Source organism: Mustela lutreola, chromosome 6 (assembly GCF_030435805.1).
Source record: "Mustela lutreola isolate mMusLut2 chromosome 6, mMusLut2.pri, whole genome shotgun sequence".
NCBI classification, from domain to species: domain Eukaryota; kingdom Metazoa; phylum Chordata; class Mammalia; order Carnivora; family Mustelidae; genus Mustela; species Mustela lutreola.
The window spans coordinates 90,277,064-90,556,904 of NC_081295.1; the positions used below are offsets into that span (position 1 = coordinate 90,277,064).

A 279,841-nucleotide genomic window follows, 5' to 3' on the forward strand; every position below is an offset into this window, starting at 1 on the left:
ATGGACTTGGGATAAATTTGTCAGTTTAACAGCCTTCAGCCAGGCATTCAGAGCCCAGTCTGTTTCTACCTTTGGGTTCAGATTGGTCCAGAGCCAAACCAGACCCCAGCCATGCACCGGTCCCTCACTTCTCCAGGCTGTATCTCTCCTGGGGTTCTTCAGTAACTCCAGGTTACTTTGCTTGGGGGACATCAAGGACACCCTTCTGTTCTAGGTCTCCCTCAGGATTTTAGGTCGTTGAGACGTGAGCCAGAGCCCACCTTTTCCCCTTTCTACCCAGAGAATTTGGGGGGAACAGTTGCCCAGAGCCCCCGGGAAGGCTCAGAACCATCCTCCGCAGAGGCCACTAAAGTCACTTTGGTTCCCCAAGTCCCTGCAGAATGGACGGTAGGCACTGCCTATGCTGCCCTACCTTGCTCAGGTCCCCACAATCCCCAGGGCCTCCCTCCCTATGTCCCCTACCCATCTCCAGACCCCTCCCCCTACTGCGAGCTCCTCCCCGCCACGACGGGGAGGGGGCGTCGAAGGGGCGGGGCGCCGCGCGGCGGCCGGCGGGGAGGGGGCGTCGCGGGGCGGGGCCTGGCAGCGGCGGCGACGGCGGCGGCAGCGACGGTGGCGGCGGCGCGCGAGGCCTTGGAGGTACCAGCGGCGCGCGGGTCCGGCTCGGGACGCCTCGGGCTCGGGCTCTGGCTGCGGCTGCTGCAGCGGCGCCCGCCCTCCGGTGCGCTCGGCCTCCCGGGTCCGCCGCGGAGCGCAGTTCGAACGCCCGCCGAGCGCCGGCCGGGTCCTCCTCCCGAGCCTGCCGCGATGGCAGCTGCGCCGGGAATCCCGAGCAATCTCCGCCGGCTGCCCCTGCTCAGCGTCCTGCTGTTGCCGCTGCTGGGCGGTGAGTCGCGGCGAGCTGCGGGGACGGGGCTCGGGGAGCGCGGGAGCCCCGCGGGCAAAAGGGGGCACGAGGAGGTGGCTTTGGGCAGCTGGGCCGGGCGAGACACCCTGGAGTGGTGGAGAGGCTGGCGGCAGGCGCGAAGTCCCGGCGCCCGGGGTGGCGAAGCTCCCGCGGACTCGCCCCCTTGGATTCGCCCGGGCCCCTCTCCCTTGGCGCTAGCGAGGACGCGTTTCTACCCGCCACGGAGTTTCTCTGTCGGAGCGGAGAGTTTGCTCGGGAACTGCCGGGAGTTGCTGGCTCCCGGGCTCCGCTGGGGAGTTTCTTTTCGGGAGGGAAACGACTCTGTTCCTACTTTAGGGGAGCGCGATGCGGTGGCTGGTGGGGGCACGGAGTCCCTCCAGCAGTCTCTGCCTAGGTGAAGGAAGCCGGCCTGGGGCCGGATGCGGGATCGACCTGCGCCGCGCCGAGCGCGGAGCTTTGTTACCTACGCCGGCCAGACGCTCCCGGCTTCCCTTCTCCAAGTTCCCGAGCCAGGCTGGGACCCTGATGACCCTGCTAGTGCGGACAGGAGAAAGGAAGAAATAGGGCCCGCCCCGTCTCCTCCAGCTCTTGGGCCTGAGCCCGGAGCCCCAAGCCCGGAGCCCACTCCCAGCCGGGTCGAATCTGGGGAGCAGGGAGTCCGAGGCTGTCGTGGTGACTAATGTGTGAAGGCCGCTGCCAAAATCGGGCATGGCCGGCCTGCAAAGGTGCGGACGGGGTTGGTTCTGCTCCTTCCTGGATTTCCATCCTGTCTCTCCTCACGGAGGAAGGAAAATCTCTCATTCTGCGGGCAGAAAGGCAAAAAGAGTTCATTCTGCGCTTTATTGGAGGGCCTTGGCGTTTTGATGAGGGTGTGGCTTGTATCTACGGGGCAGACAGGACCCGACACCCCCCCGCCCCCCCCGCCATCCCCCGCCTTTATTTCCTGGCTTGGTCACACCTGAGAGTCACCACTGAGGTGTTGAAGTGCTTTACAGGAAAGCACCAAGCTACCTGCACACCACAAATGGCCTGGACTGGAAATATGCAACACCCCCCCCCCTCCCCAAAGAAAAAGAAAAAAAAAAAAACCCACAATACAAAATCTTTGGTGATGATCCTGGCAGCAGCCCTTTTTCGAGAAATCTGCTCAGGGCTCCTGGTTCTAGCTTATCACTTTTCCTCTTTCTTGGAAGAGTGTCTATAGGACCGGTGGGGGTAGAGAATTGCCTTTTCTGACATCTCCCTGGCTGGCAGCTGTTGAGGGATTTTGGTGGTGATGGAATCAACATCTCCCCCAGCCCTAGTTTAAAAGGAGAGGTAAGAACAAGTTCCCAGGAATCGTAGGAGGTGTTTCTGGAGCTGCCCTGTGTTTCTCGTGATGTGTAGGGTGGTTCTTGCTCGTGGCAGGACCCACATCTGCTCCCAGAGGAAGTCTGAAAGTTTTTTTGTGCAGCCAGGATGGGGTGGGGGCTGCCATATGGACGAGCAGCCCCAGCTCACAGGCTTCCTGGATTGGTGGCTGCTGGGCTTTGGGTGAGTGGGTTGCCTGATATGGCTATCTTCATGCTGATGTTTAGAGCTAGAGCTCTGGAGTCAAGTGGAAATTCTGGTGTAGACTGGGTCCTTGTTAGTCAACAAATACTAAATTCCTAAATTCCTTCTGTGAGAAGACAACTCTGATGTTAATCGATGTTAATCCAATGACGACGATGACTGGTGTTTAAGTGGAGAGAGGGGGCGTCCTGTATATGTGGGGGGGGTGGTTAGGGCAGGCTGTCGGTTTGGGACTGGAAGTCTGCAATCTCTGCTGGGGGTGGGGAGATGTCTTGTGTTCAACAAAGGAACATTTGAATGAGAGCCTTAAATCAGTTCCACCAAGTCTGTCCTGGTGTGGAACCTGTCCCTGTGCTATAAGCAATTTCAGCTGAGGCCGTGGCGCCTGCTGTCTTCTGGTGAAATCCGGGACTCAATGCATTCCTGGACAGCATGACTTCAGGGGGCAACGATTTTTTAATAGATTACAGTAGATTTTTCCATCTCATTGTTTAACTGTGTAATTAACTGGAGTTTAGTGAGACCTGCTGTTAATAAGGCCAGAGTGAGGGACCGAGGCTAGCTTGGTTTGTGGGTTAGACCATTTTGAAGTTTGGATAATTATGCTGTAAATAGCTGTGTAGCTTTCCAAACTTTGAGATTCCTGTGGACATAAATACAGTGGAGGCGGAAGAGAGGGCTTGACTTTGGAAATCTGGGATTCTTAGCCCCAGCTGTTTGCATGGTTGGTTGTGGTCACTACCCATTCCTCTTCCCATCCCCCCTCTCTGGGTTCTTCCTTCCAGGCTCTTGTATCTTTGGGGAGATTGACTTGTCACAGTAAGAGCTACGCTGTCCTGCAGATTCCTCAAGGCTCTGAAGCCTGTCATTCAGACCTGGGAGTTGCTTTATCAGTGGTGGGTTTCCTCAGTCGTTGGTGCGAGGGAGGGCATGGATAATCTCTGTACTTGGCTTGCTGAAGGATCTAGTCACACTCCTGGCGTTCACAGCAGGGCTGAGTGGTGGAAAGAGCTCAGGCTGTGGAGAAGAGCAACTCAACCTTTGACAGACCCCGTGGCTCTGGGCAAATTTCATGACCTCCCAGTTTGCCTCCTCTGTGAAGAGACTTCCCAGAGTTGTGCGAAGAATTAAATGTAATAAAGTCTATACAGGGCCCTTTTCTTGTTCTTCCATCTCCTGGGATGGGCTTCCCACATATGTTTCCAGCCTTACAGTCACCTCTTAACAGGAAATATTTTCCACCTACTGGAGCCTTCCATTGCTACCCAACGAGTCAGTTTACCATCCCCTGAGATAGGCGTGGTTTCTCAGCCCTTTCTTTCCTCTCCAGCCAGTCCTTCGTATATGTTGCCTGGCCCATCTCTCGCTCAGCCCCACTTCCTCCCCAAAGCTGTCCCGTTCTCCTGCCAGAAAGATGCCTGTAGGACTTTCGGATTCTGTCATTCTTAGGACACTAACCTATTTTTGTCCCATTTGAGTTTTAACTAAAGCGCTCCCCTCTTGCGTAATTCCTTACAGTATCATTTATGATGGGTCCTTCTCTAGGTTTATTGAAAAGGTGAGTGAAATTTTTGGGGCACTGGGCAGAGTAATCAAAGGCAAAGGTAAACATTCCCTTTGCCTCCTTGCTGTCAGGGGTCTTTTGTGTCCCTTTTAGCTCCTCTGGGTTGGGGCTGCCTGTTGTTCCTCCTTGTGCCTGCTCTACTGTGACTGTATCAAGGGACCAGACCTTCCTTCCCTGTTTCTGGGCTGCCTGTTCATTGTGGTGGTTTTCTGAGTTTGATGTGGCAGGGCTTCCGGCCTTCTCCAAGAGTTCTGGGCCTGGCAACCCCATGTACATAGGAAGCTGACCTGTCCTGGAGGGCCACACTTCGAAAATGGTGAGCTGTGTAGGGGCCACTCAAAATAAGGTCCACAGAAAAGTGGCATCAACATTCCCGGGGAGCACAAGGAGAAACCTAGTCTGCATTGAATAAGCTACCCAGGTGACTACACCTCAGAGTTCCAGGAGTCCTGGGCACATGCGCTCTCCCTCTCTCTCTCTCTTTAAAAGACTTTATTTATTTATTTATTTGAAAAAGAATGAGCAGTAGGGAGGGGCAGGGGAAGCAGGCTCTCCCACTGAGCGGGAAGCCTGATTCAAGGCTCTATCCCAGGACCCGGAGAGCATGACCTGAGCCAAAGGCAGATATTTAACCATCTGAGTCACCCAGGTGCCCGAAATTCTGGTCTCCTTATACAGAAACTTGAGGGGTAGAGCTTTCAAATTAGGGGCCCTAGATCTTGCACAGTATTTGAAGATTTACCTTAACTAACTTTTAATTCATGTATACACTCTTTTGTGTGATGTCTGCATGTAAAAATTGCCTCACCGTGTCAAAAAAAAAAAAATCACCTCCCTTTGGGTTGAACTTGATTTAGATTTTGTCAGGAAACTTGTCCATTAAACGTGGGACTCTAGGGCACCTGGGTGGCTCAGTGGGTTAAGCCTCTGCATTCGGCTCAGGTCATGATCTCAGGGTCCTGGGATCGAGGCCCACTTCGGGCTTTCTGCTCGGCAGGGATCCTGCTTCCTCCTCTCTCTCTCTCTGCCTACCTCTTTGCCTACTTGTGATCTCTCTCTGTCAAATAAATAAATAAAATCTTAAAAAAGCAAAAAAACGTGGGACTCTAGAAGGTACGTAGCCTTTGGTGACTTGTTCACTTCCTCTTGGAGCCTCTGGTTTTCCTCGAGGCGCCTGTGCTCGTTTAATAATGAAGGGCAGTGGAGAAATTGGATTTGTGAGGCAGAAATTTGGTCAGCAGAGGACTTTTCAGGAATACATTTGACTCATAATGTCTCTGCTGGGCTCCAGCGGCTTTACCGGTGTTAAATCTTTGGAAGACTTTATATTTCGGAGCGAGGTTGTGTGTGAGTTTGTGTTTAAGCCGGAGGAGCTTCTGTGAGACTCAGCTGGGATGGATGTTGGCTGGTTCAGACTCTAATATTTGAGCCAAGAGCAGTTTGGGGCCAGGGATTCAGTCTTGGGTGTTTTCTTGATGGAGGAAAGGGTCATTGAACATGGCTGGGTGCCCTAGGTCTGTTCCCTGAGACTTTCTCTACTGTCCCTAACCTCAGTAGCATGTGCCCCTGGTGCTGCCCTTGGCAGAGACACACGGTGGGGTTACAGGCTCAGGGCCATGCTTGCTAGCGCTCACCTTGCCTTCGAGCTCCCTGCCTGCCTCCCTCCTGGATTCTTGCTCTGCCCCGCAACTGCCCCCCCCCCCCCGCCCCCGACCCCAATCGCCTGGTCCTCTAGTCCCTGATGCTGCTGCTGCTGTGGAAGTTTTGTCATTGTGGCCAGCTGAGAGTGCCGTCTTGGGGTTCTCCGAGTTCACCACAGAGTGCACACCGGGCCCTGCCGAGCCCCCGGCGCTTCGTGGGGAGCTGGCATGGGAGCGGCTACAGCTAATCCGTGGTTTGAGGAAACCCTCTGTAGTATGTCACTTTTTCCATCCTCTTCTCTGTGTTTAGGCCGTTTCCCTCCCAGTAAAGCCGCCCAAGTAGCAGTGGGGCAGGGAGGAAGCTTTGTTGGAAGGCCAGACCCATGCAGGCGCCTTTCCCCTCTTGCAGCTGAGGTTGGGGGTCACCAGACTCTGGGGAAAGGATACACAGGTGAGTGGGTGTCCTGCCAGTCCCAAGCTCCTGCCAGCTGAGACCCTGGTGAGCAAGGATATGCATTTGCTGGTTTGGATGGGTCTTTAATTTCTAAGAATGAGGTCCTGAGTTGCGGGGTAGGGATTGTGAGTCATGTGTTAGGAAGATGTGGATCTGTAGTCCAAAGACCATCAAGTAATACTGTGGAAAGGCTGGTAACTGGAGGACCTATTTAAAATTGGAGTTGTCTGGGCCTGGCTTGCAGACCTGCCCATCAGAATCCTCAGGGAAGGAGGCAGAAAAGGTATTTCACTTTCTTGTTTGTTAGATTCTATCTCAGATTTTTTTTTTTTTAAGACTTTATTTATTTATTTGGCAGACAGACATCACAAGCAGGCAGAGCAGCAGGCAGAGAGAGAGAGACCAGGCAGTAGGCTCCCTGCTGAGCAGAGAGCCCGATGCGGGACTCGATCCCAGGACCCTGGGATCATGACCTGAGCTGAAGGCAGTGGCTTTAATCCACTGAGCCACCCAGGCACCCCTCTATCTCAGATTTTGAATAGTCAGTCCCGTCGCAGTTCAAGCTCAGAAGGAAACTGAGTTTTAAAATGGTTTCCCAGAAAAGTAGAACAAAACAAAATTGCTTCCCGGGAGATTCTTACTGATGTTCAGGTTTGAGAACCACTGGGTTTCCATAAGAGCTGTGTCCGTTAAAGTAGAGGTGTGGTGTTGAGAAAGGTTGGTGTTGGTCTGGAGGGGTTTAGGATGGGATCAGTCCAAAGCGTCCGCGAGTGTCGTCTGGGGGAAGTGTCTCAGTTGGGGCAGGAGGCAGGAAGGAGACACGACAGAGAGATGGGAATCACATGAAGTGTAGTAAAAGACGCCACTTGGTAAAATGCTAAATAGACCATTCTAGAATGTGTAGGACAGTAAGTCCATGACACAGGAGCAAACAGGGAGGGGAAGGGCTTCAGAGGGAAGAGAGAATTGAATTGCTCATAGAGGTAGGCTGTGGTGATGGATCAGAATGACATAAAGGCGTTGGACCAGGAGTCTGAAAACGTGGCTGGCTCTTGTCTAACATCACACCCACCAGTGCATGATAGAGGAGGAGAAGACATTTGTGGTCCCGTGACACCTGCTTTTCTGTATCCTGGACCTGGCTTAATTGCTGCTTAGCCTTATGACCCTGAGCTGGTTAGTTAACCTTTTGAACCTCAGTTCCCTCATCTGCAAGGTACAAGTGCTGCTGATCACTCCCTTGTCCACCCCCCAGGAAAGTTCAAGGTCGTGTTCCCCCTGGAGATGGTTGACCCAGGGGTGTAGCCTCTTTGGCCAGAGGCTACCCGGACCCTTTGTCTCCTTTTAGGGCATCAGCCTTTCTTTCCAGTCCTCAATCTCTAGAATGGTTTGTAAGAGCTTGCCAGAGTTATTTTGGACTGGCAGCTTTAGAAATGGTTTCCTCATTTGAGAGCACAGATGTTCTAAATGGGTCTCAGTATTCCAACAACATCTTGGAAAGGTGGGCACAAGCTCTTTGCATTTCCTGGTGAGAACTCTTCTCCCTCTGTCCTAGCAGATTCTCCCAGAGTGATCACTGCTTGTTCAGGGCCACTGTCTCCCTGGGCGTGCCGATGTTCTTCTAGGGAGTGGGTGGTAAGCTGTGTTTTGTGCAGCCTTGGCTGACTTAGAATATCCAGGGGAGGAGGAGATTCTGTGATCATGGGATGGCCGTGGGGTTTCCCCGGTCACTCTGGGTAGTTTGTGCGAGCTTCTGTCAATACTGTAGGGAGGTTCCCGAGGTGTGGCATGGTGAGGGATGGATGGCTCTCTCCCTGGGTGGTTAAGAAGGCCTGAGTGGGCAGTAGCATGCACTGCCTCTGCTCTGGGAGATACACTGGCTCCTTTTTGCCCCTTCTGGGGTGCTGTTGGTGAGGCAGTGAGGAGAATAATGGGTCTGTTTGGGGGATGGCTGAGGTGTCCCAACAGCTAGCTCATAGAGTACCTTTGTGCAAATTAGAAATGGGTGCCCTTCCTCCAAGTGAATGCAACCCTGCATCAGGACACAGGGCAATATTTCAGTATTAACACCTTGGCTGGGTATCTTGAGTAGTGCACAACCTATACAATCATATGTGGCCATCCCATTGGAATGAGTGGCTCTTTGCTTCTCAGCTGATGGGCCAAGATGATTTTGGTGAACTCTAGTCTAATATTATGTTTTAGATGAGTCATTTTCTCTACTATTCACCTGCCTCCTGTGGTGGTGGCCTTGGAGCATTGCTGTTCATCTCATACTGTAGGAGAAACCCGAGAGGCTGAGGCCCCAGTGCTGTACCTGCTTGGTATATATGTCTGTAGCTGCTGGGATCTTGGTCTGTTTCTGGGCTCCTCCCCCCACCGGAGGATTTTACTGCCTTGCACATGCAGGCTTCTAAAGCCTTATGTAATAATTAATAAGGAAGCCTGGCTGAGACTTCAGGGAAGCGAGGCTGCTCAGAGTTTCTTCCACATCTCACTAAGAAGTACCAGGCTTGCCTTTCTCACTGGACACCTGGGTCCTCCAGTGGTCCCAGGTAAAGTGTGTAGGCTTTCCTGTTTTAGAAAAATGCTGCAGTGATGGTAGAGTCTCTTCAGTAGCAAAGATGGGTTTTGGTGGGCTCTAGTTCTGGGTACCTTGGGGGGGGGGTGTCTCTCGTCTGGAGGCACTGGGAAGGAGGCACGGGCCCTGCTCCCACATTTGCCCCAGACTGCTCATATGACATTGGACAAGTCCCACCTGCCACTTGGGCCTCAACCTGAGGACTTAAAACCTTGGAAGACCTTGAATGTGGTGACCTTTGGGGACTGACCCAGTATTGCCATTCACAACCTTCAGCTTTGTTTCTGTCACATCTTATAGGCCCTTTTCCTCACCTGTAGTTTTGGGGAGAGGACTTTAAGGGCCGTATTTTGTTCTGGAGTGTCTAGTGCGTGGGCATAGATGTGTTTAGACTCGATCAACTGGTGATGTGGGTATTAGGGTTTTATTCCTTGGGTGCAAGGGGGAATGGAGAAGTTCGAGTAAATTCTAGAAAGGTTTGGGAGAGAATTCTTATGAGGGGGAAGAAGTTTGTGTGTGTGTGTTTTTTAGATTTTATTTATTCATTTGAGAGAGTAGAGTGAGCATGAGGGAGCTTGAGTGCAGAAGCTGGGGAGAGGGGCAGAGGGAGAAACAAACTCCTCACTGAGCAGGGAGCCCTACTCGGGACTTGATCCCAGGACCCTGGGACCATGACCCGAGCCAAAGGCAGACGCTTAACCGACTGAGCCATCCAAGTGTCCTCCAAAAAGAAGATTTTATCTGAGTCAAAGAAGGCAGATGGGGCGCCTGGGTGGCTCAATCACTAAGCATCTGCCTTTGGCTCAGGTTCTATCCCAGGGTCCTGAGATAGAGCCCTGAGTAGGGCTCCGTGGGGAGTTTGCTTCTCCCTCTGCCGCTCCCCCTGCTTGTGGTGCTGCTCGCTCTCCCTCTGACAAATGAATAAATAAAATCTTAAAAAAAAAAAAAAAAGAAGAAGACAGAAACTTACCTGGTTATTCCTCAAGTACTCAAGGAATTAGTGCTTTGGCAAGGATCACCTCTTCCTTTGCACAGAAGCAAGAACAACAGAAGATAGGCTTCAAGCGGGGAGAAGGGGCTAGGGGTGCTTTGGGAGGGCCTCCTCTGTAACCCCAACAAGTGTACCCCCAGTGGCAGTTGACAGAACGCTTTCACTCACACTGACATTTGATCCTGTAGTGTGGCTCAGAGGCAGGCAGGAGGAAGATGGGTGGTTTCCGGGTGGGGGGAAGGTGAAGGGAGGGGAGGCATTTGGCAAGTAGAGCACCTGAGGTATGGAGTAAGATCCTGTCAGGACTGCAGGGCTGGTAGGTGGGAGAGCTGATTCTGTGTTCTTGTCTGTCTAGGGGCTGTGAAGTGCCACACACACGGGGCCCGGAGTGCGGTGTATGCCGGGGAGTGGGCTTGGCAGACGCGACCACTGTGTGGGTTTAGGGGCAATCCTGTTAGAGGGTGGAGGAGCCTTCGCTCTTTCTACCTAAGGAGTGAGCAGTTCAGTAACTTCGCATGGAGAGACCTTTTGCCCCATTGTGTTCAAGATTGCCAAATTTTCTCCCTCTTTTTAAAGAAAACAGCACGGTTAAGGTTTTAGGTGGCCCGTTCAGAGGTCTGTGTCCATCCTAGAGTTTTTAAGTCACGGTAAAACTGTGTAATCTAGAAGTCCAGAACACGATTTGAGCCGAGGCCTCGGTTTCTCCCTCCTGGTGCTTCTGGAAGGTCGAGGGTAGTTGCAGGCTCTGGCTTGCAGGGGTGCTGCCTCATACCAGACCCGTGTGCCTGCAGGGAGGTGTACACCCAGCGATGCTGTGCTGGAGACCACGTAGGTGGTAAAGAGAGTTGTCGCTGCCGTGGTTAACAGAGGTGCTGCCACTAACCACTGTTGTGGTGATGGGTGTGCCCACACTTGGTAGGGACATGGTAGACCTAGGTTTCCCTTCTGTTTCTGATTTTGGAGGCAAGTCTTTTAATTCCCAAGAGGTTTCAGAATTGCTCGGACAGTGACCTCTGATGTTCTGGGACACGTCCGTGTTTGGGTGCCGGCTAGATCTCCCTTTGGCGGAAGCTGCTAACCCTCTTGGCTGTCCTGCCGAATTTTGTTCTTCTGCTTTCAAAGCTCTCAGGTTCCAGCTTGGGAACCTGAGTTCCATTGCTGAAGGGTACAAAGTGATACTTTGGTGTTCTGATTCTCTTATAGCTCATCTGTTTAAAAGGGGGGAAAAAAGAGAGAGAGAGAGAGAGAGAGGAAAGGATTCTTCAGGTCAGCAGGTCCTTACAGAGATGTGCAAGGATCGAGTTTGAGATCCCAAGTTCATTTCCAGCTACCCGAAAAACAAAACAAATCACAAACAAAGAAAATGGTTGTCTTGCAGCCCTGGGAAAGGGGGGTGGGTGGGCGGGCGGAGAAGATTTGTTGTTGGTCTTATAGCTCCAGCTACAAAGACCAAACCATTCTATCTATTTGGTTAATTTAGCAGATTACCCAGTTGTTAAACTGACCAATTTAAAAAATGCCCAGCTTGCTAGCAGCTTTGTGCTTGTGGTCGGCCTGTGATCTGGCCTGTGATCCGGGCTCCTCCTCCACCGCAGGGGTCCGGGCCTCCTGCAGGAGGAGCTTCCCTGGGAGGAGGGGTGGCTGAGCCCGGGAACAGCCCCAGGGGGCCTGGAGGAGGATCTCTGTCTTCTCTTTACCACCACCTCCCACCACTCCCCCCCCCTTCTGAAGACTCCTTGAAACAAAGGGCTTTTATTTAATAAACATCTCACCCTGCTTGGAAGTAGTGTCCTGAGTTTGTTGGTGGGGTGCAGGGAAAGGGGGTGGCGAGTGGGCCACTTCGTTTCTGGGTAAGGGGCTGGGGTGCTTCTCTGGCCTTGTGTATCTTTTTCAACTCTTAACTTTTCTTTTGTTTCCAGGGCCTCTTGAACCTGGTCTGAGAGGTCCTGCTGAGCTGGCCTGTTCTGTCTCTCCTTGAGCCTCCCAGTGAGACAGTGAGACTCACTTTCCCAGGCCCCCCAAGGCTGCTGCGGGCAGATCCAAAAAGGAGTCCAGCAAGCGTGGGCCAGCCGGGCCTGAGCCTGGGTGGCACCTCTCTGTCCCCTTCCCACCCAGCCCAGATCAAAGGAACCTTCTCGGGGAGCAGGGAAATACTTCTCCCAACATCCCCACCAGTGAGTAAACAGCCAGGGCCCCTTGCAGCTTTTGAAGCGCGGTGCTTCAGGCCCGGAGGAATGCAGAACATTTCATTTTAGGAGTGGACTTAGGTTTCCACTGCTTTCGGTATTTGCAAATTTGAAACAAATGCCCTCATTTAGCAGCAGGCAGGCTGGGCAGTAAACGGGGGCTGTTTAAGGGCGTTTATGGCCGTCACAGGTATTTGCGGGTAGAGGGACCCCAGCAGGTTTGGGAAAGGACAGAGGGTTTATGGTTAGGTGGGTTGTACAAAGACCCCAGCCAGGTCTCTGGTAGAGGGTTGTTGTTAGGTGGGCTTTGTCATAAAAAGCTTTGCTGCCTCCTGCCCCCCCCCCCCCCCCCAGGAAGTATCTCCTTCTGGCAGACAAAGAGGTTTGAGATGGTGTTTATCCCCCTGGGGCTGATGCTAAGGGCCTTGTCCCTCTCGTTCTGCTGCCAAAGTATCAGATTTCCAGTGAACCCTGCCTTTCCCACCCCCGCAGCTTGAAAGGCTCATTAAATGTGCTTTATATATAACAAGTTGGCTGCGAGGTCCCCCTTCACTTCCAGCCAGTTTTGTGAGGAAGGAGCTAGGAAAACCTGTTTTCCTTTTGTTGTTGTTTCTGGAAGTAGATCTGTAAGGAGCAATTGCAGAAAGACCCTGATTTTAGCAATCAGCCAAGCAAGGGTTATTTGCCTTTGATGGGGCAGCTTAGCTGGGGTTGATCTACCCTAGGCCTGGGGGTGCCACCTGCCTGGGCCAGGGAAATTCAGAAATCTGTTTAGGATGGGGTGCCTGGGTGGCTCAGTCCTTGAGCATCAGCCTTTGGCTCAGGTCATGATCCCTGGGTTCTGGGAATGAGCCCCGCTCAGCGAGCAGCCTGCTTCTCCCTCTCCCACTCCTCCTGCCTCCTGCTTTTGCTGTGTCTCTGTCAAATAAAAAAAAGAAAGAAAGAACTCTGTTTAGGAATGGAGTTCTGGCTTCACAACTTGTTCACCGAGGGACCCTAGACAGTTCACCTCACTGAGCCTCAGTTTCCCTTTTGTAAGGTGAGGGTCATAATACCAACCCCATTAGGGTGCTTGTAAGGATTCTGTGAGACAGTACTGTCTGTCTTTCATCATCTCTAAGGTGCTCTTTTTTTTTTTCTTTTTTCCAGTTTCACACCTTTAAAGACTGGTGGTAACATAATCAATTATGTCGTATTGTGTCTTAGTTTAACCGGGACCATCTCCTTTTAGCGGAACACAGATAACAGTGCATCTTAAAATTGGTGACACCTTTGAAATTCAGTGTATGAGAAGGACTTAGACTGTCCTAGAGTGAATCATAAAAGATAGTTATCCTACGAGGGTGATTTATTTACAGGTCTGCTTTTGTTTGCCATCCACCAGTAACTTTCAGTAGAAACTGTCTCCTTTTTAGTGTGGCACATGAATAACAAATGATGCTTAAGGCACCAGGCATCATGCTAGGGTTGAGTATGTGAGAGGGTGGGGGGAGGCACTGTAAGTCTTCAGAAGGCAAGAGATGTCTAGAAAAGGAGGCGGATGTCCCTAGGAGGGCAGACAGACAATTATGGAAAGAAAATCCTTTTCTAATGGTACAGTCTCCACTTTGACAAGCTGCGCTATTCCTGGGGGAGGCTAGAGACTCATTCCAGGAATGGATTGTCTGGTAGGCACATCAAGACAGAACCAGAAGAGAGTAATTAACAAGGCAAGATGCAGAGAAGCACCAAAGAAGGGGGACCCAGAAAATGCCAGGCACTCGGAGGATGGAACCGTGAGTGGGGGCAGGCAGGAGACAGACAGGAGCTGGTAGCATTTCCTTTTCCTCCCAGGCTGTGCAGTGGTGTGGGTTGGAGCCAAGTTTTGTGGAGACAACTGGTGCCATTCTTTCTGCTTTGTGCTATCTAGGCGTTTGCTTGAGAGCACCTTCCTCCCCCACCCCCAGGACTAGAGTGGCCCAAAGGCTGGGGAGTTCATCATTTGCTTGAGTTCTGGTTTATCTGATGGTAGGATGGATTAACTGCAGAGTTGGGGTTTAGATGGTAGACAGAGGAAGAGATCTCTTTCATATGCATTAGTGAAAGTGAAGAGCAAAACTTTTTTATTTCCTTTTTAAAAAATGGATTGCTGTGTAAGCCTTCCAGATGTTTACTTCTGCCTCATAGGGGTTTCAAAATACATTCTTTCTGTGTTGTTGTCTAGAATTTTAACCCTCGATAGGTGTGCCCAGCTAGGATAGGGTCTGATTAATGGATCACTTTTGGAAGGCAAGAACTTAGAAGGCCCAGCCAGGGTCTAGGAGACGCAGCTCCTGTATGAAGTGAATGCCTTTTTTTGCTTCCGTTGGCTTCCTTTGGCTTCCTTGGCAGTGTCTTGAAGAAGAATAAGGTATTGTGGCAGATGTGTCTTGAACAATCAGGAAGAATGGTTTTGAGGTTAAGGAAATTCCAGTGCTCTTCTCCTAAAAGCCTTTGATGTAGTGGTATTTAAATCCTCAAAAAGGGCATTTTTTGAGAATATAGAAATTATTTGGGAGGCCCGCTAAAGCCCAGTGTGAAGTGTTCTTCTGGGGAAGCCAGTCTTGTCGGCTTCTCTGTCCTGTGAGGATTGAAAAGAGGGAGTGGTGCTTTTCAAACCAGGTCAGCAAAGACTTTGAAGCCCTTTTTATATCTCGGGCACCCAGAGAGATACCTGTGGGCCCTCAGTGCTCCTGATTTTGGTCAGTTTGGGTCTAACATCCCCTATTCCTTATTTATGTCCACGACCAGAACAACCTAGAGAGGACTTGGATGGACTTCTGGGGGTCTCTTGACAGTTGCTGGCCTCCGGGGTGATGGCTGTGGCGTTAACAGCTGCTTGTTCTGGTCCAGGCTGCTGCCCCAGCCCCAGGGAGAGGTGTTGATGGGGTATATGATCAGGCCGATGGGAAGGGCAAATCCCCCTGAGCCCATGTTGGAAGTGAATTAGCGGAAGGTTGCTCTTAGACTCCTGACAAATTGCTTTCAGTTCCTGAGGCCAAAAAGAGAACTCTGAAAACAGGGTGTAAATTGGGTTATTTACACTCCCTGTTTTTGTTGCTGCCATGAAGTTGGTGAAGGAGGGCATGGGTCCAAGTGAACTTTTCAGGATCTTGGTTGCTCTGTTCCTCAGGTATCTGGCATCAGGTGAGGAGGCGGTGGGGGTGGGCGTGTCAGAGTGTAATGGCCTTGAATGCAGGATGTATGTGACCGGACAGGCCTTTGAGGTGCCCGGGACCAACCCCTTTGATTAGATCAAAGAGATACCTTTTGTTTTTCCACTCACACTTTCCTCTGCCCTGCAGCCAGAGTTGTAAAGAGGTGGAGTTGTGAGGGTCTGCAAATGGTGGCCGGGGTGGTGAGTGGAGGGGGTTGGTGAGGGAGGGGTCTTCTCTCCTGCTGAGCACTTCCTGCCTTCGGCGCCTGCTGCCCTTGGTGTGTGGGGGTCTGCCTGGGCTAGCCTGGGCACCTCAGGTTCTGCTGGGCCGCTGCCCGGTAGGGCCCTGCCTGAGCTGGGCTGTAAGCCGGTGAAACCAGCCACACAAAGACGGATTTCACTCCAGGCTAAGTGTTTTGTTGCTGAATCATTTGCATTCATTAAAAGTAGTGAAGGGCCAGTGATATTTAAGGCAACAGGATCGGTTTGCTGGAGGCCGCTGCCTTAGAACCTCATTAAGAATTCTTGGGGCGGGGGAGAGGATAGACGCAGCTCATTCAAAGCTTACTTAACTTCTGACTGTTTTGGGCATAGGCCAGCTACTAAAATATGAAAAATGTTTGCCCAGCAGCCCCCAGTGCTTGGCCAGACTGCCCTGGCCAAAGAAAACACACACTTACAATTCATTATTTAGCCTCCTCCTGTGAGCAAGCTCGTGTCTCTTCCTCCCCTGGGACCTTGCTGAGTTGGGGGCACGGGGCAGGGGAGTGGGGGGGGCGCCACAGAGGAGGCGCAGGAAGACTGCTGCCTATTTTAAGAGGAAGCTTGGTGCAGGGGTGCTTGGGTGGCTCAGTGGGTTAAGCCTCTGCCTTCAGCTCAGGTCATGATCTTAGGGTCCTGGGATCAAGCCCCACATCGGGCTCTCTGCTTGGCGGGGAGCCTACTTCCTCCTCTCTCTCTGATTGCCTCTCTGCCTACTTGTGATCTCTCTGTCAAATAAATAAATAAAATCTTGGGTGGGGGGAGGCAGATCCCCACCCCCCTCCCCCAGGTTATTTGACTCATTCCCTACTGATGGATTTTAGGGTGTTTCTGAGGACTTGCTATTTAAAACAGTGCCATCAGAAATGTCCTTGTACCTACCTTTGCCCTTGCGCTTGCCTGTCTGTAGGATAAATTCCCAGAGATGGAGCTGCTCTGTTAAAAGGAATAAACATAATCAAATTTGTGTCCAACGTTCTACACTTAAAACGTAATTTTTCTGAAGTGGGAGTTTTTAGCTTTTGTCAAATTTCTTTTCTTTTTAAAAAAGATTTATTTATTTTTAAAGATTTTATTCATTATTCATTTGAGAGAGAGAGAGAGAGTGTGTGTGTGTGTGTGTGGAAGCGGGTAGGAGGGAGAGGCAGAGGGAGAAGCAGACTCCCCACTGAGCAGGGAACCCAGTGGGGGCCATCCCAGGATCTGAAGATCATGACCCAAGCTGAAGGGAGATTCTTAACCATCTGAGTCACCCAGGTGCCCCTTTAAAGATTTTATTTATTCGAGAGAGTGCACACAGGAGCAAGGGGAGGGGCAGAGGGAGAAGCCGACTTCCCACTGACCAGGCAGCCCTATGCGGTACTGATCCCAGGACCTTGAGATCATAACCTGCGTTGAAGGCAGCCACTTAACCGAGGGAGCCACCAGGTGCCCCTTTCATCAAATTTCTGAAACAGCGCTGTTCAGTAGGCCTGTGGAAAATCATACAGATTAACATGTGAAAACAGGTGAGCATGTTTCACATGTGGAGCATTGCTAGGGGGACCAGAGAATTTATCGTCCAGATGGGGACATTATTAATAATTATGCCAAGATAGCCAGCACCTGTCAGGGATGTTCCGGGAAACTTGGGAGTGTCATAGCCCAGTGCCCACCAAGGTTCTCATTCCCTCATTTTTGAGGCCATGTGTGTTCTCTGTTCTATATCATGTAGCTTTAAATGACCTGCTCCTCTTCATTTTCCATTCTGTCAGATGTATTCTTGTTGTCGCCCCCAACTTGATGATGGACATAGCAGGGTGGCTTGAGTTCCTGTCATCTGTCTTCTCACAGGCTGGGTAACCCTGTCCTCAGTGTTCCATGGTTGCTCTGGAAGCTGGGTTCCACAGACCAGAATTCTAGCTCTGGAAGCAGTTTAACTTTTCTGAACTCCGTTCTTTATCTGTAGGATGAACATGATAATGGCCAGCTCAGAGGCTCTGGTGAGGGTCTTTGCAGGAAGGTGTGTGTGTGTGTGGAGTGAGGAGTAGGGGCTGTTGTGGTCTTGCCCTTGTTTTGTGGCAGGTGAGCTCCGGGGACACTTAAAACTCCTCATGGACATATGCTTGGAGTCTGTAGGCTCTGCTGGCTGTCTGGATTTGGTTTTTTCTGCATCTTCATTTATTGCTGTCCCTTAATCGTTCTCCTAGCTTCTCCCTTCCCTTCCATCCCATTGCTCGTGGCTTAGTTCAGTTCTTATCATTTCTTCCTTGGAATACTGCTGGAAAAAAGAAGTGATTTTTTTTTTTTTTTAAAGGCAGCATCTCCCCCCACCCCCCCACTCCTAAATCAAGAAGATATGTATTTTATGAAACCTGAGATGGAAAGAAAAAAATCAGATGAGAAGCAATAGACCGAGATCAAAAGGAAGCTGACCAAGAAGGGGGAGGAGATAAATATGGGACTGGCTGAGGTAACAAATAGGTATAAGGAAACAAATGCAATAGCAGAATTAAGTTTCCAGCATAATCTTTAAAGGGCCTAATGGATTCTACGATTAACCTAATCAATACCATGTAGTAGTAGAGCTCTCTGAATCCAGAGGAAAATGTACAGTGAGATGAAAATGGTGAAAAAAATGTGATAATTAGAGAAATAGATTCAAGAGTTTAAAAAGCAATGAACAGGGGCACCTGGGTGACTTAGTCGGTTACGTGTCAGACTCTTGGTTTCAGCTTAGGTCGTGAACCCTGGGATCATGAGATTCAGCCCCACTATGGGCTCTGCCCTCAGGGGGTTAGTCTGCTGGAGAGTCTTTCCTCCTCCCCCACCACACCCCCCCATTCTTTCTGTCTCTCTCAAATATTTCTTTTTTTAAAACATTTTATTTATTTATTTAACAGACAGAGATCGCAAGTAGGCAGAGAGGCAGGCAGATAGAGAAGAGGAAGCAGGTTCCCCTCTGAGCAGAGAGCCCGATGCGGGGCTCGATCCTAGGATCCTGAGAGCAGAGCAGAGCAGAGGCTTTAACCCATTTAGCCACCCAGGTGCCCCTCAAATAAATAAATAAATAAATAAATAAATTTAAAGAAAGTAATGAACAAAGGGTATACTAGTCAAATTAAAAACAAGAAGTGTATCTTGTAGATGCTCGGAGGCAGTGAAGGCAAACAAAACACAATACGTACAACAAAGGGAGAAGCATTGCAGTATTAGAATGTAAAGTAGATAAAAGCAGAAAGAAATGTGTCAGCTGTGATGGTAAATATCAGTGGAATAAGTTTCCCACTGAATCAAGACAAAATGAAGATTGAATTAAAAAGTTTCGATGGGGCGCCTGGGTGACTCATTGGGTTAATACTCTGCCTTCAGCTCAGGTCATGATCTCAGGGTCCTGGGATTGAGCCCCGCATCGGGCGGGCTCTCTACTGGGTGGTGAGCCTGCTTCCCCCTCTCTCTGCCTGCCTCTCTGCCTACTTGTGATCTCTCTCTCTGTCAAATAAATAAATAAAATCTTTAAAAAAGAAAAAAGTTTCGGGACGCTCATTCATTAGGCATCTGCCTTTGGCTCAGGTCGTGATCCCAGGGTTCTGGGATGGAGCCCCAAATCAGGCTCCTTGCTCAGTGGGGAGCCTGCTTCTCCCTCTCCCTCTCCTCCACTCCTCATGCTTGTATTCCCTCTCTTGCTCTGTCTCCTCTCTCTGTCAAACAAATAAAATCTTAAAAAAAATAAAAGTTTCATGCTCTTTACCTGGGACAAACCCAAGATAGCGACAAAGTTTGTTTTATTGTTCTTTTTCTACCTTTAGTCAAATAGCTTAATTTATTTCATTATCTAGGAAATCATTTCAGATTATTAATTTTCTTCCAAATATGGCTTTGAAATTAATTTGTAATGAAAACATCTAGAATTGGTAACTTGAGAAAGAGAGTAATAAAAGAAATGAAACTTTGGCAAGTCCAATCAAGAAAAAGAAGAGGTCAATATTGGGCGAAACAGGAAAGGAAAAAGAGGCTTTATTTGTTTAAATTTTTTTTTTAAGATTTTTTTATTCATTTGATAGACAGAGATCACAAGTAGGCAGAGAGGCAGGCAGAGAGAGAGAGGGGAAAGCAGGCTCCCTGCTGAGCAGAGAGCCCAATGCGGGGTTCGATCCCAGGACCCCAGGATCATGACCTGAGCTGAAGGCAGAGGTTTAACCCACTGAGCCACCCAGGAGCGAACCCCTATTTGTTTAAATTTTATTTACTTATTTGTCAGAGCCTAAGGAGGGGGAGCAGCAAGCAGAGGGAGAGGGAGAAGCAGGTTCCCCCGCAGAGCAGGACCCTGATTTGGGGCTCAGTCCCAGGAACCTGGGATCACGACCTGAGCCAAAGGCAGTCACTTAACTGACTGAGCCACCCAGGCATCTGAGAAAAAGAGGCTTTAATCTCATTCTTGGCTTTACCACAATTTTTTTTTTTTAGCACATACGGGGCACCTGGGAGATACTGGGGACATGTAGCAGGGAGTGAGACAGAGCTCACTGTTCAATGAGGAGGGCATTCAGAAATATCTACTAATAATCAGAGCTTTATTGCAATAGAAAGATTTAAAAAGGGGCACCTGGGTGGCTCAGTGGGTTAAGCCTCTGCCTTCGGCTCGGGTCATGATCCCAGGGTCCTGGGATCGAGCCCCACATCGGGCTTTCTGCTCTGCAGGGAGCCTGCTTCCTCCTCTCTCTCTGCCTGCCTCTCTGCCTACTTGTGATCTCTGTCAGATAAATAAAGAAAAAAATCTTTAAAAAAAAAAAAAAGAAAGATTTAAAAAGTTTATTGCAGTTTACCGTGTTCAGTGCCATGCTAAGCAGTCTATGCAAGGAAAACATAAATTACCAAAGTTTATTCAGGAACCATTAGAAGGACTAAGTGAGTGACCAGTGTCTTTTGGAAACAATTGGAAGAAAGTAAAAACAACTAAATAAAACCCAGAGCTGTGGGGCGCCTGGGTGGCTCAGTGGGTTAAAGCCTCTGCTTTCGGCTCGGGTCATGATCCCAGAGTCCTGGGATCGAGCCCCGCATCGGGCTCTCCGCTCAGCAGGGAGCCTGCTTCCTCCTCTCTCTCTGCCTGCCTCTCTGCCTACTTGTGATCTCTGTCAAATAAATAAAATCTTAAAAAAAAAAAAAAACCCAGAGCTGTTACATCTGAAGGCATTGACAGGAAATTTCAAAATGCTGAGGAAATAGAGCTTTCTGATGCAAAAAGACTGTCTCTGAGCCCAAGAACAGATGGATGTCCACCCCAACGCCTGTCACAACGTTGTTACAGCCTTGTTTCCGAATGCTGACTGACAGTGCAGAAGAGAGAAGCACACTGCTTGGAGAGAGAGTGGTGTCAAAGTCTAATACAAAATACTGTCAAGTTCTATCTAATAATATGTTAAAGGGTAATAAACCATAAACAACTAAAGGATTTATTCCAAAGATGCACAGGTAGTTTAATCAAATAAAATTCATTAGTATAGGAAGACATAGTCACTGTGTCAAATGAACATCCATTCTTGATTTTTTTTTTTTTTAAGAAAAAATTTTAAACCAGGGCAGCTGGGTGGCTCAGTGGGTTGAGCTGCTACCTTCGGCTCGTGTCGATCCTGGGATCGAGTCCTGCATCTGGCTCTGCTCTTCGGGGAGCCTGCTTGTGCTCTCTGTCTGGCAAATAAATAAAATCTTACAAAAAAAAAATTTTAACCACAGCCCACCTTATACTTAAAAATGAAATTATAGGGGCACCTGGGTGGCTCAGTCAGTTGGGCATCCAGTTCTTGATTTTGGCTCAGGTTATGATCTCAGAATGGTGGATTGAGGCCCATGTGGGTTTCCTCGCTCAGTGAGGAGTCTGCTTGAGATCCACTCTCTCCCTCCTTTTCTCTTTCTCCCCCTGCACTCTTGCTCACTCTCAAGGAAATAAGTAAATCTAAAAAAAAAAAAAAAATCTAGAATGCTATTCTCATTAAAATAAAGAAGTTATTATTACACTAAACGTAATATCACTACTATTTTAACATTCTCCTGGAAATTCTAGTTGAAATAATATTGTAAGAAAAATGAAAATAAAAATAAAGTTAGTGTTTTTTGTAGATGGCATCTTTTTTTTTTTTTTTTTTTTTTTTTAAAGAAGGCTCTGTGCCCAAAATGGGGCTCAGACATATAACCCAGAGACCCAAGAGTCACATGCTATACCCACTGAGGCAGTCAGGCTTCCTGATTTTTACATGTGAAACTCAACTAGCAACTGAAAACCACTAGAGTAAGTGAGATAGTTGACTCCTTTGGCCAAATACAAAACTACACAAAACCCTGGTTTGCTATTATCAGTAAATAACCTTTCAGAAAATACAAAGAAAACATTTATTACATTCACAAAATCAAAGATCAAAATACTCAGGCATCAAGCAGTTATGGAAACTGTATGTTGCAGGAGTCAGTAAATATCATCCTTCTCTCTGAATTTGGAACCAGTGGAGGGCAGGGGGGAGGAAGGAAAGACAGATACAGGAATTGGACAGATGGACATCAGTGTATCATCTTTATTATTGATGAAGACTAGGTAGAAGAATAAGGTTTAAATCTAAAGAGGAGGGACGCCTGGGTGGCTCAGTTGGTTGAGCAGCTGCCTTCGGCTCAGGTCATGATCCCAGCGTCCTGGGATCGAGTCCCGCATCGGGCTCCTTGCTCAGCGGGGAGCCTGCTTCTCCCTCTGACTCTGCCTGCCACTCTGTCTGCCTGTGCTTGCTCTCACTTGCTCTCTCTCTGACAAATAAAAAAAAAAAAAAAAAAAAAAAAATTAAATCTAAAGAGGATAAGCTTGTCTGATTCATCCCTGAATATGGTTGTGTGTGTGTGTGTAGGCTACCTATGCAAGGGGGTGGATCCTATAAGTGGGTTGGGGAGGAAGGGTCAGAGCCCAATCCGACATCATCCCTCCCTGGGGTTCATAGGAATGGGGATCTATTGGCACCCTCTTTGCTGTGATGGAGAGGAGTTATTCCTTCTTCAGACTTCTCCCTTTGCTCTCAGAACTCACTGGGCTTAAAGGCCCTGTCTCTAGATGCCTTGGGGGGGGGGGCTGGGCACCTGGCAGTGTGGCTCTTCCAGGGAGGGGACAAAGCTATCCCTTAGCTATTCTTGCTTCCACTATCCGCCCTGCTCCTTGGCGGATCCTTCTAGGACCCCTGGAGAGCAGGGGTAGATTTCTCTCCAGAAGGCTCTCAAGTAGATGAAACAGGATGGTATTAAATGGATCAAAGGAACTCTATACCCAGGGGTGAAAATTCACTTCCTGTCTATTTCCCAGCCCAAATCATGTGCAAACACCTTTTCTTATGAGAAGTGTAACAATTGAGAACAAGAACCTCCAGTGCTTTTTTCATTACGGTATCCCCAGCACTTAGAGCAAGGCCTGACACGTGGGAGGCATTCAGTGACTTAATGACCGTTCTCAGGAGGGAGAAGTATAACATGTAATGCAGAAGAAGCCTTATAGTCTTGATCTTATTAATTACAAGCTAATAAAGAAAAAAGACATGCAGCACCAGGCTGGCTCAGTTGGTAGAGCGTGTAACTCTTGATCTCAGGGTTGTGCATTTAAGCCCCACACTTGGTGTAGAGATTACTTAAAAGTTTAAAAAAAAAAATAGGGCTGCCTGGGTGGCTCAGTCAGTTAAGTATCTGCCTTCGGCTCAGGTCATGATCTTGGGGTCCTGGGATGGAGCCCCACATCTGGCTTTCTGCTCAGCAGGGAGCCTGCTTCTCCCTCTCCCTCTCCCTGCCACTCCCCCTACTTGTGCTCTCTCCCTTGATTCAAATAAATAAATAAAATCTTAAAAATAAAATAAAATAAAAAATTAAAAAAGTAGACAACAAAATTGAATAGGAAGTGGACAATAAGGGTTGATGGAGGGAGGTGGATGGGGGATGGGCTTAATGGGTGATGGGCACTTGTTATGATGAGCACTGTTGTTATGGTGTTATATGTAAGTGATGAATCACTAAATTCTACTCCTGAGACCCATACTGCACTACATATTAACTAGCAAGAATGTAAATAAAAATTTTAAAAAATGGACAATAAGAAATTCAGCTAACTGATGCATATGTGAAAGATTGCTTTATCTTTTTTTTTTTTTTTTTTAAAGATTTTATTTATTTATTTGACAGATAGAAATCACAAGTAGACAGAGAGGCAGGCAGAGAGAGAGAGGAAGGGAAGCAGGCTCCCTGCTGAGCAGAGAGCCCGATGCGGGACTCGATCCCAGGATCCCGAGATCATGACCCGAGCCGAAGGCAGCGGCTTAACCCACTGAGCCACCCAGGCACCCGATTGCTTTATCTTTTTAAGGAGAAACTAAATGTGTTAAATGAATTGTAAATTGCAACAAAGCATTATTTCAGTAAGTGTTGGTATGGTAAGGATGCACAAGTTGGCACAAACTTTAGAGCCATTAGTCATTTATCAAAAACTTGAACTTGTATTCTCTTTGGTCCAGGGGGGTTTCTGTTTCTAGGAAGTCTTCCTACAGAAGCACTCTCATCAATGTGCATGGGTGCCTGTACAGAGAGGTTTAGTTGAAGCATTGTTTGTAATGGCAAAATATTAAGGCATCCAAGTGTTCCTAATGGGGATGATTATCTGTCCTAGTCTTTTTTTTTTTTTTTTAAAGATTTTATTTATTTATTTGACAGACAGAGATCACAAGTAGGCAGAGAGGCAGACAGAAAGAGAGGAGTAAGCAGGCTCCCTGCTGAGCAGAGAGCCCGATGCGAGGCTGGATCCCAAGACCCTGAGACCATGACCTGAGCCGAAGGCAGAGGCTTAACCCTCTGAGCCACCCAGGCACCCCAATCTGTCCTAGTCTTTCTCTAGGATGCTAGACAAATAGATTATGGGTCATTGACGCAGGGAAATAACACACAGCAGTCGAAGTGAGTGAGCTAGAACCATGGGGACAGACATGGGAAGATACCTGTAATTAACTGTACAGCAAGAAAAGCAAGTTGTAGAGTAGCAGGTGTTCAGGGTTGCACTGTGTTCTCCCAAAAGTTAATGGCCAAGTCCTAAGCTTCAGTATCTGTGAGTGTAACCTTACTTGGAAATAGGAACTTTGCAGATGTAATCAAGTTAAGGGGATGTCATTAAGGTAAGTTCTAATCCTCTATGAATAGAGGTATCCTTACAAGGAGAGAGGAGACCCAGAGAGACACACTCAGGGAGGAAAGATGGCCCCATGAAGGAGGCAGAGCTTGGAGTGATGCATCTCCAAGCCAAGGATTATGGGCAACCCCAGAAGCTAGGAGGGAGGCATGGGGTAGACTTTCCTTAGAGCCTCCAGAAGGAACCAATCTTTTTTTCTTTTTCTTTTTTTTTTTAGATTTCATTTATTTATTTGACAGCGTGCGTGCACGCACAAGCTGGGGGAGCAGCAGGGAGAGGGAGAAGCAGACTCCCCGCTAAGCAGGGAGCCTGATTTGGGGCTTGATGCCAGGACCCTGGGACCATGACTTGAGCCTAAGGCAGATGCCCAACTGACTGAGCCCCTGCCACCCCAGGAGGAACTAATCTTGCCAGCACCTTGAGTTCACACCTCAGTCTCCTAAACTGTGAGAGAATAAACCGTTGTTTTAAGCCACCCAGTTGTGGGAGTGTTGCAGCAGCCCTAGGAAACGAGTAGGACAGATAAGGCGTTATCCCATAATCGTGCCTTCTGTGGGTACCCCTGCTGCTCCCCGTGTGATGGAGCCACTTCAGTCCGCCTTCTGCACTAACAGTCACCTCGTCGCAGGCAGGGACCCACTGGTGTAGTGATTTTTGTTTTGTTTTTTGTTGGTACAGCCCGAGCACAGTAAATTTCTATCCTGCCTCCTTTGCCTCCTTCTCCCACACTCCTGCCTGGTGGCCTCTTGCTGTGGTCCCCCTCATCACCTCTTAAACTCTGAGCACCCCGAATTCCCTGACGTGCGTGCTCTGACCATGCTTTGTCTTTGTGCTTCAATCTTGTATTTGCCAAGCCCCATTCCTTGTGAAAAGCTTGTCTTGAAGAGCCTTTCTCCAGTATTCTTCTCTGCTCCCCCGTTCCCCAACTTTGAGTTGTGTCGTGCATCCACCTCCCGCCTTGTGTGATAACGTGATAAGGCCTCTGTGATGATCCGGTGGCCTCTGCAGCCAGATGACCTGAGATCTGAATCCTGCATTTGGCACTTCCTAGCCGTGTGGCCTTGAGCAAGCTATTTACGTCTCCATGCCTCAGTTTCCTTATCTGTATAATGGGGATTGCAGTATCTACTTTACCGGGTGGTTGTAAGCATTAACAAGCCAGTATGGTTAAAATGCTTGGAACGGTGCCTGGCACATAGTAAGCGGTCAGTAAGTGTTAGCTATTATTGTAATTATATGTTTACTTGTCTGACTCCCCCACCAAACTGAGATACTTAAAGACAGTAATTGTGTGTTTTTCCCTCTCATCCCCAGTGTCTTGCAGAGTACTTGGCACATGGTAGGCTCTAGATAAATGTTTGTTGAATTAATAATGATAATTAACATAATTGCCTACGAGGATCCCATATTGGGCTTTGACCCTCTGCTTATTCCACACCACGCAGGGATAATGGAGCTAAATATGGCTCCGTCAAACCACCATAGATCAGCTGGCGTTTCCTGAGCACCTCGGACGGGCCAGCCCCCTGCATGGGAGGGGATGGACAAGCGTGTGGCCAATCCTTGTGCTCAGGGAGCTTAGAATCTGGTGGGGAAGGCAGGTGGTATGCACAGGAAATGTTTTGTTAACAGTATGAGGTTTTAATAACCATTTGTGAGAGGGGTAGAAGACCCAGGAGGTACATTTACAGTTATTACTTTAGTGGGTGGCACATTGTTATCTAAGGCCTTCCTTGTTTTCCAAGTTTATTCTAGAAAGTTTCTTAAACTTTTTTTTTTTAAAGATTTTATATATTTATTTGACAGACAGAGATTACAAGTAGACCGAGAGGCAGGCAGAGAGAGAGAGGGAAGCAGGCTCCCTGCTGAGCAGAGAGCCCAATGCGGGGCTCCATCCCAGGACCCTGAGATCATGACCTGAGCTGAAGGCAGCGGCTTAACCCACTGAGCCACCCAGGTGCCCCTTCTTAAACTTTTTTTTTTTTTTAAGATTTTATTTATTTATGGGGGGGGGGTGGAGAGCAAGCACAGGCAGACAGAATGGCAGGCAGAGGCAGAGGGAGAAGCAGGCTCCCTGCCGAGCAAGGAGCCCGATGTGGGACTCGATCCCAGGACGCTGGGATCATGACCTGAGCCGAAGGCAGCTGCTTAACCAACTGAGCCACCCAGACGTCCCCCTTCTTAAACTTTTTAATAAGGAAACTTGGGTCTGCAAGCTTCACCAGATTCAAGTCGAATTTTTTTTTTCAGGTGTGCTTCCCTCAGCAGACACGTAACATCTGGTTGTGTCTCTGGAATTAGCAGCCATCAATAATCATTGCTAGAGCCATGATTTCATTAGAGGTTGTAAAGTGGTGATACGGTATTTATCATCTGGAGATTTCTGTAAAGACAAACCCTGGCTGGTTATCCTTAGGTATAGCTATTCAGAAAGGGGATATATAAAGCTTGGGGCTTAACCAGTTTTTAACATAATGGGTTGGTTTTCTAGCATCCTTCGGGGTGACCAGTGGAAGGCATTAGGCTTTTTTTTTTTTACTTTTTTTTTTTTTTTAAGATTTTATTTATTTATTTGACAGAGAGACATAGTGAGAGAGGGAACACAAGCAGGGGAGTGGGAGAGAGAGAAGCAGGCTTCCCGCTGAGTAGGGAGCCCGATGCAGGACTCGATCCCAGGACCCTGGGATCATGACCCAAGCCGAAGGCAGCAGCTTTTTAAAAAAAAGATTTTATTTATTTATTTGACACACACAGAGATCACGAGTAGGCAGAGAGACAGGCAGAGAGACAGGCAGAGAGAGAGGGGGAAGCAGGCTCCCTGCTGAGCAGAGAGCCCAATGCAGAGCTTCATCCCAAGACCCTGAGATCATGACCTGAGCCGAAGGCAGAGGCTTAACCCACTGAACCACCCCGGCGTCCCTGAAGACAGCAGTTTAATGGACTGACCGACCCAGGCGCCCTGGCAGTAGGCTTTAAAAAAAAAAAAATTTTTTTTTAAGTAATCTCTACATCCAATCTCTACACTTTTTTTTTTCTCTACACTTTTTCTAAAGTAAACTCTACACCAATATATGTGCTGGCATGTAGTTCCTAATCTCTATCTAAAATGGGACTGGTACTTAAAACCTTGAGATCAAGAGTTGCATGCTCTACTGACTGAGCCAGCCAGGTGCCCCGTTTGGGGCTTTTTAAGAACATCATTATGAAGTCATGGATCTTAACTTAGTCAGTGTGTGTAAGTCCACGTGGTTCTTATCCTTTTGGATGCTTAGTCCATCTCTGGTCTGTGGGAGCCTCTTCAAGCTGGCCTGGAACCATTGGATGTGACCTTACTAGTCTTTGCTTGTTCCCTTGTATGTGATGATGTTCCAGGCTTGTCTTGTGCATTTCCTGCCCCAGACGTGGAATCAGGCACTTCTCCAATGAGGAAGGGCATGAATTTTTTAAGATATTCGTCCAGTTTCTGAACCACTTTGCAGGAGGGAATTATAATTTATATCCCATCAGCAAAGCAAGAGGACCATTTTCTCCATATACTCACCAGTGTTGAGTGCTGTCTTAAAAATCTTGATGTTCATTTGATGGGCAGAATAACTTATTCTAATTTGCATTTCTTAGATTCCTAAGAATCTAAGAAATTGGATTTTTTTTTTTAAAGATTTTATTTATTTGAGAGAGAGACAGGATGAGCTGGGGTATGGGGCAGAGGGGAGGGAGAAACAGACTCCCCACTGAACAGGGAGCCTGAGGATAATGCTGGGCTCGATCCCAGGACCCTGAGATCATGACCCGAGCCGAAATCAGACCCTTAACCACCTGAGCCACCTAGGCACTCCTAGAATGTTTTCTTATATTAATATTTGCTTTGAGAACTCTGCGTATTTTTTGACCATGTTACTGTGAGAATTTTAGTACTTTTATGATTGATTTGTATCTATATACTAAGACCAGCAGCCCATCTTCTGTCCTTTGCTGGAAATACTTTTCCTAATTTATTGTTTGCCTTTGGGAGTTGTTTACAACTCCTATTTTATGTAGTCCCTTCCTTTATAAAGCATAGAATTTTCCAGGCGTCTCTTGTGAGGGCCTCACGAAGTCAGAAAGCTGCAGCCCACTGGTTACTGCCAGGAATTAGCACACAGACATTGATGGTGCTCGCCTCACCTGACAGCAGGTGTGTTCCTTGAGGCCAGAGACCTGCCTTGTCCCACGAGGGTCTGGATCCTTTCTCACCCTGACAGTATTGCTCTGATTGCTCATTCGTGGTGAGGGTGCCTCTTAATTTGAGCATGTTTGGTGGCCAGTGAAGGACGCTCTGAGCCACCTCTCATCTGCGCATGGCCTGCAGGCCCCTAGGACAGCAGGCAGCAGAATGCCAGGCTACCAGCGATTGGCAGCTCCGCTGTGGGGCTTCACCCACACGGGGCAACCCCCACTCAAACTGCGGCGCCCCACGGGTGTGTGTCCTATGATGAGGGGGCTCACAGGGTCTGTTCGGAGAGAACCACCATGCTCAGGTGGCAGAAACGGGGCAAGTGACAGATCAAACAGGGCACTTTGCCGATTATTGGTCTGCATGGGAGGGATGCCAGCAAAGGCCTATACCAGGTGAGGGATGTTTGTGCTGGTATGTAGTTCGTAAAAGATAAAAAAATCTCGAGGGGCACAAGGGAGGCTCAGCTGTTAAGCATCTGCCTTTGGCTCAGGTTATGATTAGGGTCCTGGGATCGAGCCCCACATTGGGCTCCCTGCTGAGCAGGGAGTCTGCTTCTCCCTCCCCCTCTGCCTGCTGCTCTGCTCCTTATGCTGGCTCTCTCTCTCTCTCCTCCCATCAAATAAATAAAATATTTTTTAAAAAATCTTAAACATAATAAGGAGAATAAAGGACTTAACATAGTCTTTAACTGAACACATGCCAGGCACTGTTCCAAACATGCTACATTTATTAACATGTGAATTTACTTTTCATAAGCCTGTGAGGCAGATAACGTTATTAGCACCATTTTGTGCAAAAGTGGGAGCTCCGCACGAGTAGACAGCTTGCCCGAGGACATATACTTGGTGAGAGAGAGAGTGGGGATGGAGTACGGGCAGCTTTCGAACCCAGACTCTGAGCTCTTGTCCATCTCCATCCTGCCTGTATTTTGGAGTCCGGGGCCTTAACAATGTGCAGCTCTTCAGCTTTCCCGGAGGGCACCGTGATCTTGTGAGGGCCCTGCGTGGTAAAGCGGAGCCTGGTGACCTTACAAACGGGGATTCGAGGGCCTGCAGGAGAATGACTTGCTCAGCTCCAAGGCTAGGGTGCTGGGTTTTGTGCACCTGGTAGCTGACACTCCTCTGCCACCTAAGTCAAAAACCCTTTGAACGTCTAGGAACAGAATTACCCTTCGATACAAGCAAAGGGATTGCCTTTTCCCTTTGAGGAGCTCCAAAACCTTCAGGGTCTGGTGAATGTGGGAGTTTTGGTCCACACTCTTTCTGGGCTTCCTTCTAACCTGGCAGTGGGCTCTTTTTTTTTTTTTAAGATTTTATTTATTTATTTGACAAAGAGAGACACGGTGACAGAGGGAACACATGCAGGGGGAGTGGGAGAGGGAGAAGTGGATTCCCATGGAGCAGGGAGCCTGATGCGGGCCTCCATCCCAGGATCCTGGGATGATGACCTGAGCCGAAGGCAGATGCCTAAAGACTGAGCCATCCAGGTGCCCCTGGCAGTGGGCTCTTGTGGGCCGTGTGGAGGCCTGGTCTTGAGATCTCGTGGTCAGAAGCTGGGTTCGCCCTTTGTGGAAGTTGAATGGTTTGCCCTTGTATGAAGAGCCACAGACTGAGTTCCAGAAGCGCCAGGACTGCTGGGTCAAGGGTTCTGGAAGGGTGCGGTGGAAATTGCCCCGCTGTCATCTTGCCCCTGGCCTAATGGCTCAGGCAATTTTTAGATGTCAGGAAGTATAACAATATGGTACATTTATCTTGGTGAATAATGGATGAGACCTGGGAAGGTACTGTACTTTTCCTGGTGAATTATTTACCAGGAGCCTCTAATTTGAGGGATCTCCATTATAAATGGCCTGAATCTGGTATCTAGAGAGCCCCTCCCCCTTCGCTACCTCCCCCAGGTCTCCTGTGCCCAGGCAAGCTGTAACCTTTCATGTCTAGTGATAGAGTTAAGTAGCCCTGTGACCCAAGCTGGGGACTGAGTTAAGAGTCTCTGACACTGTTGGGTCAGGGGAAAGGACCTGGAGACCGAAGGATAGACTTGCCAGGGGAACTTGAACTTGGGGTCAATGTGGGGCTGGGCCCTGCTCTACAAGGCGTGAGGAGCCCTATGCATGCCTACATGTGTGTGAATTCGTCTGCTATGAGTCTTTGTTTTTCTTGCCGCTTTTTCTGGGTCTCCATGACTCTTGTCTCTCCGTGTGTCTCCCTGCCCATGTCTCTTTACCTGTTTGCCACTCACCTTCTCTTCTATCAGGACCTGGGTCCCTCTCTCTCCTCTCTGCCTGTGTCTCTTCCTCTCTAAGTCAGCTCATCTCCCTCTGTCTGTCAGTTAGCCTCCCTCTGTCTCCTCTTTATCTGTCTCTGTCAGTTTCCCTCCAGCTCCCTTCATCTCATCTCCCTGTCTCTTTCCATCAGTGTCTGCTCTCCGCCCCCTTCCCTCTCTCCCTGCCACCCGCCTCCCTCTCTTCCTCTCCGCCTCCCTCTCCCCCCTCTCTCCCTCCGTGACTTTAGAGGTCTTTAAGAAGCACCTCCTAGAATGGAGGGACAGTCAGTTCCAGACTTAAGTGAAGCCAGATCTTGGTGCCTTCCAGACCCTGACTCAAAGATCAACAGAGTAGGCATGAAAGAAACTTTAGGTCTTTGTCATTTTTTTGGCTATTCAATTCACTTATTGCATCAGCCACTCTTAAGGGCTTAATTTTTTTTTTCCTCCAGCTGTTTGTGTGTGTTTTATGTTTTATAATGTTTTCTCCTCCAAAGTCAGTTATCCCTAGGCTTGAAGCATCTGGTGATGAGTTGCAAGTTTTGGCTGCTTTTAAAAATAACTTACAAGGAATTGTTTCTATTATTCATCCGCTTGTATTTTTTTCATCTGTTGTTATTGATTTGAGGATTGAAATACTCATTTTGCCATCTTTAGCCAGAATGCTTTCTCTAAACAGCTGATTTTAAGCAAATGACTCTTCTTTGGTTATTTTCCTTAAAAAACAAAGGAGCAAATCACTAGTAGTGATTTGCAGTTAGGAGGTTAAATAAAAGAATATGATTGCCCTGTTAGAAAGTTTATATTTTAAGCAAGAAAATGAGGTTATAAGGAGCCTAGCAAGTATCTATGGTTTGAGTTAACTCAGCAGCTGGCCTGCCTTCTACATCCCCCTCTGCCTGTGGCTCCCCTCACCTTGTCACACCAGGCCAGACCCCATCACATCTGAGTCATATTTGAGCAATATGTTCGCGGATGCTGGATTGGATCTCCACTCCAAGATCGTCCTCCCCTCCAATGTTGTTTCCAGCAACGCATGCTAACAGAGGTGGCTAAGAGAACTTTTGATGGCGGGAGCAGATCTGTCTTCACAAGGAGACAGTGGGCACTCTGGACAGCCCTGCCCCACACCTTTCCCCAGCCTGTCCAGTAGCCTGGAGTCCAGGAGGGCACTCGTGTCTCCTCCAGCCGTTGGTGGTTCCAACCCTCCTCCCTCAGTCCGGATCCTTTGTGTCCCCGGTTGAGGCCCAAAGCGGGCAGCATCCCTTTCTAAGACTCTCCCCTCCCTGGAGAGAAGGGTTGCTTTCCAGAAACAGCTGTTGGGTCAGACAGGTGGAGAAGGAAAGGAAAGAAAAGAAGGCTGGGGGAGGGGCACTTTGTGGATGGCGGTCTGCTTCTGACTCCTGGGCCCTGCCTTGTGCCCTGGCCTGGAGGGCACACCCAGTCCGCGGTGCATGTTGTCCCACGGGGTCTCCTGCCAGCCACCCTTGTCTCCTGCCCATGTGTGAGACATCGCTGTGTGTCACGGGCTGTGTGGCAAATGCAGCCCGCTGCTGCAAGCCTGGAGTGGCTCGTGCTTTCCACATCCCACATAGCGAAGTGATTTCCTCACATTCCCCACTCCTGCCTGCCCCGGGAAGTGGTTTGCAGAGCGCTTCTAAATATAAAAGCCTGAGACCAGCTCTTCCTCTTATCCCTTTGAAACCAGCTGAAGTCCAGCCTCTTCAGGGACTTTTTGGGTTTACCGGGGAGAAAGGGAGGGAGGCAGGAGAAACAGGCTCCAAGGATACCCAGTAGGCAGCGGGGACCACCTGCGGCAATAGAGGCCAGGGTTCTGGGGGCACCCAGGGGAGGTAGGTGCGGGCTTAAAGACCAGTCTTCAAATTGTGGGCAGCTGTGTTCGGCCACTTGTTGAAAACGGAAAAAAAAAAAAATCCACTACCGTCTTCCCTCCCCAAACCTAGCAGCTCGATTCATTTCCTGGGAGAACAGCAGGAGGTAGGACATGGCCACAGGGAAAGATCTTCAAACACAGCGCTAAGTGGAACAAAGTAAGGCGTGGAGTGAGCAAGAACCGGAGACCACTCACCGAACTTAAAAGGACCTGCCCTGGGACCCGCAGTCCCATTTCCCCAGGGCGCACAGAGAAAAGGATTTACATTAAACGCGGCTGAAGGGTTGGGGGTGGGTGTGGATCAAAGGAAATAAGTGAAAGGAGAGAAGCAGCCCGCACTACATCATGGAAGGAACGCAGACCCAACCCAGACAGATAGACTTCGGGGCAGGACAGAGCCAGAGGGTACTTGCAGACGGACTGCCATTTCGTGGGACAGTCTGGACTCCACTTTCCTCCTCAGGAAAATGAGGCTGACCCCCGTGTCGAGGGTTCTTTAGGTTAGAAATAATGTGCCTGTGCTTGGGGCCGTGTAAGAAGCCAGTAGTCAGAGGGACTAAGGCAGTGCCATCTAATGGAGCTTTTTGTGGGGACAGATCTGCACTGTGGGATACCGTGGCCTCAAGCTAGGTGTAGCTCCTGAGCACTTAAAATGTGCCTCACACTAAGGAGGAAGATTAATTTTCAATTTTGTTTCATTTTAATTCCGTTACATTTCAGGACAGAGCAGGTCTAAGGGACAGTTCAATTTATTTATGAGTCAAGAAGGATTTCCTTTTTTAAAAAGATTTTATTATTTATTTATTTGAGAGAGAGAGAGTGTGTGTGTGCTCAAGCAGGGGGAGCTGCAGAGAGAGAAGCAAGCTTCCTGCTGAGCAAGAAGCCTGCTGTGCTGGTCAATCCTAGGACCCTGGGATCAGGACTTGACCCAAAGACAGACGCTTAACAGACTGAGCCCTCAGGCACCCCAGGATTTCTTCACTGAAGTACAGGCTGCTCCAGCTAAAAGGCAGGGAATCGTGTCCCCTTCCATAGGGAATTTGGGCTGAATTGTGGTGGCCCCTCTGAGATCTATGCTCACTGCCTTATCAGCCTCCCAGGGAGGAGGCAGATGGGTAGAAAGAGTCTCACAGAGTTTTCTGAGCCTGCCTTGAAAGTTAATAAAACCAGGCTAGGTAAGACCACAGGATGCACCACCCCAGGCTCACCTGGAGCGGTACTCACTGTGGTTCCCGGGAGCCCTCACCTCTGCACTTGGGAGTATAGTGAGTGGTTGTGGAACCTACAGCCAGGAGCTGGGCTCTCTGTCCCCTCTGGAGCTCCGAGGACACTGACTGAGTAGCCCTGAGGTCTTCCTGGGATTGAGCCCTGGCTCATTTCTCAGCACCCTGGTCCAGCTCTGTCGCCTTGCTAACATATGTGTATTATTTTCTCAGGCCTCTGACCGGTGTCTTTTTTTTTTTTTTTTTTAACAGATTTTTATATATTTATTTGACGGAGAGATCACAAGTAGGCAGAGAGGCAGGCAGAGAGAGAAGAGGAAGCAGGCTCCCCGCAGAGCAGAAATCCCGATGTGGGACTCGATCCCAGGACCCTGAGATCATGACGTGAGCCGAAGGCAGAGGCTTAACCCACTGAGCCACCCAGGCACCCTGACCGGTGTCTTTAGGAGACTTCTCTCTCCTTTGTACTGAGAATGGATCTGTCCCCAGGCACAGAGGGTGGAACGAACTCCTGGTTCTTCCTGGCAGTTCTGGTCCAGCAACCCCCCTCCCGGCCCCATCCACCAAGCCCTTGGACTCCCCAGGGATCACCTTATCCAAGGATATTTTAATCTGCGGTCCATGGTTCCCTACCTAGACTTCTGTTTTGTTTCTTTTTCTTTTTTTAAAAATTTTCCTGAAAAAAAAAAAAACAAAACGCAGATTTTGTGGGTCTGTACTGTACCTAATGTGAATTTCCTTTGAATATTGCTCACTCCCCTAGGAATCCGAAGGAGAATCACTAAAATTGGTTCCAAGGCTGCCATTTTCCAGAAGAGGAAACTGAGGACCCAGAGAAGGAAATTAAATTGGCCAAGATGGGATAAAGGTAGCCCTAGGACAAGATTTCAGGTCAGGCAGGCTCTCGGTGACTTCATTCCCCCCAGACGCTGGTGGGGTATTTACGGTGACCTGGCCTTCTGAGGGGCACAGCTGTATCCTCTTGGGCACGAATGTCTGCCCTCTTCTCAGGCTTGCAGCCTAGCTTGGGGGTGCTGTTCTCAGTCATAGCACAGATGGGACTATCACGGGTGTCACAGGCAGTGAGCTCTCAGTGCAAGTGTGTGGCTAAGGCAGAGGGGAGATCTGGTGAGGCAGGATGTGAGCTCAGCCATTGGAATGGGAGCAGCTTGTCAGAAAGTGGTGCCGGGTCCCTGTTTGCAACCCCCAGCTACCTCCAACCCACACACCTGCCATTTACAGCATCTCCTGAATCATCCTGGGCCCTGCCCTGCCTTTCCCTTTGGGCTTTGGGGGCTGGGGGCTGGAGTGGGTTTGGAAGAGGACTCTGGGGCCTGAGCCCTTTGTTCCTGTAGCTGCCTTTGAAGCACTTTGCAGCTTGAGTGCTGGGTCCTGGGAACGGTCCCATTCTGTTCTCTCTTTGATGTAATTTTATAGTTAGTAAGTCTGCCTGGGAAGGGGTGGTGATTGGCTCGGGTCACTCTGCTTGTTAGCGGTTGTGTGGAGACTAGAACCTGGGTCTCCCCGTGCCGTGTTCCTTCGGCCTGATCACACGTGGCTGGGTGTTTAATTCATTGCTGCTTCCTTGAAGACATCACAGCCATGTAAAGGTTACCAAGGGTGAGAGATGCGTCCCAGGTACGGCCCTCCCAGCCCCAGCAGAAGATGGGCTGGTTCCAGGGACCAGCAGTGTGGCCACTGGCTCGGGAGCATCTTAAGCCTCATTTGTGGGCGTATTTGTCCCTCTGGCTTGGATGCCACGTGATGCTGGACACAGGGACCTGCTCCTGCCATCAGAGGTTGATCTCCCCCCGCTGGGGCCTCCCAGGAATGGGCAGGACAGGTTTGAGTTGTAGTTTTCATTTAAGGTAGATGAGCTGGCCTGCTAGATTTTGTTTCTGCCCTAATCTCTGGTTATTTTGTTCTGCTCCTCTAATCCGGATGTGGGAGCCTCTCCAGACATTTGCAGCTAGATCCCAGGATGGGAAGACTGTCCCGTTTTCCCTGGCTCTGGCTCTGTTCCCTCCTGTGCAGCTCAGAACAAGGACTGCAACGGCTTGCAGAGGGCTGTGGCGCTCCTGTCTGTGAACCTGGGGCCTTTCTTAGACCCTGGAGAGGCAGAGGGGGCTAGAAACTTTGTGCTCTGCCTCTGGGTCTCACAGTTTGCTGTGGTCGATTTTCTGGGACCCCCTGCATCCTTTTGGTCTGGACTTATCATCAGAGGGTCTATACCGCATACAGTATCTTGCTGGTACATGCTGGTGGTAGAGAGGGACATGGCAGTTCCCAGATTCACAGACACCACTGGGGCATTAGTGTTTCTGCTGACCTGGGTGGGTCGGTGAGGAGTGGGCTAGCTCAGCCTGCTGTTCATCCACTTGACTTATTCCTGCAGTGGTTGACATTTGTTCCTCAACCAAATGACATATGTGTGTGAGCCCTGGACCTTTGGGGTGGTTCAAGGGCAGGAGAAAGTTATGCCAGTTGAATCCCAGAAGGCTGAGGGTCTGTATGTACAGTGTGTGACCCCTTGGGGGAGGACTTGTGGTGCAGGGACCCTGGTACCCCTGGGGCCTCTTGCTCAGCGCCCTTAGAGTTTCTGGATGGAGAGTACTTGTGAGGAGGGCAGACCTCGTCTGGGTGGGGGCCGGGGAACTGCTGTGTTTCCTGGACGGCGCACGTTAGTGTACCGCTTGGGTTGAGAGCTGCCTCTCCTGGTTTGTGTCCTGATGCCATTGCCCAGACAAGGCACAGGGTGTTGGCGAACCTCTTCCTTGGGGGTTTGTGTTCCTTGACGGGAGCCACCTCAGCCTGGGCCCTTGGGGCCACCCAGGAGTCAGAATGTCCCCCACGCGGACCCAGGCTCTGGAGCCAGAGATGGAGTCTTAGGTGTGGAGGAGTCGGCTACTTCTGTGTGACTGGTTGGGCTTGGGGGTGGTCCCTCACATGGTCACACACTGCTGTGTGAAATGCCCCCATCAGGGCCAGCCGGCCAGTGTCTTAGTAGCTCAGCCTGGTCCTGAGGCATGTGTCCCAAAGATGGCATTTTCTTTAGGAAAAGGGAGAGCATGTAGATACAATCAGCTGGTCAGGTTTGGCAGGTTCTGGGCCTGCACAGGTCCTGGGGTGTTTTTCCTCAAGCAGGAGGACCAGCCCCCACTGTGAGACAGGTAGTTAAGTGGCCCATATGGATGCTTGGACCAGAGTAGCTGAAATTACTTCAGAGCAGAAAAACTTCCTGCTGCTTTCTGCTCTCCATAAAATCATGTTTACACATGTGTGTGCACACATGCACACGTAGACACACATGGGTCTGCTGGGCCCGGAGCCCAGAGAGCAGCAAGGAGGGCGGGCGGCGGACCAGCCGTTTATGGCGGGGGGGGGGAGTGGAGTTGGTCCGCTGCCCGCACAGCCTCGCTCTGGGCTCTGGGGCCAAGGCGCAGGCAGAGTGTCTGCATATAGATGGCTGTTGGGGGAGCTGAGGAAATAGCTCGGAAAATGCCCTTATTGGGTATTCGCAGCTCCAGCTTTGTTGAGGTTGGCGCCTGGTGTGGGGGCAGATGGCTCTGGCTGCCTGCTGTTGCAGGGGTACTGCTTGAACCCTGTGTGCCGGGCAGGGCAGCCTCGGACCCTCCGTGTCCTCCGTGCTGTGCTGTGCTGGGGGCTCCGTCTCTGCGAACCCACTCAGCCTCAGGGCAAGGGGTGGGGTCCCCATTGCACGGTGAGGGCAGCTTCCTGCTCTGGAGGGGCCTGGGTGTAGGAGGCACCATGCACGGTGTGGTCAGACTGTGAATGAGGGGGCGGCTTTGGGAAGCCCAGGACCAGTGTGCCACCAGAGAAGGCCGTCCCCAGACCTTAGCCCTGGGGGATATCGTCAATTCATTGGTGGTGCAGGGTCAGGAATGTGCTGGTGACTGCACCACCTTGGGGCAGGTACCACCTCGGTGCCCAGAAGCCTTCTATCTCTCTGTCATTGCTGTCCTCCACATCTTGTCATTGGGACCGGCCGAAGCTTCTGAGGAGGTCCTCACTGCTCAGCTCCTCCTTTCCTGGAGTCTGGGATTTCTGCGAGGGATTCCCCCATCTGCCCCTGAACCTTCTGCCTGTTCCCGCCAAGCTGCACAACAGAGTGAGCTCTCTGGCAAGCCCTACACACCAGAAAGGCCTCTAGTCACCTTCTTGGCCAATGTGGGGCCACGGCCCTGGGCCAGCCTCCCGATGGTGGCTTGGAGCAGGGGGCTGGGGGCTTGGAGAAAGCCTGGTGGCTGTTCTCCCTGCCTTTTATAACATCTGAAGTCTACCCCAGCCAAGCACTAACTAGGACCTTCTGTGAGCTGACGTCAGGACAGAGGGCCCCGCAGGGCCAGCTTTGATGTTTCCCAGGCCCTGTTGTGGGGGCGCAGGAGGCTCTGAGCGGCAGTCTGGGAATGCAGCATCTCTCACCACACAGCCCCAGAGCAGTGCTTGCCCCAGGAGGGGATGCCGGAGGCTGAGCTGGGGTCCCTCTGAGTCACACCATCTCTTCTTCCAGCTCCGATTTCTGTGGCCCGTGGTCTGTGGTTCCTGCAAGCCCACAGCCCCTTTCCCTGCCTCCCACCCCGACCTGATCATTCCCCTCAGACTTCTCTGTTACAGAGGCTCCTCCCCATCTGGGTCTGGGAGTGGTCCTCCGCCTCTGGAGGGGGAGTTTCCTAATGTTCTTAAAAACGAGGGTCATTGGGCAAGACTCCTACCGGTGGAGATAGGAACAGTAGCTGCCGTTCACTGGGTCAGCTTTGTCCGAGTGTCTTGACACGAGTTTCTGTGTGTGTAACTCATGACGAGCTCACGAGAGAGGCCGAGGGAGCCAAGGCAGAGACCATCTGCCTGCCTTGCCCAAGGTCACACACCGAGCATGGGGGCAGGGGTTGAGCCCAAGCTGTGATTCCACATACCTAACTAAGGTTTCTCTGCTCAGGCGAGCCTCTGGGCTCCCTGGGTCTGGGGAAGCTGAGCGGGGAAGTGGGGTGGTTCACCTATTCTCTGACGGCAGATGATCTCTCTGGCCTTTCACAAGTGTCTGGAGTTCAGGGCCAAGGCCCCCAAGAATTCGGTGAGTCCCATTTGCAGGGGACCACTGGGGCATCAGCCTGAGTCTACCCATGTGCCTCATGAGAGGTAGTCGGGCGGTGTGCCAGACGCCTCCACATTCTCCAGCTCTTGCCCCACACTCCCTTAAGGTGACCTCAGTCAGACAGTGAGCTGAGCACCTTTGTGTGTCTGGTGTTGTCGGTAGGAGGTCTGCCTCTCTCCCTGGCCACAGGGACTGAGCCCCATTGTGGGATCAGCCATTTCCAGGTTGATTTTGAGTTCGTGGGCGGAGCTGGGAAGAGCATGGGGCTAGGAGTTGGCTTCCTTGGGTCACAGTCAGATGAGCTGTTTGATTCTGGGCAGATCCCTTCATTTTCCGAGGACCTTAGTTTACCTATCTGCTCGACAAAGAGGTTGTGCTGAGTTGCTCTGCGGGGGCAGGGGCAGGGTCCCATTCCTGTGTGGTGACTGGAAGTGAGTGGGGTATTTGGGATGTCACGGTGACTGGGGGTGTGCTTGGCAGCGCCCCGAGGACAGGTTTGTTAACTTGCACAGTGGGTGGGATAGCCCAGCAATGCTCCCACCCAAAGAGCAGTGCCCCGCTGAGCAGAGATGGAGGAGGCTCTGGGCCCCTTTTGACTCCATGACTGTCTTGCGGGCTAGCACCTCTGAGAATGTTGGGAGATGGACCGACACCATGGGCAGCCCCTCATCTGGACCTCACTCTGACAGAGCCTGCACTTGTCTTGCTGCTGACTTTATGGAGAGACTGGTTCTTAGGCCCTAAAGAACCAAACTTCACTGTCAGGGGCTTGGAACAGCTGTGATTAGCCTCTGTAGGTTTGGAAGGGCAGAGCAAGACCTCCTCAGTCTCCTCTTGCCCTTACCATCCTGCTTTGGTCAGAGGCAGAGCCTGCTTCTTCCCATAGCAGCCCCAAGAGGCCTATTTCTTCTTCCTGGAGGGGCTGCAAGTCCTCTTCTGTGCCATCACCCACCTCTGGCAGGCAGGCCCGTGTTCCTAGCCCAGCAGCTCAGGGCCTCTGCAGGACGCCCACGTGGGCCCGGAACAAAGCCCGGTGTGTTACTTCTGCTGTCACCATGCCACCTGCCCAGCCCTGCCCTCCGCCTCCTCAGCCCATCTGCCGCTCAATACAGGTTTCTCACTTCCCCTTTGTTCCCACTGGCTATGGTTCCGCCCCCGGTTGCAGGCCCCCCCATTCTCTCTAGTTGCCCCTTGGCCCCAGCCAGAGCCAAACTGTTCTGGTGCAGGAGAGGGGGAATGCTCACCTCTCAACTTCACCCAGAAAAGCCATATCTTGGCCAGACATATTCTTAGGGATAGAGGGTAGGACGTTGGGGGGGGCAGTGTTGGCCTGCCTTTGGAAACAGCCCCAAATCTAGAGAATACTGGCTTCTCCTGTGATGGGGTGGCTTTCCCCAGAGAAGTCCTTGGGGGATGCTGGGCTGCAAGGTATCTGTGGGTAGACCCTTAGCGGGCTGTGAGTGTGAATAATCCTTCCAAGATGCTCTGCGCTCGGCATCCTGGTTTCTGAAGATTGATGGGGGAGGGCCACCTGCTAACGTCCTCTGCTCCTCAGCCCAGCATCAGGACCCACAGGTCAGAAACTTCCTTTGGGGAGCCTCCCTGGTGTCCCCGCCCCTTCCCTACCCTTGGAACACCGTCTTTTCTGTGCACTGCCTGCCTGCACTGTTCAGTGGGCACACACCCACAGTGTTCTGTGTAACTGCTCTGTGCCCCCTGCCGACTGGTGTGCACTGTGTCTTTGTGTCCTCCAGGGCGGCCAGCACAGTTTCAGAGTTTCTCAGTGGACACTTGGCACTTGTGGGCTCCGGATCCTTCTCTCCCACACTTCCCGGACACCTCCTATGTGTGGAGCCCCTTTGCTCCTGCGCACGGGGTGGCGGGTGAACTGCGTGAGGACGGTGGCTCTACTCTCTTCCTGACGGTGCCTCTCCCCTGTCCCCATCTGCAGGTGCCCAGGCAGCCCTTGTCTTCATCAAGGAGCCATCCTCCCAGGATGCACTGCAGGGGCGCCGCGCGCTGCTCCGCTGTGAGGTCGAGGCCCCAGGCCCGGTGCATGTGTACTGGCTGCTGGATGGGGCCCCCGTCCGGGACACCGAGAGGCGTTTCGCCCAGGGCAGCAGCCTAAGCTTTGCTGCTGTGGATCGGCTGCAGGACTCTGGAGCCTTCCAGTGCGTGGCGCGGGACAACACCACGGGAGAGGAGGCCCGCAGTGCCAACGCCTCCTTCAACATCAAATGTGAGAGCTGGGAGGCTGTGCTCGCTCACTGCAAGTCCTCTGTTACTGAACCCTGTGGGACCCCTCCTTTCCCTCAGCTTCTCTCATTTCCAATTGAATGCATTTGCAGTCTGTTCTTTCTGTGTGTGGGGGGAAGAGAAGTCCCCCCCCCCCATAAGATTTTCTTTCCCCTTCAAGTAGAGGACCCTTGGCCTGCTGCATGCTTTAGCAGATGGCAAGGGCAGTGTGGCAGCGTGGCCAAGCGTCAGGGTTGACCCGCCACAGGCAGAGCAGACGCTCTGTTTCTGGCCCCCCAAACCCACCCGCTGTGTGTAGCCCCGGCCTCAGCTCTGCAGAGCTTCCCTGCACTGTCTCTTGGCTCCAGAACCTGCAGGCCATGTCCTTTGCTGCTTTTCCTTCCCCTCTGTCCTCCCCTTCCTCCTCGCCCCCTGCTCTGCTCTGCTCCTCAGCAACTGTGGCCTCTGCTGCAGGGATTGAGACCGGCCCTGTGGTTCTGAAGCACCCAGCCTCAGAAGCCGAGATCCAGCCTCAGACCCAGGTTACACTGCGCTGTCACATTGACGGGCACCCTCGGTAAGGAGCTGAGTTGGAGGGTGGGAATGGAGAGAGTCATTCTAGGCAAGTAGGGACTAGACAAGTCCCAAAACCTGGACTCTCTTCAGAGGCACCTCGCTTCATTCTGTAACCACCCCTGTCCAGAGGCTGCTCCAGGCTACCTTTCAGTGACCGGAGGAGGGGCAGCCTTGTGCTGCGGAATGATCCTGAATTCTGGATGCTGAGAGTTGTAGCAGCTCAGCCTGATGATGCCCCTGAATTGTGTGTTCCTGTGCAAGTCACATCCCCTCCCAGGCCCCATTAGTAAACTGAGGGGTCTAGCCTGACCCATTTGTAAACTGAGGGGTCTAGCCCTGACCCTCCGATTCTGTACCCTGTTTGCTGGCCACCTGAGTACCCTGTGCCTCCCTGCTACTGATGCTCTCGGCATTGCAGGCCCACCTATCAGTGGTTCCGAGATGGGAACCCCCTCTCTGATGGCCAGAGCAATCACACGGTCAGCAACAAGGAGCGAAACCTGACCCTCCGGCCGGCCAGCCCGGAGCACAGTGGCCTCTACTCCTGCTGTGCCCAAAATGCCTTTGGGCAGACCTGCAGCAGCCAGAACTTCACCTTGAGCATTGCTGGTGAGCCCGGGGTGGGGATGAAAGTGCAGCAGGGATGGGAAGGGCCTCCCCATGCTGCCTGCTTACATACCTGTGCTTCTCCCTCCCCAGATGAGAGCTTTGCTAGGGTAGTGCTGGCGCCTCAGGACATTGTGGTGGCAAGGAATGAGGAGGCCATGTTCCACTGTCAGTTCTCAGCCCAGCCACCCCCGAGCCTGCAGTGGGTCTTTGAAGATGAGACTCCCATCACTAACCGCAGCCGGTAAGGCATCTGGCAAGGGGTGTTCCAAGTACAGTGGTATGGGTCGTGTATTGATTGCCCAGGTGCATTCTCTAAATGCATGGGATCAGTATTGCAGACATCCTAGGGCTGTACATGTATCACTTCAAGTTTCCAGCAGATGGCAGTAGAATGTCCTACTGTTACGGAATGAGTTCCACAAAGGGAAGCCTCCAGGAAGGGCATCTTTTTCCAGTTCACACAAAGGCACTGTATGAGCTAGTGGTGGCTCTGTTCTCTTCCCACTCCCCTCCTGCCTGTGTGGGACTTCTGGGATGGGGAGTAGCGATTCAGTCTGGAGGGACACCAGGGACCTGGTGACCGTAGTCGGGATGGATGGTAAGGTTACCTTACACATATGCATACATACACACACTCACACTTTTTGGAGGAAGCAAACACTTCCAGAAGGTTCTGGGGGGTGCTAGCTCCTTTATCGGGACTCTTGTCCTTCCCTGGGCCATATGAGAGCAGAGGGCATGTTGGTGGTACCAAGCATGTCCTTGATCCTTGGCGGTGTGGCTGTGTAGGCTAGGGGCTTTGATCCCACTGGGCTTCAGCCCTGAAGATATATATCATCAGTAGTTTGTCTGGTGTGGCCAATGGGCTTCTGGCTGCTGGGGCTGGGGCCTTACTGACAGGCTGGCCTTAACCCTCTGGGAAGTGGCCCTCTGTCTCCACAGTTGCACGTGTTGCTGGCTCACTGACTCTCACCGACACTGTGGCTCTCCCCATTGTCCCAAAAGCTGAGTCTCCTGTAGGTGGAACACACCTGTGCGCACTCATGAATGAGTACACATGTGCACACACATACTAATGTGGCATGTGGACTTCCTTCTCTCTGTCCTGTTCCTGGCCGATTCCTTCCAGTACCTCTGACCTTTGCAGCATGGGGTTCCATCTCCTTCCCTTCCAGAAGGAGGCCTGTGGGCCTCTTCTTCCAAATAGCAGTCTCTCCTTTTCGCAGCCCCCCGCACCTCCGCAGAGCCACTGTGTTTGCCAATGGGTCCCTGCTGCTGACTCAGGTCCGGCCGCGCAACGCAGGGGTCTACCGCTGCATAGGCCACGGGCAGAGGGGCCCTCCTGTCATCCTTGAGGCCACACTTCACCTGGCAGGTGGGTCCCTGGGTCTGGGGTGCTGAAGCGGGGGCTGCCTTCAACACTGTGGGCACGTGGAGAGTTAGGCTCCTGATTCCACTCAGAAAGCAGCTCGGAGAACAAAGAGAGGAAGAGGATGCTGGGTCCAGGAAGAGGAGAGGCAGTGTTCCAGGGGTTTGTGTTACCAAGGGCCGGAGCTTGCTGTGGGAGAGTGTGAGGTACCAAGACCCATGGTAATCGGGTGGTTTGCCTCCTGCTCCCCTCCCTGCAGAGATTGAAGACATGCTGCCATTTGAGCCACGGGTGTTCACAGCTGGCCGCGTGGAGCGCGTGGCCTGCTTGCCCCCCCAGGGCCTGCCGGAGCCCCGTGTGTGGTGGGAGCATGCGGGAGTCCGGCTGCCCACCCACGGCAGAGTCTTCCAGAAGGGCCATGACCTGGTGTTTGCTGGAACCATCGAGAGTGACGCTGGCGTCTACACTTGCCATGCAGCCAACCTGGCCGGTCAGCGGCGACAGGATGTCAACATCACTGTAGCCAGTGAGCACCTAGGCCCCGTGGGATGAGGCGAGGTTGGAGGGGAGCCCGGGTGCCATGACGAGGCCTTGGTCTCTGGGGGCCATGTGCAAAGGCTTCCCGGATGCTCACCTGATGCCCCCTCAGCTCTGTGTTCTGCACGCTTGGGACTCAGTCAGCTGTTGGAAGGTGATGTTGGGGTTGGGGTTGACCCCGAAAAGTCAGACACAGAAGTTGGGGTGATAGCCCACATGGAAAAACAGTTCTTTGACGGCAGAGCAAGGGTGAGGGCCTGGGATTCCAGAGACCCAGGTCCCACTCTTTCCCCTGCGCATGGAGAGACAAGGTGTGGCAAGCTCCCGTTTTGCCAGGGGTCAGTCTCCTCATCCATAAAATGGAGCTCCTGACCCAGTACTTACCCTACAGGGTGGTCAGAAAGATCAGATATGCTTGCAGTCAGCTGGGAGGTCAGCTGGTGGTTGGCTGTTCCCTGACAGCCTCATTCATATGTCTCGTGGTTGATGGAGATTGCATCTGCTGGGGTGCCTCAGGTGTTGTCCTCTTTATCCCCCGTCGAGGCTGCTACAGCAGGCCTGGGGCCTCCTCAGCCAGGACTGGAAGTCGCAAGGCTTCTCAAGGCAGCCGCTCAGCAGCTCCCCAGCATGACTTCCACTGGTTCTGTGTTGGGCCAGGCCAGTCGCGGGCCCCCCAGACTTGAGGCACGAGAGAAGTAGACTGTCTCTTGATGGGGAAAGTGACAGCAACACGAGTGCAGAGGAACAAGGGACGGGAGAGCTGTGCACGACCATCTTTGCAAACAATCTGCCACCCCAGGTCAGACAGGAAGTCCTTGTAGGGTTTTGAGTCGGAGAGTGACATTCTCGAAAGATCACTCCCCACGGTTCTGAGAAGACCAGAACATTAGGTGCAGGAGTCTGGATGGGGAGCCCAGTTAGTAGATGACTGTAATTCTCCGGGGCAAGTGTTGGAGGGCCTGGAACAGAGCGGTAGTTGTGGAGATGAGAGTGGTGGTCAGACTCAGGATTTTGGGGAGCTCAAGGAGATGGGGTTTGTGTAATGGATGTGATGGGAGGGGCTACAGAGAGGGAAGTCAGCGGTACGTTTGGGCTCTTGCCATTGGCTCTATAGGGGCGGTATTTACTGAGATGGGAAAAGCTGGGATAAACAGGTTCCAGGGGAAGTCCGTTCTCTTTCATACACATAAAGCTCAAGAGGCCTGTTGGATATCCAGTCGGAGATGCCAGTAGGCAGTTGGGCTTGCCAGTCTGAAACTCATGGCGGGGAGGTCAGGAGACAGGGTGTAGGTTTGGGAGTCACGCACTCCTATGGCGTGGAAGGCCACGGACTGGCTGAGATAATTCAGGGAACGAGGGTGGCTAAACCAGAGCAGGGATCTGAGGACGGAGCCATGGGGTGTTTCAGTGCAAGGGTTTGTGGGGCACATGACCGGGGATTGGAATCCTATCTATTAGGTATTAGCACATCACCATTACTATAAATCTCTGTCTTCTCAGCTGTAAAATGGGTATAGGAATATACACGTATGGGGTTTATTGTGACCGCTAACTAAGATCATATTCCAAGGTTGTCCTCACTAAGGGGTTGTTGCACCTTTTGGGGGAGCAGACAGGAGCTTCTGAACTCGGTCGGGTATGGGGTTGGAATTTCGAGGGATTGGATCCTTTGGTCTTGCAGATGTGTTCCTCCATCTTCTCTTCCCTCCCTGTCCCTCTAGCTGTGCCCACGTGGCTGAGGAAGCCCCAGGACAGCCAGCTGGAGGAGGGCAAGCCAGGCTACTTGCATTGCCTGACCCAGGCCACCCCCAAACCCACAGTCATCTGGTACAGAAACCAGATGCTCATCTCAGAGGTGAGAGTGAGGCTGGCTCCTGGAGGGGGCCAGAATCCCCTTCTGGGGCTCTCCTCTGGGATCGGCTCCCCTTGCCCTCCTTCCCCTGAAGATGCTGGTGGGGCTGAGACCTCCCATGGTCCCGTAATGTGTGCCACAGGACTCGCGGTTCGAAGTCTCCAAGAATGGGACCTTGCGTATCAACAGTGTGGAAGTGTATGATGGCACATGGTACCGCTGTGTGAGCAGCACCCCAGCCGGCAGCATCGAGGCCCAGGCCCGCGTCCAAGTGCTGGGTGAGTGCCCGAGAGAGCAAAGGGGAAGGAGCAGCAGGGGACCCCGATCTTCAGGCCTGCCCCAGCTGAGGCCAACTGAGCTGCCTTGCTTCCTCCTCTTGGTGCTCACCTACCCTCCCTCTGCTAAAACAGAAAAGCTCAAGTTCACACCACCGCCCCGGCCGCAGCAGTGCATGGAGTTTGACAAGGAGGCCACGGTACCCTGCTCAGCCACAGGCCGAGAAAAGCCCACTATTAAGTGGATTCGGGCAGGTGGGTACCGGGGGTGCATGGAGTGGGGGCAGGTAGCACAATCCACTGGTCAGATGTGTGCATGTCTGAGAACCAGCGGAGGAGGGCCCAGCACCATGCCAGGAACTGTGGGAAAGACAAGGAGTGTGGGGCTGACCTACAGTCCAGGTAGGAAGAAAGGAGCCAGACACCAGGGAGGTCAGGTTATGGCATTAGAGGTCACAGACAATGACTGAGGCTGCAAGTGACTGGCTTGATCCCAGATGGTGCTGTGAAGTCCTCCCTCTCCCTTCAAAATAGTCATATTTAGACAGAAATGTCATGCGGGCTCCTTTAGAAAGTTTGTGGGGCGGGAGCAATTAGTGCACTCAGTCGGTAGAGCATGGGACTCTTGATCTTGGGGTTGTGAGTTTGAGTCCTGTGTTGGGGGTAGAATTGACTTAGAAATCAAACCTTCAGGGGCACCTGGGTAGCTCAGTTGGTCGGACGTCCGACTCTTGGTCTCAGCTTGTGTCATGATCTTGGAGTCGTGTTATCAGGCTCTGAGCTGGTTGTGGAGTCTGCTTGGGATTCTCTCTCCCGCTTTCCCTCACCCCCTGCTTGGCATGTATACTCTTTCACTCTCTTAAAAAAGAAAAAGAAAGAAAAGGGGGAAAAAATAACTTAAAAAAAAAAAAACTAAGAAAATTTGGGGGGAGAATGCATAATCCTGCTATCCCATCATTTTTGGGTTTGTGCCCTCTTCTTTTTCTATGTATATCTTTCTTTTTGCACATAGCAATTTTATTGAACATGTAATTTTCACTTATTAAACTTACATTGAGTAAGTCATGCTTACTATAGAAAAAGAAGATACAGTTAATTATGTAATTTTATATCCTTTTTAACTTAACGTTATCAAGCATTTTCACATGCTTTTATACATAAACATTGGTTTTGATGATTGTAATAACACTCTGATGATTGGAGTCACTGTAATTTACTTAAATATTCCCTAAATGTTGGAGATTTGGGTTGTTAACCATCCTCCCTCTCTCCCTCTCTGCCTTTCTCACTCTCTCTTTTTATTGCTGCAATAAACATCTTTAAGCCAAAGTTTTTTCTGGATTTGGGTTTATTTCCTTTGGGAGAGAGTCCCAGAAATGGAATAATTACGGATGAAAGGGTATACACGTTTTTGCAACCCTTGCTGTAAATTGCCAAGTTGTCTGTCAAGGGGCTAGACCAGTTTTTACATTTCCACGAGTAGTATGAGTGGAAGAGTAGGACTGCAGGTTTCGGGGAAGAGGTGGGCGCTCTCTGCTCGGGTGGTCAGAGTCAGCTTTCTGTTAAGAGTTGGAGCAGCAAAGGGATCTGAAGCCTGGACGGCTAAGAGCGGGAAGGGATTCTAGAAGTGAGATGTGACAGGCCATGAGGAGGAGGTCAAGGTGAAGTCGGGGCCCCATCGGAAGTTCAGTTTTGCAGGAGGGAGATGTTGTAAGGGCAATGGAAGGAGATGAGACTAAAAAATTGGAAAAGGAACAAGTAACGGGGGGTTCCCAGTGCCTGGCTCAGGAGTTGGGACTTTGAGTCATCAGGAGCAACAGATGACAGACACCTTTTGAGTAGAGGTGGGTGACTGAGCGCACTGCGGTCCCGAGTGACTTGGGTCAAGCCTGTAATTTCCCTTTGTCGCCACCACAGATGGGAGCAGCCTCCCCGAGTGGGTGACAGACAACGCTGGGACCCTGCACTTCTCCAGGGTGACTCGTGATGACGCCGGCAACTACACTTGCATCGCCTCCAATGGGCTGCAGGGCCAGATCCGTGCCCATGTCCAGCTCACTGTGGCAGGTGCGACCGTGGCAGAGCCCTGGGACGGGAGGGCAGCCCACAGCCGGCCAGTCCCACGGCTCACTGCTCCTCGCCCCTTGTTGGGCTCTTCCCATCCAGTTTTCATCACCTTCAAGGTGGAGCCAGAGCGCACGACCGTGTACCAGGGCCACACGGCCCTGCTGCGCTGTGAGGCCCAGGGAGACCCTAAGCCGCTCATTCAGTGGAAGGGCAAAGACCGCATCCTGGACCCCACCAAGCTGGGACCTAGGTAGGGCCCATCTGCTTCCCTAGCCCATCGCACTTCTCCTGCAGCCGGTCTTCCCCAGGAGCTAGAGAGGTGGGTAGCGCTGTGGCTTCTTTCCTGGCAGGATGCAGATCTTCCAGAATGGCTCCCTGGTGATCCATGACGTGGCTCCCGAGGACTCGGGCCGCTACACCTGCATCGCGGGCAACAGCTGTAACATCAAGCACACGGAGGCCCCCCTCTATGTTGTGGGTATGTGCTGGGGAGCTGTGTCCTGTAGAGGAAGTGCTGGGGCCACACTTCTTTCTCATCTTTGTTTTCGTCGGACCCCTGTATACGGAGAACCCTGAAATCCTTTTTTATGTTAGGGGCTGGAATTCAGCTGGCTCTGCTCCCACCATGCTGTGGCATAATGTTGGGTTCCTTGCTGAGCTGTTGCTGATTTAACATTCCACAGCTGGTGTGTGTGTGTGTATGTGTGTGTGTGTGTTGGGAGGGGTGTGTGTGGGGGGTGTAGGGGTGGTCCTCTTGTCCTAAAATGCTTCTTGCCAGGTCTCCTGCAGTGGCTGCACATATCTCTGGGGGAGTGGGGAGGCAGGGAGGGGAGCAGCCCAGGGTGCCGTGGGAAAGTGTTACTATGCCCCGGAGGCCCAGAGAAAAAGATCCATCTGGTAAAAGGCTCTGCCAGGAGTCAGGGACTCGGGGTTTGGGTCTGGTCTCTCCTCACCAGCTCTCTGCCCTTGGAGGTGTTATTTCTGCTCCAGGGGCTTGGTTCTACATCTGTAAGATGAGAGTGGTTTCAATGAGAAGTTCTTAAACTTGTGGTTTAACAGCAGAACCGTTTTTCTAGACAAAATATTCTGTGGAACATTGAATGGATAATAGTGAAATGATAAGGCCTCTTGGTTGAAGTGTTAGGTGTGGGTGGGAGTTGGGAAGTCCTAGTGGTGTCCCTAGTGGGCCTCTCTCCCTGTTTCCCTGATGATTCCTGGCTCCTCTTTCACCATGGGACCCTAGGCCATTGAGAGACCCTAGTCTGGAAGATCCTTTCCGCAAACACGTTCTTGAACGTGTATTCTGTGTCTGGCCATCTGGGATCCTAAATCAGGAATTCCCAAATGCTGCTCTTAAGGGACTGGTTCAAGATACCAAGTCCACTCAGGAAGCTTGTCAGCGATAGCGTGGGTTTGTGTTAGCGTCCTGACAGGTGTGTTTCTTTTTATGTGTGTCCCTGGCCTCACATCTCAGATGCACCCCAGCTTGGGAATCACTGGCTTCAGATCCTTCAGAACTTCTGTGACTTCAGTGGGGCCCTAGGATCCACCCCTTGTTAATTCAGAGACCGTGGTGACCCGCCCTGGTTCTCTGGTTTGGTCAGGCCATTGGGTGTCTGGGAGGTGGTCGTCGACTAGGAGGAGGTGGGAAGGTGGTTGCCTCTGTAGGGTGGGGAGGGGCTGGAGCGAAGGAGGGCTGGGTTGGCCTCAATGGGCCCTGCCCAGACCCCTCTCTGTGTCTCTCAGACAAGCCAGTGCTGGAGGAGTCCGAGGGTCCAGGCAGCCCTCCCCCCTACAAGATGATCCAGACCATCGGGCTGTCTGTGGGTGCTGCTGTGGCCTACATCATTGCCGTGCTGGGCCTCATGTTCTACTGCAAGAAGCGCTGCAAGGCCAAGCGCCTCCAGAAGCAGCCAGAGGGCGAGGAGCCCGAGATGGAGTGTCTCAACGGTGAGGGATGGCCTGTGGCGGCGGGGCGGTGTGCGGGTACTGAGCGCCCCCTGGTGGCCACAGAGAGAGCTGTGGTGCTTGCCTGCCGGGGCTCTAGGCGATCGGGCCCAAACCCCAGCTGGAAGCCTGGAGTTGGCCCATTACCCCGGCCTGGGGAGCTGAGCAGCCTGGTTCACGACCTCCTCATGGGAGGCTCAGGGCCGGCTTCTACCTTGCTGGGCCTGTTTCTCCCTGTGCCGCTAAACCACAAGCACAATTAATACATGCTTTCGTATTTCAGTGGCACACTTGTCTCCTGCCCATTCAGTTCCCCCAGGGACATCGTGCTGGTTCCCCTGCTCCTGCCCTTCTCTCAGAGGCATTGCTCGGTTGCACCTATCCATCTAGGCATTCCAAAGCAGGGCCTGGGTCTCCCTCATTGTACTTCCCCTTTGTGCACGGTTAGGGCTTTGTGCAGTGGAGGCCCCACGAAAGCAAAGCCCCTTAGATTGATGCAGTGTTGAGGGGCCGGTGGGCCAGATAAGGCCTGTGTACCTGGTTCTATCTCAGAGGTAGTAGTCAGCTGTGTCCATCAGTGCTTTTACTCTAAGGGATGCCTGTACCCCACCCCATCAGTTCACCAGTTGGACTGGCCTTTTTTGCGTGGAACACCATGATTGGACCCATTTGATAGAAGGAGAGGTTTGGGGGAGAGAAGTGAGGTGCCCATGGTGGCCAGAGTGTCTAGTCTTATGTTGCTGCCTCCCAACCATGCCTCTTCTTCCCAGGTGGACCTTTGCAGAACGGGCAGCCCTCCGCGGAGATCCAAGAGGAAGTGGCCCTGACCAGCTTGGGCTCCGGTCCTGCGGCCACCAACAAACGCCACAGCACAACTGATAAGATGCATTTCCCGAGGACCAGCCTGCAGGCCATCACCACACTGGGTATGTTGCCTTGGCTGCAGCGGTCACAGCATAATGACAGGACTGTCTGGAGGCTAGGTTAGGGCTGCTGTCTCCAAGGTCCCTAAAACCCAGAGCCTGGGAGCCAGGGGCAGGAAGCAGAGGGGAGATAATCCCAGTGTGTCCCCACACCTGTACACGGCTCACCTCCCTGGCTGTAGTCACTCCCTGTGCCTTATTTACTTGGTGTTTCCTTCAGATTGGCTGCCTTTAAAAACAGAAAAAAACAAAATTAATGCAAGTTAGTGTTGTTCTAGGAAAAAATGTGAGAAGTTACAGATTAGTGGCAGTTAAATTTTTTCTGAGGATACGTTAAAACATGGAGCTATTAACATGTTTATTAAGAGCCTCCTAAAATTCTCACACCAGCCATCCTTTGGAAAATGCTGGTGTGAGAATGCTATGAAGCCCAGGGCAGGGCGGGGAGTGGTTTGCTTAGGGTTGCCCCTCAGGTGGATGGGTGGGGTGCAGCCAAGACTCCCCTCTGGTGACAGAGGGGCAAGGCACCCCCCCCACCACCCCGGGAGGAGCTTCCCTGCTGGGGTGAGAGCAGCTGGCTGACCCAGACGTGTACCCACAGGGAAAAGTGAGTTTGGGGAGGTGTTCCTGGCGAAGGCGCAGGGCGTTGAGGAGGGGGTGGCAGAGACCCTGGTGCTTGTGAAGAGCCTCCAGAGCCGAGACGAGCAACAGCAGCTGGACTTCCGGAGGGAGTTCGAGATGTTCGGGAAGCTGAACCATGCCAATGTGGTGCGGCTCCTGGGGCTGTGCCGGGAAGCCGAGCCCCACTACATGGTGCTGGAGTACGTGGACCTGGTATGCTGGGGGGGGCCCTGCCGGTTTGGGGGTGTGCACCACGGAGCCTTGTCTCATGTTGTGTCAGCTTGCTGGGAGACGCTTGCCCCCGGGGACACTCAGCCGCCTGTCCCTGCTAGCTCTCCGACACCTGCCGTTCCTTGACTGAACGGCACCTTGACTGGTGCTCCCTCCTTCCTGTCTGCCGGCCCCCGTGTGTGGGGCTGGTCCCCAGCTTCTCACTCTGCACACCACCCAGATGCATCCCAGGTCTCCTTCCTGGACTCATGTTTTCTTCCGTTTGTCATTTTTCCTTCTCTGCCGGGCTCATCACCCCCCTGAGAATAAAACTTAGCAGACCCGGCTTTCCTTCTTGGAAATCCTTCCTGGCATCCTCTCCCCTCTGGGGCACCAGTGTTAGCCCCATTGCCAGCCTTCTCTTTCCATCTCACCTGTCACGCCTGGAGCTGCCCCATACTCTGAATTCCCCAACCCCTTGATCCCCTAACCTTTACTCCCTTGGTCCTCAGGCTGCTGCTCGTTACATCCTCGGGTCGGCTGGAGAGAGGGGGAGCAGTCCTCCTCCTTGCCACTGGCAAGCCCTTATGAGTATTTTATATATGTTTCTGCCGCTACTGCTCCCTCAGTATATTTCTTAGGTGATAAACCCCCAGAGGACAGAGATGTCCTTTCAGGGGTCTGTGATGGTTAGGAGCTGTGTTCTCCACTTGATTCCCTGAAGGCAGGAGTCTTGTCACCTGCCTGTCTGGGGCTCTGCCAAGGGTAGGAATGGCAGTCCTGCTGTCTCTGTGACTGAGAGAGCTTCTAGGAGCCATCTCTTATATATTTTTAAAATTCCCACTGGACTTCCCCCAGTGGAGGGGGAGCTGGCCGGGGTGGGTGTACAGGGCCAGGGGTTCTCTCCTGCTCAGCTGGGTGTTCTGGAAGCCCCTGATGGGTTTAATGCTTTGGAGAGAACAGTTGGCCTCTGACCTGACAGAAGTGCTCGGCTTTTCCCTTAGGGAGACCTCAAACAGTTCCTGAGGATTTCCCAGAGCAAGGATGAAAAACTGAAGCCACAGCCCCTCAGCACCAAGCAGAAGGTGAGGACAGGGCGGGAGAGGTCCTCAAGGGTGGGTCAGGATCAAGGGCCATCTTGGTGACAGAGGTGCCGCTGATGGAATGTTCCCTGCGGACAAGGCAGGACTTTACATACATTATCTTAACCATCACAATAGTCCTCGGAAACAAATGTCATTAGCCCCATTTTGCAGATAAAGAAACCGAGGCTTTGAGAGGTTAAGGGACTTGTCACAGATCTTGTAACTGTGAAATGCCTTTGTGTTGCCACACGGTGCCTTCGTTTGGAAGGGCTGCTCTTCACCCTTGCCGAGTAGGAGGACATCGGCTCCTGTAGTGAGCGCTGAGCTGGGGGAGCGGTGAGGGCCGGGCAGGGTGGGCTGTGGCCCCCCAGAGTGTTTCGTCAGCTTCTGAGCGTGGATGACTTCCGTGAAAGGGCCACTCATGTTTTGCCCACTGTGGTTTTCACACTTTCACTCGGGCTGCGGGCTGCCCGCAGCATTTCCTTCCACTTCTGCCTTCTGGGCCCAGATATCTGGCCGGGGGCCCCACAGTGAAGACCTGACTTGAAATAGTGATATAGGGAAAGTTTGCCTACTACCCTCTGCCCACCTCAGACGATTCCTTCTGTGGCCCAGCTCTTCTGCCCACAGCCTCCTTCCCTCCCCTCTGAAATGGGGCTGCCTCCTTCTCTGGGCCTGGGCATCCCAATACCAAGCTGACAGCAGAGTCACCTCAGAGATGAGTCACAGCTCAGGGCAGGTAGGTAGCTAGGAGGCTAGGGCCCTCCCTCCCAGGTGATGGTTCCTTGCCTTGTAGGCCCACCAAGCTCACAGATTCTGGGGGCAGGGCAGACATGCATGGCTGTTCGATAAGTTAGGGAAATGGGACCCATCACCCGGGTTCTCTCTGGGAAAGTCACTCTGCACCCCCAGGCTAACTTCCTCGTAGTTGTAGGTGAATTTAGTGAGGCCCACACAGGACAGGGGACCTGGCCCCACATCACCCACAGCCGGCCTCCTGACACCAGGCCCCGGCTCTATCCCCAAGAAGCAGCAGCGACTGTCTGCAGTGGCTGTAGATGGAAAGCTGGGGGACAGTGTGTGCCCCTCCCACTAAGGAGTGTGTCAGGACATGCAAGGAGCCAGTGAGTCTCTACTGAACCAGTCCCGGACCCTAGCAGGGTTGCAGAACGGAAACTGCCAGGCATCCTTAGGGCATCTAAGATCTAGTGGGGGAGCTTGGGAAAATGAATATGGCGAGTGCCTTACAGACTTCAGGGACGACACAGAAAGTGAGTGAGAGACAGAAATTAAGAAACACTGAAGACCTCCACATCCTTTAGGTGGACACATGGTGTGGTTAACAAAGAGGGTTTCCTGGGGTGCCTGGGTGGCTCAGTTGTAAAGGGTCTGCTCAGGTCATGATCCCGGGGTCCTGGAATCAAGCCCCATGTTGGGCTCTCTGCTCAACCAGGAGTCTGCTTCTCCCTCTCCAATTCCCCCTGCTTGTGTTCTCTCTCTCGCTGTCTCTCTCTCAAATAAATAAGTAAAATCTTTAAAAAAAAAAAAAAAAAAAGAAGGTTTCCTGGTCGAAAAAGCAGTTTGAGTTCAGTTCTCAAGGAGAGGAAGTAGTTGAATGGCAGGAAGGGGATGGCTTCAGGATAGAGGGGAGTCAGGTAGTTTTCTTGGGGACCAGGACATAGGCAGGCAGAACAGGAAATCAATTACCTCTGTCACATGACCTAAAGGACTCTCTTTGGCTGAAAGTCATTATCACCTGTGCTAAAGATCTGTCCTCCATTTTTCACCCCTAGCATCGTAAATCTGATGGGGGAGCTTTCACAAGTCGTGTTCCGCACAGTCTCAGGACAATATTCAGCATCAAATGGGAAGTGGGGTTTGCGTAAAATAAAAAATGCAGGTTCTAGACCGAGGGGATAGAAATGTCTTAGGGTGGGGTCTGAGGACCTACATTTTTCAAACAGGCTCTCCAGCTGATTTTTTTTTTTTTTTTAAGATTGATTCATTGATTGATTGATTTGAGAGAGAGCAAAAAAACACAAGCAGGGGGAGCAGTAGAGGGAGAGGAAGAAGCAGGCTCCACACTGAGCAGGGAGCCCAATGCAGGGCTCTATCACAGGGCCCCAGGACTATGACCTGAGCTGAAGATAGACACTTTACCATCTGAGCCACCCAGACACCCCTAAAGTCATACTTTCAAAATACTGTATTTGATACACTTGGTATTTCCTATCTTATTTTTTTTAACCTACTAAATTGATTCTGATACCCATGTGGATCTTCATTAGTAACTTGAAAAATCCCCCCAAATGGAGATTGCATGAAAATGTAACTTAGTAGGAAGGATCTACTAAAATCATAGATACTTTCTTGTACTAATAATCTAGTGAGCTGTTACACCACTTTCTAGTCTTAGGATTCTAGGGGAATAGAAGGAGGAAGAGTTAGTTTGCAAGGGGTGGTGGGATGGTAGGCAGGGTGTCCCCTGGTCGCGTGGAATTGGAACCAGAGTGCCTAGCTGGCATGCGTGGGCTGCAGGAAGCCCCGGGAGAATTTTAGGACCGCAGCGGGATAGCGCTGGAAATCAGACATAGGCCCTGGGTGTTGGCATAATTAGAGATAATGCATGTTTTGAGTCGCTAATGAGGTGATGGAGATTTTGAAATCTGGGGGCCATAACCTGTGACTCGTCTGTGGGTCCTGGCAAGCTAAGGACAGGACCAGGAGCAGGTTCAGCTTAGCACGCCTTGAGGACAGCGGTATGTGCAGTCAGATGCTGCAGGGGTTAGACAGAACGTGGGCAAGCCCTGAGGCTGGCATGTTGGTTGTGTAGATAGGTCCTTGTGTGGTGGTGGCTTGGGTCAGTGGTTCTGAAGAATTTCTGGCCATGATGGAAATAGTTTATAGCTGCCGCTGTCCAGTGTGGTAGTCACTAGCCTCATGGGGCTACTGAGCATTTAGAATGTTCTAGAGTTACTGAGGAACTGAATTCTTTTTTTTTTTTTTTTTTAAAGACTTTACCCATTTATTTGACAGACAGAGATCACAAGTAGGCAGAGAGGCAGGCAGAGAGAGATGAGGAAACAGGCTTTCTGCCAAGCAGAGAGCCCTATGCGGGGCTTGATACCAGGACCCTGGGATCATGACCTGAGCCAAAATCAGAGGCTCTAACCCACTAAGCCACCCAGGCGCCCCGAGGAACTGAATTCTTAATTTCATTAAGTTTTAATTCACTTAAGGAGCCGCACAGGGCGAGGGGCTACTGATTTGGACAACAAGGGTTTAGACCATTGTTTCACTTTTTTTTTTTTCCCCTGATGTTAACGAAGTATAGTTTTATGTAACTTTATAACGTGTTCTGCATTCAGTTTGCTTTTTCCTGAACCATTTCTCAAACTCACTGAAGCCCCGGTGTCAGGCTCCTGCTCAGCGGGGAGTCTGCTTCTCCCTCTCCCTCTGCTGCTCCCTGCTACCCTTACCCTCCCCCCAAATAAAATATGTAAAAAATATTTTAAAAAATAGTTTTAAGGGGCGCATGGGTGGCTCAGTGGGTTAAGCCGCTGCCTTCGGCTCAGGTCATGATCTCAGGGTCCTGGGATCGAGTCCCGCATCGGGCTCTCTGCTCAGCAGGGAGCCTGCTTCCTCCCTCTCTCTCTGCCTGCTTCTCTGCCTACTTGTGATCTCTGTTTGTCAAATAAATAAATAAATCTTAAAAAAAGAAAAAAAATAGTTTTAAAAGAGTCACATGCTCTACCTGAGCCAGCCAGGGGCCCCATTTTCAGGTCTTTGAGGAGCCTCCATACTATTTTCCAGAATGGCTGCACCAATTTACATTCCCATCAACAGTGCACAAGAGTTCCTCTTTCTCCACACTCTTGCCAACATTTGTTACTTCTTGTCTTTTTGATACTAGCCATTCTGACAGGTGTAAGGTGGTATCTCACTGTGGTTTTGATTTGCGTTTCCTTGATGATGAGTGATGTTGAACACCTTCTTATGTATCTGTTGGCCATCTGGATGTAGACCATTATTTTTATTTTATTTTTTGAAAGATTTTATTTATTTGAGAGAGAGAGCATGAGAAGGGAGAAGGTCAGAGGGAGAAGCAGACTCCCCGCTGAGCAGGGAGCCTGATGCGGGGACTCGATCCTGGGTCTCCGGGATCATGACCTTAGCGGAAGGCAGTTGCTTAACCAACTGAACCCCCCTCACCTAGACACCCCTAGACCTATTTTTAAAACTTTTCTTGACTGAGAGCCAGTTGCCACAAAAACACATTTTGTATCACAAGCCATCACATGCGTGTATATGTACATATTTTAATGAAAACTGTTTTATGAATGACATTTACCCTTACTATTAGGTACTCTGATATTTCTTATTCCATTTAAAAGTTTTATTGCTAGTTAAGATGGACTGAATTGGTTTCATGACATACTAACAGGTGGTGACCACAAGTTCGCAAGCCACCCGTGGAGGCAGGGCGCCGACAGGGATGTCACTGGCCAGTGCACACAGACTGAGATCTGTCTTTGGAGTGACCCCCATCCTTGGTGTGCGGGTTTGGTTCTTCTGCCAACTTTTCCGTGACCCTGGGAGCCAGGCCAGTGAAGCAGCTCAGAGGCAGCCAGGGATGCTATAGGGTCTGTAGGGTCTGTCTGTAGCCAGCACCTCACCCCGGGGCTTGCCGATGAGCAGACAGCCCTTCCTGTGCCCCCATCACCATCACCTGGGAGGGAGAGATGTGATGCAGGAGAGGCAGCTGCGGTATTAAGGAAAGAGCTAGGCTCTGGCATTGGGTGGGGGTGGTACAAAGCCTGGATTGGGACTGTGGGTAAACTGAGGATGGCCCCCACCCTACAGAGTGCAAGCAGGAGAGGCAGCCAGCCTCGCTCAGGGCTCGGCACACAGTAGGGACTCGACACGCTCCTGTGCCCTTTTCTCTGATTAGGTGCTCTCCTCCTTGCAGCAGGCCATCTGCTACTCCCATGCACTAGTTTGCCCTTCGCAACATCAAGAGCATAGAAGGAGATTGCCAGGATGCCTGGGGGACTCAGTCAGCTAAGCGTCTACCCTTGGCTCAGGTCATGATCCCAGGCTCTGGGATAGAGTTCTGCATCTAGCTCCTTGCTCACTGGGGAGTCTGCATCTCCCTCTGCCCACCGCTCCCCCTGCTTGTGCTCTGTCTCTGACAAATAAAGAAATAAAATCTTAAGAAGAAAAAGCAGATCAACCATAATCTTTGTAGCTTTTTTCCTTTTTTAAGATTTTCATTTATTTGAGAGAGAGAGAGAAAATGAGCAAGGTAGCGGGAGGTACGGGGGGAGAGCGAGAGAAACACGCTCCCCCACCGAGCAGGGAGCCTGACTCAGGGCTTGATCCCCAGACCCTGAGATTATGACCAGAGCCAAAGGCAGATGCATAATCAACTGAGCCACCCAGGCGTCCCTATGAGCTACTGTCATTATTGGCCCACACATGGGCTGCTTTTACTTAGTGTTATTTTAAAATTTTTATTTACTTACTTATTTATTTTAAAGATTTTATTTATTTATTTAACAGAGAGAGACACAGTTTAAGAGAGAGAGAGAGAACACAAGCAGGGGGAGTCGGGGAGGGAGAAGCAGGCTTCCCGCTAAGCAGGGAGTCCAGTGCGGGTCTTCATCCCAGGACCCTGGGATCATGACCTGAGCCAAAGGCAGATGCTTAACAGCTAAGCCATCCAGCACCCACTTAGTGTTATTTTTTGTGTTTATTGACAATTTTTGTGTGTGTCTGTGTTTAATAAGTTTTATTTTGATATTTCAAGCTTCAAAGAGTGCAGGATTAATTCAAGGAACTTGTACAAACCATTTACCGAGATTCTGTCGTTTGCATTTTGCCCCATTGACTTTATCTTTTTCTCTCCATGGGTACATGGATATTAGTTTCATGCATTTATTTATTTATTTATTTATTTATTTACTTGAGATTTTATTTATTGATTTGACAGAGATCACAAGTAGGCAGAGAGGCAGACAGAGAGAGAGGAAGAGAAGCAGGCCTCCTGCCGAGCAGAGAGCCCGATGCGGGGCTCGATCCCAGGACCCTGGGATCATGACCCTAGCTGAAAGCAGAGGCTTTAACCCACTGAGCCACCCAGGCGCCCCCTCATGCATTTATTTTTTCCCTGAACCACCTGAGATAAATTGGAGACAGACTTTTGACCTTTCACAATCAGATATATGTAGAACGATATCACGGGACCTTGATTACTATTTCTGTGCTGACATCAGTTGCTGGCCACATTCTGATCTTCACCTCTCTACGATGGCATTCCTCGGTGGCTGACTTCTCCCTTATGGTCCTGTATGGACCCATATGCCCGGAGAAACACACAGCTGGCCAGTGACTTGTTGAATAATCTTTCCCAGGGACTGTTTTTCATTTGTTTGCTTTGTTTTTTTTTGTTTGTTTGTTTAATTTTATTTATTCATGAGAGAGAGAGAGGGAAGCAGAAGAAGCAGGTTCCCCACTGAGCAGGGAGCCCAATGTGAGACTTGATCCTAGGACCCCAGGATCATGACCTGAGCTGAAGGCAGACAATTAACCATGTGAGCCACCCAGGCGCCCCAAGTTTGCTTTGTTTTTATATACGAGGAAATGCTTCAGATCATATGTGTCCCCAGTGGTTGCTCCTGAGGTTTGCATATAAGGCGACAGAGGGGCTGCGGATCTTTCAAGCACTCTTCTGGCCTTCTGCTTTTCCCTGTGGGCATGGACCACCTTCTTCCTGGTGGCAGCAACCCTCTGCAGATACAGTTCTCATCTCCCCTCCAGACTGCCCTCTTGCTGAGAACCCCGTCCTCCTGTGCCTACTATATTCCACTGGCGCCCAGTGGTGTGTGGTACACAGTAGGTGCTCAGTATTTGTTCAGTGCATTGATACATACTTTGAAAATGTTACTATAACTGAATTGTAATTCCATTTAATATGTTACATCATATATATGACATCATACAGATGGCTCGACTTTTTTTTTTTTAAGATTTTATTTATTTATTTGACGGGGAGAGATACAGCAAGAGAGAGAACACAAACAGGTAGAGTGGGAGAGGGAGAAGCAGGCCTCCCGCTGAGTGGGGAACCCCATGTGGGGCTGGATCCCAGGACCCGGGGATCATGACCTGAGCCAAAGGCAGATACTTAACAGCTGAGCCACCCAGGCACCCCAATGGCTTGATGTTTTAAAAAGGATATCAGTGAAAAATATCCCCCACTGTCTTACACTTTGGAAAATAATTTCACACTATTTTGTAGAGCTAGAGATACTCTTAGTCCATGACACTTGCCTTAGCATCTTAAAGAACTTGTGCATGTAGGGGCACCTGGGTGGCTCAGTGGGTTAAAGCCTCTGCCTTCGGCTCAGGTCGTGATCCCAGGGTTCTGGGATCGAGCCCCACATCAGGCTCTCTGCTCAGCATGGATCCTGCTTCCTCCTCTCTCTGCCTGCCTCTCTGCCTACTTGTGATATCTCTCTCTCTGTCAAATAAAATAAAATCTTAAAAAAAAAAAACACAAAACCCTCGTGCACATGTACCCATCAGAACAGTCATAGCAGCCCTGTTCTTAGAAGAACTAGAAAAAAATAAAACAAACACAAATATCCATTGGTATTGGAATAAATGAGTTGTGGCATATTCCTGCTGAAAAGGGACAGAGTACAGTGGTCCCTGCAAAAAAAAGGCTGAATCTCACAGTGTTGTATGAAAGGGTCAAGGCACAAAAATGTAGGCATTCTGTATGCTTCCAGCTTTGTCCGGTTCCAGAACAGCAATACTAAGTTCTGTTGTTTAGGAATGTATGTGGCAGTGGTAAAACTATAAAGAACGGCCAAGAAGCGATTATAGAAGTTGGGATAGAGGTTACCTCTGAGCGGGAGAGTACATATGATAAGGAAGGAGGCTTTCTGGCTTCGGGGATTCTGGTGTCATTAGATTTTGTTTCTATTTGTTTACTTAGTGAGAGTTGCCTGGGTGTGAGCATTATAATTATTTCTGGAAGTGTATATATATTTTACAGATTCTTCTATATGCAATTCAGAATTTTTTTTTTTTTTTTTTTTTTTTTTTTTAAAGATTTTTTATTTATTTATTTGACAGAGAGAGATCACAAGTAGGCAGAGAGGCAGGCAGAGAGAGAGAGGAGGAAACAGGCTCCCTGCTGAACAGAGAGCCCGATGCGGGACTCGATCCCAGGACCCTGAGATCATGACCTGAGCCGAAGGCAGCGGCTTAACCCACTGAGCCACCCAGGCGCCCGCAATTCAGAATTTAAATAGTAATAATGGGCACCTGGGTGGCTCAGTCAGTTGAGTGTCTACCTTTGACTCAGGTCATGATCATGATCTCAGGGTCCTAGGATCAAGTCCCACATCGGGCTCCCTGCTCAATGGGGAGCCTCTCCCTCTCCACCCCCGCAATTTGTGTGTTCTCTCTCTTGCTCTATCTCAGATAAATAAATAAAATCTTTATTAAAAAAAATTTTTTTTTTAAGATTTTTATTTACTTGACAGACAGCAAGAGAGGGAACACAACCAGGGCAAGTGGGAGAGAGAGAGAAGCAAGCTTCCTGCTGAACAGGAAGCCCGACTCGGGCCTTGATCCCAGGACCCTGGGATCATGACCTGAGCGGAAGGCAGACGCTTAGCCAACTGAGCCACTCAGGCATCTTATTTCCCTACTTTTTTCTACCCCGTAGTCCCCAATTCCTTTCCTTGGGGGCAACGAGTTATACATGTATGTACATTCACACACACACACACACACACACACACACACACATTTTGTTGTTGTTTTGTTCTATACACTGCTGGAGGAAAATTCATGATTTTGAAGTAAAAAGGAACAACCCATAAACATATAAACTATGATTACTGCCCAGTTCTTTTCTTCCCCTCTCCCCTTTTAAGAAGATTTATTTGGGGTGTCTGGGTGGCTCAGTCTGTTAAGCCTCTGCTTTTGGCTGGGGTCGTGATCCCAGGGTCCTGGGATTGAGCCTTGCATTGGGCTCCCTGCTCGGTGGGGGGCCTGCCTCTCCCTCTTCTCCCTTCTCATGCTCTCTCTTACAGTCTCTCTCTCTCTCTCAAATCAAAAAATCTTTTAAAAATGCCTTAAAAAGATTTATTTATTTCAGAAAGAGAGTGTGTGTGACCATTGGGGAGAAAATTTCAAGCAGATTCCCCACTGAGCTGAGCCCAAAGCAGGGCTCGACGTGGGGCTCAAACTCCCAGCCCTGAGATCTTAACCTGAGCTGAAACCAAGAGTCTGTTGCTTGACCGACTTCGTCCCCCAGGCACCACCTGCCCAGTTATGTTTCACCCAACAAGGGGTCACTGTTTGGTCTCCCTACCCCATGTGCCATTTATCCCATCTAACACCTGCTGTGTGCCAGAGTGGTTCCAAGAGCATAATTTCATTTAGCTCAGTTCTTCTAACAAGCCAGTGAGATAGGTGCTGTTAGTAGCCGCATTTTACAGAGAAGGAAAGCGAGGCTGTTGTATCTTTGCTTTGGGGCTTCCTATGCATCACGCTGATGGCATTGAGACCTCACCAAGGGTTGTGCCAAAGACAGTCCTCTTGATCTCTAGTCCTGGGCTGCTCTGACAGGCCCCTTTCTCGCTGCAGGTGGCACTGTGCACCCAGGTGGCCCTGGGCATGGAGCACTTGTCCAACAATCGTTTTGTGCACAAGGACCTGGCCGCTCGGAACTGCCTGGTCAGCGCCCAGAGACAGGTGAAGGTGTCGGCCCTGGGGCTCAGCAAGGACGTGTACAACAGGTAGAAGGGCCCCAGTTGGGTATGGCGAGGGGCAGACGGCGGGTGGGGCTTGGGGGTATGTGGGAAAGGGCTTAGCATCCACTTGACCTAAGGCTGAAGGGCTTGAGAGGGGACAGAGCCTCCCCATCCTTTCTTCAAAGGTGCCGCAGCCTTCCTAGCCAGTGGGCCCTGACGCTTAGACATTATCTCTGTTAACCATTTTTAAAATAACTAATCAAACTTTATAACAGTTCATGTATAATTTAGCCATTCATACGGTTCCCTCTGCAACTTCCTGAATTCGGTAATCACTGTATTGAAGCCCAGTGCTTCGAGCTCAGCAGCGGTGGCCAGGGACTGCCCTGGGGTGCCAGGAAACACCGCACAGCCTCTTGGGGACCTCTCTGAGGGTCACTCTGGCTCTGCGCCACCACAGCGCGTCTGGCTGTTAGCTTGAGTCCTAATTGGTTTATTGCTAGTAAAGCTTTCGAAGTTTTTTCTCCATTTAACGTGTTCTTGTTTTTTTACATTTTGTTTTAAACAGAAAAATATATGATTGTTAGCTTTTAAAACTACTAATGTTGAGGCAAATTTTAATTCTTTTTAAAAAATTTTATTTGTTCGGGACGCCTGGGTGGCTCAGTTGGTTAAGCAGCTGCCTTCGGCTCAGGTCATGATCCCAGCGTCCTGGGATCGAGTCCCACATCGGGCTCCTTGCTCAGCGGGGAGCCTGCTTCTCCCTCTGCCTCTGCCTGCCATTCTGTTTGCCTGTGCTTGCTCTCTCCCCCTCTCTCTCTCTGATAAATAAATAAAATCTTAAAAAAAAAAATTTATTTGTTCATTAGAGAGGGAGAGAGAGCACGAGGAGGGAGAGTGGGAGAGGGAGAAGCAGGATCCCTGCTGAGCAGAGAGCCCGATGCGGGGCTCGATCCTAGGACCCTGAGATCATGACCTGAGCTGAAGGCAGATGCTTAAGCGACTGAGCCACCCAGGCACAACCACCCCCCCCCCCGCCTTTTTTTTTAAGCTTTAAATTTTGATTCTTTTTTTTTTTTTTTTTTTAAAGATTTTATTTATTTATTTGACAGAGAGAAATCACAAGTAGATGGAGAGGCAGGCAGAGAGAGAGAGGGGAGCAGGCAGAGAGAGCCCGATGCGGGACTCGATCCCAGCACCCTGAGATCATGACCTGAGCCGAAGGCAGCGGCTTAACCCACTGAGCCACCCAGGCGCCCCTAAATTTTGATTCTTAATGGAATTTTTAGGCACCAGTCACCACATGGATGCCTCTAAATTTTCATCCAGCATACCCCCATGCTCAGCCTAAATGCTACCAATTTCTCTGAATGCCTTGCTGGAGAAAAGCTGGGTTCTAGCCTGGGTATGAGAGCCAGGTCTGGGATGAGGTTGGGATCTCAGGCCGTGTGACCCATTGTACCCCCTGGTACTCCGTGGGCCATGAGGCCCCGCCCCATGCCTGTGCATGTTTCTTTCCCATAGTGAGTACTACCACTTCCGCCAGGCCTGGGTGCCACTGCGCTGGATGTCCCCCGAGGCCATCCTGGAGGGTGATTTCTCCACCAAGTCGGATGTTTGGGCGTTTGGCGTGCTGATGTGGGAAGTGTTCACCCACGGAGAGATGCCCCACGGCGGGCAGGCGGATGATGAAGTTCTGGCCGGTAGGCAGTTTGTGTTTCTGAAGGATGATTCCAGATAATTGCCAGGTGCAGGGTCTGCTCAGGGTCCCGGGGCCCACCAAGCCTGCCTCACTTCCCAGGGCTGGTATTAGTAGGTGTCCAGATATGGCTACCCCAGCTGAAATACTGATTAAGTAATACTTTGGTACCGGTTGGTAAATAGTCCTTGATCCCAGTGCCCAGTCCAGCTACTCTGACGCCTGCCCGTTGACCCCACTTTGGTCCTCATGCATTGGGTGCCTCCTGTGGACCCTGCCCTCACCAGCCAGAGAGAGCTGGGGCCAGGATCACAGGAGCCATCACCTTTGATTACAAGATACTTCCCGTATGCCCCTTGCTGGACTCAGTGCCCATGTACCACTCACTGGCCAGTGCCTCTGACCCCGAGTCGCCCTCGTGTGGCTGCTTGGGGAACTATGGGCTCCACTGGGTAGGACAGGTGTTGAAATGTTTTGACCAAGACTCCATCCATCTTCCCTGCAGACTTGCAGGCTGGAAAGGCTAGACTCCCACAGCCTGAGGGCTGCCCTTCCAAGCTCTACCGCCTGATGCAACGCTGCTGGGCCCTCAGCCCCAAGGACCGGCCGTCCTTCAGCGAGATTGCTAACACCTTGGGAGACAACCCTGCAGACAGCAAGCCGTGAGGAAGGAGCCCAGGCAGGCTGTGCCTCAGGATGGCATGGGCAGGGGAGGATTTCTTCCCACAGCATGATGGGCAAGATCCCTGTCTTCCTTGGCCCCAGGAGCCCTGCCCTGGGACCACAGGCACTATTAAGGTCTGGGCAGGGCCTGGACTTTCCTCCTCTCCCTCATCCTCAGCTCTGGGGAGGCTGATTCAGACCCAGACTAAGTGACTAGGGCCTTGAGCTGGGCAGCCTTCTCTGCCACTCCTTCCCCCATCAGGGACAGTGTGGGTACCTCAGGTAACCCCAATTTCTGGCCTGGGTCTCCTCCCATTGACCAGGTCCAGTTCTGCCACTCACCTGCCAAGTTGGCCCAGGGAGGGCTAGGCTGGAGATGAGCCGGGTCTGAGGGGAGTTCCTTAATATACTCAAGTATCTGGATAGTTCTGGTCCCTGGGGCCCACCCTGGACTCTGCACCAGGATTATGGAGGATGCGCCAGTGAATCCTCCCCGCCCCGTGGACTTGTGCACACTGACCCAGACCCATGCCTCCTCCTCACCCTTCTCTCCTTTCCTCATCCTAAGTGCCTGGCAGATGAAGGAGTTTTCAGGAGCTTTTCACACTATATAACCCGCCCTTTTTGTATGCACCGTGGGCGGCTTTTGTATGTACTTGCAGCGTGGGGTGGGGGGCATGCGAGGGAGGGGTGGGCCCTGGAGGAGGTGGGAGGGTGGGCCACCCCTGCCTCACACCTTTATTGTTGTTGTTGTTTGTTTGTTTGTTTTGTTTTATTTTGTTTTTTAACACTCGCTGCTCTCAATAAAGAAGCCTTTTTTACAGCCTGCTTCTGATGCTCATTCCCTGCCCTTGCCCATGGATGGTGTCCCTTTGTCCCTCACTTATCAGAAGTGTCCATGTGCTGTCATGAAGTCTTGTGGGGTTTGGACGGGAATGACAAGTAGACACTGGCCTTTCTCTCTGGTTCACGGGGCGTTGAGAATATGGGCCTGGAGGATGCGAAGCCACTTCTTGTCCCTGTGACCCTCTGTTGCTCTCTGACTGCCAACTACTTATTCTTTGCTGGTTGGCTTAATCCTCCTGCTCAGGTGGGGAGGGTAGAAAGTGGGGAGTCTGGGAGCAAGTTAGAGTTGGATTGGAGAAGGAGTTAATGATGGATTCAGGTCTCTGAATCCCTGTACGACTCTTGGAGAGAGAGCCAAGCAGGTAGAACAGAGCAGAGGGATAGTGCCTGATGCCTCATGGATGCCCTTGCTGAGGGCACTCAACTGGTTTGATTCTCAACCCTTTGTTAGTTAATTAGTTAGTTAGACTTAGTGTCATCAGTCATACTCTGCCTTATTCCAGTAACTTCAGCCTGGTTCCCCATCCAAGAGAAAATCCATAACTCAGTCTTAACTATGAAATTTCTCTGGTTCCTTCAATTCCTCATCACACTTCTCATTAATGAAAATAACATCTAATATGTATTGGATACCTGTGTAATGCCAGTGACTTTGCTAAGCACTTAACGTGCATTATCCCATTGAATCTCTGCAACTAGTCTAGAGCCAGATATTATTGTTCTCATTTCTCGGATTAGGAAACTGAAACTCAGAGTGGTTGGGTAGTTTCCCCAAGGTCGCACAGCCAGTAAGTGAACCACTTACTCGTTGATATACAGTGTGTTATAGCCCACAGATGTGTTGGAGTGAAAAAAAGATTTAAGAACAATTTTTCTAGAACATTGTTTTACAAAGTGTGGGTTGCAGCTGGCATTCAACAAAGAATGAAATGGGGCACCTGGGTGGTTCAGTCAGTTAAGCGTCTGCCTTCAGTTCAGGTCATGATCCTGGGGTCCTGGGATCCAGTGCCATGTTGGGCTCCCTGCTCAGCAGGGGTCTGCTTCTTCCTCTCTGTGCTCTCTCTCAAGGAAATACATAAATATCTTAAAAAATAAAATAAAATAAAAAGAATGAAACAATAGAAACTATCAGAGTACATTGGATACCTTAAGGGTAAGTGTTCTTTTACAAAATGTGATATTGAATATGTTTGTGTGTCTTGGATTATGTCAGCTCTTGGGGTGGCGATGCTGTATAATAAGCCCCTAAATTTCAGTTCTTACAACAATTTATTTTTGTCACGCATAAATCTGCAGGTTGGCGAGGTTCAGCTGATCTTGGCCGGACCTGGTGGAGTTGAGCTGGGCTTGGCTCCAGGCTGTAGGTCTGGCCTGGGTCTCCTCTGTGGGCCCCAGAGCATGCTCTGCTGCAGGGCACTAATATAAGGGGTCCTGCCGGATCCCACATGGACATATGTAACCATGAGTCTATTAACATTTCATTGGCCAAAGCAGGTCACATGTTGAAACCCAACATCAAAACCAGGAAGAGATAATGTAGAGTCACATGGCAAAGATGTTGGATGTGTAATTCCACTCAAAGTGTGAAGAATTGGGAGCAGCGATCTAATTCACCATAAGTCATGATGTAAAATGAGTTCTTAAGTGTGGGTTGTGCTTGGAAGTACTAGGAAGATACAAGTACTCTAGAAGGCCAAGCACTAACCCTCCTCTCGCTCCTGGTCTTCCTTAACGGCTCGGCCACTGCTAACACTGCTCATCACATCTACTTTTTCAGACTCTCCTCTCTTGACTTTGGCATTGGTATGCTGTCTCTACCTTCTGCCTGCCTGCCCCAGAGCCAGCTGTTCTGGTTTCTCTCCTTGGCTTTGTCTCTCCATGTGCTCACCCTCAGGAATCTTGTCTCATCTCCTGGGGCTTTAATTGGCCCTTCGGTGTGCATAATTCCCAGAGTATTAGCTCAGATTCTAGTTTCACCCTCAAGCTGCAGACACACACTCCCCATTTCCTGCAGGTCATTTTGCACTGCCTGCTTTCCAGGGCCCTCACTGAACTCTCTCTCACAACCTTGCTTCTCCAGCCAGGGCCTCTTTTTCTGTCAATGGTACTGATTTGGGGGTGATGGTCATCCTACTTCCATCCATTGTGAGTCCTCCTCTCTGTGCACCCCCTCCCCTGTGTAGCCCATCATCAGAATCCATTTATTCTACCACTACCCTGTTTCTTTTTCTTTTTTTTTTTTTAAGATTTTATTTATTTATTTGACAGACAGAGATCACAAGTTGGCAGAGAGGCAGGCAGAGAGAGAGAGAGAGGAAGGGAAGCAGGCTCCTTGCTGAACAGATAGCCTGATGTGGGGCTTGATCCTAGGACCCTGGGATCATGACCTGAGCTGAAGGCAGAGGCTTTAACCCACTGAGCCACCCAGGCGCCCCCCTACCGTTTCTATCTTTGTTTAATTTTAAGAGAAAAAAACAAGGGCGCCTGGGTGGCTCAGTGGGTTAACCCTCTGCCTTCGGCTCAGGTCATGATCTCAGGGTCCTGGGCTCGAGCCCCGCATCAGGCTCTCTGCTCAGCAGGGAGCCTGCTCCCCCCTCTCTCTCTGCCTGCCTCTCTGCCTACTTGTGACTTCTCTCTGTCATATAAATAAATAGAATATTTTTTTAAAAAAAGAAAAAAAAACATTAAAAAAATAATGATCATGGAAGAAGTAAAATGGTACAGACTTATAGAAAGCAAAACAAACACTCCTCTCTCTCCAACTGTACTCTCCAGTGGGAAGCACTAGTAGTGTCTGGAGTGTGGCTTTGCAGACTTTCCCTGGGCACACTGAGTCAACAACCTCTTTTCCTTATTCTCTCTAACGCTACCATCGCCACAAGATCTCTTCTCCACAAAGAGTCCTTGTGTAAAGCTTAATTCCAAATGCCAACACTTAGAGTGGTAGTTTTTGGTTTTCTTTTCTTTCTTTTTTTCTTGTGTGTGTGATAAGTCATTTTTTAAAGCAATCCTTAATTTTTGTTCTGGTATAACTTGGGTGATAAAAATCTGGAGAAAGAAAGAAAGGTCAAGGTGAGAATGGTGTATCTGCGGCATCTGGCTGGCATTCTGATGCCCCTCTGGAGGTCCTTCATGTCTGGGGTGGACATGAGCTCCCGTCTTCCACGGGGGCTACTGTGATACAGGCCTTATCGGAGAAGTACCAAACTCACATTCCAGAGAGGCCAGGCCAGGCACTTATCTGAGCTCAGTGAGCTGTGTGGAGCCTATAGTGAACCTGAGAGCAGAGGTGTCTGCTATGGCCCCTGCTCAGTTTAGGTCAAGGCTCTAGTGCTCTTAGGGGTGCCAGACCCGGAGTTAGACAAGACCAACAAAACATATCTGTGAGCTACTTCTTGATTTTTGCCTTTATTCATATCGACAGTTTTGGCTCCTGAGCCTACAGTAATCCAGTCCCAGGTGGCTGTGGTGCCCCGCCCACCCCTCCCCCCACCCCATGGTGACAAAGGATTGTGAAAATGAAGCCATCCCAGCCCAAAGAGCTGGGGCATTAACGCTTGTGGGCAGTGGCCCAGGGATTGGGTGAAATGGGAGAGATCAACTATTTGAAAGGAAACTTAAGAACTGTGCTCATTCCACCCACCATGCCTGGTGAATGTGGCAGACTGTAGCTGTCCTCTGGGGGTACCAATGCTAAGGCTTGTCAACCTTGCATGGGTCTAAATTAGGGGAGGGTCTCAAAAAATTGTCTTTAGAAGTGAGGAAGGATGGGGTGCCTGGGTGGCTCATTGGTTAAGCCTCTGCCTTCAGCTCAGGTCATGATCTCAGGGTCTTGGGATCAAGTCCCGCATCCGGCTCTCTGTTCAGCAGGGAGCCTGCTTCCCTTTCTCTCTCTGCCTGCCTCTCTGCCTACTTGTGATCCCTCTCTCTCTCTAAAATAAATAAAATCTTTAACCAAAAAAAAAAAAAAAAAATAGAGAAGTGAGGAAGGAATCAGCCCAGGGCTGTGGTTTTAAGACTGCCCTGCTCAGACAGATCACAGTCCGAAGCACCATTAGTGGCCCCTTCTTGGGGCTCTTCTGGAACCTATTTATGTATTTGACCTGTTCTTCCTCTTGAGCTAACACATTCCATATGTTAAACTACCTGTGATGTAAAGTAAATTAGGAAAAGGGGGGGGGTGATCCCCACCTCTTTGAAGCTATTGGGAATTGGGGAAGAGTAGGACTCTTAATTCCCATAGGTAAGGGTTTGATGATACTACTAATACACACATTAGTTCTCACAAATCACTTGAACATACCTTGTTTCAGTATTTCTCAAAGTCCTTGAACATGACTTACAGTAGGAAATGCAATTGACATTGTTATCTGGTTGGCACATTGAACCATATGAAATCGACAATATACTACCCTCTTGACCTATAAAATGGCCATTTTATATGGTTCAATGTAAAAATAATGCAAACAAAAGTTCTAGGCAAAAATATTTGCCCTAGTGTTTTGTAATACTCATTTATTATTTTAAATGCTCATTGCAGTACACTGAAGTCACTTCATTATCATCACCACTAATGGGTCACAACAAACTGCTTTATTTAATCTTCACAAAAACTTTTAAGGCAGGAATCATCATTCCCCCATCCCCTTAAAGGCAACCAGATGTTTATCCCAGCGATGAGGTTTTTATCCCAGGAGCTTCTGTTAACTATCCACTGACCACTTACTCTATGCTTTAGCCTTTATCTCATTTAATCTGTATTAAGATCCCAACATGGGATGGGTACCAACAATGAAGAATATGATGGAATCTGGAGAAGCTCAATACTTGTTTCCAGCCACAGGGATACAAAGAGGCTGATTCCAGATTTGAAAATTTTCTGTAACAGCAAAGCCCAACCTATTTTCATGGCTTTGGAGCTGAGACCCCGACCCACACCTTGAACATGGGCTTTGTCCTGCTCCTGTTCTAACTACCCCCGCCCCCACCATGGGTTATCCACAGAAGGGTGTGTGTGTGTGTGTGTGTGTGTGTGTGTGTACGCGCTGCGCTGGCTGGCTGGCTAGCTTAGTTGCTGAAACTTTCTGCCTGGCTCTGCTTTTTCCCAGGCTTTTGCACAGGCGATGGGGTGGGCTTTATCCTCAGGACCATCCCCTCCCCCAGCCCAGACCGCAGCTGGAAGTTTTCACTGATCTTTATCTCGTCTCCCTGCCCCCTTCGGGGACCAGGAAGCCGACTGTCTCCCTCGGTCTTTTCCAGATGTCCGTCTGCCAAAGATCCCTCTAGTATAGAGGATGATGAATGAGGACCGGGGAGCCGGCCTGGTGGGAAAGTGTCGTCGCCTTGAAAAGAGAGGGAAAGGGAAAGGAAGTCGGGGGGGAGGGGAAGGGTTGGAGTCGAGCGGCGGGGAAGCGAGTCTGGACACCGGGGACCCAAGTCTCCTCTGCGCAGCCCGTAAATTTACCTCCCTCAGCAAGGCTTGGGGGAAGTGGTCCAATCCCTGCATTCCCTTGGAATTTGGGCTGTATTCTATCATTTACCGCAACCCGCCCAATCCGCTCAGGGACTACCCTAATGTTTGCTTCCAGCCCTCGCAGGGCCGGATTCCCAGTGCTGCTCCCATCCCGCCGCGGGACTGCGCTCGGGTCCCCTCCCAGGCTTCCTCTCCTCAGGTCCCTCCCAATTCTACCATTCTCTGGTCTGGGGGGCGGAGTCGTACCGCCTCTCCTGTTCCTTTAAGAGGCTTCGGCTCCTCCCCTTTCGGAGTCGCCGTCTGACGCGGGATGACAGCAGCGAGTTCGGTATGTCTATGCAAATAAGAGCTCCCTGTGGGCCAATGGAAAGCGGAGGTGCCGGAACCGCGGACCAATGCGGAGGGGGCGCAGGGGCTCACCATATAAGGAACGGCCTCGCCATAAAAGGAAACATTGTATCTCTTTATATGGGGGGAAGGGTCGGGGGATCCCTCCGCCGCTAGCGCGTGGTCCCGGCCCCCTCCACCCGCCGTCTCGGCCGCGGCCAGCAGCCCCTGCCCCCCGGGGGACGCTGACGGCCGCCGGGCGCGCCGCCCTAGCATACGGACAGGGGGCGCTCCGCGCGGCCTGGGGCAACCCGGGCCACAGGGGCAAGAAAGTGAGGGCCCAGGTCGGCCCGGGCGTGCAGGGGCCCCGGGTTCGCAGCGGCGACGGCGGCAGCTATAGCGGCTCTAGCAGCAGCGGGAGTGCCGGGTTGAGCCGGGAAGCCGATGGCGGCGGCGGCGGCAGCTCCGATTCCTCGCTGACTGCCCGTTCGCCCTCCTGCATTGAGCGCCATGTTACCGAGCCAAGCTGGGGCCGCCGCGGCGCTGGGCCGGGGCTCGGCCCTGGGAGGCAGCCTGAACCGGACCCCGACGGGGCGGCCGGGAGGTGGCGGCGGCGGCGGGACTCGCGGGGCTAACGGGGGCCGGGTTCCCGGGAACGGCGCGGGGCTCGGGCCGGGCCGCCTCGAGCGGGAGGCTGCAGCGGCAGCGACAACCACCCCGGCGCCCACCGCGGGGGCCCTAGTCTACAGCGGCAGCGAGGGCGACTCGGAGTCGGGCGAGGAGGAGGAGCTGGGCGCGGAGCGGCGCGGCCTCAAGCGGAGCCTGAGCGAGATGGAGCTCGTCGGTGGGCCCGAGGCGGCGGCGGCGGCCACGGGAGGCTATGGGCCGGTGAGTGGCGCGGTGAGCGGGGCCAAGCCGGGTAAGAAGACTCGGGGCCGCGTGAAGATCAAGATGGAGTTCATCGACAACAAACTGCGGCGCTACACGACCTTCAGCAAGAGGAAGACAGGCATCATGAAAAAGGTACCGGGCCCGGAGGCTGGCCGGCCACGGGGGACCGGGAGGGTGGGGACACGCAAGGGGAGCCTGAGAGGAAGGCAGAGCCGAGGCGGAGGTGAGAGGCGGCGAGTCCGCAGGAGGTGTGTGGGAGGGATGGCTGTTACCCCGGGAGGGCGAAAGGGGAGGGGCCGCCGGGGAAATGTGGGGAGAGGGGAGATGCCGGGAACGTCCAGAGAAGACGGGAAAGGCGCCGAGGTGGGAGTGACGGGCGCGGGAGAGGAACAGGGCCCTTGTGAAGGGGTGAAGAGTGGTAATGGGAGGCTGCCCGGGAGGTGGTTAATGAGACGCGGGGGTCACTAGATCCAGTGCCTTCAGGTGTTCAGGGAGGGTGCCGGAAAAGCAGGGAGCGGAGGGGGAAGGTATGGAGTTCAAGAGGCTAGAGCTCTGTAAAAACAATGAGCCAGCATGTGTGGGAGGAAGGTGGGCACCACAAGAGTAGTGCTGGCTGGAAGGACAAACAGGGCTGATGACCCAATGGGGCTCAAGAGCCCTAGGTGAGGGAGCAGGGCAGCACAACTGATGCTGCCTTGAGCAGCAGGGACTGAGTCCCACGATGGCCTTGTGTCTTCTCTTGCATCCAATGGACACCGGTGCACTCCCTGCAGGACAACCTTCAGGACCATCTGCCTTTGGGACAAGTGGGATTTCCAGCCCTAGAGAGAATCTGTGCATGGAGTTTGGGGGAAGGCAGGGAGGTTTGCAGAGGTACCTAGAAATTTTTCCTCTTCTAGCCAGCTATCCAGTGAAAAGGGGTGAGGAAACAGTGTCTTGAGGTGTAGGAGATAAGGGAAAGGATGGAAGCAGATGAACTGGGAAACAAGAAGCTAGAACACTGGGGACATGGGCTGGTGTTTATTTCTGTCCCATATAAAAACCAGAGCTGCTTCCAAGGTGGGTTGTGGAACTTTTTTGGGAGTAAGGAGGCCATCTCTGAGGCCATTCTTGAAAGTCCCCTCCCTGAGCTCGTGGCAGGGTAGTAGCTGCTAATCTAGCCCTATCTCCCATCACTCCAAACCCTGTTGCATCAAGACAAAGAAAGAAAAAAGCTGGTAGCACAGTATTCTAGGGCATAAGGTTAGGACCTGTGCAGTTTCTGGGAAGAAACATGGGACAGTTTAGAACTTATGTGACCACCCCCATCCCTAATGTCTTCTGGGACTTCTAGTGAGATAGCAGCTTTATTCTGTTTCCTATGACAGCGAAGAGTCGGTGGGGTGGGTGGGAGCCCTTTCTCTGAGGCTCCTGGCACCAAGCTGTATTCAGGATCCGCTACCTGGGGCCCTCTGTGTCCCCTGAGGTTATACATTCTGTCACTAGGGGGCTGTGACTGCTTGCTTGGGCTATCTGCAGGTCAGTGGCTGCTTCTCAAAGGAGGAGCATGGGTAGTTTTTCTGCTCTCCAGCTCTCTTTCAGATATTTTGATAGGACCCTCCCCCAGCCCCAGTCACTGGAGAGGAAGGTCACTGGGGGTGGGGTGGGATGGGGCAGGGGCTTGAGATCACTGTGTATTCCCTACTTCCCAAGGAAGGTAGAGAGAAAAAGTTTGGCTGACTTACCCATCTTCCCCACCCCCCCAGGCCTATGAGCTGTCCACGCTGACAGGGACACAGGTGCTGTTGCTGGTGGCCAGTGAAACAGGCCATGTGTATACCTTTGCCACCCGCAAACTGCAGCCCATGATCACCAGTGAGACTGGCAAGGCACTGATTCAGACCTGCCTCAACTCGCCAGACTCTCCACCCCGCTCAGACCCCACCACAGACCAGAGAATGAGTGCCACGGGCTTTGAAGAAACAGACCTCACCTACCAGGTGTCGGAGTCCGACAGCAGTGGGGAGACGAAGGTGTGTTTGGGTCGCCTATCTAAGGGAAAAGAAAAGGAGGGACTTCACCGGCAGAGAGGGGTAGGGGTGGGTGCCTCTCTCTCTCCCTCACTCAGGATAGGCGCCCACTGACGTGGAACGGAGCTGGGTTAGTACCCCTCATCCTAGGGGACAGGTGTCCATCCTCGCCATCCTGACAGGAGGCCGGCCCCCTAGATAAGCGGGCGGCCTCCGTGCCCTTATAAGGCCGGCTCCGGCTCCAGGCCGGCCTCCCGCCTGCAGCCCGCCCGCCTGGCAGGGCCCTCACATTCCTCCCGCCAGCTGTCTCCCTGCTGGGGGCGGGGGCGTAGCTTAGCCCTGCCCTCGCGGCAAGCTGGGTTGCCAGGGAGTAGGAAGGAAGCACCCGTGGGCTCCAGGGTCCTGGGAACCCAGCACTGTCGGCAGGCGGGCTGGTTGACTGGGCTGGAGACTACCTAACTAGCCAGCCGCCTACCTCTTCAGGATGTCCGGGCCTGGACACGTTTAGGGAGTATATTCGCGGCTGCTAGGGATGCCGGCCCTAGTTACGCCTCCCCCTTCCTTTTCCTGGTAAGGAGAGGGGGCAGGGCTTCCTCCCTTGCCTCTCTCGGGAGCTCCTCCTTCCGGGTGGCCCTTCACTAACTGGCCAATCAGAAGAAGCGGCACTGTTTGCCTTAGCAACGCCTTCACCAATCGGGGGCTTTGAGCTCGGCTGCCTAGCAAACATCCCGCGTTGACCCACCCCCAGGATTTGAACCCCCTCAGTTCTCTGGGCTTGGTTCTCAGATCGTGGCTTTCTCCTTCCCCTTCTAAGAACAAAGGCTCGTGGAGGGGAGAGTCAGTGCTCCAGATTCCCCCCTCTTACAGGCGTGTCATCTGTAGTTACAAACTCTTGAAGCAGTAGGGCTCATTTATTCCCAGGGAATTTTGCTGGAGAAATAAATTCCTTTGGTAGTCTAAATCTTAAGTATTTGGCATGAATGCTTAATTGCCAGACACCCAAGATCTCTCTGAAGCCCTAAGTTCCCTGAAAAACTCTTGTCCCTATCTCAGAAGCCTGGCAAATCAGAGCAGGAAGGACATTTTTAAAGAGGACATAGTAGCTCAGCCCTCTCGTGTTTATACACCAGGAGAACTGAGGCTTGGAAAGAAGAAATGATTTTCCCAGGATCACATAGATGGTCATTGCCAGAGCTGGGAATGGACCTCCATGCTTGATTCCGCAGCCAGAGTGATTACCATCGTCCATTGGGGCAGAGGATTCTGGGACTTATGATGATGATATCACCCTCATTATAAGCACAGCAAATACTTATTGCTCCTTTTAGGTGTTAGGAACTTTATCTATGTTCACTTATTAGTCTTCATCACGCCTATGGGCTAAGTGTTCCTTTACGGACAGGAAACTGAAGCTCAGCAGCTCAGTAACTTGCCCAGGGGTCAGACAGCAGGTAAATGGCAGAGCTGGGGTTTGAACCCAAGCACACTGATTCTGGTCTTGGGCTGGCATTCCACACAAAGCTTCTGCAGGGGCAGGGTCTGGCAGAGGCTCACTGCTGTATCTTTACTCTGGGTGTAGGACACACTGAAACAGGCGTTCACGGTCACCAACCTGCCGGGTACCACCTCCACCATCCAAACAGCACCCAGCACCTCTACCACCATGCAAGTCAGCAGCGGCCCCTCCTTCCCCATCACGAACTACCTGGCACCAGTGTCTGCTAGCGTCAGCCCCAGCGCTGTCAGCAGTGCCAACGGGACTGTGCTGAAGAGTACAGGCAGCGGCCCCGTCTCCTCTGGGGGCCTCATGCAGCTGCCTACCAGCTTCACCCTCATGCCTGGTGAGTCACAAGGGGCAAACTGAGCATGCCAAGAGTGGGCTGAGGGCTGGCACAAGGGGGACCTCTTTCCTTGCTCAGAAGGAGGGTGGACAGCCAGAGCTTGAGGGAAGCCTCTTATCTCCCACTGGCAGGCATGCCCTTCCTCCTGGGACCCCTACTCTCCTTGTCGGTAAGTTTCAATCATGCCCTCTGGCCTTGTCTAGCCAGCCCAGCTCTGTGCCTCCACTGCCAGAGGGACAGTAGACATTTTACCACCTCCCTACCTTGAGTGGGGCATGTTCTCGTTCGTTCAGTGCTAGCTCCTCTATCACCCAAGGAGGCAGAAGCAAGCCCTGGGTGGAAGGAGTGGGGAGGGACAAGAGCAGAGTGCAGAAACCCCTGGAGACAAGATTCAGGACATAAAAGGCCTCATTAGCTCCTGGGAAAGATAGTTATGGGAGTCGGGGAGCGGTGTGCCAGACCCTGGGGCCGGGGTGTTCGTGGGTGCTTGGTGCAGATGGTAACTGGGTAGGACAGAGCATGAGTAAGTCAGTAAGTCTCTGTGTCTCCTAGGTGGGGCAGTGGCCCAGCAGGTCCCAGTGCAGGCCATTCAGGTGCACCAGGCCCCGCAGCAAGCGTCTCCCTCTCGCGACAGCAGCACAGACCTCACGCAGACCTCCTCCAGCGGGACAGGTATGGCTCGAAGCTCTCTCCTCCCTGCCCCACCTCCTTCATGAGGTCTAGCCGCAGGGGCCTAGCAGTACCCCTCCTATAACTAAGGTCAGACAGTTTCTTTTCTTTTCTTTTCTTTTTTTTTTTTTTTTTAAGATTTTATTTATTTATTCGACAGAGAGAGATCACAAGTAGGCAGAGAGGCAGGCAGAGAGAGAGGAGGAAGCAGGCTCCCCGTCAAGCAGAGAGCCCGATGCGGGGCTCGATCCCAGGACCCTGGGATCATGACCCGAGTCGAAAGCAGAGGCTTAACCCACTAAGCCGCCCATGTGCCCGGGTCAGACAGTTTCTTAAGATAGGCATGGAGGCTTTTGGCTCAACCATTACCCTAATCCTTATGGGAAGGTCAGGTGAGGATGGCAGGGTTTGGAATCCTGTGTTGCATTAGGGCTGTGGATTTCAGGAAGGAATGAGGGACCATTGGAGCCACTCTTCTCATTCAGATGAGAAGTTGGGGGCCCAGAAAGGAGAAGTTACTTGCCCAAGGACACGTGTTTGCTTAATTACCAGGAAAGATTTATAGAGCAGTTGTCTTCTTGTGGGAGGGCATCCTAAGTTTTGAGTAGCCATAATTCCCCTCAGTGTCTCTAGTCATTTCAGAAATGATGAAATGCTTTCAAACTAAAATTACCTTTTTTTTTTTTTAAAGATTTTATTTATTTATTTGACAGTCAGAGATCACAAGTAGGCAAAGAGGCAGGCAGCGGGGGGGGGGGGGGGGAGTAGGCTCCCCACTGAGCAGAGAGCCTGATGTGGGGCTTGATCCCAGGACCTTGAGATCATGACCTGAGCCGAAGGCAGAGGCTTAACCCACTGAGCCACCCAGGCACCCTAAAATAAAATTACTTTTAAGTTTTTGCCCTTAACAACCTTGTTATATGTGATGTGGTCTATGGACAGACCAGCATCATGTGGGAACTTGATAGAAACGTATACCATTTTTTAAAAAGATTTTATTTATTTATTTGACAGAGATTACAAGTAGGCAGAGAGGCCTGCAGAGAGAGAGGAAGGGAAGCAGGCTCCCCGTTGAGCTGAGAGCCCAATACGGGGCTTGATCCCAGGACCCCGAGATGACCTGAGCCGAAGGCAGAGGCTTAACTCACTGAGCCACCTAGGTGCCCCAGAAACGTAAACTCTTAAGCCTTACCCCAAACCTGTGGAATCAGAATCCGCATTTTAACAAGATCCCAAGTGATCTTATGCACATTAACCTTGGTTGTTTAAAAGATGAGTTTGTTAGCCACACATTTAGGAAGAGGGAGGAAAAATTTAAAAAAAATTGGGGTGATGGAGCCCCCTAACAGGGGAGTGTCTGAAAAAGATAAATAAAAGGGGAATATCTGAGTTTCCCTCGAGTAGATCAGTCATTGCAATCCTTGTTTCTCCCAGGACCTTATGGTCTTGGAATGAAGAATTCAGCAGATAGACAATGGAATGGTATAACATGATGGGATATAATTAAAGGTTGGTGTTCCTATGTTCAAGAAAAAATAAGGCTTTTCTTAGTTGATGACATAGGGGCCAGGGGAACGAGTCTTGTCGAGCTGCTGAGCTGGGTAATGGCATGAGGAGTCCGGAGCCCTGGAACTCCTGGAGGTGGGATGGGGTCTATCAGTAGGGACCAGGGCCAACCTCTCTAACGTGTGTCTGTGTTTGCCAGTGACATTGCCTGCCACCATCATGACGTCGTCTGTGCCCACAACTGTGGGCGGCCACATGATGTACCCTAGTCCCCATGCGGTGATGTATGCACCCACCTCGGGCTTGGCTGATGGCAGCCTCACCGTGCTCAATGCCTTCTCCCAGGCGCCATCCACCATGCAGGTGTCTCACAGCCAGGTCCAGGAGCAAGGTGAGTTGTGCGGTGGGGCTCAGGAAAGGAGGACCGTTTTCTCCCTTACACAGGCACACGCTCGAATGGGCCCCCACATGCCCACCTAGATGGACACACTCACATCCACATACACAGACTAAGCTGCCCACACATACCCCTACACACACACACACATGGATGCTTGCACATGTATCCCGACACCCCTGACTGTCCACTAGGGTACTCCTGCACGCTTGGACACATTTGGACATTCACCCTTGGGTACTTGCGTCTGAGACTTACCGGGTCACTTGTACAATTATCACCATTTCTCCAGTATCTGGAAGTTTCTCTAGAGCAAACAGTTTGAGTGTCTCCTGTGGGTTCCCGATGCAGGTGGTGTTCCCCAGGTGTTCCTCACAGCGCCGTCTGGGACAGTGCAGATCCCTGTTTCTGCAGTTCAGCTTCACCAGGTAGGTGGGGTTGGGGGCACCCTTCACCTCCCCCCAGCCAGCCAGCCAGTCGGCTCTTTATCTTGACCTCGGAGTTCCATTAACCCGTTGGTCAAAGCCAAGACCCCCAGCCAGGAGGTCAGTTTTCCCAGTCAGGCCTGTGGTGGACAGGCAGGCAAGCAGGGGGGAGCTTGGGCTATCTGGTCAGTTCCTGCTCCCTCTTCCTGACACACCCCTTCCCTCCAGATGGCTGTGATAGGGCAGCAGGCTGGGAGCAGCAGCAACCTCACCGAGTTACAGGTGGTGAACCTGGACGCCGCCCACAGCGCCAAGAGTGACTGATCCGCCCTGCCACCCTGGACAGATGGCCCACGGGATGGCACCACTTATTTATTGTTGCCTTTTCACGTTTTCTTTACACACACGTTGACGGGCCGCAGGAGGGAGGCAGGGAGGAGGAGTGGGCAGCCACAGGACTGAGCCCTCTCACTCCAGCCAAAGAAATGGGCCAGCCTGCCCTCCACCCCATCCTCCCTCACCCTCCCCTCCTTCTAGCTCCACCTCCCCTTTTCTGTTGATGGTGGGGCTGTCCTCCCTCCTCAGACTCCCCTCGCCAGCTTGGCTCCATGTTTGCCATGAGTATTAGCTTATTCAATGGGACCGTGCCCCACCTTCCCACACACAGGCCTCTGTGGGACTAGGCACCGTGTTCCCCCTGAGGAAGCAGTTGGGGTCCTCTCCCAGCCTCACTGCTGACCCCATGTCAGCATTGTGTCTGTCACAGGCTGGGTAAGAAGAGCCCTACCCCTGCCCCTCAGGGAGCCACCTGGGGAGATGGGGCTTCTTCCATCACGCCACCGCCCCGTTGTCCCTGCAGCTTCTGAGAGCTGGACCTGTGCACAGAGCAGGTTCCCAGGGCCAGCTGCCCTGCCCTGCCTTGCTGATCCCCTCGGAACTCCAGGGACTCCTGGGTTGGAGGGAACCATCAGAGTTCCCTCTCACCCTGTCTCCCGCCCCCTTCCTCCCAGCTGCTTTACTTAAAGTTGATTTTGAACTTTTTATTTGAGGAGACGAAGTGAAAACAAATCTATAAATATATATTTTTAAAATATTTAAACTTTTTTTTATGGCGTTTTTCTCGTCCCCCTCCCTGCCCAAGCTCCCCTTCCCTGGGGAGCCCTGGGGCTCCCCGGAACTGGCTGGGCCTCTGGGGACAGAGCCACCCCACGAGCTCGGGGCCCACCAGTGTGTAGGGGAGATTCTGGGATTGCCCGGTCCTGGGTTGTTTCCAGGAGAAAACCGGGGGAGGGGCCCTCAGGCCATGCCCCAACGGGGTGGGGAGGGTGACCCACAGCCCTGGGTCTCTTTTTGCCCTTTAAGGCTGTTGCAAGGGAGAGGGAAGAGGGAGACCAAATGTGGGGGTGGGGTGGGAGGGTGTCAGGTAGAGGCAACTGACTTCATTTGTGCCACACGCATGGGCATTGCAGCCTTGTGCTTCCCCAGGCCTGCAGCTGCCTGGGGCCCAAGTTGCAGTGAGCAGGGTGGGGTCTGGGAGGGGGTAAGAGGCAGGAATGGGGGTCAGAAGAAATGGGAGCAGCTCTTGGGCTGAGTATAGGGATAGGGGAGCCAGAAAGGGGCAGCTCTCCCAGGGAGTGAGCAGCTACTGTAACTTTTTTAAATTAAGACAAAAAGCCTTGAAGAAAATGACTTTATTTTTCTAAGTGTAACCTCAGTATTTATGTAATTTGTACAGGGGCCGTGCCCTACCCCTCTCTGCCCCCTTTGGGGTAGACCTTGAGGATGGGCCAGCATAGGGGGAGGGTCTTTTACCCTGTGTCAGAGCCTACCTTCACCCCCTTTATCCAGAAAGGGAGCTTTTTCAGAACAGGGCAGCAGTTGGGGTGGAGTTTTATTAACCCCCGTGACTGCCTTCAGGAGGAACAATCCTGCTTCTGTGATTAGGTGAAGGGGTGGGGGAAGTTTTTGCGCACAGCCTAGTTATCAAGGGGATGATTTGCCGACGCGTTTGAGAACCCCCTGTAACCTCTAACCCCCATTGCTGTCTTGCCCCGGTTTGGGGTGCCAAGATGGAAGTCACCATTCTGGGCTTTCTCCTGGAGATAGCTGGGGCTTATGGGTGGCTTACAAGGCTGGGGCATGGCAAATCAGGGGTCAGAGAGTGGGGGAGCTTGGGACTCAGGTCTGTAACTGCCCAGCCCCCTTTCTCTGCTCTTGTTTCACTCCACGATCACTCACTCACTCCCCACTCCCCCACCCAGAGGAGGAGACTGATGAATTCCTCCTCTCTTTCCCACAAAAGACAGACCCAGTGAGTGAATCAGGCAAAGTGCTTATAATGTGTGTTGTGTGAGCGTGGCCTTGGGAGAACATTTGTGCGTCAGGGATGAGGTGGCATTTATATGTGCAGCAACCCTTGGTGTTTCCCTTCCTTGGTGGCTCTGGAGTGTGTATGTGCGTGCATGAATTGTGCACGCGCGCACATGAGTGTGCTTGCGTGCGTGTGCCTGAGTGTGTGTGTGTGTGTGTGTGTGTGTATGCGCGAATGTGGAGTATGTCAGTGTGGTTTCTACTTCCCCTGGGATGTTGACCCAGGAATAGTGGACATGGTCACAGTCCTATGTACAGAGCTTTCTTTTGTATTAAAAAAAAATACTCTTTCAATAAATGTATCATTTTTGTGCACAGACTGTGGGGGTCTTTGCCTCTGTTTTTCCGCATAGGGAGGGAGGGAAGTATGAACACGAATCAAACCCCAAAGGTTGCTCTGAGAAGCAAGCCTGGCTGCCTGATGAGAACAGCAAAACTAAGGGGTGCTTTGGGCTGTGGAACTCCGTAACTTAATTGAAGGGATATCCCGGGGAGCTGCAGCCTTTGTCTTTCTGCATGGCTTTGTTAGGTTTTTAGGCCAACACAGAGATGAGCGATTTTAATTAATAGGAAAAGTGACTCAACCAATCCGAAGCACTGCAGAAGGGTTTGGGAAACTCATGGCCAAGTGACCTAGGGAAAACTCACAGAACAGCTCCAGGGTTGGGAGTGTAGCTTTCAGGGGGACCGGGAAGGCCAACCCACGGTTTGCGACGGGGGCTTCCAAGGTGATGGAAAGGGCTGCGTACTCCTGCGGCGAGGAGCAACGTGACTGTGAGCGCGGGCTGTGACTGTGAGCGTGAGCCCCGCCTGAAGCGCGCCCCGCGCGCAGCGGCGCGGCCACTACGCATGCTCCACTCGCGCGTCCTTCCGCCACGCTCGGGTGTGGGCTGCTGGGGCCCCCGTAGAAGCCCGGCCGCGCCCGCCCTGGCCGTGTGACCCGGAAGGGAGCAGCTGAGGAGGCGGGGCCAGGACGGCGGGACCGGCCGCTGGTTCCCAGCGAGGGCCAAGCCGGGCGGTGGGAGGTGAGAGGAGAGTCTTGCGGCGACCTGGTCCCTGACGCGTCCCCTTCCCCCTCCCTGACCCGCTCTCCTGGGGCTGATGAGGAGAACCAGGGCTTGCTCTCCGAGATTCGCCCGGTCCTGTCAGCCTCCTCGGACCGCGCCCCTCCTCCTCACCCCGCCCCCCAAAGCCGTTCTGCTGCCCTAGTGGCCTCCCGCACCCCTGATGGTCTGCAAGCTTGGGCCTGACCTTGCTACCTGCGTCTACCTCCTGTCTCATCTCCAGGTCCAGACCTCACCTCCACACCTTAGTTTTCTGCTCCTATTCTGGGCCCATGATAATTTCCCTCTTCTCCCCTCCCTACCCCAAATTTAGGCCTGTCAGTTGTTTTACTTCACCCTGCTCATCATTTTTCTATCGCCACATCTCCGATTACTTTCCCGTCTTTCTCCCCCTCCCCCATACCACCCGGACCCCTGCCCCTATCGAGGTCCACATCCCATGTTTCCCTTCCGTTGCACGCCTTTCTTCTGTCATCTTTTATGCCCCGTATTCCTACTTTTACCACTCCCCAGTTAACCCCATACTGCTACATACCACACGTACCTTTAACTGATCGCCAGCATAGCTGTCTTCCTATTCCCATTTATCATCTTCCGGCTTAATAATTTTTCTGAGGCCTGCCCCTTCCTTCTCCAGCTAAGAATAATATTAGGTTGTGTTTAGGGAGCTCTCACTGTGTGCTAGCAGCTGTTCTAGGTGATCTACCTACATGATCTTACTCAGTTTCTACAACATTACAATACGATCACCATGTTACAGAGGAGGGAACTGAGGTTCAGAGGTGAAGGGACTTGTCCAAAAGTATTCACGGAATAAATGCAAGAGCCAGAATTCAGACTCACACCTGAGTCTCACCTGTGCTATATTGCCTCTCTAATATCTTCACCATCTCCTGACCTCATTTCTTACCCTTCAGCTCCATGATTACCACCTCTGTGTCTATCTACCTTAGACCCCTGCCGGACATACAACTTACGTGCCAGGTGGAACCTGGTCTTTTTTTCCCATAATTTTATTTGGCCTCCTTGGCCCCTCTCCTGCTCACAATACCCTGAAACACTTTCCCCATCCAGCCATCTGGATGTGGGGGCCCACCTCCCACCCTTCTTTTGTCTCTATTCTATCTGCCATGGCCCACTCCTTTATATCCATATTCCAGCTTTATGCTGTCATTTTTACTCCCTGCCCTGCCTCTCCTCTACCCTCACTTTCCTCATTTGCTCTGGCTCCACTGTCTTCCTTGCTGCTGTCCTGCCTGCTCAGCCCTGTTATCTTTCGAAGTCTTGATCTGTATCCCATGGCCACCCTGCTTTTTTGCCCAGACTGTCTTACTTACCTGTCACTCTTTTTGTGACCTTTTTGTTCTTACCCTGTTTCATAACCTCTTCCATTTCTTAAACCCCTTCATTTCATCCTCTTGCTATTTCCAAGTTATGTATTCCATCCCATTCTGGGGTTTTTCTCTTAAGTTCCACCAGGCAGCTTACCAGTCACCCTGTACCCGATCTGTGTCTCAAGGTTCTGTCCCCTCCATGTAGTCTTTTCCCTTGCCCTCATTGCCTTTATCTTTCTCCTTGTGTGTCCCAGGAGGTCAGGATGGTGGGAGAACGGCGCACCGGGGACCTCATGGTGCCCTTGGGGCCCCGGCTGCAGGCCTATCCCGAAGAGCTTATTCGACAGCGGCCTGGGCACGATGGGCATCCTGAATACCTGATCCGATGGAGTGTTCTGAAGTGTGGGGAAGTGGGCAGAGTGGGTGTGGAAGAGGGCAAGACAGAACACATCCTCATGTGGCTGTCAGCCCCCGAAGTCTACGCCAACTGCCCCATGCTGTTAGGTGAGCGGGCACTATCTAAGGGACCTCAGCATGAACCAACTGGGGGTTCAGGAAGCTTTCCCCGAGATCCAGGAGGTCTGGATGACACAGCGATGGGAGAGATGGAGGCTGATGTGCGGGCGCTGGTGCGCAGGGCTGCCAGGCAGCTGGCAGAAGGTGGGACCTCGAGCCTCACAGCCGCTGTGCTTCACACCATCCATGTGCTCAGTGCCTATGCCAGCATCGGGCCCCTCACTGGGGTCTTCAGGGAGACGGGAGCCCTGGACCTGCTCATGCACATGTTATGCAACCCTGAGCCTCAGATCCGTCGGAGTGCGGGCAAGATGCTACAGGCTCTGGCAGCCCACGATGCTGGTAAGAGACAGCCAGGGGAAGAAGGAAAGCACTGGAGAGAATGGGGCCACAAGGAGTAAGAACAGAAAGAAGAGGGATTTTCCAACTCTGGAAGAACACCTAATATTTGGTGAATACCAATTCATTGCCCCCCCCCACCAAAAAAAAAAAAAAGCTTAATAAGCTATTACAGGTATAGAAATAGAATAAAATAATAGTATCCTGTTTATCTGTCCATTCTCAGTGCAGTGGCAGAAAAGAGATTAAGTTTATATTTTTAAATGGTCAGTTGAGATTTATTCATTGATTGTGACATCAGTTTGGTGGATTACAACCAACATGTTTTTTAATGTAAAATAACTAGCAGGTAGCACTTGGTAAGGTAAGTTTTGTGGCATAAAATATACGTTTTGGTCATATGCGTGTATATTTGTATCGGGTTACCATGGAAATTATATGCCTTACCGTGAGCCTCCGTCATAAGTTTGGAAACCTCTAGGGTAGGGGTTAGATAGTCTAGGAAAGGCAGGGGAAAGTCTTGGGGATTGAGGAGAAGATAAGATTGGGTGTGGATTACAGGGAGTCGGGCTCACGTCCTTCTGTCACTGAGCCAGCAAGATGGCATCGAGCAGCACATGGATTTTGACAGCCGCTATACTTTGCTGGAGCTGTTTGCAGAGACCACCTCCTCTGAGGAGCACTGCATGGCCTTTGAGGGCATTCATCTGCCTCAGGTACTCCGGCAGCTGTGGGGGAAATGCCATGTACAAGGCCAAGGGCATCGCTTCTCAAAACGTGGTTCGGGATCATGCATCCGCCCCAGGGCCACTTGGGGAGTTTGTTAAAATGAAGGGTCATGCTTGCTTCCCCACTCAGAATTTCTCAGATTAGAACCCAGGAATCTCTCTTTGAAGACACTCCTTGTGCGTCCTATAAATCACATTTTGAGACCTTCTCAAAGTGTGGGGATAGGCATTCGTATTTCTCTGTAGAGAATGATATTATGGGGAAAGGAGAGGGACTGAACCTGGGAGAAGATGAACCTACACCACAGACTGTGTCCTACAGATCCCAGGAAAGCTGCTCTTCTCCCTGGTAAAACGCTACCTGTGTGTCACCTCCCTGCTGGATCAGCTGAATAACAGCCCAGAGCCCGGGGCTGGCGACCGAGGCTCCCTGTCCTCCAGGGAGTTCGGCCGGGAGAAAAGCCGGGGGCAGCGGGAGCTGGAGTTCAGTATGGCTGTGGGTAACCTCATCTCTGAGCTGGTGCGGAGCATGGGCTGGGCCCGGAACCTCAGCGAACAGAGCACGTTGCTGCCACGGCCCACCCGGTCCATCTTTCAGCCCTGCCTTTCAGGCCCTAGCCTTTTGCTCCCCACCATGGTTGCTGCCCCCAGAAGGCAAGAGCGGATCTTCCGCCAACGCTCTGAATTCTCGAGCCGCTGTGGCTATGGTGAGTACGTGCGAGAGACGCTGCAGGCGGGGATGCGAGTGCGCATGCTGGATGACTATGAGGAGGTCAGCGCTGGGGACGAGGGCGAGTTCCGCCAGAGCAACAATGGCGTGCCCCCTGTGCAGGTGAGCGAGGGTGCATGGGAAACTAGCTGGGAGGATCATAACTGGGGCTTCCAAGCAGGGGTCCCTTGCAGGCCACCCCACCCCCCGAGAAAACTCCTGTGCAGATTGGAATGATTAAAGGGGGTCAGCAATTGAGAAGGGCTTGGGAAAATTTGGAGGGCTGAGAAAATGCGGTGGGCTGTGGGGCCAAGCAGAGACTTACACCCAGGAAGCAGAGCTGGTACCTGGAGACACTCCCTGCTCCTCCACCCAGGGAGTTGGCTGGGAGGGAGTGTCAGAGCATTGGCCATCAGGGTTAGGAGATGAGTGGCAGGGCCCATCCCATAGCGGAAGGGAGCCTTTTGCTCTACCAAGGCTTTTTGAAGCTAGCCAGCTATGCATCTGAGGACCATGTGTCCCCGCTCTGGGCCCAGCCTTGTCCTCCCAAGCCTACACCACCCAGGGCTCAGAAGCCTCTTCTTTGCCTCTTTCTTGCTTCCTCCATACCAGGTCTTCTGGCAGTCAACCGGCCGCACCTACTGGGTACACTGGCACATGCTAGAGATCCTGGGCCCTGAGGAAGCTGCCGAGGACGCTGCTTCAGGAGCTGTGGAGAAGGGGTCAGGGGCTCCTCTGTTGGGCACAAGTGAGCCTTTGAGGGAAGTGGATAGCATGTCTCTTAACAGGGGAGTAGGAATGGGATGTAGCCACTCCTGACCAGGAGCTGTCCCAGAGATTCAGAAATGCCCTCTGTTCCTGCTGAATGATGACACTCCCGTTCCTGTATCCTTAGCACTTCCCTCCTGGGACTGGAAACCTCTGGATGGGCTCTACTCTTTGCCGTACCTCCAGCCTGAGCCTCAGAAGAATGAGCAGTTGGGATACCTGACCCAGGCGGAGTGGTGGGAGTTGCTCTTCTTCATCAGGAAGCTGGACATATGTGAGCAGCAGCCAATTTTCCAGAATCTTCGGGAGAACCTGGATGAGGTATCATAGGCCTGAGATACTTGGGTTTGTAGTGGGTTTGGAGGTGGGATTCTCTAAGGGACTTCTAGTTAAGGGGGTGCTCAGGGGGAGGCTGGAACTAGAGATTAGAGAGTATGAGGGAGGTCTGCTGGAGAAGGAGACAAGTGCTGTGAGGTCTGGTATGCAAGGCATGGTGGGGACCAGCCACCCTCTCTGTTCGTGTCCCCAGGACCTTTGTGTCTGCTTGTTCCTAATGTACGTACCTTCTTCTGTTGACAGACCCTGGGTGACAAGGCCCTGGGTGACCTCTCTGTGCCCGTGGAGATGGCTGAGGGTCTGCTGCAGGTACTCAGCAGTCGGTTTGAGGGCAGCACCCTCAGGGACCTGCTCAGCTCCCAAATCTACACCAAGTATGGGCTGCTGCCCGATGAACTTAGCATCTCGTCTTCATCACGAAGTCACTCCTGCACCTTAGATGCAGAAGAGGAGTCCAAGTCGGAGGCCACCTTCTCCGAGGAGGAGACCGAGTCACCCAAAGCAAAAGCTGAGCCCCCAAGGGCAGATGCAGAACCTGCCAAGGGAAAAACTGAGCCCCCCATGGCACAGAGTGATTCACAGCTGTTCAACCAGCTTCTGGTGATGGAGGGAATGGCTCTGCCCCCTGAGATGAAGGAGGCAGCCAGTGGTGAGTCAGGTGCTGGGAGGGGAGGGCAAAGAAGTTGGAACGAGTCCTGGGTAGTCCCCACAGAAATAGTCCGGGTAGAGCTGTGGACTATGGTTGCTGTTGCATGGGAGAATGCTCTGGAAGCATGCCTTCCATCTTCCTTCCTTTGGCCTTGAGTATATCTAACCAACCAATTGCTGCTCCCCTCAGTATCTATGGAAAAGGAGGCTCCGTTTTCTAGAATATCTTCATCTTCATTGTTTGGCTATTAAATCCCTCATGCAGCATTGGAAAAGCTCTGAATGCAAGCTACAGAAATGAATAATGTATTACAATATCAGTAGGATAACTCAGCTTGACCTTTAAAGACTTCCAACTTGGAGGAGACTCTGTTTGTTTGTTTGTTTAAGTCACTAGCTTTCTCTCACCAATTTCAGAAATGGCTAGAGGCCTGCGAGGTCCTGGTCCGCGCAGCTCCCTGGATCAGCACGTGGCAGCGGTCGTGGCCACCGTGCAGATGTCCAGCTTGGACACAAACCTGCAGCTTTCAGGGCTCTGTGCCCTCTCTCAGGCCGTGGAGGAGGTCACTGAGCGGGACCACCCTCTGGTCCGTCCTGACAGATCCCTGAGGTTAGTTAGAATGTGGGGAGGGAAGGTGTTTTGGGTTAAGCTGCCACTCGGGGAGGATGGTGGTAGGGACAGAAGGAGCTCTAGGGGAATTTGAAAGGCTGAGGGTGAAAGAAGGGTCAGCCCGAGAGCAGCCAGCAGCCGAGCAGAGGATGTGGGATATCCTTGGAGGACTTACTCTGTGCCAGGCTCTGTGCTTAAAGTCTTGTTTGCATTCTCTCATTAAATCCTCCTCTCTGTTGTCCTTCCTGAGGAAGAGTTGATGCTCTGCTTATGCCATTGGTGGGAAAACGGACTTTAGAAAATTAAACTCGCAGAGCCAGAATTCAAACCTAGCTCTTTTGGGCCCTGGTGCTTGGGTTCTTTCCTTCCTTCCTTCCTTCTTTCCTTCCTCTCTTTTTCTCTCTCTCTTCCTTCCTCCCCCCCCCCCCCTTCTTTCTTTTTTCTTCTTTATTTAAGTAATCTCTACACCCAATGTGGGTTTCAAACTCATGACTCCAAGATCAAGAGTCGCACACTTTTCCATCTGAGCCAGACAGGTGCCCCTGAATTCTTTTCCTCTTTTCTTTTTTATGCCTTCCTATTTTCTATTTTCAAATGTTCTTTTGTTTTTAAGCCGCTTCTTACTTATACACAAATGTGTTCTCATTTTAAAAGATCTGAAGAATGTAAAAGAGCATAGAGGGAAAAGACAGAGTCCCTTTCCGTCAGTCTGCTGGGGATTCTTCAGACCTTCCCCAGGTTTACCATCTGGCTGTCTGCTCCGCAGGGAGCCTGCTTCCTCTTCCCTCTCTGCCTGCCTCTCTGCCTACTTGTGATCTCTGTCTGTCAAATAAATGAATAAGATCTTTAAAAAAAAATAAATCTGTGTAATCATGCTACATTTTTCTACAACTTTCCCCCCAACACTCAGTCTATCTGAGAGGGCTCTCCATGCCTGTCCACACAGAGCTGCCTCATTACTCTCACTGCTGCACAGGATTCTGAAATAGGATTATCTCCAAGTTCAAATACAGTGTTCTACTGGATCTGTTTTCCTCACGTCTGCCAGCACTGGATATTATCTTTTTGTTTGCTTGCTTGCTTGCTTATCAGATTGGCAGAATTTTAAATGATTGGTATCTTTATTTTAATTTCTTAGTTTTAGTGAAGTTAGGCATATTTGCATGTATTTATTGTGTTTCTTCTTGTATAAATAATCTGTTCTTTTCCTTTGCCCATTTTCTTACTGGATCTTTGTTTTCTTCTTACTGATTTGTAGGCAATCTGGATATTAATCTGTTATTTATATTTCGTATATCTTGCTTTTTCCCCCCAAATCTTACTAACTCTTTTCTGAATATGAAATAATATATGCCACCTATAAAAAAGTTAGAAAATTATGAAGGTAAAAACCATCTGAAAACCCTTTGCAGAGAGAGTCACTGTTAACATTTCGGTAAACATTCTTATTTACATTTCTGTATCCATTCATATGTATGACTGATGGGTATTAACTTGTTTATAGTAAATCCTGGCTACAGAAGGGGATTTATATAGGAAGTCCATTTGATTCATGTTGTTGTCATTATAAAGCTCTTGAGAAAAGACAAATAAAGACAGAACTTTCCCAGGCCACCTCCTCAAGATGCATCTCTCTCACTGTGGAGAAAGATAATTCCAGTTTTTTCCTTCTTGCGATGCGCAGTGTAATCTAGGGACTCTGGAGTGCCGCTTTTCCCCCTAAGATCAGCATTTCCGAAGGACTGTCTCTCCCTCACATTGCTTCTCTCTTCACTTTGCAGACAGTTTTAGGATTTTAGGGCAGAATATTTTTAAACTTTTGAATGGCTTCTAGGTTTTAAATGGGTCTGTCCTACTCCAGGATTATAAAAAATATTTCCCTTTATTTTCTAAATATTTTAAAATCTTTTTGCAGTATCCTTGTGCTGACAGAGTGAGGCAGAGTCCCTGCTGTAACTGTTTTGGGTGTCCCCACCTTATGGGTTGCGTGGCTCTTGCAGTTCTCACTGGCTGGGATGCCTTCTTTATCTAGAGACCTGTATCTACCCTGCATCGTTTCTTAGAGTTTTAATTTTCACGAGTTCATATTTTGACAACTAGCCCACAGGTCTGCTGCTCTTTCTAAACATTTCTCGACTGTTCTTATTTCCTATGGTATTGTGATTAGAATTCCATTGAGTTTATGGATTTATGTGAATAGGTGAGCCAGAGTTTGGGACCACATTGCCCCACAGCCTCCTTCACATGGTGAGGAGTCAGAGGCAGTCAGTTAGCCTGGAGAGGAAAGGGCCCGAGGAGAAGAGCAGGCTGGAGAGGGGTGGAGAGGACTGTGCAGGGAGTCAGATGTGACTTTTGGGATGGGGAACTCCAATGTCTCTTCTAAGAGAGAAGCTTGTGAAGACGCTGGTGGAGCTACTGACCAACCAGGTGGGAGAGAAGATGGTGGTAGTGCTGGCCCTGCGCCTCCTCTACCTGCTCATGACCAAGCACGAGTGGCGCCCACTGTTTGCCAGGGAGGGCGGCATCTATGCTGTGCTGGTTTGCATGCAAGAATATAAGACTTCTGTCCTGGTGCAGCAGGCTGGGCTGGCGGTGAGTGGACTGGGCTTGGCGGGAGAGAGTGATGGGCGAGAGGGACAGGTTGTTGGTGGGCGGGTGGGGGGGGCGGTCCTGGGTGGCTCAGTTGGTTGGGCGTCTGCTTTTGGCTCAGGTCCTGATCCCAGGGTCCTGGAATCGAGCCCCAAGTCGGGCTCCTCCCTGCTCAGCGGGAAGTCTGCCTCTTTGCCTGCTTCTTTTTCTGCTTGTGCTTTTTCTGTCATAAATAAAAATCTTAAAAAAAAAAAAAAGAGAAGTAGGGAGGTGCTGTGATGATTTAGACCAGGAAAAACAGGGAAGAGACCTGGGGATGAGAGATGCAGGGGGTGTGTTGAAGGTTCCAGCTGTTCAGTCTTGGAGACTGAGTGCATGTTTGGAAGGAAGGGAGAAACATACTTTTAAGAACGACTCTCAGGTTTAAAACGAGCAGCAGAGGGGAGGAGGAGGCCATTTACTCCATGCATGGGGGCATGTGGGAGGAGGAATAAGTATGGAGAGAAGATCCCGAGTTGAGTTTTTCGGTATGTTGAATTTCCTATGTCTTTTTAGTTACAGTGAAGTGTTTGGTTAGAGACTGATTTTCTGCATGCGATGAAGTAATTTTTCACACTTTGATCCGAATGGTACCCTTACGTAGAAAATATCCCCTTGCCTGATGTGGTGCTTTGCCCCCACCCCCAGGGCCCAGAAGATGGGGAAGGGGGGGGCCCATTTGGGGGAGCTCACAGAAGAATTGGTTTCCTGACTACTCCAGACACAAGTGCTGGCTGATAGGAGGTGTGGGCAGGATGTGCTCTGTATAGACCGGCGTCCCTGAGGGCGGGTAGGCTTTATCCAGATCGGTGCTGATGGTGGGTTTCGACAGTATAATGGCAACAGTGCAGACAGGTGCACAGGTCCCCTGAGAGCAGGCTAGTCCAGGGTGAGGTTGGGAGGCTCTTTCCTGTCAGGGGCCAGCTAGGTGCTCCTCATCTGAAGAGCAGCCAGGCTTTCATGCCCTGTCCACAGCTAACTGCTTCCACATCCCCATTGCAGGCACTGAAGATGCTGGCCATTGCCAGTTCCTCGGAGATCCCCACTTTTGTTTCTGGCCGAGATTCTATCCATCCTTTGTTTGATGCCCAGATGACCAGAGAGATCTTCGCCAGCATTGACTCAGCCACCCGCCCAGGCTCTGAGAGCCTGCTCCTTACTGTCCCTGCAGCCGTGATCCTGATGCTGAACACAGAGGGGTCAGGGCTTCACCCTCCAAACTCCCGCTAAGCCCCAGGCCCCTCTGCTACCCCGCCCACATCTCACGGGCTTCACAGAAATTCCCTTTATGTTGTTACATCTGGATGAAGTGGTGGTGGCCCCCTCTGACTGTTGTTGGAAGAGGGACCAAGTGAAGGGGAGGAGAGAGAGCCCCAGAGAGAGCAGGGCATGCTGACCTTCCTTCCTGGGGTTGGGAGGAGTGACCTGAGGTCAGGGAACCGGATGTCCTGGCCTCAGAGGGAGCCCTGGAGCCCCTCTCCTCCCTCCCCAGCCACAGTCTCTTCCCCTTTGTGCTATCTTTCTGCTCACTTTCTGTTTACTCCCTTTCCATTTCTCCCTGGGTTGCTTCCCTCCTCCCAGGTGCTCCTCTGCAGTGAGAAACGGTCTGCTCCTGCTCAACCTGCTTCTGTGCAACCACCATACTCTGGGGGACCAGATCATAACCCGAGAGCTGAGAGACACCTTGTTCAGGCACTCTGGGATAGCACCAGGGACCGAGCCCATGCCTACCACACGCACCATCCTCATGATGCTTCTCAATCGCTACTCAGAGCCACCAGGCAGTCCTGAGCGCACAGGTACCATTGTGGGGGGGTCAATTCTTCGAGGAACCAGGCGGTGCCAGCCTGTGGCCAGGAGGGCTAAGGCTTATGTACTAGCCCCTTCCTGGAAAGATGCGATGAACCTCCAGGAAATGAATCAGGGTTCTGGCGCTCAAGTTAAATCTTAAGTAGAACTTCCTGGCCAAAAGGAGGAGATTCTAGAATAGGTAAGGAAAATTATGTGTCTAAAGCCAGCATGCAGGGTGCCTGGCTGGCACAGTCAGTAGACCCGGTGACTCTTGATCTTGGAGTTGTAAGTTCCAGCCCCACGTTGGGTGTAGAAATTACTTAAAAATCAAATCTGTGATGCCACCAGCCTAGATAGTAGGGGGATGTGATTATAACACCTTATACTTACTGGCTGATGTAACAGCATAGCTACTATTTAATAATAACAGGTCATTGTATGACTGTATGAGTTTAAAAATGTCTTGGGTTGAATGTGACAGTGTTCGCCATACTCAGCTTTTTCCCAGATGGCACCTAGCTATAGATCTGGGCCCAGAGAAGAAAATCCCCCACAGTTTGGTACGAACTACACACATCCTCCTGACAGGAGGAAAACTGAAGGGTGATTTTTTGGACCTGCCTAGTTCTCGGTTTGACCAATTTGCATGCCTCCTTTTCATGCTCGTTTTTTTTCCTCGCATGTGCCGGGCAGCAGCACTGGAAACCCCTGGTGCCCAGGGCCAGGATGGGTCCCCTGAGCGCCTGATCCGATCCCTGGTGGGAGGCCCATCGGCAGAGCTCTTGCTGGGCTTGGAGCGGGTGCTGTGCCGCGAGGGTGGCCCAGGGGGTGCCGTGAGGCCCCTCCTCAAGCGCCTCCAGCAGGAGACCCAGCCCTTCCTCCTGTTGCTGAGGACTCTGGACGCCCCGGGGCCCAACAAAACTCTGCTGCTGACCGCACTGAGGTGAGAGGGGGCCTTTTGGGGCACCCATGCATCAGAGGTGGGGGGAGCCGACAGACCGCAGGGACTTTGCTTGTTTCTCTCCCCTCACCAGGATCATGACCCGGCTGCTAGATCACCCTGAGGCAATGGTCCTCCCCTGGCACGAGGTCTTGGAGCCCTGCCTCAACTGTCTCAGTGGCCCTAGCAGTGACTCTGAGGTACCAGAGCCCTGGTGAGGGTGAGGGAGGGAAAGGTAGCTTCTGGGGCACCAGCTACCTTTTGAGGCTTTGGATGGTCAAGTGCAGCCTTTCTAGGTGGGTCTGAACAGGGAGAGGGGCGGAGAGGAAGGACTGTCCTCTAAGGGTTCTCAGAACTGGGGCCTTTGAAGTATAAACCTTTTGGGTGCAGCTGGATTTTAGATTCTGGGTTTAGGAGAAGCCCACACTCACCAGTCCAAATGTTTCTCCACACTTCTGGGTTTGTGCGTTGTGGACCGAGGCTCAGGCACCGAGGTGGCTTGTTGAGAGAGCTTCGGCCCGGCAGGAAGAAGCGTTGGAAGCTGTGCCCAGGCTCTGCCAGCTCGGGGGGTCCCAGCACCCTACTGCTCTGTCCCAACCTTCTTGGTTACTCTCCTTTCCCTGTGCTTTCAACTTTCTCCCAAATCTCATCCATCATGTTCTCTTTTCTAAAGCCCCCCGTGCCCCCCCCCCCCCCCCCCGTCCCTTCCGGGGCCCACCCTTTGTTTCCCATATGTTAATCCCTGTGGCTCTGGGCTCAGATCGTCCAGGAGCTGCTCTGCTTTCTGCATCGCCTGGCCTCAATGCATAAGGACTACGCTGTGGTTCTCTGCTGCCTGGGAGCCAAGGAGGCCCTCTCCAAAGTCCTGGACAAGCACTCGGCTCAGCTGCTGCTGGCCTGTGAGCTCCGGGACCTGGTGACAGAATGTGAGAAACATGCCCAGCTCTATAGCAACCTCACCTCCAGCATCCTGGCTGGCTGCATTCAGGTGAGGAGACTCTGGGGACCAGAGCTGAGGGAGAACATAAGCCAGAAGGAGGGGAAGGGGATTCATTGTGGGTCCCTGTTTGGCACAAGTGGCGGCAAATCTGGGCACGTGTTTCTCAGCTGTTACCCAACGATCGTCCTGTTCTGCCCAAATGTATGAAGAAGAGGGTTGAGTGTTTTTTGCCCCTTGGCTTGTTCTCCATACATGTTTCTCTGTGTTCTTCATATTCTTCCCTCCTCCCCGTGCCCCTTCTCTCTGCTCTTCTGGCTGCAGATGGTGCTGGGCCAGATCGAAGACCACAGACGGACCCATCAACCCATCAACATCCCATTCTTTGACGTGTTCCTCAGGCATCTCTGCCAGGGTCTGTGCCCCCATCTGCTTTCTCCTGGCCTGCACCCCAGTATTTGTTCTCCCCGTCCCTTGCCTATCTTCCCTCTCAACTAACCAGGCTGTGACAGCCACCCCTGCCCCCCACCCCCAGGCTCCAGTGTGGAGGTGAAGGAGGACAAGTGCTGGGAGAAGGTAGAGGTGTCCTCCAACCCTCACCGGGCCAGCAAGCTGACGGACCGCAACCCCAAGACCTACTGGGAGTCCAATGGTAGTACCGGCTCCCACTACATCACCTTGCACATGCACCGGGGCGTTCTTGTCAGGTAGGGACATGCCCACACACACTGCTTGCACACACACGTATGCGTGGATATTTTGAGACACCCCAGTATACCTTCTCCAAGCGCCCATATACATGACTCCTCCTGCCAGGAACAGATGTCACTGCCCTGTGCCTGGTGTTGAGGGATATTGAGAATTTTCCTATTTACTGTTTCCATGGGTACTTGTTTAATGTATACTCTGTGTCAGGCACTAGGCCAGTCTGGGGCTCTGAGCACAGTAAGATATGGTACCCATCTTCAGGGAACTCTTGGTCTTGTAGGGGAGCTAGCTGGAAAATCAGTTAAGAGTAAGAAAAAATAACAAAGACCCTGAGGTGAGAGAAGGCTTCCATAAGGAGGGGTTAAATGAACTGAGCTTTGAAACAAGCTATATAAAGATGTATAAAGAGAGGACATTGGCTAGTCCAGGCAGAGGGACAGCATATGTGCAAAATGGAAGTAAGAAGCACAACGACATGTTTGGGGGAAGTTTAAGTGACTGTGTTTGGCTGGAATGTAGGGTGTATGTCATGAAATGGCAGGAGACAAAGCCAGAAAACTAGGCAGAGCCAGATCACAGAGAGTTTTGTGAGCTAAGAAGTTTGAGCTTTGTTCTGAAACTGGGGGAGCCACTGAAGGATTTAAAGAAGAGAAGACTCCCTGCCTGCCTTTCTGCCTACTCGTGATCTGTCTGTCAAATAAATAAATAAAATCTTTAAAAAAAAAAAAAAAGATAAAGAAGAGAAGAGACAAAACTAGATTTAAAAAAAAAAAGATTTATTTATTTATTTATTTGACAGACAGAGATCACAAGTAGGCAGAGAGGCAGGCAGGGTGGGGGGTGGGGATGCACGCTCCCTGCTGAGCAGGACCCTGGGATCATGACCTGAGCTGAAGGCAGAGGCTTAACCCACTGAGCCACTCAGGCACCCCTAGATTTTTTTATTAGTAGTATTTAGAAAAGTCACCCTTGGGGCACCTGGGTGACTCAGTCGGTTCAATGTCTGCCTTCAGCTCAGATCATGGTCCCAGAGTCCTGGGATTAAGCCCTGCGTTGGGCTTTCTGCCTGGTGAGGAGTCTGCTTCTCCCTCTGCCTCTCCTCCTGCTTGTGTTCTCTTTGTCAAATAAATAAGTAAAAGATGTAAAAAAAATAAAGAGAAGTCACCCTAGCAATTATGGGAGTTTGGGTTGGAGAGCTGGAAGGTTTATGTGTGGTCTCATTGAGTAATGAATGTCTTCGGTTAGGCAGAGGGAACGAGCATTGCGACAGGGTGGCGGACTGACAGATCTCAAGGGCCAGAGTCTCCCAGATGAGCCATTGACAGGAAAGCTGTGAATGGGGGAAGTCACAGTGACAGAGCGCTCTAGGGAGATGGCAGTTTTCTTCCCGAGAGGCATGTAGGAAGAGGGACAGGCTTCTGTGGACGGATTGATGGTTCCATTTACACCTGTTGACTTTGAGGGGCCTGTGGAGTCTGACATGGACGTGTGTGTTGGGTACATAGTGTGAGAGCTGAGAGGAGCTGTCTAGGGTAGAGGTGTGGATTTGGAGTCATAGGGATATTAGTTTTGGGTTGAAACTATGGTTTTAAATAGTCATGTTAAGGGAAGGTAAGAGGAGAGCAGAGGCTTTGGGAAGACTGACACTTAAGGAGGCAGCAGAAGGACAGGAGTCTGAGAAGGAAGTGGTGGGTTGAAGTCATTTCGAAAAGCAGGGCTCCAGTTTTAACGGACTGTTTTCTCCTCTCCCAGGCAGCTGACTTTACTCGTGGCCAGTGAGGACTCAAGCTACATGCCGGCCAGGGTGGTGGTGTTTGGAGGCGATAGTGCCAGCTCCATCAGCACTGAGCTCAACACGGTGGGGACCCTGGTGCCCCCCACCTTGATCTTGCTCCCCATCCTTCTGTCCCCAGACCTCTTTGGAAGAGAATCCCTGGAGGATTCCCACGTTCTTTCTCCCAGGAAGGCTTTGCCTCCTAAGCAGTGAGAGCAGGGTTCATGAAGGGGAGGGGAATACAGTTGACAAGTGTGTGTGACAAGTGCTTGTGCTTGGCAGCAAGCTGGTTAGGGGACCAAGCAGACTGGCACGGGTTTGTGAGCTCAATGCATGAGTAAAGCGCACACACCATCACAGTAGTCCCTCCAACCCCACTGCCGGAGATGGACAGTCCTTTCTCCTTTTCCCCTCCCCATCAGGTCAATGTGATGCCTTCTGCCAGCCGGGTGGTCCTCCTGGAGAACCTGAATCGCTTCTGGCCTATCATCCAGATCCGCATAAAGCGCTGCCAGCAGGTGGGGTGAGGGAGGAGGCTGGGCTGGGGACCATGTTAGCACAGGGGTAGCACAGGGTGTTCACAGTGATTGCGTCCCCCAGCGTGCGGGGGGCCAGGCTCAGGCCACGCATCTGCTGGGGGATGGCTTGGGAGCCTTTTGAGTTCCAGAGATGTGGGAATGTCTCATGGGCCTCCAGGGAACTCAGGGCACGAGACCTGGCTTTCTTGTGGTAGCACTTGGTGGCTGGGTGGCTTAGGTGGTAGATGAGTCTGCATGTTACAGGGCGGCATCGACACCCGGGTTCGAGGTGTGGAGGTTCTGGGCCCCAAGCCCACTTTCTGGCCACTTTTCCGGGAGCAGCTGTGTCGCCGGACATGTCTCTTCTATACCATTCGGGCACAAGCCTGGAGCCGGGACATAGCAGAGGACCGCAAGCGCCTCCTCCAGCTCTGTCCCCGGTGGGTGGCGCAGGCAGGGGGCTGGGTTGGGGGGAAGAGAGGGTAATACACTGGGAGGACACTGTTAAGAAGGAGGTGGTGGGAGGGGTGCCTGGGTGGCTCAGTCGCATTGGACTCTTGGTTTTGCTTCAGGTCCTGAACTCACAGGCATAGGATTGAGCCCCACATTTGGCTGTGCATTCAGAATGGAGTCTGCTTCAGATTCTTTCTCCCTCTCTCTCCCACTCACTGTTTCTCTCAAATAAATAAATAAATCCTTTTCAAAAAAAGTAGGTGATGGGAGACTTCTGCAGGTAAAGCAGCAGCTAGGACATGAGGGAAAGGGAAACACACGTGGCAAGTGTGTGCTGGTGGCAGCAGGCTGGTTAGGGGACCGAGCCCAACAAGAGTGGGAGCTGACCACACTTGAGTAGAGGCCACAGAGAAACCTGTGCCTTAAACCCTTGACCATACTCCTTATCCCCAGACTTAACAGGGTTCTGCGCCACGAGCAGAATTTTGCTGATCGCTTCCTGCCTGATGACGAGGCCGCCCAAGCACTGGGCAAGACCTGCTGGGAGGCCCTGGTCAGCCCCCTGGTGCAGAACATCACCTCCCCCGGTAACCACCCCGACCCCTGGCCCCACTAACCAGCCCCTCATAATGATTCCCAGGGATCACCTGAGTTAACGCTCTTGGCTCTCTTGGTCCCTGTCTTTATCCGTGAAGGCCTGTCACCTCAGTGTTCCTCTCCTTCCTGCCCCAGGGACTGCTCCCTGAGACTCTGGTATTTGAATCTTCTCCTCCACCCCACCCCCACCTGCTTAGCACCCACCCAGACTCCAGCTGAAGTAAGCCCGGGCCCGGCTACCTCTGACTTTTTTGTGTAATTGGGCCTTCTCTCTCCTTTTCCTGGGCTCTGTCCCCCTATTTCCCAACACCTGTTTCTGACCTGTCTTCTTTTAGATACAGAGGGTGTGAGCTCCCTAGGCTGGCTGCTGGATCAGTACTTAGAGCAAAGGCAGAGCTCTCAGGACCCCCTGAGTCGAGCAGCACCCTTTGCCTCTCGAGTTCGTCGCCTTTGTCACTTGCTGGTACACGTGGAGCCCCCGCCCGAGCCTTCTCCTGAGCCATCCACTCGATCCAGTAAGTCTCAGCAATGGCCTTTCGAGCTAAGAAACTGGGCAGTGGTGGTGCCTGGCTCCTCCCCATCTTGGATCTTGCTCTCCCCGAGTGCTCTGCTCTGTGCCTTTCCAGGGGTCGGTACCCTAGACCCCTGATTCACTCCAGGGCTGAAACAGAGCCGCTTCTCTTGCCCTCTGTCTCCACAGTCAGCAAGAACAGTAAGACCTGGGACCGGAGCCCTGGGCCTTCAGCAGCCCTTCCCAGCAGCAGCCTGAGGAACATAACGCAGTGCTGGCTGAGCGTGGTGCAGGGACAGGTGAGAGCAAGGAAGCTGCGGTCCGAGACGGGGCCACAGCCAGCCTGCGGCATCTGCTGGTCCTTCTCCTCCCTTCTCAGGTCAGCAGGTTCCTGGCTGCAGCCTGGAGGGCCCCCGACTTCGTGCCTCGATACTGTAAGCTCTATGAGCATTTGCAGAGAGCAGGCTCAGAGCTCTTTGGGCCTCGGGCAGCCTTCACGGTGGCTCTGCGCAGTGGCTTCTCGGGCGCCTTGCTCCAGCAGTCCTTTCTCACCGCTGCCCACGTGAGTAACCCCAGCTTCCCAGTCGCCAGGTCAGCTGGTGCACGCTCGCCTCTTTCTCTGCCTCTCACTCCTCTCAGCACCCCCTCTCCTGCTCCATGCCCTCTTCATGCTTGGCCGGTGCCCTTTCCATTGCCCCCAGATAAGTGAGCAGTTTGCCAGGCACATCGACCAGCAGATCCAGGGCGGCCTGGTTGGCGGAGCCCCTGGAGTGGAAATGCTGGGGCGGCTTCAGCGGCACCTGGAGCCCATCATGGTCCTTTCTGGCCTGGAGCTGGCTACTACTTTTGAGCACTTCTACCAGTGAGTGCAGGTCTAAGAGGTAGGGGAGGAGAGGGGTAAAGTCTAGAGAGGGTGAAGATTTGAGGCTTGGTGGGAAGAGGTGGGAGGAGGCAGTGGAGAGAAGAAATTAAGATACAGAGATGGGTGGGACAGGGTGGAAAGGAAGCAGGGAGTGAGGGGGGAGGCAGGGTCTGTGACCCAGGCCTGCTGCAACAGAGGAACCTACGTTCTGGATGGGGTGGCAGGACCCCTGGCCTAGTGAGCGGCTGCACTGAGGCTCGGCCCACTCTGCATGTGCTGCAGGCACTACATGGCCGACCGTCTCCTCAGCGTGGGCTCGAGCTGGCTGGAGGGGGCCGTGCTGGAGCAGATTGGCCTCTGCTTCCCCAACCGCCTCCCCCAGCAGATGCTACGCAGCCTGAGCACGTCCGAGGAGCTGCAGTGCCAGTTCCACCTCTTCCAGCTCCAGCGGCTCGATCAGCAGCTCTTGGAGCAGGAGAATGAGGAGGAACAGGGCCTGGAAGAAGAGGAGGTAAGAGCAAGGGAAACGAGTGGGAGAATAGGAGAGCAAAAAACTAGACCAAAGAAGGGAGCCCAAGAGCCCTTGAAATCCTTCTGTCTCTCAGGAGGAAGCAGAGGAAGAGGAGGCTGAGAAAGAACTATTTATCGAAGATTCAAGTCCAACAGTTTCCATACTGGTCCTGTCACCACGCTGCTGGCCGGTCTCCCCATTCTGCTACCTGTACCATCCCAGAAAGTGCCTTCCCACTGAATTCTGTGATGCCCTTGACCGCTTCTCCAATTTCTACAGCCAGAGTGAGGAGATAGGGACAGGCAATTGGGGTGAGATTTGGGGTGGCAGGAGAGAAAGAGGAGAGGAGCTGTGGACAGGAGTATGTAGGTATGAAGAAAAGTGGTCTCTTGAGACAGCCGTCTCCTAGGAAAGGGGGAGAAGGTGGGTTAGATCTTTCTTAGTGTCTCTCATCATTGCCTACACTTTTGTATGAATTTGTTCCATTTTTCTTTTCCTAACTTCAAGTTGCATGCTTACTTAATTTTTATCCTTTGAGTCTTCTTTCCAAGTAAAAATGTTTAAGGCTATTCATTTTCTTCTCAACATTGCTTTAGCTGCATTCAGTTTCAATTTGTTTTGTTTTGTTTAGATTTGTTTTTCTTGTGGAATAGTTTTCAGTAAAGTACACGAGTCTTCATTATGACTTAATGAATTTTATATACACATATACTCCCATAACCACCCCCAGAGCATTTCCAGCACCCCAGAAGACGTCCTGCTTCATGTCCCTTTATAGTTAGTATGTTCTTCCAAGAGAAACCATTCTTCTTCCTTTTATCACCAAGGATTCTTGCCTGTATTTGAACATCATATGAACAGAATAATAAGGTGTATATTCTGCTGTGTCCAGTTTCTTCCAGTGGGTGTAATGTCTGTGGGCGCTATCCAGGTTGTTGTATCATTACTCTGTTTTTTTGTATTGTGGATTCCTTTCCATTGTATGAATATATTTACCCTTTCTGCTGTTGATGGACATTTGGGATGTTGCCTAAGTTTTTATTATGCTGTGTATGAGTATTTAGTATTTTTTTTTGGTTCTACTTTGATCTGTTACTTTTTTAGAAGTATATTTTCAAATTCCCAAGTCAGTTTTTCTTCGTTTTGTTGTCTTTTTGTTTTAGATTTCAACCCTTGTTCCATTGTGGCTAAAGAACATGGTTTCTTTTATTCTGAATCTTTGCAGTGTCTTGAGACTTCCTTTATGGCCTAGCAGAAGGTCAGATATTCTAAGTGTTCCGTGTGTGATTAGGAAGAATGTGTATTCTTCAGCTGCCAGTTAAAGGCTTCTACACATTCCACCATACTGACTTTGTTCATTGTATTTTTCAAATCTGCTGTCACCTTACTCATTTTTGTCTGCTTGATCGATTACTGGGAGAGGTGTATTAAAATCTGTCATTATGGTAGTGAATTTTTATTTTTTATTTTTTTTGAAGATTTTATTTATTAGTTGAGAGAGAGAGAGCATGGGGGAGGGGTCTGAGGGAGAAGCCGACTCCCTGCGGAGCAGGGAGCCTGATGCTGGACTCGATCCTAGGACTCCAGGATCATGACCTGAGCCAAAGGCAGTTGCTTAACCAACTGAGCCACTCAGGTGCCCCAATAGTGCATTTTTAAACTTTTTTTTTTAAAGATTTTATTTATTTATTTGACAGACAGAGATCACAAATAGGCAGAGAGGCAGGCAGAGAGAGAGAGGAGGAAGCAGGCTCCCTGCTGAGCAGAGAGCCCGATGTGGGGCTCGATCCCAGGACCCTGGGATCATGACCTGAGCTGAAGGCAGAGGCTTTAACCCACTGAGCCACCCAGGTGCCCCGCATTTTTAAACTTTTTATCAGGTCAGCTTTGCTTTATATAATTTTTGACTATGTTATTAGATAAAGGTTTAGGAGTGCCTGGTGGGTGGCTCAGTTGGTTAAAGGTCCAAACTCTTGATTTTTGGCTTAGATCATGTTCTCAGGGTCATGAGATCAAGCCATTCCTTGGGCTCTGTGCTTGGCACAGAGTCTGCTTAAGATTCTCTCTCTCCCTCTGCCCTTCATCCCCTGCTCTCTCTCTCTCTAAAAATTAAAGTTTAGATAGAGGCGCCTGGATAGCTCAGTAAGTTAGGCATCCAACTCTTGATTTTGGCTTAAGTCATGATCTTGGGGTCATGGGATCAAGCCCTGTGTTGGGCTTCGTGCTCATGGGGCAGTCTGCTTGTCCCTCTCCTTCTGCTCCCCCCCCCCACTCTCTCTCTCTCAAGTAAATAAAATCTTTTTAAGAAATAAAATAAAGTTTAAAGTCATTTAACAGTGCTGTCCAGTAGAACTTTCTACAGTGATGGGAAAGTTATTTTCTGCACTCTTCAGTTATGATGGCCATTTGTAGCTATTGAAATGTGACTAGTTTGGCTGAGGAATTGAGTGTTTAATTTTATTTACTTTAACCCGTTTAAATAGCCACATGTGACTACCATAATGGACTATGCAGGTTTAAAAGCTTTTTTTTATTATTATTATTAAAGATTTTATTTATTTATTTGACAGAGATCACAAGTAGGCAGAAAGGCAGGCGGGGGGGGGGGCATGTGGGAAGCAGGCTCCCCTCTGAGCAGAGAGCCCCATGCGGGTCTCCATCCCAGGACCCTGGGATCACATCCCAAGCTGAAGGCAGAGGCTTTAACCCACTGAGCCACCCAGGTGCTCCTGCAGGTTTAAAATCTTAAGTTAATTAAACTTTATTATTATGAAATGACCTTCTTTCTTTCTAGCAAAGGTTTTCCTCTCAAAGTCTATTTTTATCTAGTGTTAATAATATACCAGCTTTCTTTGGTTAGGGTTTTTCCAGAATATCTTTCTATTCTTTTACCATGTCAGGGGAGAATGGTAATTATGTTTCTTTTATGTGGTGAAAGATGAATAACATAAAATTTGCCATTTGAACCAATTTTTAAAGGTTTTATTTTTAAGTAATCTCTACGCCCAGTGTGGAACTTGAGTTCAAGAGTCATATGCTCCACTGGCTGAGCCTGCCAGGTGCTCCCTCCATTTTAACCATTTTAGGTGAACAATTCAGTTATTCTTTTACATAAAATTTTTAATTTGGAAATAATTTCAAATTTACAGAAAAATGGTAAGAATAATACAAAGAATACTCACTCTTTTTTTAAAAAAAAATAAGACTTTATTTGAGAGAGAGAGAGAGAGAGCATGAGATGGGTGGGGGCAGAGGGAGGTAGAGGGAGAGGGAGGAGCTGACGGCCGGCTGAGCAGGGAGCCTGAGATGGTGACCTGAGCCGAAGGCAGACACTTAATTGACTGAGCCACCCGTCACGTGAGAACACTCACATACTCTTTATCCAAGTTTACCTTTTGCTAACATTTTGCCCCATTTGCTTTTATCATTTGCTCTTTGTGTGTATATACATTTGTAAAATGTGTATTTACACACACACACAAACACACACACATTTTCTCCCCAAACCATTGACAGTAAATTGCATATATACTGGCCCTTTGCCTCTAAATACTTGAATAAAGATTTTCTAAGAATCATGGTGCTCTCTTACATAATAGTTAACTTCTCAGTTTCAAAAATTTAAAATTTAACATTGCATCCAGTCTGGAACTTTAGTGTTTGTAACATGAAACAATACCTTAGCAATTTTTTTTTTTTTTTTTTTTTTTTTTGGTATTTTACAACATTGACACCCTTGGAAGTGTAGCCATTTAAATTTTTCTAAATTTTTTTTTAAATTTTTTTTTTTTAAGATTTTGTTTACTTATTTGACAGACAGAGATCACAAGTAGGCAGAGAGGCAGGCAGAGAGGAGGAAGCAGGCTCCCTGCTGAGCAGAGAGCCTGATGCAGGGCTCGATCCCAGGACCCTGAGATCATGACCTGAGCCGAAGGCAGAGGCTTTAACCCACTGAGCCACCCAGGCACTCCTCTAAATGTTTTTCATTTTAAATTTGTATATTTCCTCATAATTAGATCAGGTGATGCATTCCAGGCCAGAATCCTAAGTAAGTGACATTATGTCTTCTATGTGTTTCATTTGGAAGCATGCAATTTCCATCTGCTGCTTTTTGTAATGTGAATTTGACAACCTGATCAAGAGGTGGGTTGACTCCCCACTGTATAGTTAATATTTTCCCCTTGCCACTACTAATAAGCTATCTGTTGGCGAGATACTTCCAAAACCATGGCTATATTCTGCACTCATCAGAATACCTCCCAGTATCATTTACTTTTAAGTTTGCCATAATCTTATTTTAGGCAGGTGTCTTGTAAATACCTAGAATTTGTTTTTTACTCAACACTCTCTCCTTTGAGCTGTCAATTTTAGTCTGTTTATAATTTTTATGAGTAATGATATATTTGGCTTCTATTGCTAAGCTCATACATTTTATTTATTTTTATTTTTTTAAAATAAAAAATAAGATCTTTTTAAAAGATCTTATTTATCTATTTGACACAGGGAGAGAGAGATCACAAATAGGCAGAGAGACAGGCAGAGAGAGGAGGGGAAGCAGGCTCCCTGCTGAGGACCCTGGGATCTTGACCTGAGCTGAAGGCAGAGGCCCAACCAACCCACTGAGCCACCCAGGCGCCTCTAAGCTCTTACATTTTAGTTTACCTTTCTTATAATTTTAAATTATAGATATTTTATATATACAAAAGAATATAGTTAAAAGAAGAATAATAAATTGAACACATTTATAGATACATTTCTACCTTGGATTTTTGTGCATTTTTAAAAATTCCTTTTTTTTTTTGGTCTCTACCAGTTTTGGAAGTCACACATTCTGTTTCTGTAGTTGATTACCCTTATGTTTGTAACCTGTATGTTTGACTTGGTAACATCACTCCCCAAACTTCCCAAGCAATAAAAGGACCATAGAAAATCGTTTTTTAAAGATTTAGTTATGGGGCGCCTGGGTGGCTCAGTGGGTTAAAGCCTCTGCCTTCGGCTCAGATCATGATCCCAGGGTCCTGGGATCAAGCCCCGCATTGGGCTCTTTGCTCAGTGCGGAGCCTGTTTCCCTTCCTCTCTCTCTGCCTGCCTCTCTGCCTACTTGTGATCTCTGTCAAATAAATAAATAAAATCCTAAAAATAAATAAATAATAAACTCCTCTTGCTAAAATAAATAAATAAATAAATAAAATAAAGATTTAGTTATTTGTTTGAGAGAGAGAGAGAATACAGAGGGAGAGTGAGAGTGAGAGGAAGAAGCAGACCCCCGCTGAGCAGAAAGCCAGATGTGGGATTTGATCCCAGCACCTTGGGATCATGCCCTGAGCCATAGGAAGATGTTTAACCAACTGAGCCACCCAGGCACCCCAGGGCCATAGAAAATCTTAACTGCAGCTCTCACTCCCAATCTTAATTGTTACTGTTTTTGATATTATAGGGCAATCTTTTTTTTTCCTACCTCCCAAAGAGTCATTATTATCACTGTCTTATTTGGTTGGTGTTTAGATTTGCTATTACACTAGTTGCTTCCATCACTAATCCTTTTGCATCTTGATCCTTCTGAGTTCTGTCTCCTTCCCTAAGTATATCCTTTTCTTTTTAAATTTTCTTTTTATTTTTTAAAGATTTTATTTACTTATTTGTCAGAGAGAGAGAGAGTGTGCACAAGGCAGAGTGGCAGGCTGAGGCAGAGGGAGAAGCAGGCTCCCCACTGAGCAAGGAGTCTGATGCGGACTCGATCCTGGGACCCTAGGATCATGATCTGAGCTGAAGGCAGTGCTTAACCAACCGAGCCACCCAGACATCCCCCTCTAAGTATATCCTTTAGAAGTCTCTTCATTGAGGGAGTATTGGTGAAAATCTTTATCAGTTTTTTAGAATGGCTTACCTTCACCCTCATTAAAATTTTTTTTTTTATTATGGTAAATTTCAGACATACGCAAAAGTAGACAGAATGTGGGGCACTTGGGTAGCTCAGTCAACTGAGTATCTGTCTTCGGCTCAGGTCATGATCCCTGGGTTCTGGTGTCGAGCCCTCCATCGGGCTCCCTGCTCACTGGGAGTCTGTCTCTCCTTTTCCTTCTGTGTGTGCTCTCTCTCCCTCTCTCTCTCAAATAAATAAATAAATAGATAAATCCTTTTTAAAAAAGTAGACAGAATAAATTCCAGTGTACACGTGGGTCAATTCATGGCCAATCTCATTTTTTCTGTTCCCCCCACCCACTTTCCCCAGTTCTCAAATTTAAAAGGTTAAGGATTCTGTTTTTTTTTTTTTAAATATTTTATTTAACAGAGACAGAGATCACAAGTAGGCAGAGAGGCTGGAAGTTGGGGGCAAGCAGGCTTCCTGCTAAGCAGAGAGCCCGATGTGGGCCTCTATCCCAGGACCCTGAGATCGTGACCTGAGCCGAAGACAGAGGCTTAACCCACTGAGCCACCCAGGTGCCCCAAGGATTCTGTTTTTAAAAACAAGGGCACTGCAGTGATCAAACTTTGAGAAATTAATAACAGTTCCTAATATCAGACAGTAAAGTGTCCATATTTTTCCCCCTTTGCCTCAAGTTTTCAAAATTAGTTTTTTATTAATTGGGGATCTATACCAAGCCCACACCTTCATTTGATTGAGCTCTACCTTTCATCTCCAGTAATCTATAGATCCTGCCTTCCTTTTTTGCTCCCTTGCAATTGTCTATAGAGGAAACTAGATTGTTTGCCACACAGAGTCATCCACAGGGTGGATTTTGCTGACCATATCCACATGGTGTCCTCTGGCCTGTTCCTCTGTCTCTTTCATTTCTGGAAAACAGATATTTAGATATGGACGTGGATGCCAATTTGGGTGTGATTTCTGGGGCAAGAGCATTTCATAGGTGGTAGCGTGTCCTTCTACCTGTCTCTGGGATGTTTTAAGATTTATCAGTGAGTTTCAGTGTTGCAAGTCTGATCTGCACATTATGTATAGTTTCCTGTCAGCTTCTCACAAGGCGGTCACTTGTTGCCATTGTTCAGCTGTCATTTCATTAGGGTGTACGGATTGCACCATTCTGGTTTTGTCGTATTAGGTTAAACGTTTTCTCTCAACTTTCTGGTTACCCTGAAGTATGGTTTATATAGGAAAGGCTTGATTCTCTTCTCCTCCCCCTTACTCTGAACCGGTTTTCAAAATAATGTGTTGGTTCCTCTAGCATCCTCCGAAGAGATAGCCAGTGTGATTTAAAAAAAAAAAATGTCATGATGAACTCATGAATTTTAAAATATTTCATATGTTTCAATCCAGCACAGGTGTTATTTTCTTGATGCTCACACTGCCCCATCTTTGGCCAGAAAGCACCTCTCAGACTCGCTCTTTTTTTACTGTCTGGCTTTGACAGCATCCTTGCTTTCTAGTAAGAGTGGATATCCAGGCTCATCTTGCCTGAGCTGTAACAGCAGGAGGAAGAGACGCAGCCTAGTGGGTCTTTATAAACTGTCAGCTCCTTGAGGGCAAAACCCAGGTCTCTTCTCTCTGGTGTTTCTTTCGTGGAGCCTGCCTGGTGTGGGGCGAAGCACAGGGTGGGCTCCCAGATTACATGTGGCTCGCCAGGGAGGCAGGCACAGAGGAGTCTGAGCTCTGGAAGCTTGACAGGTTACTTCTGTTGGGGGCCCTCCTCCCCACAGAGATCAGCAGGAGCGAAGCTTGACTAATGGTACACCCTGGCCTCAGCCTCTAATCCCCTCGTTTCCCCTGCTCTTTGTCTCTACTCTTCCATGCTTTCCCAGGTCAGAATCATCCAGTCCTGGACATGGGACCACATCGGCGGCTGCAGTGGACGTGGCTGGGGAGGGCCGAGCTGCAGTTTGGGGACCAGACCCTGCATGTGTCCACCGTGCAGATGTGGCTGCTGTTGTATTTCAATCAGACAGAGGTGCCTCAGCTTCTCAGCCTTTGTCTTCTCTTCCCCCTGTCTTCCACTGTTCTAAACTCTGCCCCTTTTCCCTGCCTTCCCCCTTTATTTTCCTTTCCCCTGACTCTCTACTCCTGACCACCCCTGCTTCTCCTCACCAGGAGGTGTCTGTAGAGACCCTGCTGAAGAATTCTGACCTCACCCCAGAGCTGCTGCTCCAGGCACTTCTGCCGCTCACCTCAGACAATGGCCCTTTGACCCTGCACGAGGGTCAGGGCTTTCCACCCAGGGGTAGGTCAACAGGGGCTGGGCTTTGCCACTGTTCCTAGGGGATGGGGCACTCATGGTGGGCGTGTGGTAGGGAAAGAACTGGGGTCCCCTTTGCCGCCACTCACCTCTCCCTTCCCTGCCTCCGGTGCTGACTGGGAGTGAGTTCCAGGTGTGCTGCGGCTTCGGACGCCTGGGCCCCAGCGCTGTGGGGAGGCCCTGTGGTTGATACCGTCCCAGAAGTACTTGAACGTCGAGAAGGATGAGGGCCGAACTCTGGAACAGAAGAGGAACCTCTTGAGCTGTCTTCTTGTCCGTATTCTCAAAGCCCATGGGGAAAAGGGCCTCCATATTGATCAGCTGGTTTGTCTGGTAGGCAGAGGGGACCGTGAAGTTCGGGGATGGAGAGAGTCAGGCTCAGGGTGGAGGCTTAGAGCCAGGGATCATCACAAGGGAAGGTAAACTCTCTCAGTATGAGAACTCTAGGGTGACATTTGCATCTGGGTTTTCTCTTCCTGACAGAGCACTTAGGGAGACAAAAAGTAGAGATGAGACATGAGTGTTCACCATGTGCCAGGCCCTCTTCCAAGATTTTGCGTGATTAAGTCATTTAATCTGCACAGCAGTCTTACGGGATAGGTGATGGTGGTGGTATTAGTTTTATTATTTACTATTATTCCCATTTGACAGAGAAGAAAAGTGAGGCCTGAGAGTTAGTAACACATCCGTAGTCACGCATCTAGTAAGTGGAAGAGCCGAGCATCAAACCCAGGGAGGCTGGCTCCTCTAGGTGAAAGTAGCCTGCCTGTATCCTCTTGTCCCATCCAGGTGCTGGAAGCCTGGCAGAAGGGTCCAAACCCCCCCGGAAGCCTGGCCCGCACCGTTGCAGGAGGCGTGGCCTGTACTAGTACAGATGTCCTTTCTTGCATCCTGCATCTCCTGGGCCAGGGCTATGTGGAACGGCGTGACGACCGGCCCCAGATCCTGACGTATGCCACGCCAGAGCCTACGGGGCCTTGCCGGGGTCAGGCAGAGGTCCCCTTCTGTGGCAGCCAGACCACCAAGACCTCCAAGCCTAGGTAGCTGTTCTCAGTCCCATTCCCCAGCTGCAAGGGCTCCAAGCCAGTAGGGAGGGATGGGCTCCCAGGACAGGTGGTGCTGTCGGGAGGAGGTTTAGTGCCAAAATCAGGCTCTTTGGCGGAAAGATGCTTGATTTCTTTGTCTTACCCCGTTTTTCCTGCCTCTGTTGTTTGTCCACTTTGCCAGTCCTCATTTCCTTGTCAGCACTGTCATCTCCTTCCTGATCAGGGGCCTTGCTGTTCCCGTCCCCCGGGAGCCAGCCCTTAGGCAAGGGACCCAAACACAAGCTCCTGTATGGATGTCTCTCATTCTAAGCAAAAGTGGAATATCATACAGATACGTATTGAGTGCTGATGACTCACTCAGCTCCGTGAAATGTACAAACTAGTTTTCAAGAAGCCTGTTCCAAGAGGAGTTTGCCGTTGGATCCCCCTAATTAGCTGGCACCCCTAAGGCTTGTCCCATCATATCCTGTTCACCACAGGTTGTTTCGGCACTGCTTTTATGCCTGTCCTCTGCACTGTGTGTAAAGTGAGTTTTCTAGAGGAGTCACTTGCATACACACCACGGGGGATCCCATTAAAAGGCAGATCCCGATTCATTAGAGCTCCCTGTGACATGCAGGCTGCTGGTCCTTGGCCCATACTTGGAGAAGTAAGGCTGTAGACACTGGTTTCTCACCAGATGGATTGCTGGTGTTTGGGGAGGGGTTTATAGTGGGATCATCCCATCCACTGTGGGGATCCCGTCCACACCTAGCATCCTGATGCCTGTCTGCCAGATTCCTGGAATGCCCGAATCACTGTGACAGCCAGCTTCAGGCCTCACTTACAGATGCTTCTGTGGAGAGCCACGCTCTGACAGTGGGTCTGGGTGGTTGTCCTGAGGCTGGTTAAGCATGCACAAGCAGGGGTGCACAAGTGAGGAGCTGAAGACTGGGGGAGGGTGGGTTTCATTTAGTAGATGAGCAGGGCAGGGAGACTGATGGCTGCCTCTTCTCTCCCCTCAAGCCCAGAAGCCGTAGCTGCGCTGGCATCTCTCCAGCTGCCTGCAGGCCGCACCATGAGCCCCCAGGAGGTCGAAGGGTTGATGGAGCAGACCGTACAGCAGGTGCAAGAGACACTGAACCTAGAGCCAGATGTGGCTCAGCACCTTTTGGCTCATTCCCACTGGGGTGCTGAACAGCTGCTGCAGAGCTATAGTGATAATCCTGAGCCCCTGTTGCTGGCAGCTGGGCTGTGCGTACCCCAGGCCCAGGGCGCCCCTGCACGCCCTGACCACTGCCCTGTGTGTGTCAGCCCACTGGAGCCTGATGACGACTTGCCCTCCCTGTGCTGCAGGCACTACTGCTGTAAGGTGAGGCCCTACCTGCTTCTTGGCGGCCCCTGGCTTTCCACCTCCAGCACAGTTCCTAGGCAGCTCCGGTGTTCCGCCCCAGCACTGTCATCTCCTAGCCGGGGCAGTGTTGGACAGCCCGCTTAGTCCCTCTCAAACTGGTTTTGTCATCTGTAAGTGGTGCCTCCGCCTCAACACTCGGAAGAGGAAGGGTGGTTGTCGGGGTCCAGCGATAGGGATCCGTGGCTGTAAAGATGTGCTGTGTATTAGAATCACTGGGAGCTTTTACGAGTCCTCATGCTTGGGGCGCCTGGATGACTCAGTGGGTTGACTCTTGATTTTGGCTCAGATCATGATCTCAGGGTTGTGAGATTGAGCCCCGCATTGGACTCCACAGCATAGAGCCTGCTTGGGATTCTCTCCCTGCCCTTTCCCCCTGACCCTTAAAAAAAAAAGAATCCTCATGCTCAGACTATAGCCCAAACCAGTTAAATCAGAATCTTGAGGTGAAACCCAAGCATCTGTAGTTCTATTTTATTTTACATTTTTACATTTTTTTATTTTTTACTTTATTCTTTTAAAGAATTTATTTATTTATTTATTTGAGACAGTGGGGGGCAGGGACCAAGCAGACTCTGTGCTAACCACAGAGCTCAACACAAGGCTCAATCTTGTGACCCTGAGATCATGATCTGAGCTGACATCAAGAATTGGATGCTTAACCACCTGAACCACGCAGGTGTCCCTAGACATCTTGAGGTTTTTTTGTTTTTAAGATTTTATTTATTTATTTGACAGAGATCATAAGTAGGCAGAGAGGCAGGCAGAAAGAGAAGGGGAAGCAGGCTCCCTGTTGAGCAGGGAGCCTGATGTGGGGCTCCATCCCAGGACCCTGGGATCATGACCTGAGTCAAAGGCAGAGGCTTAACCCGCTGAGCCACCCAGGCGTCCCACATCTCAAGTTTTGAAAAACGCAGGTGATTCCAGTGTTCAGCCGAGTTTGAGAACAATAGGTAGATAGATGATGCACACATGTAAACTGTACATCAAGGTGCTTCATAAATGAGACGTGTTAGTAAATTGGTGATGACCGTAGGTTTATGGTTTCCTGATCACCAAGTTTGTTTATCACAGAACATCAGCACTTACCGTATATTCTCATTGAACATAAAAATGAAAGGAAATGGTGTAAACCAGAGAACAGCATGGAAGTAGAGGGAATTACTGGAAGCCAGGTGTTGCCACTGTGAAGCAGAGCAGAGAAGGCTGTGATGGGGAGTGAGTGGTGCTCGGTGCTGGGGAAGTGGGGTCGAGGTGAAGGGAGCCGGGGTGCTGAGTGTCATATGCTCCCTGCCTCACAGCTCTTAGAACTGATGCTAAGCCCAAATACCTCAAGTTAACAGGATGAGGATGCTTGTTGCCATGAATCTAGCTGCCTCTGCCACCAGCATCCCCGCAGGGGTGGGTGATCTGGGACATGAGTTGGCAGGCGTGTATACGGGTACTTTTTCGTCCTCCCTTTTTCTCGGCTTCATTATTCCTCTCACGCCTTTGCCTATGCTCCCTTTCTCCAGGTTCTTAATTATTTCCTTTCTGCTTTCACTTTATTGTTCAACTAATATTTTTTCATGAACTCACTGTATGCACAGCACTGGGTGCTGTGTGAGGGGGTGGGGAAATCCAAGCAAGAAATGACCCAAGAGCTAGTAATACAAGCAGCTAATACTTACGGGGACATGTTCTGGGCCATTCCAGTGTGATACATGCATTATCTTGCTTAATTTCCATGGTAGTCGTGCAAGGTAGGTATTTTTGCTGGAGACAGATGGAGGCGCCTGGAAGAGAGGTTACCTGCCCAAGGTCAGGATTCGGACTTGGGTGGTCTTGCTCCAGGGCCCTCCCTCACACTTTCATGACAAGTGCAGAAAGGAAATACAACTGGGTCACAGGAAGTGACTGAGGTGAGGAGTGGGGGAGGGGCCAGTCAGGGACTTCAGTTTGGGGATGTCAGGGAAGGCCATTCTGAGGAGGGGACTATCTAAGGGAAGAATATGGCAGACAGAGGGGACAGCCAATGCAAAGAAGCTGAGCCTGGTGACTAAAGCACAGTGATGTGGTGGGACAGCTAAAGGAGAGATTTCGGAGGGAGACGGGGACCCAGTTGTGTTGGGATCGGCAGACAGTGGGCTTGACTTTACAGAGGCCACGATGGGTTAAGCAGGATAGTGATAGGAAGGATGTGATTTATATTTTTGAAAATATCACTGCGTGTGGAAGAAAGGCTTGGACAGATCAGACATGGAAGCAGGGCACCCATCGGGAGACTGTTGTACCAAGAGCCAGGAGGTGGTGGGAGTTCAGCCCAGGGTCAGCAGTGAAGAGAGAAGTGGACGGGTTAGGGTACATCAGGAGGCAGAACTGACAGGACTCGGCTGAGCCAACATGGGACTTAGGACAAGGGAATCAACAGTGCTTCTTGGGTTCTGACCGGAGCATCTGGGTGGCCTAGATGTGTTCTCTACTGAGTTGAGCAAGAAGCTGGGGTGGGGCTTGGTGTGGAGGGCAGGTTTTTTTTTTTTTTTTTTTTTAAGATTTTATTTATTTATTTATTTGACAGATAGAGATCAAAAGCAGGTAGAGAGGCAGGCAGAGAGAGAGAGAGAGGAGGAAGCAGGCTCCCTGCTGAGCAGAGAGCCCCATGCGGGACTCAATCCCCGGACCCTGAGATCATGACCTGAGCCGAAGGCAGAGGCTTAACCCTTTGAGCCACCCAGGCGCCCGGAGGGCAGGTTTTTGAAGGGAAATTCAGTCTGTTCTGGCCATGTGAAATTTGAGCTTTTTGTTGGACACCTGTCTGGGCCTGGACAGGGGAATTTGGAATTAAGTGGAGTGGCCTGGCTAGCATCCCACAGGGAAACAGAAGCTGGCCCAGGGTGGTGCCGGGGCACACAGACCCTCCCCCCCCCCCTACAGAGTTGTAGAGACCGGGAGCCTGGGGAAAACAGGCTCATTGGAGAAGTCCCAGTCAAGGAGGAGCCGTTGAATAAGTTATAGCTGAGCAGCACTTGAAATGCAAGAGAACTCAAGAGAAGGGAAATCCTAGGGCTTGGGGCTGTCTGAGGCGGCTTTTGCGTGTGAGTCTTGAGTGACAGGCAGGGTTGGCCGAGGCAGGAGGGGGATATGGGCTGGAGACTGCATTCCAGGTGGGCTGGACAGGGAGGACAGCAGAAACTAGAGCAAGCCTACAGCAGAGGCTCTTTAGGGAAGTGGGATGGGCTCCAAACTGAGAGGCCAGTCTTAGGCCTCTATGCCCTAAGGGACCCTGTGTGCCTGCAAGTGTGTGGTCTGAACTTGGAGCATTTTCCTGTTTTATCTCAAAAATGCAGGAATTCTGCGTTCAACTGCCTAGTTTATCTGGGTTTCTTTCACTATAAAAAGGGTTTTGTTTTATTCTGTTTAGTACTTTGCTTTGAGTAGAAATAGTCCGGTAAGGCACTTTCCATTTACCCTGGAGCTTTGGTACCAGGGGGTCTCCTCGAGGTCTAGATGCACCATCTTGGAAAACTCTGCACACTTGGCAGTGTGAAGGAAGGGAGTCATTAATGGGGTATTTTAGGAGGTGCAGGCTACTGATCACGCCTGAACCAAGCAGGGATTACATGGAGGAGGGTCGGAGTAGGAAGAGCATTTATGGGGACAAGCTTCTGCTGCAGTTTAGGGGTGGGGCGATAAGGGCCTGGTTTAGGGCGGTACAGTGACGTGGGAGCTAGAAAAAGATCCGAGAGACTTGAGGCTTCTGACATGGGTTACTGGGACTGAGGGGACGCGGTGGGCGAGGCTATTTGTGAAGAGGCTGAGTCTGGGGAGATGGGAGCACTGAGGAGCCAGGCGAGCAGATGGAGCTGGGAGGAGAGGCCACAGCAATGTTCATAGTGTCCAAGGCCAGCCACCTGGTGGGGGAAAGGCACCCTGTGGCCCCTAGGCCTCCTTCCTCTCCAACCTTCTTGCTTTCTCCAAATCCTTAGCACTTGAATCATCTCCTGTTTCTTGGTTCTCTTACCCATTCCCTCCATGTGCATCCCAGCAATAATGAAAATGAGGCCACTATCTTGATCCACACATTCTCAAAGGCAGCTGTGATTTGGGCCAATCCCAGGAAAGCCCACAGAAGCCAGAAAGGTTAGGGTCCATTGTGAGGTGGCTCTGGAGCAAGGTCGTCCCTGGCCTTCTGCATTGTCAGGGATGAGTGCTAGGTGATTTACCAGGACACCAGTGTCCTCTGCTGCTCCCCTGCTGTCCCTGAGCAGCCCCTCCCTCCCCTGCCAGTCTTGCTGGAATGAGTATCTGACAACTCGGATTGAGCAGAACCTTGTGTTGAATTGCACCTGCCCCATTGCTGACTGCCCCGCGCAGCCCACTGGAGCCTTCATCCGGGCCATTGTCTCCTCTCCGGACGTCATCTCCAAGGTAGCCCCTCTTCTGTGGGAAGCTGTGCTGCACAGCCAGAGCGATGGGCCCCAGGGAGTGGACTGACATGCATGGGGTAGGATGGGGAGGGGCGGTGGTATGATGTCCTGGAGAGCTGGGCTCTCACCGGGTGGCGTCTGTGTCCCCACAGTACGAGAAGGCCCTCCTGCGTGGCTACGTGGAGAGCTGCTCCAACCTGACCTGGTGCACCAACCCCCAGGGCTGTGACCGCATCCTGTGCCGCCAGGGCCTGGGTTATGGGACCACCTGCTCCAAGTGTGGCTGGGCCTCCTGCTTCAACTGTAGTTTCCCTGAGGTAGGTGCCTGCCCAGCCATGCCCCTGAGCACGGCCTGCACCCCTCCCCTGCCAGCACTCCTCTCCATCACACACACACACACACACACACACACATACATACATACAATCACAGGCTACGCCTTGTCATCACACTTTGCCACCAGCTCGAGCTCTGTTCCTCCTCCTGTAGGCCTCCATATGTGACCCCCCTCCCTTGCACACCTACAGCACCACCCTGGGCCCTGGCTCAGGGCTCAGCCATGTCCTCCCTGCCCCCTTCTGCTCTAGGCACACTACCCTGCCAGCTGCAGCCACATGTCCCAGTGGGTCGATGATGGCGGCTACTATGATGGCATGAGCGTGGAGGCCCAGAGCAAGCACCTGGCCAAGCTCATCTCCAAGCGCTGTCCCAGCTGCCAGGCTCCCATTGAGAAGAACGAAGGGTGTCTGCAGTAAGAGGGGGTACTGCGGGCATTGAGGGGGGTCGGAGGGCATGGGACAAGGTGGGAGGCCTGGTGGTACGGGGGTAGGGGGCCCATGGGGTTCACCAGAGAGCTGAGCAGAGGACAGCAGTTACTTAGCCTGGTCCTGGTGCCCTCCAGTGACTCTTGCTCCTTAACACTCCTTCCCCTAGTTTTAAGTCTGCACCGCATGGGGCTGGGAAGCTTGGGTGCGCTCACTAGGGCTTGGTGAGGTTAGAGACTGTCAGGGCACAGAGGGGCCAGGGCAGGTTCGGTGGGGCATCCAGGTCTCATCCGGGGGCTCCCGGTATGGCCCTGACCCGGGGCAGAAGCCCTCTGACCAGCCAGCTTCCTCCATAGCATGACCTGTGCCAAATGCAACCATGGATTTTGCTGGCGCTGCCTCAAGTCCTGGAAGCCAAATCACAAAGACTACTACAATTGCTCTGCCATGGTAAGGGGCCAAGGCCAGGACCAGGGGGTCCCAGCGCAGCCGGGATGGGATGTGGCTGTAGGCCCTGGGCAGAGATGGCTCTGTGTCCTGGGCAGCTGAATTGTTGGGACGGAGGCTCTGTGTGAAGACTGAAGCCACCTGGGCTGACACGTGCTGGGAGTTCTGTCCTGGGAGGGCTGTGCATTCCCAGAGGCACCAGGCCAGAGCCAAGCAGAGCCCATGCCTTGCATCAGAGCCCAGCACCCCTGCTTAGTAGGTGGCTTTGGGCTGGTTTCCATGCCCACACCTTGGCATCCTCCCCTGCAGAGGGGGAGAATTATGTGACCTACTTCCCAGAGTTAGGATTAGATGGAAAAGTCTGGGCGAAGTGCCTGAAGGTCTGTACGCAGGGTGCCTTCACCCCACCCTTCCCATCAAAGCACCCGAGTCCTCCCTCTCAACCCGTCCTTCCCAGGTTAGCAGAGCAGCTCGCCAGGAGAAGCGGTTTCAGGACTATAACGAGAGATGTACTTTCCATCACCAGGCACGGGTGAGCAGGGAGGGAACAGTTGCGTGGGTGAGGTCAGAGGGCTGGGGTGGAGGGTGGGGCAGGGGCTCCAGATCCCAATCCTGTGGGTGCCAAGTTGTTTTGAGCAGGCGGGGAGGGCTGCCTGTGGTGCTGATGCACCTCACCCCTGCACAGGAGTTCGCCCTGAGCCTGCGGAACCGCCTGTCTGCCATCCATGAGGTGCCGCCCCCCAGATCCTTCACCTTCCTCAGTGACGCCTGCCGGGGATTGGAGCAGGCCCGCAAGGTGGGGACAGGGGATGGAGGGAATGGGGTGGGGAGGGAGGCAGGGCTGAGGTTCAGCAAGGAAAGGGCTGACTTGGGCTCCCACAGGTGCTGGCCTATGCCTGTGTGTACAGCTTCTACAACCAGGACACGGAGCACATGGACGTGGTGGAGCAGCAGACTGAGAACCTGGAGCTGCATACCAACGCCCTGCAGATACTCCTTGGTGCGCCGGCACCCCACCATGACTCCTTCCCCACCCCCACTTCCCACCCCCACCCCCAGCATCCCCGCCCAGCAAACAGTGGCAAAACAGCCCCCCAGCCCAGCTACCCCATTGGGCGGTCCTCCACCTCCTCATTCATTCCAGCCTGATCACTACCAGCGATACTTCAGGTATGAAGGCATGGGGTGCTTGGCATGAGGTACCTAAGGGCGCAGGCCTTCACCTGCCCACTAGATTACCATCGCTCCCTGCACTGGGATGGAGGCCCCACAAGAATGAGTATCTAGTCTGGAGCCCTGCCTGGTAGGTGCAGATTGGACTTAGGTGGTAGAAGGAAGGAGTTGAAGGAAGCAAAGGAGGGAGGGAGCCCCTGTGGCTTTCCCCCTCTACAGAGGAGACGCTGCTGCGGTGTGGAGACCTGGGCTCGTCCCTGCGTCTGCTCCGCTCGGACTGCCTCAGCACGGGCCTGGAGCTGCTCCGGAGGATCCAGGAGAGGCAGCTGGCTATCCTGCAGCATTCTGCCCAGGTACGAGGCCGGCCTGGGGCCTCCTGGGTCTGGCACAGCCCCTGCCCTGGGGAGGAGGGGATCCAAAAGGAAAGGCAGCTGTTCGGAGACCTGGGCATGCACCCAGCTCCTAGGCCTAGCTGCTGGATGCGGCTGGGGCTCCGTCGTGCTACCCAATAGCCCACAGCAAGGATATTTGCTGTGATGCTCACTCATCAGAACCCCTGGGAACTTTTTAGTACTTCCCAAATGGGATGTTGGAATGGGGATCCACTGAGGTTCTTCCTGGCTCTAATACACCGATGTTAGTCTAAACGAGGAGTCCTGCTCTCGGGGAGCTCACAGAGGAGTAAATAACTTGGGCAGACAGGACAGGAATAGACACTGTTAGGTCCTAAAGCACGGAGATGGGGTGCCTCGCCGGCATGACCTGTGTCCTCGGAGACTGCCCAAGTTCTGTGACACGCAGACTTGGGGCCATGAAGTCTCAGGATGAGCGGGGGAGAAGAGGTGGGAGCACCTGAGCGAGGGACCTGCAACTGGGAGGCCGGCAGAGAACGGTGGGTGAAGGAATGCTGGGCAGAGGTCCAGGTCCTCCTCTACTCTCCGACTTCCCACATCTCCCCGGCTCCTCGCCAGGACTTCCGGGTTGGTCTGCAGAGCCCATCGTTAGAGGCCCGAGAGGCAAAAGGATCCAACGTCCCTGGCAGTCAGTGAGTAGGGTGGGCGGAGTGGCCACAGGGGCCTGGGAGAGGTGTGGCTTCACGGGGCTGAGTGTGGCTCCCTCTCCCCAGGCCTCAGGGGTCCCCAGGGCTGGAGGTGGATGAGGAGGAGGAGGACGACGATGATGAGGATGATGTCCCTGAGTGGCAGCAGGACGAGTTTGATGAGGAGCTGGACAATGACAGCTTTTCCTATGACGAAGAGTCTGAAAACCTGGACCGAGACACTTTCTTCTTCGGTGATGAGGAAGAGGATTATGAGGCTTATGACTGAGGGGCAGGACACAGGGAACACCTGGAGCCACCCCAGAGTCCTGGGGGCTGAGGGGTGAGGTCGCCCCTTCCTGCTATCATTGGGGGAGGCGATTCCCAGTGTCTGCAGTACCTTCTGTTTACTGAATAAACTTTTTTTCCACGTACTTCTCTGGAAGCAGGCTGTGCAGCTGCATCCCCAAAGGCTAGTGTCAGCTCCCCGCTCCCTCTACATACCCCCAACCTTCATTCTTCACTTTACTTTTGGACCTCCAGATGTTTCTGTTCTCAGGAAGGCCCAAAGCAGACCCATTTGACCTAAGCTGACAAGGGGAAATGAAGGTTTCCAGGGCCCAGGGCCAGGTGCAGGCCTGCCCACTTGCCCCAGACCCTGTCCAGTGGTAGAGGAGGCCATGAAACACCCCTCCCCACCCCACCCTGGGCCAGCCTTCCTCCAAACTCTTGAACGTTCTTGGCAGGAGTCTGAGGGCATTAGGAAGTACTCTCTCTTGGGGCCTACAGAATGGTAATGGATCTCTCTACATCTTGAAGTGAAGCAGGAAAGAAAAGGATAATCCTGAGGACCTGTCCTGCCCCATCACTCCTATAGACAGAGGTAGAATTTTAAACATAACTTTTAATTTGGTACTGGGGTTGAGGTAGGAGGGGTATGAGGGCAGAGAAGAATTAACAAAGTGGAGTTAAGTCAAGCAGCTGGGGCAGGGGAGGCAGCCACCTGCTAGGGAAGGTCACCCTCAAAGTAGCGATCCAGTATGGCCTCCACCTCGCCCTCCTCGTAGTCCAACACCTGGAACCTCGAGCCGTCTGCCGCTCCCCGGATCATGGCTGAAAGCACTGGGAAGGAAGGGCGGAGGGAGGTGAAGCTCCCCGTCTCCACTCCCTTCCCTGTCCCTGTCCTGTTTCCAGGGTAGGCACTGTCCTCAGAGCCCCCTAGGGTTCGGTGTGCAGAAAGCTGGGGGGGAGGAGGGCCCACCCAGGGCTTGGAGCGCTCACCTCGGCCAGACTGTGGACGGAAGAGGCACAGGATCCGCTTGTTGAGGGCTACAGCCCGGCCCAGCTCATAGCCCACACCCAGCGACGGCTGGGTCACTTCGGCTACCACCACTAGGAAAAAACACAAGACTGAGGCTTGGTATCTGGGGCTTGTTAAGGGATGGATGACAGTGTCTCGGTGTGGTGAGGAGGGAACTCCCTTCCTGGTGTGGACCACAGGCCTGTCCAGGGGACCTAACAGGAATTTGTGGGCAGGAGGGGGAAGTGCTCACCATCTGCCTGCTGCAGCCAGGCCAGGTCCCGCTCATGGATGAGCCTGTCACCCCCAGCAACCTCTTCCCCTGTGGAGTAGGAAAGGCTGGTCAAGGCCAAGTCTCTGCCTGCCTGGTCCTCAGCACTCATTACCTCTCCTCTACCCTTGCCGCCCCCAGCCCCCATATCTGCCCAGCGCAGGCGGGGTGGGGGGCAAGGCATGCTAAGTGACCTCCGAGGACCCACCAAAAACTAAGGCTCCAGGGAAAAGATGAAATGGAATAGCCACAAGAAAACTTCCAGGAGGGATGTGATTAGGGTCGGATGAGGGATACAGAGGAGACTACAGGAAGGACTATACCTCACTGTGGGTCAGGGATCAGAGATGGAGAGGAGGACGACTAGCCTCCTGGGGTGCAGGGTGGAAATGGCAGGCAGAAGCAGGAGACTGGCCGGGCAAACAAAGGCTGAACAACCAGAGCCCAACTCCGGCTTCGGCGGGTGCCGGCATCGGCATCGGCTGAGAGCTTGATAGGACTCCTGGCTGCTCTACCAGCTTTCCAGGCAATGGTGAGCCCCACCAAACTTTGATACAATGCACGACCAATAGGAGGGGTTGGGAAGGAGGGTAGAGAAGAGGTGCTCTTACGGGGGTCAGAGGTGCTCTCAGTCCTGGCTTGGAGAAATGTTACTGCCTGAATCAGAAGAAAGTCTCTGGAGAGCTTGTTAAAAATACATTGGAAGCCTTCACCCCAGACTGCTGTGAGCCAGCATTGTGAACAAGTTCCCTCAGACTACATTGGAGCACACTGAAGTTCCAGAACCAGTGGGTGGGGGGGTGTGTGGAAGGGACATGCCCTGAAACCAAAGAATCTTAAGCCTCCGGGCCCGGCCCTCGCACAGGCCCTTTCCAGTGCCCTAGCAATTTTGTTCGGTGATTTCACCCAATAAGGGAGCAGAAGGCAGGCAGAGGACAGAGCACAAGCTGACATGGGCCAACTCCTGCACGCCCCACTCCCAGGTGGGATAGGTGTGGCCTTCCTCAGGCACTCCTGGCTGTCCTAAACTAAGGGAAGGAAACACAAATGGTGAACTAATAGGGACCCCAGTCCTGCAGGGCAGGAGTCTCCCCTCAGTTTACCAATGTCTTAGTGATTCACAAGAAAAAAGCATTCAAATCAATAACTTAACTTCTGGAGACCCATAACTCAATTTTCTGGAGCCCGAGCAGCACCCTCCCCTCCACAGCCATGTGGGAGACAAAGGTAAAGGAAATGTTGGTAAAAATTAAATGTCCTTATAATCTGCAGCCCACTGGCAAGTACTTGAGGCAGGCGGAGTATAACGTTCCTCCAGGAATCTCCCAACAGTCTCAATGCTCTGCTACAGGGGAAAACCACCTTAGGCTGACAATGACTTTGGTATCTTCCTCAGCATGTCAAAGTCCTCTTGGACACCTTCCTTTTTCCTTATCTTCTCCAACTCTCAAGTCTATAATCCGCCATTCCTCACAACCCCAGGGCAGCAGCTCCTTCTGTCCACCGGTCCTGTCCCTGCACTCTAATAAAATCACCTTTTTGCACCAGAGACATTTCAGGAATTCTTTCTTGGCTGCGGGCTCTGGACTCCAACCTCACCAACATTCCAAAAACTATATCACACCTTTTTAAACAGTTCTCCAAAATTGCCTTAGATCCCACAAATCCTGGATCCGCTCCTGGGTCTGCCGAGGGGGAAGCACTTCCAAGGTTTTCCGAGTAGAAGCCCAAGAGTTCTAGGCACAACTTTCCAAACTAGAAGAGTCGCGGAGATTCCAGACCAAAAATGATCAAAACCACGCTTTAGAAAGACCCAGCAGCCAGGAAGTTAGCAGCCTGATGAGAGGGCGTGAGAGAGATGGTGGTCGGGTCCGTGAGGTCCAAGAGAGGGCGGATACCTTGACCGCCAAGGGGGAAGCAGGAGGATAAGCTTTGTCTTAGGTGGGGGAGCAGGTGCGGGAAGGTGAAGCGGGAACTGCCGCAGCCCCGTTCACGCGCATTCTGCTCCTCCCTGCTCGGTCCCTGGAAAGAGGGGGAGAAAGTTCTCCAGGAATGACTCAAGTCACGAGAACTGAATGCGGAAACCGGGCTCCCGCCAGCAAGCTCACTGGGACCCCCGCTGTCCGAGTCCCGGCTCCCTTTCCCGGCTGGGCGGGGGTGGGGAGGGGGGAGTGTAATCTCGGTACCGGGGCGGGACCGGCCCGCCTCACCGCGCCCCGCCGCCCGCCTCACCGCGCCCCGCCGCCCGCCTCACCGCGCCCCGCCGCCCGCCTCACCGCGCCCCGCCGCCCGCCTCACCGCGCGCTCCCAGTTCGGCGGCCGCCACGTGCTCCGTGAGCACCGCCCCGAAGCGCCGCAACCGCGACACGATCCTCCCGTACAGCGCCCGGTCCTCGCGCCCGCCGCGGACGCTTCCGCAGAAGTACAGGGCCCGGCGGCCGGGCTGGCCCGGCTGGCCCGGCTCCCCGCTTTCCCGCGCTCCGGCCGCCGCCGCCGCCATCCCGCCGCCGCCGCCGCCGCCGCCGCCGCTGACGCCGCTCCCCTCTTCGCGCCAGGGGGCGCCCGCTCGCGACCACGTGACCCGCCCGGCCCCGGGACGCCGCTTTGGGTCCTCAGAGGCTGCTCCAGCGAGTGGCGGGCGAGGTGGGAGCACGGCGTTAGCCTCCGGACGCTGACGACGGCGCGACTGGAAACCCACCCGCTCCCCGGCTTCGTCCCTGCGGCTGGTCGCCCACAGCCCACCCGCTCCTGCGCCCCCGGCCCGGCGTCCCCCATCTCAGCTAGACGCGGGGACATCCTGTGGTGACTCCAGCTCCTCCTCCTCTCCCTTTACGCAGCCACGCTGGCTCTCCTCGAGCATGCTGGCCTTGCCCTTTACCTTTGCTGTAGCCTGGAACCGTCTTTTCCAGGTAGCCCCCTGGAGCACTCCCTCACCTCTCCCGTCTTCACAGGTCACCGTCCCTGACCATCCTGTTCAACACGGCAGCCCCTGTTCCCAGTCCTCCCTGTTGCCCTCCGCCTTACCTTCTATCCTTCTTCCTGACACACTGATTAATTTTGTTGGTTGTCTTTCTATACCCAGTAGAATGTGAGTTCCCAGGAGGGCAGGAGCTTTTCTCCGTTTTGTTCACTGCTAGATCCCTAGCTTCTAGAACTGTGCTGGACACACTGGGACTAGTTATCAAATATTTGTTGAATGAATGAGTGAGTTCAGATGAGAAGTTCTATTTGTCAGCACTTTGTCATCTGCTCAGCCCTATAGTAGGCTGATAGAAGCAGGCTCTTCAGGGAGGTTGGCGGACACAACGTTGTTCGCTGGTCATAATGATGATTTCCCGCTCATTAGGTAATGGAAAAACACAAACTTAGGACAAAAAATCAAATGGAGCAAGAGTACTGGGTGGAAACTGAGTCACGACACCCCAATCCCGTTCGCTGGAAGAAAGCTCTGTGGTGCTGACTTCCGAATTCTTCTGAATGATAACTATAAAATACCAAGGAATGGGGTTACAGGGCTGACACAGTAATTTTTTTTTTTTTTAAAGATTTATTTATTTATTTATTTGACAGAGAGAAATCACAAGTAGGCAGAGAGGCAGGCAGAGAGAGAGAGAGGAGGAAGCAGGCTCCCTGCTGAGCAGAGAGCCCGATGCGGGACTCGATCCCAGGACCCTGAGATCATGACCTGAGCCGAAGGCAGCGGCTTAACCACTGAGCCACCCAGGCGCCCTGACACAGTAATTTTTAAGATGCAGTGACTTTTGGCTCAGGTCATGATCTCCAGGTCGTGGGATCGGGCCTCGCTTGTTCGAGCACTCTCTCGCTCTCTCAAATAAATAAATAAATCTTAAAATATAAAAATAAAAATAAATAAGTAATGCAAAGGCACAGGGGGGCCTGGAGGACTCAGTTGGAAGAGCATTCGACTCTTGATCTCAGGTTGTGAGTTCGAGCCCCATGTTGGGTGTAGAGGTTACCTAAATAAATAAGTAAACCTAAAAAAAAAAAAATGCAAAGACACAAAGAGAAAGCAGAGATTTTTATGCTATCTCTGTCCTCTGGTGGGCCCAGCCACAGGTACATAGACCGTGGGGCAAATATGTGCAGAGCCATCGGCTAGTGCCCCAGGCACCCTCACCCGCTTGCTCACTCTTTCAAATAAGTAAAAATATTTAAGAAAAAGTAAAAAATAAAAGATTTATTTATTTATCTTGGGAGGGGTGGGGGGGCAGAGGGAGAGGAAGAGAGAGAATCTTAAGCAGGCTCCATGCCCAGCACTTGGCCTGACTTGCAGCTCTATCTCACAATCCTGAGATCATGACCTGAGCCAAAATCAAGCGCCTGTAGCTTAACCGACTGGGCCACCCAGGTGCCCTACCCACAATTCCATTTAAATGATCTGCTTTCTGTCCTCCAAATAGGACTTTTCTGGACATTTCACTTAAATGGAATCATTTAGGGGTGTCTGGGTGGCTTAGTGGGTTAAGGCCTCTGCCTTCTGCTCAGGTCATGATCTCAGGGTCTTAGGATCCAGCCCTGCATCAGGCTCTGCTCAGCCGGGAGCCTGCTTCCCTTCCTCTCTCTCTGCCTGCCTCTCTGCCTACTTGTGATCTCTCTCTCTTTCTCTCTCTTTAAAATAAATAACATCTTTAATAAATAAATAAAATCTTTAAAAAAAATGGGATCATTTAACATCAATTTTCACAAAATATTATTAAATTTTACATGTACAATTGACAGAATGTATTAATATGTGTTATACTTCATAAAGCTGTTTTTTATTTTTATTTTATTTTTTAAGATTTTATTTGACAGAGAAAGTGAGAGAGGGAACACAAGCAGGGGAAGGGGCAGAGGGAGAGGGAGAAGCAGATTCCCCGCTGAGCAAACAGGCCGTTGTAGGGCTCCAGCACTCAAACCCAGGACCCTGGGATCATGACCTTAGTCAAAGGCAAATGCTTAACGACTGAGCTACCCAGGCACCCTATAAAGCTGTTTTTTAAAGAGTAAAATTAAAGCAGGGGAAATAGTAGATAATGTAATGTAATGAGACTCAACAATTATCAATTTATGACCAATCTAATTTCATCTATGTATCCATATCCAATTGCCTTGCTCTACTGTTTTGATACTAATTCAAGATTGAATTTTTTTGGTAAATATTTTAATATGTGCCTTTAAAAGATACTCTTACTTTTATTTTATTATTTTTTAAAGATTTTATTTATTTATTTGAGAGAGAGAGAGTGAGCAGGAGGGAGAGGAAGAGAGAATGCAAAGCAAACTCTCCACTGAGCCTGACAGGGGCTCGATCTCTGAATGCTGAGATCATGACCTGAGCTGAAACCAAGAGTCACACACTTAACTGACTGAGCCACCCAGCTGCCCCAAGATACACTTAAAATAAAGAGGCACCTGGTTGGCTCAGTGGGTTAAGGCCTCTGTCTTTGATCCCAGAGTCCTGGGATTGAGCCCCACGTCCGGTTCAGCGGGGAGCCTGCCTGCCTCTCTGCCTACTGGTGATTTTGGTCTGTCAAATAAATAAATAAAATCTCAAAAAAAAAAAAAAAAAAAGTAACCAAAATACCATTATCCCAGCTAAAATACTTAATAAGATTTTTTAACATCAACAAGTATTCAACTATGGTTCAAATCTCCAATTGTCTTAAAAATGTTGTGTTTGTTTACAGTTCATTTGTTTAAGAGCAGAAGCCATGGTGCGCCTATAGGTGGCTCAGTCAATTAACTGTCTGCCTTGGGCTTGGGTCATGATCCCAGTTCTCCCTGCTTGGTGGGGAATCTGCTTCTCCCTCTGCCTCTCCCCCTGCTTGTGCTCTTTCTCTCTCAGTCAAATAAAGAAAGAAATAAAAATCTTTAAAAGAAAAAAAAGGAATGGAAACAGATCTTCAGCCACCGAGAAGTTTCCATGTGCCCCATCCCAGTCACAGCCTCCTTATTTTCCTCCAAAAGTACATGCTGCCCATACATTTATAGTAACGACAAAAATTGGGCATAAATAAACTTCTTTATGGTTTTATCACCCAAATGTGCATTCCTAGTCCTACAGTTTAAACAGATTCATTTTTTTAGTATTTTCAAAAGTCTCTTTTAATATCCAGCTTTGAGGAAGTTTTTTTTTTTTTTTTTTTTTTTAAGCATTTGTTTTGTGTGAGACACTCAGTGGACACTAGAGGAACTACAAAAAGGAATAAAGCCTGAGTCTTTATACCGGTCTGGGGAAGGGCCAGCCTTGGCTCTAGAGTTGAGGTCAATTTAATGCCAAGCAGCGACATACAAAGTGTTGAGCAATTCAAAGAAAGCAGAAATCAGGCCTGTGGGGCATGCCTTCCCGTTTATCCTCACACTGGTACTGGTTAATACCCAGATCAAACAAACACCTGCTTCTTCACCAAGAGGGAATAGTAGGGACCAGATTTACCCTCCCATGTTTTGTGTTCATTTATTTTTCAAATGTGATCCTGCTTTCTCAGATATGTTGTGGAGAAAGCAGGGTTGAGAATCTTTGCTCTAATATATATTGTATCCACCTTACCTGAGTATGTTCTCAGTCCCCTTCCTCCCTCCCCTCTTTCCTCCTTTCCTCCCTTCCTTCCAGCAAGCTCTCTGCCCAGTGGGGCCTGAACTCCCGACCTTGAGATTAAGAGTCACATGCTCTGCCCACAGAGCCAGCCAGGTAGGGCCCTCTGACTCTTATTTCCTCACCATCCTAGTTGCTATGATGTTTTCTTACGATGGGGATTTTGTGCAGGGAGGGAGCATCTGAACTCTTCATCTGCTGTTCAGTGTCAGGCGTCTGCGAGAGGCCAAAATGGGGAGTTCAGCCTAGTGTTCAAGTTCAGATTTTTTTGTGAATAATTATGAATTTAAAAACTTTATAAAATTTAGCAAGTATGAGTAAAGTTTGGAGAATGGTATATCATATATCCTTGTGTTTACTACTCAGGGTTATCAAATCTTAAAATCTTGTTATATGTATTTCAGATCTATCTGTACATTCTATATATCATAATATCTATTGTAAATATCTGTTATTTTATTTTTTTTTAAGATTTTTTTTTTCTCTTTTTAAAGATCCCATCCATTTTACTTGATAGAGAGATCACAAGTAGGCAAAGAGGCAGGCAGAGATAGAGGCAGGAAGCAGGCTCCCCGCCGAGCAGAGAGCCTGATGTGGGGCTCGACCCTAGGACCTTGAGTTCACGACTGGAGCCTAAGGCAGAGGCCCTAACCCACTGAGCCACCCATGTGTCCCATTTTTTTTTTTTAAAGATTTTTATTTAGTTATTTGACAGAGATCACAAGTGGCAGAGAGGCAGGCAGAGAGAGAGGAGGAAGCAGGCTCCCCACTGAGCACAGAGCCTGATGTGGGGCTCAATTCCAGGACCCCAGGATCACAACCCGAGCTGAAAGAAGAGGCTTTAACACACTGAGCCACCCAGGCACCCCGATATCTGTTATTTTAATAATAGATTTATATGTATATAAAATCTATCTATAATAGATATCCATGTATCCAGCAGATATCATATCTAAAATAAATATAATAGATAATAGATTACTTATATGTAATTGTCTATACACGCATACACTAGATCAAACTGGTTGGTTATATTGGTAGTTTTCAGATCTTTTTCTTTATTTTTTTCCCACTTGTTAATTACTGAGGTAATTTTTTTGAAATCTCCCTTTGACAGTGTACTTAAATTTTTTCCTTGTAATTTTACCTATTTTCATTTTGTATTCTGAGACTATTATTATGTGTGTACAAGTTTAGAATTTTTATATGTTCTTAGTTGTATACATTTTGTCCTCATGATGTGATCCACTTTTCCCCCAATAAATCCTTTTAGACTTACATGTTTTTACATCTTCAGTTTTAACATTTTTGTCTCTTAAGCAGCTTATACCTGCATTTTAACAAACCTGATACTCTATCAATGAATTTCTTCCATTTATATTTATTGTGATTACTAACATATTTGGATATTTTCCTATTATCCTCTTTCGTGCTTTATATTTGCCATGCTTTTCCTTGCTCTTTCTGTTGTTTGTCACGCTTTTTCCCCCACTGTGGTTTAAAAATTTTTTTCTTTGGCATTGCATTAGTGTTAGGTGTACAACATAATGACTTGATATAAGTGTGTGTTGTGAAATGATCGCCACAGTAAGTTTAGTTAACACACATCACCACATAATTACAAATATTTTTTCTTGTGATGAAAAGTTTTATGATCTCCTCTCTTAGCATCTTTCAAATATACAGTGAAGTATTATTAACTATAGTCACTATGCTGTACCTTACATCCCCAGGACTTGTTTATCTTATAACTGGAAATTTGTACCTCTTGACCACTTTCTTCCACTTTGCACAATGTCCCTCCTACCTTGACTCTTGTAACTCCCAATCTGGCTTCTGTGTTTATGAGCTTGTTTTTGTTTTTTTTTTTTTTTTTTTTTTCTTAAGATTGAACATAGCCATTCTAAGAAGCACCAGGTGACATATCATTGTGAGTTTTTTAAAGATTTTTTTCCACTTTAAAAAAAATTTTTTATAAACATACAATATATTTTTATCCCCAAGGGTACAGGTCTGTGAATCGCCAGGTTTACACACTTCACAGCACTCACCATAGTACATACCCTCCCCAATGTCCATAACCCCACCCCCCTCTCCCAACCCCCCTCTCCCCAGCAACCCTCAGTTTGTTTTGTGAGATTGGTTTGTCTCCCTCCTATAAAGATTTTTTTTTTTAAAGTAATCTCTACACCCAGCATGGGCCTTGAAACTACAACCCAGAGATCAAGAGTTGCACACTCTACCAACTGATAGACTGCCAGGCACCCCAAAGATTTTATTTTTAAGTAAGCTCTATACCCAATGTGGGGCTCAAACTTACAACCCTGAGATGGAGAGTTGTATGCTCCACTGACTGAACCAGCCAGGCGCCCCTATCACTGTGGTTCTGATTTGCATTTTCCTAATGATTAGTAACATTGAGCACCTTTTCACATTCCTGTTGGCCATTTGTATGTCTTCTTTGGAAATATATCTGTTCAGGGCCTTTGCCTGTTTTTAGTTGGATTATTTGTGGTTTTTTGTGTGTGCTATTGAGTTATATGAGTTCTTTATATATTTTGGGTATTAACCCCTTATCAGATATATGATTTACAAACTTTTTTTCCCATGCCATAGGTTGTCTTTTCATTTTTCTGATTGGGGGTTGGGGGTTGGTTTTTTTGTTTTTGTTTTTGTTTTTTGCTGTGCAGAAGCTTTTTAGTTTGATGTAGTCCCACTTGTTTATTTATTCTTGTTGTTTACTGTATTTTATGTGTCATATTAAAAAAAATCATTGCCAATAACCATGCAAAGGAGCTTTTCCCCTATGTTTTCTTCTAGGAGTTTCATGGTTTCAGGTCTGACATTAGTGTCAGACATGGTTAGGGGTCCTCCAATTAGAGGCGCACCTGTGTGGCTCAGTTGGTTAAACATCCCACTCATAGTTTTGGCTCAGGTTGTGATGCCAGAGTCATGGAACTGAGTCCCATGTTGGGCTCCTTGTGCAGCACGGAGTCTGCTAGAGATTTTCTTTTTCTCTCTTCCTCTACCCCTGCCCCTGCTTGCATGCACACTCTCTCTCACTCTCTCATATAAATAAATCTTTTTTTTTTTTTTTAAGATTTTATTTATTTGTTAGAGAAAGGGAGAGAAAGAGAGAGCACAAGAACAGGCAGGCAGACTGGTAGGCAGAGGCAGAGGGAGAAGCAGGCTCCCTGCCGAGCAGAGAGCCCGATGTGAGACTCGATCCCAGACCGCTGGGATCATGACCTGAGCCGAAGGCAGCCGCTTCACCAACTGAGCCACCCAGGCGTCCCTCTCATATAAATAAATCTTAAAAAAAAAAAAAATAGAAAAGAGGGATACCTGGGTGGCTCAGTCCGTTAAGCATCTGCCTTTGGCTCAGGTCATGATCCCAGGGTTCTGGAATCGAGTCCCACATCAGGCTCCCTGCTCAGTGGGGAGCCTGCTTCTCCTTCTGCCTGCTGCTCGCCCTACTTGTGCTCTTTCTCTCATTCTGACAAATAAATAAATAAAATCTTAAAAAAATAAAACAGACAGAAAACTAAAAAAAAAAAAAATTAATCCAATTCGAGTTAATTTTTGTGAGTGGTATAAAATAGGGATTTAGTTTTGTTTTTTTTTTTTTTCTTTTACATGTGAATATCCAGTTTTCCCAGAACTGTTTATTGAAGACACTGTCTTTTAAAAAATTTGTTATTTTATTACTTTTTAAAGATTTTATTTATTTATTTGACAGAGAGAGAGACGGTGAGAGAGGAAACACAAGCAAGGGGAGTGGGAGAGGGAGAAGCAGGCTTCCCGCAGAGCAGGGATCCTAATGCAGGGTTGGATCCCAGAACCGACCTGAGCCGAAGGCAGACACTTAACGACCCAGCCACTCAGGCACCCCTCAAAATTTTTTGAATTGAAGTATAGTTGACCCACACTGTTACATTAGTGTCAGGCATACCACATAGTGATTGGACGAGTCTAGATGTATGTTCAGAAGTGTAGCCTCCCTCTGTCACCACACAGCACTGTTACAGTACCATTGACTGTACTCCCTATGCTCTTCCTTTCATCCCCATGACTTCCTCCATAACTAGAAGACTGTATCTCCCACTCCCCTTCACCCATTTTGTCCACCCTCCTACCACCTCCTCCTACCTCCTCTCAGCAGCCATGCTTACTATCTTATTTAGGAGTCTGTTTCTCTTTTATTGTGGGTTTTTTTTTTTTTTTGTATTTGTTTGTTTTACATTTCACATATAAATGAAATCATACAGTATATGTGTTTCTCTGTCTGACTTATTCTACTTAGCATAATGCCCTCTAGCTCCATCCATGTGGTCACGAGTGGCAAGATCTCATTCTTTTTTGTGGCTGAGTAAGAGCCCACTGTCTCTATACACCACATCTTCTTTATCCATTCTTGTATCAATGGACACTTGGGTTGCTTCCATATCTTGGCTATTGTGAATAAAGCTGCAGTGAACTACAGGGGTGCTTCTGTCTTTCTAAATTAGTGTTTTCATTTTCTTCAGGTTAATACCCAGAAATGGAATTACTGGATCATATGATACCTCTATTTTTAGGGTTTGTGGTTTTTTAAGATTTTATTTATTTATTTGAGAGAAAGTGGAGGAGTGCACAAGCAGAAGGAGGAGCAGAGGAGACGGGGATGGGAGGGAGAAAGAATCCCAAGCAGACTCTGAGCTTAGCTTGGAGCCAGATGAGGGGCTCAATTTCATGACCCAGAGATCATGACCTGAGCTGAAACCATGAGTGAGACACACAAGTGGCTGAGCCACCCAGGCGCCCCTGACTGACTTATTTCTCTTAGCATAATACTCTCTAGCTCCTTCCACATTGTTGCAAATGGCAAGATTTCATTCTTTTTAAACATTTGATTTTTAAGTAATCTCTCCACCCAGCGTGGGACTTGAACTTATAACCCCCAGATCAAGAGTCTGCATGCTCTAGTGACTGAACTAGCCAGGTACCCCTATTTTTAGTTTTTTTTTTTTTTTTAAAGGAGCCTCCACACTGTTTTCCACAGTCTTTGCACCAATTTACATTCCCACCAACAGTATGAGAAGGTTCTCTTTTCTCCACATCCTTGCCAAGACTTGCTATTTTTTGTCTTTTTGAGACTAGCCATTCTGATAGGTATGGGGTGATATCTCATTGTGGTTTTGGTTTGCATTTCCCTGATGATTAGTGATGTTAAGTATCTTTTCATGATCCATCAGTCATCTTTATGGAAGAAATTGTCTTTTCTTCACTGAATATCCTTGGCTCCCTTGTCAAATATTAGTAGGACTTATATGTATGGGTTTTTGTGCTCTTGGTTCTGTTTCACTGGTTATATGTCTGTTTTTATGCTGGTACCATACTGTTTTGATACTCTAGCTTTATAACATAGCTTGAAATCAGAAGGTGTGATGCTTCCCACTTTATTCTTCCTTCTCAGAATTGCTTTAGTTATTCAGAGTCTTTGTGGTTCTATATAAATCTTAGGGTTTTTTTTTCTACTTCTGTAAAAAATGTCATTGGAATCTTGATAAGGATTTCATTGAATCTATAGATGGCTTTGGGTACTAGGTATGGTACATTTTCTTGTACCTATTGGCTATTTGTATGTCTTTTTTTGGAAAATGTCTATTTAGATCCTCTGCCCATTTTTATTTATTTATTTTTTAAAGAATTTATTTATTTATTTGACAAAGAGAGATCACAAGTAGGCAGAGAGGCAGGCAGAGAGAGAGAGGAGGAAGTCGGCTCCCTGCTGAGCAGAGAGCCTGATGCGGGACTCGATCCCAGGACCCTGGGATCATGACCTGAGCCGAAGGCAGTGGCTTAACCCACTGAGCCACCCAGGTGCCCCCTTCTTCCCATATTTAAAGTGGACTGTACTCCCCCCCTCCGCATTGAATTGTATGAGTCCTTTATGTATTTCAGATATTAACCCTTTAACAGATTTATGACTTGCAAGCATTTTTCTCCCATTCCATAACTTGCCTTCTCATTTTACTGGTTTCCTTTGTTGTTGAGCCTCACCTGTTTAACAAGCAGAAACCTGGGCAGGAAATATGAAGCAATGATGTTTGAACATTGGCCATCAGGCAGTGTAGGACAGGGATCCCCCCACCCCCCAGACTAAAAACAGCCAGGTGAGCTTTTGTTTACCGCGCCCACATATTACCTGCAGGTTTTCTGGGTTTCCAGGTTGAGCCCAGCTATCTCCTGGAACTGAGGAGGCAGACTGGGGAGTCCACGGAGGCCAAGGTAGCTGGTGTGTGGAACAGAGCACAGGACAGAAGAGAGAGCTTTGGAATCTTCAGAGTGATCTCTGTGAGGGCCGGCTGCGGACTGATCAGCACAGGTGTGTGAGGAAACTTGCTGTAGCAGGAAAAGAGCTACCTGAAAGTAGCCAAGTGAACAATTTCCATAGCTCACACAGCAATGCAAAAAGTGCATGTTCCCTCCAGTCAATGTAGGAAAACCTCATAATTCATGGGGCATGAGGTAAGATATGCTGGTCTTTTGCCTCAGGGGTGGGGAAAATTATCCCTAGACTAGAAGCTATTAGATTCCACCTAGTAAAACTTAACGAGTAAGCCTTAATGGATCAAACTGTTTCTGAGTAAATTAGTTGCATTCTAGAACAAAGCTTAAGAATATTTGCTAAAATACAAAAATATTGTATACAAACAAAAACACAAACCCAACAAAGTAAAATTCGCACTATTTGGCATCCAGTAAAAAAAAAAAAAAAAAAAATTATGGTATGGAAAGAAGCAGAAAAATATGACCCAGAGTGAGAAGAAGGATCAATTGAAAGTGGTCTAGAAAGTATTCAGATAATAAAGTTTGTAGGCAGGTACATTAACATGGTTATTATAAGTATTCCGTATGCTTAAGAAGTTAGAAGAAAAATTGAACATGAAAGATTTTTGAAAGACCCAGATTGTGGGGTGCCTGGGTGGTGTAGTCAGTTAAGCATCTGACTCTTGGTTTTGGCTCAGGTCATGATCTCAGGGCTGTGAGATCGAGCCCTATATTGGGCTCCACACCCAGTGTGGGGTCTGCCTGTGACTCTCCCTTTCTTCCACTGCCCCTCCCCTGGATCATACACACACACTCTCTCTCAAAAATAAGTCAATCTTAAAAAAAAAAAAAGACACAGATTAAATTTCTAGAGATGTAAACTAGAATGAAAAATACATCAGATGGGATTAATACTAGCTCAGTTGCTCTAAAAGATAAAATTAATGAACTTGAATTCTTATCAGTAGACACTATGTAAAACAAAACACAGTAAGAAAAAAAGACTGGGGAGAAAAGGAACAAAGCATCGGTGAGCTGTGGAAAACTTCAAGTGGATAATTGGAGTCCTGAGGAAAGGGAAGGCAGAAAAAATATTTGAGAAAATAATGCCTGAAATTTTTCCAAACTTGATGACATATAATTTCACAGCTACAAGAGCTACAAACCCTAAGCACAAGAAACATGGAAAACAACAATAACAGCAACACTACATTCAGGAGCCTGAGTGTCTCAGTGGGTTAAGCCTCTGCCTTTAGCTTAGGTCACGATCTCAGGATCCTGGGATCAAGCCCCACTTGCTCGCTCGCTCAGGCTCTCTGCTCAGCAGGGAGCCTGCTTCTCCCTCTCTCTCTGCCTGCTGCTCTGCCTACTTGTGATCTCTCTGTGTCAGATAAATAAATAAAATCTTAAAAAAAAACAACCCAACAACCAAACAAACAAACAAAAACTATGTAAACTCACATCATACCCAAATAGCTTTAAAACTGGGATAGAGAGAAAATCTTTAAAGTAGCCATAGGAGCAATGGATATTGCATACAGAGAAACAAAGGTAAGGATAATTGCTGATTTCTCATCAGAAACAATACAAGCTAGAGTGACAATCTTATAGTTCTGGGGACAAAATTGTCAACCTAGTATCCCAACTCAGTACTCAGATTAGACTGTGTTCTCCAGTGATTTCCTGTCTGAAGGTCTAGTTCCCCTGACATTGACTCTGAGATGGAAAGGATCATACAAGAAATTGACCGGGAAGTATTCTGAAGATCAACATCAGTAGAGGAGTGAAGAGAGCAGGACAATAGAAGTCCTGGCTGACCATAGCAGGAGTTTTGAAAATGGATGTCCCTTCAGAAGTATCCCGAGATGGGGTGAGGGGGCCAGACCTTTGTCCTCACAGGCTGATGATCATCGGTTGGATATGGATCGTGCCAGAAAGGGCTCATGATGTTGAGGGGCAGCATTCTTGGCCAGGGGCAATTTCCAGAGAGGGAGTCAGCTCAGAGCACTCAGACTTTAGCACCCAAGGCAGCTAAAGGAATGAGTATCTCAATTCTGGAGGGGGATCTGGATGGCTCGTGACATTTTCCATTACACTTCCAAAAACCAAGTGTAGAAAATCCAGTCTTCTTAGCATGGCTCACAGGGCCCTATGTAATCTTGAGTATGTCTACCCCCAGCTTACCTCATGCCCTCTTCTCAGCTTGGAAGTCTCTCCCACCCTCTGGCCTGACCCCTCTCGTCTGTTGCAAAACTTCTAATCCTTCAACTTACGGTGGAATTCACCTCCTCTGAGTGGTCTTGCTGACTCAGTGGTCCTTCCTCCCGGCATCGTGGTTAGGAGCGTGGACTGTGAAGCCAGAGTTCGAACCAGTTCTGCCACTTGCTAGCTGTGTAACCCAAGGCAAATTACTCAACCTTTCTGTACCTCAGTTTCCTCCTCTATAAATTGGGTGTAATATTAGTACTGCTGCATCCTAAGGTTGTTATGAGGATTAAATGAGTCAATAGGTGTAAAGTTAGAATAGTGTCTGGCAAGAATAAATGGTTGCCATTTGTCATTGCTATGGAGGCCTCTATGCATTTGTGGAAGGCACAAAGGATGAGAGAGACAAAGTGTAAAGTGCGTTCAGAGAATGTTGAGTAATTAAACTGGTCAAAAGGGTGGTAATAGTCTTTATATGGTATTATTACCATGTTGGGAAGAATTTTTAATGTTACAGTAAACAGTGTGCATTTTGGGCGCCTGGGTAGTTCAGTTGGTTAAGCATCTGCCTTCGGTTCAGCTCATGATCCCAGGGTCCTGGTATGGAGTCTTGCATCAGGCTCCCTGCTCAGTGGGCAGTCTGCATCCCCCTCTCCCTCTGCCCCTCCTCCCCACCCCACCCCTACTTGTACTCTCTGCTTTCTCTCATGTTCTCTCAAATACATAAATAAAATCTTTTTTTAAAAAGAGTGCATCTTGGGACGCCTGGGTGGCTCACTTGGTTAGGCATCTGCCTTTGGATCAGGTCATGATCTCCAGATTCTGGGATCAAGCCCCATGTCTCCCTCCCTGCTCAGTGGGCAATCAGCCTGTCCCTCTGCCCCTCCCTCTGCTGCCCCTCCCCCATGCTCCTGAGGGCATGCTCTCTCTCTCGCTCGCTCTAAAATAAATAAATAAATAAAATCTTGTAAAAAATAAAAATAAAAAGAGTAAGTACATCTTACTTGTAATCAGTAAGAAACAATGACAAAATTTGCCAATAAATGGAAAGAAGGGCCAAAGACAGGAACAGGTTGAACCAGGAGGTAAGGCCTATGTGTGGGGAGGTGAGTTCTAGGCAAGGGATGTGTGAGAAGAAATAGGGGACGGAGAGACGCCTGGGTGGCCCAGTCGTTAAGCATCAGTCTTGGCTCAGGACATGAACCCCAGGGTCTTGGGATGGAGCCCCACATTGGGCTCCCTGTACCGTGAGAAGCCTGCTTCTTCCTCTCCCACTCCCCCTGCTTGTGTTCCTTCTCTCGCTGTGTCTCTGTCAACTAAATAAACGAAATCTTCAAAAAGACAAAAACAAACAAACAAACAACAACAACAACAAAACCCTCCTTTCCCCAGGTGAGGGAAAGGAGTTTACAGGAGAGTAGTATGAGCACATGGAAGGTGCAGTGGGGCAACCATTTCAGGCTGACAGAGACAGGTAAGGAGTGACAGGGACATGTTGGGAGGGAAGAAGATAAGGGATGATCAAGACAGATGAGGTTTGTGGGGACAGATAAGGAGGGATGAGGTCCTGCCGGAGTGAGAGGTGGCGGTCAAGTGAATGGCGAAACCAGCGAGGAGAACCGAAGAGCTGGAGTGGGACCATCTGAAGGAGAACCCTAAGGCTGCAGGAGTGGAGAGAGGAGCGGAGTGAAATGTGATGTCAGAGAAAGGGCGGTGATGTAAGAGCCAGGCGGTGGGGCGGTGATGTCAGGGTTGGTGCTGATGCTGGCGGCGCAGTGCATTGTGGGCAGCTCCCCGCTCCGCCGCTGCCTCCGCCGTCGCCCGAGGAGAATCGGGGCCGGGCCGGGCCGGGCGGGGATGATCCCGGGCGGGAGGCCGCCGCCGCCGCCACCGCCGCCGGAGGGAGCGGGCAGCCCCGCGCCGCACTGAGCCGCCCCCGCCCCCGCCCCGCCCCGGCCCCGGGGGATGCGCCGCCCCGAGCCGCTGCCTCCGCCGCCGCAGCCGCAGCCGCAGCGGGCACAGAGCAGGTGAGGCGGGGCGGGGCCGGCGGCAGGCCGGCGGGGTCGGGGCGGGGGCTTCCCTGCGGGCTCCGCGGGCCTCGGGCCCGGCTCGCCTCCCAGCGCAGCCTTCCCCAGCTCCCCCTCCCTGGGCCGTGTCCGCCGGAGCCGGGACGCCCGCCGCTGGCCTACACAGCCTGGGCCGCATCCCGAGGCCTGGAACGGCTCCCTGCCCCCCGCCCCCCTCCCCCCAGCCCCAGCACACACACTCGCCCTCGCCAGCCAGCCCCCCACGGCCTCTGCCCCTCGCTTCTCACCGCTGCCCCTGTCCCCACGGCTTCACCCTGCTGTCACCCTGACAAGCCTTCCCAGCTGCCTCCATAACCTCTCTCCCTCGTCCTCACTCCCTCCGTCCCTGAGGCTGGTTGCCTTACCTACTTCCTCACCCCTTGAGCAGTGCCAAGAAGCCCCTCCCGGGGACCTGCCACTCCCTCACCTGTCATCAGGATCGCTGCTCATCGCCTGCTTCCCCCTTACCCAACCCCCTCCACGGATCCTGTCACCACCTACCCCCCTCAATCCCTTCCCTTCGCCTCTGCCTTCTTCCTCGGCTCTTTTCACCTGTTCCCACTACCCCTCACTGGGTTCCTTCACCTCTCCTTACCTGCGCTCCCAGACACCTGGCTCACACCTTGCATAGTTACACATCAACACCTCTACTCACACACCGTGATGAGCTCCCTCCCTCCCTGTGTCTCCCTGTCTCCCCATCCCCCCCCCACAACTGGCCCCACACTGTTTGACAGACACTTATAAAAACCTCTTCCACAAACCCCCTCCCATGGCACACCCATACCTCCACATACTCAAAGGGTCCTGAGGAGGCAGTAATGGGACAGCTAAGTTCCTTGTGGTCTGTCGTCCAGCCCAGTCTAAGCTGAGGGCAGTCCTCTGAGGCAGAGAGTGAGGATGGTGGACAGGAAGAGGCTGGGAACCCAGATTTAGCCTTTGGCCACCACTCTCTTTTCCCACCCCACCTGTTCCTTCTAGGCTTGTCCATCTTGAAACTGGTTGCTACATCCCAAATTTCTACACCAACCTATAGAATCTACCATCACAGGACTGGAAGGCCCACCAGGGGTCACTAGCTGCTCCAGGCTCTCTCCCAACTGGTTCAATGTCTTCTTCTGTCTCGTCCTCAACCTGTTTCCACCTTTAGTCCAGAACCCCACACCCCCTGCCTCTCCCTTTACCCTGCCATTGCCCTCACTGCCCTCTGGATACCTCATGCCCCACATGCCACTTTGGCAGAAGGTGGGCAGCGGCCCATTTGATTGACATCCCCATGGTTCTTAATCTCTGAAGTTGGGTGGCTTGGAGAGTCAGCTGAGTCACTTGAAGAAAGATAGGACAAGAGCGACAGTGTCCCTCTGTATGAAGACCTCTTCTCCACATGTCCCTCATGGCCCTCTATGACCTGTTGAAGGTGGTTTTTATGCCTTTACTACCCCATACTGCTCCCTGTATGAGGATGACTAGACACAGGAGCCTGGGGGAGATATCCCCACCCCAAGGAAAGACAGGTTTATGGAGTTTTTGCTCCATCCATGCATACCTTGGTCACTATCTTCCTCCCCATCTCCATTCCACTCCACCTCGTCCCCAGCTAGAGCGACTGCTTTCCCACTGTGACTCTCCAGGGTCACTATGAGGGCAGAGTAGTGTGCTTATCCAAAGTGTAGGGGGAAGGGAGAAGAAAGAGAGGAAATGGCCTTAGTTCAAATCCTGCACGGGGTTGACAGAAATCTCAAAAAGCGGCCTGCTGTCTGTATACATGCACATCACAGACAGACACAACAACATGCAAAAGCACCCATGGACAGATGGACAGGAGCAGACACAAAGATACACGGACACACAAAGACATACACATACTCACGGAAGGACACATGTGCAGATACACACACAGACACATACATGTGCACACACATTTGTTTCCCTGGATAACGCTGGTGGGCTTTCCCAAGCCTCTCACTCAGGATACTCTCTTTGACATCCAACTTCTACCTCTGAGGCCTTCCTGTTCCGGAGCAGACAGAAAGGTGTGGTCAGAGCTCTCAGTGCACGCCCACTGCGACTTGCTGCTCCTCGGCATTCCTCCGGCCTCTCACACCTATCCCATACCCTGTTGTCCCCAAGACCCCCCCAGGTCTGTGGTCCCTCTGAAATCCATGTGCTGAGTACATCACCTCTGTTCATCCCATCTTTGCTTCTGAACCCCATCCCATCTTTGCTTCTGGATCGCATCTTTGCTTCTGAACCCCATGGCTGTCAGTGAGTTGGACGCACCCCTGAGAATGGTGTGTGCCTCACACAACAGCAGCATCCTCACTTGGCACCATCCCCAAGGGGCTGCTGTGCAACTCCTCTCCTTGCTTATCCCACCCCCTGTGGTGGAGGAGCAGGTCTGCATCACTCTGCGGCTCTCCCACGGGTCACCCCTCGGTCAGCAGGACTCCCTATTTTAGTAAGCTTCAGATGCTCAGCTCCATGGACATTTGGTGTCACCTCTGCATACGAATGTGTGGGTGCGGGGGGGCGGGGCTCCCATCAAGTCACTCAGATGGATCCTTCTCAGCCCAAGTGTCCCCTACATAAGCATGGGGGGGGGGTAGCAAGTGTCCTCCACGTTAGCATCTCTCTCTTTGGGAAATGCTGTCCCCCCCCCCCCGCCCCCAGCCTGCTCACACAGCATTTTCCTCTCCTTTTTTCAACATGTGTGTCCTGTTGCTGCGTTTCCCATCCCCAGTTCCTAGTTTGTGTCTCCCTTCCCTTGGATAGTATTTCTGTCTTCTCTTGTGACCTCCACCGGGGCGTTTACACAGTGCTTCCCCCAGTAACCCCTGGAGCATCTGCCCAGCGGGCCCCGGGGAGGATGCCTGCCAGGAGAATGGCGCTCCCCTCCTCCGTATTTGCAGGAGGGTCCCGAGTCCTTTGCCTGCCCCACTCACGGCCCCTCCCCCCCCCCAGGTAGATGGCCCCCCCAGGGCAGGCCCTGCGGACACCCCTCCCTCCGGCTGGCGGATGCAGTGCCTAGCGGCTGCTCTTAAGGACGAAACCAACATGAGTGGGGGAGGGGAGCAGGCCGACATACTGCCGGCCAACTACGTGGTCAAGGATCGCTGGAAGGTGGTGAGTGACCCGGCGGGGCCAAGGGAGGGGTGGGGAGAGGAGGGGAGGAGAAGAGCAGAGAGGACCAGAGACCTGTTAAAACAGTTGCCCCCAACTCCTCTCCCCTAAGAGGGAGGTGCCCCCAAGTTCATCTGCATACTGCTTGAGGTCACTATTTTGGCGTACACTTGTGGACAATCGCTTTCTCCCAGCGCCCTCTCTCACCCCTTTCCCTGCTGGGTCACGTTGCTCGGGCCCAGCCTGGAACAACTCCTGGTTGGACGTCGGAGCGGGAGCTGCAGAGCTCTGTGGGGGAGGCGGGCTGGGTGGGGGAGGGGGCTCTTTCGTTGCCGGACCTTGGAGAAGGGCAGTGAGTGAGCATGTGTCCCTCCGCTTCCGCAGAGGACGGAAAGGCCTGGCTTCGGGGAAAGAGGCCCTGCGGGCTGCTCCCACCGCAGCCGCACTCCATCTTCTCCTTCCACCCTCCTCCCTTCACTGGTTCCTGCGGCAGGTGCAAGACGCCGAGACTCCATGTCCCAGCGTGCCTTGCTCGTCCAGCCCAGGACTTCGGGCTATTCGGCCTGCTGGGAGTTGTAGTCCGAGCCTCCTCGGGGTTCAGGCCTGGATGGGAGGGGGACCTGTGAGGGGTTGGGGGAAAGGCAGTGTCTGGGGAGTGGGACCTATCGTAAATCAATCCCTGTCCACCCCCTTTTCCTGCCGTAGCTTAAGAGCTCTCTGTTGTCCTCTTATTATTGTGGGGGCAGGATGGTGTAGGGCGGATTGCAGGGTGATGTTGTGTGAGCTTGTGGGGAGCCTGGAGGAGCGGAGGGAGAAGAGAGCAGGCCTACATTGAGGCTCTGTGTGGGTGTGTGGGAGTTGAGGGGAGAGGCTCTGCTCACCTGGGCTGCAAGGTTGAAGAGAGAGTGGGACCTGGGTGCTAGCTGGTATCCATGGCAACAACCACCCCTCCAGCAGGTTCCCTAAAGGCCCAGGGATAGGGGCAAAGGTGGCAGTGTTGTCTGAGATGTCTCAGGGACTGGGAGAGGTGGTGGCACTTGGAGGACCAGAGAGCTGAGGGAAGGGAGGGAAGGAGCCATTTAAGTCCCAGAGAGGACTTCCTGAGAGGGAGAGTGACAGGACAGAAATTGGGGAGGAAGAGCCAGGGCAGTGATCAAGGGAATGAGGGCCTGGCAAAATGAGGAGTGTTCCTTCAAAAACACTCTGGGTCCCCTGATGCGAGAGCTTAGTTTCTGACAGATTGGAGGCAGAAGGACATTTGCCCTGAATAGGTGAGAAAGAGATGGTGTTCACACCATACTGAGTTTGGATTAGAACTTTTCACTGCTTTTTGAGGGAGGGGGTGGAAGATGAGTAGAGAGAGAAATGGCGGTGGGGGAGGGGTTGTTGGGGGAAGGGGAAAGTGTTTAATCTCTGCCAGGCTGACATCTCTTAACCATCACTCCCTCCCTGGCCCCTGGAGAAATAGAGAGGGTGGGGTACCAGATGCCTCCCCTCAGCCATCTCCCTGTGAGGGGTGGGGGACAGAGACAGGAGGCAGAGCTCAGGAATGGAAGAGAAAATGAGCTGACCAGGATGAAGGGAGGGGTGGTGGCACTAGGTGGAGTATTTACAAATAAGCACATTTGACCCTTCTTGAGGGGTGCTTCTCAGAATCAGAATAGCAAACACCACCACCACTAATAAAAACAGCATTCATTTTGAGCACTTATTGTTTCTAGACACTATGCAAAATGCCTTACCTGCATTATTTCACAAAACAATGGAATAGATATTATTACCCCCTTTTCACAGGTGTGGAAACAGGTACAGAGACTGACTCACCTCCCACGTTCTCCCGACGCCTGGGTGGAACCAGGTCTATCTGACGGTCGGGTCACCGGCCATTAAGCAGTACTGTTTCCCAAGCATTAGCCCACCCAAGAATCAAGAGCACAGAGATGAAGGAGTCTTTGTGACCAGTTCTAGAATAACTTTTTCATTTTACAGAGGAGGAAACGTGGAGGAAAAAACTTAAACTCACTCCAGGTGACCCAGAGCTGAGCCAAGAAACCAGTTTTCCCTTTTCCTAAGTGAATGATGGTCTTGTTGTATCATATTTGCCCTTCAGTAGCCCTCCTTTGACAGGGGAGGGGATCCTGAAAAAAATTAGGAGGGAAGGAATAGGGTCTGACAAAAAGAGGTTGAGAGAACATTCTGGTTACCTGGCTTGGACAGGGCTGCATTATGACTTTCATGGGCCCTGGGCGCTTTTGCCTTCATGGAACCCTTTCTCTCTAATAAAGTACTAAAAGCTATATTTTATGACTGCATTGGTATAAAGAGGAATGGATTAACATTACATATTAAAATGTTTTAATCCAAGAGGTCATTTGTTTTTCTTGTGATTTAAAAATATTGAAACATTTTTATGGCCCCCTAAAAGTATTATGGGCCACTTTGTCTGCTATCCCCGATGGGTGAGTGGTGTCTGTAGGGTCTGGGGAGGAGGGGTGTTAGGTGAGTGGGTGCATGCAGACCCCCAGCTTGCTGCCTCAGGGAGGTTCGGTAGTGGGTGTGGCAGGGTATGGAGAGGGTTAGGGAAGGAGAAACAGCTTCTGTTTGGAAGTGAAGATGACAGAGAAATACCATTGGCCACCCTCGGAAATTGGGGAGCGGGTATTGGAAATATCTTGGTGCCCTGAGCCCTCCTTACCACCTCTTAGGAGGGTTTCGGAGCTTGGCAGATTCGGACTTGAATCTCAGCACTCACACCGTTAAGTCCTGTGCTGTCACCAGTTGCTGTGAGATCATGGTTAAGAGTGTGGGCTCTGAATCAGAGTGCCTCGGTTTAAGGGAAACTTGGCATTGCTGTTTACTAGCAAGTGTGACCTGGGGCATAGTACTTAATTCCCTGCACCTTAGTTTTCCTTCTGTGCAAAATGGTGACTCTTACGACCTTCCGCACCTGTGTTGTCAGGAACCTTAGGGGAAGAGCTGAGATGATGTCTGTGTGCCTGGAGCACAGAACCCGAGATGGGGCTTTTGTTCTCGCCCTCGCCCCCCTTTCTTTTTTGCTGGCACACAACAAACCATAAAGGATTCTAGAAGATACTAGACTCTCCCCTGAGTTTAAACTTCCCCAGAGGGGGACATGCTGCTTCTTCCCTTGAGTCTGCGTCTATCCCCTCCGGATCCTGAAGTTCTTCTAGGAGGGGCACCTGGGTGGTTCTGTTGGTTAAGTGTCTGCCTTTGACTTAGGTCATGATCCCAGGGCCCTGGCCTCATGCCCACCCCCCAAATCAGGCTCCTTGCTCAGCGGGGGGCCTGCTTCTATCTCTCCAGCTCCCCCAGCTTGTGCTCTCTCCTTTCTCTGTCAAATAAATAAGTCTTTAAAAAGTTTTTTTTTAACGGAATTCTTCTAGGAGTCTGACTTAACTTTTGTCTGAAGTACAGAGAGACTCTGGTTTCACACTGTTTTTCCTCCTTTCTCTTTCCCTGTCTCCTTCCTGGGCACAAGAGCCTTCAGGACGCAGCCAGAGGTGCTCTTCTGTCTAAATCTTCCTTTCATCCTGTCTCTTCCTGGAGTGGTGTCAGCTGTCACCCGCTGGGAGCTCCCAGCCCTGGGCTCTGGCCTGCCCCTTCCCCCGTCCATCCCCATGCTTCAGCCACCATTAAACATTTAATGGGACCTGAGTGCTGAAGAAGTGCTAAGGGGCGGGCTTAGAGATGCATGGGGCTCAGAGTCCCTTTACAGGCTGGCTGATCAGAGCAGCCTCCACCCAATCGCCAGCATGCCCAGCTGTGCTGGTGAGTTAACAAGCCAACGGGAGGCCAGTGAGCCTTCTGGAAGCTGTTCAGCGAGGGCAGGCCACCTGTGAGGTGAGCCGTACATCTTTTTTAACCAACTGAGTCCCGGCTTAGAACTCAGCATCTTTTCCTTGTCCCTCATCATTGCCAGCAGCACACTCACTCTCCAGGAACCCCAACACCTCTGACTTGAAATGATTTTAATCCCTCCCCATCACTCAGCTTTGCTCATCTCCCCTGGCTGGCTCTTTCTCCAACTCAGTTCTCCCCTCTGCCTTTTCTCACTGCCTGCCCTGGGACGCTGGAGGAGGAGGGCCTAGAGGGTCAGGTCTGTACTGCCTCGCCCCCTGGGGGGGGAATAGATGGACTCTCCAAACCTGCATTCCCACCAGGGTCCCCGCACGCGCCCCTGGCCCCCAGAGGAGGCTCACCCTGGTTTGGGGCATCTTGACTAGGGGTCTAGGAAGTGCCGTGAGCTTCAGCAGCAGGCATGGGCAGTGAATACCCTTTGGTGAGAGTCCTCCCCAAATACCCTCTCCCCCCATCATTCTCTTCCTTTAATAACACCTATCAGGAGACTGCCCACCTGAGGAAGGGCCTGCTTCTCTGGAAGATCCACTTTGAAGCTGGGAGGTTCTGGAAATTCGTTTTCCTTCTGGATGGTGGTGGTTTAATCTAGTCGAGGAGTAGGGGAACGGTGATATTTCTTGTCCTTCCAGAGAAGAAAAGTTTCACGATGGCCCATGATCTCTTTAGAACCCTACAAGGCTCGTCTCCATGTCTGTATGGAGTCAGAGGTCTCATACCCTTTCCTACTTCCCACTCTGACATCGAGCCTCTGTGTGTGTGTGTGTGTGTGTGCGCGTGCGTGTGCGTGCGCACACGTGCACGCACGCCCATGGGCTGAGCTGTCTCTGGCACTAGGAAAGGAGGTAGGGGCCCTGGCGGGTGGGGCAAGGGAGAGATACAGGATCCTCCTCTTCAAGGGTAGCCATACCCCCACCAAGGAAGGGCTAGGAATGGATGGGACGCAGAGCCGCTGAGCCTGATCCCTGTGTTTCCTATCCTCTTCTTCCATCTATGTAGCTGAAAAAGATCGGAGGCGGGGGCTTTGGTGAGATCTACGAGGCCATGGACCTGCTGACCAGGGAGAATGTGGCCCTCAAGGTGGAGTCAGCCCAGCAGCCCAAGCAGGTTCTCAAGATGGAGGTGGCTGTGCTCAAAAAGCTCCAAGGTGCGGGTCAAGGGCAGGAGGATGGGCAGAGAGGTGAAGGTTGGGATCTGGGGTCTGGGGCTAAGGGAGAGCTGATGGGGGATGCTGAGACAGGGCGGAGTCTAAGGGCAGTGGTGGGGAGAGGGGCAGGCGGAGGGAGTGGGAGAAGTCATGGGTCCAGGAATCAAGAACTCACTGGAGACCCCTGAGGATTGGAAGGGAGGAAGAAGGGATGGGAGTTGGGAGACCCCTGTCTGTGCCCCCCCAGGGAAAAGCCACGTGTGCAGGTTCATTGGCTGTGGCCGGAATGAGAAGTTTAATTACGTAGTGATGCAGCTCCAGGTGAGTCAGCCCCCTTGGGGTCCTCCCTCTTCTCCCACCAAAGCTTGGGATGTGACCATGGGCGTGGGGAGTGGGCACAAACCTTTGGGGATGAGGCTGGGTGGAATGTCAAGTGGTGCCACGGGGAAGGGAACAGGGCAGCCGAGCCTAGCCAGCCCCCACCGCCACCCCCAGGGTCGGAACCTGGCCGACCTGCGCCGAAGCCAGCCTCGAGGCACCTTCACGCTGAGCACCACGCTGCGGCTGGGCAAGCAGATCTTGGAGTCCATCGAGGCCATCCACTCCGTGGGCTTCCTGCATCGGGACATCAAGCCGGTGAGGGTTGCCCTCCCTGACCCCTCCTCCAAAGTGCACCCCCACCACTTCTCCTTCTCCAGGGCCCATGGTTTCTCCTCCAGAGCTGTGGTTGGGGCAGGAATAGTTTCTTGTACCTGTCCCTTCCTCCTGCTCTCTGCCCCAAGCCCTCCTCCTCCTCTCCCCTGCCAGCCAAGAGCACACACCCCTGCCTTCCCCTGGCCCACTTCTCTCCTCTATTCTTCCCTTCTCCCTTACTCCTGCCCTGAGTAGTCCTTGAACTTTGAAAGGTGCTGGGGCTGGGGAAGCACAGAGGAATCTAGGACGAAAGGGACCAAGGGGCTGGGCTTGGTAAGGAATTCCCAGAAGCTGATTGTGTCTTGGATCCCGGTGTTGGAAGAATCTCCAATTCAAATAAGGACTGACAACTGAGGTCCAGAAAGATTGGCTGAATGGCCCAAGGTCACACAGTAAGAACAATGCAGGTCTGCTGCTGCCTCAGAGCAGGACAGGGTCACTAAGCCACTTAGCCCTGCTGGGGCTTCCCAAGGATTGGGGACTGGATGCATACCTCAGTTCAACCCCCAGCTGGGTCATCACGGCTGTGTGATCCTGGAGAAGCCCCATAATCTCTTTGACCTTGGGAATGCTCAGCTCTCAGATAAGGGGGATCCCACCTGTCTCTCAGATGGGATGTGATGACCTGCGGTCCAAGGTGGTGTTTACACTTAACCATGGTTCTTGGCGCCCCTTGAGGTGAGCCGGGTGGGGTTGGAGCCCTGCGGTCACAGCTGCTGTCTTCCCCAGTCGAACTTTGCCATGGGCAGGCTGCCCTCCACCTACAGAAAGTGCTACATGTTGGACTTCGGGCTGGCGCGGCAGTACACCAACACCACGGGGGACGTCCGGCCCGTGAGTACCGCCGCTTGCGGGGACCCCCGGCTGCCCCACCTGGCTCCCTGACCCGGGCACTCTTCGCCAATTCTTCCTGCAGCTGCCTAAGCCGACCCGGCCTGGGATTCAGTAGGAGCGGCACCTAGCTCGGTCTACACTCGGCCCGTCCCCTCCACCGCTCCTGGAGCTCTTGTAGTTGCATTAGCCTCACCCTGTGATCTGGCTGCCCACCTGGGTCGGGGACGGACACAGGGGCAGTGAGCAGGGTCAGGAGATGGGGGTAGCACTGGGGTTGGTGTGTCAGTCTTGGGGGTGGAGGGAGGCAGTCCCGGTTAAAGTAGGCAGAGTTAGGCTCAGTAAGCAGGATGGAGATGCCGCCAAAGTCAGGGGCGGCGTGTGAAGGCCCTGCTGTGTGTTCTCCCTTTTGCAGCCCCGGAATGTGGCCGGGTTTCGAGGGACTGTTCGTTATGCCTCAGTCAATGCCCACAAGAACCGGGTGAGTGGCAGAGCCGGGCCTGAGGAGGTGGGGGCAGTGCGGCCCAGGTCAGGGGCAGAGTGTGCAGCTCAGGAAGAGGGACGGATGGGCAGCCATCGCGGTGGGGACAGCAGTATGGGGCAGGGGCTGGGAGCTGCCACACCAGAGACCACGGCTGGAAGAAGACTCCGCTGCCATTTCCCCGTGACTTCACCTTCATCCTTGTTTTTGGAGATTCCCTCCTCTCTGCTCACACCATCCGTGTGGGGGAAGAAGCATGGATGGAAGTTTTGATGTTAGGATTCTGTGTGTCTTGGAAGGTCAGGGAGAAAGCCATGGTTTCAGGGAGACCTCAGCTCTGCTCACGGGAATTTGGGTGTCCGACCTCCCTGAGGCCAGACCCCCTCAGGAAGGGTCAGTCCCAGGGAAAGACCCGAGAGCTGTGGGTGACTCCCCTCACTGCCCCCCCCACCCCCCCAGGAGATGGGCCGCCATGATGACCTGTGGTCCCTTTTCTACATGCTGGTGGAGTTTGCAGTGGGCCAGTTGCCCTGGAGGAAGATCAAGGACAAGGTAAGCCCTGTGGGGCTGGGTCTGAGGAGGTGGAGGGGGCGTGGGGGCACAGGGGCTCCGTCACCCTGTGCCCTCTTGCCTCCAGGAGCAGGTAGGGATGATCAAGGAGAAGTATGAGCACCGAATGCTGCTGAAGCACATGCCCTCCGAGTTCCACCTCTTCCTGGACCACATCGCCAGCCTCGACTACTTCACCAAGCCTGATTACCAGGTGGGAGCCTGCCACCTGGCCCCCGCATCCCTGGACGTCTCCATGGGGACGACCATCCCCGGCGGCACCCACACTGCCGGGACCCCACTCCCCTGCTGGCTGAGCCATGGGCATCTTCCCCGGTCTTCCAACTGCATGACACTGTACTGTGCTCTTGTAAACGGTATTCATAGCTATGAGTTATCAACAGCTGACCCTCTTCTTGGTACTTTTTATGCATTAACTCATTTAAACTTCAAAACAAGCCTTTGGTGATAATGTGTGTTCCTTATGTGGTTATTCTAACACTCAACAATTAATGAAGCCAAATGCTTTCAAATATTTCACACCAGAATTCTGTGTTGCCCCCATTTCACAGATGAGGAAACTAAGACTGGGTAGCATGGCAGGGTGCAGGGCTGGGCCCAGGCACATCTCCTGACTCCCAAATCAGCTTTTTCCAAGGTGCCACCATCACACCCCTAGGGGACTTACTTAAATCCTGATAGGAGAGGGGGGTATGCATTAGCAGTGTGCTGCCCAGGACCCACAATGTGCCAGGTACAAGTCTCCACACCCCAGAGCACAGCGACAGGCACACAGGGGGCCCTCAGTGAAGTGGGTCCTGCCAGCAGAGAGACCCTGCCCTGCATTCTGAAGAGAGCTAAGTCAGAGCTGGAATGGTCTGCGGGCCTCTGATGGGCTACGGGTGTCCACCACATCCTGAGCCTGGAGCCCTGTGGTTGCCACAGATGCCTCACTTGAGTGATAGAAGGCTCTGCCCCCCAGTTCTCCTCCTGGGGCTCCCCAGACCAGAGAGCTGCAAGCAAGTGAGCATACAGTGTGCTATGCTAGGAACAGAGAGCGGTGGATCAGGGAGTATGTGGGTGGGGGAATCAGGGAAGGCTTCGCAGAGGAGAGGACTGGTGGGTTAGGCAGCGCCGCTAGAGGCAGCAGTCTGTGCAGAGCGTGACCCCAGGTGGTGGCTTTGGGAAACTACCGGAGCTCCGGGGCTGCTGAGATGGTGGGAATGGTAGAGCAGGCTGGGTGGGGATGGTAAGCAGGGGACGGATCCCAGAGGGTTTGGTGTCCAGCCAGTGGGGCTCAAACCAAGATGGTGATTTGCATGCTGATTTGCATATTATGTGCATGTTTTCATTTAAAATCAATGTGCCCTTCTCCTTCCAGTGCCCCCTCTCAGCCCATTCCTGTCCTGGAAGGTCCCTCTCTTCCCCCTGCAATCCCAGCAACTGCCCCATTCTCCTGGCTAGCCCCAGGGTCACCTCTCTGTCCTCCCACCACCCCCACCCCTGCAGTTGATCATGTCGGTGTTTGAGAATAGCATGAAGGAACGGGGCATCGCTGAGAATGAGGCCTTTGACTGGGAGAAGGCGGGCACCGATGCCCTCCTGTCCACGAGCACCTCCACTCCACCCCAGCAGAACACCCGGCAGACGGCAGCCATGTTTGGGTGAGTCTCAGGAGGGATGATGGGCAGTTCTGCCACCTCTCTGCCTTCAATGGGGGGGACACAGCGGGTGTTCTCCTTTGGAGTTTTTGACCTAACTGGGGAGTGGAAAGCCCTGAGGGAAATTACCTGAGCCCCACACTTTGTTTCTGTTGTTCACACACATTCCTTTAGGCAGCATGTCCTGAGCCTGTGTCCAGGGCTGGTGGGGCTCAGAGAAAAGACCTGAAGCCCCTGCCCTCAGAGTGCTCTTGGGTCTGGGGTATTTGTCATGGACCGAAGACAGAGGCACCTGGGGAGGGGCCAGTGTGAGGCAGGGACCCTCCCCCTACCCCGGGGAGGACCCAGGGAAACAGGGCAGGGGCTCCAGGAAAGAGACTCCGAAGGGCCTGATGGCACATCATGGTGCCTCGTTCTGCAAAGATACTGCTCGAGCAGTTCCCAAGTGATTCTTCTCTTTAGACCCCTTCTTGTTCTAAACGAGGCCAGCCAGCGAATTGCACTGGAAATCTGGTGGGGCCGGGAAAGTAACAGTCTCCTAAAGTGATAGGGTGACATGGCGGCCATGTTGGGCGGCCACATCTCCCTGCGGCCCTGTGCCAGCTTGAAAATGGCCCCAGGGCAGGCTTGGTGAACCGGGGATGGTGAGGGGCCCACGGATGCCCCCACTCCTGCCAAGACCTTTCCTGTGCCTGCTCCCTGGGGTGGCAGTGAGTTGCGGGGCCTGTGCTGGGAGGAGAGAGCACCCCTGCCAGCCCCGGCCCCTCCCGGCCTCTCCAGGGTGGTCAACGTGACGCCAGTGCCTGGGGACCTGCTCCGGGAGAACACTGAGGACGTGCTGCAGGGCGAGCACCTGAGCGACCAGGAGAACGCACCTCCAATCTTGCCTGGCCGGCCCTCTGAGGGGCTAGGTCCCAGCCCCCACCTGGTCCCCCACTCTGGGGGTCCTGAGGCTGAAGTCTGGGAGGAGACGGATGTCAACCGGAACAAACTCCGGATCAACATCGGCAAAGTAACTGCAGCCAGAGAGAAGGACGTGGGTGGCCTTCCCCCGCTCCCACCCTGGTTCCCAGCCCACGGCCCCCTTCCCCTTCCTCCTGTGTGCCCTCTCCCCAGCCATCCGCCCTCAGGCCCTGCTTCCGTGGCCTCGCCCCATGTCAGGATCACCAGCGTCGACCTCCCTCTGTCTCCTTCACCCTGGGAAAAGCACTTGGCCCACAGCCACCCTGTCGGCCCCCGTTCATGGGACTCCCCTCTCCTGCAGACCCCTTGTGTGGTGGAAGAGGAGCAGAGCCGAGGTGTGGGGGTCCCTAGCTCCCCGGTGCGTGCCCCTCCAGACTCACCGACAACCCCAGTCCGTTCTCTTCGCTACCGGAGGGTCAACAGCCCTGAGTCTGAGAGGCTTTCCACAGCCGACGGGCGGGTGGAACTGCATGAGAGAAGGTAGGTCTGGGGCTGGGCGCATGGCCAGGGGTCCCCTGGTCACTTCAGCCTTCACATGGCTGCTCTGAAGGAAAGAGCAGATGCAGCGTGGAGGTGGGCAGGGACCCTGGGAGTGTTGAGGGGGTTGTCCTTGGGCCTGGGGTCGACCTTGGTTAGTCAGTGACAAGGCCTGGAGAGGGGGTAGGGGATTCCGAGGTTCCAGCTCATGTCACGAAGGGATGGAGGGGGGGAGGCGGGTTGTTGGAGGAGTAGGCTGAGTCCCCGAGCCCAGGAGGAGGCAAGGGGTGAGCCGGTAGGTGGGTGTTCTTCTAGAACCTCTCCTTAGAGACTAATTACAGATGCCTTGGAGCAGCTGACTGGGCTCTCTTCAGCTTTGGGGGAGGGGGCCTGGGAGGAGAGACCAGGAAATGCTCCGCTCCAAGAGGGGGTGGATCAAGTTTTGGGGGTCGGGGTGCAGGGATCTGAATGTCACAGGGTTATCTGGTTGGTGGGACAGAGAATTTAGAGCCAAAATGTGAGGGTGGCCCATGGCCATCAGAGACCAGAGTCAGAACCTCCCTGAGGCCTCTGAGAGATGCCCCTACCCTCGTGTGGCTCTGAGTGGGCCTTCACCGCACAGCAGGGCTGCAGTCTTCTCTGCACCAGAAAAGGAGCCTTTTTCCCAAGGCCAGGCTCAGGAGGCTGGGCTGCTTCTTCCCATCCATGCCACGTGCCTCCTCTTCCCCACCCATGGCCCCTCCTCTGGATTCTGCTCCAAACTGCACCCTGACTCTGGGGTGGGACACAGTGCCCTTTGCAGTGTGGCAGTGCTCAAGACAGAAGAGGCCTGTGCCAGTCCCTGCGGCAACCCCAGGACAGGGGGACACGGGCCCAGTGCCCAGGTTGCCACCAGCCCTCACACTCACAGTCACACTCACACGGGTTGGCCTCCCTGAGACTGAAGACCACGTCTGCATCCACGGTAGCCCAGCCCAGAGGGTCGAGGAAACAAGGAGAGCCAAGGAACAGCAGTGTGGAGGGGGTGTCAGTGGAGAAGAGAGGTGGGAAGGCCCCAAACAGACAGCCCTGAAGAGCAGACTGGCTTGACCCAGTGTGAACTCTTGTTTCAGGGCTAATGGGAAGAGGAGACGGCTGAAGAGAGACTTTCCGGAAGGGAAGGTTCAGGATCTTGTAGGGCAGGGCCGAGGTTTTGGGTGGGTTCTGGGGCTCTTGGGAGCAGGAAAAAGTATGAAGCCGCTGGGATTGGATGCCCACCTTCCCCCTTTCCTTCACCTCCCTTTCCCCCACCTTCAGCCCCTCTCTTCCTTGGGCGCCCTCTCTCCTTTATGTCCCTCAAAACAAACCATGCGCTCAGGAAAGGAAGCCACATCAGCCATTTTCATGGCAGGCCCTGAATCTCCTCTCTCAGGGATGTGTGTATTTTAAGCCTTATTAAATCAGTAACAATCTCCTGGAGAGGAAGGAGGTAAGTCCCACAGACCAGGGCGGAAGGACGTTGAGAAAGCCCCACAGTGGCTCCGAGCTGCACCCGTTTCTGTCACAGGCTCGAGGCTGGGGGAGAATGAAAGTTAGCCCCCTGCCCACAGCCCGAGTGGGAGGATGTGCACAACCCGAGGCAGCTAAGCCTCCCTGGTTCTCAGTGAGGGGGCGCCCTTCCTACAACCAGCAACACCTTCACCTCAGGGCTGGTACCCAGCCTCCTCCCAGGCTGGGAGCCTCTGGAGGTAATGCGAGGTTCCCCGCACAATGGAAGAGATGTCCTTCAGCAGGGTCACTGGCCCAGCAAGAAAAGTCAGGTGGGGCCCAGGCCCTGCCAGGGGAGCTCACAGCCTCTGGGGAAGACCTATATGTAAACACACGTGCTCCATTCTGTGGTGAGAGGGGAACACAGCGCTGGAAGGCAAACTTGCCCGCCCCCAGCAGAGCAGGATGGAAAGGCTCCCCAAGGAGGTGACATCCGTGCGGGTGGGACAGCAAAGGGCGTGCAGAGAGTGACAGGCGCAATGGCACCGAAGTAAGAGCACGTGGGCAGTTCGGGGAAAAGCCAGTGACAGAGATGAGTCTGCCTCAGAAAATGGTGAACCTGGGCCTTGGCCTGGCCACCTGAGTGCCCAACTAAGTAATATGGACTTTGTTCTCCAGGCTGGGAGCCACTGGAGTTTGTTGGGGGTGGTGACACCAGCCAGGCAGGCCTGGAGGGTGGTGGTAGAAGAAGCTAGAAAAATCATCTGCCCCCTCGAGGGCCAGGTGGGTGCGTTTGCCTTGACGGCAGTGGGAGGGAACCTCCAACAGGGTATGAGCACCAGACGGGGAACATAGGGTTGGCTTTCGGGAGGTTAGGTTTCCTGGGTGGTCCAGAAGACAGCGTTCCTTGGGCATGGGAGTGAGGTTTCATTTTCTGCTTGTTTGTATTCCTGGAAGGCAGTAAGCATCCAAATCCGTGTGTTGAGTGAATGAATGAATGAATGAATGGGATCTCTATGGGGAGTGAGGTGGGAGGGGGTTGGTAAGCCAGGTGGTGACCAGGCCTGGCCCCGGGTGACAGAGCTGCTCTGGTCAGTGGGTTCCAGGAGGCATGGTCCACCAGGCCACCTTCTCGAGTCCCTTGAAGAGATGGAGAGGCTGGGCACTGAGCCTCACTCGGGGTGGCTTTGCAGGTCACGGATGGATCTGCCTGGCTCCCCCTCGCGCCAGGCCTGCTCCTCGCAGCCGGCCCAGATGCTGTCAGTGGACACGGGCCACCCCGACCGGCAGGCCAGCGGCCGCATGGACGTGTCGGCCTCTGTGGAACAGGAGGCCCTCAGCAACGCCTTCCGCTCTGTGCCACTGGCCGAGGAGGAGGACTTTGACAGCAAGGAGTGGGTCATCATTGACAAGGAGACGGAGCTCAAGGACTTCCCCCCGGGGGCCGAGCCCAGCACGTCGGGTACCACGGATGAGGAGCCTGAGGAGCTGCGGCCACTGCCTGAGGAGGGCGAGGAGCGGCGGCGGCCAGGGACAGAGCCAACCGTCAGGCCCCGGGGCCGAGGTGTGCACACCCTGGCTGAGGAGGACCCTCGGCAGACTCCATTCCAGCCCCCACCACCCCAGCTGAGCCAGGCGGAAGGCCGGTCAGAGACGTCGCAGCCTCCCACGCCCGGCAGCCCTTCCCACTCGCCACTGCACTCGGGACCCCGCCCTCGACGGAGAGAGTCGGATCCCACGGGCCCGCAGAGACAGGTAAGGTTGGGCTTGCATCCCACTCCCCGCCCCTGGATGCCCACAGTTTTTGCCTGGAGTGTTCCCTGTGGGCTCCCCATGGGCTCCTTGGGGACTGCTGACTAGCATCCACCAGTTGCAGGCTGTGATGAAGGTAGATAGGTTTAAGTGTCCAAAACCATGCTTGGGGGACGGTCAGAGCTTCCCAGAGGAAGTGCCCTCCATGTTCTGAGTTGAGTCTTGCGTGATGAGCAGCCTCAGCCAGGTGACAAAGCAGGAGAAAGGCCTCTGAGGCCAAGGGGACCGTGTGTGCAAAGGCCCGGGGGCGGCAGTCAGAAAGCGCTGCCCTGATGGCATGTTGCAGAACAGGTGAGGCTGCGAGGTAGGTCCCCCAGTCCTGGCCCCGAGGGCCTCAGGGTGAAGCTAAAGGGTTAGGGTTTGATTCTGAAGGCTCGGTGAGCCACCCAAGGCTTTTAAACAGAGGTGTACCATGATCCCCTTGGTGCTCTTGAATGAGCCTTCTGGTTGCTGGGTGAAAACGGATGAAAGGGCCCAGAACTATAAGCAGGAAGGCCCCATGGCAGGTGCCAGCAGGAGAGCAGCCTGGTGGCTTGGACCAGGACCAGGGCTCTGGATGTGGGGCAGGGTGGATGGAACCAAGAGGTGTTGCGGAAAGAACTGAGGGGCTGTGAACTGGTAGAGGGGGGAGGTTCTCGGCTGGTGCCCAGAGTTCTGTGTGGACAGCAGTGCCATCACTGAGTGGTTTTGAAGGGAGCATGACTCCTCAGAGGGTCTAGGGAGAGCCAAGGAGGTGATGCTGGAGGGCTCCAGGGCTGTGCTGTGTTCCAGTCAATCACCCCATGTCAGGGCCCTGCGCCAGGTGGCTCTGGAAAGTGCCAGGGTTCAGGGCCAAGGTCAGATCAATCCACTGCATGCGCCGATTGGGAGGCCTGGCCTGGGAACATGTGGGAGCCTGGGAGAAGGGCAGCCCCAGGCAGGACTGCGTTCAGGGCCCACCCCCTTGTCTAGAAAAGAGGGCCTCTGAGCTGAGATCTTCGGGGCTGTGCATCCTCACTGTGCCTTGGACCCTGGGAATCTGGGGCTCAGAAAGTGGAAACTCTGGGCCCCTACCCAGAGTGCTCCTAGCCAACCTGAGTCGGAGGCCCAGGCAGGGCAGGGTGTGGGCCAGCATGACTGGGTTGGGGACCTTGTTCCCACCAGGGCCAGCACTGGAGAGAGAGCAAGATCTGTCTGGCTCCCCTCTCATTTTCTCCTGCGTTCATTCATCCATTCAGCAGCTATAGTCTTCCTGAGCACCTCGCCTATGCTGGGCACCAGAGGCATCAGAGGTCAAACGCACGCACAGGAAGTTCAGAGTCAAGGAGGGGAGACTGACAGGGGTGGTGTAGGGTAGAGAGTCCAGAATCAAAGTCAGGACGCCGAGGCTCTGGACCCGGGCCCTCTGTTTGTCCCCTCCTGGTGATTGCAGGCCAGGTGGATCTCAGAGAGGGAGGTAAGCTATCTGGGAGGTTTTCTTCACCTTCTAATTCCTCCTGGGTGTGGGGAACAATCCTTGCAGGGGGGAACCGCAGCCAAGCAGGTAAGGGGAGAGAGTTGGGGACGTGGGCACGGGCCTCTTGTACAGTCTCAGTGTTGGGTTCAGGTCCTGCTGGTGCTGTGGGCCCGCCATGAGCTGTATGTGTCTGGAGGGCGTGTTCGGTGTTTGTGGGCCTCGGTTTCCCCGCAGCGCACTGCAGCGAAGTTGGTTAGCCTTCTGCTGCTGTGATCGCATGCGCTTCCGTGTTTGTGTAGCTCAGGAGGGCACAGGGCTGTGGGTCTGCGCACACAGCGGCGTGTCTATGCAGCATGCCCCGGGTCTGCAGGAGTGCAGAGAACCCCGGAAGCCAGGCTGGGGATGGCAAAGCTTGAAGGGTTGGGAACCATCAGAGCAGTAATTCCACTGACGGTAACTAGAGCTGCACTCTTTCAGGGCCTCCCTAGGGCACTTGTGTCTTCCTTCCAATAGTGATGTGATAAGGCAAACCCGCCCTTTAAAAGATAAGGAAACCGAGGCTGGCAGGATGCTGGGTCACCGGGTGGTGGGTGTGGGGGTTGCTGTGGGCAGAGGTAGAGCTGCGTGAGTGCTGTCTGAGGCTTGTGTGTTTAGGAGAGGAGCAAACATAGGCCAGAGAGAGCCCGAGTGTGAGGTGGGGGTGGCAGGGGCCCTTGTCAGCAGGTGTGCCGTAGGCACAGCAGTGTGCATGGCAGTCTGTGTGTGTGTGTGTGAGCACATGGGGGGGGCGGGTGACATGGTTTACTGAGCATTTCGGTACAGCCCAGTACTGGTGAAGCAGAGACCTTCCTTGTCAAGGGCAGAGGAGGATGGGGGGTGGGGGTGGGGCGGGGACTGGCTCATTTGTTCCTTCTTTCTTTGGTCTGGAGGGAGTCCTGATCTCAGATCTCAGGCTACATAGGGGCTCCCAAACTTGGCCGGCCTTAGAATCACCGTTTGCGGACTCCCCACCCTGCCACTTTTCTGCAGGGACCCCCTCCTAGATCTTGCTCTCTCTGCCCAGTGTCTGATGTGTGAACTTCCTCATAACAGTGATCCTTAAAGATAAGAGCCCTGCTGTTGTCCCCACCCCACCCCCTCCACCCCGCGCCCCCGACCAAGATAATGTGGAGCCAGGCATCTGTAGGTCTTTGGTGTGAATGCCATGATGCCTTCAACTTTTTCTTTACATGCGCCTCACCTTCTCCCCCAGGAAACTGAAGGTGCAGATCAGAAGGGGCTAGAGAGCTAGGCAGAGGGGAAGGCAGCGGACAGAGGGTGTGATTTGGGGGAGGGATGTTTGCCATCCTTTGCCGGCTGTCTCTGGCTGATAACACCGCAGGTCAGCGTTCTCTGAGCAGGTAGACTTCCGCCTGGCAGCCACGAGAGCATTTCTCTGCCACGTGCCAGGCGGTGTGCTGGGGGCAGGGGGACACAGATGAACAAGGCTCCACAGTCCTGCCCTTTTGGAGTTCATGGTCTAGAGAGGTGGGGTGAGGATGCCAAGGTGTGGACGTGAAGGTTTATCGGCAAGGGCCATAAGGTAGATAACAGAGAATGCTTCTTTTCTAGAATGGGGAGCCTGCCTGGGAAGCAGGGTGGTCTCTTGAAGGCGGTACTTCAGCTGGGCGTGGGGGGTGAGTGAAAGGGCAGGAGCATGCTAGGATTGAGTCCCACTCCCCAAGCTGACCAAACTCTGGCTGGGGTGTTATGCTCAAGCCACGCACATGTGCTGTGGGAGGACACTCGTAACCAGCCTTTCTTTTGGACAGAGGGCCTTAGGCCCCTAATCCTCAGCGCAGCTGGGACCAGGATCCTATGCTTGGCTAAAAAGAAGGCGAAGGGAAAGCAGGGTGAGGGCGGTGACAGTCCTATCACAATCTTCTCTCTCCTCATCTCCATTTGGAGGTCTCACATTGGGTCCCTCTGCCCCCATTTGACATCCACAAGGGAACACTGAGTGTCCTGGGCCCCCTCCTCTTCAGCTCTCTGGCAGCTGGCCCAAGCCATCCTCAGCCCCCCTTCCCCAAAGCTATTTATACTGGCTTCAGTCACAGGAAGAGCTAGGGGTCAGGGTGGGACAGTTGTGGCGACACCCAAGCCACCATTTCCATCTCCACAGGCCTGGAACACACAGGTCCGCTTTCCCTTTTCCCTCTGAGGGTACGAGGGCAGGAGGACACAGACAGGATTCTTCCTGATGTCTGTGTTGTGGCCAAGGCCCTCCCAGCAGCTGCCTTGTGGCTGGGCTGGGAGAGGACAAGGAAAAGCCACTTTGGAGAAATGGTTTCAGTCTGCTCCTCCCTCTCACCCTCTCTATTCCTCTCCTCATTCTTAAGAGTGACGTAAAGGATAATCGGACAAACTCACACGACACAGCATTTACGCCAGGGCAATCCTAAACCTATGGGCTGGGAAACATGGTCAGCCCCATTTTACAGATGAGGAAGCTGAGGCACGAGAAGTGACTTGCTTGTGTTCATGAGATAGTAAGCAGTGGAGCTGGCGTGCAAACATGAGGAGCTGGACGCTAGAGTCCTACCGGTCTGCTACATTTTCCTGTGGAGTCCTTGCCATCCCCCCACCCCCACCCCGTGACAGGGGCAGAGGGCGTGCAAGGAATGTTCTTCCGGCCTCCTAAGGAGTCAGGAAACCAGCTGAGGAGAGAGATGGCAGGTAGCAGTTGCAGAAGGGTCTTCCTGTGGGGGAGGATTCCTCAGCCCAGAGGGAACTCTGAACTAGGAAGGCTGCCCTGGGGAGGCACGTGACCAAGGTCTCCGCAAGGAGACCACGGTGTGAGGAGTGGCAAAGAGGAGGAAGACTGGGAAGGGATTTGGCGGCCAGAGTTTAGGTGCTCGGCAGAATGGGGCGGTGTGCACGCCCTCCGCCTGCCCAACCCTCCCCCTGCCCGGGACGCCAGCGCCGCAGGGGCTGTGAGCGGTGGGCGGCCCCCGAGACGGAGCTGTCGAGTCTGTGCCTGACACCTCTTTTCCCTCCACTCTCTTGGTCTCTTTCAGTTGGAGGAGGACAGACTCTCGGGGCACTCCCTCCCGCGGTACAGCCCTCTGCGACGACTGGCGTCCTCCGTGTTCTCCTCCTCCACGCTGGAGACCGAGCATTACCCTCACCCTGGCGGCGGCGGCTCCTCCGGTTCCCTCATTCAGCGCAGCCGCTCGGCGGAGAGCAGCCCCGTGCGGGCGCCCCACCGGCGCCACGCGCCCCTCGCCGCCGGCAACCACAGACTCGTGCCCTCGGTGCTCCGCATCTCGCGGTCCCAGCTGCAGCAGGTGTGGGCCCGCTTCACCCACAAGACCTAGGCTGGGCTCCCCCCCCTCCTGGAGGGGGCAGGTGGGGGGGGTGGGGAGCAGGCAGAGACCATGGTTCCTTCCCAGGACGCAATAATCACACACTCACACACCCCATCCCACCCCATCATGCAATACAGCCCCCTGTAATGTTGGCCCAAGGTACTGTAGTGACCAACCCCCCCTCCCCCATGTCTCCCTTTGCTTGGTGCCAGCCAAATGGTGCAGGGGGAGGTGGGGCTGTCGGTGCAGCTTCAGGAACAGGACAGAGACACTGGGCTGGAGCCACCAGTGGGGTCCAGAGTCCGGTGGAAAGCAAGGTATCAGGGAGACGAGGCATGCTGGGTCAGAGTCAGTCTGGCGTGGAGGTGATTCTGTTTAATCTGTGATTTCCTGGCATTAGGGTCTGGTTTGCCCCCAAGGGGGGTGGCAGAAGACGGACACCCTCCTGGGGTGTGTCTGTCTGTCTGCATGGGGCAAGGCATGTGCCCTGTGTATGAGACGCGGGCCTAGTCAGCCAGGTTTGGGGTTTGGTAGGAAGGGCCTCCACAGTCAGGATGTTGGGGGCAGCCCTGTGGCCCAATGGGCCTACCACATGCCATTGTCACAGAGGACAGAGCTCCTGCCTCCCTCATCTGACCCAGGAGGCCTGGAGCTCAGTCCACTCTAGGCTGCCCTTTACCCAAGGGATATATGCCATCAGCCCCTGATGGATTTGGTGGTTTAGCCCAGCCCCTTAGGATCTGAGGATGGATGACTGGGGGCTTGGCATCTGCCTTTCAGAGGAAGCTGGCGCCTTGGGGTGAGGGCACCCATCCTAGAAGCACTGGCAGAGAAGCTAGGTTATTAAGGGTGAGGTAGCCCCTGTGAGTTCAGGACAAATCCCAGGCAGCAGCAGCCCCACCAGTGTCCCTCTCAACGAGTGACTCCTTCCTGTAGGTGCTCAGCCGAACCAGTCCCCAGGGGCCTTGGTGAAGACAGAGAACAGGGTAGGCAGATCTGCCGGGGATATGCAGATGCAGGGGGCGGGGTGGGTCAGGATGCCAGATCACTATGTCCTTTCTGATCATTTCTCAGCCCCCAACCTGTCACTACAGGGACCTCTAAGGTTCCTTTTCCACATTCCTGCCCCTGTCAGCCAGCACCTCTGTTTCCCTAGGCAATGGAGTAGTGGTGAAGAGGGGTGCCAGGAAGGGTAGTGCCTATACAGAAAGGGAAGGAAAGGTTGAGACCTGAAGGTTTGCAAAATATTTATTGCAGTGAGACCGTATCTGTGTATATGCTTGTGTGCATGCATGAATACTTGTGAGTATGAGTGTTCTTATACATGAGCATATGTGCATGAGGCAGGCCTGCCATGGATAGATGCTCAGGCTGTGCACTGCACAATTCCAGGGAGTACCGTTTACATTTGACTACAGTGTGAATGACACCACTGAATTTGCAGTGCCGCAGTCCTATGTATATGGGTGTGTGTGAAGGTGTACTTGTGTGTGTCAGGGAGTCAGAAAAATATTTGTGCAGTCCTTGGTAGTTTCCTATGTACCTACTCTCATCTTGGCTCCTCTCTCTCCTACCTTTTCCCTTTGACTCTTCCTTCCCAACTCAACTCCCTTCAACTCCCCAGCTATCTCTGGTTGGAGTAGAGGCCTCAGGATCCTTGCCCCAGCTTGGGGATGTCAGAGGAAGGTGGGCAGTGCTGTTTGGCTAAAATGTCCTCATGGCTGGTTGGCGCTGTGTATAGCTCACTCACATGAGCTATGCCCACACTCACTACATTCTTTTCTTCAAAATCTGTTCTTTTTGGAGGATGTCTAGGCCAAGAGCACCGTCCTCATCTAGGAATGAAAGCCAGATTCGAGCCCTAGTACTGGTGCCCCACCCCCACCTTACCCTAGCTGCTTACTTCTGAATGTCCCCAAGGTCAAGCCTCTGTTGCTCTCCAGTCTGTCTTGGGTGGTGCTGTATCTGGCTCTGGCAGAGGGTAGAGGAGAGGTCAGGGTAGACCCTTTAAAAAGAAAGGACAGAAAACACAAAGCACAAAGGTTAGGGGGTGGGATGAACAGTAACCCCACTCCCGCCTCCACATTCCGCCACTGCCCCCTTGGCTACTCCCTTCCTCTTTGGCCCTCTTTCCATCCACCCCAGCGAGTGGCAGGCGGTGAAGTGAAGGGGAGTCTGTCCACCAGCAGCTCCAAAAGTCAGCAGCCATGGGGTGGGGGTGAGGGCCCATGCTATCTGGGGTTAGATGAGACCAAGCACTCAGTTATCCGGCATTCCGTTCCAGAGGGTTCCACTACCTGAGCATGGCTCCCACTCAGTGACCAGAACCCTGAGGTACTCTAAGATCCCAAAGTGCCTTGTGACTTATCAAAGATGATGGCACTAGCTTCAGCCTCATTTTAGCATTTAGTACATATTTCTGTTTCCAAAGCCATTGGAGGTGGGGAATCCTGTTAAGAATTCCAAAGGCGGCTGAATTTTCACACAGACACAGACATAGACACAGGCACACACACATCCCAAAACTGGTACCTGTGGGAGAGGGTGTGTCCTTTAAAGTAAGATCATGATTCAAATATTTTGTCCTTTGAGGGACATCCTTTTGCATACCTTCGTTGGTAGTGGGAGAGCATCTTGTTGGCCATAAAGCTCTAAGCCAACAAGAGAGCATCTTGATAACATGATTATCCTTTGAGGGTGGCTCGGATTTCTGGAATTAGCGCAGTGAATTGGGTCAAGTTCACGTGCAGCTCGGCAGAGCCATGCATGGTTTGGACTTGAGTTCCTTGTTTCTAGGGCCCAGGCTGGGTAGGGAAGTTGTGAGTCTGCAGTGTTGTCAGGCTCTTTTTCTCCAGAAGGGTTTCCCAAGGAGGAGGTCAGAATGTTTCAAGAAATGATTTCCTGCTGGGGAAAAATACACGACCTTCTCAGAGTCAGCTGTGAAAAGAGGTAGCACTCTTTGCTGTTCTTGGAAATGGTGTTTTTGTACTTTATAGTCACACTCTGCGTATAGTGGTGGCTTCCAATTATTAATTTTTTATTTTATTAAACAGTCACTGGCAGCAGTGCTTATTATGTGCCAGGCAGTGATCTAAGCACTTTACAAAATTAACTCATTTAGTCCTCATAATACTTTATGAGGTTGATCCCAGTGTTATTTGCATTTAATGGATTAATCAGATTATTTAACTTACAAAAACATAAAAACACCCGCCAATGCCGGATAATTGAGGTCTTGTTGGATAAAAGTTTTAGAGTGTTTTTCTGTGTAGCGATCTATTTACTGTCCTTCCTGCTTGGCCCCTCCTCACTCTATATAAAAGGAAGGGGTTGTCTCCAAGCCAGACTCTCCTTCCTTCTCCATTTCCACCTGATGGTGTCCCCGGGGGTGTGGGGGGTGTGGGATGGCGTAGGGCAGAGGGGGTCACTCCAGAGTACGAGGGTGGGTTGAAAAGAGCCACCCTATCTCTCCAGAGACCCGCCCTCTCCATCCCACACCCCAAGCAGCTCTGGAGATTCAGTGGGTAGGGTAAGAGCTACAGTGAGAAGGCAGTGCTCAGAACCATGACGTTGAGGTACTGGGGTGGGGGGTCCTGGGCTTCAGGCTCACAGATAGGGCAGGTACTGGCATTGGTGAGCCAAGGGTCACCAACTCACACCTCAACAGGGGCTAAGCCGTGTCAAACAGTGGCAGGTTTGGGGACTGTGGTAAGTGGGAGATGCACTCCCCCTGGTGTGAGCTCAGCCAACTGTTACCACTATCTTCCAATTTTTATGTGAAATCTCCCGATTTTTAATTATTGGCATCAAATTTTTAAAAAACACAACTTTTTAAAGAAAAATCACTGTGAGCCAAACAAAACTGGTTTAAGGGCAGGGACTCTGAACTCAGTTTGCAATCTCTGTGAGCCTGAGGACTCCCCACTCCCTTCTGTCCAAGGCTGCGGCACTTCAAGGAGGATGGAGTTCTTCCTGGGACCTCAAGTCAGGTGGGCTTCTCCGAGGAGGCAGCTCACAGCCAGTGGAGATGTGTGGTGTTGGTGTATGCTGTGTGTTTATGTCGGTGACCTCGTGGTTTGTGTGCCTGAATGCGTGTGGGCCAGTGGACTTGTTTGTGGTAAATGGGGTCCTCATGGTAGGACCAGTATTTTCTCTGACGGCACAGGACCCTGGGTCAGTGAAAAATGCTCTAGTGAATTCTCAGTAATGAATAGACATCCCTACGCACTCAAGGCAGCTTGGGTCACAGCAATAACCACTCGACACTCATCCCAACGACTAGCATCCTGAACCCATCAATCTCCCTCTGCATTTCCAGTTTTAGGGAAAATGGGCACAGCCTTGCCCAGCACATGGGGGAATGATGGCACCAAATTTGAGCCATGCTGGCATATTCATCCTTGCTTCCCCAGCCAAGAGGGGTGGGCAGACCCCTTCAATCCCAGGAAAGTAGGGGTCCTCTCTGAAGAGGGTCCCAGGACCCTCCTTTTCTCTCCTCTGCCCTGCCTAAGTTCCTTTTTCTGGGGATGGGTGGTGCTGTCTGCCCAGGCAGTGGTGGGGGGAGCTTGGGCCACTGGATGCCCGGGGAGCTATGGCAAATGCGTCTGTACTGAGTGGCCGGGGAGACCATGCTTAGGAGTGTGTGGGGACCTCTGGCTGTGGGAGGATGGAATATTCTCTGCTGTCTTTGGGTTGCTTTGGTACCTGAGGAAGGAAGCATGATCCCTAATGAAGGCCTGAATGTCACCCCACCCTACCCCAAACCCCACTGAGATTCCAACCCAAAGGGCAGGAATCAGCCCACCCCAGAGGCAGTCCTTGATAACAAGGAGTGTGGCAAATCACTCTCCTTAAGTTGGGGGGCATGTCCCCAAAGCTTGCATTATTCCCATTAGGGCCAGAGGTGCCCCCTAGGACTAGTGGGTCAGTCTCTGAAAATTTTAAAGCATCCTTCTCCCTAAGGGAGAGGCTCCCAGCCTGAGGACCACATCCCTCAAATATCCCCAATGGTTCCCCTATAGCACCCAGTGGGCTCCCCAGCTCAGGGCGCCCCGGAGCCTGAGTGGGCCCCTTCCCCCAAGTAAAGAGTTGAGAAGCAGTGGGGGAGGAGGAGCAATGAAGCCTAAAGGCCTGTGGGAACTTTTATAGACCCTCCTTCCATTTGGCTCCGCCGTCAGTCCCACCACTTTATCTTCCCTTCTACCTGCACAGTCTTTGCGGGTGCAGGGGGGTGGGGTTCACCTTGCCACGACTAACTGGCCCTCACACATACACACGCACACGCACACGCACACGCACACTCCATAGCTGCGCGCACATTTCATCCACTCTCCGGACAGCAAATTAGCAGCCCCCGGCTGGGAGAGCACAAAGGCCGCGTTTCCGGGCACCTCTCGCAGGTTTCTAACTCTACTGTAACAGGACCCCAACCACCACTTCCCGCCTCTGGGACCCGCCCCCACACTCCTGCCCCCGCGGCCCGCGCGCCACGAATGTACGGTCGGTCGTCTTAACTAGCTGCTACGCGCGCGACCAGGGTACCGGCCGGCCTCCGAGCCCCGCCCCCGCCCCGCCCCGCCCCTGCGCGCGCCCCAGCCGAGCTGCCTGCTCCCGTGTGAGCCCCCTTGCCACCCCGCCCTCGCGCCAACTTTGTGTTTGCTTTCCCCCTCCCCGGGTTCGCGGCCGCTGGGCTCCCCGACCCCGGGGCGCGGGCTCGCCCCTCAGTGCTTTCAGGGCCGGGGTGCAGACGAGGGGCTGGGCGGGGGAGCTGGCCAGTTCTCTCGGCTCGAAGGGCCCCCGTCACCCCACCCTTATCCCTGTTACCTCGCCGCCCACAGCCTCCCCCTGCTCCCATAATTGGCCTTGCAATTGGATGCCAAAGAGCCCAGAGTTGAGGGGGAGCCAAGCTTTGAGCCTAGGTCTCTCAGAGCCACCCAACACTCCCTTTTTGCCCACGCCTCTTCGTCTGTCTCTCCTGCCCGACCCCACTCCACGACTGAGGGCCCTGGGGGTCCCCAAACACGCCCCCACTTCCAGCTCTTCTCCCTCCCCACCCCCGAAAATAAAACTCAGGGACCAACATCTGCTTCCTTTGCACTTGCTCCTTCGACACCCCCCCCCCCCCACTGGAGGGGTTTCCGTGGGGGAACAGGCGGGGTTGGGGGCCCTAATGTCTGACAGTATTTCGCAAGGAGAGGGCTGGCCCCTGCCCCCTGAGAGGTAGGACTGGTGAGAAGGAGGGAAGCTCAGCCCCGGGCCCAGCTGAGCCTCTTCTAGGGACCCCAGGATCCCCTCCCAGCATGGGGAGACGCTTCCTAATCATGGTGGGGAGGGGAGCGAGGGATGGGAAGGGGATGGGGAGAGGACCCTTCCCGAAGTCCCGAATTCCAGCCAGTTTATTCCTAAGTCTCCCCCTCCCATCATGCCCCCCCCCTTTTGTACTGCAATAATACTGTATTATAAGCTTGCACTATTCCCCAACCCGGCCAGCGTAAGCATGCACGAAAAACTCACACACACACACACACACACACACACACACACACACACGGGACGCTTTTTTTTTTTTTTTTTTTCTTCTTCTTCTTCCTCTCCGGGGTGCGTCCTCAGTGTACATAGCGGCGTCGGGGGTGGGGAAGCCTGGGCCCGGGTGGAAAAGCATGCACTGAGCCCCCACCCCTAGACTGCGAGTACTGTACAAATCCAACACTTGAAACCGACACGCACACGCGCGGCGCCGCCACGGGGGGTGGGACACGGACACGCACCCATGCGCACACGGCCGCGCACGGGCGGGGGTGGGGGTCGCCCCGCCGTCTCGCGTCGTTGTGCGAGGGATCTTGTGCCTTTTTTAGTCCCTGTATGTTAATGCAGACAATCCGGAGAGCTTGTGTACTACCAAATCCTGATTAAAGACGCCTTCCAGGAACCTGCGACTCGCCTTCTTTCTTTTCATCCTTCTCCTTCCTAACCCACCACCCGACGGGCAGAGGCCAGGGGCTAGTCTTGCTGATTCTGGGATCCGGTTGGGGGGAGGGGGGCAAATTCCAGATAAATGGATCCAGCCCCACAGCCCCTAAGACAAGAATGGGGAGGGGAAGGGGGAATCCTGAGAGGTCTCCTGGGAGGTGGACTCCAGGAGCCCTTGCCCTGCTGGCAGTCTCCTTTCATCCGCAGGAAGGTGATAGGGATGGACCCTGGTCTCTGGGGTTGGACTCCTAATTGCCAACTTGCTGGAGGATGGATGGGAAGTAGAGGGGTGGGTACCTAGATCTGTTCTCTGTGGATCAATCTACTGAAGCTGCGTGCGTGTGTGTGTGTGTGTGTGTGTGTGTGTGTAAGGAGCAAACCAGAGAGCCCTGTGAAGGGACCCTGGGAGTCTTTCCCTGCCCCTCCGCTCTGATGGGGGAACTGAGACAGCTCTGGCGTGGGGAGAATGATCTGTCCAGGGGAGTCAGTGAGAGAGTGGATTGTGCAGAGCCTGGGGGTGGGGTGCTCTCACCGGGCCACACTTTACTCCTTGGGGCCTAAAGCAAGTATGGGGGCAGAAGAAGGGCAAGCTACGGCTGCATTTCTTGAGCTAGAATGTTCCCACGCTGTCAGCTCGGGTCATCTTAGCCCTTCCACCCAGATGACTGTCAATGGCCAGTGTGCCAATGTGGGTGGCACCCCTGGGTGTGGGTGAAAGAGCAGGGGGAGGGCTGGAGGGCTCCTGGCTTGGCAGATGTGGTTTGAGTCGGCAGACCCAGACAGACAGGTGAGAAATCTGGGGAAGCTGGTGGTGGGCAAAGGGAACCGCACTGCCAATGTCTCTGTTTTTCAGGTGGGGAAATTATGGCAATTGGGGGCTCCTTTGGGGAGGAGAGATGGGAAGGGTGCCGGGGGTGGCTGCTGAGGGAGAAGGAAGGGGAGCACTGCCGAGAGAGGCTTGCTGGGGAGGGGGAAAGGGTCATGGTCCATCCTCCGGCTTTGGTCACTCAACAGTCCCCCTTCTTTGACCTTGGGACTGTGGGCTGAAGTGCAGTGTGCTGTGTCTGGGCTTGGCCAGGGTCCAAACAGGAGAGCTGCCCTCTGTACTCTGTCTGGGGAATGGGGGTATGTGGACAAACCCACCCCTGGGGGTGTCGCTAGTGTCAGGCAATTCAAGGCTGAGGAGAGAACAGTTTTGGTGGCAGGAAAATATCAGAGGCAGGTCCATCCACCTCCCTCCACTTTTCCTGCTGACTGGAGTTAAACATGGACTTGGCTGGGCTATGAAGTTGGTGAAGCCGAAGTCTTTGGGTCTGGACTCCCTGGAGGCAAGGGGAGGGCTAGGGCTTTCATTCTTTCTGAGGGTCTCAGCTCCAGCAGCCTGCCTCCCCTCCTCCATGACTCACCCTTACCGCATCCGCCATTCCCTCAGAACCACCAGGGAGCTTTAAAAGATTTCTGGGCCTCATCTTGGACCTGAATCTGGGGGCAAGGGGAGTGGGACTCAGGGCTCTGTAGGTTTTAAAAGCTCCCTTAGATAGTGCTGTACCAAGCCAAGCTGGAGAACCACAAATATAATTGGAATCATAAAGGGTCGCTGCTCTGGAGAGGGAGTAGGAAGACATGAGTTCCCCTAGGCCCTGATTTTCCCTTGCTGAAATGCAGTAGGCTTGTTGCCCCCTGAACTGGAATGGGAGAGTGTCACTGGTATCCCCCTCCCATGGTATCTGCCAGACTTCTGGACCAAGCACACAGAGGCTGGCTAAGGATCGAGGCTGAATGAATGAGCACAGGATAGCATGGACAAATGCATGAAGAGTCACTGGGCATGGGCATTCAGGAGAGGCTGGGGAGGGGGGAAGGAGGACTTCCCCCTCTCTGAGGAGGGCGGAACTGAGCCCAGGTCTGCCCTCCCCAACAAGGAGCCACATGGGGAGGTGTGGAGGGAGCCTGAATTGGGAAACACAGCAGGTCCAGATGCCAGCTGGCCGGTGGGCTTGTCAGTGATCCTTAGGGCAAAGCTGTCCCCACTCTGAGATTCATGGCTCTTCCTGCTAAAGGGCACCGGATACCAGGTTTCCCTGCATGGGAGGGTGGGAGGCCAGTGAGGCAATGGAAAGAGTTTGGGGTTCTGAGCCACCTCGGTTGATGTGCTTTGTGAAGTGGGTGTGCCAGTGGCTCTCTCTAGGCCTGTGTCCTATTCTGACCTTGTCACTGAAGCCTGATTTCAGTTCTTATTGCCCCTCCTTCCCGTGAAGTGGAAGGGGAGGGCTTTGAGATGGAAGGGAGAAGGTTCGAGCTATGATGATCTAACACAGACACTGTGAGTGGAGGGTCTGTCCTACAGATGGGATTTTCTAAAGAGATCCAGGGCCTGGCCAGAAGGTTGCTCAAAGTGTCAGAGACGGGACAGAGAAAACAGGCAGAGACGTTGGGTGGGACGCATCTGGTGTTGGGTGGGTGAGTTCTGAGCTGGACAGGAGGGAGACATGATCAGAGCTGCGTCTCTCTATAGGTCCTTGGCACCTACACCACAGTCACGACACACCCAGGATCTCACAGCACCTCTCCACCTCTGCCCAGTCATCTTTAGCCTTACTGTTGGTAACTGAGCATGGCAGAGGGCCGCAGCACATGGCCTACCACAGAAACAGGGCTCAGTGTTTGTTGAATGAATGAATGAATGAATGAATGAATGGGAATGGTGTAGAAAAAGAAAACAATTGCCAGGGACTTTCAGCCTGGATGTGAAGAAGACTAAGCTCTAAGGAAGTCCCCTGCCTGGCTCAGACAGGGTGGGCAAGTGTCCTGCCTGGGGTCTGATGCTATCCCATCTTGCACCCCCCTCCCCACCATTATCAGTCCTCATAGATGGTCTGACCATGAGAAAGATTATGGCAGTTGAGGAAGGGAGAAGTCACAGCCTTGGGCAGAGCCTCAGCTTGGGGGATTCTTACCTTCCCCTCCACCTGCCTTCTGGCTGCCTGCTAGTTGGCCTCAGCTGGGAGAGCCCCTCCTTTTCTCACCACTCTCTCTCCCATGGGTGTGGCATCAGGGCATTGCTGGGGTTGGAGAGGGAGACAGTGATCTCCAGACCAGGGAGCAGGGCAGAGGGCAGGAGGCAGGCTGGGAGGGAGCTGACGTTTATTGAGTATCTGAGTATTGAGCTATATGCCAGACCCATTGCTTATCTCACCTCATTTATGATCACAATCTCTGTGGAGTGTGCATAATCCCAATTTCACCCCCCCCTTTTTTGGTCAAATGTAGTTAAAAAAAAATTAAATTAAATTAACTAACATATAGTTTATTTTTGGTTTCAGAGGTAGAGGTTAGTGATTCATCAGTCTTACGGAACACCCAGTGCTCATTCCATCCCGGGCCCTCCTTAATGCCCATCGCCCAGTTACCCCATCCTCCACCCCCCTTCCTTCCAGCAACCCTCAGTTTGTTTCCCATGATTGAGTCTCTTATGGTTGGTTTGTCTCCCTCTCTGATTTCATCTTATTTTATCTTTCTCTCCCTTCTCCTATGATCCTCTGTTTTGTTTCTTAAATTCCGCATAGCAGTGAGATCATGTGATAGTTGTCTTTCTCTAATTGACTAATTTCACTTCGCCTAACACCCTCAAGTTCCATCCACCTCATTGCAAACCCATATTATTTCCTAATAGAGAGACGGTGCACTCTGTGAAAACAAGGGCCACATCTGTCTCGTTCAGTATGTGATCCACAGATTCACGGCCTCTACCATCTTGGCCAGGACAATAGACATTCCAGGACTTTTTCTAGAAAGAAAGGCCAGGTCAGGGCCTCAAGGGGCGCAGTGAAGTGTCTCTATCGGGGTGTGAGAAAACAAGTAGAAAGGGGGGTGATGATGCCTGCTTGGTGGGTGGACAGGAAGGTTTTCTTAAAGATTGGTTGAGCTCAGTCCTGGAGGAAGGACAGGGATTTGTCATGTGAGTAGAGGGAATGACAGGATCCCCAGGCAGCGGGACCACCAGAGGGAAAGACAGCGGTGTGAGAAGCGACTAGCACTTAGGGAACTGCTGGCTGCATCAGCAGGCAAGCGCACAGGGCAAGGATCCCAGGGCGCAGCGCCAGGTGAGCTCAGAGCAGAAGGGGCGGGGCAGCGTTGCCAAGTGCCCAGCCTAGAATTGGAACTGTCCCCTGAGGACTGTGGGGGCTATTGTAGGTTTCTGCAAGTTGGAAGCAGAGAGATAGGGTCAGATTTCAGTTTCAGAAAGATCCCTCTAGCAGCTGTAGGGAGAATGGTTAGGTGGGCGGGAGAGAACAAGCCAGTGGTTGGGGACTCCCCCCCCCCCCCCTGGCCCGATAGGGCTGTGCCCTTACAGCTGAGGCAGCAGGTGCAGAGGTTGAAGAATATTTAGCAGTACTCCCTGCAAGTCTGGATGGCACCTGAGGTGTTGGAGGTGTCCGATCTCTGGGGCTTCTGATCTGGAGGGGCTGTGTTTAGGAAGACAGGGCACAGCATGTTCAAAAAGGCTGACAAAGCACTGGACGCTGTCAGCCCCATCCCCATCTGAAACGAAGCTATGTCAGCCCCTGGTGGGGCCTGGTGCACTAGGGGTGCTGGAAATGCGTGTTTGAGTGTGCGTGTGCGTGTGTTGACTTGGTCAGAGCTGGAGAAGATGTAAGGGCTGAGGTCCTGACAGGGTGATCAGGCCTTTCTAGTCTGAAAGGATCCTTAGCCTGGAAGACTAAGGGGAGATGTGGCAGAAGCCCAGAAAACCAAGAACATAGGCCATCACATTGCCAAGGGCTCTGCCCAAAGCTTCAAAAGGGAAAACTAAATCAAGTGGAAAGAAACTTGCCTTTTGTAAGCTAGCTGCAAATTCCCGGAGGAACTGTGGACTCAACACACAGCTGGGGAGGGCTGGAGAATTCCTGAGCAACAGGCCAGGAAAGGGCAGGAGGAAAGAGGGCACTGGAGCTCCAAGGGCACCCAACCTGCATTTTGGGGTGTGGAGGACAGCTGAACTTTGCCCTGCTCCTGCACAGGCTCTGATGGCCCTGGCCGCCAACTCCTTGGCTGCAGAGAAACCCTGTCCTGTAAGGAGGCAGCAAGGGTTGACACAGACGCTTGCCACTCCTCTCCGGACCTGGTTTCGTCCTCTGTCAAAGGGAGATCCACACCGTGCCTCTGATGCCTTGCCGCTGTCTTTGTCTTCTATTGATTGAACTAAAGCTGGCTCTGGGTTTCAGAGGCAGGGAGGAGAGTGAAGGAGGTGGGAGACGGGAGACCGAGGAACTGCCAGCTTCAGGGCCAGGGGCCTCAGGAGGAGCTGGAGCGTGCACACAATCCTTCCTCAGAGACTTTCTGAGCACTCACTAGGTGCCAGGGACCCTTCTAGGCCTTGGGGGACAGAGCAATGAACAAGACGGGCCCAGTGCTCAGAAAGGAGCACACTTTCTGGCACATGCACCTGGGCATGTGGGCCTCCCAGCTTGTGGGTGCAGTGCTGGTGTCATCGGGCCCTTCAGGGCAGGTGACATCAGCGAATCCCTGTGTGTGCCCCTTGCAGGTGTTCTCCGTGGCGCCCCCGTTTGAGGTCAATGGTCTCCCTCGAGCTGTGCCTCTGAGCCTGCCCTACCAGGACTTCAAGAAAGATCTCTCTGATTACCGAGAACGGGCTCGGTTGCTCAACAGGGTCCGGAGGGTGGGCTTCTCCCACATGCTGCTCACCACCCCCCAGGTACCACTGGCTTCTGTTCAGCCTCAAGCTAATGGGAAGGACGAAGAGGAAGAGGAGGAGGAAGAAGAGGAGGAAGAGGAGGAAGAGGAGGAGGAAGATGAAGAGGAGGAGGAGGAAGACGAGGAGGAGGAGGAGGAAGACGAGGAGGAGGAGGAGGAGGGAGACGAGGAGGAGGAGGAAGCAGTGGCTCTAGGGGAGGTGCTGGGGCCTCGAAGTGGCTCTAGCAGTGAGGGGAGTGAAAGGAGCACGGACCGGAGTCAGGAGGGTGCCCCATCCACGCTGCTGGCTGACGACCAGAAGGAGTCCAGGGGCCGGGCCTCCATGGCTGACGGGGACCTGGAGCCCGAGGAGGGCTCCAAAACGCTGGTGCTCGTCTCCCCTGGTGACATGAAGAAGTCGCCCGTCACTGCCGACCTGGCCCCTGACCCTGACCTGGGCACTCTGGCTGCCCTCACTCCTCAGCAAGAGCGGCCCCAGCCCACGGGCAGCCAGCTGGACGTGTCTGAGCCGGGCACCCTGTCCTCTGTGCTCAAGTCTGAGCCCAAGCCCCCTGGACCTGGGACGGGGCCGGGGGCCGGGGCAGTGACCACAGGGGCGGGAGGGGTGGCCGTCACCTCCTCACCCTTCACCAAAGTTGAGAGGACCTTTGTGCACATTGCGGAGAAAACCCACCTCAACGTCATGTCTTCCGGCGGACAAGTGTCCCGGTCTGAGGAGCTGGGCGCTGGGGGTGAACTGGGCCTGGAGGCGCCCTCTGATGGGAGGGCTGTGGAGGAGGGGGCCTCCCTGCCCCTAGAGAATGGCATTACCCAGTCAGGGCTGGAGAGCGGTGCTCTGGCTGGCCCTCCCGGGGACACCCCCCTGGAGGTGGCCACAGACTCACTGCCCAATGGCCCAGCCCTTGCCAATGGGCCGACTCCAGTGTCCCCGCTGGAGCCAGGCCCCGAGAAACTGGCCACCATCTCCCCCAGCCGCCATGCCATGGCAGGCGCTCGCCCCAGGAGCCGGATCCCAGTCCTGCTGTCTGAGGAGGACACAGGCTCGGAGCCCTCAGGCTCCCTGTCGGCCAAAGAGCGGTGGGGCAAGAGGGTCCGGCCACAGCAGGACCTGGCGCGGCTGGTGATGGAAAAGAGGCAGGGCCGCCTGCTCTTGCGGCTGGCCTCCGGGGCCTCGTCCTCCTCCAGTGAGGAGCAGCGCCGGGCTTCAGAGACGCTCTCCGGCACTGGCTCAGAGGAGGACACACCTGCCTCCGAGCCTGCTGCCCCCAGGAAGGCTGGGCGGGTAGCCGCCACCCGGAGCCGGATTCCCCGCCCCATCAGCATCCGCATGCCCACGCCTGCTGCAGCCCAGCAGCCTTCTGCTGCCAGCAGACCCCATGGCGCTGGCCCCGCCTCCGACACAGCCATCACCAGCAGGTGAGAAATCACAGCTGGCCCTACGGTGGCCAGATGGTGACCGCAGAAGGCCTCCAACTTCAGGAGCTTCCCCAGAGGCAAGGTCAGGGCCTAGCAAGGATGCGGAGAAGGACGCTTCCTGTTCTCCACCTCCACAACTAAGTGTCTCCTCCCTCTCAGGTTCCAGCCCTGTCACTGGGCTCAAGGGAGTGGCTACAGTGAACATGTCTAGAGGGGTCGTCAGGGACGCCAAGCTTGAGGAAGGTGAATGGGGGCCAGTGGGGCTCACACACATCCTCTGGTGTGCCATGAGGCATTTGAAGCCAAAGGTTAAAGACCAGAAGTAGTTGGGAGAAAACATTATTCATACCGTTGTAAACACGGGTAGGTGGTAGAGTAGAATGTAAAATCCATGAGAATTTTAAAGATGAAACAGAGGCCAGGTAGCAGTCCCAGGAGCCTGTGGCCCCTAGAGGTCCTGCCCAGGAGGACGGAGCACCAGCCCTAGTTTATCAACCTGTGCCTGGTCTCCACAGCCTCACCCAGGTCTGAAGCCGCAGGGCTCCAGGGCTCAGTGCTCAGCGACTTAAAAAAAAAAAAAAAAAAAAAGATTTTATTTCTTTATTTTGACAGAGACAGAGCACAAGTAGGCAGAGCAGCAAGCAGAGGGAGAGGGAGAAGCAGGCTCCCCGCTGAGTGTTCAGCGATTCTGAAAATGTCTCTCCCTTTTTGTTTCTTTGCCCTTCTCTTTTCTCTTGCCTTCTGCCCCCTCCCCTCGTCCCGCAGGCTCCAGTTGCAGAAGCCTCCAGGGTCGGCCGTCGCTGCTGATCTCCGCCCCAAACAGTCCCCCGGCCGGGGCCCGGGGCCCGGGAGAACCCCAGCCGGCACCAGGCCCCCTGTCCCGCGCAGTCCAGGCCCCTCCGCCTCTGCCGTGCCGCGCCACCCCAGCGCGTCCCCCCGGAGCCAGTCCCTGTCCCGCAAGGAGAGCTCCTCCCCCTCGCACCAGGCCCGGCCCACTGGGCCCCCGCCTCGGGGCGCCCCGCAGGCCCGGGCCCAGCCTGATGGCACCCCCTCCCCGGGGGGGCCCAAGAAAGGACCCAGAGGGAAACTCCAGACTCAGCGCGCAGCAACCAAAGGCCGGGCGGGGGTCGCGGAGGGCCGGGCCGGGGCCAGATAATGACGCGCGCGGCTCTCCGCGGCCCCCCACCCTCACCCCGGCCCCCCACCCGCAGCCGGCCACACTGAAACAGCTCCCAGCACAGCCTTACGCGCCTGACGCGCGCCACCCGCGGCCCCAGCTTCCCGCCTGCACCCGCGAGGACGCGCGCCAGCACTCGCCGCGCCCGCCCCCCCGGCCGGGCCGGAGGGGGGCGCCGCGCCGCGGGGGGAGGGCCCGCCCCCTGTCCTCTGCCCCATCTCCGTGACCCCTGCCCTCCCCCTGCCGCCCTTCTGGTGGGGCAGGCTCACCCTTGGCCCCGGGGAAGGCTCAGCCACTTTTTCACCGAGGACTCCAGTAATGGGGACGCCCTCCCCCACCCCTTCGCCCACCCGCCAGGCCTCTGCTGCTCTCAGTGCTCCTCCAGGGACCTCTGCTTACACCTCCTGCGGCGCCTTCCCCTCTTGCCGGCCTTCTTCCAGCCCAAGCCCACCTGCACGGAAAGGCAGCCTCAAATTCCGGAAGTGGAAGTTCCAGCCAACCCCACAATCTCCTGGGAGCTGTGGTGGTCCCCTTAGCTACCAGCCTGGGGTTGGGGAGCTGGGACCTAGGGACCACTGGTCTACTCAGGTGTGAGAGGGCAGGTCTAACTAGCCCAAATTCAGCTCCATCCTGGACATCCCTGGGGGAGGTAGTGGGCAGGTGATTGGGGGGCTGCTCTCCTGCACCCCCAGGGTGCAAAGTTCTCCTCCCCATAAATTTGGGTGGGTCCTCAGTGGGAACCATAGAGTGTGTGTGGGGGCTGCCTTCCTGGTCACATGTTTCCCAATGGGAAGTTGGGGGGGGTTTAAAAAAGGTTTCACCCTCTCCCTTGGCCTCCTGATCTAGTGCTCAGGACCCCTCACCATCAGGAATTCCTTCTTGCCATCTAACCTCAACCCTGCCTGCTGCAGTTTCAGCCAACCTCCCTCTCTCTTGAGTTCAGTGGAGGTGGAGGCTGGTTTTCATCTTCTCTGCACTGGCTATTTAGAGATTCAGGGACTCAGTTCTGGCCGGGTCACACTTTCTGTCCTCCTGGGGTTGGGGAGGGGGCTGGATCAGACCATCATCTTCCACAGTGGGCAGAGAAAGCAGAAACAGGCAGGTAGACAGCTGGCCCCTGGACTCAAGGTGGAAAGGCCTTTCTAACTTCCAGATTGTGTGCTTGTGTGATGGGTCCAGCCCAAGTCCCGTTCTCCCCCAGCTAACCCTTCAGACTGTCCCTTCTTGTACTAACCCCAGCCCATGCATCTGAGCTGTCCCTGCAGAGGGTGAGGGCTGTGGTGCTCCATGAATGGATATGGGGCTTCCTTCTGGGTCTGGCTCCTGCATAGCTCATCCCACCTCATCACGAGCCTCAACTGCCTCCGTCGAGCCAAGCAGCACCCTGGCTATAGAAGGGACAGCCAAACTGTCTATCTAGGATAGGTCCCCTGCAGGCCTCCTCAGTCCTCAACACCCTCAGCCTCTGTCCCCTGGCCTGGCCCCTCTGTTCTTCTCTGGGTCCCAGAAGCAAGGCAAGGCAACCAGGGGAAGAGGAAGAAAGACCCTGACATGCCCCAGCTGTCTGGCAGCATCCAGCCACCATCACTTAGAAGGACGCCCTTGAGGAAGTTGGCTCTGGAAGCAGTGTGGTGGTTGCCGAAGCCTCTCTTGGAGAGTCAGCAGGCTTGGGCAGCTCTTCCCACACCAAGGTGGTGGCTTCTCTGCAAATGAGGCCAAGGGAGGACTCCAGGTTGGACAAGGTCCATCTCATGCTGACACAGAAGCTCCCAGAACACTCAGGAAACCTCTCCGGACAGAGCCCTCTTTGTCAACCCGAGACCCTCCCAAGGCCTCTACTGCCCTCTGGGTCCAGCAAAGGGGGTGGAAGAGGGGCCACTCCCTCCCACCTAGAGCTTCTCTGAATGACAATCAGCTCGTGCCAGGTGGGGACCAGGGCATGACCCCCAGTGCCCAGGTTCTGGGCCTGCTCCTTGCCACCAACCGAACCGTGAATGTAGGGCCCCCAGCTTCAACCCTGCCCCAGGACCAACAGCACCCTGGTTTGGTGTTGGGAGGAAAAGGGGGCGGTCTGAGAGAGCCCCAGACCCATCTCACCCCCAGCTTCACCCAGCACTGGAGCTGGGCAGAGACGCAAAACCCTGTCTGCTCTTGGGATTCCAGACCTCCCTAGGGCTCCCATCTATCCTCGGGCCTCTGCGTCATTGAATGTCACCGAGGGAAGGAGGGGAAGGGGCGACTGTGGAGGGGACCAGGGGACTGTCTCTGCTCCTCTCCCCAGGAAGGATCCAGGGCAGAGGAAACCACACCTCCCCCGTGTCCCCACCCCCAGCAGCAGCCTCTTTCCCCTCGAGCACCCATCCCCTCCACCAAGCTGTCCTGGTCCTGAACCCCTTCCCTGTAAAAGAGTGTCACACCCCACCCCCACCATCACCTCACCCCTCTAGCACTTCCCCATTGCCACAACCTGTGTCATTGGCTCAGATGCAGGTCTGCTCACCCCAGAACATGCCTCCCCTCCCAAGCCACACTGTGTACGAAGCAGGTGCAGGAGAAGGGCCGTGCCCCAGGCGCATGGGCTCCCCCTTTCCCAGCCCCTTACTGGGGCCTGGCTCAGTCTTCTCAGCTCTGGGGATCAGCCCTGGTGGGCATGGAGTTGGGGGGGGGCAGGGAGATGCCCTCCCCCTCCCCCAGGGAAGCCACTGAAGAATGTTTACACGCCAAACAGAATGTAACACCCTTCCCCACCTCTTCCCAGTCACTGCATGGCCTCTGCCCGCCCTGCACCAGCCCACCCCCACCCCGACACCCTGGAAGCCGCTGTCATGATTAGATCGGGTCTTGGAAGGGAAGTAGCCATCACACCATTAAAAAGCCTGTGGACCTTTCGTTTTGTTGGCCTGGACTCTTCTTTCTTTGGGGAGGAGGGCAAAGCCCAGGACCTGGGGCTAGGGGTGGGCAGTGGTGAAGAGTGCAGGTTGGTGGACAAGTAGGGAGGAACCATCGTGGGAAGCAGATTGTCTCTACAGAGCTGGAAACAGAAGCTGAGGACAGGACAGATACAGGGTCACACTGGGCCGCCCTCTGTCTCTGACTGCAGAGCCTGCCGTGTTCAGCTCCCCTGGCTCTCTCTCCAAGGGCGTGAGACTGAGTCCCGCTTTGTGCCAGCCAGCTGAGAGGGAGGGAGGAGGAATTTTCATTGCCCCGAAGTTAACAGACACAAGGGAGTGTTTGGAAAACCACAAAGCTAAGCAGCTCCCAGGCAAAGAGAAACCATGGCCATTATTCTAGCGACATCCGTAGAAATTATAAATGAATGTAGCCTGTGAACTAGCATCTCCATTTCTAGACACGCATCCTGTAGAGGGTGGGTAGACTTGCCAAATTCCATGTGTGCAAAGTTACTCACCGCAGTATACGGCACGGAAGGAACTCTACAAAGCCTCAGCCGCGATCTCATACTCAAAATGTCTGGAAATGGGAGCTTTCTCGTTAAAATCGCACAGACTCATCTGCTATCTTGATCTTGGTGTCGTGGGATCAGGCCCTATGTTGGGCGTGAAGCCTTCTTCTTCTTCTTTTTTTTTTAACTTGTTTTAAACATTTCTTTTTTTTTAATTAATTTTTTATTTTTTATAAACATACATTTTTATCCCCAGGGGTACAGGTCTGTGAATCACCAGGTTTACACACTTCACAGCACTCACCAAAGCACATACCCTCCCCAATGTCCATAACCCCACCCCCTTCTCCCAAACCCCCTCCCCCCAGCAACCCTCAGTTTGTTTTGTGAGATTAAGAGTCACTTATGGTTTGTCTCCCTCCCAATCCCGTGAAGCCTTCTTTTAAAAACGTTCAGAAGCAGTCTAAACGTCCCCTGATTGGGGCTGATCCGTACAATGTGGCCTCCGGTACGGTGGTACTGTGAGGCTCCACGGTGAAGGGGATGTATGTGTTTTGTACACACCTAAGGACTGGCCTCCGAGAATGAGAGTACATGGGAGAGCGGAGTGTATGCTGTGCAGCTATTTTCACGAGTGAGAGGAGTCTGGTTCCTTCAGGGAGAGGGCCTGGGGCGGGGGATGGGAGGCTTTCCTGCAGGGTACTTGCTGTACCTTTTGCCTTTTGGACCCTATTTCAGTGGGTGTGAAATTTTCACCAAGGCCATACACAGATAGTTTCCATCCCAGGACACTATCTGGGGTCCGAGGGAAAGGAGCCTAGTTCAGAAGTTCTGCTTTCCCTCCAAGAAAACCACGCACATGTAGCTCTAGCTCTGACGTTCCAGAACATGTGTAACTGTCTCCTGTTCTTGCCCTTGCCCCCTGGGGTTCCATTGCTTCTGACACACGTGCCGGGGGCTCTAGGTCCTAATTTGCCAGACTTCAGAGGGATTGCCACATGCTTTCAGCTTCCTTCTTGCTTAAAAATGTCAAAAGCAGAGGCCCCTGGGTGGCTCAGTCAATTAAGTGGTTGACTCTTGGTTTCCATGCAGCTGATGAGCTCAGGGCCTTGATCTCAGGGTTTTGGGATCAAGCTCCAAGTCAGACTCTGTGCTCGTGGGGGGGTCTGCTTAAGACTCTCTCTCCCTCTACCCCTCTTACCCCCCACCACATGTTCATGGGCTTTCTCTCTCTCTCAAGCAAATAAATAAATCTTTAAAAAATATAGTCAAGGGGCACCTGGGTGGCTCAGTCATTGTTAAGCGTCTGCCTTCAGCTCAGGTTTTGATCCCAGGGTCCTGGAATTGAGCCCTGACTCAGGCTCCCTGCTTGGTGGGAGCCTGCTTCTCCCTCTCCATCTGCCTGCTGCTCCCCTTGCCTGTGCTCTCTGTCAAGTGAATGAATAAAATCTTAAAAAAAAAAAAAAAGAAGGTAAAAAACAGATCATATTTAGAGTATAAAGGCAAATGTAAACAGATATAAAATAAAATAGTAAAGTCCCCCCATCCATGAATCTGATCATCTAGAGGTAACCCCTATGAATGGCTTCTTCTTCTTTCTCTTTTTTTAAGATTTTATTTTGTTTTATTTTGAGAATTGTTTATTTATTTGAGAGAGAGACAGAGAGTGCTCTCGAGCGTGTGTGCAAGTGGAAGGAGGGACAGAGGGAGAGAATCCTCAAGTGGGTGCCCTGCTGATTATGGAACTGGGGTGGGGAATAGGGAACTCAACATGGGGCTCAGTTGATCCCAGCAACACAGAGATCATGACTGGGATGGAAACCGAGCGTTGGATGTCCAAGTGACTGAGTCACCCACACGCCCCTGAAAGATTTTATTTTTTAAGTAATCTCTATACCCAACGTGGGGCTCCAACTTAGAATCCCAAGATCGAGTCACGTGCTCTTCCAACTGAGCCAGCCAGACGCCTCAATGACTTCTTTCTTATGTTTATAATACTTCTCTCCCAGGGCGCCTGGGTAGCTCAGTCAGTTAAGCGTCTGCCTTCAGCTCTGGTCATGATCTCGGGGTCCTGGAATTGAGCTCCACATTGGACTTCCTGCTCAGCAGGTAACCTGCTTTTCCCTTTCCCTCTGCCTGCCACTGCCCCTGCTTGTGCGTGCTCTCTCTCTCTGTCAAATAAATAATACAATCTTGAAAAAATAATCATAGCTCTCTCCCTCCCTCTTGCCCTGTCCTCCCCATAAATAGAAGAGCATGTTACACTTGCTATTCCGAAACATAATTTTGATGCCCAACAATATGTCCTAAAATACAGTTTGTGGTATATTCATAGAGTTGTGCAACCATCACCACAATCAATTTTAGAACCCCCCAAAGAAATGCCTTATCCATTAGCAGTCAACCCTAATCCTAGGCAGCCACTAATCTACTTTCTGTTTCTGTACAGATTTGCCTTTTTGGACATTTCATATACTATGTGAAATGGATTTCATAAAATATATGAGCCTGCCTGATGCTCCATGGGTGAGGACCTGCCCAGGTCCTGGCCAACCTTCTCTCTACTTCCCGAGAAAGAGAGTTCTCTTTTCTGTCCTATGGCCCAGAGAGCTCTAAGGACAGGGACCCAGAGAAATAAGTGACTTCATCAAGGTTTCTGAGTCAGGGGCCAGAGAGGAGCCACAAGATCAAGGACATTGGAGGGGACATTGTTAGTAGAGAGAGACCCTTGGGGATTACTCTGGAGAAGAGAGACAGGGTGGGAGTGTGGAGACTGTGCCTCTAATCTTCAGACACAGGGGCCTGCTGAGATTTTCCCTCTGGCTAATCAGGAGTCGAGGCCAGAATAAGAGCTGAGACTAACCCAAGATAGAAGAATGGTCAGGATGATCTTCTAAGTCCCTAGCAGATCATGGTGATGAGGTGATGGGGGAGGGGAGGCCGCATGGTCATGGGAAAGTGGCCATAGGTCAGAGGGACACATGATACAAGCCCATTTTCACCAACTCCAGGTGGCAACTTCTGCATTTCTTCTCATCCATGTACCCTTAAACCCAAAGTGACATGATATACCGCCACCATCAACATTCGCTAGCTGTATGTCCATTACCCAACTCTAACTCTATTACTGGCACCATCATTACTCAAATCACAGGTCCTCTTCTCCCAAACTAGGCTCCATTACCACCACCACCACCACCATCAACACTACTAGCCTCTGATAACATAATGTTTAACAAGAGAGAGAAGGTTCTTGCTCTCAAGGAACTTACACATCTTCGTCCACTGGTAGAACATGGTGGTCCACCACCACTACCACCGTCATTATCATCTACCACATGATCCTTGTCACCACCACTGCCTTATAACCAGATCACTATTACCACTATCCTAGACCCATACCCCTTATCCCTACTCCAGTCACTCCCATTACCATCCGTTTATCATCGGTATTCTCATTTGATCACAATTACATCATCCCATCACCATACTTTTCACTACAACCGATATCATCAGTTGGAATTAATTCCACCATCATTGCCACCATCATCATTGCAGGAAATAAGTACATGGGTTGTAGCAATAGTTAATGGTCAGTGAAGTCCCAGCTAAGATGGGGAGGTCATATGAGGTCACTCAATGTAGAGAGGGACAAAAGGGTAAGAAGTCCTGAAGTGTAAGTGATTCCTTCCATATTGGAAGCAATCCCATATAGGGAAAGTTTATCCTAAGAACTTATTCTTCCCCAAACCCTCCAACAGTTTTAGCAATAATTTCAACTAAGGAGTTGCTATTTTTTTCCAGTGCACAAGTCTCTCCTTCTCCTGTAGTCGGGTATAAATGAATGCTTCCCCCAGCTTGGCCTCTGAGCTCAGGTTTGGATGCTCAGGTTTGGATTCCCAGGTGGGAGAGGAATGAGGATGGTTAAATATTTAATCAAAATCAGCTCTTAACTGGTGATTTAGAGCTGATCTTCCCTCTGGTTAGACCCTAGGTTTCAAACCTTGTCTGCCTAGTTCTATCATCTGTCTCCAGATATCACGGCCACTGTCATCCCTACTCCTTGATGACATGAGAGAAGAGAGAGGCCATATAGGCTGGGGACCTATACCTATAGCCAGGAGTACAGTTAATACCAAATCATTCTCTGCAGAAAGGGGCTAAGATTCAGATCTGAGTTTCTTAGGAGTCAATGCATAAGGGGAGAGGTAACCACCATCTGACTATCAGCTCTTTCTTTCTTTTTTTTTTTTTTTTTTTTTTTTTTTTTTAAAGATTTTATTTATTTATTTGACAGAAATCACAAGTAGATGGAGAGGCAGGCAGAGAGAGAGAGAGAGAGAGAGAGGGAAGCAGGCTCCCCGCTGAGCAGAGAGCCCGATGTGGGACTCGATCCCAGGACCCTGAGATCATGACCCGAGCCGAAGGCAGCAGCCCAACCCACTGAGCCACCCAGGCGCCCCTCTTTCTTTTTTTTAATTAAAGATTTTATTTATTTGACAGACAGAGATCACAAGCAGGCAGAGAGGCAGGCAGAGAGAGAGAGGAGGAAGTGGGCTCCCTGCTGAGCAGAGAGCCCGATGCAGGGCTCGATCCCAGGGCCCTGAGATCATGATCTGAGCTGAAGGCAGAGGCTTTATGTTAAGGTGGGAGAGACATGTGGGGGTGGCAGGAGGAAGGCACCACAGCCAATGCCCAGACTTGGCCTCATTGGCGGATTCCCCTGGCTGTGAAAACTTCAGAGTGAGCTACTGGATGGGCCACAGAGGTAAGATGTCAGCAAAAGTTAGTTCTCCAAGATGCGAAGGGTTGTGGTATTTTATTTGTTTGCTTGTTCATATTTATTTATTAGTTTTTTAAGTGGGCTCCATGCCTAGCATGGGGCTTGAACTCCAGACCCTAAGATCAAGAGTTGCATGTTCTACCAAAAGAGCCAACCAGGTGCCCTGGTATTTTATATTCCTACATAAATAATATGATTATATAGTATTAAATGAGGGAGGAACACTGTGGGAGGAGTCGGCAGGGCTGGTGTGTTTGGGGACATGGAGGGACAGGGGATGTCAGGGAAGGGCCAGGAGGAAACAGAGAGAGGCGCCGAGCTTGGGGGGAATCGTGTGGGCTGAGGGAAGGAGCTGGACTTTCACCCTCCAGCAGTGGGAGGGCTTTGCCCTGAGCCACTGCCATGTCAGCTTTGTGTTTTAAAAATGTCCTCTGTGGGCACCTGGGTGGCTCAGTGGGTTAAGCCTCTGCTTTGGGCTCAAGTCATGATCTCAGGGTCCTGGGATGGAGCCCCACATTGGGCTCTCTGCTCAGCAGGGAGCCTGCTTCCCCCACCCCTGCCTGCCTCTCTGCCTACTTGTGATCCCTCTCGCTCTTGTCAAATAAATAAATAAATCTTAAAAAAAAAAAAAAAAAGTCCTCTGTGGCAGGTGTGTGGCGAATGGGCTGACAGGAGTGAGACCGGAGGCTAGGAGGTGTGTTCACCTGGTTCTGATCCTCCTGCTAGACGGCGTGCTCACCGAGGGCAGGAGCTGCGTCTGGGCCATCTGGGCACTCTGCAGAACGCTTGTATCATCTTTCTGTTATCACTTGTCACTGCCCTTGCCCCCAAGTTATTAGCACCACCCTTACCACACACCATGTCACTGACTAAGTTCCCTTCCAGAGCCATCTCAGGGAACCCAGTAGCTTAGGTCAAAGGCCTGGGCCAGAAGCAGGGGTCCTGGTCCTCTCTCCAATTATGCTGCTGAGTCCCAGAGTAGCCCTAGTCAGCACAACCCCTCCGCCCCATTTCCTTAGCTATTCAAAGTGAGGGTTAGATTAGACTAGTGGTTTTTAAACTGTTTTTAGGTTTACAAGTCAATTTGCTTAGAAACCTGGAGTCCTTGGGACCCGTGGGTGGCCTGGTCGATTGGGGGACTGCTTTTGATTCAGGTCATGACCCCAGGGTCCTGGGATCGATTCCCCACAGCAGGCTCCTTGCTCAGTGGGGAGTCTGCTTCTTCCTCTGCCTCTGCCCCTCCCCTTGCTTGTGCTCTCGCTCGCTCTCTCTCTGACAAATAAATAAATACAAATCTTAAAAAAGAAAAAGAAATCTGGAGCTTTTGGAAAAAATCTGATGACCTCCCATCTCTGCCAACCCAGAGTTTGGAGAAGCAGATCAGAATGAAGCCGGTAGTGCTGGTCTGTGCTGTGCTTTTGCTGCAGAGGTCGTGAACGAGAACTGAATGTGGGAGGCTAGACAGATCCTGAGTCTTAGGCATTGCCGATGGGCATGGCAGGACCTTGGCAAGCCCTCTCTTTCCTTACCTAGCCAATCCCCAAAGGGGAAGCTCTGAAAATAGGGGTATGGGGCAGGCAGGAGGCACTGCGTGTATGGCAAGTGGGAGAGTGATGGGTCTGGGGTCCCCAGAGTAGCCAGGCTGCCCCATCAGTTCCAGGTGGGGGTCTAAGGGTTTACAGAGGGTTTGTGGCTCAGCAAAAAGAACTCTTCACCTGGTTACGGCCTGGCCCTCAGTCTTTTTTTTTTTTTTTTTCTTTCTTTTCTCCTTCCTTTTTAAAATTTATTTGAGAGAGAGCATAAGCAGGGGGGCAGCAGGCAGAGGGAGAGGAAGAAGCAAGCAGGCTCCGCACTGAGCTGGGAGTCCAAGTCAGAGCCCAATCCCAGGGTCCTGGATCATGGCCCAAGCTGAAGGCAGCCTCCCTCCCTCCTTTTAAAAAAGATTTATTTATTTATTTGAGATATATATAGAGAGGGAGTGAGCAAGGGGAGTGGCAGAGGGAGAGAAGCAGACTCCCCGCTGAACAACCGATGAGATCATGACCTGAGCCGAAATCACCTGTTGGATGCTTTACCAGCTGAACCACACAGGTAGCCCCTGGCCCTCAGTCTTGAATCTTGGGGGCCCAGCAGAGCTGTGGCTTCATTAGGTAAGGCTGACCTAAATCTCCCATGGAACAAAGGGCATCCCAGGAGAGTTGTCACCATGCCCTGGAGGACTCCTCCTCTTAGGGACTCTTGGAGCTCTGTCGATCAAGGGGTCAGGGGCTCACTTCCTACACATCCCAGCTACCCCATCATGGCAACCCGAGGCTAGCCCACTTGGTCCCTGAGCACTGAACTGTAAGTCCCAGAGCCACAGAGTCAGTGACCTCCCAATGGATGGCAGCCCCTCCCCCAGGCTGTGGGCCGAACCGGCCAGGATCCCTGAAGACCTGGTGACCAGGGAGGGCCCAGTGCTGGCCCAGCCCCTGGGCTGGATTCCAACTGTAGGCTCTCTGCTCTTCAGATGAACTGGTCCCGCCTCCAGAGTCCAAGGGTCCAAGTGGTGGGTGGGTCAGGCTGTCCTGAGCACTACAGAGGAAAGTGGCACTGATAACCGTTGGTGGGTGGGCGCCATGAGATTCGAGGAGCTGCTAGAGCAGGTGGGCGGCTTTGGGCCCTTCCAGCTGTGCAATGTGGCCCTGCTGGCCCTCCCCCGAGTGCTGCTGCCCATGCACTTCCTCCTGCCCGTCTTCCTGGCGGCCGTACCTGCCCACCGCTGTGCGCTGCCTGGTACCCCCGCCAACTTCAGCCACCAGGACGCGTGGCTGGAGGCCCACCTGTCCCGGGAGCCTGACGGCACCCTCAGCTCCTGCCTCTACTTCACCCACTCCCAGGCCCTCCCCAACACCACGTTTTGGGGAGCGGATCAGAGCCCTGGGCAGCTGGAGGGTGAGCCCTCCACAGCACCCTGCCCTCAGGGCTGGGACTACGACCGCTCCGAGTTCTCCTCCACCATTGCAACCGAGGTACTCGTGTGTGAGACTGGGGGACACGAGAGTGGGATGGGCCTGCCACTGCCTTGGGTGATTACTGTGTGGGCAGGAGACGCATTACCTTACTTTTTTTAGAGTCTCAGTTTACCTATCTGTAGATGGGATCTATGAATTTAAAGCAGTGAGCTTCGTTCCTGGCCTGTAGTAAGTAGCCCTTATGGGGAGCTGCTAGTGTCAGCTGGCAGGTGATTAAGGCAGGGAAGGGCTAAGACGGCTCCAGGGAGCTGGGAGAGAGAGTTGGGAAAGGCGTTTCTACAGTAGGTGAAGAAACAATACAGGCCTCCTTTCTCTTCTTCTTTTTGGTCCCAGGTCTGGGATTTATATAATCCATCTAGAGGTGAACGCAGACGGGGGCATTCTGTCTGGAGAGGAGCAGACCTGTTGTCAAAGAAAAGGCCCTCCATGGGAAGAAACTGACGCTGCAGGATTGGGGGGTGCAAAGTCTCTTACCCCTCAAGTTGGGTGAATAGTTGAGGGTTTCTTATCTGACATGGAGGTGCCAGGATGGGACTGTTGACCTTGGAAGGCCCCAGAGTCTAGAGAGGAAGGGTCGGTGCTAGCTGGAGAGGGCCTGTACCCATGGGAGGCCCTTCCCTGTTTGTCCCTGCAGTGGGACCTCGTGTGCGAGCAGAAAGGCCTGAACAAAGCCACTTCCACTTTCTTTTTTGCTGGTGTGCTGGTGGGGGCTGTGGCCTTCGGATACCTGTCTGACAGGTGGGATGGAGTCGGGGGTGGGCAGGGGAGCGGGTGGGGAACCCTCTCCCACTAGCTGGGGTTATGGGCCTGTTCTACCTCTGTCGTGAGACCTCCCCTCTTCAGGGGGAGCTGACGCCACGTGACCCCTGTGCAGGTTCGGGAGACGCCGTCTGCTGCTGGTGGCCTATGTGAGTTCCCTGGTGCTAGGCCTGGCGTCTGCAGCCTCGGTGAGCTACATCATGTTCGTCATCACCCGCACCCTCACTGGCACAGCTCTGGCTGGCTTCACCATCATCGTGATGCCACTGGGTAAGGCAGGCAAAGGACGGGCAGGGCCTAGGAGATTGGAGGGAGGCAGTTGTCAAGGGTGAGACTAAACCCATCTGGTCCTTGCTAATTTTCTTCCTGTCTCTGGCCCCTGCCCTGGGCCCAGAAATGGAATGGCTGGACGTGGGACACCGCACCGTGGCAGGTGTCCTAAGCGGCACCTTCTGGACAGTGGGTGTGATGCTCTTGGCGCTGGTCGGATACCTGATACGGGACTGGCGATGGCTTCTGCTGGCTGTCACTCTGCCTTGTGCCCCAGGCATCCTCAGCCTCTGGTGAGGACTGTGGGCAGCTTGGGAGTGGGAGATAGAGATAGAATTACTATTATTATTTTTTAAAGATTTTATTTATTTATTTGAGAGAGAGAGAGACAGAGTGAGCGAGCATGAGAGGGGAGGTCAGGGTTGAGAAGCAGAATCCCCATGGAGCTGGGAGCCTGATGCGGGACTCGATCCCAGGACTCTGGGATCATGACCTGAGCCTAAGGCAGTTGCTTAACCAACTGAGCCACCCAGGCGCCCCCCGAGATAGAACTAATCAGAGGCTGAGCTTCGAATACAGAATGACTGAGAGATGAAGAGAAAGTCAGTGACCGAGAAATGGAAAAAGAGAGAAAGAGAAACCGACCAGTACAAAGAAGATGGCACTGGGCATGAGAAGCAGAGAAACACAGGGCAACATATAGAGAGATGGTGGAGAGACAGAAACAGAATCAGTGAGAGGAAGTGTCAGAGGCCAGACCTGAAAGGCAGATTCAGAGGGACAGATAGAGATGGTTGGAGGAGTGACAAGAGAGACAGGGCCAGAGAGATAGGGCCAGCACAGGGATAGGGAGTCCAAGTAGGAGGGTAGGAAGCCAGGCAGGGTGGCCATTTCATTGCCTCCCCAAAACGAACTGGCTTTTGATGCCCCTCGGGGATTTCTGTGTGTCTCTCTCTCCTTCACCCTATCACCTGGGGGAGAAGTGGGCGGCTGATGCTGGGGGTTGTGGTCTCAGGAATGAAACCAATCTAGCTGGAGAGAAGGGAATCCTAGGCTGTAGCGGATCCAGGCCTGGGCAAGGAAGTGTGGGAGAAGGTGGCTTTTAAGTTGGGCCTTAAAGGATGAATTAAAGTCCGTCAGGTGAGGAGGGTTTGGGCCATGTTGAGAGACTGCATGGGCAAGAGTCCGGAGGTTGACAGGCTGTGGTATGTGCAGGAGGGAGATGTAGCTGTGGGTGCTGACTTTGCCTGAAGGGCCTCCTGCTGTCTGTCCCCCAGGTGGGTGCCCGAGTCTGCACGCTGGCTTTTGACCCAGGGCCGTGTGGAGGAGGCCCACAGGTACTTGCTCCGCTGTGCCAGGCTCAATGGGCAGCTCGTGGGTGAAGACGGCCTGAGCCGGGAGGTGAGGGAGAACGTGTGTGTGTGAGTGCACACGCGTGCATGAGAGGGACGTGCATGTGTGTGAGGCCTATGTCGAGCGCCCCCTTCCTGGGGCCCAGTGTGTGTGTGCAGGAAAAGTTTCTGGCCTCCAGTGGAGAGTTCCAAACTCTTCAAAATGTCCTGCCTGGCTCCGGTGGGCCACATCCTTGACTCAGGGCCCACCCTACTCAGCTTGCAAGTGCATCCCCACCCCCGCTGCTGAAGAAGGAAGAGTAGAGACCCAGGAAGATCAATGTGCCTAGCTAAGCCATGTGCCTAAGCCAACTCTGATGTCACAAACTCTCCTTCTCTCCCACCAGGCCCTGAACAAAGTGGCCACTCGGGAGCGAGTAGTTCAAAGACCCTCCTACTTAGACCTGTTCCGGACCCCACGGCTCCGATACATCTCACTGTGCTGCATGGTGATGTGGTAAGGAGGGAGCCTGGCCTGGGCCTGGCAGGGTGGGCATAGGTGGACAGAGGGGCAGCAGACTCCGGGATGGTGCTGAGTGTGAGAGGAAGGTGGACAAGTGAACTGTGACTGTGCGGAGCAGGACCACCAGCCCCTGCGGGCATGGGGTTCTGGAAAGTCACAAGATGGAGCAGTCATCAGAAGCGGGGCTCAGATGCAGGCTCTGCCACTTCCTTGCTCTGAGACCTTGGACAGGTCACAACACCGGGCCTCAGAGCCCCTTCTGCAAAACAGGACACTGTTAGTTCCTACCTCAAGGCTTGCTGTGAAGATTAGGTAAAGACGCTTTGGCCATTGGCACATGTTGCACACTCCCAGGGGGTTATGGGGACAGGGAAGGTGGTGGGCAGTAGGCTCTGGAGGTGGGGGAGATGGTCCTTCTAAAAAGCCAAGGTTTCCTAAAAAGAGAAGACAAGGAGTCGGGCGTAAAAAGGAGGATGGCACCCTGAGTGGCAACCTGACCCCTTTCAGGTTTGGAGTGAATTTCTCCTATTATGGCCTGAGCCTGGACCTGTCGGGGCTGGGGCTGAACGTGTACCAAACGCAGCTGCTGTTCGGGGCTGTTGAGGTGCCCTCCAAGCTGCTGGTCTACCTGTTGGTGCGCCACGTGGGACGCCGTCTCACGCAAGCAGGAATGCTCCTGGGCACGGCCCTTGCTTTGGGTACCAGTCTGCTGGTGCCCTCTGGTGAGCCCCACCCACTGCCCGGAGGCCCCGCCTCCTGCCCAAGAAGGCCCGCCCTTTCCCGGAAGCTTCTGCTCAAAGTCCAGCACTCGGGGAACCTCCCATCGCGGGAACTCTGGGTCTCCCGCAAGGCCCGCTCACTACCCGAACCCTTTTTCCTCCAGAGATGGGCGCATGGAGCATCGCCCTGGCTGTGATAGGGAAAGGTTTTTCTGAAGGTGCCTTCACCACTGCCTACCTGTTCACGTCGGAGTTGTACCCTACTGTGCTCAGGTGAGGGGAGCCTGGGTTCCAGGCAACCCACCTGGGGGAGGGCTTGTAGTCACATCTTTTTACCAGCGACCCCTCCCCCCTCAACACACACACTCACACTGACACCCAGAGGGCTTGTAGTTACATCTTTTTACCAACACCACACACACTGCAGCCCAGTTCCTCCTACCCGTTCCTTAAACCGAACGCAGAATACAAGAGCTAATCAGAGCTGTCTGTGCTTGCTTAAATCTGGTAGAAGGCAGAGCATTTTATTGTTACTAAGTGACCCTGAGCGAGGTCACACTTCTCTAGGCCTCTTTAAAAGAAAAGTCACAAAAAGCACTATCTGCCCTTCCCTTCCCATTCACTATAGCCCCAGGCAGTGCTGCCTAGGGGTTGTCTCCAGACTTAAGACCTGCCCACCCACCCCCCTTTTTTTTTTTTTTTTTTACCTTTTTAAAGACTGTATTCATTTGAGAGAGAGAAGAGAGAGAGAGAACATGAAGTGGGGAGAGGGGCAAACAGGGAGAGGGAAAGGGAGAGAATCTCAAGCAGACTCCCACCGAGCTGAGGCGGGGCTTCATCCCTCGACCCCCAGATCATGACCTGAACCAAAATCCAGAGTGGCCATGCCCAACCAATTTAGCCATCCAGGCACTCCCTGGTATCCTTTCAACTAGCTATTGGCAGGTAGGGACTGGGTAAATTTAGAAAGCCTTGTTCCTCCTTGTTCCCGGGGTCTCTGGGAGCTGGGACCTTCTTCCTTCCACACTACACTTTCCCTACCCCCTTTCTGATGACTTTTATTTTCCTTCAGCAGTACCTGATTGATTCTGTCAGAATGGGGGTCCCATCCTCTGGTGAATACTGGCTTGGGGTCCCTGGCCTGGGGACAGATGGGAAGACCACCTGGAAGATGTCTCAGCTTTCTTAGCCATCTAGGGAGAAGGGGACTCAGGATATGCCAGCCCAGGATGGGAGCCCTCTGAGGCATGACCCTAAGTAGATGTGAACACCCACCCGTTCCCTCATCCTCTCTCCAAACAGACAGACAGGGATGGGGCTGACTTCACTGGTGGGCCGGCTGGGGGGCTCTCTGGCCCCACTGGCAGCTTTGCTGGATGGAGTATGGCTGCCACTGCCCAAGCTCGCTTATGGGGGGATCGCCCTGCTGGCTGCCTGTACTGCCCTCCTGCTACCAGAGACGAGGCAAGCACAGCTGCCAGAGACCATCCAGGACGTGGAGAGGAGGTGTGCACAGAATGACTGTTTGTGTGAGCACATGCATGTGGGAATGAGTGCTCAAGTACCTGACGCCTTAGGTAGGATGCAGAGAGGACGTGTCTGCATGTTGTGTATCTGGTGTGCATGGGCATATGACTTGAGGTATGTAAAAGTACACGAGTCCATATGTGTGTGTACACGGATATCCAAGATTGTCCAGGAAGAGGTGGATGTGTGCACACTCAGGTATGCCTGTCCATCAGGGATGTGTGCAAGCATGTGTGGGAGTCACCTGAGGGAGTACCCATGTTTTTATACTAGCAGATGGGGGGAGGTGTAGGCCAGCCCTGATGGGGCAGGCTCGGGTGGGAGGCCCAGGGCCTAAACCCCACCACTGCTCACGACTCCTTCCTCCACAGTGCCCCATCCAGCCTTCAGGAGGAAGAGATGCCCATGAAGCAGGTCCAGGACTGAGTGGTATCGGGGCAGGCTCTCCACAGAAGTTCTGCAGCAGGGGCTGGAAGACCAGAAGGGCAGGCCCTGTGGCTGGGGCTGGGGCCATCAAGCCCCATCCCCAGGGCTGGGGTGGCCAACAGTGCCCCCTCTCTGTGCTCACCCAGCCTCCAGCAGCTGGGTGACTTCCTAGAATGCAGTCCGTGGCTGAATAATTCTGGTACCCTTGTCATGGCTGGGGGTAGTTCTAGAAACGAAAGTGCCCCAAGGGTTTGGGGCAGCACGGACGAGCCCTGGATGGGAAGCCAGTCTGCCCCTGCGATCTGATCCCAACTTTGCCACTGATTTGCTGTGTGACCTTCGGCATGTGGCTTTCCCTCTCAAGGCTTCAGTCTGTTCATCTCTTGAATGGATAATGAAGGCTTTTAGTAGACCTCACCACAGGATCTATCTTTTGTCAGGCTCAAATGAGATGCCGAATAACGTGCTTCCTCTAGAGATGGTGCTGAAGAAGGGACTGCCCTATGATGACTTCTGGCACCAATAGGCTTGTGGGCATGCTGTCCACTGTGTGGTACTGGGAGCTTCCCGGGTCGAGGGTAACCAAGAGAACAGAGCTTTGTGCCCATGATTGGCCCTATACCTCCCAGGCACTTTGCAGGGTGATGCATCCCCCACCGTACACCTCCCATCTTCCATCCCATTGTTTAGACCTCATGCCCAAAGAAGAGTTGAAGGCATGGGAGCCAACGTTTTATTGGAGAAGCCAGAATAAACACGTTTCTTAAGTACCTTGAAATTACAGAATTTGCTAGGGAAAGGGACTGGGAAGGCTGGGAGGACACCCTTTAAAATGTGGTGGTCTGTGTCCTCCTGGCCACAAGGGAACGAGAAGTGAGGCATCAGCAAGGTCTAGGCTCCCTGGTCTACCATGGAGCCTAGGCCCAGGCCACTGGAAGACCATATTCCCCACCGTGGGACTGAAGAATTCTGTAGCTCCCACTCAACCATGGAGGGGATGGTATGTGGCCTGAGTTAGAGTGACCTCTCCTGTGAGCGTCTCATTTGGATTTTATCTCCACGGGGTCATAGATGTAGCAGCCCACATCACCAATGTTCACACCTGAGGGAGAGAGCCCCGTCACCAAGGGCCTTGGGGGTGGGGGTTGTTGGGCCGAGGGATGAAGGGGATTGGGAGGGGCCTGGGTGTGTTTGACTACAGGGGAAGTTGTCCACACATCCCCACATGCCATACTTTAGGCCCGCTGTCTGGGGTGGGGCTGCCCACCTTTGGGGCCAAACAGGTAGCCGTAGCAGGGGATGTGGCAGTAGGGGACGCCGTCATGCTGGGACATGGAGAGAAAAGAGAGCCATCTCAGCTTGGCTCTCTTCCCATCTCCAGCCTACCTCCTCCCGACATAAGTACCCATCCCTGCCCCGTTCACCTCAGCATGACTCCCAGCAGTCAGGGTCTTCCGGCAGCGCTGGCACCTCAGACAGGGTCGGTGCCAGTTTCTACCCAAAGACACCACCTTCTCAGCTGGTGGTGGAGAGAACTGGTAATTCTGGGGCAGGGCAATGAGACCTACCTGCTTTGCACCACCTCCCTACACTTTGATGCCCATCCTCTTCCCTCCTCCCCAAGCTTTCCACTGTTACTTACCAAAATAGACAGGTTCCTCGCAGCCTGGGCACAGTGAAGTCTCCCCAGTGAATGTCTTCATGTGGGGAGGGCCTTTAAGGGGAAGAGGCCCTGGCTAGGGCTGAGGTGGGGGCCAGGCCTAAGCAGGGCCCATCAGCACCGGCCTGCACATGGCTTCTTCCAAAAGCCATGCTCATCCCGGAGCACTCCACCCAGCTCGCCATGGATCTGCTTTCTTGGGCAGAGCCGAGTCTCCTATGACCCCCACCTTCTGTCCCCAACCTTTCTGCAGAAGGGACCCCCTGCTTCCTTCTCCTCCCAGGGGTTCAGGTGCCCACTAGCTCAACCCTGGTCAGCAACTCTATCCTCAGGAAACCTGAGCTGATACAGGAGAAGGCCAGGGCATGGGTGTCAGGTGTTGGGGAGCATAGCGTCATTGCCCACTCTAGGGGATGGGAGGAAGGTACAGGGAGAGGAAAGAAGTGGAAGAATAAGAGGGGCTGACCCTGTCTCAATGACCTCTCACTCCTAGGTCATTCTTTCCATGGCCTTGGCTTGGGAGAGGCCTGAATTCTAGGCCAGCTTTGCCTGACTCGCTGTGTGACTGCACAATGCCACTTGCTCTCTCCAAACCTTGGTTTCCTCACCTGTAAAATGCAGGTGATAATGCCATCTACTCAATTTACCTCTTAACTCAGCAGCTCACATCAGAGAACCCCCCAAAAAGGGCCACGAGTAAGAGAAGACTTTGCCACAAACGAAGTTATAGGAATGTGAAGCAGAGGACTAGGTGGGAGACCTGTTCCAGCCTGGGGATGAGGAGTAGCTGGGGCCCAACTTCACTTACTTTTCTTGCCCTGGGGGAGGCCAGTCCTGGGCCTGGGGGGGCTGAAACTGCTGGGGCTGAGGGGAGTGGTGCTGGCTGGGGTGGGAGTGGGAGGGTTGTAGAGGTAGGAGCCCACACCACCAATGTTCACCCCTGTAGAGAAAATAGTGGCTGTCAGGCTTGAACCTCCAGTTCCAGGCCACAAAGAGGGTCCTGCTGTCCCCTGGCCTCTTCTAGGCTGGTACTTACCCCTGGGTCCGAAGAGAGCCCCATAGCATGGCTTGTGGCAATATGGCCTCCCGTTGTGCTAGGCACAAGCAGAGGAAAGAGGGCTGCTCAGGACTAAAGGCCTGGGGTAGGGTGGGTGGGTGGGCCTTCTCTAAGGACAGACTGCCAGGGGTGTCTGTCCATTAGCCTGGGCTTGTGGGGCCGGGAGAGGTGTAGGGTGAGCATGTCAGAATTGCCACCGTGGTCAGGAGAATGAGCAAGAGCATGTCAGAAAACCGTGGCTTCCTTCCCCTCCCCACCAAAAGGAATGGGGTCCACCAGCACAACTCAGGTATCCCAAATCCTGGCTGGTGTGGGGCCCTCCGAGTAGGTGGTCTTGGTATTTGCTGAGGTGGCCTTTAGTGAGCCTCCTGAGTCGAAACTGGGGGCTGGTGCTTAGGGGACAGTGACAGATACAGGGCTGTGCGCCCTGGCCAGGCCTCACCTCTGCATGCCCTCCTGGGGACAGGACGCTGTGGCAGCGCTCACATTTCAGGCAGAAGCGGTGCCAGTTCTTGCCCAGGGAGCTCACCTTCTCCGCTGTGGGGGACAAGGTGGAACCGGGATGTGGGGAGATAGGCCACGCAGCGGGGGGCCCCCTTTTCCCTCCTTAGCCCCGCCCGCCTGCTTCCTAGACACTGTGGGGAGTGTCCGGGGAAGTTCAGCTCGAACCCGCCCGAGTGCCCTGCGCCCCAGAGGTGGAAAGAGGGTCTGAGGCCACGCTGTTGTAAGCTCCTCCAACGCCCCGGCTCACACTCGCCCCATCTCCCCCTCCTCAGCCCGGGCCTCACCGAAGAAAACGGGTTGCTGGCAACGCGGGCAGGTCCAGCTCATGGCGCCGCTCAGCGCAGCCTGCGCCTCCCTCACACAGTAGGCACCACGGTGGGGGGCTTCGGTCCCGCCCCCTCCGCCGGACCCGCCCATGGCTCCGCTCGGAGCCTCATTGGGCTGAAACAGTAGCTCCTCGCCGCCTATTGGCTGTCAGAAATTTAGACCAATTCCACCTGGGAGACGCCGGCGATTTCGCAGTTCCAAAAGCTAAAGCCTCCGACCCGTGCTGGTGACAGTGGGACTTGTAGCCAGACGGGAAAGGAAGAGAGCAGTGAAGTCGCCGGGGCCGGGGGGTGGGGGTGGGGGGGCACTAGTTTCTGTCTTCGAACAAACGGGAAAACTGTCCAGAGGGCGGACTTCATGAAAACACTGTAATTTCCTCAAAGCTAAGGGTCAGTCTTCTTTGAAATGGTTTAACTCCGCCTTGACCGTCTCAGGAGGTTAAGAGCGTCGGAATCTGGAGCGCATCTCTGCCACTTACTCTCTGGCTTCAGGCAAATTTCCTCCGCATCCATTTTATTTGTACAATGAGTATGATGATTAATCTTTACCTCATAGGATTGTTGTGGGAATGAAGCTAGTACGTGTAAAGGGCTCAGTGCTTGGCACATAGCTGCTCTAAAAGCGATAGCTATCTTTAAGATGGATCCCATAATAAACTCAAAAGACTCTTCGGTAGCCTCAAAGTGTGGTCTGGATACAATGGTTTTCTTGTGAAATTACAAAGCGTATTAAATTTAAATATATAACTCAGACACAATTACATATTCCTAATTTAGTTTCAAGGTTTTAATATTTGTTACAAATAGCCCAAGAGTACTTCAAAGGACACTTCAAGAAAACCCACAGAGAAAGGAAGAAAATATTTGCAAACATAGTATCTGATAAGGATCTATTAATAAGAATAAAGGACTCTTACACGTCAACAAAGACAACCCAATTTAAAAACAGGCAAAGAATTTGAATAGACATTTTTCTTTTTTCTTTTTTTAAAGATTTTATTTGACAGACAAAGATCACAAGCACGGAGAGAGGCAGGCAGACAGAGAGGGAAGCAGGCTTCCTGCTGAGCAGAGAGCCTGATGCAGGGCCCGATTCCAGGACCCTGAGATCATGACCCAAGCCAAAGGCAGAGGCTTAACCCACTGAGCCACCCAGGCGCCCCTGAATAGACATTTTTCTAAAGAAGATATACACATGGCCAACAAGCACATGAAAAGGTGCTCAACATCATTAGTCATTTAGGGAAAAGGAAAATCAGGATCACAATGAGATACCATTTTAGAAGTATTAGAATGGCTATAATAAAAAAAGATGAGTAATAACAAGTATTAGGATGTGTCAAAATTGGATTCCTCATATGCTGTTGATGAGAATGTAAAATAGTGCAGCCCTTTGAAAAACATCCTGGTAATTCCGCAAAAGGTTAAAAAGAGTTATGGTATGATCCAGCAATTGCAATCCTGGGTATATACCCAAGAGAAATGAAAGCATATGTCCACATGAAAACTTGCACATGAATATTCAAAGTACTGCTATTCACAACAGCTGAAAGTCCATCAGCTAATAAACAGATGAGCAACGTGGCTTATCTGTGCTAGAACAGGACTCAGCCATAAAAATGGAGTACTGATGCACACTACAACCTGAATGAGCCATAAAAATATGCTAAATGAAAGAAGCCAGACATACAACACCATATACTACTGTAGGATTCCATTTATATGAAATGTCCAGAAAAGGGAAATCCATAAAGACAGAAAAGTGGATTAGTCATTCCTAGGGGTGTGGAGGAGGGGAAACTGGGCATATCTGCTGAGGGGGTATTAGATAGATCTCTTTGTGAGGAGATGAGAATGGTCTGGAATGAGTGATGATGGACAACCTCATGAATATACTAAAAATTAATGAATTGTATATCTTAGAAGGGTGAATTTTATATGTGAATAATTCCTCAATAATAATAATAATAATAATGGCCAAAGATAATTTATTTTAAAAAGGCAGCTCAGGAAATAAGGGGCAGGGAAGAGAGCTAATTACTGTGTGCCAGTGCCCGAGCAGAGAAAACAATCCCTTGATGAAGTATTAAGTGGTGAAATGAAGAATTTTCTGGGGTAAATTCCTTTGTTTTGTCATATCAGCCCAGAAACAGCTCAAGGGGGTGTGGGTGCTGAGCTTAGCCTTCAGCTGCAGTACTGTGTCCTGCTGGGTGAAAGGGGTCCTGCCTGTGTCTCAGGAGTTCGAGAGCCTCTCTGGACTTTGGTTCCCTCCCTGGGCAATCGGATAGGAATGGTGACTATGAATTTCCACTCAACATTCCTGTTTCATCAGTTGTCTCCATCCATACTTCCTTCTTATAACACTTGTTTTATTCTCCTTGTTGACCTCTAAAGGTAGAAGCCTACATACTATGAAACAAACTTGTCTATATTTTCTCATTATCTGTTTCTCGTTTGGGGAACTATTTCAAGATCCTTAGTTTTATACCTATTTCTTGATGGGCTTCTTTAACAAACTTGAAAAGCATCAGTCTCAGTCTCCACCAATATTTTACTTTTGTGTTTCTGCCTCTCTCGTTCATTTCTTCTTCCAGAAGGCAGCTGGAGGTTCACTGTTTTTTGCTCTCTATGGCTGTCACAGAGAAGCTCTTATTCAGGAGGTTGGGAGAACTTCATTGTAGTCATTCATAGACACTGTATTTGTCCTTTAGAAAGGTTAGCTTCATTGGCCCACAGAACTATTCTTAGAATTTCTGGGGCATATCAAATAATCTTTCGCTGAGGATCTGCAGCTCTTTCTGAGATATACTCAGCCCCATAGAGAGGTCATCTTTACCAGAGCATCCAGCACGGGATCCGACATAAAGAAACAGGTGTCGGAGTGTGAGCACCATGTTGCCTTCACACAACTTGCCCTGAGTCAGTGGGGCAAGTGCTTTACTGCTCCTGTCTTCTGGGGCCTTCCTGCATTGCATGGCTGTGACAAACACAGTATGCCTTGTCGCTTCTCTTTCAGTGCTTAGGAAAGGCTAGTTGAGGCTCCTCCTTTCCAAATACTGGCCACCCAGGTGCAAGTACAGCAAATCACAGTATTCCACTCTTCCTTGACTGGCTTCTATTATTCTGTATCTAAAAGAGGCTTTGTGGGACGACTGGGTGGCTCAGTTGGTTAAGCAGCTGCCTTCAGCTCAGGTCATGATCCCAGCGTCCTGGGATCGAGTCCCACATCGGGCTCCTTGCCCTCCGCAGGGAGCCTGCTTCTCCCTCTGACTCTGCCTTCCACTCTGTCTGCCTATGCTCGCTCTCGCTCACTCTCTCTCTGACAAATAAATAAATAAAATCTTTAAAAAAAAAAAATAAAAGAGGCTTTGTAAAGATTGCTAACAGGGAAAATGAACACTTCTTGTAGGAATGCCCTTGCAGTTACTGATGGTGGCTGTTCTGAACACTTTGTGTGAGTAAAGCCTCTAACATGATAGTTTAGTGAATACCACAAATGGTTAAGTTCAGTAGAGTGTATGTAGCACCCAATCAGCTGTCAGAGTGGAGTTTGTGTCCTCTGAGAGGCAGATCCCTCTTTCATAAAGGTGATTGATCCCTTGGTGCCCCTCAAATACCCCCTAATTTTTCCTGCACAGACCTGTCACAGTATCTGTATAGTTGTGTTACACTTATTTACTTGTCAGGCTTTCTTCAACCAACATGACTGATTCTTATCTGTGTACCTATAGCACCAAGTACAGTGGGGGTGCTCAGTATGATAGTTATTTTTTAAAGACTTTTATTTTTGGAGCACCTGGGTGTCTCAGTGGGTTAAAGCCTCTGCCTTCGGCTCAGGTCATGATCCTAGGGTCCTGGGATGGAGCCCCGCATTGGGCTTTCTGCTCAGCATGGAGCCTGCTTCCCCCTCTCTCTCTGCCTGCCTTTCTGCCTACTTATGATCTCTGTTAAATAAATAAAATCTTTTTAAAAAAATAAAGACTTTTATTTTTAGGTAATTTGTATGCCCAACATGGGGCTCAAACTCACAACCCTGAGATCAAGAGTCACTTGCTCCACTGACTGAGCCAGCTGGGTGCCCCTATTTTTATTATTATTGAAATCCATCCCTAACACTTTTTACTTCATGTTTTTAGGCTCTATTGTTAGGTACATTTGTTTTCAGACTGTTGGTAGTTTTCGATGAAGTGACCCCTATTGTTATGAAGCTGAAGAAACAAGCTTTCCAACAAGATGAGTGGTGGTGAAGATAATGGCCCCAAACACCTGAGGGCTGTCACATGGATGAGGCATTAGGGCACTACTGAGACCCCTGGAGAGAGGTCACATAGAAGCAGATTGGGATTCTGTCCAAGGAAAGAATGTTCTTACAGAGCCCAAACACAGGGTGGCTGCTTCAGATAGTAGGAGCTTCCTATCTCTGGATGTCATAAATAACACTGGAGAACAAACCAACCGATCACTAGTGTTGCCAAAGGGATGCAAGCATCATACACAGACAGATCTTTGAGTTTTCCTCACAGTTTGGCAGTATATGATTCTGTGATTCTATTACCAAAGAAGAGTTTCAAATTTGTGTTAGCAAGAGAGCACTGTTAAAACAGTGACAGCTAGGGGTGCCTGGGTAGCTCAGTGGGTTGAGCCTCTGCCTTCTGCTCAGGTCATGGTCTCAGGGTCCTGGAATCGAGCCCCGCATCTGGCTCTCTGCTCAGCAGAGCTTCCTTTCCCCCTCCGCCTGCCTCTCTACCTACTTGTGATCTCTGTTAGATAATAAAATCTTAAAAACAAAACGGTGACAGCTACCACCCATGGAGCACCAGTCACAGGCCCTGTACTTGTTATTTATGATCAACACCCAGGTGAGGGGTTTAAATGCTACATTATTGGGGCGCCTGGGTAGCTCAGTTGGTTAAATGTCTGCTTTGGCTCAGGTCATGATACCGGCTCAGCAGGGGAGTCTGCCTTTCCCTCTCTCTCTGCCCCTGCTTGTGTGCTCTCTCTCACTTGCTTGCTCTCTCTCAAATAATAAATAAATAAATGAAAAATGCTACATCATCAATTGTACATAAAAGCAAACTGGCGTGGAGAGGTTAAGAGATTTGTTCAAATCATACAGACTCAGGATTCTCAAGTTCATACTCTTTCCACTCCCTGTTCCTAAGCATGGTTTCTGCTAAGCTGCCCATGTGTTTGAGTCTGAAAGGATACTATCCTTGTCTACACAGCACCTCTGTGCCCAAAGGTAAGAGGACCTTTCCAGGCAAATAATGAATGGGTTGCAAGAGATGGGAATGTCATTAAAGCTTTTCCATGGCTTCTCAGTGCCCTCAAGGTAAAGTTTTTAACTTGGCTCTAAGTACCTCACCTTTCCAGTTCTAGCCATTCCCCCTGTTTCTTTCCTCCAACCACTAAATGAGCTTCTTAAACCTGCCAAATCCTTTTCTGCCTCAGGACCTTTGCAAATGCTATCTGCCTTCTGGGAACTTGCTTCCTGAATATCTTCACCTCACTAATTCCTGCCTAACTTCAGGTCCCCCTCACCCACTCAATATCAGGCTATTGGGCCCAGGCATTCTCTCCCATAGCATCCTGTGCTGGAGGGCCAAGGGGGTACAATCAATGACAACTGTTTTTTCCCTACTTGACAGCTCAACCGAACAAGGGAAAAAAGGCAAATGGAAACTCATGATAAAGGCTACATTTGTAGCTTAGTGGGAGAATAAAAGAGGTCTGCCAACTTCCTGCCCTACCTGCTCCTACCCAGGTAGATAAAACCTGGGCTTTATCTACCCCATTAGTCTGTGAGCTCCATGAGGGCAGGGACCAGGAATGCTTTGCCAAACACATGTGTATGCTTCCAATGTCTTGCTTAATCTCTGATACACAGTGCTCAAGAAATACTTGGTGAAAGAATGTTAAATGTTATACACAAGTCTCCCTCAAATGTGAGTAGATGAGGGCTAGTGAGGAGATGTGGAGTTAGGAGGGGGCTGGAAGGAGTTGAGAGTATCATTACAACAAAAGCCCTGGAGTAAGGGAAACTTAGGTGCCTGGGAGTAAGAACACAGGAGTTCGTTTCTTCATACCCATGAGGATCAGCATGTATGAGGCAAACCAGAATATGACTTAAAGTGATCCTGATTATAAATACTAGATAATAAAAAGAGTACTGAAAATCAGCTTTGGCAGCAAACCAGTTCCACTAATTGCAGTCATTCACAAGCACTTCCTAATTAAACTTAATTAGCATGTGGCACAATTCTGTCTATCATTAAATATATGGCAAGTGAGAGAATGTGGGAAGGTGTTATGTAAACTGTAAAGCACCTTACAAATATGACTGCTATAATATGTCAGGTTAGCACTGAGTTTTGATTACAACTATAAAGTCCACTTATTTTTAACTTTGTAGACTTGTTCAAGTATACAGGCATATGCTTAAACTTTTAAGGCATTATCAAAAACTTTGTTCCTTAATGGCTCTTGAAAGGTTTCACTAAGTTCTGGTGTGTTAATGAAAAGTTAGTCTTACCTCTTGATCACTGTGTCACTTAACCTTTACTACACATAACCTGTGTGCCTTCTCACTCCATCTTCTGAGTATCTCCTCTAACTAGAAAGCTTTACTTTCTACCGCTTATGTTACTGAAAATAAAAATAGAAACATACACACAAGACAAAAACAGACTGAAATGTTTTCTTAAAACCACATTAGCAAGTCTGTTTGACTTTGTCCCCAGTTTTCCAGGATCTGCTTGCTGCCGTTACATGAACCTGCTGAGAGCATTCTGTGTATAGCTACTTGTGGTTAGTTAGCTGCTTGGGGTTATTGACTGGGCTATATTTTGTGACTGAGTGGCATCAGCTGGGCTAATTCAGAATCAAGACTGCAGGAAATGACAGTCTGATCCCTCACCGTGGTTGCCTTCAACTCACCTCCTGAAGAAATTAACAATAGCTTTAAATAGTGGTTTTCCATACAAAGATGGGCTTGGTTTCTCAAATATCACTTGGAAATGTGTATTTTATCTAAAAATATATGAAAATAACTATATCCAGATAATTTACAGCCCGAAAAATGTATCCATATGCTGCTGGAAACTGAGAAGAAAACAGGAGTGAAACTTAGTGGTCAGCTTGCTTATAGATCTGACAGATGGTGACAATACTCCATGATGTGAACTGTCAGCAACTTCCTCATCCCATTTTTTATAATGCAAAAGAATAGTCCTTCCAGGTCATGAGACTATGTTAAGGAAAACTAAAACAGTTTAATTTTATGATTCAGAAAAATGCAAAAGCTTACCTTTTTATAGAGGAGTTTCTGAAACTCAAAATCACAGAACCAGGAGTCAAGTTCCAGGCTTTTCCCAACTCCAAAACGACTGGGCTTTTTCTCTTCTCTGGAGCTTTTGGCAGAGGCAGAACTATAATATCTTTACTCATAATCTCTTACTACCACCCCACCACGACCACCAAAAACAGTATCAATTACCAGTATCTTGTGGAGACAAGAATTTGTGCATTCATCTTGTGATAAAAAGCCATGAAGAGGAAGGCTATAAAAACCAAGGCGGCACTGAATCTTTGCAGCTCTATAGGGGACATTTTGTTTTTTACTTGGAAGCATTTCCTTTGAAGAACCTCATCTTCCCCCATTACAGATTGTTCAGTAGGGTAGATCTTGTTCTTCCCTGATGAGCTTCTGACCAGGGCCTGGTCTGAGTACTTTATCCACCTGGCCACAGGAATTGCTGAGGGATAGAAGTGTGGCTCAAGTCGCACTCATCCTTTTCCCTGAGACTTTTCCGTAAGACTTTTTGGTGTTATCAGGAAAGATACTCTCTCATTTCCTAGACAGAAACCTTGTAAGGACCACAGCAGGTTCAAGACTTCAGGGGCTATTTTGCCCCTGAGTTAAGAGAAAATGAGGCCAAGCAAAGCTGAGAGAAATAGGAAGGGAGGGTCCTAATGACATCTCTGACCTCCAGGATCTAACTCTGCCCTAGTTTCTCGGTATTAAGCAGTAAATTATCCCCTATCCATTTTTTCTTAAGCTTGTTTGAGTTGATTTCCGTTATGACCAAGAGTCCTAATTAATACAGTGTGCATCTTTATACAGTTCTTGTGCTTCTTCTTGTATTTAAGAATTACATCATGGTGTATAAAGTTCTGACACTGTAAATTGCTTCAAATACATATTTTCTTAATGCATGATTTTTAGGATAACCATGTAAGAAAAAAGACTAGAAAATGATATGTAAAAAATTGGATAGACAAGTTATCCAATTAAACAACAGGCAAAGAATTTGGATAGTTTTCAAATGGCCAATAAGCACATGAAAAACATGCTTGACATCATTAGTCATTAAAGAAATATAAATCAAAACCAGAAGAACATACTATACTATTTTACATCCACTAAGATGGCTATAATCAAAAAAAAAAAAAAAAAAAAAAGAGAGAGAAAATAACAAGCGTTGCAAAAGATATGGAGAAAACGAAACCCTCATATTTCTGGTGGGAGGATAAAGTGATGCAACTTCTGTGGAAAACAGTTTGACAGTTCCTCAAAAAGTTAAATATATTGTGATTTCACAGAAATGGCAGACAGAGTTACAAGAATCAGTCCTCCACTAAAGCTATCATTAAGCTGGCAAAAACAGATAGAAGGAACTTTTTCAGAACTCTGGAATCTAATAAAACTTAGAGTGGGGAGTCCAACCAGTGGTGTGCTTAATAAAAAATTAGCTGTTAAATGTTATGGCATTTTTGTTTACCTGTCTACCATCCCCCATTCCCCAGTTTGGTGGTGCCTGTGGGACAGTAGTCCACATTCCTGGTGTGGCTTGCTACTGCCAGGGGAGGAGAGATGCACCCTATTTGCAAAAGACTGTGGCTGTCAATTGTGCCCTGTCTGGTGCCCTGAGGGATGCATGCTGAGTCTGACTTTTTTTTTTTTTTTTCCTCCCTAGCCTGGAGAGCTTTCCAAATAGCTTTCCAAAGTACTTAAAGACCTGTGCTACTGGTGACTGCTTAGAGCAAGAGACAGAGAACTGAAAAAGCAGCAGATGAATCTAAAAGCCTGGGAAGTAGAAGACTGAGGAGGAAGCTACATGGGGAAATAAGGACTCTGAAGGGCTACTGTGTGATTGGGGAACTCCATCAAACAAAGTGCATGCCCAGGGACAGATGCATATTCAGAAAAGACCTGAGAATATCCTAGGCTTGCACCTTTAGCTGATCTTTGGGTTCCATGCAATCAGGAGGTGAAGGCTAAGGCAGAGTTTCAGGCAAATTGGCTTAGCATTGAAGAAGTGCCCCAGCTCAGAGCCAAGCTACAAAAGCCTGGAGAGGTACTTGAGGTGTTTTTAGTCCAGCCCCTTAAGGAAACCTCTGTCAGGTCACTGACTGACTGCTGAAATAATGGAACAGACTTTCAGTGATCACGCACAACAAGAAATGCAGTCTTAACAAAAATAGTTTAGGAAAATCAATGCACAAATGGATGACAATAGTCTTCAATAATCAGGGTATCTGATTCCCAGACTGACACAGTTTAATATTCAAAATGTTCATTTTTAAACAACAACAACAAAAAAATCACAAGATATATAAAGAATAAAGAAAGTATGGTTCATTCACAGAAAAAACACAGAAGTTTACAGAAATCATCACCAAGGAAACCCAGACTCTGGACTTACCAGGCAAATATTTTATTTTTTTTAAAAGATTTTTTATTTTAAGTAATCTCTACACCCAACATGGGGTTCAAACTCACAACCCCAAGATCAAGAACTGCATGTTCTAACCACTAAGCCAGCCAGGCACCCCATTTGGCAAATACTTTATTTTTATTATTTTAAGTATTTTATTTATTTATTTGACAGACAGAGGTCACAAGTAGGCAGAGAGAGAGTGAGGAAGGGAAGCAGGTTCCCTGCTGAGCAGAAAGCCCCATGTGGGGCTTGATCCCAGGACCCTGGGATCATGATCCGAGCTGAAGGCAGAGGCTTTAACCCACTGAGTCACCCAGGCAACTCCTTGGCAAATATTTTAAATCAAATGTCTTAAATGTGCTCAAAGAGCTAAAGAAAATAATAGACAAAATAACCTAAAGGAAACTAGGAGAATGAAGAAATGAACAAATAAAGAATATCCATAAAGATATATACATTATTTATTATTATATTTATATACATTTATTATTATAATATCACATAAGAACTAAATGAAAATTCTCCAGAATAGGTCATATGTTAGTCCACAAAACTCAATACATTTAAAAAGATTTAAATCATACAAAGTATCTTCTCCAACCACAGTAAAGTTAAAAATCAACAAGAGAAGGAAAACTTGAAAATTCACAAAATGTGGAAATTAAACAACACGCTCTTAAGTAACCAAAGGGTCAAAGAAGAACTCACAAGAAAATGATAAAATACTTTGAGATGGATGAAAATGAAAACACAACATATCAAAACACATTGGATGCAGTGAAAACAGTGCTAAGAGGGAAATTACAGCTAGGAACATTTTAAAAAAGAAGATTTCAAATCAATAACCTAACTTTATACCTTGAGGAACTAGAAAAAAAAAAGAGCTAGCTAAACTAAAAAATAGTAGGAGGAAAGAAATCATAAAGATTACAGCAGGGATGAATGAAGCAGGAAAAAAGAACAACAGAATCACAGCAACTAAGAGTTGATACTTTGAAGAGACAAAATTGGCAAAACTTTATCTGAATTAAAAAAAAAAAAGCTTTAGCTAAATTTACTTAGAAAAAAAAAGAGAAGATGCAAGTAACTAAAATCAGAAATGAAAGTAGGGTATTACTACTGACCTTACGAAATAAAAAAGCATTATAATACTATGAACAGCTGTATGATTAAGTAGGAACCAGACAAGGATGTCACTTTTACTGCTGCTTTTAAACATTGTACTGGAGGTTCTAGCTAAAGTAATTAGGGAAGAAAAAGAAATAAAAGGTATCCAAATTGGGAAGGAGGAAGTAAAACTATCTCTATTCTCAAATGACATGATCTTATGATATACACTATACATACATTATATATTATATTATATTATATTATATTATATTATATTACATTATATTAAAGAATCCACATACACACACAAAACTAGAAGAAATGAACAAGTTCAGCAAAGTTTCATGGTATAAGACCAACACATTAAAGAACATTGTGTTTCTGTACACCTGCAATAAATAGTCCAAAAGGAAATTAAGAAACAACTCCATTTACAATAGTATACAAAAGAATAAATACGTAAGAATAAATTTAGCCAGGACATGGAAGACATACACAAAAACTATAAAATACTGCTGAAAGATATTAAAGACCTAATAAACAAAAAGGTATCCCATCTATGTTCATGGATTGGAAGATCTAATATTGTCAAAATGGTAATGCTATCCAAAGTGATCTATAGATCTAAAACAATCCCTATCAAATTTCCAATGACCCTTTTTGCAGAAATGAAAAGCCAATCTTCAAATTCATATGAAATCGAAAGGTGGTCCGAGCAGCAAATTAATTTTTTTTTTAAAGATTTTATTTATTTGACAGACAGGGATCGCAAGTAGGCAGAGAGGCAGGCAGAGAGGGGTGGGGGGGAAGCAGGCTCCCTGCTGAGCAGAGAGCCCGATGTGGGGCTCTATCCCAGGACCCTGGGATCATGACCTGAGCTGAAGGCAGAGGCTTTAATGCACTGAGCCACCCAGGCGCCCCTGTGAACAGCAAAATAATCTTAAAGAAGAACAAAGTTGGAGGTCTTATACTTCTCAATTTCAAAACTTGCTACAGAATTACAGTGAACAAAAGAGAGTACTGGCATCAAGATGACATATAAACCAATGGAATAGAATTGAGACTCCAGAAATAAATCTATACATCTACAGCCAATCAATTTCCAACAAGAATGCCTAGACCAGGTGGTGGGTATTATAGAGGGCACGGATTGCATGGAGCACTGGGTGTGGTGAAAAAATAATGAATACTGTTTTTCTGAAAATAAATAAATAGATAGCTGTAAAAAAAAAAAAAGAATGCCTAGACCATTCAAAGTAGAAAAAATAATCTTTTTAACAATATGCTGGAACAACAGTACTTCCACATACAAAAGAATGCAGTTGTACCCTACCTCACACTATATACAAAAATTAACTCAAAACAGATCAACAACCTAAACATAAGTGCTAAAACTAAAAAATTCTTAGGAGAAAACATAGGGGTAAATCTTTGTGGTCTTGGACTTGGCAATAAATTCTTAAATATTATGCTGGAACCACAAGTAATAAAAGAGAAAATGGATAAACTAGATTTGATCAAAATTAAAATCTTTTGTGCATTAACAGGTATTATGAAGAATGTGAAAAGACAACATATAGCATGGGAGAAAATACCTGCAAATCATATATCTGATAAAGGTCTAGTATCCAGAATATATACAGAATCCTTACAATTCTAGAACAAAGAGACAAACAACCTAATTTAAAAAATGGGCAAAGGACTTGAGTAGGTATTTCTCTAAGGAAGGTATTTAAAGGCCAAAAAACACAGGAAAAGATGCTAAATATCATTAGTTATCAAGGAAAGGTAAACTAAACCACAATGAAACACTAGGATGACTATAATATATATAAAAAAGAAATTAACAAGTGTTATTAATATGGAGAAATTAGAACCACTGTACATTCCTGAAAGGGATGTAAAATGATTCAGGTGCTGTGGTAAAAGTTTGGCAGTTTCTCAAAAAGTTAAACAAAATAATCAAATGACTCAGCAATTCCACTTCTAGTTATATTCTGAAAAGAAGTGAAAACAGGTACTCAAACACGTACTTATCCATGGGAAAACAAGTACTCAAACATTTACTTATTCAGGAATGTTCACAGCAGTACTACTCACAATAGCTAAAAGGTGGAAATAACCCAAATGTCCATCAGTGAATGAATGGATAAACAAATTATGGTATACACATACAAAGCAATATTATTCAGCCATAAAAGATAATGAGCTACTGATACATGCTAACCTCAAAAACATTATGCTAAATGAAAGAAGCCAGACAGAGTAGGTCATATATCCTATGACTCCATTTTTGTGAAATAACCAGCATACATACATCATAGTGACAGAAAGCAGATTGGCAATTGCCAGGGGCTGCAGGGAGGTAGGAATGAGAACTAACTGCTTAATAGACACAAGGTTTTATTTTGGGGTGATGAAACAGTTCTGGAACTAGACAGAGGTGATGGTTATACAACACTGTGAATGGACTAAATGCCACTTGTTTATTTTAAAGTGGTTATTTAGTTATGTGAATTTCACCTCCATGAAACAAATAAACAAACACAAGACCTGAGACATCAGTCAGAAAAGTGGTTACATTTCAGAAAAGTAGTGACTGGAAGAGGACATGAGAGGGCTTCTGGGATGTTGGTCATATTTTATTTTTTGATTTGGATGTTGGTTACCCAGTTGTGGTCATTATCTTAAAATTTTGGGGCTTAACAATTGTGATGTGTGTACTTTTTTTTATTTTAAGATTTTATTTATTTCACAGAGAGAGATCACAAGTAGGCAGAGAGGTAAACAGAGAGAGAGAGAGAGAGAGAGAGGAGGAAGCAGGCTCCCTGCCTAGCAGAGAGCCCGATGTGGGACTCCATCCCAGGACCCCGAGATCATGACCTGAGCCGAAGGCAGAGGGTTAACCCCCTGAGCCACCCAGGCAGCCCCATTTACTTTTGTTTTTTATGTGCATCTTGTACTTTAACATAAAACTTAAAAAAAAATTTAGAGTTACCATGACCCAGGATATACCCAAGAGAACTGAAAAACATGTCCACACAAACACTTGTATACAAATGTTCACTTTCATAGCAGCATTATTCATAATAGCCCCAAAGTGGAAATAACTCAAAATCCCATCAACTAGTAGAGACACAAAATGTGGTATATTCATGCAGAATATTATTCAACTATAAAATATAGTGAAGTACTGACACATGGTACAACATGATAAATGAACCTTGAAAACATGTTAAATGAAAGAAGCCAGACACAAAAGAGCACACACTGTATGACTCCCTTTACACGAATTGCCCAGAACAGGTAAATCCACGGAGATGGAAAGCAGATTGGTGACTGCCAACAGCTTTGGGGCAGGGAAGAATGGGAGTGTCTGTTCATGGGTATGTTTCTTTAGGAGGGGTGGTAGATACGTTCTGGAATTGGATAGTGGTGATAGCTGCATGACTTTTTTTTTAAGATTTTATTTATTTGACAGAATGAGAGAGAGTGTGTGTGTGTGTTAGTGAATGTACAAGCAGGGGGAATGGCAGGGAGATGGAGAAGCAGGCTCCCACAGAGTAGGAAGCCTGATGTAGGGCTTCATCCCAAGACCCTGGGATCATGACCCGAGCTGAAGGTGGATGCTTAACTGACTGAGCCACCCAGGTACCCCACAGTTGCATAATCTTGAAGATACTATAAACCACTGGATTTTATACTTTAAAAAAAAAAAAAAAGATTTTATTTATTTGAGAGAGTGAGTGAGAGAAAGAGAGCAGGAGCAGAGGAGGGGCAGAGGGAGGAGAAGCATGCTCCCCACTGAGCAGGAAGCCGCATGTGGGACTCTATCCCAGAAAGCTGGGATCATGACCTGAGCTGAAGACAGATGCTTAATTGACTGAGCCACCCAGACGCCCTGGATTTGACACTGTAAAATGGTGAATTTTATGTTACAAGAGATTTAATGTTATATGAAATACATTTCAATAAAAAAGATCTTAAATATTTTCACAATGTATGTGAACCCTAGCATATTAAAGAAAAGAAGTTCAAAGGGAAAATATTACTCTAGAAGTGTTCCCTTCCCCTGCCCATCCTTCAGATCAGCACCTCTTAGAGGTGGACCTCAGATACCATTGGAGAATGGAGGTAGATCAGTTGCAGTTAGGAATAAAAACTGTGACCAAGAGCCCTGATTGTCCCTAAACAGAGGAATGTGGTAGCTGATGCGAAACAGATCTTGGGCTGGAGCAAGGGAAAGAAAGTTAAAAGTGGTGGTGACAAAGTGTTGGCAGCCCTGGCACCAAAGCATTTCCATTGCTTCATCCACAGGGTGGATGCCTTAGGAATGAGTAGTTCTTAACTGATTTCAGCCTCAATAGCCAGAGACCCTGAGATATTTTGTACCCCTTACTCCTTACTTCTTATGCTTTCGATGGCTCTGGTTGGATATTACATAGTTCTTTATACTTCTAGTGTTATGAGTATTCTCCAAACTATAGATTTTGGGGATTCCCCAAACTACACAAACTATAGATTTATTTGGGTAGTAAACTAGACCTCTAGGATTCTAAAAATGCCGGAACAAAAGTAGACTAACAATTTTAAGGGTAAATCTGGATCAGAGGCAGCTCAGATTTAAATGAGTCTCAGAATTTAAAGGACTTTGAGGTCAGCTAAATTTTATTTGCTTTTGGTTCTCATCCTCCACAGACCCGAAGTGCAAAAAAGAGAAAATGAATTACCTACTGGCATTTTAGATGGAGAGGAAGGGGTTTCCTTGGTAGTCTGAAATGATGCTTGCCTGCTTCTGTGTGCCAGAATTTTCAGTGTGTATAGGAGAGATAGTGAGACTAGTTGTGAAACTAGACTAATAGTGAGACTAGATAGTGAAACTAGTTGACAGCTGTCCTGAAGTCTAAAATCCCAGGATTTTTCAAATACCACCTTTGTGATTTTCTCCCCATCCTCCCACCTCTTTTGTCTATACATACCCCACTCCTCTAAGGATATACCCAATTTCTACCTTGATTCTTAAATGGACCAGAAATGAAGCTGAAATAGATGTTCTACTTGCTAGGCACACTGGGACCCAGGCTCCAGGAGGGATGAGAAGATCTGAAAGTCACAGCTTTAACGTAAGTATCAGGGCACAAAATGAGAGATGGAAGTTAGGAGATAAACTGAGATGAGTGGCAAGTTTAAAATATGTATCTCTATGCCTCTTATCTTATTCCTCTTTGATAATGATACAGACATACATACACAACATATTTGCTCACCCAACTCACCATTTCCTGGCAGCTGAGGGCCTTCTCCACAACCCATGCCTGTCCCAGCAGTCATACCTACCTTCTGGAAGTCAGACCCTAGAGGTGACTGCCTACTGACCCCAAGGGTGCTCATCATTTCTTTGGTCTCTGTGACTTCTATCCCTGCCTCTCTGAGGCAAAGATGTCTTTTGGAGTTCTTCTTTCTAGAATTCTGGACTTTGGCACAAACTGCTCCTGAAAAGAAAGGAAGAGAGGTGGGCAAGAGTGAGTAAATGTCTTCATAGTCAACCTCATATAGGTAGGCTATAGGAGAGCTGGGTAGTTTACCAGGGACAGAACATCAGAGAGGATATGAAAGAAATAATACCTCAATATGCTTTTTTACCTCTTTGCAATCTTTCTCTGTACTCTCTATCATGTAACTGCCTCTACTTTCACCCTGCTTACTCACTTCCCTTAAACATGCTCATTTCCATTGCTTTCTACAAAATATTTCTTCTGCTGATCCTCCACAAGTGGAATGAACAAAAGCCTGTAAAGTGATTAATCTATACATCTAGATACAAATTATCTTCTATTCTCTTGCATGCAACAAAGACTTTGTGACATATTTTTGTGTACCTGCATTACAGGTAAAGCTCTGTAAAGACAGGCAGTTTGATTTATAGAATTTCATGTCCAAATGCTTGTACACTTGGAAATGCATAACCAGCCAAACAGAAGTAGGAGCAAGAGAAAGGGAAGAGGAAGAGGAAAAAAGAAAGGACTAATATTCTTCAAGAATGGAGACTGAATGAATGTTGCCCAGCCTTGAAGAGAATAGAGGAATTTAGGGAGTCTTGTGGGAAAAGCAGCAGGAAACTATTTGTAATGATAGAAAACTATTGAGAGGAACGACGACAGGGATGAACTGAGTAGGAGACACATACTTTAAAAACAAAACAAAATACTGTTTTTTAATACATAAAAGTACACAAAAGGAAAAAAATTAACCCTGGTTTATAATTCCACAGCATCAAATAGCTCTTACTGACATAAAATTACATATTTTACATGTGTGTACCTATTTTATATGTGCATGAAATATTTGTATTTTATATAAAATGCATTTTATGGTCAGGATGTTGAAACAAAAAATAAAGAATAAAAAAAGAAAGCGTTCCTTCTCCTTCTACCAATGAAAACTTTTTTGCTGTTGTTGTTTCCTCCCAGAAATGAAACTGGTAGCTTGATTTTGGGTTCTGGTTCTGATGAGGTGACAAGAGGATGTTGGGCCAAATCAGAGATCGGGGATTTGACTGACTGATTTCAACATGCCTATGAAATATGGCTGGAAGGAGAAAGTTAGCCATCTGAATATCAAAGTACCCAAAGCCTTTGACTGCTAACACTACAGTCAGTTTACCCCCATTCCCAAACTCAGTTTTTCTTTCAGGAGCTTCAGGGGCAATGTGTCCCCCTCCTGGCCTGACACCATTATTCCAGAATGCTGCTGAAATGAAGGCCACTGACAGGCTCAATATGCATTCATTGCCACAGACAGTGCTTTGTATACAAAGATCCAGGACAGAGAAGCAGGGTAGCTGGTTTCTGGAGTGCTCAGTACCCAACAAATACAAAAGCAGTTTGTAGCTTTCACCCACTTATAAATTGCTCAATATTTACAATCAGTTAATAAAAAATAGCTACTATTACCACATTGATTCTTTTAACAAATTTTTATTGAGTACTGTGTGTGTGTCAGGCAACTGTGTACTGGGAATACAATGGAAAAAAAGTAAGCAAAGGCAGACGTCCTGCTTAGGAGAGTTTATAAACACATAAATGTAAAATTAAAACCACACTGCTACAGTGAAAACATACACAGCCCTTTGAAAGTATATAAGGGTTATGGGCAAATCATCATGGCAGTGGTTTTTTTTTTTTAATGATAGATTTTCATTATCAGTTCAACTGCGTGGCTTATTATATCAATGAACACTGTGAGTGTATACATAATTTTTTTGGTTAAAAATTATATATTATAAATAATAAAAATTATCTTAAAATTCAACTCTATAAAGAAATGTGTTCACAATCACAAACTCTTTTCATCTGTCCATGTTCTCACAAAACTGTTAATAGCTTATTTATTTTTATTAATTAACTATTTAATTAATTATCTAAGCAATAAATTGCTTGCCCCAGGGTTGGTAGGTTTGTTTTGTTAATGTGAGACCCAAGGTTTAGGAAAATATATTAAGTAAGCTCTAGGCCCAACATGGGGCTTGAACTCATGATCCCGATATCAAGAGTCATATGCTCTACCAACTGAGCCAGCCAGGCACCCTAGGAATACAATTTTAAAAACCCATCTCACTTTCTTTGTAGGCTATCTCCTCTCTGAACCTGTCTCCACCTTCTTCTTTTTAAAAAAAATACACTTAATGTCCCTGTTGGATGCCTGTATCTCTATGTCCAACCCTCCCTGTCCAACACCTTACCATTCTTCTTTAGTCCCTGAACCTGGCAGCCTGATAAATGAACATATGGCCTGGCATGCTTTGATACCAAAGCATTTAGCTAACTTTTTGACTTTTACATTTTTTTTTAGAGATGGAACTTTATTAGGTACAATGGGAATACTTACCTGAAAGGTTTAAGTCTTATATGCCCTGAAGCTAGCTGTAAATAGGAGAAAGATGGTTCATGAAGCAAGAGGTCTCCATTCACAAAGCCAAGGGGGATATCTGGGGGATTATATTCACAACTTAAGTAAAATTAGGTGTTTGCCCAAATTTAAACCTAACTGCTGATGATGTATTCTCACAGTCGAGGGAGTCTAATAAAAACTTTCTGGTGTCTGCAGAATTTTAAAGTAGTTATAGATGATACCATAAACGACATGTAACGATTAGGGCCCCCTCCTTGCATGTGCCTTTGTCTCCAAAGGTGAACATTTATTCAGTGCTGTCATAGTACTGAATAAAAAGAAGTAGGTCCTACCTTTAGGTTCTGGCAACTGGGTTAGAGTTCTGCCTTTCCTTTCACAGGGCTTCTCTGGATGGGCTACAAAACTAGACCCCAATGATCAAAGAGGAATCACACTTCTGGCCTAGACTAAAGGCTCTCCCTTTGCTAGTTCAAGGCAGATATGAAGACTGACATTGCTTCTTACAAGGAGGCATTCATTATTCTGGAAAAAGACTGAAGTTATCAAAAGAATACAACAGTAACAGCTCAAAGTACTCCAGTCCCAGTTACTTGAATTAGTTCTGTACGTCGTAGATTTTGCCTCTCTTCTCTTCCCTACTTTATGCTTCCCAATGAGTCCCCCTCCTAATCTAAAGAATAGGGTTTTGATTTACCCCTCCCCAGTCTAATCCCACCCATTTCTCCCCAAAGGGAGATGAATTTACTAAGTGAAGAGGCCAGAAAATCAGTAACAACTGGCATTTTAACTTCTACGTTCTCTGAATTCCTATAGATAGGCTGGTAGGACAGGGAGGGAGTAGGTCTCCAGAAAAACGAATATATTTCTGAAGCTCATCTGGGTTTACGTTTGTCTAAAGGGTACCTTCTGAGTCACTCTATGGTTTCTGGGCCAGCAAAGTACCTAAATAGCAAGCCTAGGAGGGCTACTCAGGATGGCATGACCCTGGACATATTTGGGGCTGAGATAGAAGACAATGATCCTCATTTTAAAGAAGGAAAAAAAAAATCCCTGTGGAACAGTGAGGTGAAGTAACTTGTCCAAAATCACAGCAAGGCAAATGGCTGAGGGACAATCACAGACTGGACTCTCTCAAATATGTGCTCTTTCCACAACATGATGAACAGCAGAGGCCAGGACATCTTCCAAATAGACATTAGTCAAGAAAAACTAAATAGCCTCCCCAGAGTCAACATGGGATTCTGCACCTCTGTATACAAGTTAACAGGGAAAAAAGCATTCTGAGGGGAAAAGATCAACTTTGCATTATTTTTGAGTGGGTAGAAGACTCTGGATGCCTCTGTTGAGCCAGGTTATAAATTTCTGACAACAAGGATGTCAAAAGGAAACTGGGACAGAGATTAGGAAATCTGAGGACTAACCTCTCTGGTCCCTAAGAATGCCCTCAGCAAGAACACGAATGTTCTTGGGGGAGTTCAGCTTCCAAAGTAGCATAGGGGAGAGCTAACATAAGGGTATATGAAAAGCTTCACAATAGGGAGATGCCAAAACCAGACCAATGTTGCCTACTCACTACCCATCCAAGGCAGCACTGAGGCACAGATCACATAATTTCCCAATCTCACATGAAGAAAACAGCCCCAACAGGTGGGGAAAAAGAAACTGGGAGGGAGGAGATAGACAACAGGATAGCAGGAGTTCGCTTTTCTAGTTTTCCTGTGGAGTTCAAATGTGTGTGGTTCAAAACAAAAATCAAGAAAGAAACATGAGGTTAATGCATTTATTCCAAGTAATTAACACATTAAAAATAAAATTAAACTTGTCCAAGCCAACTCAGAAATTCTTTAATCTTTTAAACAAAATGTACAACCCAAAACATCACACTATGGTGGAAATAACTTGGGAAAGGGAGAGGTAGAGGAAGGAATACATATGAATTGAGGAACAGAGAATGAGTCCAATCCCAAAACAAGTTTCAGCTCTTCTACCTCTTCAGAACAGAAATGGCTGCTAAACAATTTAACACAAAGTGTTACTGGATCACAATATAATGAACAAAAGGCCATTTCAAAAATAAAAGTGACCCAAAAAGCATATCTGCACCTGGCAGATTCAGCCATGAATCAGCCTTACCGATTTGTCGTCTTCCAAAAGTGAACCTGCTAGATTTTCTTCCACGTTTATTGAGGCCATTTCCAAACAGGTTTGTGGGTTAGCAGGACCATCTCAAGCAAAGGCAACAGAATAAAGGAAATATGGGGTTGACATGGCACAAGGAAGTAAACAGTAAACAAAAGAGCTACTCACGCTGCATTTCAAACAATGTTAAGGCAGGCCCATCCAAATGGAAGCCTAAGAGATGAACAATCCTTCCTTCATTAGTAGTTTTCCACTTCAGCAGGCTTTCTGGTGTTTCTCCCAGTGATCCATCAGCTGCCCAGGAAATTGGGTAGGAATACAACATAGCAATTGCAGAAGTCAGCTCTGTCTCCCTCCTCCCCCATATTCCAGAAATGGCAGAGTCAAAGCCAAAATACAATCAAAGCACACTGTGTGGTGAGCCAGACAGACATTTGATTTTAATGACAAAGTAGGAGAAAGTAAATTGGCAAAATAATAATAATAATAATAATAATAATAACAGAAAATACTTTTTTACAGATATGTATAGAAGTTATGATTGATTCATCTGATATCTTAAGGAAAAAAAAAAAAAAACAGAAAAGAGGTAAATTTTTTGGCTTCCATGAACATTTACTGTAAGATGCTGACTGCATCTCTTGGTGTAGATTCCAGATGAGACAGCCAACTAGTCCTGGATCATCTGGGCACCTGATATCTAGAAGCCAATTTGATTCATCCGCAAAAAGCTCTCGATGTGTATTCTTAGTCATGAACAGTGGATGCTGTTTGGTCCTGGGTGGCAGCAACTGGAGCTTCTTGTGCGGGTAATTCCTGAGGGACCATATTGCCTCCAACTACTTGCTCCCTTGTAGGGGACCCTGAAGCCAGAGATTTTACCAAATTCAAGGGATGGTCACTGTCCTCATCCGCTTGAGGAATTGTTAGATGTGTTATGGACACTTTCGGTATTTCTAGCTGTAGTGGACCCATCTCCAGGGAACTACACGCAGGAGTGTCACCTGGCTCAGACAGAGGAGAACATAACTTCTCTTTTTGAACTCCGGGTGTCCGTGTAACAAATTCAACAAGGTCTGGAAGGCAAGGAGACGGCCCAAGGCCTGCAGGATTAATTGGTTCTGATTCCAATCTGAGAGAATCTTGTTTCTTTAATTGAGAAGTTTCTTCTACTTCCTCAGGCATCATTCCTCCTGCTAACAGGTCAAGTGCTTGGTGTGTTCCCTCTAGGCTCCCTAAGCCAAGGTCAACATTTTCTATAGGAAGTCCAGTTTTCAAAATGTTAGGAGTGATCCTTCCACTTCTGGGATTAGATGAGTTTTGTTCACCCTCTGCTCCAAAGCTAAGCACCAGGGTTTTGGGAGAATCTAATGGAAACTCAGAGAAGGATGGGACTGGTTCCAAGTCACTGAGAGTAGAGGGATTACATCCTATAGGTGACATACAATTTTCTTCACGTAGTTTCTGAGACAGGGCAGTTGGGGATCTATGTGCTTGGTCTACCTGAGGATTGCAGAAATCAACACTTATATTCCCCAGGTTCCCCAGGGCAGCAAGCTCTTCTACTTTTAAGTCTGTAACTTCAAAGTCTTCTAAGGCCTTGCTTCCTCTTGTCACAGTCAATTCTGGATGGACATCTTGTAGCTCCAGGGCTTCTGTTTCTGGTTTCTCTGGGCTCTCCCAGGTCTCTGACTTCTTATTTTCATCCCAAACAGCCATTTCATAAATCCTTTTACCTTGAATGTCTTTTGATCTTTCTCTCTTGAGTTTGAGGCTTCTGTAACTAGTTCTGGAAGCTGATTCTGCAGCTGAATTTTCTTGCCACTCTTCACTATCAGTTGAAACTCCTTGCTCCTGTGCACTATCTGTTAAACACATATCTGATCTGGCTGGGGACTGGAGAAGCAATTCTGGGGCAGAAATTTTCACATGTACATCTTGTGGGTTCTGGAGTAAAGATCTAGCTTCTGATGGAAATGAGTCTATTTTTGCCTTTGTGGAAGAAAGGGCCTGTGCACTCAAGTCGATCACTACTTTACCTTGAGTTTCACTTCTTGTCATCAATTTCTTGGACTGTTCAGGCTTTTTGTCAGTCATTTGTAACTTGGGCTGTTCTATTTCACCCACCCATGCACATCTGTTCCCACAGTTCAAATTAGAATCCTCTATGCTATTGGGCCCAACACAGATACCTGTTCCCTCTTCTACCATCACCTCAGAAAGTTTTGGTCTCTTTTCTTGTAGTCCAGTATTTCCCTCTCCCTCACTTTCCCCACAACCTTTAGATTTGTGGAGCTCTTGGCTTTCCTCATCCTGGTTACCAGATTCCATAAGGTGGGTTTCTACCAACTTCTGAGATTCCAGGATCTGACAGTGTGTATCTGACAATTGAGGGCGTGGCTCTACACCTGGTGGCCCTGGCTCTCCCAGGTCAAGTTCGATTTTTCTGCCTGGAGATATATCCCTATTAGCATCACTCTGGAAGGAGCTACAAGTCCACATGGCCAAAGTGTCTGTCTTTGGGGTAACAGTTTCATAAGGCCTGCTTTGGCACAACCTCGTCAGAGGTTGTAGGAAGCCATAGCTACTGCCTCTGCTCTTTGAGTCTGTGCATTCTACCACTGACCATTTCCCTAGAGACACCAGAGGTTTTGGAACGGGCTTTTCAGGGTTGCTGACTAAAGGAGCAGAGATCAAACTTCTATCTGGAGGCAACTCCTCTTGGGATGTACTGTTGTTCAAAGTAGAAGTGGAAGAGGTATCTGAACTTTCCACTTTAGAAAGATGGCTGTTTTCCCCATTGGCCAATAGACCACCACTCAGCTTAGTCTCAGGTGTCCCCTTTCCACCACTACTGTAGAATATATCATACAGGTCCTTAGCATTGGCTGTGGCTAAGCATGAATTTCGCTTTTCCAATTTTTTGGCTTGTTCACTGAATACACTTGAGAGGGGAGGTGGAGGACGCACTAACACAGAGAAAAAGGTCTGGTCCCTGTCACTCTCACTCACCCCAGGAGCCGTCTCATCAGAAGGGATGGCAGCTGGCTGTGCTGAGGCCATGATGGCTATTGGCAACACAGGATTCAAAATGTTAGGACCCAGGAAGCTGGGGCTGAGAGTGTGAGATATAGGTGGGTTTGATTTGACCGGTGCCAAGATGGCATTTGTTTGAGTAGGAGACGGGGAAGCTAGATGAGGTATAACTGGGGGTGGCGGAGGTGGTGGTGGAGGGGGTGGTGGAGGAGGTGGCAGCATTTGTTCAGGTATATGGGATGACTCATTCTTTTCAGCCAGTACCATTTTTTCCTCTGGAGACCCTTTCAGAATCACCTCTTCCCCTCCAAATGCTTTGGAGATGATGTCAGGAGGCAAGAGGAGATCAGCTGAAGACTCTTTAACCACTGGCAGAGGCTTAGCAGTAGTTCCAGAAGACTTGATGGATAGAAAGGTGTTAAGAGGCGCTGGCTTGCTCACTGTGGCTGAACCTGACTTGCGGAGTACTGTAGATGGGATGGGCAGGTTGGGTCGGATCTTAGTCTGGGTTGAAGTTGTAACAACAGGCATCCACGGGCTAGTGTGTGCGACAACCGTTTTCCCAGAGAGCTTGATTTTGATGGGCTTTGCCTTCCCAGCCTCGGCTTTGCCATCCTCTTTGTCCTTACTATTTTCCATAACCTCTTCCTTGTGAATACTTGTGGCCACTGAACCTTTTTCCTCCTCTTTCTCTGCCTTCTTCCAGCTGAATTTCCCAAAAGAGGAAGATGTTGGTGATTCTTTCTTTACCTCTTCCTTTAACTGGAGTTTGATGCTAGCTTTCCTTTTACTTTCAGCCTTTTCAGGGGAGTTCCCACCCTCAGAGAGTTGGTCCTCTAGTTCCTCAGAGACTTTGTCATCCTCTTTTACTTCCTTCATGACCTTTGCCTTTTTTTCTTTCTTCTCTTCCTTCGTTTTCTCACTAAGTTTACGCTTTAGTTCACTCTGTCGTCGCCGTTCTGTCTCTAGGACCACAGCTAAGCCAGCTTGGCGGTCCAGATTCCGCCGCTCCTCATACAATGGGTTTTCAACCACATATTTCTGGGAAGAGAAAAGATAGAAGCTCAACAACTGGTCAAAATATAGTTAGAAGGAAATATTGGCTCTGTTACTGTTGGAATTCAACTGGTAGAAACTTCTGAAGAAGAGTCATCTTCAAGGATACAGATGGCTCTACCAAGTCAGCATCTCTTAATAGGATTGAAGAAAACTTCCTAGTAATTACATGGAATTTAAAGTATTAATGACTTCCTGACTCTGAAGTCTGACAAAGTCAAAAGGATTACTGTAGAAAGTGGGAAACTCCACAACTACTACAAAGACTAACCTTATATTTCTCATTGTGCTGGTGACCCTTCACATGCTGCTCTCCAGAAATTGGATCCCCCAAAAATTCCTCACAGAGCTGGCAGTAATATCCAGTGATGGGAATCAGAAACTCAGAACCTGGAAGAAGTAGAAGTCAAGAAAATAAATCATTTTCACCCAGCATGTCATTAAAGGAAATCCCACTTCCCCTTTGTAATAAAAAAGTTAATGGTATATAGGACCTTACCCATTTTCAAGTCAGAAGTACCATTTAGATGAATCCAAATGGCACAGTCTTTCCAATTTAAAGTTTGAACTCAGGACCTTTGGCCCTTCTCCCTCTTGGAAACACTAATTCAGGGTTTTCTGTTTCAAACTCATTTCTGTTGTTGATGCCCCTCAAACTCTAGCTACCACTAAGCATTGTAGGAAATTTAAAAACTATACTCTCAAACAGCTCAGTACCATTTGTATGAGGATCTCTCATGCTGGTATGAATTACTCAGGAATCTACCTTCTGTAGATGAGCACTACTTATGAAGGTAAGAATCTGAGAAGTATAAAGACAAAGAAACTTTCTACTTTTCAACCTACCCCCAATAACAACTATTCAAAAATATTTTATAGTTCTCAGTTGAAAAAGCAGTTAAACTACTATACCTTTTTACTGTGCTTTTACCTGAATTTCAAATAAGTAAGATTTTGGTACATAAGTCAGTGAAAAAAAAGTTATATGTGCATTAAAAAAAAATTTTTTTTTTTTTAATGTAGGCTCCACGCCCAGTATGGAGCTTGAACTCATGACCCCCAAATCAAGAGTTGCATGCTCTGCCAGCTGGGCCAGCCAGGAACCCCTCAGTTATATTTTAAAGTAGGTATGTATATGTTTAACATTTGATAGAATTTTGGCCATATGGGTAGAGATCATTTTTGTTGTATAGATCTCTTTATTTCCTCAGGCTCGGGCACACTATTTTGCACATAGAAGGAATCCTTACATCTTTGTTAACGAAATGGTTATTTCTCACCCTATGCTGCTTCCTAGCACCTTAATTCAGGGACATCTCTTATTTGGCTAAATGTAAGAAAACCACAGAGGAGCAGGGGGGAACATACCTTTTGCAGGAACAGTTATCTTGTCAGTACGCTTTACAGCATCTTGCTTGGCCTCACTCTGGGTCTTTGAAGCCCAAGGTCTGTTGTAGGGATCCAGTGTCTATTTGCAAGAGGCAGAGGTGCTCACACAACAGCACTTAAATTCAATGACCCACTTTTCTCTTTTTCTCCCCCACACCAGGGGGACCAGAAACCCCCAGCTACCCACCCCCACCCTCTCTGCCAACTGTTTAAACGGAAATCACCTGTGGAAAAGGTAAACACATGTTAGAGCAAGTACTAGCAATGGATAAAATGAAACAAATAATCAGGTACTCAAGGAATCAAAAGAGGCAGAAGCCTCACTTACACTTGTCATGTTGTTTAGTTATAGGCAGGTCCCCTGGGCTGAGCCCTGGGGATGATGTCTCCTTTGATGGTATCTCTTGGCTCTTCAGATTGGGGCTCCTGCCCATATGAGAATGTTTCATTTTCCAGCTTTGTAATGCAGATGGGGGTGCAGAAGTTTGAAGGGAAGGAGGGCAAGAGTGGAAATAATAGCGGGTAAGATACCTACCTGTGTGTGCTTCTTATTGTGCATATGAGTGAAGAAGTCAAACATGGTTCCACAGATGGTGTTGCAGTCTTTGCACCAGTGATTGCCAGCATCATAATACTCATAGGCAGCAATAGGCTGATCAGACTGCTTAGCAGCTGGCTGGGGGCTCTCGGCAGGCTTGGGGCTCTTAGTATGGGAATTCTCACTGTTTACCTTTGATTCCTAGAGGGAAAACACCTGCACTCAGAAGGAATTCTAGATCTGTCTTTTCTTAGAAAAAGCAGGTAGCTTACCACATTAATTGATACAGGGCCACATGACCATATTTCCAGTGCCTAAAGCTATATAAACTGGGGAAAAGCTCATGAAGAAATCTGTTTACAAGGCTCAAACAGAACTAGACTCCATAGTGCTACCTTATCATGGAGAATACATCATAATGGCAATATATTTACTTATATATCTTAAAACAGAAAAATGCTCAAGATTATGAGTATAATGGCGGCCTCTGGAGGGGGAAGCTGAGAACAAGGATGGACAGGAGTTTTTTTACTATACACCCTTTGGTAGATGTTGAATGTGTTCCCTATGCAATTAAATATATTAGTTAAATTTAGAAATCATAATGACACCCAAGAAGCAAAGACAAGACAATATGGAAGAGGTAACTTACAGGTTAAGCAATTACAGAAAACATGTAATAGTGAACCCACTTATCATAGACACATCCTGGTATACAAAACTGGAGAGAAAGGCTGGTGTTGTGCATAGATAAAACAGACAGGTTATCTATGTGGGATGACTTTAAAGAATCTGGGTAAAATATTTGCAGCTGCCTAAAATACCAACCATCATTAGAATTTAACACCTTTGAGTTAATAAGAATCCTCTTTTAAAATATATCAACTATCAACAAAAAAAAAAAAAACCCGTATCAACTCCTCATGTTAAGTTATTAACAAAAATACTTTAATATGAATTCATGTGTCAGCAAGTTGGGAACAAGGTATTTAGGAAGTGAGAATTTTGGTACTGTTGAGGAGGGAGGCACAGAAAACAAATAATTTGGAACAGAGGAAGGTAAGTATGAGTGAAGAGAAAAGATCAGAGAACTGGGCACATGGGCTAGTGGGAAGAGGAAGACAAGCTGAAGAAAGATATAATTTAACTTCAAAGATATTTTTCCTTACTAGGGTCTTGTTTAAAAGTCACTAAAGAAATCACACCCAGCAGAAAAGGGATGGGCACATGTATACACTGTGGGCAAGTATTAACTGGCACCACATTTCTGCAATATAATCTAGGAATACATACTACACACCTCAAAATTCTTTATGCCCTGATCTAGCAATTCCACTCCTTGACATTTATCTGAAGTAAATTATTATGTCAAAGCGGAGATGATCTGACTGGTTAAATAAATGTTGGTATTTGTGTGACAAAAAACAAGGTCATTAAAAATGATGTCACACATTGGGGAGGGTATGTGCTTTGGTGAGTGCTGTGAAGTGTGTAAACCTGGCAATTCAAAGACCTGTATCCCTGGGGATAAAAATACATGTTTATTAAAAAAAAAAAAAAATGATGTCACAGAAATCTATTAACATGGTAAAATGTTCATGATATACTGAAAAAAGCAAATAACTAAATACATTTGAAAAATCAATAAAGATATGTAAATAGGCATAGAATACCAAGTGTCACCTTATCCAAATAACTTTCTGTAACTACTCTATATCCCTTACCCCATTTTCTTTTTTTAGACACTTGTCATTACCTAACCTGTACTTGTTTATTATTTATTTTCTCCCACATTTCACAAGAGTTAGAACGTCTGTTCTAACTATACTTCCCCACTTCTATACTTTTAAACTTCCCCACCATCTAAAATAGTGTCTGTCACTTTTTTAGAGATCAATAAATATTTGTTTAATATACAATCTTCTGTTTAATAAACAAAACATGAGTAGTTGGAATAATATATACCAAGATATTAATGACAGTAGTCTACAGATAGATGAATTGTGGAATTGTGTATATGTGTGTTTATTTTTATGAAATGAATAGAAAAAGAAAGAAAACCTTAAACTACTGATGCATTTTAAAGAGAGGCAAAGAAAGAAGATATACCAACCAGGTAGGAAAGAGGCTGAAGACACAACATTCCTTACTATTAAAATGAATACTGAATTGTAACATATCCATGTTGGCCTCAGAGAATGTGAAGCCTCATTCAAATCAAGGTGATTGGTCATTATGGGGCTGGTGCACAAATGGACCCCAAACAATGTATAAGTCAACTATAAAGGGCCAGAACTTTCAAGCTCTTTTCCATCAAAGGCCCTGAACTCAGTGCCCTGGTATAAACAAGAGTATAGTCCCACCAGATTGAAAAAGAGAACTCTCTCAGGAAAAATGGAAAAATTAGAGCTTTGTTGATAGGGAATAGAGAATATCCTCTTCTCTATCTCCCCAACATTAAGTGAGCATCTACTATGTAATAAACAAAGTGGATGCCACTGGAAACACAAAGATAAATGAGTTCTATCCTTTTATTATCAGGGAGTTCTTACTTAGTGGAAGAGATGGGCATGAGAAGAGACATAATCTTAATCAAATTTTTTTTAAAGATTTTATTTGACAAAAAGCGCAAAAGAGATAGAGAAAGCACACACAAGCAGGGGTAGCAGCAGAGGGAGAGGGAGAAACAGACATCCCTCTGAGCATGAAGCCCAATGTAGGGGCTCGATCCAAGGACCCTGGGATCATAACCTGCGTGAGCTGAAGGCAGACACTTAACTGACTGAGCCACCCAGGCCACCCCCATAATCAAGTTTTAAATAAGACAGAATGAAATAAATCTTATAAAGAAACCATAATATATTACCGGAGGGCTGACTATATATGAATATATTCTTTAATATATTAAAGAAGGGCCGATTAATTGGGGTAGAATTCAGGAATTTTTCATGGAGTAGGATGGTATTCAAATTGGGCCTTAGGGGTGAGTAAGGCTGGAAGAAAGATAATGATAAGAGGATTATTAATGAAAAATCAGAGAGGCATAATAGCAAATTGCACATTTGGAAAAGTGCAAGCATTCTGAGGTGACAGGAGAATAAGAGGTAGTGCAATATTTCTTAAACACTACTCATTTACTATGAGCCAGGCACTGAGCTATGATTTGAGGACAATATTGGAGAATGAGATGGATATTTTCCTTAACCATTTGAACCTTAAAATCCAACTGAGGGAACCCATGTAATTACAGAATTACAACCGTCAGAAATGCTAAGAAGGTAAATGACACATTATTACAAGAGTGTCTATCAGGCAAATATAACAGGCTGGGAAATCAAGGAAGAGAGGCAGGGTAGTAATCTAAGCTACCCTCTGAAGGATGAACATAAGTTAGGAGAGAAGACAGATCTGCACAGTAACCAGAAAGAAAGAAGATCTATAGACATTAGAGAGGGTGATGTATCTGAGGAATGAAAAAGCCAGTAATCGGGATGCCTGGGTGGCTTAGTTGGTTGAGCGCCTCCCTCCAGCTCTGGTCATGATCTCAGGGTCCTGGTATCATGTCCTGTCCCCCAGCTTCTCCCTCTGCTGCCACTCCCCCTGCTTGTGCTTGCATGCCCTAACAAATAAATAAAAACTTAAAAAAAAAAAAAAAAAAGGCCAGTAATGAGGGGTGCCTGGCCAGCTATGATGATAGAGCATGCAACTCGTTTTTTTTTTTTTTTTTTTAAAGATTTTATTTATTTATTTGACAGAGAGAGATCACAAGTAGGCAGAGAGGCAGGTAGGCAGGGCGGGGTGCGGCGGGGGTCGGGGGAGCAGGCTCCCTGCTGTGCAGAGCTCCTGATGTGGGGCATGACCCCAGGACCCTGGGATCATGACCTGAGCTGAAGGCAGACACTTAACGACTGAGCCACCCAGGTGCCCCTAGAGATTACTTAAAAAAAAAAAAAAGGAAGGAAGAAGAAAAGGCCAATAATGAAATTATAATGAGCAAGGGGGAAAAGAAGCATGAAATGAGGCTGAAGAGGCAGGTAAGGGAGTACTGCAATCACTGGTTATATGTGGAGAAAGGATTAAGAGTGTAGTCATACAAGCAGGAATCGTAGGTGGCTTGAACTTAGAGGGCAATAAAGATGGTGAGACGGATGAAACCAAGATTTATGTCAGAGGGAGAACTGAAAGAATCCGTCATTGATTCAGTATGGAGCAGTTAGGGAGAGGGAAGCACTGATAAAGCTTTTCAGGTTTTTGGCATGAAAACTGTTGGGACAGTGGGGCCACTGAGATGGAGAACACTGACGGCAGGAAAGAGGGAGGATGCGCACATCATTAATTTAGATTAGGATATGTTGATTTTATTTTTTTAAAAAGGCTGTACTTATTTATTTGAGAGAGGGAGAGACAGGTAGAGAGGGAACACAAATGTGGAGTAGGAGAGGGAGAAGCAGGCTCCCCTCTGAGCAGGGAGATCGATGCAGGGCTCGATTCCAGGATCCTGAGATTATAACCTGAGGCAGATACTCAACCCACTGAGCCACCCAGAGGCCCCAGGCTATGATGATTTTAAAGTGTCTATGAAACAATGAAATGGAAATGGTGAATAAAATGTTGGACACTCAAATTTGGACCTCGCCAGACTCATTTGAGCTAGAATATAAAACCGGAAGTAGTCAGTATGGTATTTTAGCATAGACCTGGATGAAATGACCTAGGGAGAGAGCATAATTCTGGAGAACTAGTTTAAGACTAAGTCCTGCAGAACTAAAATTTTTAAAGATTAGGTATAAGACAACAGGCGGTAAAGGAGACTAAGTAGCAGCAGCCATCATACTAGGAGGGAAAGAAATGTGAGAGAAGCCAAGAGAAGAAAGCACTTTTAGGAAACAGTGGTTTCCTGTATCAAATACTGATTTGAGAACTTAAATGTATTCACTGGCCATGCAGCATGGCGGTGTCCCTGTTGCTAACTGTGAATGCACAAAATGGTATACAGAAGCTACGAGAAGATAAGAAAACCATGCTGGTGTGGGTTAAGGAGTAAAGGCTAGAACAAAAACATGGGAAGGCTTGAATGCTAAGGATTTGTGATTCTACTCTGGGGACAATGGGAACTACTAAAATTCTGAAGTAGAGTCCTATGATCTGATCTGTGCTTTACAAAAATAACTCTAACATGAGTTAAGAACAGGTTGGAAAAGGAATCTAAGGAAATGCTTAGTTAGAAGGCTTCTTTAGGAGTCCATGGAAATAAAAGATGTAAAAGAAACGGAAAAGCTGAGTTGTTACCTTGCTGGTGGAAGAGGAATTTGAGGATGAGGACACTTTTTCTGGGCTCCTAGATTTTTCCGCTTTTCCAGGCTTCTCTGTAGTCTCTTTACAGTCATTTGAAGACTTTTGGGATTTATCCAAAATGTTAATTCCCAAGATCTGAGCCACTTTGTCCAGTTCAGACTGCTTCTTTTCAGCCTCTTCTGCCTCTTGTCGAAGTTCTGCAATGTCCTTCATAATGTTATCTTGAAGCCGACTCACCTCCACCAGGAGCGGGTCTTTGTGGCCATCCTTCTCCCTTCGTTTCTTGCGTAGCATTTCCCCTGAGTAGTCAAATGTCAGAAGAAACAAACACAAGGAAAGTAAATTAAGACAAGTCATTTTTCTGTTGTAAGTAGTAACCTCCCAAGAGTTTATGGTGACAAAATCTTTGCCGTTAAAATATTCCTTCCTAAAAGCAAGAGAGACTCTCCTTCCACATGGGCTAGTTTAGGTGAAGTTTCTTTTCTCCCATTTTTTCTTTTTAAATTTTATTTATGAGAGAGAGTGAGCATGAGCAGTGGGAGGGGCAGAGGGAGAGAGAGAAGCAGACTCTCCTCTGAGGAGGGAGCCTGACTTGGGGCTCCACCCCAGGACCCTAGGATCATGACTTAAGCCAAAGGCAGACATTTAACCAAGTGAGCTAGTCAGGCACCCCTAGGTCAAGTTTTTATGGAGGTAAAGGATAAGTGACTACATTATTTCTTATGTAGGAGTTATTAGCTAAGGATATACAGGCAGGCTTCAAGAACTCCATGAATCCCCAAAATGGTATATCAAAGTTTGTATGCATTTGTCCTTAGGTTGTTAACTATGAATCCAGGGATACCTGGGTGAGTTAGCTGGTTAAGTCTCTGGCTCTTGGTTTCAGTTGGGTCATGATCTCAGGGTCTTGGGATCAAGCCTTGCATCAGGCTTCCTGCTCAGTCTGCGGTCTGCTTCAATACCTCTCTCCCACTTCCCTTGCCCCTTCCTGGCATGCTCTCACTTCCTCTAAAATAAATAAATCACTCTTAAAAAAAAAACCCCAAAACCCAAACTATGAATCCAGTGGCAGTCTTCTTCAGAAAACCAAAGTATTATTCAGAGGCTAAAAAACATTCAGTCACATCTTTGACTTTAGGTGATTTAAGGACCCTTCACCAGTACTTGCATTGAGTGTTGGGTTTTGCCTCAGGTTTACCTCATGTTATCTCCTATTCCAAACTGCAGGTCCTCATGAAATAATCCTCACCAGATCACTAACTAAATTTCTCATCCCAAAACAGTCTAAACCTACATAGAAGAAACTGTATCTTCTCCCTCTGTTCTGCAATGCTATCAAGCTGTAATATTTAGAAGCCTTGTTATGTTCTTTCCTCAGTGTGTATGTGAATTTCTAAAAGAACAGATGAAGAGATGGAGTCAAAGAGGCATCATGGAACATCTTTTTGTGCCAAAGCAAGTACTCAGAAATGATGCGGACATATCAAAGGACACAGAAGTCAACTCAAAGGGGCTCCCATTGGCCAAAGCTGGGGCAATTTGGGAATGAAAATGAACAACAGTAAATTATTATAACTTGTTGAATGAAGAGTCCATGCATTCACACCAACATAAATGGATCAATGAATGGGAGAAGAGGGATGGGCAGGAAGCTCTTCATCAGAGAGAAAACCAACCCATGAAAGTAGAAGGAAATGATGAAATTAGAAAATCACTATTTAACAACCATCACAATAACTGATTTAGGCACGAATCACCAAAGAATGCTAAAACTATTAAGAGGAAATTTAAGGAGTAACTGAATATTTATTCCTATAAATATCTCTCCCATAAGTTACTTACTAATTATAGAGGATAAAATAATAATTTTCCACTGAAGACACCTTTGAAGACACCACCTTAACCAAATGATCAAAGTTGACCTCACCAGTAATGGGACTGAAATCAACACCTGATACGAACACAGCATCACTTCTGTGATGTTCCTGTCAAAAACGCATAACCTAAATTTAATCATAAGGAAACATCACGCAAACCAAAATTAAAGGACATTCTACAAATATGTGACTTTTCTTCTAAAATGTCAATGTCATGAAACAAAGATTGAGGAACTGTTACAGAAAAAGGAGAGTAAAAGAACATGACAACTGAATGCTGTGCATAATCTTGCATTTTCTTTTGCTTTAGGGCATTATTAGGGGAACCAGTGAAATAGAAGTAAGATCAATAGACTAGTACTACATTATGGTTAATTTCCTAATTTAGGAAAGTGTACTATGGTTATGCAAGTGAATTCTTTGTTGTTAGGAGTATGTTCACTTCATCTTCACCATGAAGTATTTAGGAGTAAAGGAGTATCATATGTAAAACTTATTCTTAAGGAATTCAGGAAAAATCACACACACACACACACACACACACACACACACACACACACCCCACACACAAAGACTGAAAGGAAAAAAGGGATGGAGCTTTTGGTATGGTAAAATATGGCATATTGGCATGGTAACTATGGTAAATATGCTGATAATCATAGAGACTACCTGAGAATTCTTTACACTATTATTGTAACATTTTATTGCAACTTCTCTGTAAGTCCAATTAAGTCAAAATTTTTTAAAAATTAAGGCTTCAGGTCACTGAACCTGAGAGTCCTCACAGCTCAACTGGGTTTCCTACTCAAGTTACTCCAAAAAGGCAGTCACGCATAGGAGTGTCTGATACCTTGTTGTTTATGAAGCCGCTCCAATTCAGTCCTGAGGTAGTACATCTTCTTTTGGCGAGCTTCCCGGTCACTCTTTAGCTTTTCCCTCTCTTCAATAACCTGCAAAATATAAAATCCTTCAGCCTCCAACATCCTCCCTTTTCTATTGCTCTCTTCCATCAGTCTTTATGCTAGATGGTATCAGAATCCAAGGATCCAAATGTCTGCACACAAAAGTTCTGACTTTATATCAAAGGTGATATTTCATTCTGACCCAAATTCCAGAATAAAATTATCCTCTTCAGAGCTACATTGCCCAGAAAGGGTTATTTTTATGCACAAAGCACTATATATATTTTTTCCTGGGGTGGGGGTGGGTCAGATGGAGAGGTGGAGACAGAGAATCTCAAGCGGGCTCCACAGCATAGATCCCAGCAAGGGGCTCAATCCCATCACCTGAGATCATGACCTGGCCCAAAACCAAGAGTCAGATGCTCAACTGGCTGAGCCATCTAGGTGCTCCAGGAAATGCTATACTATTGATAGTAACCTAAAGCTACTGACAGCAACTATTCGACAGGGGTTCTGAGCTCAAAGGGAACCATCAAGAAGGGAGCTAATAAGTGTTACAGGGGATACACTGTGTTAGGTGCATTACATATATCTTCTTTAATCCTCATGACATTATCTGTTCTACAGTAAGAAAACTGAGGTTGTGAAAGATTAAGTAATATACCCAAGGTCATACAGTAAGAAAACATAAAATCCAGGGCACTTGAGTGGCTCAGTTGTCCAAGTGTCTGCCTTCTGCTAAGGTCATGATCCTAGGGTCTTGGAATTGAGTCCCACATCGGACTTCCTGCTCAGCGGGGAGTTTGCTTCTCCCTCTGCCTCTGCCCCTCCTCCCTGCTTGTGGTCTTTCTCTCAAATAAGTAATTTTTAGAGAAAATGTAAAATCTAGGTATATAAATCAAATCAAGTCAAATCAAATCCAGGTACATATAGCCAAATGCCCACAATGTTTCAACTGTATTACTACTACCTGATGGAAAAAACAAATACAGATTGTCTTTAATGGATTAGTGTGGAAAACACATGTATTATCAGCCCTGACTTAGTGCTAGGTTCTTGAAGGAGTAGTAAAAGGAAAGCATTCAGTCTACAAAGTGTCTGTGCAGTCTCAAGTTTTGTCTGTATTGAACCTATCCTCCTCTTTCTGGAGTTTAGAGTATTAAGAATTAATTTCTGTCTTCCCAAGAATTAGTTACATTTCCTTTAAACCAGAAAAAAAATGACTGGCCCTTCATTTTTTTCCCTTTCTTTTTTTTTTCCTCCTCATGTTTTCATTACTTTACTAGCAAAACAAATTTATACATATTACATTTTTATGTTCCTAAACAAAGTGAGTTATTAGTTACTAAGGGAATGCATTAATTTTTCCATTTGAATTTCTGCTATTCTGTATTCCTCATCCCTATGTAATTTTTACCTACTGTTTTCAAACACCTAGAATTGTTACATCATTACCCCAGCCACTGCTCCCTTCCTATACCTGAGAACACAATGAACTTTGTAGTATAAAGACCATTTTTTTTAAAAAAAGTGTCATTAAAAAAGTGGTGTTATTCCTGGACTCTAAAACAAATCAGAACAAGCAAAACTTATTTCTTGGGTTTAATTACCAAGCAAGAACCAGGTATTAGCTTTTAACCTGCATAATCACTATAGGAAAAAGATCCAAAACTCACTAAGGTGAAAACAGGTTTACTGATTCTGCTTCACCCAATCCAATTTTGGTTCCTCGCTCCCTGACGAGGTCATATTGAAAACTTCAAGGCTTTCAAGTCCTACCCATAGGGTTCTAAGGCCAGTAATTTTGATAGAGACACTTACAAAAGAAAAAAAAAGGAAGTCAAGAAATTACAGTGGGACCTAGGGCCAGAATTCAGTTTAGTCCTAATAAGAAAAAGGGTGGGGGGAGGTTGTATATGCATTACTTAGAGTGAGGACAGCAGCTTCCAAAAACTTGAAGGACCTTACTCCCTCTAAAAGACAAATACCAATTTACATTAAAATAGGAAGGCCCAGGTACAGGTTGCCAAAGCTAATATTCACCTTCTGTTTCTGGGAAGCACGGTTCTTCTCATCAGAGATCTTCTCCGGATTGTATCTTATGAGTGATGGGATGGACACCTGGACAGGCACTTGAGCAGTAGGAATTGAGCTTAGCACTGACTCCTCCTGTTTGGGCTCATCAGGAGTCACAGTGGGGATCACACGGAGATTAGGACGGCTACGAGTAGCTTGTTTGGTAACAGGTATTACCCTGTGTGGTTCAGGTAGAGAATGGTTGGATGGTTGAGAAGCAGGGTACATGGGCCACCTAGAGGCTGCATATGCCATGTAATGCCTATAGGCGTCGAAGGAAGCAGGGGGAATGGCAGGTCCCTGGTAGTTTGGAGGTATCCGAGCTGCAGCAAACTGAGATGCCCTTGGCATATGAAACTGAGATAATGAAGCAGGATGTGGAAGTCTAATTGGGGCAGACGGGGCTGATGGTAACATGCATCTGACGGCCACAGATGACTGAAAACCACTGCCAACTACCTCTGGCCCTGCAATATGACCCACTGAATGGTCAGACTTTAGAAACGGGGGGCTATTTTTTGTGAGCAGGTAAGGATCTACAGGGGAGACTGGATGTGGATGGGACACTTCTGGGGAGTGGGTATTGCTATGGTGTGCCTCTCTGCTCTCCAGTCTGTGAGGATCTGAGGAATGCCGATCAGCTGAGAAACGGTGGTCAACTGAGGGACAGTGGTCTGCTGAAAAGTGCTGGTCAACTGATGAACGGCGATCGGCTGAGGAACGTGATGGTTTCTTGCCATGAAGTCGTTCCTGGGTGCGGGCAGCCAGTTTACTAATCTCTGCTACCCCAATATCCAGCCCTATGGTCTTAAGCAAGTCATGAATCTTGGCATATTCTGGATTGGTCTCTTCTATTGATTCTAGTTTTACAGCTGGAGCTGAAGAGGGCAGGGAGCTTGCCTTCTGTCTCAAGACTTCACTCTCAGAGCCCCCAAGGGGCTTTGGTGGAGATTCGGCCTTTAAATCCTCTTCTTCATCCCCATAGAGAAATTTCTCCTCATCCTCGATATCAGGGAAACTACGGCGCCTTTTTTCCTGTGTACTGGTAGAGTCTGCCAACATGCTTAAAATGCGGGAAAAACCACTGCCATCCTGGCTAGCCCTCTCATGGGGCAGCAAGAAATCTGTGTGTCGCTCAGGCCCCTCAGCCTTCATATTCAATTTCTCCTTGTGGCACAGAAAACTTCCAAACTTTTCTCTGAGAGGACTGTTGTCTTTGGGTATCCCAGGGAGAGGACCCCATTGGTAAAGGTTGCCCTGAGGTTCCTTTAGGGTAGTCTCTACCATAGCCCCCTTGTTTTCAATCTCGGAGGCATAAGCAGCAATAGCACCACTTAGTGGAAGAGATGGGTGACCAGAGTAGACAGGGTGATCCTGGCTGGAGCTGGTACTGCTGGAAAAACTCTCAAGCTGCAAAGACAAGCGTTAAGTGATTTAGCCTCGATGCAGAATCTCAGAAAACTAATAATTGAAATATATACTTAAATACTTTGTTCTTCTTGAATTAATAGGGGAATGAGGTACAGTATGCTTAGGCAGGTTCAAGATTTGGGTTTCCATCTCTCCAGATGCTTCTGCTGAAGCAAGGGGAAATAAGAAGTAAGGTAGACTAGCATGAATTCTCACTTTTGCCCATTTGTTGTAACCCTTATCAAAGAATATGATTCATATTCATATTTCCTCAAAGAGGAAAAAAAGGCATATAAAAATGGAGCTGCTTTGGTTCAAGTGGGATCTGGAAACTGTGAAACCCTAACTGATCAGCCTTCCCTTCCTTCCTGAGGAACGTGATGGTTTCTTGCCATGAAGTCGTTCCTTATGCCCCCTTAGGTACTTCTTCAGAAACCTCTAACTCCTAAGAGAATAGCTAAAAACTAGTGCTCATGCCTGATCATCATTTCACAGATGAAAAAAAATAACAAGGCCCAGAATGGTGAGGTGACTTGCCTAAAAATCGCACAGCAAGTTGGCAGCAGTGGGACCAGAATCAGAATCTCCTGATTTCTGGTCTAGTGTCCTACCACTCATAAATTCTGTCTTCTCTCTAAAGAGGAATGAGGAAAATTCAGATCATCTCCTATCTTTGGCCTTTAAACTTAATTTTGAAGATATCCACATTCCAAGATTCCTACATGGCTATCCAATTTAGAGAAAAAACTTACAATAAATACCCAAAAATGTTTATTTAGAAAGCCTAATATATGACAATAGAAGCCCTCTACTGATGCACTGTTAGGCCTACAGTTTCCTTTGGAGAATCCTGGAAGATACAGCTCATAAGCCTAACAAGGTTGTTCCAGGATATATTACAAAGATATCATTAGAAACATACACCCCTGAGAAAGTAACCAAGTTTTAAGATATTAGAGGAACTAGCAAGAGACCCTAGAAATGCAGCAGAGACCTGAATGGAAGGCTCCATGTCCACCTCAATCCGTTTCTTCAGAATTGACTTCTTGGGCATCACAGATACTTCCTCAGGCCGATGTAAAGAATATCCTGGCTCCGATGCTGTCAGGACACCTGATAGTCCAGGAATGGGACAGCCATTGTCACCACCATCAACTCCAACCAGCTCCTGACTCAAGCTCCTACTTCGTTCCTCCTCTTCCTCTCGTTTTCGCCTGGCAAGGTCCAGCTCTCGAAACTCAGGATCTAGAAACCTAGGGCTTGGGCTTCGTCTACGCTGTCGATAGTTGCGGGTCCCTGATGTAAAACCTGAGTGATCACCTCCCATGCTGTGTATCTTCTCTGTGTCATCATAACGGGGCCGTTTGGCCTCCCGACTCCTTTCCTCGGGTCTTATGGAGTAGGAGCCTTTGAGTTTATCTCTATTCCTTTCTGTTCCCCGCAACAGCTCATCATGACAACTGATATGGGGACTATAATCAGAACGATGCAGGAAAGTTTCTCTTGTCCGGTAGTCCTCATCAAGTTGTCCTAAGAATGGACTAAGAGGTCCCTCCTCCCGAGAAATATATCGTTCAAGACCTCGAGAGCACTGGGAACTTCGAGTGAAGACAGAATCATCAGTCAGGTCATCCCTGAGGAAAGAGACAAGCGTCACTGAATACAATGGACTTGGAAACAGCGAGACCAGGCAAGACTAAGAGCCTGACATTCAAGCAAGGGGCTACAGAATACTCAAGACAAAACACAATAATCATGAAGCCCAAGAACAAACCCATGGAACATTTCTTCTACCTTTCTCCAGGACACAAGCAGCTTTAGCCTCTAACCAAGGGGAGACAGTACTAGTCTGTCCGGACAGAGCTCGTAGGCTAATCTCTTTGAGTAGACTTTGGAGATGCAGACTATCACACTAGGGTTTGGAAGATCTGAAAATACCACTACCAGATTACAAAAAGCCTGGGATTACACAACTCCACACTAGCTTAAATTCTAGCTCTTTATTAACAAAAGTGTGGTGTGAATGAGCAGCATCTGTATTACCCAGGAACTTTTTAGAAATGTGAACTCTCAGGCTCCATCCAGGCCTACTGAACCAGAATCTGCATTTTAATAGGATCTTCAGGTAATAGGTATGCACTTTAAAATCTGGAACACCAGGCCAGATCAATGATTTTCAAGCTATGTTCTACAGAGATTCTAAAGACTGCTCAGGAGGTGCCTAAAAGAAAGACATGTTAAGAAAGCACACCCTGGCAGCACCTGGGTGGCTCAGTCAGTTAAGTGTGTGACTTCAGCTCAGGGTTCTGGGATAGAGCCCTACATTGGGCCCCATGCTCAGAGGGGGGTCTGCTTCTCACCCTTGCCCTCTTCCCCTCCCCTTGCTTGTGCTCACTCTAATTAATAAATAAAATCTTAAAAAAGAAAAAAAAGAAAGAAAAAAAAAAAGCAAAGCCTGCATGGCTCTGGGTCTTCCACCTCACTGAAACTGTACTAGCTCTAATTTTATCTGTTTATGACATAAAATTCTATATATCATTTGGAAAAGAAGTGTTTCACTGTAGGGAAAATTTTTTAAACTACTGAGCTACCTAACTGGCTTTATTTTCTCACAAGTTTTAGAAGGTTCTCCAATGCTTTGTTTCACTAGTTCACATATTAAAAGCCATAAAATTCCTTCACAGCCTGTTTAATTCCCTCTTTTCTACTTTGCTTGGATATCCTCAGGCACCCTGCTAGTCCTGGGTCTGGAAAAAGTATGTGATTGTTTGGCTCACTATATATTTTTATTTCATAAAAATAATACAGTCTTGGACCTTTGTGGCATGAAGATAAAAATATAGGCTGGAATACCCATCTGTTCAGAGCTCTGTACTACACACAATAGTCCTAATCTTTTTGGGTACTGTAGTCAAAGAGCTTCTACTTCCCCCCCAAACAATCTCTGATTTAATCAAAGGTGGAAATAAAGATCCTCCAGCACTTTGAGCATACAACTTTTAAATAATCTGAATGAAAAATTTACAGGTCACTCACATTCCATTCACACTGGTGTTTTCTACAGTTTCCAGTACCTACCTTTATTTTTTGAAAGTTTCTAAGAATTAGCTTTTCTTTCATTTTGTTTGATTTTTTAGTTGCTTTCTCTGGGACTGAGTTAGCAGAACACCAAAGAATGGCCTTTTCTTATTCACCAGTCCTGTCTTTGTTTTAGACCTGGGTAATAGCTATAAATAACCTTATGAAAGACTACTGAAGATAAACTTTATCACGTCCACTAAAAGAATGCCACACATGGGAATCCATGTTCCTATAACTCACCTGCTCCCCAAGAATCAGGAGAATTTTGAGCTTTCAATATAGCATAAAATAGGGGAAAAAATGGGATTGAACAAAGGACGAATTCTGAAATCAAACCAGAGTAAAACATTTTGCTCTATAGGTTTGTTGGCCATGAACATACCTATTTCCAGGGAAGAATGTCCATGAGTTGCTCCACTGCTACCATCTACCATAGAAAACTCTGACTGTATTAGTTTAGGGGGGAAAGATACAGGCTCCACAGATAATGGCAAATTCATCCATACTTCCATGTTCAGCTCCACACTAAAACTATTACATATTACACCAAATGACATACCAGCTCAAGATCTAATCCACCCCTATATATCAAGAAGTCAGAAATAATGAGATGACTCCTCCCAGAGTCTCAGTCCAGACTTGTAATCTCCAGCAAAAGGAGGCAAACAAAAACAAAAACAAAAAAAACCCCAAAACAAAACAAAACAAAACAAAAAACCCACAATGAAAAAATGCACATTAATAGTTTAAAGAATGAGCCATCATGTAAATACAGGGCAGAAATTAAGTTGCTTATTAGAAGTCCATGTCCTCCTTTCCCAGGTCTCCCAAAGGATAAGAGAAAGCATTAGCTGCAGTAAAAGTAAGCCCTAAAAAGGTAACCATACCCTGTAGCTCAGAATAGTCCAGGGACCCACTCTCTCTGAAAGCTTTAGTTAAATCCAACTCTTTTCTAAAATAAGGTCTATCTATTTAAAAAATTGACTGTTGGATGTAGGTGATGAGTACATGAGGGCTCACTGTCCTATTCTACTTTTTTTTTTAAGATTTAATTAGCATTATTAAGCTATTCATGAATTGGGCAGCATCTCATCTAGCAAGTAGAGGGAAGCTCCCTCTCTGTACTTTTCTACTTATGAATTGCACTGTATCAGTCAAAAGAAATATAATATATATCCACATAAAAGTTTATACACCGATTGTTCATAGCTGCATTATTCACAACAGCCAAATCATGGAAACAACCCAAATTTATCTATCCATTCATCACTGATTAATGGATAAACAAAACACCCACAGGCAGGCAGTAAAAAGGAAAGAAGTACTATTATATGCTACTACATGAGTGAGTCTTGAAAAATATTATGCTGGGGCACCTGGTGGTTCAGTGGGTTAAAGCCTTTGTCTTCGGCTCAGATCATGATCCCAGGGTTCTGGGATTGAGCCCTGCATCAGGATCTCTGCTCAGCAGGGAGCCCGCTTCCTCCTCTCTCTCTGCCTGTCTTTCTGCCTACTTGTGATCTCACTCTCTGTCAAATAAATAAATAAAATCTTAAAAAAAAAAAGAAAAATATTATTCTAAGTGGAAGAGGCAAGTCACATACGAAATGTCCAGAATTGGCAAATCTATAGAGGCAGAAAGTAGATTAGTGATAAGCTAGGGCAGGTGGTAGGGTTAACTAATAAATAGCTAAGAGTAGAGGTAAAAAAACTATTCTAAAACTGATCACAGTAGTGAATTCACAACTCTAAGAATATACTAAAAGTCACTGAACTGTACAACTTTACATGGGCATATTTTATGGTATGTGAATTATGGCTCAATAAAGCTATTAAAAATATATATACGATAAAAACAGGAAAAAGATCCTCCAGAGCCCAAACACCCCATTCTTTTCCTCTGCTGATTCCCCAAAATGCTGGAAGAAAACTGTGCGCTTCTGTCTTTTCCCTATGGCAAACTGGAGGGAAAAAATCCTGCTCCTTCAACCTATGTTAGGGCAAGAAGGGTTAAGAATTCCATGAATGGAACACACAATGTGTGTGCAGAGTACTTTGATAACATGGGACACTGACCTCACATCCACAAATCTTCAAAAGCTGACTGTTTTCATACTACCTGTTCATGTTCCCTTTCCAGAGTAAGTTACATTAATACACACAGGGATGCCAAGGTGAGAATGCAGACAACTCTGGCAATTTGGCTGTAATCCAAACTGGATATAAAGTTTAATATATTCAGTAAGGGAAGAGAAAGAATACCAGAGTCCCAGGAAAATGTTTGTTTATTTTTAAAGATTTTGTTTTTGGATGCCTGGGTGGCTCAGTCGGTTAAGCATCTGCCTTTGGCTCAGGTCATGATCCCAGGGTCCTTGGAATGGAGTCCCGCATCGGGATCCTTGCTCAGTAGGGAGATTGCCTCTGCCTCTGCCTGCTGCTTTCCCTGATTATGCATGCTCTCTTGTTCTTTCTCTGACAAATAAATAAATAAAATCTTAAAAAAAAAACACCAAAACTTTAAAGATTTTATTTTTGGGTAATCTCTATATTCCACATTGGGCTTGAACTTACAACCTCAAGAACAAGAGTCGAATGCCTGACTGAGCCAGCCAGGTGTGCCCAGGAAAAAATGTAAAACACCTACATACAAAGTACAAAAATGGCCTGGACCTAGAAATGGTCAGGCTGAAGACTAGACACACTGTCAGGAGACATCCTGAGAATGCCAATGGTCCTATGACCTGATTTTAGTAGACCGTAATTATCCACACAAACCATACTGAGCAAAAGTACACAGAACAAACATCAAAATAATGGACTGGTACCTCCTTCTATTCTTCTTCCTTAAATAATCTTTACATCCAACATGGGGCTCAAACTCATAACCGTGAGATCAAGAGATGTATACTCTACCAACTGCCCCAGCCACGTGCCCCACTGGTAGCTCCTTTTAGAACCTTCATCTCATTTTCTCTAAAATAGACTTGTCTCTCTGAAACACATGATTCTGGAAAGAAAACCAGGGTCCCAAACTCCCTAAAAGGAAAATTTTAATTTTTACACCTTAAAAAAAGACAACTAGCTCTCTGAAGCACACGTGCATAACGAAGCTTATGGAAAGGGGAGGTGACAGCCTAGAACTGACAAGAGGAAATGCTAAAGTTACCTCAAAACCTTAACAAGGAAGGAAGAGAGTCACACCATGCACCACCTACTCAATCATCTCCCAAAATAGAAAGTCAGAAGGGCAAGGGCTTTTGCCTCAATGAAGGGACACAGTTACATACCTTGAAGCCCTATCTTCAGAAGCTTATGTTGTATGACCTAGAACTGTCCTGCCTTGCTTTGCCACATCAAATTGCCACTACGGCTTTGAAGAAAATATTACCAAAGGGTAGCACTGGTATTCAGACTTCCTGCCCAGTTGTCCCCCACCTGTCTGCCTATGCTCATTGTACCACCGCATGAACAGTCTCAGTTTGAAAGACTATCACATTGATTTGTTGCTACTGCTCATCATTGTGAAAACTCCCAGTATACTGGGCAGAGACTGTAAGAGACATGGCTCTCAGCAATCAGAAAGAGAGCTTTCCCTGTACTCCCATTCTTATTTATTTACTTTCCTGTGGTGAGACATACCTAATGCGATTACTTCCCATATACAGTTAAGTTCCTAATACCTGGGACCTATTACACTCTGTGGAGTGAGTTTGTCCTTCCTCAGCATTCCAACATTTGTAAAGTAGTAACTGAAATTAAACATTTTTAAAGACCTTTAACTTTCCATTAATGCTCACATATTTAGATATATACATTAGACATAAATTTATCTAAGCCCTTTCTGAACCTATATTTCAACCTGATCAAGCTGAAAAACAACACCACTAAAAGATTTCCTATTTTGTCCAGAACTTTCCTTTGTAGAAAGGATTCTAGTTCCAGTATCTTAGAATCCTTATCATCTCAACTGTTTTTAATCTGGGGAACTCTGCTTATGTCCCTTCAGCTTTCCAGATGGACTAGGATGACATTCTGAAGTCTTCTACATAACTCTTTCAGCAACAGAGTCTACATCAATATACTATCCCCACTCAGAAAGCCTTTTCCAATGCAGTACTTTGTACTGGATACAGGACATAACTTCAGTGCTGGCACCACTCTTTCAAATACATCATGCAGAAAAGAGCAACTTTTCTACCTTCCTCACATGAAGCCTACCTGTCCACGTCCTCCAGATTATTCACTGGTGACCCCAGTCGATCACTAAGCCGCCGCCGTTCTGGTATGCCAACACAGAAATGGTCATTGCCAACAGTGATCCTTAAGCTCTGTTCCAAAGAAGAGTCAGAACGCAGACCAGGAGAGCGCCTCTACAAAAGTAAAAGATAATGTAATAGTCCATAGGATCAAGACATCCCTATACCCAAAAATGTACTCCTCCTTAGTTATAAAGTAGCCCAACACGGAGAGAAATGGCTATGGTAAGATCCTATCCCCAGAATAAAGCACATTTAAAAAAAAATTTTTTTTTTAAGAGTTTTAAAATTTGACATAGAGACACAGCAAGAGAGGGAACACAAGCAGGAGGAATGGGGAAAGGGATAAGAAGCTTCCTGCTGAGCAGGGAGTTCTATGTGGGACTTGATCCCAGGACCTTGAAATCATGACCCGAGCTTTAAGGCAGATGCTTAAAAACTGAGCCACCCAGGTGCCCCAACAAATCATTTTCGTAGATGAAAGGCCACACTTCCAACCCTCCCCACCAGTGCCCTTTCATTCTTTCATTTACTAGTACTGGGCATGGGACGAGAAGAGTAAATTAAGTCTCTCCTCAGAATCTCTACATACACTCACTCTTCATTACAGTGAAGCAAGCAAGCAAAAAACTTTTTTTTTTTTTTTAAGTACTTCTGATAGCGGAAAGTGCTAGAAAATTATTAAAACATGATAACATGAAAGAGATTAGGGAACAGGAGCTACTTCAGAGAGAATGGTTAAAGGTGGCTTTCCTGAGGTGATACTATTTAACTTTACACTTGAATGATGAGATGTCAGCCCTGCAAACAAATGGAAGGATGTTTCAGGCAAAAAGAAAAAGCTCTGTAATACGCTTAGTGTGTTCTGGGTAACAGAAAGGCAGCTAGTGTGACTGTAGCAAAGTGACAGAAGACAGGCAGAAGCCAGTTAGGAAATTTGAATTTTATTCTTAGTGCAGTAAGAAGCCACAGAAAGATTTCCAGCACAAGAGTGATATGATCTGACTACATTCTTCCTCTAGATGCTTGCATTGCTCATCCTCTCATCTCCTTCAGGTCTTTGTTAAAGTCACCTTCCCAGACCTTCCCTGGCTACCCTATTAAAAAGTATTAACTCCTTTCTCTGTTCTTGTTCTTAGTACTTAGTTCTATTTAACATGCCAAAATAATTGACTTCTCCATCTTATTTATTATCTGACTCCCTCTGGTAGAATATAAGCTCTATGAGGGCAGGGGTTTTTGACTGTTCATGTTGTAACCCCAGTGCCCCGAACAGTGCCTAATAAATGCTAGATGCTTAATTAATACTTCTCAAATGTATATAATGACGATTTAAAAGATGATTTTGATTGATGGGTGCAGAATAAACTGGGTGGTAACAAGAATATAAAGGATCCTAACAGATGGGAAGTAATAGGACTTAGAATAGAGAGATGGTAGGAGGACAGTTTGGGGAATGTATCCTGGAGTGAGAGCTGACAAATTAGATGAAGTGACTGACAGCCTGCACTTGGAAAAGGGAGACAATCACTGTTTCTGGCTGAGCAATGGATGAGGTCTTTTACTGAGACAGAAAAGCCCAGAGCACTGGAGAAAAAAGAGGTTATGGAAAGTAGTAGTCAACTTTCTTTGCTTCCTCTGTAGAAATGCTTGATTCCTCAGAAATGCTTGATTTCCTCTGTAGAAATGCTTGATTGCTCAGCTATGAAAATCTCAGCATAGTGACAAGTCAATTCACCTATGAGCAGAGTACTCTCCAATATTTTTAGAAAGCCCACCCCACCCAAGAAAATAGAAACTCTGTCATTGGGTTTTTAAAAAAAGATTGGTGAACTGAAAATAAAAACAAATTCCAAAACACCAGCCCCAGGCCAGAGGTGGTTATAGGTTAATATTACCTCTATTTTTTTTTTTTTTTTTAAGATTTTATTTTGGGGGAGCACCTGGACGGATCAGCTGATGGAGCACGGCACTCTTGATCTCATGGTCATGAGTTCAAGACCCACACTAGGCATGGAGCCTACTTCTAAGAAAGGCAGGCGGGAAGAAACAAACACAGAAAGAGGGAGAGAAACACAGAAAGATTTCATGTTTTAAGTAATCTCTCCACACAACCTGGAGCTTGAACTCACGACCCTGAGATCTAAAGTCACACAGTCTACCAACTTAAGCTGGACAGGCCCCCCTAAACTTCTTAACCTCATGTTCTGTTCCTTGAGCAGGAGAACAAAACCGTGAAAATCACGGGTGCCAGAAACCAGGTAGATATGGACTGAATCACAGCTACACCACTTCTTAGCCATGTGACAGTAAGTTGCTCAAACCTCTCTGAATACCTCAGCTAGTCAATAACGCGATTTTCACTGCCTCGGCTCACAAGGCTGTGACTGTTCAAAGAGAATGTGTAAAGTGAAGGGCTAGGCATAATCCTGCCACATAACTCAGTAAGTGGTGGCATTTATTACAATGACTGTGGACGCACAGTTCATTTAGGAGAAGCACCTCCAGTTTGCTAAGAGTTTACACTTGAGGGGTCTATGCTGATGGGGTTTAGGCAACCCTAACTGGCCACAAAGACATTCCAGCTTCTTTTCCAAGACCTCTGGAGCAGCTCAGGTCTAAGGGGATACCAAACCACTAAACTCTGAGGAAACTGCACAAGTACCAGGCACACGGTTTGGAGGGCATTCCCCTCGCCCTGGCAAACTTTTCCGCATCTCACCTAGAGTGAGAGAAACAGCCTATTCCAGAAACGGTGCACTGCCTCCCGATCAGGCGCCCGTTTGGGTCCCGAGCCCGTTATTGTGCAAAAAAGGGTCCCGGGGCTGACAGGGAATCTCCAGGTTCGGGTGTCGCTGAGGGAGCCCGTGGGGGGATGGAGGGCCCTCGATCCTGGGACTCTGGCCTGGAGGCCTCGGGGCGCCTGTGCTGCGGGCGTTTCTGGAGGCGGGAAGCCCGGGTGAGGGGACTAGGGTAAAGAGGGAGTCTCGGTCGAGGGGTGGGATTACCCGGCTGCCGCTGTCGCCTGGATGGTCTCCGCGGCCGTCCCGGGCGAAGTCGGCGCGGGGCTCCCCCCGGCTGCTGCCTCGGAAACCGGCCGAGCCCGGCGGGAAGAGTCGTCGGCCCCGCGGCGGCGATGGGGAGCCACGACGGGCCCGCGGCGGGGAGGGGGAAACGCGACGACCCCGCGGCGGGGAAGGCGAGGCCCGGCGGCCGCGGGGCGGGGACGGAGAGCCGCGGCGACCCCGCGGCGGGGACGGAGAGGCCCGGCGGCCGCGGTGCCCTGAAGGCGAGCGGGGCCGCCGAGCAGCGTTCCGCGACGAGGAGGAGCCGGAGGGCGGCGGCGAGGTGCGGCGAGCCGGGCCTGAGGAGGAGCCGGAGCTGCGGCCGGTGCGCGGGCCGCTCCCGCCGCTCTCTTTAGGCCGGTGCGAAGAGACGGAGGAGCGGGCGCCGCTGCGGTACATGGCTCCGGCAGCAGCGGCCACGGCAGCAGCTCCGACCCAGGGGCCCCCTGGACGCGGGGCCCCAGTGCGCCGCTGCAGCTGCAGCCTCGGCCGCCACGGCCGCCACGCGCCGCCCCCGCAGCCGGAGCCGCCCCCTCCCCTCGGCCCCGCGCCGCCCCTGGGGCCCGGCCGAGCGCGCGGCCGCGGCTGGCGGTTGGACGCGCGAGCACGCGTCCGACACACCCCCCCGCCCTCCGGGGCTCCCCGCTCCTCCACTCAGGGAACGGCCACAGAAGCCAGAAGTGGGGAGGAGCGCAGAAGCCTGAGCGAGGCAGGCCGAGGGGAGGGGAAGCGGAGCGCGCGACCTGCGCCCGGCACGCTCCGCCCCAAGCCGGCAAGATGGCGGCGGGAAGGCCGCCCACTTCCCCTCCCCCGGTGGCCACGTGACCTGGAGGGCCTCCGCGCGGGTAGGCCCTGGCGGAAGAGACGGGGTTAGCGGGAGCTAAACAGGGTTTTCCAGGGGTGCTCGAAGCCTGGGGACATCGCGGGAGCATCTTCGCCCTGTTCCCTAAACCTGCTAATTTACGTGGGGACAATAAGTCGTTATAAGTTATGGGCTACAAATAACCCCCAAAACATTAGGTATGGCGCAGGTACAGCAAGAATGACCACCAACGCCCCGGGCCCCACAGGAGCCTCAGCCATCATTTTACTTTCCATTTCTCCTGAATTCTGGCGACTCAAATTGAGGACAGGATAATGCAGAATGGGGATGGGTTGAGGGGCGAAGAGTCAAACCCAGAGCAGACATCAGAGTAAATTGTTGGCTCTCTCAACTGGAATACTTCTTCTGGTCGTGGGGAAAGTCACTCACTGCCAAAGGGTCTGTAGCATGACCCTTTGTGAGCGATTCGGAACCTCCAGTCTATGACCAGAATTTCCCTGGACGCCTGGCTGTAGTAGTCCCCAGTTTTAGCCTGCAAAAGTCAAGAAAAAGTCAACACACAAAAGAAGAAAAACAGTGGTCAAAAACATGAAAAAAAAGTTGACCCTAATCAAACTCTTCCAAACAAAACAGTGGCTTGATGATTTTCATCTCTCCACTAGAAACACAAAATTTGAAATTGGTAAGAAAATCAAGTTTCTAATTCCAAAGCAAAGGCAGAACAAAATTTTTTTAACCACAAAATTTCCATTTTCTAATTTATGTTTCTTTTCTTTTTAAAATTTCTATTTATTTGAGAGAGAGAGAGAGAGAGAGAGAGAAAGGGAGAGTGTGAGAGGGGAGGTCAGAGGGAGCAGCAGCCTCCCAGTGGAGCTGGGAGCCCCGTGCAGGACTTGATCCTGGAACTCTGGGCTCATGACCTGAGCTGAAGGCAGTTGCCCAATCAACTGAGCCACCCAGGCGCCCCATAATTTATGTTTCCATATTAAATCTAAAATATATCCAATATTACATGTTTGTATAATGACATTTGCTTATAACATAGCTCAGTAACAACAAAGTACATTTAAAAAAAATATTTTACCTGTTTATCTGCCAGAGAGAGAGAGAGAGAAAAAGCACAAGTGGGGGAGCAGCAGGCAGACAGAGACGCTGACTCCCTGCTGAGCAAGAAGACAGAGGCAGGACTGGATCCTAGGAGGGGAAGATCATGACCTGATCCAAAGGCAGACAACTAACTGACCCATCCAGGCACCCCCAGCATTTGCATTTTTGATCCTTGACTTTTCGGTTTCACGTCTTAAGGCTTCATCATGTCAAGATTATCAATATATTCCATGTATATTTTAACACTTAAATGATTTTGTTTTCCCAGGTTAGTTTATCTGGAATTTTATGTATGAATGAATCCTTACATAATCATTCTATTAAGTTAAAATCTAAAATCACTTTTCATGGATGGATAGTCAACTTTGTTCAAACATGAATTGGTATTACCAGTATAGTGTATACTGCAACAGTGAGGGAATGAAAGAAACCTGGCAAATGCTCATCATTCACATCTCAGTCCACTTCTGTTGTTTTCTTTTAGTTGTGTAATTTAACAGTAAAGAGATTTCGTTGGGGGTGCCCGGGTGGTTCACTGGGTTAAGCCTCTGCCTTCTGCTCAGGTCATGATCTCAAGGTCCTGGAATCGAGCCCTGCATCGGGCTCTCTACTCATTGGGGAGCCTGCTTCTCCCTCTCTGTGTTTGCCTGCTTCTCTGCCTACTTGTGATCTCTGTCAAATAAATAAAATCTTAAAAAAAAAAAAAAGATTTTGTTAATGGGATTTCTTTGTGAAAAAATAAAATACCAGTATCAATGATGGACATCACCGAAAAAGTGATGGCTCTTAACCAGAACGTATGAGTTGTATGTAAGGTTTCTGTATAGTTTAGAACATATTTCATAATGTGTCCTATGCAACAGAGACCTCCACTCGGCACACCAGCTAAGTAACGTAAAAGGCCTGTCAGAGTGAAATGGGGAAGACTCCTGGTCAAACCATCACCTATGACCCATTTTTTCAAACAATGAACTTTCTAACCGCCTGCTTCCAAACAACAGGCAGCCCATGGAACACATCGTAAGGATAGAGGACTGCTTCTATGAGGAAAGCTCCCTGAGGTATAAGTCACATGATAGTTGCTTCAGTTGTCAAAAACTTCTTACTGGGCCTGCGCAAATGTCCACAGGTGACCTTTTGACATGGAAGAGACTGAAATCTCCGCCCTCTGATCATGTCAATACACCATCTCTGAACAGGCATGACAATGCACTGCGCCTGTGTAGATCAACAATTCCTTGACCTTTCATCACCCTTTCTAACTTCCAATCCCATTCACCCATGTTCTCCCTAAAATCCCATAAATGCTCAAGACTCCTTCGCAGAGGAAGGGAGCTTTGAGACTGGTTCTCCCGTCTCCATGCTTGGCTGCCTTGCAAATAAATTCCTTTCTCTGCCATCTACCTGCAAGTCTCAGTGATTGGCTTGCTGTACATGGGGCAAAATGAACCTGGTTAGGTAACTGTTGGGTCCGCAGCTCTGGGAATGCAGGAGGAACAATAAAATGGCCGACCTCTTCCCTTATGACTCTCCCGCCAGAAGGACATATGCTGAGGACACGACACCGTAAGTAAACCGATACCTATGAAAGGAACAGCAACGTCAGGACTCCCCCTACCCTCCAACCACCAAATACCTTACCATATATAGTTGTGAACCGACGCCCCGAATACCTTACTTTATATGGCTGTGAACCTATGCCTTGTCTTAACCCAAATAACAGACCCACTTGACCCCTTCCCGGGCACCACTTCCCCAACTCTCTTCTCCTGAGTCGCGGAACCTCGCCCAAGGGCGCCTTTAATAAACCTTGCCTTGTGCCTATCTTGCCTGGTGTGGTGTATATCTCACCTGTAAAACCTTACAGTAACAACTAAAGGGTGACAGTGTATGTAAGCTGAGCTGCCATATAAAATATTCTAGGAGTGCCTGCGTAGTGCAGTTGGGGCATCTGACTTTTGGGTTTTAGGTCAGGACGGTGAAATCCAGTCCAGCCTGGGGCTCTCTGCTCAGAGCAGAATCTGCCTGAGACTCCTTCTCCCTCTCCCTCTGCCCCTCCCGCTGCTTGCTTGCTCTCTCTCTCTCTCTCTCTCTCTCTCAAATAAATAAATAAATCTGAAATAATAAAATAGTCTGGATGAGATGATTTTAGTCATCTCTGGCTTAGTGAGATCAGGAGATCTGGGAATCTGACAGACCTTAGCCGGGAACATTGACATCTGTGTTTCCTCTCATTTGGGGCACAAAGAAGGCTACTCCATTCCCTCTATCAGAAAGGGGGCAATGTGACTATTTCTATCCACTACAGACTGAATGGAAGCACTTCCAGGCCCAATCAGGAAAGAACAGTTAAAAGACTTCCATGTTCTCTCCTCCCTTGCTGGGACAACTAAGGAAGCCACATGTTCCAGATGGTACAGCTTGTCAATTTGAGTCCCTGAGTGACTGAGTAGAGCAGTCACTACATGCTACCCTGAGTAGAACATATACCATGAGCATGAAATAAAGCTTCGTTGTGTAAAACATTGAGATTTTGACGGATAATTTCCTACCATAGTAAAACCTCCCAAATGGGACTATTATGAAGGTGTTTTTTGGTGGTTTTGTTTTTTTCTTATTTGTATTTTCTGACTTTTGGGTTATTTATTGAACTTATATAAAATAAAAAACCCATTAAATTATTTTGAGGAAAAAATAATTTAAAATATGGGGGCACCTGGCTGGCTCATGCTACTCTTGATCACACTTCATGAGTTCATGTTGTGGAGGCTGAGAAAAATTAAGGCCATCCCACCTGAGGTTTAGCCTTAGCATAAGTACAGCCATCTTAGCTTCGGCAGCCATCTCAGGCCCCTGTGACAAAGGGCTGAACTTTCCCCTACTTTACTTTAGTTCCAGGGACCCCCACCCTGCTTTAGTTCCAAGAAAGTACCCCACCCTGCAACACCCCGGGAACAGCCAATCAGCTTACTGCAGAAAAGTCTGAACTTCTCCTCCTCCCTCTGCCCAGCCTCTTGTAATGACCCATAAAAACCCCTGCCTTAACTAGTGTCGGGGTCCAAGTCCTTACTCTGCTGCATCAGGTATACTTGGGCCCAAGCTTAAGCATGTCACCTCAGGGTCCAAGTCCCTACTCCGCTGTGTCAGGTATACTTGGGCCCAAGCTTAAGCTTGTCAAATAAACCTTGCTGTGTGACTTGCATTATCGAGAGTGTTCTCTGTCTAATTGAGGGGTGGTCGACTCCATACCCTAACAATGTCCCATGTTGGGTGTAGAGATTACTTACAAAATAAAATTTAAAAAAATAAAAAATCTGCCAGAGCGGTATACCCTATCTTTATTAGCTTATATGTGAATTTTGGTCACCCATGCTGAAGAAAATGTTAATAGGTATTTACAGATACTTGGAGTCCATACATTTAAAAATTTTTTAAAAATTTATTTATTTTTTAGTAATCTCTGTATCCAATGTGGGGCTCAAATTCACAAGCCCGAGATCAAGAGCTGCATGTTCGGGACACCTGCGTGGCTCAGTTGGTTCAATATCTGCCTTCGGCTCTGGTCGTGATCCCAGGGTTGGGCTTCCTACTCAGTGGGAAGTCTGCTTCTCTCTTTTCCTCTGCCTGCTGCTCCCCTTGCCTGTGCTCTCTCTCTGTCCTCTCTCTTTCGAATAAGTAAATAAACTCTTAACAAAAAAAACCTTTCCTCTTCAATCCTTCTGTAATACGGAATAATGATTTTTATCAAGGGATTTGGCCTCCATCTGATAAAATTGGAAAACTTTCCTGCTTCCCCTTCACATCTGCCTTCTGCATAGTTCTTTCCATGCCCTGCACGAAACCTCTTGCAGATCCCTTCACCTGTTAAGTATTTTTCAGTCACAAGAGTAGTCTTACCGCAGTAGTGAAAATACCTTGTCCATGGTAACAAGTACAACTCTAAACTTCATTCAAGCTAAAGGTTCTCTCCTTCCCCAGCTCTTGCCTGCTACGGATGTGAAACTTACTGTGCTGAAGGGAGGTGTGCCAGGCTTCTCCACATCCCAGCCTTTACTCCTCAGTGTATATTTGTCCTCTCTCACTGGCCAGCTGCTATTTCTGAACTGCCCTCCCCCAGCATTTGGTGCAGGAAAAGAAGGGATTAAGGGAAAGGGCAGTCTTTCCTGGGTGATGCAGGATACTCTCATCTTCAAAAGTTGGTTCCCTATGGGCATGAAGGATACACAAATGTTGACTCTTTTGCTCCTATGTCACATTTGTGGGCTTTTTTATGACTCTTCTGCTGGGACCTAGATAATGTCTCTTCTCTAGCTGACTGCCTATTACTTTTCTACCTCTAGCCCCTGGTCTTGTAGAGTCATCCCACATAAAACTCATTCTGCTGGAGTCCCTTTCCTCTCCAGGCATACATCATGGGAAGGCTTGATTGATCAATTAATCAATTTTAAGTTTTTATTCCACTTAGTTAACATATAGTGTGATATTAGTTTCAGGTGTACAATTTAGTGCTTCAGCATTTACATACAACACCTGGTGCTCATCACAATACATGCCCCCCTTCATCCTCACCACCTACTTCCCTCATTCCCCCCACCCACCTTCCCTCTGGTAACCATCAGTTTGTTGTCTATAGTTAAGAGTCTGTTTCTTGGTTTGCCTCTCTCTCTTCTTTCCCGCTTTGCTTGTGTGTGTGTGTGTGTGTGTGTGTGTATGTGTGTGTGTGTTTAAGATTTCTCTTATTTATCTGAGAGAGAGAGCAAGAGAGAGCACAAGTGGAAGGGAGGGGCAGAGGGAAAGGGAGAAGCAGACTCCCTGCTGAGCAGGAGCCCAAGGTGGGGCTCAATCCCAGTACCCTGGGATCACTACACGAGCCAAAGGCAGATGCTTAACTGACTGAGCCACCCAGGTGCCCGGTTGTTTTGTTTCTTAAATTCCACATATGAGTAAGATCATATGGTTGTCCTTCTCTGACTGATTTTGCTTGGCATAATACTCTCTAACTCCATCCACGTTGTTGCAAATGGCAAGATTTCCTTCTTTTTTATGGCTGAGTAATATTCCATTGTATATATTTATATTCACACCACATCTTTACCCATTCATCAGTCGATGGACATCTGGGCTGTTTCCATAATTTGGCTACTGTTGCTAATGTTGCTATAAACATTGGGGTGCATGTATCCCTTTGAATTAGCGTTTTTTGTATTCTTTGAGTAAATACCTAGTAGTGCAATTGCTGGGTCATAGGGTAGCTCTATTTTTGACTTTCTGAGGAAACTCTGTACTCTTTTCCACAGTGGCTACATCAGTTTGCATTCCCACTAACAGTTCAAGAGGGTTCTCCTTTCTCCACATCCTTACTAACACCTGTTGTTTCTCATGTGGTTGACTTTAGCCATCCTGACAGGATCCTTTAAAAATGATTCTAGGTTGATTTCCTTCTAGGTGCACTTGGCCCACAGGACAACTTTTGCATCTTTGCCCTGCTGACAAGGGCAGTACAGCTCATTCTTCATGCCACACACCTTACTTGCCATCCCAGGAAAGCCAGTCAGCCTGCATCCTGCTTTCACACTTCATCAGGTTGGAGTTAGGATATCAGTCCCTATGGACTGCCAACCCCATTCCAGGAAATATAAGACAAACATCCTGAGAGGTGCCAGTGGAGGCTTCTAACTCACCTGGCTTTAGGTAAAGGGAACAACCCTAATCCCTACAGAAGAGAAACTTCAAAACATACACAACTCTCCAATACAATTCTCATTCTCTTATACAAACTACAGAACATTAGTAAAGCTGGCACACTTGGTAACAATCTCTTCCCATCTCCCTTTGAGGTGGGGGTGAGCAGTACCTGGCATCTGTTGTGTTTCTTTCTGCTTTTGAAGCCTTTGCTGAAACTCCAAAGACAACAGGAAGAATCTAATTGACATCCTGTCACAATTGTTGTCTGTCATCAATTCAAGAAACTCTTACTAGACACTTTTTTTTTCTCAACTAGGCTCTAAGCCCAGTGTGGAGCCCAGTGTGGGATTTGAACTCATGACCTCATGACCCCGAGATCAAGAATTGAGCCAGACCAAGATTTGGATGCTTAACCAAGTGAGCCACCCAGGTGCTCCTCTAACTTTACTTCTGATGAAAATGATGAGATGGGTTAACACACACACACACACACACACACACACACACACAGTAGCAGACAAATAGCCTTGACAGAAAAAATTTGAAAAGGGAAGGGGCACCTGGTTGGTTCATTCAATTAAGTGTCCAACTTAAGTGTCCAACTTGGTTTCCATTCAGGTCAGGGTTCACGATTATGAGATCGAGTCCCCCATGAGGTTCTGTGTTCAGTGTGGAGTCTGCTTAAGATTCTTTTTCTCTCTGTCAAAAAAAAAAAAAAAAAAAAAAAAAAGACTCTCTCTCTCTCTCCCTCTGCCCCTCTCCCCCACTCTCTCTCAAATAAATAAATAATTTTTCAAAACTTGAAAAAGAAAAGAGACCTAGGCTTTAAAACAAGATAAATCTGCCCTATGAGCCCCTATGATTATATATCTTTCCCACAGACCCCCTAGGCATTGAGATAAGTCTAGAAATAAGGGTAGCAGTCAGAGATTTCACTCCCGTGTATGGAGATATAAGTGCCTCCTGGGAGGTGGAGGACCTGGGACGGGTTTTCAGCTTGAAGCCAAGGACAGTCCCACCCTGACATGCAAGCTGAACGCAACTATTGTCCATTTTCTGCTTGGGTTTATAACTTTATCGGAAGCTGTGTGCAAAGTGGGTGCAAGGACAAATGTTGACAGTCCTTAGTTGAGAACTGAGCCTAGGCTGTCATTGCTCAGTGAATGGAATGGCAGGACCTTGGTATCACTACTTTCTATATATTAGCAATAGCTAATTAGAAAATACGATTTTGTGTTAAACATGGTGGATTCAATCCATGCATTGTCACTGTTAGGTCCCTAAACTCTTCTAAAATGACAGTAAAGGGTTTCACTTGTCTGATTTTTAAGGCATACCCTCATACATGCCACCTGTAAGTGTGAGGGAGATAATGCCTGGTGGGGTGGAATTTTGATCAGTGAAAGACAATGAGTAATTTTCTTCCACTTTTCCCATTACCTCACTTCTCCCAGGATGGTCTTGAGAAGCAATTTGTTTATTGAGGACACAGTCCCCAGATCCAGCAATCACTTTGATTTAGTGGCCGAGTTGGTGAAACCATCTTCCTGTTGGTTCTCCTTTCTTTCCTGCGTCACTCTCCTTGTCCCTCACACCTGCTCCCTGGACCCTAATAATACAGTGAGGCTCTGGTTTCTAGGGAACCAGGCTAACACAACTGACAAGGAAAAGATTGATATATTTGACTTCATTGCCATTAAGAATTCCTGCTTCTCAAAAGATGCCTTTAAGAGAATGGAGTCAGAAAAGATATGCTGCACATAAAAAGGACTCATAGCCACACTATATAAACAACAATTGTAATATAAGGAAAAGACAGATACTTTGATCAAAGTATGGACAAAATACTTGAGTAACTGATCAAAAGTGGAAATCCAAATGGCGAGTGAACATGAAAAAGCTCACAAATAATCACAAGAATGCAAAGTAAATCATAATAAAATACCACTTTACACTTACAGAGCTAAATTCCAGATGTTGGGGAGCATGTGGAACAAGTGACATTCACATATGCTGCAGATGGAAGTGTAAGTTGGCACAGCCACTTTGGAAAACAGTTTGGCATTGTCTACTAAAGTTGAAACTGACTATACAATCTTTTCCCTAAGCATATATCCTAAGAAATGCATATGCAGGTCTGTACTGGGAGATGTATACAAGAATGGTCACATAATGGGGCACCTGGGTGGCTCAGTGGGATAAGCCTCTGCCTTCTGCTCAGGTCATGGTCCCAGGGTCCTGGGATCGAGCCCCACATCAGGCTCTCTGCTCAGTGGGAGCCTGCTTCCCCCCCACCTCCCCGACTCTCTCTCCTGCCTGCCTCTCTACCTACTTGTGATCTCTGTCTTTCAAATAAATAAACAAAATCTTAAAAAAAAAAAAAGAATGCTCACATAAGGGACACCTGGGGGGCTCAGTCAGTTGAGTGTCCGACTCTAGATTTTGGCTCAGGTCATGATCTCAGAGTTGTGGGATTGGGTGCCATGCTCAGTGGGGAATCTGCTTGGGATTTTCTCTCTCCCTCTCCCTCTGCCCCTGCACACTGCTTGCACATTCTCTCACTCTCTCTCAAATAAATAAATAAATAAATAAATCTTTAAAAATGCTCACAGAAACTTTATTTGTAATAGACAAACAGTCCACATAGTCTTCAACAGTAAAATAAACAGTAAAATGTTTATAGTATGGCATACTGTACAGAGTTGAAAATTAACAAACTGCTTAATTCAATAACATAAATAAATCTAAAGAACATAACACTGAGCCAAAGAAAATAGTTACAAAACTACTACATACTGCATGATTGCATTTATAAAACATTTTTAAACTGACAAAACCCAACTGTAGTGACTAGGAGTACATTCTTAGGTGGTACATTATAAAGAAAAGCAACCTGAAAACCATAAAAATAAGCATGGTGATCATCCTAAGTGTGGTGGGGGAGTGGTGTGATTCAGGAGAATGGGGAGGGGTTTCTGGGGTGTTCACATTGTTCCATATCTTTACTTGGGTGATTGTCCACAGATAACAGCTTTTTCATAACTTAGTAAAATGCACATTTATGTTTTAAGCATGTTTATGTACAGTATGAAAATTTTTAAAATATAAAAGGGTTAAATTTTTATAACATAAGGGAAGCCTATGAAATTTGAAATCCAGGTGGCATTATTTGTGTGCTAGCAAGCAATTTATGTTCCTAAGATATGGCAGCCAGCCCCCAAAATGTCTCTTGATATTCACACCCTTGTATAGTCCCTTCCTATATGGTGGCAGGGTTGGTCTGTGTGACCAATAGAAAAGACTGCTTATATGAGAAAAAAAAAAAAAAGACTGCTTATAAAATAATTTTTCAAAGACTTTATTTGCCAGAGAAAGAGAGGTAGAGAGAAGGGAGCACACAAGAAGTGGGAGCAGCAGGCAGAGGGAGAAGCAGGCTCTCTGCTGAGCAAGGAGCCCAATCTGGGACTCAATCCCAGGACTCTGAGATCATGACCTGAGCTGAAGGCAGACATTTAACCAGTTGAGCCATCCAGGCACCCCTGCTTACAAAATAATTTAAAAAATTACACGAACAGGGGTACCTGGTCAGCTCAATCTGTAAACCATGCAACTCTCAGTCTTGGGATTGTGAGCTCGAGACCCATGTTGGGGATATATGTGTATATATATATACACACATATATATATAGCAAGTCATTTCTAAAAAGATTTTTATTTTTATTTATTTACTTGAGAGACAGAGACAGACAGAGATAGCAAGAGAGAGAGAGCATGCTCTTCCAGCTGAGCCAGTCAGGTGCCCCTAAAGTTGACTTTTAATAATGTTAAGGAAACTGTAGTATTAGTAGTATCCTTAAAGGAAAAATCATGAAGGTGCAATTCAAATACATAAGGATTGGGGGGGTGTCTTGGTGGCTCAGTCAGTTGAACGTCTGCCTTCGGCTCAGGTCATGATCTCAGGGTCCTGGGATCAAGCCCCTGTTTGTCTCCCCACTCAGCAGAGAGTCTGCTTCTCCCACTTCCTCTCCCTCTGCCCCTTCCCCCAACTCATGCTGTCTCCCTCTCAAATAAATAAATAAATAAAATCTTAAAAAAAAACAAACAAACCAAACAGGGGTGCCTGGGTGCCTCAGTGGGATAAAGCCTCTGCCTTCGGCTCAGGTCATGATTCAGGGTCCTGGGATCAAGCCCCATATTGGGCTCTCTGCTCAGTGAGCGGCTTGCTTCCTCCTCCTCTCTCTCTCTCTCTCTGTCTCTCTGTCTGCCTCTCTGCCTACTTGTGATCTCTGCCAAATAAATAAAATAAAATCTTAAAAAAAAAAACAAAAAAACAAGGATTGGGAAATACCAATCTGTAGTCACTGTGCTAGACTGAGTGAATAAAATGGTGAGCAAAATCTCATGGACAAAAAAATAATTAAAAAAAAGAATATACAAATAAATTATTTTAATACTAGTTGGATTTATCAAAGTCATTGAAAGCAAGGTGACTATACAAAAACCAGTTGTATTTCTATATACCTATGAAAATAAAATAAAATTGGAAAACAGCCCCATTTACAACAATATCAAAAAAAATGCTAAATACTTCAGAATAAATCTAATAAATGAAGTATAAAATATCTAAATAGAAAACTATAAAACATTAACAAAACTAATTAACGAAGATCTAAGTAACTGGAGGGATATACCATACTCATGGACTGAAAGACTCAATATTGTAAAAATGTTAATTTTCCCCGAAATTGATCTATAGAGTCAATGTAATCCTAATGTGTTTTTTGATAGAAATCAACAACTTGATTCTAAAATTTGTATGGAAATGCAAAAGTCTAAGAATAGCAAAAGCACTCTGCGAGAAGAATGCTACCAGATATTAAGTTTTATTGGAAATCTACGGGGGCACCAGAATGGCTGTCAGTAGAGCATGTGGGGTTGTAAGTTTGAGCCCCACATTGAATGTGGAGAATTACTAAAAGAGAAAAAGAGAGAGAGAAAAAAAGAAAGAAAGAGAAAGATTTATTAGAAAACTATAAAGTAAAACTGTGTGATATTGGCACAATGAGACAAACAGACCAATGAGTACAATTCAGAGTCCAGGAACAATTCTATGCTTGATTTAAGACAAAAGTGGCACTGCAGTGCACAGGGGAACAGAAGATATTTTCAATGAATGGTGTGGGGTTTACTGGGCATATAACTACAGGGAAAAAAAATGAATCTTGACCTTTACCTAGTACCATACACGAAAATTAATTCCAGATTGATAATCTATCTGCATATAAATTTTAGACTGTGAAAGATAAAACAATTAAGTTTCTGGAAGCTAACATAAGAGACAGTCTTCATACTTTCAATAAGAAAGATTTCTTAAATAGGACACAAAAACACTAACTGTAAATGAAAGAACTGGTAAATAAGACTGTATTAGTTAGAAATTTTGGGGGCACCTGGATGGCCCAGTTGGTTAAGTGGCTGACTCTTGATTTTGGCTCAGGTCATGATCTCAGGATCCTGGGATTGAGACCCATGTTGGTCTCCCCACTCAGGATTCTCTCTCTCTCTCTCTCCCCCTCTGCCCCTCCCCAACTCTCTAAAATAAAGGAGTACATATTATATTCAAGATTAGAAACTGATCGGGCGCCTGGGTGGCTCAGCGGGTTAAGCCTCTGCCTTCGGCTCAGGTCATGATCCCAGGGTCCTGGGATCGAGCCCCACATCGGGCTCTCTGCTCAGCGGGGAGCCTGCTTACCCCACTCTGTCTGTCTGCCTCTCTGCCTACTTGTGATCTCTGTCAAATAAATAAATAAAAATCTTTAAATAAAATAAAATAAAATAAAAGTTTAAAAAAAAAAAAGATTAGAAACTGATCTATCAAAAGACACCATTAAGGAGGTGAAAACACAAGTAATGGAACAAGGGATGATATTTGCAAAACATTTCACCAACAAAGTGCTTGCACTAGAATATATAACTTGTACATCAATAAGAAAAATATAGGCAATCCAATTAAAAATGGGCAAAGGACTTGAACAGTCATTTAACAAAAGCAGCTATCCAATGACTATTAAATATGTGAAAAGTTATGGGATGCCTGGGTGGCTTAGTCAGTTAAGTGCTTAACTCTTGATTTGGGTTTGGGTCATGATCTCAGGGTTATGAGATTAAGGCCATGTCTGGCTCTGTACTGGGCAAGGAGCCCACTTAAGATTCTCCCTCTGCTCCTCCCCACCTTCTCCCTCTTTTAAAAAAAATAAAAGCAAAAAGGTGCTAAACCACCTTTGTTATCACAGAAATGGAAAAAGATACACTACACTAAACATTTACTAGAGTAATTAAAAGACAAGGTGCCTGGGTTGAGTTTCTGACTTGACTTTGGCTTGGGTCATGATCTCAGGTTGTGAGACGGAGCCCGAAGTTGGGCTCCGCATTGGGCATGGAGCCTACATGGTGTTCTCTCTCCCTCTCCCTCTGCCTCTCCTCTCTACCCTACTCCCACCCCCCACTCTCCCCACCTCTGCATACACACACACACACACACACACACACACACACACACACACACTTTCTTTCTGAAGGAGAAAGGGAGAAAAAAGAATAATTAAAAGATAATAATACCAAGTGTAAACAAGGGCATAGACCCATGAGAACCCTCATATAGGGCTAGAGGGCATATAAATTGGTACAACCACTTTGGAAAACTATTTGGCAGTATTCACTGAAGTTGAACATATACTATGACCCAGCCTTTCTGAGATATATGCCCATCAAAAATAAGCACATATGTTCATCAAAAAGACAGGTACAGAAAGTTCTGGAAATGGATGGTGGTGATAGTTGCACAACAATGTGAGTATATTTAATGCCTCTGAACCCTACACTTAAAAATGGTTAAAAGGCTGGGTGCCGGGGCGCCTGGGTGGCTCAGTGGGTTTAAAGCCTCTGCCTTCGGCTCAGGTCATGATCCCAGGGTCCTGGGATCAAGCCCCGCATCGGGCTCTCTGCTCAGCAGGGAGCCTGCTTTCTCCCCTCTCTCTCTGCCTGCCTCTCTGCCTACTTGTGATCTCTGTCTGTCAAATAAATAAATAAAGTTAAAAAAAAAACTAAAAAAAAAAAAAAAAAAGGCTGGGTGCCTTGGTGGCTCAGTGGGTTAATTAAGCATCTGCCTTTGGCTCAGGTTACAATCTTGGGGTCCTGGGATCAAACCCCACATTGGGCTTCTACTTGGCAAGAAGGCTGCTTCTCCCTCTCCCACTGTTACTTGTGGTTCTTCTCTTGCTGTGTCTCTCTCTGTCAAATGAATAAATAAAAGCTTTTAAAAAATGGTTAAAAGGCTAAATATTCTGTTTTTTCCCCACAATAAAAATGACATACAAAGACATTCTTGAGGTGCCTGTGTGGCTCAGTGGGTTAAGCCTCTGCCTTCAGCTCAGGTCATGATCTCAGGGTCCTGGGATGAAGCCCCGCGTTGGGCTGTTTGTTCAGCAGGGAGCCTGCTTCCCCCTCTCTCTCTGCCTGCTTCTCTACCTACTTGTGATCTCTCTCTCTGTCAAATAAATAAATAAAATCTTAAAAAATTGGTTGTGGGGTGCCTGGGTGGCTTAGTCATTCAACATCTTCCTTTGGCTTGGGGCATGATCCCAGAGTCCTGGGATTGACTCCCGCATCCTGCTGAGCAGGAAGCCTGCTTCTACCTTTCTTACACCCTCTGCTTGTGTTCCCTCTCTCACTGTCACTCTTTGTCAAATAAATAAATAAAATCTTTAAAAAATGGGTTAATTTGGGGGCATCTGGGTGACTCAGTTGGCTAAGCGTCTGCCTTCAGCTCAGGTCATGATCTCGGGATCTGGGGATCAAGCCCTGTGTTGGGCTCCCCGCTCAATGGGGAGTATGCTTCTACCTCTCCCTCTGCCCCTCCACCCCACTCATGTTCTGTTTCTATCTAAATGAATAAAATCTTAAAAAAATAAATAAAAATTAAATAAAATGGCTAATTTTTTGGTTATGTCAATTTTACTTCAATTTAAAAAGAAAAAAGATGGGGTGCCTGGGTGGCTCAGTGGGTTAAGCCTCTGCCTTTAGCTCAGGTCATGTTCTCAGGATCCTGGGATCGAGCATCGGGCTCTCTGCTCAGCCGGGAGCCTGATTCCCCCCTCTCTCTCTGCCTGTCTCTCTGCCTACTTGTGATCTCTGTCTGTCAAATAAATAAATAAAATCTTTAAAAAAAAAAAAGAAAAAAAGATGATCAAGAAAAAAAGGCAAATATTCAAGGACAAAGGAAGTAAGAGGAATGATAAGAACAGACAAGAGATGCTGACAAAATTTAGGAAAACAGAAAGCAAATGGTGATGCTTAACTGACTCAGCAAAGCAGAAACAGGCATGCAGGGAGGTAGCCAAAAAGAGACCAGATGTTTCATACACAGAACTCTGATGAGCTCAGAGACCCCAGGTACCTCTGACAGTGGGGCTGGAGGTGGTGTTGAAAGAGTAGAATTGGGTTTTAAGTTGGTATAAGGAGTAGTCGGACCCCTTGACCTCTTCCTCTAGCCCATGTAACCAGATGACTGCCCCATTCCTTCCCCAACAGATGGGAGGTTATTTCTAGAGCAGTCTCCACAGCAGAGCATGGTGATGAGATATCATACTAAAAAACAGGACAACAGTCTGGCAAGACTGTCCAATCCTTTTTTTAACCTGCTTCTAGAATACAGGCAGGCAACCCTATATTCCTAGCCAGGAGACTGAAAGGACTCTCCCTTGGAGAAACAGAATCACCCGCCAGAGAAAAGGTCTATAGACACCAACATTTGGGGAACTCTGCAATGATGCCCACTTGCCCACAAGCCCAAACCATGCACCTAGAGCTACTCAGCTTCCTAGTGCCTCTTTCTTAAATACAAGTAACAGCCCAGGATCACCAGCTGAGAACTTCCTGTAACCTGAATATCAGACATTTTTAAAATGGTTGGGGGTGGGTGGTCACCTAGCTTGTTCAATCAGAAGAGTGTGCAACTCTTGATCTTGGGGTTCATGAGTTTGAGCCTCACATTGGGTGTTGAGATTACTTAAATAAATAAATAAATAAATAAATAAATACTTACAAAGAAAAATAAAGGAAAAAGAAACTCAGAGAAACAAATAAAGCCAAAATAACATTAAAACCAATAGTAATAATATTCTCAGGGTACCTGGGTGGCTCAGTCCATGAAACATCTACCTTCAGCTTAGGTCATGACCCCAGGGTCCTGGGATTGAGCCCCTCATCAGGCTCCCCGCTCAGTGGGGAGTCTGTTTCTCCCTCTTCCTCTGCTGCTCCCCCTGCTTGTGCTCTGTTTATCTCTCTCTCAAATAAGTAAATAAAATCTTTAAAAAATAAAAAATGAAAGTAAAAATATCTTCAAAAAGATGGTATTTTGACCATGAAACATGAGAAATAGGCTATAAAAATGAAATCAGAAGGGTTGTTTGGAAATTATAACTATAATGGGCAATGGGGTGCCTGGGTGGCTCAGTTGGTTGAGCTTCTGAATCTTGGTTTTGCTCAGGTCATAATCTCAAGGTTGTGAATGAGATTGAGCCTCACACTGTGCTATGCTCAGCAGAGACTTTGTTTGAAGATTCTCTTCCTCTACTCTTCTCCCCACTCATGTGCACTCTCTTTCTCTCTCTGAAAAAGAAATAAAATAAACCATTAAAGAAAAACATAATGGGAAAAATAAAAATTTTAATTGAAGAGTAGAACTTAAGGAAGACTCTTAGAGAGTGAACAAATGCCAAAGAGATGGACATTGGGGAAAAAGAAAACTTTAAATGATTAGATGATCAGTTCAGGAAATCTTATATCTGACCAATAGGAATTCCAGAGACATGAGAGATAGATGGCGGGGGTGGGTGGGGGGAGAAATTATCAAAGAAATAAAATGATACATAAAAATTCCTGGAACTGAAGGATAAGTCTTCAAATTGGAAGGCCCTCTGAGTTCCCAATACATACAATGAATGAAAAAGACCCAGAAGTTTCAGAACACTGAAAACAAAAAGAATATTCTACAATCTTTCAGAGACAAAGAGAGGCCATGTACAGAGGGTTAAGGATCAGCGTGGGATTGGCTTCTCAGAGGGTACAATGCAGCAAAAATATTTTCAACTTAGACCTGATACCCAGCTAAACTATCCATGGCAGCTTTGTGAAGATGGCCCCCAATGATCTATAATTCTCAGTAATTATACCCTTGCATAGTCCCTTCCAACTCTGAATGCAGGTCAGTCTATGACTCACATTTACCGATAGAGTGGGGTGGAAATGACACTGGGCCAGTTTCGTTCCTGGTCTTTGAAAGGACTGGAAGTTTCCACTTCCTCCCTTTGGGAAAGCTTTTGCTTTGAGGAGCCTGAGGTGCTGTGTGGAAAGTCCAGCACTCTGATGGAGAGCCAAAGGGAGTGGCTTCTCTGAGACTACAGAGAGAATGAGAGAGAGAGAGAGAGAGAGAGAGAGAGAAAGAAGAGACAGATTATAAGGAATTGGCTCACATAGTTGTGGCGGTGCAGAAGTCCCAAGATCTGTAGTCAGCAAGCTAGAGATCTAGGACAGGATATGGTATATAGTTCTAGTCCAAAAGCCAGTTTGAGTCAGTTGAGTCTGAAGGTAGGAAAAAACTGATGTCACAGCTCAAAGAGTCATACAGTTGTTCCCTCTAACTTGCAGGAGGGACAGCCTTTTTGTCCTATTCAGGCCTTTGACTGATTAGATAAGGCCCACTCACATTAGGGAGTGCAATCTGTTTTACTCAGTCTACTGATTCAAATGTTATCTCATCCAAAAACACCCTTATAGACATGGCCATAATAATTTTTATATGAATACCTGGGTACTTCATGACCCAGTCAATTTGACACATAAAACTAATTGTCACAGACATTTTGTCATTAGTCAAAGTTTATCTGTCAGTCATTCTCTTCCCTTAGAATGATTTCTTTCCCAAGGATGGTCCCTAGACTAGTTTATCAGGCCCTTGCCATTGGTTCATCAGACCCATGGCTAGAGTGAATTTCCGAAGCAGACATAAATTGGATCTCCTTTAGATTATTAGTTGTTGTGAGCTAAGTTCTGAGGAATCAAACAAAACCACAAAACCCTATGAACTTCTCAAAGATAGGGACCATATTTTACTCATCATTGTGAACCAAAACCTAACAGTGTTCCTGGCAGCTATTATCATTATAGTTTTAAACAATTCAGGGATATTTAAATTTTTTTTCTTTTTGCAAGTAACAGCACCAACTTGAGCTAGTTTAAAATAAAAATGGAATCAATTAGATGGTGTGATGGTTAATTTGATGTGTCAACCTGGCTCAGCCATTGTGCCCAGATATTTAGACAAACAATATTCTGGAGGCCTTTGTACAAGTGGTTTTTTTTTTTTTTTTCAGATGAGATTTACATTTTAAATTTGTGAATTTTGAGTAAAACAGATTAATTCCATAATGTAGGTGGGCCTCATGCAATCAGTCAAAGGATTTAGTAGAACAGAAGTGATAGTCCCAAGCAAGAAGAAATTCTGCCAGGAGACAGCCTTCAGACTTGAAGTGCATCTCTTCCCTGGGTCTTCCCTGCTGGCTTACCCAGCAGACTTTGGACTTGCCAAGCCATCACAACTGCATGAGCCAATTCCTTAAAATAAATCTCTATATATATCCACATCCTGTTGGTTCTGCTTCTCTGTAGAATCCTGACTAATACAGAAGGTTATTAGGTTATTGTGTGTAGTATGAAATATATTTGGCCTTTTCCCCCAGTTTCTAGCACCAAGTCCCTAAAAACCTTGGAATTTCCTGATAGGAATGTCTTTGTTTATTCTTAAGGATCCCCTAATAAGTACACTTGAGTTTATGATAACAAGGTGACTTAGGGTGAGAACTCAGATACCCTTAAAATAGGGTTGAACAAGTGATTAGAAAGTCGGAAACTTTCAGCCCCACCCATCGACCTCCAGAAAGGGAAAGGAGAAGGGTTGCAGATTAAATCCTAGATTTTTAAAATCTTTAAAGATTTTACTTATTTGGATGCCTGGGTGAGCTCAGTCAGTTAAGGGTCTACATTTGACTCAAGTGGTGATCCCAGGACCCTGGGATTGAGTCCTAAATGGGGCTCACTGCTCCCCCTAGAGTCTGCTTCTCCCTCTACCCCTCCCCCCTGCTCATGACCAATTGCTCTCTCTCTCAGATAAATAAAATCTTTAAAAAAGAGAGAGAGAGATTTTATGTATTCATTGTAGCTGGGGCGCAGGGGTGCAAGAGCACCCGGCTCTGGGGGTCCCAAACTGACCAGTTTCCACCAATCACTGTGACAAAATCCAAATACAGAGAGACAAGTGGTGATGAAACAAGAAAAGAACATATTTCAGTGAGGCCACCACCGGGAAGACCATGGACTAGCATCTCAGAGACTATCTTCAGAGTGCCAAAAATATTTCCAGGAAAATGTGGGACAAAGGTCAGTGGGTACCAGCATGTGGGCAGGAAAGGGCAGGTCAGTCACTGTCTTGGAGTCAGTCGTGCAGCATCTCACTGGATCGGAGCAGTCCTTATTGCATCAGGGGTTGCTTTGCCTCCAGAAGATGTCACATGCGGGTATTTGTAGTCCTCTTGAGATACAATAAAAAATACATATGTCAAGAGGTGGTGCATCCTCGAGTCCAAATGTCACAAACAAGAGTTCTGTGTAGGGAGAACTCTTTGAAGTCTGGGCTGGCCAAAGGCTATACTCCTTTGTCTTGAGAAAAGGTTACATTGCAATGTTCTTGGTGATTCTCTGGCCACCCAAGAGACAATCCCCACCCATCCCCCCACCAATGCTGGATTTTTAGAAAGGAGCAGGCAAAGACGAATTTGGAAAGCCCGCTTGGCATCAGCCTGGTGAGAGCCTTGCATTGCAGAGTAAGGAGTCTAGAATTTTCCTTGTCAGTAGTGGGGAAGACTTTGGAGGCTTCTGCATGACAAAATAATGTGATCTTACCATTCCTTTCTTTCAAGAAGAGGAAACCGATAGGTGTGAAGAGAGAGGAGGGATAAGGCAGGCTGGGAAGCTGTGTCAATCAGGGTTTTTAGGTATAAGTAAGACATCTCAACTCTCGGGGCACCTGGGTGGCTCAGTGGGTTAAGCATCTGCCTTTGGCTCAGGTCATGATCTCAGGGTCCTGGGATCAAGCCCCACTTTGGGCTCTCTGCTCAGTGGGGAGCCTCTTTGCCTGCCTCTCCGCCTACTTGTGATTTCTCTCTCTGTCAAATAAATAAAATAAAATCTTAAAAAAAAAAAAGACATCTCAACTCTGCCTAACTTAAGTTGAAAATAAAATAAAACTCTGCCTGCTGCTCCCACTGCTTGTACTCGTGGGTGTGTGCACTCTCTTTCTCTCTCTCTGACAAATTAAAAAAAATTTTACTTTATTATTTTGTTTATTTATTTTAAAGATTTTATTTATTTATTTGACAGATAGAGATCACAAGTAGGCAGAGAGGCAGGCAGAGAGAGAGGAGGGGAAGCAGGCTCCCTGCTGAGCAGAGAGCCCGATGTGGGGCTCGATCCTAGGACCCTGGGATCATGACCTGAGTTGAAGGCAGAGGCTTTAACCCACTGAGCCACCCAGGCACCCCTATTTTATTTATTTTTAATCCTTAAAAAAAAAAAAAGATTTATTTGAGAGCGAGAGTGAGAGAGCACGTGCGTGCACCCGAGCACGAGCTGGGGGAGGGACAGAGGACCAAGCAGACTCCCCACTGAGCAGGAAGCCCTACACAGGGCTCAATCCCAGGACCCCAAGACCACGTCCTGAGCTGAAGTCGGATGCTTAACTGATTGAACCACCCAGGTACCCCTAGATATTCTTTAAACAAATGAAATCATTCACTTCCTCCTCCCAAAAAGACCACCTCAGGTTTCAACAGTTGCTGCAACCTGTGCCAAGTCTAGTGTCTGCTGATGCCCGCTTCCCTCCTATTTTTGCCCAGGTTCATCCTGCTGTCTCTGTAGACTAACCTGTAAAGTTATCAATCAATTATGGCATTCATGTTTTTCAAAAAGTGGGAAAAGAGCGGCACTTGGCTGGCTCAGTCTGAAGAGCATGTGATTCTTAAATCTTGGGGTCATGGGTTCGAGCCCCATGCTGGGCACAGATATGATGAAAACAAGTAAACTACTTTAAAAAGTGGGAAAAGAATTCAGGAAAGAGAGAAATCAGTTTAGATAGATGAGAACATATTTAGGAGAAATTGAGGAAGGAAATAGGGGTAGAAACTACAGTTCTCATTTCCACAACAAATGGTGTAAGGCTGTGGGTATTTATGACCTCTGCCCTCTCTAATTGATCCGTGTTCTCTATGCCTTTAGGCAAGACTTCAGATGGCCCTGCTTATATAAGAGGCTGAAGGAGTCCTTCATTAACTTCTAGTCCTGAGCATGGCTGTGTAAGGATGTACTCCTGGAGGCCCTCTGGGTCCCATCCATATGCTTCTTGACCCCATCATGTAGTCATGAACTTATTTCACCTTCAAAATTAGGACTAATGATTCTAGTCAATGGTGGAACTTTTATTTTTCCCTGTTGACCCACTGAGGAGTCCAAAATGGCCAAGTGATGATCTGGCCCTCTCTTATTGTGCCAGTTCAGTCAAACCTTTCTTACTAGCCGAGCACAGTCGATGATGTGGTAGGCAGAATAATGGTCCCCAAAGATGGCCATGCCTAAATTCCTAAAACTTGTGAATGTGTTAGGTTGCATGGCATGAAGAATTAAGGCTGCAGATGGCTTTAAGATTATGAATCAGTTGACCCTGAGATGGGGAGAGTGTCCTAGATTATCCAGGTGGGCCCAATGTACTCCCAAGTGTTTACCTCACAAATGAAAGGGAGGCAGGAGATTCAATGCCACTGATGAAGCATGAAAAAGACTTGACCAGCCATTACTGGCTTTAAAAATGGAAGGGGGTCACTTCCATAATTTGGCTATTGTAAATAATGCTGCTATGAATGTGTGCATGTAACTCCTTGAATTAGTGTTTTTGTATTTTGGGGGTAAATACCCAGTAGTGTGATTGCTGGACCATAAGGTAGTTCTATTTTTAACTTTTTGAAAAACTCCATACTGTTTTCCACAGTGGCTGCACCAGTTTGCATCCCCACCAACAGTGCAAGAGCGTTCCTTTTTCTCTGCATCCTTGCCAACACTCGTCGTTTCTTGTCTTTTTTATTTTGGCCATTCTGACAGATGTGAGGGGATATCTCGTTGTGGTTTTGATTTGCATTCCCGTGATGATGAGTGATGTTGAACATCTTTTCATGTGTCTTTTGGAGATCTGTAGGTCTTCTTTGGAGAAATATCTGTTCATATCTTCTGCCCATTTTTTCTTTTTCTTTTTTTTTTATTTAAAAATTTTTTTTGATTTTTTATTTATTTGACAGAGATCACAAGTAGGCAGAGAGGCAGGCAGAGAGAGAAGAGGAAGCAGGCTTCCCGCGGAGCAGAGAGCCCAATGTGGGCCTCAATCCCAAGACTCTGGGATCATGACCTGACCCAAAGGCAGAGGCTTTAACCCACTCAGCCACGCAGGCACCCCATCTTCTGCCCATTTTTAATTGGATTATTTGTTTGGGGGATGTTGAGTTGTAGAAGTTTTTTTTTTTTTTTTTTTTTTTTTTAAGATTTTATTTATTGATTTGACAGAGAGAGAGAGACAGGGAGGGAAAACAAGCAGGGGAGTGGGAGAGGGAGAAGCAGGCTTCCGCTGAGCAGGGAGCCAGACGCAGGGCTTGATCTCAGGGGCTTGATCTCAGGACCTTGGGATCATGACCTGAGGTGAAGGCAGATGCTTAATGCACTGAGCCACCCAGGCACCCCAAGGGATTCTGTCAATCTTGGACTTGCATGAGACTTGAATTTAAAACAACTCACTGGGGTGCTCAGGTCATGATCTCAGGGTCCTGGGATGGAGCCCCTATCAGATTTTCTGCTCAGCGGAGAGCCCGTTTCCTCCTCTCTGCCTGCCTCTGCCTACTTGTGATCTCTGTCAAATAAATAAATAAAATCTTAAAAAAAAAAAACAAGAAAATAAAACTGAACTCACTGAGTTAAGAGCAGAGAAGGCAGAGTGCAAGGTATCTACTTTGCTGCTGTGGCTCACAGCATAGAAATTGGTTCTGTGGTTACAAGTTCATTAATCTGATAGTTTACTGTGGTGGCAGCCATCTTAAAAAAAGATTTATTTATTTTTAATCTTTTTAAAGATTTTAAATCCTTTTTAAAGATTTTATTTATTTTTAAATCTTTTTTTAATTAAGATTTTATCTTACTTATTTGTCAGAGAGAAGGAGAGAGAGAGAGAGTGCACAAGCAGGGAGAGCAGCAGAGGGAGAAGCAGGCTCCTGGCTGAGCAGGGAGCTCCATGTGTGACTCAGTCCCAGGACCCTGGGATCATGACCTGAGCTGAAGGCAGATGCTTAGCCCACTGAGCCACCCAGGCATCTCTCCAAACTTCCTTTTAATATTACTTCTAATTCCCCATCTAGCTAAACCATTAGCCTCTGTCCAAGAATCAGTGTAGATTTTTACCTCAGGCCCTCTCTCCTTTTGGGAAAACTACATATATGCATTATTTCTTGAAGTCCTGCCTACCACCAATGTCCTTCAGGGCCACCCTTGATTTGGGGCCATAATAGTGTAGCAGTCCATTTCTTTCTAATGCCTGCATATCAGGTAAAGGCGGCTACAAACTAATGTTGAGGTCTTTCCACCACAGCTGTCAGGGCACAGCTCATCAGGTCACAGTGATGGAAGCAGCAAGGCCCCAGAAGTAGGGGTATGGGTGCTGTGAGCTGCTGGTGTCTCCAGGATCGGCTCAAACATCACCTTGTACAGATCATTTCTATTTGATGACACCCAGCTTCATGTTCAGGTGGATGACAGAGATCGCGATGAGCAGCTTGAGGTCCATGGTAATTCTGTGTCCATGGCCCAGCAGCAAGTTGAAAGCGGATTCTCAAAGAGAGAATATTTCCTTGACAAAGGTCATGGTCAAAGACCTCTGCTGTCATTCTCCTGTCAGAACCTGCCACAGGCTACACACAGGACTTCTGTCACAGACACTATGCACATCAAGGGGATCATAAGGACCATGTTGCACTGCTGACTCGACCACCTGGAGAAGCTTCCCTTCCTCAGAGCCTCACTCAAAACGTGGCTTCGTTTTAGGGGAACAGGTAAGGAGATCAGAATTGTATACCTATATATGATAAACACTGTCTCTAAACTCACCTGAGTGTGGTCTCTTTGTTTCTTCATTTAGTGGCAGATAGCATAGGTAAAGCCATTTGTCCTTCATTTTGGAGGGGACAGCTGTGTGCAAAATCACGAACACCTCAATGAAGTGAGAGCCCTTTGTACTTTAGTCTCCCAGTCCTTCGGTATATACCTCTTTCCTAAAGCACGTAAGGCACTTGCTATTTTATTTTATTTTTATGTTATATTATTTTTTTATTATTTTATTCTATTTTATTTTATTATTTTATTTTGAGAGAGAAGGCATGCATGAGTAGGGGGAGGGTTGGAGGGAGAAGCAGGCTCCCTGCTGAGCAGGGACGCCTGACAGGCCTGATCCCAGGACCCCAAGATCATGACCTGATCTGAAGGCAGATGCTTCACCGACTGAGCCACCCAGGTGCCCCTGGAACTTGCCATTTTATACGCTGCGTGTCTGATGCCATCTATTCATTGGCTCACTTCTGTCTGAACTGGCTACAAATCAGGGGTCTATGACTCCCTTCTCAGGTTTGGTAATTTGCTGGAATAGCTCATGGAGCTCAGAGAAACACTTTATTTACTATTACTAGTTTATTATAAAGGATACAGATGACCAACCAGAGGGAAGAAACCATAGGATGAGATCCAGAAGGATCCTGAGCACATTGTGCTAGGTTTCTGGTACATGGATGTGTTCACCAACCCGGAAGCTCTCTAAACCTTGGGGTTCAGGGATTTCGATGGAGATTTTATCACATGGGCATTGATTACGAACTCAGCCTCATCCCCTCTCATCTCTCCAGAGGATGGAGTTTGGGGCTAAAAGTTCCAAATTTTAAATCATGGCTTAGCCTTTCTGGTGACCAGCCCTTAGACAGGATCCCACCAAGAGTGACCTCATTAGAACCAAAGGCATTCTAATCACTCAGGATATTCCAAGGGATTTCAGAACTCCGTGTAAGATGCTCCTATCATCCCATTAGTCAGGAAATTATATGGGTTTTAGGAGATCTTTGTTAGGAATGAGGGCAGAGATCAAGTATATATTTCTTATTATGTCACATCCAGCAAGAAGTCTTGTGGGATGGGTAAGATGGTCAAAATCCCTATGTACTAAATTGTATTTATGTAACCAAGACATGATATGATAAATGTATATGGCTATGTATTACATCTGTTTTCTGTAATGAAGCCCAAGAGAAAGACTTCACCACCACAATATCTTCTTTGTTTTTTTTTTTTGTTTTTGTTTTTTTTTTAAAGATTTTATTTATTTATTTGACAGAGGGAGATCACAAGTAGGCAGAGAGGCAGGCAGAGAGAGAGAGGAGGAAGCAGGCTCCCCACTGAGCAGAGAGCCCGACGCGGGACTCGATCCCAGGACCCTGAGATCATGACCTGAGCCGAAGGCAGTGGCTTAACCCACTGAGCCACCCAGGCGCCCCACAATATCTTCTTTGGGCCCCTCCTTTCTCAGTAACACTCTCCCCAAGAAGATGAAGCCACCATTCTGACTTCAGTACCTTGACTGGTTTGTGCTATGGCTGAACTTCATATACCAACAGTGGTGAGCATTGCAGCTGCTTCCCATTCTTCGTCGCCAGATCGTGGTATTGTCAGTTTTTTCTTTTCAGTGTTAGCCTTTCTAGTAGATGTAGTGCTGTTCTGTTTTCTTAGATTCTGTATTTGTCTCTTTGGCATCCATTAATTACAGGGCCAAATTAACAGCCCAAATTGTTAGTATCTCCCGTGTAATCCAGCTTTTGTGAGCATGTAAAAGTCATATTACAAACCTCGCAACAAATCCCACGTCCATCCCTTCAACCCCCTCTTTATCTAACCCTCATACCAAGTCAGTATTTCCTCTGCCGAAATCAACCAGGGATAGGTACCAGATTAACTAGAACGACTCCTGTAGCTGACATCATTCAAACGAACCAATCCTAAATTGCTTGCCTTGCCTTTCTTTCAAAGACCTCCTAAAGGCTGTGACCTATGCTTTTCCCTCACTCCTGCTTTCCCTGATGACCAAACCTGATGCTTCCCCAGGTGACCTACGTGGCATATGTACCCCCTCTCTCCTGGAAACTCTAAGGAATACAAATCTTCTTTCAAAGGCATTAGCCTCTCCATGTCATCACTCAATTAATCACCTCTGTGAATCCTGTGGACATAACTGATATGAGTACTATATCATTGTTGGTTTAATTTCCTTGTCCCTAAAGACAAATAAGATGGTACATCTTTTCAAGTGTTTACTGGCCATTCAAATATCCCCTTGTGATTGCCTGCTTAATTCCCCTGCCTACTTTTCCATTGGCTTGTCTTTTTCTTATCCATTATTTTTAAAGATTTATTTTAGGGAAAGAGAGAGAGAGAGAGAGCAAGAGAGCACAAGCCGGAGGAGGGGCAGGGCGGGGAGAGAGAGAGACAAAATCCTCAAACAGATTTCCCACTGAGCGCAGAGCCCCACATGGGGCTTGATCCCAGGACGCTGAGATAATGACTTGAGCCAAAATGAAGAGCCAGCCGCCTAACCAACTTAGCCACCCAGGTGTGCTCTTTTTTCTTATTGTAGAGAGCAAAATGGAGTCTCTCATGTCAGGCAGGAGCCTGGGTCAAGCCATGACACAAGCAGTTAAGGCACTGCAGCGAGGAGATATTGTAGGGACCAATGTCAGCTGACATTCCAGAACTGAGAATGAGCAGAACCAGAGGAGGTCTGCGGGGACCTGACACCGATTAAATCCCTTTAAAAAAAAGGAAGGATTTTGTCAGCAAACTGTCAGACCCTTCAGACATGACCCCTCTATGACTACTTAAAAAAGGTTAACTGCCGGGGCACCTGGGTTGCTCAGTGGGTTAAACCTCTGCCTTCGGCTCAGGTCATGATCTCACGGTCCTGGGATTGAGCTCCACATTGGGCTCTCTGCTCAGTGGGGAGCCCGCTTCCCCTTCTCTCTGCCTGCTGCTCTGTCTGCTTGTGATCTCTCTGTCAAATAAATGAATAAAATCTTAAAAAAAAAAAAAAAAAGTTAACTGCCACGGAAGGCTCTGCCGGATGGATCTCCGAACAGAACCAAGTTCCTTCCCTGCTTGAACATTGGAAGCGGTAAGGGCCGATGGCTGAGCGAACCAGACTGAGGCCTTATCTCAACTGCACACCCACAGACTGACTTCGCGTTTGTTCCCTTCACTTCCCGCGCCCTGCTGTTATCTTGTTTGTTGTGTGGCTTGTCTCCTGTCCTGCTTTGTGTGCTGTGTAGGAAGCCAAGTTAAATCACGTAGTGAAATGTCCTTAAGTTTGGGAGCCTGAACCTGCTTCATAGTTGTGATTTAACTTTGTTTTATGATTGAATAAAGCTGACATTGTGGAAAGCCACAATTTGCCTGTGCGCCCTTACTAATTTTTAAGAATTCTTCATATATTCTGCTGAGTGCTTTGTCAGCTATATGTGTCACATGTAGTTTCTTCCATACAGTGGCTTGCCTTCTTACTTTCTTTTTTCTGCCTTCTTACTTTCTTGATGGCATCTTTGAGCTCCCTGCTCAGTGGAGAGCCTGCTTCTTCCTCTTCACCTAAGTTCTCTTTTGCTCTCACTCTCCCACAAGTAAATAAATAAAATCTTTATTAAAAAAAAAAATTCCTTGAGTTAGGGAAGAAAAGGGAAGTCAGAGGCAAGGCAAAGAACTTGCACTTTGAGAGATTTATTTATTTATTTTTACGATTTTATATATTTATGAGGGAGAGAGAGACAGAACATGAGAACATGAGAGGGGAGAGGGTCAGAGGGAGAAACAGACTCCGCTCTGAGCTGAGAGCCTGATACAGGACTCAATCCCTGGAGTCTGGGATCATAACCTGAGCTGAAGACAGTCACTTAACCAACTGAGCCACCCAAACACCGAACTTTGAGGGATTTAAGAAGTGGGTGACTTGCATCTCTATTCACCTCCCTCCCTTGCCATGCATAGAATTGTAGACCTGGTAATGTGCCCTAACTAGGCAAAGAAGGCATAAAATAGCCTCCAAAATTTCCTGAGATCTCAGTGTTTCATAGTATTTCAGCTTGAACCAAGATGGTTCAAGGACCTGGGTGAGACTCAGAGAGATTCTTAGAGCCAACTGGAGCCCATATGAGACAGTTAACCAGTGGAGGTACTGTTAAGTCATAACTGGATGAAGAAATTAGACCAACACTTCATCACATGCAGACTTCAAAGACAGTAGCAACAAGATTCCAAGTGATTAGAAAGGCAGAAAGGAAAACTACTTCAGAAACCAGGGGCAACAGACACCCAGTGAGAGCAAATCTAAGACTCTCTCTCCATTTACCAGGAGGTAATCACTAATTTCACCCTCCAGGAGACCTATCAGAAAGAAGAGTAGGAGGAGACAATCTCAAGACTTCAGAATTTGCCTGAAGGAGTTGTTTGGCCACCAAGAGTCTGTTGAAACCAAAAGACACAGAGATTCTATTAATTGGCAAGTTTAAGGCACCAACCTGCTAGTGGTATTGGGGTTGTGAAGATTTGATCACTTATAGAAAATGAACTATGTTTACTTCTCTGTGTGATTGTGTAATTTTGTAACCACACATTATTTAAGTATAAACTTTTAAGTATATACTTAAGTATTTAAGTATAAAATTAATATAAACTAATGCTTTCCTGCCTCTGGAGGGCGCTTCTTTCACAATTATTCTCATTCTTTGATATTAATTTACAAGAGAACAGATGTAATCTTCTTGTGAAAATAAAAAAACCTAGCAGAGTTAGGAATTTTTATGTTTTGCATTATGCCAATCATCCTTTTCTGATTTGAGGAGACAGTATTTATACTTAGAATATTCACAGTGTTTAGGAACTTAAAAATACCAATTAGCACAATATTACTAGGGTAATAAATCAAACATACAAATGTGTAAGAAAACTAATATGAACTATAGGTTTATTTATTTATTTATTTTTGAAAAGATTTTATTTATTTATTTGACAGAGATCACAAGTAGGCAGAGAGGCAGACAGAGAGGAGGAAGCAGGCTCCCTGCTGAGCAGAGAGCCTGATGCAGGATTCGATCCCAGGACCCTGAGATCATGACCTGAGCCGAAGGCAGAGGCTTTAACCCACTGAGCCACCCAGGTGCCCCTATAGGTTTATTTTTAAAATGATTTTCCCAGGACAAAAGTCTTATATGACTCCTTTATTCAAATTACACTTCTAAGGGGATATTTAAATTAAGATAGAACATAGCAAGTTGGTAATAGTTATAGTCACCAAGTCTCCAATTGGCATGAATGGAAATGGAAAACAAGACTGACATTTTTTTAGAAAAAGATTTTCTTTATGTATTTGACAAGAGAGTGAGAACAGAAGCAGGAGTGGCAGACAGAGGGAGAGGGAAAAGCAGGCTCCTCATTGGGCAAGAGGCTCCATCCCAGGACCCAAGGATCATGACCTGAGCTGAAGGCAGACACTTAACTGATTGAGCCACCCAGGCGCTCCAAGTCTGACTATTTTAACAAAAGTATCTGTGAAAGAAATGAAGATGTCCCCTCTTCCTTGCAGCAGCAGAGGGAGCAACAGCATTCTGCATTATCAAACTAGTTCAAAGAATCTGATTTGACCACAAGTTAAATCGAGAACATTTATAAAAATGTCAGTCTTAGGGCTCCTTGGGCAGCTCAGTCAGTTAAGTGTCTGCTTTCAGCTCAAGTCATGACCCTGAAATCATGGGTTCGAGCCCCGCATTGAGCTCCCTGCTCAAGCAGGAGCCTGCTTCTCCCTCTGCGCCATGATCTTGCTCTCTATCTCAAATGAATAAATAAAATCTTAAAAAAAAAAACGGTGAGACTTCCTTTTATTATTATTATTTTTAAAGATTTTATTCATTTACTTGAAAGAGAGTGAGCGGGCAAGCGAGAGAACTGCAGAGAGGGAGAGAGGCAGGCTCTCTGTTGAGCAGGGAGCACAACGTGGGGCTCAATCCCAGGATCCTGAGATCGTGGCCTGAGCTGAAGGCAGACACTTAACTGACTGAGAAACCCAGGTGCCCTGAGAGTTGCTTTTATTTCATTTTCATTTTTTTAAAGATTTATTTATTTATTTATTTGAGAGAGAATGAGAGAGAGCGAGCATAAGAGTGGGGGAAGGTCAGAGGGATAAGCAGACTCCCCGCTGAGCAGGGGGTCCCGATGTGTGGCTCCATCCTGGAACTCCAGTCTCATGACCTGAGCCAAAGGCCATTGCTTAACCACCTGAGCCACCCAGGTGCCCCAAGATTTGCTTTTAACGGCCAGGATCTGGCATTTCATTAGTTAGCATTGAAAGCGAAATTCAGTCCTTTAAATCTTGACTTAACAGACTAAAGAAACAAAAAGATTTTCTTTAATAAGAAACACATAGCAGAAATCTCACATATTAACCTTCCATGTTAGTAACTCTCTTCTTCCCGTTTATTGACACCTTTTTCTCTGTCCTGTAATATGCAGAAATCTTATCTCAAAAATGACCTGAATGTGATATATGTAAAAACACTGGGTTACTACTCAGCAACAAAAAAGAATGAGCCACTGACACATGTAAAAGAATGTGGATCAAGCTCCAAGACAGTGGGCTGAATGGAAGAAATCAAGCCCAAGAGGCAATACTATATGATTCCATCTACAGGAAGTGCTAGAAAAGACAGAAGTCAAATAAAATGATAATAGGTCAACAGTTGTCTTGAACTGTCAGTAGAGTAAGGAAATGACTACAAAGAGGCTTGAGGGAACTTTTTGCATGATGGAAATGTCCTATATGTTGATGAGTGCATATATTAAAACGCATTGAACTATACATTTGCTTTATATATGTAATTGGTGAATTTTTGTTTATCAGTTATGCCTCAATAAATTTAATTATTAAAAATGAACTGAAAAGAGGGGCATGTAAGTGGCTCAGCCAGTTGTCTGCCTTCTGCTCAGGTCATGATCTCAGGGTCCTGGGATCAAGCCCCAACGTCAGGCTCTCTGCTGGGCAGGGTGTCTGCTTCTCCCTTTCACTCTCTCTGTTCTCTCTCTCTTTCAAATAAGTAAATAAAATCTTTAAAAAAACAAACAAACTGGGGGGGATACCTGGGTGGCTCAGTGGGTTAAAGCCTCTGCCTTCAGCTCAGGTCATGATCCCGGGGTCCTGGGATCGAGCCCCGCGTTGGGCTCTCTGCTCGGCGGGGAGCCTGCTTCCTCCTCTCTCTCTCTCTGCCTGCCTCTCTGCCTACTTGTGATCTCTGTCTGTCAAATGAATAAATAAAATCTTTAAAAAACAAACAAACAAACACAAACTGAAAAGAAACATATTTTTTATTTTTATTTATTTCTTTTAAAATAATGAATAAATAATAAACAAATAACTAAATAAAGATAATAAATAAATAAATAAATAAAGGGCTCAAACTTACAGCTCCAGACTGAGAGACATATGCCCTACAGACTGGACTAGCCAAGCGCCCCATGAAATAGCTTTTTATTTTATTTTATTTTTTTTTAAATTTTATTTATTTATTTGTCAGAGAGAGCGAGCGAGCAAGCACAGGCAGAGGCAGAGGGAGAAGCAGGCTCCTTGCTCAGCAGGGAGCCTGATGTGGGACTCAATCCCAGGACGCTGGAATCATGACCGGAGCCGAAGGCAGCAGCTTAACCAACTGAGCCACCCAGGCATCCCATGAAATAGCTTTTTAAATTTGCTAGAAACTCAACTTTGTTTCTGGCAACATGGTGGAGTAGGAGTCAAGGTTGAACCTTCCCACTGAAAACAACTAAAATGCTGGAAAAAAAACAAAAAACAGAAAAAAAAAATCCCCTTGAACACATCCATGGGTTGAGAAGAAAGTGAGGAATATTCAGACCAGAAATGGAACAAAGGCAGAAAACCAGTCAGATAGACCAGGGAAACAGTTTTCACTGCTAGGGTATTGTCAAACCAAGTGGAATTGAGCACTGGATTCTGAGACTCAGATTACAGCCAGGGTTTTCCAAAGTATGGATTCTAAAAGATGAAACCCCCAATAAAGCACAAACCACAAAGGGCTAAGAGTTAATTAGGAATAGACCTACCCTAAAGATTTGAAGAAGTATTTCCCCATAGAAGACCTACACATGGCCAATAAGCACAAGAAAATGATGTGAGAAACCAAGGCAAAGGAAAGAAATTAAATTTCCTTATAGCCTGCAGCCCACTGACAAATACTTGAGGCAAATGGAGTATAACATTCCTCCAGAAACTCCCAACTGTCTCAATGTTAATACTTTGCTAGAGGGAAAAACAACCTTAGCTTTATCAGTACCTAAGCCTCCCGGATCCTGGGAGTCTTTTTAAGCATATGAAAATTGGGTTTGTTTGTTTTGTTTTTTAAAGATTTTATTTATTTGTCAGAGAGTGAGAACATGGAGAGGGAGAAGCAGACTCCCCACAGAGCAGGGAGTCTGAGTTGGGACTCGATTCCAGGACCCTGGGATCATGACCTGAGCTGAAGACAGTTGCTTAACCAACTGAGTGACCCAAGATTCCCTTGAAAATCCTTTTGGAGACCTGCCTTAACCCTAAAGTTTATAATCAGTTGCTCCTCACAATTCCAGGGCAGCAGATCTTTCTGCCCACAGGTCCTGTCCCTTTGCTTTAACAAAACCACCTATTTGCTCCAAAGATGATTCAAGAATTCTTTCTTGGGCACTGGCTCCGAACTCCAACCTTCAAACTACATCAAAAAGATGCTCGACCTCATTAGTTATTAAGGAAATGACCCCACTAGGATAACTTTTTGTATGAAAAAGAATGAATTACTCAGGAATAAATTTAACCAAAGAGGTGAAAGATCTGTATACTAAAAATGATAAGTCACTGATGATAGAAATTGAAAAAGACACAAATGGGAAAATATTCTGTGCTCATCAACTGGAAGAACTGATATTGTTAAAATGCCCATACTTTGGAAAACAATATACAGATTGAGTGCAATCCCTATCAAAATTCCAATGGCATTTTTTACAGAAATAGAACAAACAATCTTAAAATTTGTATGGAACCAAAGACCCCGAATAACCAAAGCAATCTTGAGAAAGAAGAGCAAAGCTCGAGGCATCACACCTTTTGATTTCAAAACAGATTACAAAATAGGGGCGCCTGAGTGGCACAGTTGGTTGAGTGGCCCACTCATGGTTTCACTGGTTCAGGTCATAATCTCAGGGTCATGGAATCATGCCCCACTTTGGGCTTCAAACTTAGTGAGGAGTCTGCTTGAGTTTCTCTCTCCTTCTCCCTCTTCCCTCCCCCTACTCTCTCTCAAATAAATGGATAAATCTTTAAAGTATATAGATAGATACAGATTACAAAATATATTTCAAAGCTATAATAATCAAAACAGTGTGGCACTGACATAAAAAGAGACACCTAGATCAATGGAACAGAATAGAGACCCCACAAATAAACTCATGCATATGTGGTCAATTAATTTACAACAAAGAAGCCAGGAACATACAGTGGGGAAATGGTAGTCTTTTCAATAAACTCAATAAACTGCTGGGAAAACTGAATCATCACATGCAAAAGAATGAAACTAGATCCCTATCCCTCACCATAGACAAAAATCCATTAAAAATGGACATGAGACCTAAAGTCACAAACCTCTTAGAAAACAGGGGGTAAGCTGGTTGATATTGGTCTTGGCAATGATTTTTGGATTTGACACCAAATGCAAAGCCAGCAGAAGGTAGAATAAGTGAGGCT

General features: G+C 49.1%; 8 protein-coding genes across 25 annotated transcripts; 5 read left to right on the top strand and 3 right to left on the bottom strand.

Annotated features, from left to right (window-relative positions):
• The first annotated feature begins 586 nt into the window (after positions 1-586).
• On the top strand, positions 587-66,454 carry PTK7 (protein tyrosine kinase 7 (inactive)). 2 transcript variants are annotated; one of them, XM_059178008.1, is made up of 20 exons: positions 587-886; positions 41,142-41,429; positions 41,900-42,002; positions 42,420-42,610; positions 42,701-42,851; positions 43,837-43,985; positions 44,239-44,505; positions 46,238-46,371; positions 46,511-46,646; positions 46,779-46,898; positions 48,561-48,710; positions 48,810-48,960; positions 49,061-49,188; positions 50,457-50,660; positions 51,428-51,583; positions 52,182-52,414; positions 53,416-53,496; positions 63,163-63,314; positions 64,794-64,972; positions 65,474-66,454. In XM_059178008.1, exons 1-20 carry the CDS (start codon positions 808-810, stop codon positions 65,632-65,634), a joined length of 3,213 nt encoding a protein of 1,070 aa, XP_059033991.1. In that variant the 5' UTR covers positions 587-807; the 3' UTR covers positions 65,635-66,454. The 2 variants fall into 2 exon arrangements, with proteins under 2 accessions (XP_059033991.1, XP_059033992.1); XM_059178009.1 differs by lacking the exon at positions 587-886 and adding an exon at positions 14,946-15,042.
• Positions 66,455-72,459: 6,005 nt separating this feature from the next.
• On the top strand, positions 72,460-82,705 carry SRF (serum response factor). The gene is made up of 7 exons (XM_059178034.1): positions 72,460-73,300; positions 74,914-75,180; positions 76,757-77,018; positions 77,571-77,690; positions 79,393-79,584; positions 79,942-80,018; positions 80,244-82,705. The coding sequence occupies exons 1-7, from the start codon at positions 72,788-72,790 to the stop codon at positions 80,337-80,339; spliced, it is 1,527 nt and encodes a 508-aa protein (XP_059034017.1). The 5' UTR covers positions 72,460-72,787; the 3' UTR covers positions 80,340-82,705.
• Positions 82,706-83,306: 601 nt separating this feature from the next.
• Positions 83,307-120,555, top strand: CUL9 (cullin 9). Of its 3 annotated transcripts, none has more exons than XM_059178031.1 (41): positions 83,308-83,410; positions 85,038-85,641; positions 86,200-86,354; positions 86,689-87,198; positions 87,688-87,823; positions 87,971-88,164; positions 88,423-88,828; positions 89,245-89,437; positions 91,822-92,029; positions 93,068-93,264; positions 93,647-93,864; positions 94,550-94,799; positions 94,891-94,996; positions 95,557-95,784; positions 96,058-96,148; positions 96,269-96,440; positions 98,194-98,299; positions 98,638-98,733; positions 98,998-99,173; positions 99,640-99,773; positions 100,119-100,298; positions 100,484-100,593; positions 100,674-100,856; positions 100,996-101,156; positions 101,439-101,667; positions 101,762-101,951; positions 109,426-109,571; positions 109,712-109,841; positions 109,990-110,189; positions 110,646-110,896; positions 111,908-112,253; positions 116,559-116,699; positions 116,851-117,015; positions 117,286-117,449; positions 117,819-117,912; positions 118,367-118,441; positions 118,595-118,705; positions 118,792-118,909; positions 119,302-119,435; positions 120,054-120,127; positions 120,209-120,555. In XM_059178031.1, the coding sequence occupies exons 2-41, from the start codon at positions 85,047-85,049 to the stop codon at positions 120,408-120,410; spliced, it is 7,575 nt and encodes a 2,524-aa protein (XP_059034014.1). In that variant the 5' UTR covers positions 83,308-83,410; positions 85,038-85,046; the 3' UTR covers positions 120,411-120,555. The 3 variants fall into 3 exon arrangements, 2 of the variants coding, with proteins under 2 accessions (XP_059034014.1, XP_059034016.1); XM_059178033.1 differs by having other exon boundaries at positions 94,553-94,799; XR_009354709.1 differs by lacking the exons at positions 118,595-118,705; positions 118,792-118,909; positions 119,302-119,435; positions 120,054-120,127; positions 120,209-120,555 and having other exon boundaries at positions 83,307-83,410; positions 117,286-117,459; positions 118,367-118,402.
• A 450-nt stretch (positions 120,556-121,005) lies between these two features.
• On the bottom strand, positions 121,006-124,212 carry DNPH1 (2'-deoxynucleoside 5'-phosphate N-hydrolase 1). Its single transcript, XM_059178035.1, has 4 exons — positions 123,991-124,212; positions 121,675-121,743; positions 121,403-121,513; positions 121,006-121,243 (listed from the first exon to the last, which is right to left on the bottom strand). Exons 1-4 carry the CDS (start codon positions 124,190-124,192, stop codon positions 121,128-121,130), a joined length of 498 nt encoding a protein of 165 aa, XP_059034018.1. The 5' UTR covers positions 124,193-124,212; the 3' UTR covers positions 121,006-121,127.
• Positions 124,213-138,595: 14,383 nt separating this feature from the next.
• TTBK1 (tau tubulin kinase 1) lies at positions 138,596-178,887 on the top strand. 7 transcript variants are annotated; one of them, XM_059178036.1, is made up of 17 exons: positions 138,596-138,834; positions 141,835-141,996; positions 146,090-146,110; positions 146,869-147,016; positions 147,264-147,337; positions 147,512-147,652; positions 148,439-148,543; positions 148,956-149,021; positions 149,481-149,573; positions 149,659-149,784; positions 151,080-151,234; positions 152,012-152,267; positions 152,496-152,674; positions 155,332-155,893; positions 160,442-160,711; positions 173,247-174,832; positions 175,598-178,887. In XM_059178036.1, exons 2-17 carry the CDS (start codon positions 141,889-141,891, stop codon positions 175,986-175,988), a joined length of 4,281 nt encoding a protein of 1,426 aa, XP_059034019.1. In that variant the 5' UTR covers positions 138,596-138,834; positions 141,835-141,888; the 3' UTR covers positions 175,989-178,887. The 7 variants fall into 7 exon arrangements, with proteins under 7 accessions (XP_059034019.1, XP_059034022.1, XP_059034020.1 ...); XM_059178039.1 differs by having other exon boundaries at positions 152,012-152,243; XM_059178037.1 differs by having other exon boundaries at positions 141,839-141,996.
• Positions 178,888-186,727: 7,840 nt separating this feature from the next.
• Positions 186,728-193,181, top strand: SLC22A7 (solute carrier family 22 member 7). 3 transcript variants are annotated; one of them, XM_059178044.1, is made up of 10 exons: positions 186,728-187,206; positions 187,844-187,947; positions 188,084-188,238; positions 188,363-188,531; positions 189,516-189,639; positions 189,977-190,086; positions 190,600-190,814; positions 190,976-191,084; positions 192,114-192,317; positions 192,710-193,181. In XM_059178044.1, exons 1-10 carry the CDS (start codon positions 186,814-186,816, stop codon positions 192,762-192,764), a joined length of 1,638 nt encoding a protein of 545 aa, XP_059034027.1. In that variant the 5' UTR covers positions 186,728-186,813; the 3' UTR covers positions 192,765-193,181. The 3 variants fall into 3 exon arrangements, with proteins under 3 accessions (XP_059034027.1, XP_059034028.1, XP_059034029.1); XM_059178045.1 differs by lacking the exon at positions 187,844-187,947 and having other exon boundaries at positions 189,516-189,575; XM_059178046.1 differs by lacking the exons at positions 187,844-187,947; positions 188,363-188,531.
• A 302-nt stretch (positions 193,182-193,483) lies between these two features.
• On the bottom strand, positions 193,484-196,405 carry CRIP3 (cysteine rich protein 3). 6 transcript variants are annotated; one of them, XM_059178047.1, is made up of 8 exons: positions 196,270-196,405; positions 195,924-196,018; positions 195,461-195,518; positions 195,233-195,364; positions 194,407-194,478; positions 194,189-194,283; positions 194,032-194,089; positions 193,484-193,866 (listed from the first exon to the last, which is right to left on the bottom strand). In XM_059178047.1, the coding sequence occupies exons 1-8, from the start codon at positions 196,400-196,402 to the stop codon at positions 193,805-193,807; spliced, it is 705 nt and encodes a 234-aa protein (XP_059034030.1). In that variant the 5' UTR covers positions 196,403-196,405; the 3' UTR covers positions 193,484-193,804. The 6 variants fall into 6 exon arrangements, with proteins under 6 accessions (XP_059034030.1, XP_059034031.1, XP_059034032.1 ...); XM_059178048.1 differs by lacking the exon at positions 194,032-194,089; XM_059178049.1 differs by lacking the exons at positions 195,461-195,518; positions 196,270-196,405.
• A 15,617-nt stretch (positions 196,406-212,022) lies between these two features.
• ZNF318 (zinc finger protein 318) lies at positions 212,023-245,849 on the bottom strand. Of its 2 annotated transcripts, XM_059178054.1 has the most exons (10): positions 245,115-245,849; positions 242,069-242,220; positions 235,764-236,403; positions 233,327-234,769; positions 231,232-231,331; positions 228,499-228,803; positions 223,207-223,410; positions 222,651-222,750; positions 221,554-221,672; positions 216,818-221,267 (listed from the first exon to the last, which is right to left on the bottom strand). In XM_059178054.1, exons 1-10 carry the CDS (start codon positions 245,568-245,570, stop codon positions 217,938-217,940), a joined length of 6,849 nt encoding a protein of 2,282 aa, XP_059034037.1. In that variant the 5' UTR covers positions 245,571-245,849; the 3' UTR covers positions 216,818-217,937. The 2 variants fall into 2 exon arrangements, with proteins under 2 accessions (XP_059034038.1, XP_059034037.1); XM_059178055.1 differs by lacking the exons at positions 216,818-221,267; positions 221,554-221,672; positions 222,651-222,750 and adding an exon at positions 212,023-212,632.
• Between the last annotated feature and the right edge of the window lie 33,992 nt (positions 245,850-279,841).

What these genes read in the sequence shown, in the direction of transcription:
- CUL9 (XM_059178031.1), top strand. Translation starts at nt 85,047, where the DNA reads ATGGTGGGAGAACGGCGCACCGGGGACCTCATGGTGCCCTTGGGGCCC. An exon ending in AGGGCATTCATCTGCCTCAG is followed by an intron (nt 86,355 to 86,688) that starts GTACTCCGGCAG and finishes TGTGTCCTACAG; the next exon opens with ATCCCAGGAAAGCTGCTCTT. An exon ending in CACCGGGGCGTTCTTGTCAG is followed by an intron (nt 96,441 to 98,193) that starts GTAGGGACATGC and finishes CTCCTCTCCCAG; the next exon opens with GCAGCTGACTTTACTCGTGG.
- DNPH1 (XM_059178035.1), bottom strand. Translation starts at nt 124,192, where the DNA reads ATGGCGGCGGCGGCGGCCGGAGCGCGGGAAAGCGGGGAGCCGGGCCAG. An exon ending in CGCCGAACTGGGAGCGCGCG is followed by an intron (nt 121,744 to 123,990) that starts GTGAGGCGGGCG and finishes CCTACTCCACAG; the next exon opens with GGGAAGAGGTTGCTGGGGGT. An exon ending in CCGTCCACAGTCTGGCCGAG is followed by an intron (nt 121,244 to 121,402) that starts GTGAGCGCTCCA and finishes CTTCCTTCCCAG; the next exon opens with TGCTTTCAGCCATGATCCGG.
- ZNF318 (XM_059178054.1), bottom strand. Translation starts at nt 245,570, where the DNA reads ATGTACCGCAGCGGCGCCCGCTCCTCCGTCTCTTCGCACCGGCCTAAA. An exon ending in ACATGGAGCCTTCCATTCAG is followed by an intron (nt 234,770 to 235,763) that starts GTCTCTGCTGCA and finishes TTGTCTTTGCAG; the next exon opens with CTTGAGAGTTTTTCCAGCAG. An exon ending in AGCACAATGAGAAATATAAG is followed by an intron (nt 221,268 to 221,553) that starts GTTAGTCTTTGT and finishes TTCTCTTCCCAG; the next exon opens with AAATATGTGGTTGAAAACCC.
- SLC22A7 (XM_059178044.1), top strand. Translation starts at nt 186,814, where the DNA reads ATGAGATTCGAGGAGCTGCTAGAGCAGGTGGGCGGCTTTGGGCCCTTC. An exon ending in TTGTACCCTACTGTGCTCAG is followed by an intron (nt 191,085 to 192,113) that starts GTGAGGGGAGCC and finishes CTCTCCAAACAG; the next exon opens with ACAGACAGGGATGGGGCTGA. An exon ending in ATCCAGGACGTGGAGAGGAG is followed by an intron (nt 192,318 to 192,709) that starts GTGTGCACAGAA and finishes CTTCCTCCACAG; the next exon opens with TGCCCCATCCAGCCTTCAGG.
- PTK7 (XM_059178009.1), top strand. Translation starts at nt 14,961, where the DNA reads ATGAAGTTGGTGAAGGAGGGCATGGGTCCAAGTGAACTTTTCAGGATC. An exon ending in GGCCACACTTCACCTGGCAG is followed by an intron (nt 43,986 to 44,238) that starts GTGGGTCCCTGG and finishes CCCTCCCTGCAG; the next exon opens with AGATTGAAGACATGCTGCCA. An exon ending in CCCACCAAGCTGGGACCTAG is followed by an intron (nt 48,961 to 49,060) that starts GTAGGGCCCATC and finishes CTTTCCTGGCAG; the next exon opens with GATGCAGATCTTCCAGAATG.
- TTBK1 (XM_059178036.1), top strand. Translation starts at nt 141,889, where the DNA reads ATGCAGTGCCTAGCGGCTGCTCTTAAGGACGAAACCAACATGAGTGGG. An exon ending in TCAATGCCCACAAGAACCGG is followed by an intron (nt 149,022 to 149,480) that starts GTGAGTGGCAGA and finishes CCACCCCCCCAG; the next exon opens with GAGATGGGCCGCCATGATGA. An exon ending in GACACAGCCATCACCAGCAG is followed by an intron (nt 174,833 to 175,597) that starts GTGAGAAATCAC and finishes CTCGTCCCGCAG; the next exon opens with GCTCCAGTTGCAGAAGCCTC.
- SRF (XM_059178034.1), top strand. Translation starts at nt 72,788, where the DNA reads ATGTTACCGAGCCAAGCTGGGGCCGCCGCGGCGCTGGGCCGGGGCTCG. An exon ending in ACAGCAGTGGGGAGACGAAG is followed by an intron (nt 75,181 to 76,756) that starts GTGTGTTTGGGT and finishes CTCTGGGTGTAG; the next exon opens with GACACACTGAAACAGGCGTT. An exon ending in CAGCCAGGTCCAGGAGCAAG is followed by an intron (nt 79,585 to 79,941) that starts GTGAGTTGTGCG and finishes TTCCCGATGCAG; the next exon opens with GTGGTGTTCCCCAGGTGTTC.
- CRIP3 (XM_059178047.1), bottom strand. Translation starts at nt 196,402, where the DNA reads ATGGGCGGGTCCGGCGGAGGGGGCGGGACCGAAGCCCCCCACCGTGGT. An exon ending in CCAGCAACCCGTTTTCTTCG is followed by an intron (nt 196,019 to 196,269) that starts GTGAGGCCCGGG and finishes TGTCCCCCACAG; the next exon opens with CGGAGAAGGTGAGCTCCCTG. An exon ending in CGAGGAACCTGTCTATTTTG is followed by an intron (nt 194,284 to 194,406) that starts GTAAGTAACAGT and finishes CTCCACCACCAG; the next exon opens with CTGAGAAGGTGGTGTCTTTG.